At 44.5% G+C, this 252933-nt stretch overlaps 1 protein-coding gene and 1 long non-coding RNA gene across 4 annotated transcripts; one reads left to right on the top strand and one right to left on the bottom strand.

Moving 5' to 3' along the window:
* Nucleotides 1-15568: 15568 nt before the first annotated feature.
* Nucleotides 15569-190700, top strand: LOC121276542 (amyloid beta (A4) precursor protein-binding, family B, member 1 interacting protein). Of its 3 annotated transcripts, none has more exons than XM_041185081.1 (14): nucleotides 15569-15658; nucleotides 96203-96286; nucleotides 102921-103011; nucleotides 105007-105335; nucleotides 107588-107665; nucleotides 124835-124994; nucleotides 134674-134795; nucleotides 158883-158954; nucleotides 174218-174361; nucleotides 176566-176676; nucleotides 179484-179582; nucleotides 183928-184042; nucleotides 185951-186042; nucleotides 189284-190700. In XM_041185081.1, the coding sequence occupies exons 2-14, from the start codon at nucleotides 96203-96205 to the stop codon at nucleotides 189872-189874; spliced, it is 2088 nt and encodes a 695-aa protein (XP_041041015.1). In that variant the 5' UTR covers nucleotides 15569-15658; the 3' UTR covers nucleotides 189875-190700. The 3 variants fall into 3 exon arrangements, with proteins under 3 accessions (XP_041041015.1, XP_041041012.1, XP_041041014.1); XM_041185078.1 differs by lacking the exon at nucleotides 15569-15658 and adding an exon at nucleotides 25074-25205; XM_041185080.1 differs by lacking the exon at nucleotides 15569-15658 and adding an exon at nucleotides 87564-87690.
* On the bottom strand, nucleotides 47463-57410 carry LOC121276543. Its single transcript, XR_005942679.1, has 3 exons — nucleotides 57163-57410; nucleotides 49416-49731; nucleotides 47463-47961 (listed from the first exon to the last, which is right to left on the bottom strand). It is a non-coding gene; the product is annotated as an uncharacterized LOC121276543 (long non-coding RNA).
* Nucleotides 190701-252933: the final 62233 nt, after the last annotated feature.

The following is a 252933-nucleotide window of genomic DNA, read 5'->3' as shown; positions in this document are numbered from 1 at the left end:
GTGGTCTCACCAATGCCCTGTACAACTGAAGCATAACCTCCCTACTTTTGTAATCAATTCCCCTCACAATAAATGATAACATTGTATTAGCTTTCCTAATTACCTGCTGTACCTGCATACTAACCTTTTGTGATTCATGCACTAGGACACTCAGATCCCTCTGAATCTTAGAGCTCTGCAATCTCTCACCATTTAGATAATAAGCTTCTTTTTCATACTTCCTGCCAAAATTAACGATTTCATATTTGCCCACATTATACTCCATTTGCCAGATCTTTGCCCACTCACTTCACCTATCTATGTCACATTGTAGCCTCCTTATATCCTCTTCACAATTTACTTTCCTACCTTTTTTGTGCCATCAGCAAATTTAGCAACCATCCCTTTGATCCCTTCATCCAAGCAAAAAGTTGAGGCCCCAGCACTGATCCCCGTGACACAGCACTCATCACACCCTGCCAACCAGAAAAAGATCTATTTATGCCAACTCTCTGCTTCCTGTTAGCCAGCCAATCTTCTACATATGTCAATATGTTACCCCCTATACCATGAGCTTTTATTTTCTGCAATAACCTATGATGTGGCACTTTATCAAGTGCCTTCTGGAAATCTAAGTACAGTACATCCACCGGTTCCCCTTTATCCACAACACATGTGACTCCTTCAAAGCACTCCAATAAATTGGTTAAACATGATTTTCCTTTTACAAAAACATATTGACTCTGCCTGATTGCCTTGAATTTTTCTAAGTGCCCTGCTATAACATCTTTAATAATAGCTTCTAACATTTTCCCTCTGACAGATGTTAGGCTAACTGGCCTGCAGTTTCCTGCTTCCTGTCTCCCTCTCTTTTTGAATAAAGGAGTTACATTTGCTATTTTCCAATCTAATGGAACCTTCCCCGAATCGAGGGAATTTTTGAAAATTAAAATCAATGCATCAACCTGAGACTTGGGCGCTCCCCAGCAACATGGGAAGGGAGGGAAAGAGGTAAGGGAAGGTATAAGGAAGAGAGTGGGAGATTCTTCAGCAGCTTGGGAGCTTTTCCTTATCCTTCCTCACATTTGCAAAAGAATAATTTTATTCCATGTTAATGATTAGAAATTATGAATGAGTCTAGAAGAGGAGCAATGCGAACAGTGCACTTATATCTCAGTCCCTGCATCACTCCAAAATGAAACCAGGATATGAGTAACATACCCCACTTAGAAAATGTACATGTAATGCATTTTACATAGACTGATGGCAGCTGTTACTTGTGGGTGAGTTCATCAGTGAAGGCAAAGAATTGCTTGGCAGTGAGACCCATCCTCAGCATGAGGCTGATGCTGATCAGAGGCCACGGATCTCAGGGTCAATGATTGACTTGGGGCCCTGTGCAATTACACTGGGGCATGGGAAACAGAAAGTAGGGTCAAAGGGTTCATTATCTGATTTGGCTGCCTATGACAAGAAACATGTACTGTGGCTTCAGCTATCCACTACATATATATATATATATATATATATACACACACATATGTATATATATATATATATATATATAAAATGACCTGAGTGAAGGAAAAGAGAGTTGCATATCCACATTTGCAGATAACACAGAGCTAGAAGGCAAAGTAAGCTTTGTGCATTGCTGTGAGGAGGGTACAAAGAGTCTGCAAAGGGACACAGGTTAAGTGACTGGGCAAAAATTGACAAATGGAGTATAATGTAGGAAAATATGTCTACTTTGGCTGAAAGAATAGAAAAACAGTCGATTATTTAAATGGAGAGAAACTGCAGAATGTTGTGATGCAGAGAGAATTGGATGACCTTGTACATGAATCACAAAAAGTTAGCACATAGGTACAGCAAGTGATTAGGAAGGCAAATGGAATGTTGGCCTTTATTGCAAGAAGGATGGAATATAAAAGTATTGAAGTCTTGTACAACTGTACAGGGCCTTGGTGAGATTCCACCTAGAGTGTTGTGTAGAAATTCAGTCACTTTACCTACGGATTGAAGGAGTTGTCTTATGAGGAATGGTTCACCAGGTTGGAGCTATACTCATTGGATATTACAAGAATGGGAGGTTATAATATTGAAACAATTAAGATTCTGCAGGGGGCTTGACAGGATGCTGAAAGGATGTTTCTCCTCAGGGGGCAATCCAGAACTAGGGGTTAGAGGGTCTCTCATTTCAGACTGAGATGAGGAGAAATTCCTTCTCTCAGATAGTATTTAATGTCTTCCCCAGAGAGCAGTGGAGACTGGGTCATTGAATATATTCAAGGCTGAGTTAGACAGATTTTTGATATACAAAGGAGTTAAGGTTATGAGGGGCATGCAAGGAAGTGGAGATAAGGCCCCAGTCAGATCAGCCATGATCTTATTGGATGGCAGAACGGGCTCAAGGGGCTGAATGGCCTACTCTTGCTCCTATTTCTTTTATTTTTTCATGGGAAGTGGGCATTGCTGACAAGGTCAGAATTCTTTGCCCATCCCTAATTCCCTTGAACTGAGTGAGTTGCAAGGTCAGCCAATGTGGATCTGGAGTCACAAGTAGGCCAGACCAGGTAAGGATGGCAGATTTTTTTCCCTAAAGGCACATTGGTGAACCAGATGGGTTTTTACAACAATCGATGGTAGTTTCATCACTGGGAGACTAGCTTTCAATTCCAGATTTTAATTAATTAAATTTAAATTCCACCAACTGCCATGGTGGGAACCTATGTCCCCAGATCATTAGCATTGGCCTCTGATTTATTAGTCCAGTGACATTACCACTATGTCACCATCCCCCTGTAAGATCATAACTGATCTTATGCATTGCGGTTGGAAGCTACAAAGTGGCAAAGATAGGCTAAGTGAATGGACAAAACTACGGTAGATGGAGCTGAATGTTGGAAATTGCGAGATCATCCGTTTTGAATCTGAGAGATAAATCAGAATGTCTCACAACGGTGGCAACTAATATAGCAAGTGTAATGTCTTAAAATGTCCCAAAATGCTTCCCAGGAATGTTATCAAAACAAAATTTGATACAGCCACATGAGGAGATACTGGGCAGGTTAACCAAAAGCTTGATCAAAGTGGCAGAGGCGGACATTCCAGAGCTTAGAGCCTAGGCAGGTGAAAGCACAGTCACCAATGGTGGAGTGATGATGATAAGGGATGGTCAAAAAGCCATAATTGGAGGCAAGCAGAGACCCTGAATGGTTGTGAGGCTGGAAGAGATTACAGGATCAGGGAGATCCAAGAACATGGAGGGATTTGAAAACAAGGATAAGAACTTTAAAATTGAGGTTTACTGGACCAGGAGCCAATGTAGGTCAGAGAATACAGGGATGATGGGTGAATGGTGTTGGTATGAGTTTAGTATGGGTAGCAAGTTTTTGGATGAGCTCAAGTTTATGAAGGGAGAAGATTGAATTATTTGAGTCCAAGGATAACACAGGCATGGATCAGTGTCCCACAGTAGGTGAGCTAAGGCAGGGTCAAAGGCAAGCCATGTTACAGAGGTGGAACAAGGCAATCTTAGTGACGAAAAGGTTATATGGTCAGAAATTCAGGTCAAATAGGATGCCAAGATTGCAAATATTTGGTTCAGCCTCTGGTGAGAAACTGTGAGGGTAGGGGAGCAAAATGAATTAGGGGTCCTATAAAAATCACAATAACTTTGAGCACAGGTACAAAGAGTAATCAAAAGGGCTTTAGAATATTGGCATTTATCTTACGCGAGCTGAAATATAAAAGTGAGGCAGTTATACTTCATTTTATAGAGCCTTGGATAGACCACAACAATAGCAATTTGCACTTATATAGCAAGTTGGAATAAAATGTCCCAAAATGCTTCCCAGGAATGCTATCAAACAAAATTTGATACAAGCCACATAAGGAGATACTGGACAGGTTAACCAAAAGCTTGATCAAAGTGGCAGATTTTAAACAGTGGCTTGAAGGAGGAAAGAGTGGTGCATTCAATTTTGGGAATCGAACCTCAGGAAAGATATATTTGCTTTGGAAGGGGTACAGCACAGATTCACCAGTGTTATACCAGAACCTGAAATGTTAAATTATAAGAGCACTTTTTTTTAATTAATTCACAGGATGTGGGCTTCACTGGCTGGGCCAGCATTTATTGTCCATCCCTCGTTGCCCTTAAGGAGGTGGCGGCGAGCTGCCTTCTTGAACTGCTGCAGTCCATGAGATGTAGGTACATCCATAGTGCTGTTAGGGAGGGAGTTCCAGGATCTTGACCCAGCAACAGTAAAGGAACAATGGTATATTTCCAAGTTAGGATGGTGAGTGACATGGAGGGAAACTTCCAGGTAGTGGTGTTCCCATATATCTTCTGCCCTTGTCCTTCTAGATGGTAGTGGTTGTGGGTTTGGAATGTGCTGTCTAAGGAACCTTGGTGAATTCTTGTAGTGCATCTTGTATAGATTTCATAAACTTGGCTTGTATTCCCTCGAGTTCAGAAAGTTAACTGGTGATCTATTCACGGTGCTTAAAATGTGAAGGGATTTGAGAAAAGATTAAATGAGCTGAGGTACAAACAGACATACCTATCTGAATTGTAGAACAGGCAGAAGGAGCTGAATTCCTGTGCTTGCACAGCCCTGAGGCTACCATGGGAGGAAGGTTCAAAATTATATTTTCTATCTTTATCATCAAATCAGTGGTAGATGTCAGGAAAATCTGTATGACAAAAATGAAATGGACCGTCTGACAGATCAGGATTTTCTATTCTTTCTGCTGGGTGCATTACCAAAAGCTTTAGCTGGATAAATGCTCTAAAAGGAATATGGATGTGGAGCTCACCCATGAGAGTGGTTTTATGAACTAGAACTGAAAAATCGAATATAGAGGAGCGTAGGGAAAATCCCTGAAAAGTGAAAAAGAAACTCAGATTAGGGAGCCAGCATTGTTGCTGTGGACACATTTAAAATGTGGCAGTCTCTATTGGGAAGAGAATCCTGCCAAAGCTACAGGCCAGCTTTTAGATTGCAGATGGAGCTGGAAATCTGTGCTGAGCCAAAGGCGGACATCAGGGAGGGAAAGCAGGTGCCACTGTGGGCATAGCTCCATCCACTTTCAAGAGCACTCAAGGTTACATCAATCTTACAGCTTTCACCATGACACCAGAATGTGACATGCAAGTAACACAGAAATCACTTATTCATTCAGTTCCTGTGGACTAATTTAACAAAGTCATTAACATATTTCCCAGAAACAACTTTATTAAAATAGCACACCTAGGAATTTTACAGTGACTAACCAATACTCAGATGGAATTTTAAACTCTGGGATATGGAACAACACATCAGTTGATTTATTGGAATTAGAAAATCTGGAAGAGGATGGAACTCTGGAAGTTTGAGCAGTTTGGATAATTACTGGTATGCACCATATTAATCATGATTTGTATATCAATCCATTCACTCATTTGGCACAAGTCTCTGATATTGCAATGCAATATCTAAATGGACAAGCATGCTTATGCACCCCTAATGTTTCATCTTCTCATTTAAAAGAGGAACAAGAATCCAGTGCTCAACCAGGTACACTCAAAGAATGTCATCTGAAACAGGCACAAGCACAGATGCACACATTCCAGAAGATTGCCATCATGATTGTTAGAAAGAAATACAGTTTGATACACTAAACATTGGTCAAGAAGGAGGAGCAGTGTTGAGGATTAATGAGGAACCAGGGCACATGAAGGAGAGTCTCTCCTGAGTGCTATGGAAATGCATACTTTAGCTTTCTAATGGAAGTTGTGAGAGCAGCACCATCATATTGCACAATCAATTACCTCCACTCACACTAGTATTGGAAGGGAGGAAGCCCAATATTCAGTCCACCCCTCATGAAGCAACAGTTATCTACACCAAAGTATGCCATTGAGCAAGTAAAAGCAGTAATACTTTTTATAGTGGAAATCAGCTACTCAGATCAGAGGTATGGTAGGGGTTTCACTCATCAATACTTCCACCACTGCTATGAAAGTCTAAACTCCAAACTGAACATCTTCAACAGGCTCAGATAACTGTTACAGGCAACCATGAGGGTGAGAGTCTGAGAGGTCATCATTAACCATAGTTTGAGACTTGCTCAGATGTACACAGTGAGAAGATACCCTTTAGCAATAGCATGAATAATAAAGGAGCAGACAGTTAGTACTAGCTAGTTAACAGCAGTTACAGTTAGTCAACAGCAGTTCCATGATAAATGGAACAAATGACAGAATGTTGTTTTATACTCAGGATGTGGACATCGCTGGCAAGGCCAGCATTTGTTGCCCATTTGTAATTGCCCTTGGAAGGTGGTTCTGAGCCACCTTCATGAACCATTGCAGCCCATGTAGTGTGGGTGCACCTACAATGCTGTTAGGGCTGAAGTTCCAGGATTAGGGATGTAGGTCCATCAGAGTCAAAGATATATTGAATCTAATCATTTGGGTGTATTGTCATCCACTAATAATATTCTCTCAGTTACAGGAACAATTAGAACAAGCTGCAACAGTCAAGAAGTTTCTGATACACAGGAGGAAACACATTAAACAAATACACCATTAGTATTGCCCAGGTCTAAAAGTCTATATTCACCACATCATCTGCATTATTTCCATCACCATATGGGTTTCTTTCTCAAAGAACTTTGTCAGGTTTGTCTAGCAGAATATTCATTTATCAAAACCATTTATATTGTTTCTCTAGCTGTGTTGCCACTCTTCCAACCAAGTTACAGAAGGAGATCCAGACAATCCCTCCAGGAATTCAAACCAACTTCTCTGCTTGTAGGATAAGATGACACATAACAAGAAGAAGCATATGTGGAGTCCAGGCCTTAAGAAGGCTCTTGGCCTTGGAGTCTCCTGGTTATGTCCACAATCTCTCCTCCCACCCCACCCCCAACCCCCAGCCCCTCTGGTAAGGGTGACCTTGTTTGGGGAAAAAGGAGATTCCACCCCAAACAAGGCTCCATGAAAACCGACAGGGAAAATCAGGGTCCAGCATATTCTGATCCCTTGTACAGTAGTACTGCTGGGCACAGAGGAGTGCCCCACAAGTGATCTTATCCCATGGAATCTGTGAGGTGCTGGAGAGGGGACAAACTGTTGCTTCAATGGGCTCCTTCTTGTGGGAACCTATAGGATAAAAAGAAAATGTAAAGATGAAAAGCAAAAGATGAACTGACATGACAAAATAGTGTGCTGTATGCTGCTGTGGTGCAGAGTATAGCTGTGTCTGAAATGAACAAGTGGATGAGTAGGAGAGGAAAGAATTAAAAGGATAGCATGAGTAAATGCAACAACAGCAAACTACCTTTAAAAGAATCTTGCCCAAAGCACACAAGCCTAGTTAAGCAGCTGTGTCTATTTTATTTGGTGAGAAGCACTCTAGGATAGTAAAAGTCTTGAAGTGTTCAGCATGGGACTGTTCCTCTGTTTCAAAAATCACACGTAATAAAATTCAGCATGATGGAAATGGGATATGAAAGATGGGTTGCCTGTTTTGCTGATCTGCACCCATCACCAGCAAAGTCTCATTAAATCGGTGGTTTGAGACAATGAAATGCAGTCAGCTTTAAATCTTAGCATGGATTTTTTCCTTTTTTTTAGTTCTTAGTTTAACTGTGTAAACTAAAAAAAGATACCTATTAGTTAAAAGAAAATGTTTGATTAAGTCAGTGACCAGGAGACAATTTAGGTTTCATTTACACTACAACCTTGGACTTAGTGCAAAGTAGTTGTACTTCACGCCAATGCTAAAGTTACAGGGAGATATTTTAATCTAACTCACTGGTTGGGAAGATGTCGGGATCGAAATGATCATTTGTTTCACAGTCCATCTAACGAAGGCCATGTAAAGTAAAACTGGGTGGGATGTTTGAGTACCAGTTTTTCACTGAGTAGATTAGTTTAAAATTACCCCATGGTGTAAGTCCAGTGCCGGAGTCTGACTTGCCTTCAGAGTGAAGCCAAGGAGCGCTCTTCTCCATAATAAATTACTTTTTGGATGCATACCAATTTAGCAGTGGGACAGCCGCTATGTTTCTAGGTTTCACACTTCAGGCGTCCCCTATTTAAATTGGGGAGCTAATGCCTGTTGAAGGACCCCATGTCAAAATATGTTCCGGATGAGCAGGATTGGTCAGCGATCCCCATTGCCACCAAAGATAGGTTTTATAACAAGCTTTATGCAGACCCAGGAGAGCAGGAGTGGTAGATTATATGTGGTAGATTAAATCATGTCACTTTTTGGTTCGTTGGCTTAGCTGGTCATAAAAAGATAGAAGAATCATCTTGTGGCATTTTTACACAAAAAGGCCTTTGGGTTACTACTGAACTCCTGGTATGTCTGGCAGGAAACTCCAGAGAAACAATGTAAATACATTAAGTCACCTTGGTCTATTTATCAACCCATTTTTCAAGTGTGAATCAAAACTTAACTTACCTGACATTTTTTGGAGCAGACCTTAAAATTAGAATTCACAGCGTAAGTACAAAAAGCAGCAGATTTAATTCATCAACATTTTTCAATTACAGAAATATAAATATATATTATATATATATCATTGAGTATATCCAATAGATTTTTGGATGCTAAGGGAATTATTGGATGTGGGAATAGCGCAGGAAGATGGAGTTGAAGTGGAAAGTCAGTCATGATCATGCTGAATGGGGGAGCAGGCTCAAAGGGCCGAATGGCCAACTCAGGGGCCAGAATTTTCCCATTGGCATGCAGGGGCAGGCCCTGCACACCCGCACTTAAAATGACGCGCAGTGACATCGGGCGACTGTCCCAATATCACTGTGCGCCATCGTAATATTTCATTGGGCGGGCGCGCGTTGATCTCCGATGTGGGCCCGCCATTAATTAATGGGCCACTTAAGGCCCTTGAGGCGCCAATCAACAGCGATTTTTTGGGTGCCCGTGCAATCTTCGGGTCAGCACACGGGCACATGGGCTGGTGCGTAGGACACATTTGTATAAACCTTATCCATGGATAAGTGGGCTCAGTGGGGTCGTGAGTGTGCTCTGTCAAATATTATTTTTTCAAAGTTACTGATACTTGCCTGTGTGATCTGCAATACTTCAAAACACATATCAGCTGGTTGGCCTGGACTCACAGCCTTCAGGTCAGCACTCTGCACTGAGGAATCTTTTTTGGGCCTGCAAGTTTCAGGAAGCCTTCCCTTAATCTGGGAATGGGAGCTGAACTCTCCATTGGAGGCACCTCCTCTGAGGAGGAAGGGAGGGCTAGAAGGGGGAGGAAGCCTGGGGTGTACATTCAGCCTCCAGGGGAGTCACCTTTGGGAAGACAAGTGTAGGCACAAGAGGTGCAGGGCCAAGAGGTAGTCCAAGATGGAAGGCACCACAGAAGACTCGACCATCCTGCTGCCAGGGTATACAGGCGGCAAAGCAGCTACCTCAATATGTCTGCGGTGCAGTGCTGAAGGAGGCTCCACCTCTCAAGGGAGACAGTCAACTATATCAATCAGAAGATTGGGCCTGAAATCTCCGCGAACTGTGTGGCACCCTCAGCCATGGTGACATGTCTGAATTTAATATTACAACCAAAGAAACTTAAGGAAATAAAATGACAAAGATGTTAAAAAATCACACCAGCACATAAAGACCTCATTGCAGGCCAACACAAAAGCACCAGTGATAAACCCATGGTGTAACTAAGGTGCCTTATGTTTATATTTTCGGGTGCTACGTCTTGGTGCTGACCCTTTGCTGGGAGTGGCATCTGAAACAACCTGCTGACTCTGCTGTCCTGTTGGCCTCAATGACCTTGGCGGCCGTACTCTAGCCTGTGGAGTCTTTGCTGGCCCCACCTGGGAGGGAGCTGCCAGTTCCACAGCTGGCATCTCCCCAGTCGTCACAGCCTCACCAGATGCAACGGTCACTGGCAGAGGGGCGGAGGAGCTGCTGCCCTCATCCGGAGCGTCCTGAGAGGAGCTCGCAGAGACGACAGGCAGCTGCTGCGCCGACATGATGTCGCTTCGGACCTCCCTGAACACAGTGGATGGATGGGCACCGAGCTGAGAAACTTGGTGCCCAGACCATCTCCCACATGGGCAATGACCAGCTGAGGTCAATACCGATGTGAGGGCTTGCTGGTCCGAAAGCTTCCCCAGGAAGCCCTGATTGGTCTTCTGAAGGAGCCTCTCCACGAGTGTCACCACTCTCTCCATGAAGGATGCATGGCGCTTGGCCATGAGGCTCATCACTTCGGCAATAATCCACGTAGACTCCTCCTTCACGGACACCAAGCCAAGCATAGACTCATGTATCTCCACCAGATGCTACTGCCCACCTGGCCACATTTCTTGCATTTTCTGCATCACGGACGACTCCAGAGGCACATCATCAGGCACCGACTGAGCAGTCCTCCGACTGCTGGCGCCATGGGCACTCTCTGCCTCTGCCAGTTCCTCCAGCAACTATGAAGTGCCCTCACTGCTGTGCCCCGGGACACTAGCCGATGTTCTAATTCCCACTGAGTTGTTAGTATCTGCACCCATGCCTGCCTGGCAGAGATGGTGTGATGCTGGTGAGACTTCAGGGCCCTCAGGTGTGAGAGGGGGCCTCTGCTGCTCCTCCTCCCGGCCCTGCTCTGATGATGCTGAAAGGAAGGACAAAGACATTTGATTAGTTAACGTGGAGACAATGTCAATGTGCATCCCTGTCCCCCGGATCATTATGCACTTATCCTTCCATAAGCAATGGTCAAGCCATGTTGCAAACTTCAATCACTGAACATTCAGCACTGCCATGGCTGTTGGGAGAACAATGGTGACCTCACTGCTGGGTAAACATACCTGCCCGTGGCAGCCCAGCCTCACCGACATCAATGGACCTGGGTGCATGACACCTCTCCAAATCTAGGGCCTCCTGCTCGAAGCGGCTGAGAATCGCCAACTGGGCTGGCTCTCCGCCAGTCCTCAGCCACTCGGTGGCATTATGTGCATTCTTTCCTGAAAATGACAGAAGAGCATTGATTAGTGCTACTTGTACCTTGACTCTCTTCGCAGACGGCCCACCCCAACCAGAGTGGGACATTGCAGGGCTCCAGTGTCTGCTCACCCCACTGCTGCCGAACACTCACACAAAGATGCTCAGCCTGTCCCCCCACCACCCCCTTGGCCAAATGCTGCCTACATCACATTAGGCACCTTCCATAGCAAGGAGGCACAAGCACGTGGAGCGCAGAGGACAGCAGATCGATCGGTGCCATGCCAAATTGAAGCTCCCCTCCCAGAATGTCATCACCCTGACTTTGACATGTCCTGGAGTTCCAGCACTGCGCCTGGGTGCAGCTCCTCCAGATTGCCCCCAAAACAGTAATTGGGTCTCAGTTTACCACATGCTGCTGGTGCAGGACCCATCTCTTCATCACCCTCTCAGGGTAAGCTCGGCATGGGCAATATCTGCTGGCCCACCCAGTGAAGGACACATGCCATTAATGATTCAGTGCAGTCACTACATTTAGAATTGTGGGGGGGGCGGGGCACACCAGTGGGGAAAGCCTACCCTCTGGGTTAAGTGACCAATGCCAACATGGTACTCACCCTTCCTGAGCGCAACAGGTTGTTGAAGCACTTGTGACATTGGATTCAGGTGCGCTGCACCACATAGCAGGAGCTCACCACCTCTGCCACCTCCCCCCAGGCACGTTTGGTCTTGGTGGGGCGGTGGGGGGGGGGGGGGGGGGTTGTGTGTGTGTGTGCTCCTCCTCCCGTCCTGGCGTATGGGGACCTCCCGCCCGTGCTGCCACCTCCTCGAGGAGGGCAGCAAGGCAATCAGAAAAACGAGGGGCACAGTGCCCCCCTGCCCTACCCTCCTGCCTGGCCTGCTCACCAGCAGCGCTCTGGGGAGCCCTTCCACTGGCCATGATTCACAGCCTTTGAGAGGCTGCAGCAGCTTTTTAAAACAGGCCGGCGGGTCGCCATTGGACCCGGCAGTCATTGCAGTCCCGCTGCCGCCCGCCCACTCCCTCTGTCCATGGGAGCCACGATTCACACTGGGTGGGCCTTAATTGGCCTGCCTGCGTAAAATGGCGGCATTGACCCGATCGCAGGCGGCAATCGGGCCTGTGCCCACCCGCACCCTCTCCCACTCCGCCCACCCAACAGGCAGAAAATTCTGCCCAGGGGGTTGAAATTGGTATGCACAGTGGTCATTTTCGGCATAAGACAGTGTCAGAGTATGCCAATTTAACAGTGGGAAAGCCTACTAGATTTGTGGGTCCCACTCTTTAGACTCCCCTTAACTAAACAAATTAGGGAGCCAATGCCTGTTAAAGAACCCCTCTACAAAATGTATTCCCGATGAGCAGGGCTGCTCAGCGATCCCCGTAGCCACCAATTAAAAGTTTAATGTAAACTTTCTGCAGATCCAGGGGTAGTAGGACTGCTTCCCTTGTCTATATTTATCCACACTTACCCCTGCAATCCTTAAACAGATACTTATTCAGCTCTTTTTGAAGGAATTAACGCAGTTGAGTGAATTTTTAAAATTTGCACTCATGATACAAAATGGTCCTACTGGGATCATTTACCAGTGATCCAGGCATGAAGGCTCCTTGCATTACTGCTTTCACTAGGAGTCATTTCCACATATCCACTGTTCTGTGAAAGTTCTTCTGTCTTCTAAGTATGTGCTCCTTCTAAGTGTTTCCCCTGTGGCATGGGAGGAGAAAATAAACTGGGTGACAGTCCAACTGTCTCCTGTGGTTCAGTCCATCTTTGTGTTTGCCAGTAGGTGGCTCTGCCACTCCAGACACCACAGATACTAGCTACAGTTTCTGACACATCTGAAGGCATTTGAGTTGGGATACATAGGTGTTATGGATGTGGCTTTGCAATGAAAGATATCTCCATTATCTGTGCCAACACTTACTATTCCTCTGCTCTTGAGCATTCCCTCAGCATGATCAGAGATCTGTGTGGGAGCAGCCACTGGGCAGCAGTGTGGCATTCTCAGCATGGTGAATTTGGACAAGATAGATGACTGCGGTTTAAGGGAATCAAGAGTCCCAGTTATATCATTTGCTGGAAGCTATGCACAAGTTTAGGACTTCAGGCAAAGGGAGGTTGTGCTGCAGAGGGTCCTGAAGTAGCCATGTTCTGTATGGGGGTTTGGTCAAATGGTCAAGTAACACTGCATGGGTGTGGGTCATGGACTCTTTTACACACTGCACAGGGCGTTTAGCTCACTCTCAAATAACTGTGTAAAATTCTAAGCTACCACCTTGCATCTGTAGACAGACTCTGTTCATCCTGCCTCTTCAAGTTAGCATCTGCAGGAGTCATTAAACTGGATCTCTGGTCAGCAGTTTGGGTATCAGCTAATTCCATCTCCACTTGCTCTCTCTCTCATTCATGCTTAGTGATTCGCCAAGTGTCCTCTTCAGCAACTCACCAGTTGGTCTCCCCAAAGCAGAGGGACCTGTGCAGGTGCCGACTAGTGGTTGACACCAGGTGCTGTGAGGCACTTAGTTCAACAAGACCTTGAAATCTGTCACTTCTTCCTCTTCAGCATGTATATTGCAGTACTAGCAATAAGAAACTCCTTGAATCAGCATACCTGGCAAATCATTCTAATGCACTAGAGATAAAAACAAAAAAACTGCGGATGCTGGAAATCCAAAACAAAAACAGAATTACCTGGAAAAACTCAGCAGGTCTGGCAGCATCGGCGGAGAAGAAAAGAGTTGACGTTTCGAGTCCTCATGACCCTTCGACAGAACAGACAGTTCTGTCGAAGGGTCATGAGGACTCGAAACGTCAACTCTTTTCTTCTCCGCCGATGCTGCCAGACCTGCTGAGTTTTTCCAGGTAATTCTGTTTTTGATTCTAATGCACTACGTGTTTATGCTGCCCTTTATACCCAATGTGTATAGCATTGAAAGAGAAAGATGGGAGAGAACAAGTTAAAAACAAAGGATGGTACTCATTTTCTTCTATTGGTTCCTGGCATGTGGACAACACTGTAAAGCCTGTATTTGTTGTCAGTTCCTAGTGCCCCTTGGGCATTGTGTAGGACTGGCCACACATAAGCCAGACCAAGTAGGGGTGTTAGACTCGCAACTCACTACAGTGGCATTCTGAATTCACATCCTCTGTGTTGCTAACTCAGCATCCTAATCATTACATTACACACGTTTATGTGGGCTGAGGCAGGAGGAAGAGGGTCTTTTAACTTCACCCACCCTACTCCTTCTAGGAGTGTTACTATACTTTGGAAATGGGTTGACCTCACACGATAGTACAAACTCAGCCAAGAACATTGCAGATAGGCACAGCACCTGAAGAAATAGGCCATATACACCACTTCTGTACCAGGACTGCATTACTAGGCCTAATCTGTAATAGATTTAGTCAATTTTGGGTTCTTTGAGATCTATGGGTCAAGTTAAGTTGCCCATTAATATACCACTCAATGGAATCATTCATCTTTAATCTTATTTTCACTATTGAAACCAAGTCCAATTTTGTGAGTTTCTCTTCGTAACTTAGAGCATTTAATCCTGGAGTCACCCTTCTTCCCTGATGTACTTTTGAATACAGACTGTCAAACTTCACATATCGCAGCTGTGCCATCAGTCAAAGCAGCGCAGAATACAAATATTTTCCCATGAAAAGGGAGAGAAAAAGGGTTGGATCTTGACCACATAGGAAGGAAACAAGAGCCGGGTTTGTTTTTGGGTCAGAAATTTGCTTCTGATGGGAAACTGATTTAAGTTCAGATTTTCATGTTTGTGAGGAATGATTAGCATGGAGACAGATTTCCTGTCCACTTAGAGCCAAGTTAATAGAGGTTGGTCAGTTGAAGTGTGGGACTCATTTTAGATGCCCTACAGCAACCATCATTGAGGCTGCTAGAGTAAAAATCTGCTCAGGGTGCCAAAGCCTTCCACAGCACTAGAGGGAAGCAGGATGTCACAGGAGAGCTGGAGGCCAGGTACCAAAGATAGGACTGCTCTTACTTCATCAATGCGGACCTGGATCTAATGCTGCAGGTTGGGAAGGAAAACCGGGAGGTCCTCTTTGGAGGGTGACAAGGGGAAGACTGCCTTGTCAGCAGCGAGGGCACCTCTCTGTTCACCGTCATTTCCCTCAGTCTTCTTTCTCAACTCCTGCTCCTCCCCGGTCACAGATCCCTGTGACCCTATGCCTGGAGAGTCGCAGTCTCCTGAGGCACATGCTTTCAGTTGTCTCCAGGTAGCTCCACCTTACATGGTATATCCTGTGTTGAGGATATGGCCTTCATTGTCTTCCTGCCCTTCTTTCCTCTTTCATGCTCTTCTGCTTTTCCTGAGAAAGGTGTTACCCTTCATCACCACATGAGGCTTAGGTGAAGCAATATGTATGTTAGTTTTACAGATTGTTGGTAGGTGAGTGACTGAGGTGTGGTTACTGAAGCAATGGTGAGTGTGACTTACAATAGATTGCCAGAGTTGAGCGCTTCAGGGAGTTACAATAGAGTGCTGGCATTGAGCACTTCAGGGAGTTACAACAGGGTGCCGGAGTTGAGTGCTTCAGGGAGTTAAGCAGAGGAAAGGAAAGAGGTGTTTGGTTGCTTTTGCCTTTTTTGGCCTCCAGGAATTGATTCTTTCTCTGCTACAGAAGAAGACGCTGGTTATTGGTGAGCATCTGGTAAGTGATTAATGGTTATTCCATTCCTAAGGCTCAAAATAGCATATTTTGAGCGAGAGGTGAGCAGGAGAGGATAAAAGGCATGAGATGCCTAACTGCAGTGAGACTAGCAGCAGAGTGACGTCACGAACCACAACTTGGCATGAGTGCAGGAAAAGCAGCTGATTGGTGAGTAGGATTGGTGAGGATTTCTAGTCTTTAAAGTAAAAGTAAGGTCTTTAGATTGAGTTTATGTCTTTAGTCTTTCTTCTCTCTCTTTTCCTTAAAAATAGTTTAAGTGTAAGATCTATACTTGTGTAAAAAAATTACTTACAATAAAGTGTAAAGAGCGGGGGATTCTTCAAATGTAAAGAGCAGGGATACCAGAGTAATTAATTAATAGATTAAATAAAATATGATAGTTTTGGCAGGACGGTTGATGTGTTGCTGCTGCAGCATGTGGGATCTGCCAGACACTAAGGTGATCCAAAGCTAGAACATCTGTAGTTTGCAGCTGAGGAACTTCCGATCCAAGCTGAGGAGCTGGAGTCCGAGCTGCAGATATTGCGCCATATCAGAGAGGGAAAAGTTACCTGGAAACATTGCTCCAGGAGGTGGTCACACCCTTCAGATTAGGTAATTCAAATTTGGTCTGTGATCAGGGACAGGAGAGTATGACTGCAGGTGAGGCCGATATGGTGACCCAGGGGGTAGCGTTCGAGGAGCCTCAGCCCCTGCAATTGTCCAACAATTTTGAGGTTCTTACAAGCTGTGTGGACATGAGTGGGGACTGCAGTGAAGGTGAGCGAACTGACCATGGCACTGTGGTACAAGGAGCCATTCAAGTTAGGAGAGGAAATAGGAACATAGTAGTGGTAGGAGACAGTATAATTAGGGGGATAGATATGGTTCTTTGCAGCCATGAGCGTGAGTCCCGAAGGCTGTGTTGCCTGCCCAGTGCCAGCGTTAAGGACATCTCCTCAGGGCTGGAGAGGAACTTGGAGTGGGAGGGGAGGGATCCAGTTGTCATCATCCATGTTGGTACCAATGACATTGATAGGACTTGAAAAGAGGTTCTGCTAAATCAAAAAGCAGAGCATCCAAGGTAGTAATTTAGGTATTACTACCTGAGGTACGGGAAAACTGGCATAGGATAAATAAAGTCAAGGGGTTAAATGCGTGGCTCAAAGATTAGGGAGGGAGGAATCGGTTTCAGTTCATAGGGCATTAGCATCAGTACTGGGATAGAAGGGAGCTGTTCCGGTGGGACAGGCTGCACTTGAGTAGAGAAGACTTTAAACTAAACAGAGGCCGGGGCAGAGTTCTGGAGATGGGATACGTAAGCTTACAAAGCAAAAGGATATGGCAGCCTTGCACAGCAGCTATTTAGGTAATGATACCTAGAGTGTGACAGGAAGGGACAAAGTGTACAAACATTAAAAAAAGCAGCAAATAGGGTCAAAGGGGGAAAAATGGTAAAATGGCTCTTGACTTAAATGCACATAGTATTCAGTGTAAAATAAATGAATTAACGGTACAAATAGAGGTTAATGGGTAGGATCTTACAGCCATTGTGGAGGCATAGTTACAGGAGATCAAAGCTGAGAACTAAATATTCAGGGGTCTGTGACTTTTCGTAAGGACAGGCAGGGAGGAGAGGGTGGTGGGGTAGCTTTTTTAGTATAGGGTGGGATAAGTATGATGGCAATAAATTATCTTGGATTGGAAGATGTAGAACACATGTAGATGGAGGTAAGAAATAACAAGGGGAAGAAGGCGCTGGTGGGATTAGTCTATAGGCCCCCTAACAGTAGCTGCACTGTAGGGCAGAGAATAAATCAGGAAATAATGAGGGCATGTAAAAAAGGCAGCACATTAATTATGGACTTTAATGTTCATGCAGATTGGGAAAATCAAATTGGCAGAGGTAACCATGAACAAGAATTCATTGAGTGCATTCAGGACAGTTTCCTAGAACAATATGTTGTGGATCCAACCAGGGATATTTTGGATCTGGTAATGTATAATGAGGCAAGTTTAATAAATGATCTCCCCTAGGAAACTGTGACCATAACATGGTAGAATTTAGCATTCACTTTGAAAGGGAGAAACTTGGATCAGAAACAACAATGCTAAGCTTAAATAAGGGTAATTACAAAGGAATGAGGGCAGGGTTGGCTGGAGTGGACAGGGGAAGGAGTTTAGCGGTAAAGATGGTTCATGAACAGTGGCAGACGTTTAAGAAAATAATTCATGACTCACAACAAAGATATATCCAGTGAGGAAGAAGGATTCCAGGAAGGGGATAAATGACCATGGTTAACCAAGGAAGTTAAGGATAGTATCAGATTGAAAGGAAAAATATACAATGTGGCAAAGATTAGTGGTAAGCCAGAGGATTAGGAAAGTTTTAAAAGCCAACTGAAGATGACCAAAAAAAAATAATAAAGAGGGAGGAAACAAACTTTGAAGGTAAACTAGCAAGTAATATAAAAACGGACAGTAAGTGCTTCTTTAAATATATAAAAAGGAAGAGAGAGGCCAAAGTGAACATAGGCCCCTTAGAGAATGAGGCTGGGGAAATAATGATGGGGAACCAGGAAATGGCAGAGGAGTTGGATAAATACTTTGCATCAGTCTTCACGGTAGAAGACATTAATAGCGTTCCAAAAATACTAAGTAATCAAGGGACAAAGGGGGCGGGAGGAAATAAATACAATAACTATCACTAGAGAAAAAGTACCGGGGAAACTAATGGCACCAAAGGCTGATAAATCCCCTGGACCTGATGTGTTGCATCCTAGGATATTAAAGGAAGGAGCTATAGTGTTAGTGGATGTACTGGTAGTAATCCTCCAAGAATGCTTAGATTCTGGAAAGTCCCAGAAGATTGGAAGTCTGCCAATGTAACACCTTATTCAAAAATGGAGGAGACAAAAACAGGTAACTATAGACCTGTTAGCTTAGCATCTGTCATTGGGAAAATGGCGTTGGGGGTAGTATATTAGCATGCATAGAGAATTGGTTAACTAATAGAAGCCAGAAAGCTGGGGTAAGAGGGCCATTTTCAGGATGGCAACTTGTAACTAGTGGAGTACCACAGTGATAAGTACTGGGGCCACAATTATTTACAATATATATTAATGACTTGGATGACCCTATTGAGACCAAATAAGTTTATTGAAAAGCTTGTTAAAAGCTAGTTGGAGAGGGAGGGTGGAGCATTTAAAGGGGCACATGGGTTTCAGAAGCTGTCAGTTCCTGATCAGCTGAAGGGGGGTACAGAGTAGGGAGATAACACTGGCATCATCCTGTAGAGGATCAACAGGGTAAAAAGGACTCAGAATTTGGTAATGAGAGGCCCTTGGCATTATGCAGCTGGCAGGGCAAACGACCACTCAGCACTTGGACACTGAACAGTCCGAGTCATCACCATCCCGCAGCACTATGGGAGCAGAACAACAGGGAAAGTCTGCCAAGGAAAACTGGGGGACACTGTCAGATTTTGGACCCAGCGGCAGCAGGGGTTTCCGTTGTACTTGTGTACCTGGGTTGTGAACCTGAGACATGATATCAGCAGGTTGCCCTTGTCGCCCAGTAGCCACCCTTTGGTGACTCAGATTTAGCTGGCACAGTGGGCAGAATAAAGGCATCCTGCTACCAGGATACTGGGTATTAACCTGCACGATTTGCTGTCTGTGGTCACACAGCTGGATGTAGAGGAAGTGTGGAATCCCTTTCGGTCCTGATGCATGACAGAGTTGACATGTGGCACCTACAAAGCTAATGCACATGCAGTCACTGGCACTCTGCACAATGCACAAGCCTTACAAACTCTCATGCTCACTCCACCAGTTTGTGTCCGGCAAGAGAGAATAAAATGAAGTTATTTCTCTTTGGATAGAGAGCCTCGGTGGCCTCACTTATGCAACAGAGCTCTGCAAACAGCAAGGTGTATATTTGTTGTGTATTGATGACCTCAACTTTGGTATGCAGGGCACAATTTCAAAATTTGAAGATGACACAAAATTTAGATGTATTGTGAAATGTGGGGAGGATAGTGCTAAACTTCAAAAGGGCATAAAAAGGTTGGTGGAATGGGCAACGAGCAGCAGATTAAATTTTATGCAGGAAGCATGAATTGATTCATTTTGATAGGAAGAACAGACTGATGCAAGATAATAAAGGTACAATTCTAAAAGGGATGCAAGAGCAAAAGGACCTGAAGGTTTGTGTGTGCACAAATCTTTGAAGGTGGCGGGGGAGGTTGAGAGAGCGTTTAAGAAAGCATATGGGATCTGGGGCTTTTCAATAGCGAGCACAAAAGCAAGAAAGTTATGATAAACCTGTATAAACACTATTTCAACCTCAACTGGACAACACATTTTAGGACGGCATTAGAGACAAGGCAGAAAAAGAATCATGATAATGGTTCCAGGAATGAGGAATCATTCTATGATTCCATGGTGCAAATATCTCCGACAGCAGTCTGGAAGGAACCAGCGCATAAAAGGTCACTATAATGGTTACCTTCACAGTCACTAACAATGCAATCCTGGCCTTGCTCTCAAGTTGGAGTTGTGGCTGCAGTAGGTGGCGAATTTCAGTAATGACCTCCTTAGTGAAGCACAGATGTCTCAAACTTTGGGCATCACTGAGGTTCAGGTGGGAGGATTGTTCTTGAACACCTGGAGGGATACGGCCTCCTATTGTGAACAATCTATCTCCTTTCCCACCTCTAGCAGTTTGTCTTGCCCTACGTGGCCTCTGCCCATTCTCCAAGAGGAAGGCCAACACCCATGTGTGGCAGCAAATGTACAGCAGCCTTGAAGTCAGCAAGGAGTATGTCAACATCTGCCACACCTTTTCCTATAGACCTTTGAAACCTGAAGAAATTATGGAAAGTATCAAAAGCATGTTGAGTTGCAGCAACAGCCAGACAAAATTAACTAGAAGCTAACCTGTAAGTAGTTGTTGATCCTATTGAATAGCACTTGTGGGGATGTTCTTGTATTGCTGCTTAATGTGGCTTCAGCTGTATGAGCTTAAGAGAAAGCATCATCAGGAACAGTGAGCTGTAAAATGGCAATGCTGGTGTCAAAACAGCATTGGATATTGATGTAATGATCTGCCTGCTCTGCACACTTCTGACAGACATTAATTATGCACGTACTAATGGCATCTGACACACTAAGCATCAGAAATGAGAACACATGCTGTGGATGCCATTTTGAAATACTAAAGGCACTAATGGTGCCCAAAATTTGGATGCACCCTAGCCAAACTTTTCCTCAAGGAGACTATAAATTCATTAACAAGAAAGGGAAGGAAGTAAGGGCAGAATCGTCCCAGAGTTGCATTAAGTGCGGTAGTGGGTGGGAGAAAGAACATTTTACCTGTTGGACACAATAGTGGCTTTTCACGCTGTATTATCCAAATCCCGCCTCATTAATCATGCATTCCTGGAAAACGCACCATTTTGATGGTGGCCAGGCTCTCATTAACTCGCCAAGCCATCACCTCACCTCTTCATCACACTGGGCACCATATTTAAACTGCAGCTGCACGCGCTTCCAGCCCAGGACTGCTACAGAGAAGGCATGGCCCCAAAAGGCAAGAAGACTGTAACCCCTCAATTCAGTGAGGGGTCCCTGGAGTATCTGTTGGATGCCTTGGAAACCCCTCTACCCCCACTCTGGGGGAAGGCCAGCAAGGAAGATCACCAGTCCAGCATGGGAGGTAGTGGCAGCGGTGGTCAGCGCCAACGTCCTGCACAAAAGGACAACCACCTAATACCACAAGAGGATGAATGGTCTCATTCATTCCACCAGGGTAAGTCACTCTTCTCATCACTCTCAACTCACACACTCACAAAACCATCACGCATACAAAGGGTTCTCACATCTCAAGGGATAACACCACTAATTCTCACACACACCCTCACATTACCCTCAGGCTCATATCCTCTCGAGCTCACATCCTCATCCCATCTATGCCTCCGCTCACTAGACAAACATTCCATGCAGTGCCATGCATCCAGCTCACACTCTCTCCACCTGTTTTCAAGCAGGAGAAGCTGGCTCAAAGCAGCAGGGAGAAATCCCAGATTAGGGGTGAAATGGCCCACATTCGGCCCCTCATTCACTTTGAGGAGCATGCCAACACGCTGACTGGTGAGGATGTGGACTGTGCCTGTGGCAACAGTGAAGTCAGCGGCAAACACCCACATGATGATTCTGCACCACATCATCGTTCTCTCAACACAAATATGAGTGCTCTCTCTTCTGCTTTTGACTCTGCTGTCATGTACTAATTACCTCTACTTTGGTTCACAGGGAGCTCTGCCAAGGACCGACACCCTCAGCCAGCCAGTCCCTCAGCTGCATACAAGTCCTCAGCTCCAGCGAAGAGGACACCTCCGCCATTGAACAACTGAAACAAGCAACCTGGAGGACCCATCACAGCGCTTACCCACACCTTCCACCAGCGCAGACACACACCTTGGTGGGACCTAGATCTAGAGCAGACTTGGGTTCACAACCTGGTGGTAACCCCATGAGCATGTGTCTGCAGCAGGATGAGGCAGGTTCAGCCCAGCTCCCCAGCACTTGGAGGACTGCTGGGGAAGAGGCACCTGTGAGGTCTGAGTCAGATTACGAACCTCTGGGTTTGTTCTTCCAGCTCATTGTGGAGAGTCAGCTGAAGACAGAAAACATCACACAGAGTTGTTGGAATCCCTCAAAGGAGTGGCATTTGAGTTAGAGGAGTGTTCTCTGATGAAGTAGTACCCACATGTGCGCAGATGGAGGCTCCATGGGAAGAACGGCAAATGCAATGGAATCCCTGGTCCAGCAGAACGCAGAGGTGTGTGTAGGCCCACACTCCATCACAGTAGCCATGGGTGATTTCCTGCAGTGGCAACGTGAGATGGAAATGGAACAACACGACTTCCCTCCAGGTGCTCCTTCTCCTTAAGGAGTCAGGCCGGAGCCCTCGGGCACCCGAAGGGAGGAGCTGCAGTTGGACAGGAATCTCAGATGCTGTCCGCTCCCTCCGAGTCCCCATTGCTAGTGGCCCCCTCAGCTTCATCCTCTGTCACCACAGAGGGAGCAGTTGGCCCACAGGAGGACAGCCAAAGCAAGCCAGGGCCTCCAAGGCCTCAGCTCTCCAGAGGACCCATGCCAAAGTCATCCGAGGCAACAGGGCCAACTATTGTGCAGGCTGTCTCCACCCCTGCTGTGGATGTCAGGGCAGCAGCTAGAAGTGTGGGGTCTAGAAAAATTAAGAAATTTTGATCACAGCTGGTTGCATGGTAAACACATTTTGTCACTTCATCTCTGCCCACCCGCTAATAACACTCCCATGCAGCACCAGTTCCTGCCCACCAGGAGTGCCCTTTCACTTTTGATTTAACAAGCATGATACTGGTATGGCAAAAACAGAATTACCTGGAAAAACTCAGCAGGTCTGGCAGCATCGGCGGAGAAGAAAAGAGTTGACGTTTCGAGTCCTCATGACCCTTCGACATCTGTCGAAGGGTCATGAGGACTCGAAACGTCAACTCTTTTCTTCTCCGCCGATGCTGCCAGACCTGCTGAGTTTTTCCAGGTAATTCTGTTTTTGTTTTGGATTTCCAGCATCCGCAGTTTTTTTGTTTTTATCATTGATACTGGTATGGTATGATTTCAGCTCCCCCATTCTTTCTCCTCCCCTACTCACCCATTTCCACTTTCCCATCACTGTCAACCCCCCTGATATCACCTTCCACCTTCCCACCGTCACCTACCAGCCACAACACTTTTCTTTTGGAGATATCCAGGTGAATGTACATGTTCCCTTTCTTCCCGATAATCCCAGGACTATCCACATAAACCTCCCAGACCTCATCCTTCCCACTCCCAGGGTGTATGTTTGCCTCTGGGTCCCCACCAACCACCCTTGCTGTTCCTTTTACTGATACTGTCGCACCCTCACCCTCCCACCCCACCACCTCATTCTGCCATCTCACATACTCAACATTCCCTCCTACCATGCCCATCCTCAGTTCGCTCCCCAGGAGGCAGTCATTGGCTCTGCAGACCCCTCCCTTGCACATTCACCTGGACACCCCCCCTTCCCCCCCAGCCCCCCTGTCCCCCCGCCCGGCCTTCTTCCCCCCTTGGAGCTCCTTTCCCCTTTCCGTACTCCTTCCCCTCAGCACCACCCCCACCTCCCCTGGACTCCTTTCTCCCCCTGGAGTCCTTCCCCTCTCCGGTCTCCTTTCTCTTTCCTCCCCCTTCACTACTTCCTGCCCCTGGACTCCTCCCCTCTCTGGACTCCTTCCTCCCCCTTCACTACTTCCTGCCCCTGGACTCCTCCCCTCTCTGGACTCCTTCCTCCATCCCCCTTGGACTCTTCCCTCCTCCAGGACTCCTTCTTCCCCCTGGATCCCTTACCCTCCCTAGACTCCTTCCCCACTCTGAACCCCTTTCCTTGCATCTTTCTCCCCCCTTACACCTTGCAGCATTCTCCCCCATTATCCTCTCCACCCTCATGCTTCCTCAACCTCACCCCCCCCGACACGTTCACACTCCCCTCCCAACTTCGCCCCAACATCTTCATCCCTCCCTACCAACCTCACCTCCCCGCAACACCTTCATTGCCACCCCCACAGCTTCATCACCGCCGCCAACCGGACCCCTCCCCCACCCACCCCGACACACCTCCATCTCCCAGTCGAACCTCGACTTTTCTCTCCCACACCCCTGGTACATCTTCCTTGCCCACCCCCTCGATGATCATCTGTAACAGGCCATGGTCAACACACTGAAGTCCCAAAGCAGACCCTCAGCTGTGATTTTCCACCTTTCCGAATGTGCTTCGTGGTGGTGCCATCTCCATGAGAATCAACCCAGCATGTGATTGACTGTCCTCCAGGGTACCATTGCTGTCAGGCCCTAGCATCTTCTGCTCCTCAGGTGTCTGTGATGTGAATAAGGCCCTGACGAAGAGTCCCGACTTCTGCCCGTCACACTTGTCAAGATATGTTGTGCACCGGCATGTTTTCCCGCCGATGTGGGTGGTAAACTTGACATGGGGGATGATTCCGGCAAGCTGGGCTTATAATGATATGCAGATGTACTACAATGAAGTTCCTGATGCCTGACGGTGGGAAACGTAGCCCGCCATTAAAGGGCAGAGCAGATGATTACAAACTGGTTTCATAATATCGTGAAACCAATTTTTGGCCTTCCTGCCATGTTTTCCACTCATGCCCGCCATGAGGCCCAATGCCAGTGGGCAAGTAACATTCCACCCTAAATCTTCAAGAAACAAATTGACTTAATTAAAAATGAAATACTATGCCTCATCCAGTAGGTGGCATTTAAAGGTCTCTTGCCAATTTAAACAAAAGTTTACACTGAATATTCAGAAAACTTCCGTTAACACAGGAAACACCCAATCCCCAGTGAAAAGTGATAGATATTTAGATTCTCTAAGACTCAAGCCAGTGGATGTTGAATACAATAAAATTGGTGCTCACTAAAGCAATTTTGCAATTGTTCTGAAACTCAGAGAACATTCAAAGGTGAGTTATGATTAATTTCAAATAATGCTTGTATACTTTCTAAGTTAATCTTGGAGTCCATGCTATCGCATGGAGCTCAAAACAAGTGCATAAGTCAGATCTAACTCAGATTCCAGTTACTGGAATAGCTTGTTGTGTGCTTTATCGTATTTCTAATGCAATAACTCAAATAATGAAGATTCATAGCTGGAAAATAAGTAAAATGTATCATCTGGAGAACTTATTTTGTTTAATGTTATTTTCAAAAATGCATTGTATTAATTGTCAGCAATTTAAACCTTGCAAGCAACAATATAAGGTGAGGGTGGCATTGTGAAGTACTTCTTGCACGCATCCTGTGTTGGTTTTCTTTGGGTTGCTTTGAGTTTTCTAATAGCTATAATATTGTGTGAAATAATTCAAAACCAACTCCAGATGTAGCAGAAATTCTTTGGTTATTATTAAGTAACCAGATAAAACATTTAAAAAAAATCAACCTGACCGCCCTGGAGACCACATGATCAACAATTCAGGTGTTCAATTGACAGTTTGATATGATGTGTTGCAGCTTTGTTCTTGTTAATGATAAAACAATGGTAATTATTGGCAATGGCAGAAGCAAAACTGGACTTTGATATTTCTCAAAACTGTTGACTGCCCTTGCAACTATAAACATGGAACATCTTCATCCCCTGTGATTGGACAAATTTGAACTTCTCTGTTTCTGAAAACCCATTTTAGCAACATTGCTGTGCACACCCGGTAAATGTACATGTTGACATACACACTTATCTGAATTTCCATTTACTTTTCTTTGTTTCAGAATAGTGCATAAGTTACATTTTGGAACCTCACTTTTTCATACGGCACCTTTAGGGAAGTCAAAAGTATCTATACAAGGTCTGCTATTTGAGGATCAAAGTCATTTATAGTAATGCCAGGCATTCAGCATGAAACAGACTAGGAGTCCTGCTGAAGTAGAATGATGATCCTGCAGGGCAAAGTTTTGACACAAAACTGTTATTATTCATTTGTTCTCCTTTTCTACGTTAGCTCACCCTTCCTTTTTGAGATGATGTAACACCACTGTGTTCAGAATCTCATTAAAAGGGCTAATAATGTAATGCAGACGAGTACCTACATTCAATTTGTGGGGTAGCACGTTACATGAAATTGTATGGAAAATGTGGACCTAAGATAGGAAATTCAGTATGTGGGCACTTGGCTTGAAAAGCACCTATCGATAAACACAAGAAAATCAAGAATGGCTGAACTGGGAGTAGAAGGCAGAGAGAAAGACAATAGTATTGATAATCAGCAAATTTCTCATCGGCCTCAAATTGAAAAGCTTTAATACAGAGCAAGGTTCATGTGTGGGCTGGGGGTAGTGGGGGTGGAGGTGAAGCAGGTGCAGAATGTTTCTGCCCCAAATTTCAAGCTAGGCAATTTTAGCTGTCTGATCTAATCTGAATGCCATTGATCCACTTCCTGCCAGAATTGTAGGAAGGGGGCACAGGGCATCTTCTGTCTGGGAAGATTGGGTGGTATTTGACTCCCACAGGTTTGGAGGTAAGTGCTATGAAGGGTGCCATCAGAGGGAAGTGGAGGAGTTGCAACCTCCCTTGTGGTTCCTGGAGGAGCACTCCTGTTCCTTTTGGCCCCTTCAAGGAAGGATTTACACAGGCCCTTGAGCCTAGTAGGATAGCTGAAGGTAGTGGCTTCTGCACACAGACTCAAATTAAAATGCAATTGGGGTCCTCCTGGCATCATAATATATAAGGTTCCCCATTGATTTAAGGCCACACCTTGTCTTCCTGCAGAGACCTGAAGGTTAAAATCTGAAGGGGAAGAAAAATGTCGGTAAAGGCAGGGGGTTGGGGTGGGAGGGGGGGGGCGGTGGTTTAGAGTTAAAACTGACCCCTTTGCATTTGTCCATTTCTGACAGAAAAACCAAAGCATCCTGATTATTTTGAAATTAAGCTCATTCCTGTGAAATTTTGACCTGGATTTCCTGCAGTGCATCTTGTAGATGGTACACACTGCTGCTACTGTGCATCAGTGATGGTGGGAGTGAATGTTTGTAGATATGGTGCCAATCGAGTGGGCCGCTTTTTCCTGGATGGTGTCAAGCTCCTCGAGTGTTGTGGGCGCTGCACTCATCCAGGATAGTGGGGAGCATTCCATCACACTCCTGACTTGTGCCTTGTAGATGATGGACAGGCTTTGGGGAGTCAGGGGGTGAGCTACTCGTTGCAGGATTCCTAGCCTCTGACCTGCTCTTGTAGCCACAGTATTTATATGGCTAGTCCAGTTCAGTTTCTGGCCAATTGTAATCCTCAGGATGTTGTTAGTGGGGAATTTAGCAATGGTAATGCCATTGACTGCCAAGGGGTGATGGTTAGTTTCTCTCTTCTTGGAGATAACCATTGCTTGGCACATGTGTGGCATGAATGTTACTTGCCACTTGTCAGCCCAAGCCTGGATATTGTCCAGGTCTTGCTGCAATTGGACACAGACTGCTTCAGTATCTGAGCAGTTGTGAATGGTGCTGAACATTGTGCAATCATCAGCAAACATCCCCCCTTTTGACCTCATGATGGAGGAAGGTTATTGATGAAGCAGCTGAAGGTGGTTGAGCCTAGGACACTACCCTGAGGAATTCTTGCAGTGATGTCCTGGAGCTGATATGATTGACCTCCAACAACCACAACCATCTTCCTTTGTGCTAGGTATGAGTCCAACCAGTGGAGTGTTTTCCCCCAGATTCTCATTGACTCCAGTTTTGCTAGGGCTCCTTGATGCCACACTCGGTCAAATGCTGCCTTGAGGTCAAGGGCAGTCACTCTCACCTCATTTCAGGAGTTCAGCTCTTTTGTCCATGTTTGAACCAAGACTGTAATGAGGTCAGGAGCTGAGTAGCCTGGCGGAATCCAAACTGTGTGACAGACAGCAGGTTATTTCTAAGCAAGTGCCACTTGATAGCACTGTTGATGCTTCCATCACTTTACTGATGATCAAGGGTAGACTGATGGGGTGGTAATTGGCTGGGTTGGATTTGTCCTGCTTTTTGTGTACAGGACATACCTGAGCAACTTTCCACACAGCCAGGCAGATGCCAGTATTTTAATTGTACAGGAACAGTTTGGCTAGGGGCACGGCAAGTTCTGGAGCATGAGTCTTCAGTACTATTGCCAGAATATTGTCAGGACCCTCAGCATTTGCAGTATCCAGTGCCTTCAGCCATTTCTTGACATCACATGGAGTGAATCAAATTGGCTGAAGACTGGCATCCATGACACTGGGGACCTCCAGAGGAGGCCAAGATGGGTCATCCAATCGGCACTTCTGGCTGAAGATTGTAGCAAATGTTTCAGCCTTATCTTTTGCACTGATGTGCTGGGTTCCCCCATCATTGAGGATGGAGACATTTGTGCATCCTCCTCCTCCAGTGAGTTGTTTAATTGCCCACCAGCATTCATGGCTGGATGTGGCAGGACTGCAGAGCTTAGATCTGATCCATTGGTTTTGGGATTGCTTAGCTCTGTCTATCACTTGCTACTTATGCTGTTTGGCACGCAAGTAGTCCTGTGTTATAGCTTCACACCTCATTTTTAGGCATACCTGGTGCTGCTCCTGCACTCTTCATTGAACTAAGGTTCAATGATAAAGTGGGGGATATGTCGGGCCATGAGGTTATAGATTGTGTTTGAGTATAATTCTGCTGCTGCTGATGGCCCATGAATGCCCAGTCTTGAGTGGCTAGATTTATCCCATTTAGCATGGTGGTAGTGGCACACAACATGATGGAGGGCATCCTCAGTGTGAAGACTGGACTTCGCCTCCACAATAGCTGGGCAGTGGTCACTCCTACCGACTTTGCTGTGGACAGATGCATCTGCAGTAGGCAGGTTGGTGAGGATGAGGTCAAGTATGTTCTTCCCTCTTGTTGGTTCCCTCACCACCTGCCACAGACCCAGTTCAGCAGCTATGTCCTTTAGGCTTGACCAGCTTGATCTGTAGTGCTTCTATAGAGCCACTGTTGGTGATTGACATTGAAGTCCCCCACCCAGAGTACATTCTGCACCCTTACCACCCTCAGTGCTTCCTCCAAATAGCATTCAGCATGAAAAAGCACATGAGCTGAGGGAGGGCAGTACTTGGTAATCAGCAGAAGGTTTTCTTGCTCATGATTAACCTGATGCCAGGAGACTTTATGGGATCTGGAATCGATCCCAGGACAACCCCCACCTCTGCTGGGTCTGTCCTTCCAGTGAGAAAGGACATACAGTGATGGTGGTGTCAGGGACATTATCTGTAAGGTATGATTCCATGAGGATGACAATGTCAGGCTATTGCTTGACTAGTCTGTGAGACAGCTCTTCCAATTTTGGCACTAGGCCCCCTGATGTTAGTTAGGAGGACTTTGTAGGTTTGATGGGGCTGAGATTGCTGTTGTCATTTCTGGTGCCTAGGTTGATGCCAGCTGGTCCATCCAGTTTCATTCCTTTTTTGAGGCTTTGTAGCAGTTGATGAAGATACAACTGAGTGCCTTGCTAGGCCATTTCAGAGGGCGTTTAAGAGTCAACTACATTGTGGTGGGTCTGGAGTCACATGTAGTCCAGGTTTCCTAAAGGCATTAGGTGGGTTTTTACAGCAATCAACAATGTTTTCATGGTCATCATTAGACTTTTTTTTTCCAGACTTTTTATTGAATTCAATTCCACCATCTGCCGTAGTGGAATTCGAACCCAGGTCCCCAGAGCATTAACCTTGGGTCTCTGGCTTACTAGTCCAGCGACAATACTACTGTGCCATTGCCTCCCCAAACAATGTTTTCATTGTTGCCAGATCAACACATAGACATCAGAGGCTTGAACTTACTGTTTCAGTTTCACTATGCGAACATTTAACACCTTAAGGGAGATGTTAACCTATTTAAAATAAATAAACTACAGCCTACTTAAGTAACAGATAAAGTAATGTCATGCAAACATACCAAGTGCTCTACTTTATTTATTCAAGGGGTGTGAGCTTCGCTGGCTGGGCCAGCATTTATTGCCCGTCCCTAATTGCCCTTGAGAAGTTGGTGGTGAGCTGCCTTCTTGATCTGCTGCAGTCCATGGTAATATTGGCAACAGGTCTTAGTGCTATTTTAGAGGAGCAACTGCCCTATCTTTGTTGCAATTTTTTATTGTGTTTGAAGTCTCAGTGAATCCTGTGACTTGGCCACAAGATGCATTACCAGTTGTTCAACTGACAAGTTGGGTCAAGCCTCATATTTCCAAACTTTTCCAGAACCTTTAGAAACATTGAAGCATATCTTTTCTTTGTGCAATAGTGTAAACAGTGCAAATTGCCAACCCATTTGAAACGCCATAAAAATCAAGAGGGATATAGACAGGTTAAGTGAGTGGGCAAAAAAATGGCAGATAGAATATAATGTGGGAAAATGTGAGGTTATGCACTTTGGCAGGAAGAATAGAGGAGCTGAATATTATTTAAATGGAGGAAGACTACAGAAGGCTGCAGAACAGAGGGATTTGGGAGTCCTTGTGCATGAACCCCAAAAAGCTAACACACAAGTTCAGCTGGTAATAAGGAAGGCAAATAGAATATTGGCCTTTATTTCAAAGGGAATGGAGTATAAAAATAGGGAAGTCTTGTTAAAATTATACAAGGCATTTGTTAAACCGCACCTAGAATACTGTGAACAGTTTTGGTTCCCTTATTTAAGGAAAGATATACTGGCATTGGAGGCAGCCAAGAGAAGGTTCATTAGGTTGTTTCCGGGTAGGGAGGGATTTTATTATGAGGAGAGGTTGAGTAGGTTGGGCCTGTACTCATTGGAGTTTAGAAGAATGAGAGGTGACCTTATTGAAACATGTAAGATTCTTAGGGATCTTGACAGGGTAGATGCTGAGAGGTTGTTTCCCCTTGTGGGGGAGTCTAGGGCCAGAGGGCATCATCTCAGAGGTGTCTACAAAAGTAAAAGCCAACTTTGAAGAGCTGAGGGACCTGAGTCTTATTGCAATTCTGAACGGAGCAAAGCTTGGTTTGGAGCATCCCACATGAACCGAACCAAGACTAAGAGCAACTTAATTTGGAGACACATTTAGAGTAGAAGGCTCTCAAAAGGAATGCAAGAAAGCAAAGTTTAAATTGTTCAATAGCACAGAATGAAATATGTTCCTAAGATTCACACAGTCTAAAGGAAACATTTAATAATGAAGAGATTACAATTTTGCTTTCATTTTTACAATACTCTAGGAAAACTAAATAATAAATATATTATTAGCCAACACTGAACATTAGATTTCATTTAGTAGCAATTAAAAGATTCATCAAATTGTTGCAAATAAATTGTGCCACTATTCCACTCTGCATTTGACTTCCCTTCAGGTAACCACATATAATGCAACAGATGGTGAATCTATATTTTACATTGTGTTTCCGGAAACCATTTATGCTTAACAGTCTTCAGATCTTCCGTTTAAAAACCGTAGCAAAATGCAGTAGAGAACTAAACAATTTAATCCTATGGGCAGAACTTTCAAGGGCCCATGGAGGCAGATCTGGAGGTGGAGGGAGGGTGACCGAAAACAAGAGGGAAACTCCATCAGGCCAGCTCCATAGGATTCTGCAAAAGGGGGGTTGACTGGTTATCCAGCCAGGTAGCCAATTAAGGGCATACTCCTGATGCCATCTGAATTTTCCATCCTGCACGTGGGTACTCATTGAGTCTGGAGGCCAGTCATGAAATGGTGGCAGGTTCTCAATGGTAGAAATCAGTTCCAGGGACTCTATTCAATGGGAAGGTGCCGTGCTAATACAGGGCCACAACCACGGGCAGTGCCCAAGTTGGGGAGTTCTTACTCCTTCTGTACGATGGCCCTAACCCTTTTGGCCCTTCTTATATTCCCCATTTGTAGTCGGCAACAGGGAATGCAGACATCTTATCAGGCTTATTATTGATAGCTCTTGAATTTAAATATATAAGTTTGACAGTGCATGTTATCCATTTTAAGGTTAACAACAACTTGGATAACATTCCAACTTGGGGTCAAGAGCAAGCACTTGTACACGTACAGATATGATAACTTTCTATACTTGATTTTTCTATGCTATATTTTTTTGGGGTATCCACAAGGTAGAGGGCAAGATGCACAAGAACCAAGAATAATAATTAAGCTAGCACATGTCATGAAACTTGGTGATGACATTTTTATACTGTTTGCCCTCAACTAATAAACACAGACACAATGTTACATCAGGTTTTTACTTTTTCTTGTACTTTCATCGGATGTGGGCATCACTGGCAAGGCCAGCATTTGTTACCCATCCCTAACTGCCCTTGAGAAGGTGGTGGTGAGCCATATACTTGAATTGCTGCAGCCCATCTGGTGTAGGTACACCTACAGAGCTGCTAGGGAGGGAGTTCCAGGATTTTGAACCAAGGACAGCAAAGGATTAACAATATAGTTCCAATTCAGGATGGCATGTGACTTGCAGGGAACCTACAGATTATGGTGCTTCCATGCGCCTGCTGTCCATGTCTTAGGCGGTAGAGGTCACAGGTTTAGAATGTGCTGTCGAAGGAGCCTTGGTGAGTTGCTGCAGTGCAACTTGCTTTGGTACACACTGTTATGCATTGGCTGTAGAGGGAGTGAATGTTGAAGATGGTGAATGGTGTGCTGATCAAGCGAGCTTCATTGCGCTGGATGGCGTCAAGCTTCTTGAGTGTTGTTGGAGCTACACTCGTACAGGCAAGCAGAGAATATTCCATCACACTCCTGACTTGTGTCTTGTAGATAGTGGACAGACTTTGGGGACTCAGGAGGTGTGTTACTCACCAGAGAATTCCCAGCGGCTGACCTGCTATTGTAGCCACATTATTTATATGTTTGGTCCAGTTCAGCTTCTGGTTAATGGTAATCTTCAAGATGTTGATAGTGGAGGATTAAATGATGTTAATGCTATTGATTATCAAGGGTCGATGGTTATATTCTCTCTTTTTGGAGATGGCCATTATCTTGCACTTGTGTGGCATGAATGTTATTTGCGATTCATGGCCTACATGTCCCAGTATGTTATGAAAATTCGGTCACTACATTTAAAAACTAGGCCCACACAGACTATTAAAATAGCCATTGCAAATCATGAGACCTTAGCATTATGAGCTTCAGACAGTCCTAAGTCTCAAGAAAATACCTGATTAAATATGGACATTTACAGCGATCCAGGGAATTCACACATCCTTTTATTTAAGGATGGCTCAACATAAAAGACAAAAGGGGACATTGAAACTCAATGTGTGTAAGATGGATGTGAATGGTCCTAACAACCGTCATTGTATTATGTTAGTTTCCTTCATCCAATCAGGACTGGGTGAATCCCAAGGTGTCAAACGACAGCACAAAATGATTGCAATCAACATACACACCACCCATTGTTTGGAAAAAAGATTTTGAACTTGTGGGAGTCACATGACGAGGGGAAAATGTTGTTGTCTGCTTTTAAAACCAGCAAGAAGCAGCTTGCAGACAGAAAGTTCCACCGAAAGCCAAAAACTAGTTGCAAGCCACATATACAGCCAAGGTAATAAACAGCAATACCTTGAAAGTGGGAGATACTACCATAGAGAAGGATTCTCCAACCTGTTTCAGTTAAAGTTCACCTGAGAACAAAACTCCAAGAAATTCAACCACAAGAAACCTTACAGTCCGCTGAGAATCCCCTGCCCTAGAAGACTTTCACTTCAACTTTAAAGCACTGGTGTTAATGTTCCAAAATTTGCTAGATTCTGGAAAGGTTCCATCAGGTTGGAAAGTAACAAATATAACTCCTCTATCCAAGAAGGGAGGGAGGCAGAAAACATGAAACTGTAGGCCAGTTAACTTGATGTCTGTCATGGGCAAGTTATTAGAATTGATCATAAGGAGGTCATAGCTGAGCACTTAGAAGAGCTCAAGGCAATTGAGGAGAGTCAGCATGATTTTGTGAAAGGAAAATCATGTTTAACAAATTTATTTGAGTTTTTTGCAGGAGTAACATGCACAGTGGATAAAGGGGAACCTGTAGATGTACTGTACATTGATTTCCAGAAGACATTTGATAAGGTGCCACGTCAAAGATTATTACAAAAATAAAAGCACGTGATGTAGTGGGTGATATATTAGCATGGATAGAAGATTGACTAGCTGGCAGAAAGCAGTGAGTATGCATAAATGGGCCTTTTTCTGATTGGCAGGATGTGACAAGTGGCATCCCACAGGGGTCTGTGCTGGGGTCTCAACATTTTAATACTTACATCAACGACTATCTGTGACAGGCCAAGTCTGAATATTGTCCAGGTCTTCCTACATAAGGACATGGACTGCTTCCATATCTAAGGAGTCAAAATAGTGCTGAACATTGTGCAATCATCAGCAAACATCTCTGCTTCTCACCTTATGATGGAGAGAAGGTGATTTATGAAGCAACTGAAGATGGTTGAACCGAGGACACTACCCTGAGGAATTCCTGCAGTGATGTCCTGTGACTGAGATGATTGACTTCTAACAACCACAACCGTCTTCCTTTGTGCTAGGTATGACTCCAACTAGTGGAGAGTTTTCCCGTGATTTTTATTAACTCCAGTTTTGCTAGGGATCCTTGATTCACATTTGGTGAAATGCTGCCTTGATATCAAGGGCAATCACTCTCATCTCACGTCTTGCGTTCAGCTCTTTTGTCCATGTTTGGACCAAGGCCAGGAGCTGAGTGGCCCTGATGGAATCCAAACTGGGTATCAGTTATTGCTGGTATCAGCAGGTTATTGCTGTATAATTACCACTTGATAGCATTGTTGATGGCACCTTCCATCCTGATTATCAAGAGTAGGCTAATGGGCAGTAATCGGTCAGCTTAGATTTATTCTGCTTTTTGTGTGCAGGACATACCTGGGCAATTTTCCACATTGTCGGGTAGATGCCAGTGTTGTAGCTATACTGGAATAGTTTGGTTTGGAGCGCAACCTTCAGTACTATTGCCAGGGCCCAGAGCCTTTGGAGTATTCAGTACCTTCAGCCATTTCTTAATGTCATATGGAGTGAATCAAATTGGCTGAAGACTAGCATCTGTGATGCTGAGGACCTCCGGAGGAGGCCGAGATGGATCACCAAGGCTCCTTCGACAGCACCTTCCAAACCCACAAACACCACCATCTAGAAGGACAAGGGCAGCTGAGTGATGGGAACACCACCACCTGGAGGTTCCCCTCCAAGCTACTCACCAGCCTGACTTGGAAATATATCACCATTCCTTCACTGTCACTGGGTCAAAATCCTGAACTCCCTTCCTAACAGCACTGTGGGTGTATCTACACCACATGGACTGTAGAGGTTCAAGAAGGCAGCTCACCACCACCTTCTCAAGGGCAACTAGCGTTGGGCAATAAATGCTGGCCCAGCCAGCGAAGCCCACATCCCGTGAATGAATAAAACAAAACACTCAGCACTTCTGGCTGAAAATTACTTTAAATGCTTCAGCCTTGTCTTTTGCATTGATGCGCTGGGTTCCCCTACCATTGGTTATGGGGATATTTGTGGGTTAGGGTTTGGGTTAGGGGTTAGGGTTAGGGTTAGGGTTAGGGTTAGGGGTTAGGGTTAGGGTCAGTTGTTTAATTGTCCACTACCATTCATAACTGGATGTGGCAGGACCGCAGAGCTAAGATCTGATCCATTGGTTGTAGGATCTCTAGCTCTGTACATTACTTGCTGCTTACGCTGGTTGGCATGCAAGTAGCTTCACCAGGTTGACACCACACTTTTAGCTGTTCCCAGTGCTACTTCTGGCAAGCTCTCCTGCATTCTTCATTGAACCAGGGTTGATCCGTTGGCTTGATAATAATGGTAGGTTGAGAGATATAGCAGCCATAAAGTTACAGATTGTGGCTGAATACAATTCTGCTGCTGCTGATGGGCCAGAGCACCTCATAGACCTGTTCTGAATCTATCACTTTTAGCATGGTGCTAATGCCACAAAACACAATGAAGGGTATCCTCAGTGAGAAGATGGGACCTTGGGGCTTTCACAAGGATGGTGCAATGGCCACTTGAATCAAATTTGAGCTGTTCTACATGGAACTCATTCGTGGCAAGAGACTCCCAGAAGGGCAGCTTTAGGATTGTCCTCAAAACGTCCTTGAATAGATCAAACATTCCTACTAACTCTTGGGGGTCCCTGGTTTGTGACCAACCAAAATGGAGAAGGTTCATTTGGAAAAGCACCGAATACATCAAGAAACTTTATTGGGAAACGCAGAGGTGAAGTCAAGCCATCAGAGAGAGGACACATACTTCTGAACACCTCATCTACCTGACACATAAAGCACCACCTGCCACCAATGTGGCCAATTTGCTGATCATTGGACTTATCAGTCATCTCAGAACCCATTGAGCTGGAGTGGGAGCACGTTATCTCGATCCTGAGGGACCACCTAAGAAAAAGAGACTTCTAGATACAGTTGCGACAGGTAGATTGGGGAGGATAAGGTTTAGTAGATTTTTGTTTTTGTTGGTTACTGCAACAGCTGCTGTAGACCCAATCTTGTAGATATGTCCTTCAGGATTCAGCCAGCGAATTCAAAAGTGGTGGTACCAAGCCACTCAATGGTGGATATTGAAATACTCCACCCTGAGTGCATTCTCTGCCCATGCTACATTTAGTACTTCTTCCAAGTGGTATTCAACATGGAGGAATACTGATTCATCAGCTGAGGGGTGGGGCGGTGGTAGGTGGTAATTGGCAGGAGGTTTCTATGCCCATGCCTGATGCCTTGAGACTTCATGGGATCTGGAGTCCCATGAATGTTGAGGATCCCAGGGAAACTCCCTCCTAACTGTATACCACTGTGCTGCTACCCCTCGTGGATATGCCCTTTAGGTGGGACAGGTCATACCCATGGATGGGGCATTGACTGTAAGGTAGGATTTGGTGAGTATAACTATGTTAGGCTGTTGTTTGACTTGTCTATGAGACAGCTTTCCCAATTTTAGCACAAGCCCCTAGATGTTAGTGAAAAGGACCTTGCAGGGTTGACAGGGCTAGGTGTACTGTTGTTGTTTCTGGTGCCTATGTTGATGCCAGTTGGTCCATCTGGTTTTATTCATTTTTGACTTTTCTGTAGTGGTTTGGTACAACTGAGTGACTTGCTAGGCTTTTCAGAGAGCAGTTAAGAGTCAATCACATTGCTGTGTGTATGGACATATATGTACACCAGACCAGATAATGATGACTGTTTGGACATTAAACAGGGCCCCTGTGTCACTAGTCCAGTGATATTACCACCATGGCACCATCTTTCTAGAAAATTGTCATTAATCTTGTATTCAAGGCATATACTAACAGGAATAATTTTATAGTAATTTGCTACCAGGTGACTTTAGTTTGGAAAATGCTTGGACTGAACAGCATGGTGAGAGTACAGGACAAGAAAGAAACTCCAACGGGGAGCTAAGCATCAGGCCATTATAACCCCTGGGCCTTATTTGAACAAAGCAAGTCAAACCCTTGCCCAAAACTAGTGGGACTAATGTCAAGGGGCATGGTGGAATTAAAATTGGAGTGGAACTCCTAAGATGCAGGGGACCCAAAGGAATGTTTGCCATCATACATTTAGCACCGGGAAGGGGAGGTTAGCAATCGATACTGGCATTGGGAGATGCAGGGCCAAGGCTGGGGAGATCCAAGGACTAGATGTCTCCCCAGACCCCACAATGATTTCATTAAAAAGTTACATTTTAACTCTCCAGGCCACTTTGTGATTTCCTGTCATGGTTTGGGTCTAGCCTCTATGTTGGGTTCCCAAATCCACTGCAGCACCAACGATGTCATTAGGTTGTGTCCTCCCAATGTCAGACAGGCTCCTGCTTGTCAGTGCCGGGCAGGCCTCCTGTGCTTATTTTCATTTAGGTTGTTTGGGGGAAGATCAGGATCAGGGACATGGAAAGAATGTTTCGCTATCCTCCATCCATCATCTTAGCCTTTGCCTGGACCCTTCCTACCCATGCGACCTGTACCACTCTTGCCAGGTAGAGGGTTCAAATCTATCTCATTATGCCTGATCCAGAGTACTGTGGTCACTCTGATGAGATATGATAGGGAAGATTTATATAGAAAAGTCATTAATACGTTTAAATGGATCACACTTATGAAGAATGTGATCAGGATTTTGCTGTAAATGCCATGCAGAGGAAATCTTTCTGCTGGTCACATAGAAAACTGCAAAAACATAACTGAAATAATTTAATAATTGTGAGGATCCTTCCAGGAGGAAAAAAGATAAAGAAGAAGACAATCATGTGATCTCAGTAGCTGAAATTTGAGGAAATAGCATTAGCTGAAGCAATTGGTTCCTCTTTCTCAGGCCAACTGAAAAAGGTTTGTAATTCTTAAGCAAACATGTCAAATTTACAAGCTGCACTGCAGATTTCTTTTTGTATCCCTTTCTACCTTGCTATGTAACTGAACAAAGAATCAGCGCTGATACAAAAGTCGAATGGCCTCTTTCTGTGCATTAAATATCCATAACTTTATGATAAGGACAACAGGCAAGGATTTTTAAAGGACTGTGATCATCTCGGACTAAGTGAGGATTCACCCCAATTTTAATCAGTTCATTTTCTAGGTGAGTAATTTTGCACTGTGCTTGCAGCATGAAGCCTCCTAGATAGCAGCTTGGATTGGAGATAGGGCAACAGCATTCTAGGGCAAGAAACATAGAATCATTGTCCTGCTCTTTTTTCAAGTATATAACCAATACCCCTTTGAAAATCACTGCCTCCACCACATTCTCAGACTTTCCAAATTATAACAACTGGCCGCTTTAAAAAATTATTTTCATCTCCCCTTCAGGCTCTTTTGTCAATTACCTTAACTCTGTATTGGTGGAAACATGTTTCCCTGTCTACTCCATCAAAAACTCCACCTCATTTTGAACACCTCTGTTCAATTTCCCCTAAAAACTTCTATGTTCTAAGGAGTACAATATAAACTTTTCTTGCCTCTGCACATAACTGACATCCCTTATCCACAGTTTCATCAAAGGGAGGCGATGGCGTAGTGGTATTGTCACTGGACTAGTGATCCAGGGACCCAAGGTAATGCTCAGGAGACATGGGTTTGAATCCCACCATGGCATATGGTGGAATCTGAATTCAATAAAACTCTGGAATTAAAAGCCTAATGGTGACCATGAAACCATTGTTGTAAAAACCTATCTGGTTCACTAATCCCCTTCAGGGAAGGAAATCTGTTGTCCTTACTTGGTCTGGCCTACATGTGACTCCAGACCCACAACAATGTAGTTGACTCTTAAATCTGAAGTGGCCTAGCAAGCCACTCAGTTGTAATAAACCGAGACTACAGTCGTCCACAAAGTCACAAGGAAACGGAATGAACCATCCATCATCAACCTAGACACCGGAAACGACAATGGCAACCTCTGTCCATCAAGTCTGCAAACTCCTCCTTCTTAACACCTGGAGCTGAGTGCCAAAATTGGGAGAGCTGTCTCACAGACTAGTCAAGCAACAGCCTGACATAGGCATCCTCATGTAATCATACCTTACAAACAATGACCCAGACACCACCATCACCACCAAGCAGAGGTCATGGCACAGTGGTATACAGTCAGGAGGGAGTTGCTCTGGGAGTCCTCAACATCAACTCCAGACCCCAAGCGGTCTCATGGAATCAGGCCAAACATGGGCAATGCCAGCAGATAAATCGGAAAACCACCACCTGGAAGTTCCCCTCCAAGTCACTCAACATCCTGACTTGGAAATATATCACCGTTCCTTCATTGTCACTGGGTCAAAACCCTGGGCCTCCCTTCCTAACAGCACTGTGGGTGTACCTACACCATGTGTACTTCAGATGTTCAAGAAGGCAATTTCTCAAGGGCAACTAGGGATGGGCAATAAATGCTGGCTCAGTCAGCGAAGCCCACATCCCATGAGTGAATAATGAAAAAAAAATTGTAGTAAATCTCCACTTCACCCTCTCCGAAGTTTGGTTCTCCCATTGTTTCATTTTTCTTCAAATGCTGATGGGCCTTATGCGTGTTTCCAGAATTTTCTGTTTATATTTCTTTTTCACTGAAACTGAACATGTAGTGATATTGGCAATCTCTGCTTTCCTACCATGCTATATATAAGAAATAATGAGCAAGTACTTTGGATATGTAGCTCAACAAGATTGGCAAAGAGGAACTATGCGCTTGCATGATAACTTGATGAAATGTGTGGTGAAACAAGACTAGAAAGATATACTTCCTCTACATCATTATTGCTGTTATTCCACTGGAATTCATGATTCTCATTGGCTTGAAGGATTTCTCTTATCAGCTGTTGTGCTTCAAGTTCAGGCTTCAGCTCATAATTGTGGCCAATGTTGATACACGAGTTGGTAAGGGAATTAGCGTAATCACTACTGACTGAGCTTCAAGGACCGATTGTTGTCTCAATTACCCAAGCGTCAAGAAGACGGTGTACCCAGTAATTCGTTGGAGTCTGGCAACTGTTTATAAGAAGCTGGTAATATGCTAATAAAAGATTACACTAAATGCTTTCTTCTCAATGTGTGGTTCTGTCACACCACGCCTAATCAGTTAAAGATGGTGAAATAATTCATAAAGATATATATGTATAAATAAGCAAAGGTAACCACACATTCCTAGCAGTCATTATGATATACATTATGGATTTAAATATATTTTATGGAGCTCAATTTCCTCTCAGCCTTAGAATTATCCAAAACATAAGAGATGCATTAATGGGCCATAACATCTGAGCTCCAGAACGTTATATTTGGGGGATACCTCAGAGATGTGCTGGGGAACCTGCCCATCCTTACCCCCTACTCTGAAAATTCCCCAGGAAGGATTGCACAGCAATTCTCCTGGAAGTGCAAACTTCCAATGAGCAATTGCCGGCACTGGGAATCATCCAAAAATACGACTTAAATCGTTTAACGGAATGGCTCCAAATGTCTTACATCAATAGTTACCCAGAAAAAGTTAAAAGAATTAAAATCAATTATAACTTCTGGGAAGTTATTGTACAGACCCACACTGAACCAGATGGGAATTCCCCCAACACCCCCAATTCCCAGGGGAGTCGCCCAGCCTTCACCCCCACCAGGGGGGAAGCAGGTGTTCCCCCGCCTTCAACTATTCCCCCACCAGGCCCCACTGCTGGCCACCCCCTCAACAACCGAACCACTGCCAGGCCCAACTCTCACCCCCAACCCCACCCCCTCCCTAGAGCCACCCCTCCCAAGACCTGAGCCAATCCAACACCTTTTCCCCAAGGCCAGACACCCACCTCCCGTAAGGCTTGACCTGACCCGACACCCGCCCCCAGTACCCTCCACCAAGACTTGACCCAACAACCCCCGCCACCCCATTCCTACCCACATACTTTATGCACTTACTTTCTCCCTAGCTTGTCAAGCTCCTTTAAATCTGGCTGGACCTTTAAACTTACCTGGTTGACGGTAGCTAGTGCCACAAAAAAGGAACATGGCTTTCTTACCTGCGCCTCTACAGCCCTCAATGTTAGTCCCTGCACAGATCTCACCTGGCCTGAGTTGGAAGGCTGGGCGAGATAGGATCGCCTGGATTTCAGGTTAAGAACTTGCGAGCCGAGTAGCAATCTGGCTCAATTGCCACTCCATTGGAAGTTGCGATGTGTATTCATTGGGCAGAATTTTTAGCTTGGCAGGCAGGCACGGGCCCAACACGCTCGAGCATTAAATAAAGTGTGTTGACATCGGCCAAGCGTGCTGATGTCAACGCGCACTCTCGCAATATTTTGCTAGGCTGGCGCACAATGGAGACAGAGGCCAACCCACCATTAATTAAGTGGCCAGTTAAGGCACTTGAGGCACCAACTGTCTCCGGCTTTACGTAGCCCATGTGATTTTTAGGCCGTCGCACGGGCAAAATGGGCAGGCCACAATTTGTAAAACTTCATCCACGGGCAGGATAAGAGGGGTCAGTGGCCTTGTCAAAGCAATTAGTGAAGAGTTTAGGATCTCACTTGTTGCATGTTGCGTCTGTGAACAGGACAGCTTCACCTTGCTTCAGAGCTGCATTCAGAGCATTTAGAGGCTTCAGTTCAGGACTCAGCTGTTGTTTTCCAGGCCCCACGTGGGGCCTTCCAGATATCAGCCTTCCCTTACCCTGGGAATGGGGATTGTGGTCTCTGCTGGAGGCACCTCCTCTGAGGGGGAAGAGAAGGCCAGAAGGGGGAGCAGCCAGGTGTCCCTATTCAGTTTCCAGGGGACCGACCTGTGGGAGGAGAGGCACAGTCACAAGGTGCGCAGGGTCACAGAAAGTCCAAGGCAGAAGGGGCCACAGAAGGCGCCAATATCCTGCTGCTAGGGTTTACAGGTGGCAATGCAGCAACCTCAATATGTTTGAGATGTAATGCATACAGTAATGAATGAAAGTCAATGCAGACCTGAACAGAACTTCTGCCACCAGTTTGATGCAACTGTGGACAGCTGATTGGGACACTGCATAAAGATCCCCCACTGACCCCTGGATAGAGCCAGAGGCATAGAAGCTGAGGGCTACCGTGACCTTCAGCATTCACATGGTCAGAACTGATCTCACAGCCGATCCTCTGACAAATGGATGTCCCTGTCTCCCTTGAGAGGTAGAGCTTCCGTCGGCTCTGAAGATGTGCTTCCGATGCTGGAACATTCAGGAGGCGCATTGCAATACTGCCCAGATCATGTGTCACTGATTGTGGTTACATGCTGCGCTCTCCACAATTGGGCACTGGCAAGGGGGGACCCGCTGGAAGAAGAAGATCTTGAAGCAGCTGCACAGGCTGATGAGTCCAGTGGTGAGTCCAAGGATGAGCACAGTGAGGAGAACGCTGAGGGCATAGAGGCACACCTGGGTAATCTACAGGGAGGCAGGGACACCCAGGATGTTTTGATCCAATGCTCCTTCAGCTAGACTACCAAATAAGAACTGCCACCACATGCTAGGGCTTCAGGCTCCATACTCAATCCCTGACAGGATCAGTTCTTTGGTCAACAACATACACTCTGTGCCTTTGCAATAAAGTTTCAGGAGACACACATCCATCATAACATCACGGCCTGTCCTGCACCTACAGAACAAATGAAGCATACAGAGGCCAGCTGCACAAAATAACATATCATTTACTTGTGAATGTGAAACATTGCAGAAATTCATATGAACCAGTGTTTTCCATCACACCATTAAAAAAAGAAAAGAAAAATGGGGGAACCAAATATCACCCATGATCAGGCGCTTTAAGTGTTTGCTTTCAGGTACTACATCTAGGTGCTTCCCCCTCGCTGGCACTGGCATTGGAGACAGCCTGCTCATTTTGCTGTCCTGTTGGCCTTGATGACCTTGGCGGGCGTCCTCTGGCCCGTGGGTCCTGGGCTGGCCCCACCTGGGAGGGAGCAGCCAGTGCCATGGCTGGCATCTCCCCGGTCGCCGCAACCCCATCAAATGACACAGTCACTGGAAGAGGGATGGAGGAGCTGCTGCCATCATCCAGAGTGCCCTGAGAGGAGCCTGCAGAGACAACAGGCAGCTTGTGCACCAACATCACGTCGCTTTGGACCTCCCTGCTCACCATTGATGGATGGGCATCTAGCTGGGATACTGGGTGCCCAATCCATCTGCCACACTGACACTGACTAGCTGAGGTCATTGCCAGTGTGAGGGCTTGCAGGTCCAAACACATCCCCAGGTATCCCTGATGGAGTCCCTGGACGAGCCTGTCCATGAGAGTCGCCACTCACTCCATGAAGGAGGCATTGTGCTTGGCCATAAGGATCAACACAATGCTTGTGCTCCACAGAGACTCCTCCACAATGGACACCATGGCACACATTCCCTCATGGATCTCCGCCAGATCTGCTGCCTCGGGAACGACTCAAGAGGCCCATCATCAGCCATCGACTGAGCATTGTCCTGGTCTCCAGCAGTCCTCCGATTGCCGAAGCTGTAGGCACTCTCTATCTCTGCCTGCACCTCAAGCAAGTGTGAAGTGGCCTCACCAATAATGTACCAATAGACTACCCAGCGATGTTATGCCCACCGAGGTGCTGGTATCTGCACTGGTGCCTGCTTCACAGAGAGGGTTTGACACAAATGCATAGTGAGCATGGTGGTCCTCAGGGGTCAGGCTCAGGCTCCTCACGGCGACCAACTGCTGGTGAGTCTAAAAGGGAGAAGAAAGACATGTCATTAGTTTAAGTCATGAAACTGTCACTGTGCATGCCTGGCACCCTGATAAGACAGAGATATGCATCATGATGCCCTCATCTTTCAATTATCAATGGGAATTCCAGGTTCCAGGCTTACATCAACATAGAGGCTACACTGGAATGGTAGCAATAACCGACATTCTCACCTCAGTGCACTGCACTCTTATCTTCCTCTGGCACCCCAGCCTCACCACATCCACTTGACCGAGGTGTATGGCGCCTCTCCAGCTCCAGGGCCTCCAGCTCATATCGCGAGAGGATGAGGAGGTGTGGGAGTCCCCCACCAGTCCACAACCTCTCAGCATTGTTATGGGATGTTTACTCCTGAAAGGACAGAGGAGCAGTGATTAGCCCACTCTCTACCTGTAGCGCCATTGCAGCCTGGCCAATCCCACCTGAGGAACACCTCGCAGGGCTCAGCTGATTCATGACCCTGGAGTCGCAAGGCACTCAGCCCAAGTAGCCAGGGTCACCCCCTTGGCCAGCTCCTGCCTCATTGACATTTGCCACCACACTCTAAAACCTCTGAGGTCGATGAGGAGATGGGAAGCTTTTAACTGTTCTGCAAAGTGACCCATGCCAACACGATACTCACCCTTCCCGATCGCAGGAGATTGTTGAAGCGCTTCCGGCATTGCACCCATGTGTGCCTCACCACATCGTGGCTGCTGACACTGAATGCCACCTACTCCCAGGTCTTTTTGGTGAGGTGGGGGTCCTCTCTCCTCTCTGGCACCCCCTTCAGGAGGGCTGCGAGGCACTCATCCAAAAAACGCGGCGCCGACTGCCCCCCAGCCTGCCCTCCTACCTGCCCTATCCAACCGCTACAGTTTCCATTCGCAACACTTCTACATCCCTCTGTGGCAGCCTTCCAGGGGCTACTGAGGCCACATTTGAATCAGCCACCGGATCGCTATTGGGCCCAGTGGACATCATGCCCCGCCCCTGCCCCGCCCCCTCTTCGCATTCACTCCCAGGCCATGTATTAATTGGCCCACCCGCATAAAATCATGGAGCGCTGCCAATCGCAGGCAGCAGCTGACCTCCTGGCCAGCCCCGCCCGCTCCTGCCAATCCCGCACACCAAGGGTAAAATTCTGCCCATTGTATGAGTAATAACACAGCTGTTGCTAACTTCTATAGATACTACTAAAATTACTCCTGGGAGGAAACAAGACTAAGACATATTTTACCTGCCTTTGCTTGTTAAGCCATTATTAAAACTTTCTTCCTAAGCTCTTAAGACTTGACATTGAGAATCCTTTTCATCCCACCCCCATCCCATTCTAAATCCTAAAGCACAGTGTCAGCTACCCAATGGGAAACAATGCTGTAATTGTGTTATGACTGGTCCCTGGGTATTATGATCCTGGACGAGGTACCCCAAATTGTTATGCTCCCTGGTGAGGAGGAATGAACTGGCTCTCCTTCTTTATTCAACTTCCTCTGTTGGTCCCAACAAGGTTAATTTAAAAAGATCCCTTCCCTCATGGATACCTATTCCCAGTCCAAACATATTTATGTTTTAAAAGGAACCAATTTAACTAGGCTTTCTTGAGCCAAAGAAGGAGTAAGTTTATTAGTTACTAAAATGCAAGGAAAAAATACCAAAAATGCAACACTCATGCACACAGATTAGAAATGAGAAGTGAGTCCAGAAATAGAAGTTAAAAAAGATATACGAGTCAGTCTTCGCTTGTCCATGAGGAGTAGATGCAGAGATGTTGCGGCCATTAAGTTGGATGAGTCCAGCAGAGCTGACTTTGGCAGTTGAGCAGCTGGTTTAGAGACACTCAGTTCTGCAGGTTAGCTGAAATGAGTTGTGCTGTTTCATTTTTGACTGTGCCTTTGCTGACTTGTGACTTACTTCCAGCAATCAGAGAGAGAGATACTTTTTTACCTACAGGCCTAGGGATGCCTGGTTGATGTTCTTCAACTGTGACCTTCATAGAACACATTGACACAGTAGAACTAGAGCACCAGACTAGCACACAGAACTAGAGTTACAGTTGGCTTTTTAATCCCTTTTCTTGTGTATCTCTGGAAGGGAAAAACAAATATGTCTTTTGCCCAGAAACTGCTTTTATCAACACAGATCATGTTCACAAACTGGAATATGACTCAACAGGGGATGGTTTTGCTAAGTTGGTAATCAGTTCAGTTTTTGCGTTGCATCTCTTCCTTTGAAGTGTCTCTGTCTGAAGTAGGCATTGACATATTTTTAGGCATGACATTCAGTTCTCTCTGGACTAGTGGGTCAAGTGTCATCCATATAGGAATGTTCCAACAAGTAGTTACTTTACAGTCTCAGGCAGTTTTTGCTTGTAGGTCCTTTTTTTTAAATAAAACACTTCTTACTTAAAAGTTCAATATGCCCATAAGTAATTTGGGGCAATGATCCGTGGTCATGACAATTGTAAAACATTTATTGTTCATATTGTAGGCCAATGGTTGCAGTAATTGTTTAGCCATCCAGGGTTCAGGACATGAAATTGTATTCAATAAATATGGTAACTTTGAAATCAGTCCCAGAAAAATTATGAGGAAAGCTGCTGTATTGCTAGGAAAACCCAACTGGTTCACTAATAACCTCCAAGGAGGGAAACACATCACCTTCACCTGGTCTGGCTTACATGTGGTACTAGGCCGGGATTTTCCGGCTCCACCCACAGCTGGGATCTTCCGGTTCCACCTAAAGTCTTTTGGCTGGCCCATCGCATTCCCCTATGGCGGGTCCTGCCACGACGGGGCAGGAAAAGCCTGGGAGAAGTCCCATGTTATGTAGATGACCCAAAACCCTGAGAACACAAAGGGATTGGCAGTAAATACTGGCTTGTCCGCCTCACCCAGATCCCAAGAAAAAAAACAAAAACACAACTAAAATAAGTCAAGATACACAGAAATCTGGTGACTAACCGTTGATATGTAGTGACCTCAGGGTTTCCCTGGGATCTCCTTGTGGACCTCCTAGGATCTTGGCTCCCATTTGAAAACTAATACACTGGGGAATCTGTTTTCCTTCATGCCAAAGCCATCTGTTATGTTTCTGTGATACTGCTTATCTCCACAACAGAAGGCAAAATTTTTTGAGTAGTACCACAAAATTCTGTCAAAATGTTCATTTTGTAATAGATGCTTATGGCAGAATTAGCAGATCATTAAAAGGCTGGTCCAAATTTATTACACTTGCTCATAGTAAATGTGTGGTTAGCGTGACATCATTTAATTACACTTTTCAGCTCCATTCTGCATGTGAGACCGTAAGATTGCCAACTTCAGTGGTACATATCCCAGAAGATTCCAACACGTGACTGCTGGCTTCCAGTCACTCTCCCCCACACTCCCTCAATTGGTAGCCGGACACATTTATCCTCACGGTGTTCTGGCTTTCCATTCAAATTAGAAAGTGAATAGACTTGCTCATTACCCAATTGGATGCTTCTTGACTGTCAGTCACATTTCTCCAATATCAACACCTGCAATATTTGATAACAAATAAACAAAAAAATGTTTAAAGTAATTGAAAGAAAGTGCACAATCTCATCAGAGTACAGGAGTTCTTTAATTTCTGGCACCTCCAAGATGGTTTGGCAGAGTGAGCAACCCTAGATGACAGGCACTGGCAATGTATGCACACTTCTCAATAGAGATCTCTGAATAGTGACCAAGAATGGAAACCGAGGCTGAATCTTCCCAGAAACACAGGCCAGTACTAAGGTTCCTCTAAAGCAGTGCAGATCAGCAACCATCACTGGAACCTTCTTGTGCTTTGTGGCTCAGTGCCATTTTCCCATGCTACATTAAACACCTCCCAGCATTCGAACACACCATACTCGAGCTGCTCTCAAAGCCCTTGAAGTTTTTTTTAATACAAATTGGCATCACTTAAAAGTAGGAATTCAGAGCAGTAGAACTTGTTTTCACTAAGATGTAGGCCAATGTACTTTGTAAATCCAATTGTTTATAAAGTCATAATGAAAACAGTCATCTCTGACAAATCGTTCTTGTTGTCAGCTTAACATCGGTAATGGAATCCTTACCTAAAGATGTGATCGAAAAATATTTGGCAACTGAAATTGTAATAAAGACCAGTTTGCATTAACTGCCAGAGGCAAGTTCATGCTTGACCAACTGATTGAATTCTTTGAAGAAGTAACATGAAGAGTAGACAAGATTAATGCAGTAGACATGATGGCCCAGATCCTCCAGTCTCTGGATCATTGGAGATGGGAAGTATTCCCCCAAGATGTGCTTTGGGATCCCGCAGAAGTCCCAATGCACTGACTCTGTGGGAATTGCCTGGGAAGTTTGAACTTCTGATGGGCAATTCCCCTGCTCCTGGGGACTCTCCAAAAAAGCCCCCAACTCTGAGTTAGATTTGGTGACTTCAGACTGTTCTGACCTAGTTACCCAGGAAATATTACCCAGGAAAATCCTCATCTCACTCCTAGATAACTTTAAAACCAAGCCCGCAATCACTCACACTGATGCCCAACCCTACGACTCCCCCCTCCTAACACCGCTACTCACTCAACCATTCGATTTCCCCGCCAACCCGACCTGACTCAATCTCACCACCCGCCTGCCCCGCCAACACCCCGACTCCCCCCACCCAATCGGAAGTCAACCTCACCATCAACTCCTCCCCAACCTGACATGACCCAACCTCAGCCCACCTGTCGCCCTATCCATCTACCTCCCTACCCACCTACCACCTCATCCACCTTCCACCCTACCCCCTTACCCACTTATCTCGCCCACCTGCTAACCTACCCCTTACCCACTTACCTCACCCACCCTTCCCCCTCACACACCTACACGCTCACACAGTCACTGATTCACTCACCCATTCACTACATTGTTCAGCACCTGTACACACCGAAAAGCTGTTTAAATGTCCCAGCTTTTTAGTGTGTTAGTGAACACTCACCAGAATATGGCAGCTAGTGCCGTAAAAAGGGATGTGGCTTGTCTTCCCCTGGTGATCCAGCACTACTAGGAATTGAAGGTAAAGGCTGCATTTCTGCCAGAATTAGAAGAGCTGACCAGGAATATGGAGCTCTGGAATGGTGCAAAAAAGGATGAGCAGAGCCGCAGTCCGGAGGTGATTGCTGCTCCTCAGGAGATTGAGGCCCACATATTTGGATTTTGAAAAGGACTTCAATAAGGCACCACTTGGAAGATTCAATACTGAAGTGAGAACTTGTGGAGTCAGGGGACAAGTAGCAGGATACAGAGCAAGCTGGCTGCAAAACAGAAAATAGAGAAAATGGGGATTAAATGTAGTTACTCGGACTGGCATAAGGTGGGAAATGGAATGGTGCTGGGATCACCACTGTTCACCATTCACAAAAATGGTTTGAACTCGGAATTGGAAGTACAATTTCAAAGCTTGTGGACAAAACCGAATCAAAGAGCATAGTTAATGCAGGGGATGATTGTGACAAAATACAAGAAAACATTAATAAACTTGCAGAATAAGCAGGTAATTGGCAAATGAACTTCAATGTAGTAAAGTGTGAGGTGGTATACTATCCTAGGAAGTACCATACGAGGAGGATAAAGGAATAGAGTGATCTTGGAGCACAGATACATAAATCACTAAACGTAGTGCTTCAAGTTAATAATGCCATAAAAAGCAAACAAAGCAAAGGTGTTCATTCCTAGAAGGATAAAATTGAAAAGCAGAGATTATGGGCAGAATTTTCTTGTCCCACCAGCAACAAGAAGCATGGCAGGTGGGGGGCTTCATTTGGCATGAGGCCAAAAATCGGAGAAGAACAGTTGGAATGCTGTTCCCGGGACTGGGACTTAAAAGGCAGGTCGAGCTTCCCAATGAACATTGTCAGGAAACCCTTTATCATACATTAGTATGTTATGCATGCTCATTAAAAGGCCACCGCGCCGGAATTAAGTTTCCTCACCAAATTAAGTTCCCCGCCGGTGGGAACTTAGAATGTTCACTTTTATAATAAGTGGCATGCACCCGGTGATCTTCATTTCTCCCCTGACTTTGAGGTCAGTAGATGCTGCTTTCTCCTTCTTGGGAGTCGCTCATAACTTCACTCATATCAGGTGCCAGCAGGAAAAGCAGCGCCAAGGCTGGAATTGGGGTGGTAGGGTGGAAAGGTGGAGCGGAGGCTGAACCTGGAAGACAGGCTAAGGGAGGAAGGGAGGGAAGCTGTCCAGGCTCCCTTTAAGTATGGTGGCCAGACCTTCGAGCTCATGAGATAAAAGCGGGGAGGGGGACTTCCTGCCCGCACCCGCCATGAGATTCAACGTGCTCCACAAGTATGCATAAGTAATGAGCTGAACAGTGCAAGATTGCACACATTCAGCCATCCTCCCCCTTGTCCCCACCAAAACAGAAATCACTCACAATTCCGTGACTGCCACCAAACCTAGGCTTCAGAGCAGAAGATCCTGCCGTTCGTTAAGCTTGTATAAAACCTGGTTAGACCACACTTGAATTGAACATCTCTGTTGTCCATATTATAAAAGAATATAGAAGCACTGGAGAAGGTGCAAAAATGGATTTAATGGAATGATATCAGAATTGAGAGGTTATACATATCAAGAGCGATTAAACAGGCTGGAGCCCTTTTCTCTAGTAAAGAGAAAATGGATGATGGGATGAGGTCTTTAAGGTTGTGAAAGGGTTTAATAGGGTACGTGTAGAGAAGATATTTCCTCTTGTGGAAGAGACCAGAACTAAGGCCCATATATATGATAATCATTAATAAATCCAATAGTAAATTCAGGATAGATTTCTTCACCCAAAGTGGTTAGTCTGTGGAACTCACAGCTACAAAGAGTAGGTGAGGTGAATAACATGTTTACGTTTAAGGGAAGCTAAATAAACATATTTCACTAAATAAACACAAAACCCTTCAACTCCCTCCCTAACAACCCTGTGGATGCATCTAAACCACATGGACTGCAGTGTTGCAAGAAGGTGGCTCACCACCAGTTTCTCAAGGGCAGTTAGGGATGGGCAACAAACGCTGGCCTAGCCAGCGATGCCCACATCCCATGAGAGAATAAATTTTAAAAACCAAGAGGTAAAAAAGAATAGAAGGATATGTTGCTGTGATTTGATGAAGAAGGATGGAAAGAGGCTTACATGGAGCATAAACCCTGCTAAGTAGCCTGTTTCAGTGCTGTACATACTATGGGCCTGAACTTCCGTGGGGTGGCAGTCAGAATTGGAGTGCCACTCCACTCCTACTTTTTAGCTGAAATGTTTTTGATCCTATCTCACCCGACAGTCCGACTCAGGCCGGGCAAGACCTCTGCAGCGCAATGTCACCTTGAGGTCCATCATTGAGGACTGTAAAGTTGAATGTAAGGAGGGCATGCCTCCTTTTTTGTGGCACTAGCTGCTGAGAACCAGATAAGTTAAAGCTCCAGCAAACTTTAAAGTTATTTGACAGGCCTGGGAAAAGATAAGTGTATCAGGTAAAAAAGGCAGGATTTGGGGAGGAGGGGTAGATTTTGAGCAAGAATTTATAGAGTTTATTTGGGACAGTTTCCTAGAGGAATGTGTTGTGGATCCAACCAGGCTATTTTGGATCTGGTAATGTGTAATGAGGCAGGTTTAATAAATTATCTCAGAGTGAAAAAACCCCTAGGAAACAGTGACCATAACATGGTAAAAATTAGCATTCAGTTTGAGAGGGAGAAATTTGAGTTGGAAACAACTGTGCTAAACTTAAATAAGGGTAATTACAAAGGAATGAGGGCAAGGTTGGCTGGAGTGGACTGGGAAAGGAGTTTGGCCGAAAAGATGGTTGATGAACAATGGCAGACAATTAAGAAGATAGTTAATGACTCGCAATAAAGATATATCCCAGTGAGGAAGAGGAATTCTAGGAAGGGGGCAAACCGACTATGGTTAACCAAGGAAGTTAAGGATAGTATCAAATTAAAAGGAAAAACATACAATGTGGAAAAGATTAGTGGCAAGTCAGAGGATTAGGAAAGTTTTAAAAATCAACAAAAGATGACCAAAAAAATAAAGAGGGAGTAAATAAACTCTGAGAGTGAACTAGCAAGTAACATAAAAATGGGCAGTAAGAGCCTCTTTAACTATATACAAAGGAATAGAGAGACGAAAGTGAACATAAACCCCTTAGAGAATGAGGCTGGGGAAATAATAATGGGGGACCAGAAAATGGCAGAGGAGTTGAATAAATACTTTACATCAGTCTTCATTGTGGAAGACACTAATAGCATTCCAGAAATACTAAACAATCAAGGGGCAAAAGCAGGGAGGAAATAAATACAATAACTATCACTAGATAAAAAGTACTAGGGAAACTAATGGGGCTAAAGGCCAATAAGTCCCCTTGGCCTGATAGGTTGCACCCTAGGATATTAAAGGGAGTGGCTACAAAGATAGTGGTTGCACTGGTAGTAATCTTCCAAGAATCCTTAGATTCTGGAAAAGTCCCAGAAGATTGGAAAATTACCAATGTAACACCCTCATTTGAAAAGGGTGGGAGACAAAAAACAGGTAATTATCGGCCAGTTAGCTTAACATCCGTCATTGGGAAAATGTTAGAGTCAATTATAAAGGATGTAATAGCAGAGCATTTAGAAATGTATAATATAATCAAGCAGAGTCAGCATGGCTTCATGAAGAGGAAATCATGCCTGACAAGTTTATTAGAATTGTTTGAGAAGCTAACAAGCAGGACAGATAAAGGAGTGCCAGTAGATGTAATATATTTGGATTTTCAAAAGGTGTTCGATAAGGTACAGCACATAAGGCTACTTAATAAGATAAAAGCCCATGGTGTTTGGGGTAGTATATTAGCATGGATAGAGGATTGGATAACGAACAGAAGACAGAGGGTTGAGATAAGAGGGGCATTTTCGGGATCGTAAGCTGTAACTAGTGAGGAGCACAGGGATAAGTGCTGGGGCCACAATAATTTACAATATATGTTATTGACTTGGGGGAGGGAAATGAATGTACTATCACCAAGTTTGCGGATGACACAAAATAGGTGGGAAGGCAAGTGGCTAGGATGACAAAAAGAGTCTACAGAGGGATATAGACAGGCTAAATGAGTGGGCAAAAGCTTGGCAGATGGAATATAATGTGGGAAAATGTAAGGTTATGCACTTTGGCAGGAGGAATAGAGGAGCTGAATATTATTTAAATGGAGAAAGGCTGCAGAAAGCTGCAGCACAGAGGGATTTGGGGGTCTTCGTGCATGATTCACAAAAAGCTAGCATACAAGTTCAGCAGGTAATAGGGAAGGTAAATAGAATAGAGGTTTCATGAAAAATACGAAGGCCACCTGGGCTCTTCACCTGCCCGCCAACCTTAAGGTTGGACGGGCAGCCCTGACAATTGCTTTAATTAGTTTATTAATGGCCTTAACAGGCCTTTGACAGTTTGGCAGGCACACAGTGGACTCCAGTGCTCGTCCACCGAATGGAAGATCAGAATGACCCACGGTGACGGCAGGATGCATGCCCAACGTCACCATACATCATTTTACGCATCAGCATGTGGTTCCCCCCACCCCCGCGCGTCTAACAGAATATTCTGCCCTAAATAAATCTTGTTAAAACTATACAAGGCACGCGTTAGGCAACACCTAGAATACTGTGAACAGTTTTGGTCCCATTATTTAAGGAAAGATATACTGGCATTGGAGGCAGTCCAGAGAAGGTGCATTAGGTTGATCCCAAGTATGGAGGGATTTTCTTATGAGGAGAGGTTGAGTAGGTTGAGCCTCTACTCATTGGAGTTTAGAAGAATGAGAGGCAACCTTATTGAAACATATAAGATTCTTAGGGGGCTTGACGGGGTAGATGTTGAGAGGTTGTTTCCCCTTGTGGGGGAGCCTAGGACCAGAGGGCATCATCTCAGTGTAAGGGGTCGCCCATTGAAGACAGAGTTGAGGAGGAATTTCTTCTCTCAGGGGTAGTGAGTATGTGGAATTCTTTACCGCAGAGGGCTGTGGAGGCTGGGTGGTTAAGTATATTCAAGGCTGAGATAGATAGAGTTTTAATCAGTAAGGGAATCAAGGGTTATGGGGAGAAAGCAGGAAAATGGAGGTGTGGATTATCAGAACAGCCATGGTCTCATTGAGTGGCAGAGCAGACTTGATGGGCCAAATGACCTACTTATGCTTCACGTCTTATGGGGCAGAATCTTCTGTTCAGCGTGCAGGGGGGCCCTGCACGCCAACGTGTAAAATGATGCGCAGTGACATTGGGCGTGTGTCCTGACATCACCGCGTGTCATTCAGGTCTTCAGTTCGGCGAGCTCACACCAGAGTCTGCTGCTCGCCCACCAAACTGTCAAAAGCCTGTTAAGGCTTTTAATAAACTAATTAAAGCAATTGTCAGGACTGCCCGTCCACCCTTAAGGTTGGTGGGCAGGTGAAGAGCCCAGGTGGCCTTTGTGTTTTTCATGAAACCTCATCCACGGGAGGGATGAGGTTTCATGAAGGGTTTATAAATTAAATAAAAACTTAAATGAAAATTCATAACCACATCCCAGCTCATGTGACACTGTCACGTGAGGAGACGTGCCTGAATAATTTTATCTTTTTATTTGTTCCATCTTTAACACTGAACTTAATCTCCCTGAGGCAGCTCGATGACTCAGGGAGATTTCTGCGCTCTTTCGTGCACATGTGCAAAAGAGTGCAGGCCCCAACTCTCCCTCCTCCTCCCCACCTGCACAGATAGTGCTGAGCCCGTCACGCTGGGTGGGCCTTAATTGGCATGCCCACGTAAAATCAGCTCCGCGCCCGCTCCCAACCAGCCTGCACTGGGGAGAAAATTCTCCACATGGTCTTATGGTCTTATGGATGGAGGGTGTCGAGTCAGGCCTCAGTGAGAGGGGTGGTCAGGTTGGGCTTTGGGTGGGGGTTAGGTTAGGCCTCAGAGGTGTAGGGGAGCTGGGTCAGGCCTCGGCTGTGGGGGAGGGGTCTGGTCAGGCCCTTGGGAGGGGGTTTGGGTCGGGCTCGGTGGGGAAGGCGGGGGGGTACTCGGGTCCAGTTAGGCCCCCAGCGGGGGCGGGTTGGGTTGGTTCGGGCTGGGAGTCGGGTCTGGCCGAGCCTAAGAGTCAGGAGTTGGGCCTTGGTGGGGTTTGGAAAGAGACCCCATAGCAGAGTTGGAGTTCCATGGGGTTGATGGAATCCCATGGTGGGGAGAGTTCTTTGTGGGAGGGATTGGGGGAGTCCCCTGGGGTTCTGGGGGGGTAGGGTGAGTCCCATGGGGTGGGGGTGTCAGTGTTGGTTGTACACTACTTCCTCAGAAGTTAGAAGTGGTTTTAATTCTTCTAACCTTTCTGTGTAACTATTGATGTCACACATTCAGAACCATTCAAGGTTTACAATTTAAATCACATTTTCGGATGGTTACCAGTGCAGGGCAATTGCCCATGAGAAGTTTTGATTTCTGGGACCTTTGGGGCGGGCTTCTCCAGCGCATCTTTGGGGTACCCCTTCCCGCTCCCATTTCACTGCCCTGGAGCTCAGAGGTTAAGGCCCTATAACATTGTGTAATGTAATTTCAGGGAATTTTATTGAGCTGTTTCATCTTGTGAAAGCGTCACTATACTTCCCGTCAGTGGGCCTCATTTCTCCTCTAGGCCAGAAGTTGCAGCCTTGTGGTTTGCTCTCCTTGCAGAAACCATGCACTACCCTGGACTCAGACAATCCTAGACTGCTTGTCCCTTTATTTCTCTCCTAGTCACTCAATAACATGGTATCAGCAACAAAGCACACTCAAAGCACAAAGCCAATTTAGCTTCTAATGTACCTGTGCACTGATAATAGAATAGGAATAGAAACAAGGAGGAATAGCAGGGGTGGTACCAGAGATTGAGACAGAGAGGTCAAGGAAGGGAAGGGAAGTGTCAGAGATGGACCATGTGAAAATGATGGAGGGGTGGAGATTGTAAGCAAAATTAATAAATTTTTCCAAGTCCCAACGAGAGCATGAAGCAGCACCAAAGTAAATAGGAATAGCAGGTTACTTTTAGCACCAGCTGCTCCAATAATAAACTATTTCAATAAGAAGTATTTCAAGGTAGGATGCCTTAATGAGTTTTGATATGTATGTGGATCTGGTAAGCAGTTTAACGTACAAGTTTTAGTATAGATACGAATATGGATAATGGATTTGCGGCAGGTCAGAATATAGGTCAAAATCATGGATGTGGGCATTGGACTTGGCTTTGATATGAACCTACGTATAGGTATTGATCTTGCTCTTTTAGTTCAGAGATTTTTTTAATGGTTCAAGGTATCATTTTTTGTTTCAACAATATGGATGCTTTGCATACCTCCATGAATAATGAGATATTCACCGAAAGAGGCAAGTGTTTAGGCTATTCCAACCCGCTTTTAACTATGAAAAAAGTGGTCCTTTAACAGATATTTATGCTTTGGATTACATAAAGCAGGACAAAATAATCACAAGCTGCCCCCAGTACCACAGAAAAGTGAATGATTGAAGAGAAATTAAACATCCTGCTTTCTACTGAAAACAGATTCATTTTTGCTGGAATATGTTTATAACTATAACACACTTCATTGGGTTTTTGTGAAGCGACTCATGCAGCTATGCAGTTTCCTTTCAAAGAATGTGTTCAGTTATGCCTCAAAAGCTTAAAATAGTTTGGTGATTGTTACACTGTTACTCACCAGCCTCAGTAGGGTAATTTCCTGTGCTGAATGGAAGGACACACTGACCACCAGTTAGTACCATGGAGTTAATGATTGCAGACTTCCGCTCTGTCGTCAAGTTCTAATCACAATAATAACAAACTGACCGATGGGAATATTTCACTCAGCTTTCTCGTGCTTTCCTTTACTATTTCCCAAAGCCCTCTAAAATATGTTCACTCAAGAGCATCAGAGGAGCCGTAATTTTTCTGGCCATAATTTTTCAGTCTTCCTTAGACTCAGGGATTGTGTCAGACAGCTGGAGGATTGCAAACGTTAAACACTTGTTCAAAAAAGGGTGTAAAGATAAGCCCAGCAATTAACAGGCTTGTCAGTTTAACTTTGGTGGTGAGGAAACTTCTAGAAACAATAATTAGGGACAAAATTAATAGTCACATGGACAAATGTGGGTTAATCAAGGAGAGCCAGCAAGGATTTCTTAAGGGATTATCTCGTAAGGAAGATTTTGTACTCGTGCGAGTAAAGAATCTTAGTGGCAGGAGTGGAAGACATTTATGTTTCGTAGGACAACAACTAAAGTCAGATTCAAGCAGGTGCAGTTTAGGTGTGCCCCCCCAAAAAAATCATCCTAACCTCAGGAAAATGCTCCTTATGGTCATTCCCCAAACCAATCACAAGCCATCCTTATTTCTAGTAATAGTACCTGTTTTAAAATAATTTGATTAAAGCCTTTGTTAAATTCAGAGGGAGTCCTCTGTGTACTGAGGGTTGCAAAATTTGAAACCAGCTCTCTTTAAAAGTGTTTATGATTTTGCCACAGTTAGTGCATAGAGGAAATATAGTTGCTTTAGTTTGTTTTCTCCGTTTGTTTATTTTCCATGCTCACAATAAATTCACAGCAGCCTTTAGTTTATCCTGACAATTTATCTTTCAAACATTTTGAAATAATTGAATGCTGTAACTTAAGTTCAAAGTTGGTTTCAATTAACAGTGCAAGTTATCATACGTATTAGGACTAGTAGTAGGCCACTCAGCCCCTTGAGCCTACTCTGCCATTCAATAAGGTCAGCCAGGGATCATATCCTATCATCAGCCCCAGTGTGCGGCGCAACTTAACTCCTGACAAAATTCAGTCCTTTCATTTTATTTTCTACTAAATTATCTCTAATAAATGGTAACAATGAACGTTCTAAAATACAGCCAGATAACTGTAAAGAAATAATCAAACATTCTTCTACTTGCAGCCTGTACTGAGTAAAATTGAAAACTAAAACTATTTCTCATTTGGATCTTGAGACCCGGTGGACGGTGGGTCACTGGGACGGTATTTTACCAGCAAAAGCCAATAAAGAGGCTGCCACTGGGGCTGCTGTCCAACTGAAGATGGCGACCCACCACCTTGAGCTACCAGAGGGCTGGCACCTTGGCAGTCTCGGCAGCTTCACCAATACAGGTGGCCACTGCTGAGGTTGCAGGGTGAATGAGAGGGTGCCTCCTGCTAAGGAGCCCTGGAAGAGAAGGTAACTTTGTTTAAGTTTGGTACTAGGGCCAGGCAGGTAAGCTCCAGTGATGAGTTGGCAGGGGAGGTTGTGTGTGCACCGTCCATTGGTGGTATGATCATCACTGAGGTGGCATTGCTGCCAGGGAACCCTCTGTGGGTGATGTAGCAGCCTCAAAGGAAGACCCCTACTCCCCCAGGAACCTGCTGGGAGGTCACCAGGGTTTACCTAGTAGTCGCCGCACTCAGTGGCAGAACCTCCCAGTGCCAATAGAAAGCCAGCAGGGGTAGGAATTAGCTCTTAATTGCCACAAATGCCCACCCAATGGGTGGTCCTGCTGCTAAGGTTCCCTCCGCTAGTCATATGCTGTGGTGTTAGGAAGACATCAGACTTCCCTCCCAATGCCTTCCCCTGCCATATTACCAATGCTCCCACCTCACAGCCCGCCTCCATGAGACCGGTCAAATTCTGGTCAAAGTTTCTGGTCATAGCATTTGCCTGCATAGCGCCAGTATTTTTGCTGCTACTGTTACCATTTCAGTCTAAAATGACATCGCCATCTGGTGCTGCATGTGGTATCCAGATACCTCATGGTAAGGATGTTAGTATAGGCATACAGAGGATGTGTTGAAAGTATGCGGAGATGGCACATCATAATGTCAGTCAACATATAACACTGATTTGATGCCAGTTGTCCTATTTTTGACCTGAAACCTCCAGCTAATGCCCTCTCTTAACCCCACATAGCTGAACAAGCTTTCAGTAACAAAAGGATCCACCCACAAAATGCACCCCCACCCCCCACCCTACCCCATCACTGCTACATAAACGAACTATCAACTACTTCAAGTTAGTTGCTGATTGATTTCCACTGGATGTTGCTTAGTAAGTAGAAGTGTTTGGTGGTTTGTACCATTATGTAAAGTTGATGAGGTATACAGCCATTGATGTGGCGCATTGTTGAAGGGCTTGGTTCTGATGTCAAGAGTTCTGCTAAGATCCTTTGCTTCCAGGGTGCCGCAGTTTCTATGCCTCTTGGCCTACCGTATGACAGGGATAATAACCAGAGGTGACACAGAGAAGGACAAGCAGCTTGAAGGGGGAGGAGGGAGAGAAGGGTTCTCAGACAGAGGTCGTATCTGCCTACCGATTTCATAGGGCAATTTTCTTACCTCAACCTTGGCGATAAACATCAGGTCAGGCATCTCTGCTTCACTAAGGAGGTGCTCACTAAAATCAGTAGCCTACTCCAGCCCAAACTGTAACCTCAGAGCAGGTCTCAGAGGACACCATTGCCAGTCAAAGTGAAGGTGACTGTAGCCATGAACCTTTATGCATTGGTCTCCTTCCAGGCTGAAGCAGGTCATACTTTCAACATCTCCTAATTTGCCATTGACTGTTATGTCAGGGAGGACACTGAGGCTCTGTAAGCAAAAACAGCTGAATACATTTCATTGTCAGGTGGCTTCACAGGACAAGCATTCCAAACCACAATATAAATCAACCATCTAACACAATTACATACAAAAGTCAACTAATCACCCTTGTGCATTCACTTGGAGCATGTCTTTCATGTGTCTTTTCCTGTCCTACTGCCCTGTGCTACCTCAATGGCTGCAGTTGGCTGGTGGAAGGCTGCTGACTTTCAGTGATGGAGACTGCAGATGACCTTGTAGGATAACCTCCAGAAGTTCTGGCCATAGAAAGCTTCAGATGCCACCACCCCATCATAGGCGGCAGTAGCCATGGGTGCCTGACAGACAGGCAACAACAAGGGCACTAGCAGATTAGCAGTGGTGGCAGCACAAATGCTGTCATCCTGGGGGAGAGGTTCGTGTTCCATGGAGTTCTGCCATTCTCCCAGGGTGGTGCCTCAGCCACCCTCGTGATAGGTTTGAGGACAGATCGCAGGACTACTATGAGACCCTGAAAGCCCCTTTGAACACTGGTATCTGCAGACATGCTATCAGCAGTCTGAGATTCCTTGGCAACAAGCTGAGCTTGCATGACTTTAGTCTGAGCTTCCAGGCAAGCAGCCAGACATTGGATGCCTTCCTGTTGTGCTGCAATGGAAGCCTGAGACATCAGTCTTCAGATGCTGAATCATGATTGTGTCTGCAAGTGCAGGTGCAGGAAGTTGGTGGAAAGAATGAGCTCCATGTTCTGTGCACAGACTTATGCCAAATTGGTGCTGGACTCCTCAATGCTCCTACATAGCGACTGAAGCCTTCCCAGCAGACTTGCCAAGCATTTCAGTTCACATACCATCAACCTTTATATTTAGGTTGTCCCACTGAAGTCCTCATCTGAGTCCTCCGCAACAGAACTCATGTGTGACCTCAACCAATGGCGAGCTGCCACCTGTGCTGCCCCTGCCCTGGCTGCCACCTGTGCTGCCCCTGCCCTGGCTGCCACCTGTGCTGCCCCTGCCCTGGCTGCAGGCCACTCATACCCAATGTTTCACCAAATGCAGATCCAGCCTGTAAGCTATCTGCTAGAGTACACACAGTTCCAATAGCCAAGCTGTTGGCTGCAAGTGCAGGGTGACTGACGGTATTTCTTCGTTATCATTGTCTTCCTGCTTTTCCACCACTGTCTGGCCAAGTGGCAGTTCTTGGGTATCTGAAAGGAGAAAGGCAAAAGGGTAGGGTTGGGTGAAAGGAAGGGGGAAAAGCAAGAAGTGCATGATTACATCATCTGCTGCTTGCAAATCAGAAGAGATTGTGGGATGAGATGGAAGTAGTATCAGCACACTATCATCTTCAATGACTTCAGCAAAGCCACTAGCCACTTCCTTAGTTATGGACCTTCCAATAATAGTGAGTACCGTCCCCTCCATGAGGGTAAGGACAATCAGGAATGACTTTTAGTTATTGCTGCCTCCAGTTATGTGTCAAATTGTCCTGCAAGAGAGATGGAACTGTGCCAATGGATGTCTTGCAATCTGGGTGATGCAGTTGCCACATATAATTGGCAGTGTGTGCAAGCTGTGTGATGTGGACTTGAGACTTTCAGAATTGCTAAGTGCGAGAGTTAGATGAGGCATATGGATGTCAGGTATGCGTCTAGATTAATATAGATTGTTTATATGTCAGTGATGGGCGTCTGGTGCATTGAGCAGTGCATGAGGCTAATAGGGCAATTACTAGGATATGGCATTTGAACATGTATTCACTGATCTTGACCACTCATTGAACATTTTGCAGCAATCGGCTCAGGCCCTGGATGCTAGATTCCTAGCCTTGACCACCACAGTTAACTGCTCCAACTGGCTTTTGAGAGCTGGTATCGAGGGCTTCCAGGCACCCTGTGGATTTATGACATCTCTCCTTCTCTGCATCTTCTCGACCAAGACCTCCAGTGCAGCATCGGAATATCTGAGAACACACACTCTGACATGTTGTGCCACAATTTAGTGTTCTTCTTGCAGATATTCTCCTTTGCAACTAGGTCCAGCACCTGCTCCGGCCAGAACACTCCTGCCATTTAAGAGATGCAGGCTCACTTTAAAAAGTGTAGACTATAGGTTAAACTCATGTTAAACTTTCATGATTTAGCAGATGTGCAGCCACTCATCAGCACACTTAGCACCGGCTGTGTGCTTCAATCATTTTAAGGAGTAACCAGCACTAAGTTTGCCTGCTGCTTGCAGCAGAAGCAACAGTCACAGTTTAATCGTGCATTGTGGTCCCCACGTCTTATTTCAAACCCCATCAAATTTTGCGGCCTCTATCTTTATCATTGGCTTTGCTAGAATTTTGGAGGTATTAACTTTGCCAGGAGCATTAAAGCATAAAAGTATATTTGTAAAGGAAGATTTTTCAAACTTCAAGTGTTACATAGATCTTTGGCTGAGATATTAAGGATTGTCTGAAATTCTTCTTCATTAGATTTCTAGCAATGAATTTTCAGCATGCCCTTACTGCCTGTGGCAAATTGAATTTTTAGATACATTAGATACTATCAACAATTTTCACCACTTACATATGTGGAAAACTTAATTGAGGATTTTTATTTGATTTGCCCATTAAAAATAAAAGTGGTGTGACATTTAATCTGATATCCTCTGTTGACTTTTCAGTCGTGCATTTCAATCCATCAGAAACTTGTTGGGGTTACAAAACAGCATGGAGCATAATCTGGTGCTCTAGTTACAACATCCTTTGTATATAACGAACAACAACTTGCATCCACATAGTGCCTCTAACAGAGTAACATGTTGCAAGGTGCTTAAATATTAATTGTGGAAAAGGATAAGAGAATCTTTGGAAGTTCCTGGATGATGGCAGCCAAAGGGAAATGAAAGAAAAGATGGGAGACACTGAAGGGCAGAGGAAGTGGCAAAAAAAAGTTCGGGCAGAATTTGATTTAAAAAATAAGAAAAGTTTTAAGATTTAAAGGCCAACATGTTTTTGACTCTGTAAGCATGGGAGGGGGCTGCTGCAGATGTTAATCTTGGGTCTTTATGCCATGTGTCTGTATTTCCTGTCAGCACTGCTAAAGTCACATGATCCATTTTTGTGGTGTCCCACTTCCTAGCTTAGCTGTTTGCGAAAAGAGCACATTGAACCAAGGCCTGTATGGCAACATCCACCCATTTTAACCTATCAATAGCTCTGCTGGTTATGATTTTTACTCCAAGTGCATTAGTTAACAACAAAGCATTAATACAGCATATTTACTACTGCACTTCTTGTCCTATTTTCAGAGAGTCAATTGATGAAACTTGTTTACGTACTTCAGAGAGAAAGGTGTTGGGTTCCATTTTGTCCAAGTCATATATTTCAGCCTATCTATTGACAATCAACCATGGGCACTCCCTTAACAACCGCAGGTTGACAAGGCAAGCGTGGAATAGTATCTAAGCTAGCAAAGTGCTAGTGTTTTTTATAAACTCTGGTTTATCATTCTTCCATCCATTTTGCAAATTTTGCTTTGTAAGTGGGTAATTTTTCTAGTTTTTTTGAAGCAAGCTGTCTGGTAGAGACCCTCGTCCACCATAAGCAGGAACTTGGCAAACTACCCAGCAACATCTGCCATCCAGTGTTCTGAATGTTCTAACTACACCACACACAAGTGTCACCGCCCTTTCTTTGTGTCTCTTGTTCTCGTACTTAGGTGTTTTTTGTCACTTGGGCAGATTGCATTTTAAATACTAAATAGAGGCTGAAAACAAAATAAACTCAAAATAAAGCAAACCATGATTGTTCTCTAAACTGAAGTGAAAAGAGATTGGTCCTATCAATGTTATATGTGCTGCAATGGGATTTCTTTGGTCTATGTTACCACACGCCTTTGGAACAAACAAAAAAAATACAAATGTAGTCAGAATGAGTACTGGAAAAAATAGTGCATGAGGTTCACACCTAGCAATCTTACACCATGCAGCCTGGTCATTCAAATTGTTACAGCCTTAAGTTTTTAGGTACTGAAATACTATGTGCAACTTTTAAGAAGCTTGTAAAATGGTTCACAATGGTCCCTCATTTTTGTCACAATCCATTGATCTATCTGCCTCTCTCTAATAATTAGCTCGCACTCACCCTTCACTTGTGCTGCTGATGCTCTACTTTTCAAAATTCGATTTCTACAGCTCTTTTTGTTTATTCCCCATGATAGCCAGGTCAACACTTGACTACATAACTATTTTCTATTACATTCTAGTACATTAAGTAAGGACATCTGATAGACATGGCTAACAACTACTCCTTGATAATGATAAGATTAATTGATAATGCGATGGACTCATAACTTTGTCTCATGTTGCAATGTTTTATGTTTTACAATTGCTGCCTAGAGGCAGCTTAACAGCAGACATTTCTCACTTTGCTTTTCTAATTGGTACTAAAAACAGGGAACTGAGGGCAGCATTTCTTGCTCGAAGTGTCAACGAAGTCATTGATGTCTAGGAGGATTTTACTTAAAATGCTTGCAGCCAAGCTGTGATCATCTTCCAGGCAAATTTGCATGAGGTAGCTGCCTCCCAAATTATACTGGGCTCCTCCCGCTCCACAACCTATGTGCCAGTCCTTTAGCATTTTCATCCAAACACAGAAAGGAGATTTTGCCCTAGAAATTTGATGGCAGTGCACCCACTTTAAAGGTGAGAAACAGACACATAACCACCAAATATGCCAGGCAGATAGGGTGTTCACTGCATGCTAGAAGGGTGCCACCAGTGATAAAGATAGGTAAACAGGCATCAGAAACAGGCATTAAGACCTTTGAATATGCAAACACATGGGGCCTACTGCCTGTTTGAAGCCCGCATTGAAAAGTTGGGCTGCCATAAAGGCAGCTGGTATCAAGTCAGCTGCATTCAGGAAAATGTGGTCTACATGCCTCCTAACCATCCATTCTTAAAAGGACCCTGGGAAGCAGTCAATTAAAACTTCTGTACTCCCCCTGCAATGCTGCATATTTTACAATTTGGCTGACATTGATGTCTCCGGATACCCAGGATTTGTGATCCTTAGTTCTTTGTCTCCACATTGAATCAGCTGACATGCCTGAAAAGGGTGGCCTAGAACTTACTGCTGAAATAACAACAGATTTAATTGCACTCACCATTATTAATGTATATATCATCCAGCAACTTGTGGCGAGGAAAAGATACCCTGTGAATTACAAATCACAGGTTGCTGGACAATTTGAGCTGCTTTGCAAAAATGGCAGCTCATCCTCAACCTGCCTGTGATTTTCATGAAGTTGCTGTATTTGCACATTAGTTGTCCATCAAGTTCAGTGCAGATAGTTAGGCTGCTAATTAACAGTTTAAGTACCTATTTAATAAGGATATTTATGTTCCTGCAATGCTACTCAACTTCTCTAGCCCAGAAAGTATCATTCCTACATGTAGTCAATTATAGTTAGAGATTTTTAACATTTAGACTTTTAATGTTTTTATTTTTTCTTACTCTTCCTTTCTGTTTCTCTTTTTCCTTCCCTTAATCCAATATTTATTCCCCTCTCTTTATTTCTCATTCTTACCTCATTTGACTCTAACTCACCGTCATACTCTGTCATTTCTCTTTCATTTCCTCATTTCTCTTTCAATCCTTAAATTTCATTGGTTAAGTCCCATCATTCACTAAGGTCCCAGGTGTCCTATTGCCCTTGCCACACCATTTTCAGCTTGTGCTTCCAGCGACTTATGGAGCAAAAGCTTTTCAAGCTAAAGATGGGAATACAAGTGTTACTAACAGCATATGTTGTGAGATGCACCCTCCTACAAAATTGGAACCATTATAAAACTCAAATGTATAATTTCAAATGTTCCTACGTTTCTCCAGACTGTCATTCAATGAGTTGCACCCCTCTTGAATGTTGGCATACTGCAGGGTAGTAGAATCCACTACTACCCTAGCTACTTGCCACAGTTCTTGCCATGCAGAACCTCCGTTTGTCTCTGCTGCTCTGCTGGTATCCTTCTCTTCATTGCAGATCCCCAAAGATCATCATCTATTTGTTCTACAGCCAGGGACTGACATGATTTTGTTTTCACTCAGTTATGTCAAGCTCTCCTTCAAAATACCTGGCTTCCTTGGGCTGTGTTTCTCACCATGTCTCAATTTCTGACCAACATTATTGGTATTCTCTCAAGTTGTTACTCTCGCAAATGAGTTTGAAAATGAGATTTTAAATAATGGGTTAGAAGAGTGGTTGTGTGTGGCCAGAGGAAGGAGAAATCACAAGGTCTGCTCTTCAGTAATATTCTCCATTAGCTCTTGACTTGCAGACTTTAGAGACAGTAAACAGTGTTGTTAACAATGACATTTATCTTCATCAAGTACTTTTTGGATTTCTTATATGGAAAGCAGTATCTGGTGAAGAGATTAAAGTATATGTAGAAACATTAAGTAAGAAAAGGTATATGTCCTCATCAACCCACTGAAGGCATATTGACTCCCAAACCTTCATCCCCAATTACCAAATCAGAGTGGATATCAGTTGCAACTATTATTTCCTCTTCGTATAGTGTCAAATTTCAGATGTTGACATACTCTCCATGCATTCCCTCATAATATTTTATTTATGGGATTTCGGCACCACTGGCAAAGCCAGCATTTGTTGCCCATCTCTACCAGCCCTTGAACAGCTAGGCTATTTCAGAGGGTGGTTGAGAGTCATTGCTGTGGATCTGGAGTCACATGTAGACTGGATAAGGACAACAAGTTTCCTTCTGTAAAGGGCATTAGTGAAATAGGTGGGTTTTTACAACAATCACTGATAGTTTCAGCATTAACAGGACTAGCATTGTATTCCAGGTTTTATTAATTGAATTTAAAGTCTACCAGCTGCCATGGTGGGATTTGAACCCTAGCCTCTGGATTACAAGCCCAGAGGCATTGCCATTGTGCCAACATCACCCCTCTTATATATGCTGCCTTCCCTTTCAGGGGGAATGCATAGTGTTAATTGGTTGCAGCAGACACCAAAACATGCAATCTCAGGATTCACGGAATGAGTGGTAGCAATAACAGGTGGAAAGGGACCAAGGGCCTTAGCTATATCCTGGCCCCACCCTTCACCGGGATCGTCCGGATTCGCCGAAGGTCAGTGGACCTTTGACTGGGCCGTCACAACCCCCGCGGGGTGTCCCGCCACGGCGCAGCTGAAAAATCCCGGTCAAGATCTCATTGTGCTGGTAGGCGTTACACAACGGGCTAGATACACTTAACATAAATGCTGCCCAGCGATTGTGCTTCTGGAATGAGGGACATGGACAATGCAATACCCTAAAACGCAATGTTCGACCATTATGTTTAGGAAATGCCTATGAGCTTTTACTGTGATTCATTTAACGGCCCTAGCTGTTATTCACCAGAAATGACTGTTTAACTTTGCTGACCTAGCAGGGCCACTAAACTTTTCATATTGCAAGGGAATGTTTGAGCTTATGGAAGTCTCAGTGACAGCTACATCCATCACCTTCCAAATGACCCAGCTGTTGAATGTAATGACCTTTTCTCTGATTTTCAAACAGCAGCATTTCTCTCTGTTCTCTAATTGTCCCCAGTAGCACTTCCATGTCAGCTTCTGAAGAAGTACACACTCACCTTTTTCCTTCTTTGGGTCCAGTCACTTCTCTTGCAAGAACCTGCTCAGCTCTTTACCTTCCTGGAGTCCTTCAAATAAAGAAGTTGTGCCTGTGTTCTTCTCCTTTCCTGAATCACAGAGAATCACAGAATCTCACATTGCAGAAGAGGCCCTTTGGCCCATCGAGTCTGCACCAACACGTGAGAAACACCTGACCTACCTATCTAATCCCATTTACCACCACTTGGCCCATAGCCTTGAATGTTATGATGTGCCAAGTGCTCATCCAGGTACTTTTTAAAGGATGTGAGACAACCCACCTCCACCACCTCCCAGGCAGCGCATTCCAGACCATCACCACCCTCTGGGTAAGAAAGTTTTCCCTCACATCCCCCCTAAACCTCGGCCCCTCACTTTGAACTTGTGTCCCCTTGTGACTGCCCTTCAACTAAGGGGAAAAGCTGCTCCCTGTCTATGCCCCTCATAATCTTGTACACCTCAATCAGGTCGCCCCTCAGTCTTCTCTGCTCCAACGAAAACAACCCAAGTCTATCCAACCTCTCTTCATAACTTAAATGTTTCATCCCAGGCAACATCCTGGTGAATGTGTTCTGCACCCCCTCCAGTGCAATCACATCCTTGAATCTTCGGGGTTCCTTGATGTCACTGACCGTCTACAGGTGAGCTGTCCAGTCTTGTCCCATGAGCTAAAATTAACTGCCCCAGAATGTCTGATGGGCTCAGCCTCATGGAGTTTTTGTGGACAAAATTCTGCTCCATCACAAAGTAGCAGTAGAACAGTACCCCAGGAATTTCCAGGATTTTGTCTCCAAGTTGTATGTGTGTGTAACTAAGGTCAGAATTTTCTGGCCCTGTTGGCATTTGGCATCATGGCATGTGGCGGGGGGTTGGGCGGGGGGGGGGGGTGTGGACAATATGGTGAGAAGACCAAAAATTGGTTTCACACTGGCTTGAAAGCACAGCAAGATCATTCATTGGTGAGCACCATGGTGGAGCACCAATCCCGCTGGAGGCCGGCTTGAACCCGCTTTGCATTCCCGCTAATGGGATGCAAAGTAAGGCCCAACTGGAAGCGCCCCCCACCCCCCCCATCACCACGCCAGATTTTCTGTTACTCAGGCGGGAAAACATGTCAGCCTAGAACACTTCTGGACAAGTGTAACATGCAGAAGTCGTGACTTCCCTTTAGGATCTTGCTCAGTTCATGGACGTCCGAGGAGCAGAAGATGCTGGAGCCCTACAGCTACCAGACCTTGGAGGAAGATGTGCATCGCATGCTGGGTGAATTCTCATGGACATGGCTCTGCCGTGAAATAGCTATGGAAGGTGGGAGGCTCTGTTGATACCTCTGGTCTGCTTCAGGACATCACGGTCTTGGCCATGGGCTGGTACAGATGATCAGCGAAGCAGTGGAGAGGAAGGTCCAGGTGTGACTGAAAGAGGAAGGTGTATTGGCATGGGGGCAGGGGTGTTGGGTTGGGAGATGAAGGTCTACGTTAGACTGGAAAGGAAGGTGTCCTGGGAGGTTGAGGTTGGGATGGGGGGGGGGATGAAGGCATCAGGGGGTGAGGTTGGGACGGGGGGAGGGAGAACAGGGGGAGGAGTGTGTAATGGGGGAGTACGTGGTGTAAGGGGGGAGGAAGGTGCAAGGGAAGGAGTTTGGAGAAGAGGAGGTGTTCGGAGGGGAGAAGGAGTTTAGGGGGAGGAAGGAGTCTGGGGAGAGAAAGAAGTCTGGGGGGAGGAAGCAGTTCAAAGGTGGGGAAGGATTTTGGAGGAAGGAAGGAGTCCAGGGGGAAGAAGGGGTCAGGGGGGAGGAAGGTGTAAGGGTGGAGGAGGGAGTGAGGGCTGGGGCATATGTACAGGGGAACGTGCAAGGGAGGGTCCTGTGGAGTCAGGGACTACCTCCTGAGGATCGAACTGAGGGTGGGCATTGTAGGAGGGAATGATGAGTATGAGAGGGGGCAGAGTGAGTCAGAAGGGTGAGAGGGTGAGGGTGTGACAGTAGCAGTAGGAGGGATGGCATAGGTGGTTGGTGGGGACTTGGAGGCAGGCACGGATGGAAAGGAGGAGGTCGGGGAGGTCATTGTGGATGGGGATGGAATTCTCAGGAATGTCGGGAACATGCACGTTCACCTGGTCATCATGGAAAGAAAAGAGTTCTGGTTGGCAGGTGACAGTGGGGAGGTGAAATGTGCTGCCAGGAGGGGTCGACAGTGATGGGGAAAGGACATGGGTGACTGGGGGAGGGGAAAGGATGGGGGAGCTGATCAGAAACATAATGACCATCATGGTTGTCGAAAGTGAAAGTGAGCAGAGCCACATGTTGGATGGGCACAGGTGCTGCATGGGAGAGAGGAAGGATGGGGTGGAGGATCCTCAGGTGGGTGTTCGCCACTGACCTCACTGTCACTGCAGGCAGGGTCCACATCCTCACCTGTCAGCACAATGACATGCTCCTCAAAATGAGTGAGGGGCCTAATGTGGGCCTTCATCCCTGGTCTGGAACCTCTCCATGCCTTTGTGAGCCAGCTTCTCCCGCATAATAACAGATGGAGAGAGTGTGAGCAGGACACATGGCACTGTGTGAAATGTTTAGGTAGCGAGCGGAGCCCTGGACTGGATGAGGGAGTGAGCTCCAGAGGATATGAGTCAGATGGAGTTGTGAGGCTGTGTGTGAGAGTTAGTGGTGTTGTCCCTTGAGGTGTGAGATTCCCATGGATGTTTGATGGGTTTGTGAGTGTGTGAATTGAGTGATGAGTTGGTTGACTTATCCTGGCAGAACGGATTAGATCATTCATCCTCATCCAGCACTGGATGGCTGACCTCCTCTGTGCTCTGGTGGTGCTGACCACTGCTGCCACCACAACTCAGGCCGGATTGGTGACATTGATGGACATCCTGCAGCCAAAGCAGGAGTGGGGGACATCACGGCAGCCTTCTACTGCATCTAGCAGGTACCCCAGAGAGGTGTCACTGAATTTGGGGGCTGCTGTCTTACATGAAGTATTTTGCGCTGTAAGTATGTATGACACCTGGAGTGAGGAAGCACTGAGATCATGGTGTAGCAGGCAAATCCTAGCCTGCCTGCCAGTGATCCAGTGTATTTCCTGTGAATGCAAAATTAATGAGGTGGGATATGCCAGGAATGGGACAATACAGCCACCGAAATGCCACTATTGCAGCCGGTGGGTAAAATGCTCTTTTTCCCACACTTTGTGCAAATCTAGGATAATTCCGCCCTAAGTCTTTGAAGTTGGCAGGACAGGTTGAGACAGTGGTTAACAAAGCAAAAGTGTCCCAGGCTTTATTAATAGGAGCATAGTGTACAGAGGCTATGTTAACTTGCATAAAACACTAGTTTCAGTTGGAGTATTGCATCCAGTTCCAGTCTCCATGCTTTCAGAAAGATGTGAAGGCATCAGCGAATGTGCAGAAAAGATTCACAAGAATGGTTCCAGGGATGAGGAACCTCAGTTACATAGATAGATTGGAGAAGTTGGGACTGTTTTCCTTGGAAGAGAAGACTGTGAGGAGATTTGATGGAGGTTTTCAAAATCCTGAGGGGTCTGGACAGAGTTGATGGTCTGGATAGTAGATAGACTTTTCCCACTGCTGGAAGGATCGAGAACAAGAGGGCAAAGATATTAGACCATTGGTTAAAGAAGCAATGGAGACATGAGGAAAACCTTTTTCACACAGTGAGTGGTTAAGATCTGGATTGCGCTGCCTGAGTGGTGGAGGCATGTTCAATCATGACATTCAAGAGAGAATAGGGTTATTATCTGAAAAACAGGGGAGAAGGCAGGGGAATGGCACCGGGTGAACTGCTCATTCGAAGAGCTGGTGCAGACATGATGGGCTGAATGGCCTCCTTTTGTGCTGAAACCATTCTGTGTTTTCGTGATTCTGTGAACTTCATTGCATTTTATGTCCACTTTCGGTTCCTATTTGTGCACTTTATTTGTGCATTTTATGTCCTTTTTAATTCCTATTTATGCACTTTATTTGTGCATTTTATGTCCTTTTTAATTCCTATTTGTGTACATTATTTGTGCATTTTATGTCCTTTTTAATTCCTATTTGTGCACTTTTAATGCGAGTTATATGTATCAAAAGCTGTGAATATGAACCGAGAAACTCCCTCACCTCTGTTATAATTTCCTCCCACAACTGACGGGTTGCCACCTAACCACTACTTCTCAACTTCTGTTCTTGTCAATCTGGCTGATATTCTACACTGTGGTCCTTAGTTCTTCACCTAAATTTGTCAATGAAAATGAAATGACAGAAATATAAGAAGTGGAATTTGAGATCTCAAACACATTTAAACACTGGAATGAATGGACCTATAGTTATTTACTTTTTGAGAGCAGAAAATTGCAATTGATTGAGATTTGACAGCTCTGTTTACTTGTTAATCTAGTAAAAGGGTTCAAAATGGAGACCAGTTGCTCCAGGGCGTGGGAAACAGTCACTAAGTGGATGTAAAGTTGAAGTTGTCTAAACATCTATAACATTCGATCAAAATCATTTCCCAACAGGTGTCTCTGATGCCCATTAACTCCACTCCCACCAACAATAACCCCACTGCAATATTCATTTTAATTTGAAGCCCTACACCTGGCCTGAAAGCTGTGCTGATGGTGCAATAGCTGTTTCTCAGCCAGCTGTTTGGTGGGGGTGAGAAGAAAACATTCTCAGACTTTACAAAGTGACAACCAGCAGGACAGGAAGCCAGCTTTGCTGATGCCACTACTTGCCCTTTACGCTGTTTCATTTGAGGAACCAAGCTGAAGAGTACATCAGTTAAAAATTATAAAGCCCCAATATTAAGTTGAGGGTGGGTGGTGGGATGATCATCATACAAACATACAAATTAGGAGCAGGAGTAGGCCATTCGGCGCCTTGAGCCTACTCTGCCATTCAATAAGATCATGGCTGATCTGATTGTGGCCTCAACTTCACATTCTGCCTACCCCCAATAACCTTTGACTCCCTTTTTAGTCAAGAATCTATTTACCTCTGCCTTAAAAATATTCATTGACCCTGCCTCCACCACTCCCTGGGGAACAGTTCCAAAGATCAATGACTCTCTGAGAGAAAAACTTCCTTCTCATCTCTGTCTTAAATGGGAGACCCTTTATTTTTAAACTGTGTCCCCTAGTTTTATTCTCCCCACAAGGGGAAATATCCTTTCAGCATCAGCCCTGTCACCCAGGATCTTATATTTTTCAGTAAGATCACCTCTCAATTTTCTAAACTCCAATGGACACACATCCAGCCAACCTTTTCTTAGAAGATAAACCCCCATTCCAGGTAACAGTTCCGTGAACCTTTTCTGAACTGCTGCTAATGCATTTTATCTTTTCTTAAATAAGGAGACCAAACCTGTACACAGTACCTTAGAACAGGTCTAAACTCTGCAGTCCTGCCGCATCCATTCGCGAATGGTGCTGTACAATTAAACAACTAACAGTCGGAGGAAGCTCCGCAAATACCCCCATCCTCAGTGCAAAAGACAAGGCTGAAGCATTTGCAACAATCTTCAGCCAGAAGTGCCGAGTGGATGATCGTGTTGGGATCCTCCTGAAGTCCCCAGCAACATTGATGCCAGTCTTCAGCCAATTTAATTCACTCCACGTGATGTCAACAAACGGTTGAAGGCATTGGATAGTGCAAAGGCTATGGGCCCTGACAACGTTCCAGCAATAATACTGAAGACTTGTGCTCCAGAACTAGCTGTGCCCTTAGCCAAGTTGTTCCAATACAGCTACAACACTGGCATCTACCTGGCAATGTAGAAAACTGCCCAGGTATGTCCTGCCCACAAAAAACAGGACAAATCCAACCCGGCCAATTGCCATCCCATCAGTTTACTCTCGATCATCAGTAAAGTGATGGAAAGTATTATCAACAGTTCTATCAATTGGCACTCAGTCTGCAACAACCTGCTCACTGACACTTAGTTTGGATTCAGCCAGGGCCACTCAGCTCCTGACCTCAATACAGCATTAGTCCAAACATGTACAAGAGAGCTGGAGGTCAATCATCTCAGTCCAGGACATCACTGCAGGGGTTACTCAGGATAGCGTCCTAGGCCCAACCATCTTCAACTGCTTCATCAATGACCTTCCTTCCATCATAAGGTCAGAAGTGGGGTTGTTCACTGATGATTGCACAATGTTCAGCGCCATTCTTAACTCCTCAGATACTGAAGCTGTGTATGTCCAAATGCAGCAAGACCCAGACAGCATCCAGGCTTGGGCTGATAAGTGGCAAGTAACATTTGTGCTACATAAGTGCCTGGCAATGACCATCTCCAGCAAGACAGAATCCAACCATCTCCTCTTGACATTCAATGACATTACCATCACTGAATCCCCACTATCCTGGGGGTTACCATTGACAAGAAACTGAATTGGACTCGCCATATAAATACTGTGGCTACAAGAGCAAGGGCTGAATCTTCGGCTCGGTGAGCGGGAACAGGGCCCGCTCCCCGAGGCATAAAATTATGCAGGGTGGCGTTGGGCATGTGTCCCGACGTCATTGTGCGTCATTTAGATTTTCAGTTCGGTGGGCGCGCAGCCAAGTTGGTTGCGCGCCTGCCAGACTGTCAAAGGCCTGTTTAGGCCACTAATTAACTAATTAAGCCTATTGGGAAAACTGCCCATCCAGCCTTAAGGTTGCCGGGCAGGCAAAGAGCCTAGGCAGCCTTCAGATTTTTCACGAAACCTCATCCATTGGCAGGACGAGATTTCATGAAGGGTTAATAAATTAAATAGATTTTTTCATTAAAGTTCATTGACATGTCCCAGCTCATGTGACACTGTCACATGAGGGGCCAAGTCTTGAATATTCTTTTCTTTATTAAAACTTTTAAAACTTACAACTTATCTCCCTGAGGCGCATACACGAAAGAGCGCACTCCCGACTCAGGGAACCCACCCCACTGCCTGCACAGGGAGCACACAGCGCTTCCGGGAGCGTGTCACGCTGGACAGTCCTTAATTGACCCATCCATGTAAAATGGCGGTGCAGACCCAATCAGGGGCGCCAATCAGGTCCATGCCCACCCCTGCAAAACCCCCTCAATGGGGAGAAAATCTATCCCAGGTCAGAAGCTGGGAGTTCTGCAGCAAGTAACCCACTTCCAGTCTCCCCAAAGCCTGTCCACCATCTACAAGGCACAAGTCAGGAGTGTGATGGAATGCTCTCTACTTGCATGAATGAGTGCAGCTTTAACAACACTGCAGATGCTCGACACCATCCAGGACAAAACAGCCCATTTGATTGGCACCCCATCCACCACCTTCAACATCCACTGCCTCGACCACTGACGCACAGCGTGTGTATCATCTAAAAATGCACTGCAGAAAGTCACCAAGGCTCCTTCAACAGCACCTTTCAAACCTGTTTAGAAGGACAAAGGCAGCAGATGCATGGAAGCACCGCTACTTGCAAGTTCCCTTCCAAGCCATATATCATAAACGTCTAGAACTATATCATCATTCCTTCAATGTCACTGGGTCAAAATCCTGGAACTTCCTTCCTAACAGCACTGTGGGTGTACCTAACCCACATCGACTGCAGCAGCTCAAGAAGGCAGCTCACCACCACCTTCTCAAGGTAATTAGGGAAGGGCAACAAATACTGATGTTGCCAGCAATGCCCATATCCTGTGAAATAATTTAAAAATATGGTCTCACCAATGCCTTGTACAACTGTAGCAAACAATTCAGGCTTGCAATCAGACTCACTCTGGCTTGCGGCCATGAGCCCAGGCTATTTTAAGTAATTAAAATAAGTTAGGCCCCACTCCTGCTCAATCCTAGCATCATTGAGAGTGCACTGTTGGGCAGGAACAGGCAAGGGAAACAGGGCACCACCACTGGAGACCCAGAAAGAACAAGCCCTACCAAAAGGTAAGTCGATTTATGTGGAAGGAACATCTGAGGTGATCACCAGGCCCCACAATGAACCTTAAAAAAAATCACATTAAATCAGCTTAACTTTTGAAAGTTAGTAATGGTATTTAAAGTAGGAAGCCCAAAGTGAAACTTATTGGAAGGAAAATTGGGAGAGACAAGATAAACTAAATGTTAAAGGAGGTGTAGTAACAGAGAGACCTTTGGGTTAATGCACATCTTTGAAGGTGACAGGGCAAGTTTATAAAGCTCTTAAAAATGGGATGCTTGGCTTTATAAATAGAGAAATTGAATACAAAAGCAAGGAAGTTATAATAACCCTCCATAAACAATGGTTAGGCCTCAGCTGGAGTATTGTGCCTAATTCTGGGCACCTTAATTTGGAAACATTGCCAAAGTTTTCATAAGGGTGCAGAGGAGATTTACTAGAATGATCCCAGGGATGAGGCAATTTAGTTATGTGGAGAGACTAGGGAAACCGGGATTGTTCTCCTTGGAATAGAGAATGTGAAGGAGGGATCTACAGAATGATAAGGTTTTTATAGTAAATGGGGAGAAACTCTTTCAATTGGCAAGAAGGTCAGTAACCAGAGGACACAGATTTAAGCTATTTGGCAAAAAATCCTGGGAGAAACCTAGGAAAATATTTTGAGATGTGAGTTGTTTTGATTGGGAATGCATCGCCTGAGAGGGCAGTGTAAACAAAATCGGCAGTAATGTTTAAATAGGGACTTTGATACTTGAAAATAGAACACTTTCAGGGCTATGAGGAAAAAGCAGGGGAGTGAGACTAAGTAGATAGCTCTTCAAAGAGCCAGCACGAGCATAAATGTCTAAATGACCTCTTTCTGTGCTATATAATTCTGATCCTTTCTGGCTCTCTTCTGGACTATGTCACTGGATTTCCATGAAGATACTGGCATCAGGAGTTGATCTTGATGCTGCAGGTTGACATATTGTTGGGTTTCTGAATATTGCTATCAGGCCTTTGCCTGCCTCAACAGTCCTAAACTGTATTGTTCTATCTCAGAGTTAGGTCAAGCCTTGAATCCGGATTAGACTGTTAAGCAAATTTAGCTTTAGTGCAAAGTGGAAATCACTTTTCAGCTATGCTATACTTGCAGTGTAATTTCACCCTTAAATAAATAAAGCCTAGAAGTTACATCGTGCCAATTTCACTGTACAATTGCTTGCGCTTTGTCTGCTAGTTTAATACAACTCAATCCTATTAAAAGTAGATTAAAATAACAGAATGTGTGCTTTTTGAGCTTAAAACTCTTTCTTGTTTGTCCAGTTTCCTGGTTTTTTCATATTTTGTACACTCATAAATCATTACTTAATCAGATTTCATTGTAATGCATGATATGCACATGAAATTGTTACGAATAATTACACAGATTGGAAAGGTAGCTTCCGAGATTCTATAGACTCCGGAACAGTTCCTACAGATTGGAGGGTAGTTAATGTAACCCCACTATTTAAAAAGGAAGGTAGAGAGAAAACAGGGAATTATAGGCCAGTCAGCCTGACGTCGGTAGTGGGGAAAATTCTAGAATCCATTATAAAAGATTTAATAGCTGAGCACATGGAAAACAGTGGCAGAATTGGACAGAGTCAGCATGGATTTATGAAAGGGAAATCATGCTTGACAAATCTACTAGAATTTTTCGAGGATGTAACTAGTAGAGTTGATGAGGGGGAGCCAGTGAGTATGGTTTATTTGGACTTTCAGAAGGCTTTCGACAAAGTCCCACATAAGAAATTAACGTGTAAAATTAAAGCGCTTGGGATTGGAGGTAGTGTATTGAGATGGATAGAAAACTGGTCGGCAGACAGGAAACAAAGAGTAGGAATAAACGGGTCTTTTTCCAAATGGCAGGCAGTGACTAGTGGGGTACCACAGGGTAAAGTGCTGGGACCCAAGCTATTCACAATATATATTAATGATTTAGATGAGGGAACCAAATGTAATATCTCCAAATTTGCAGAAAACACAAAGCTGGGTGGGACAGTGAGCTGTGAGGAGGATGCAGAGATGCTTCATTATGATTTGGACAAGCTGAGTGAGTGGGCAAATGCATGGCAGATGCAGTATAATGTGGATAAATGTGAGGTTATCCACTTTGGTAGCAAAAACAGAAGACAGATTATTATCTGAATGGCTATAAATTGAGAGAAGGGAATGTGCAACGAGACCTGGGTGTCCTCGTACACCAGTCGCTGAAGGTAAGCATGCAGGTGCAGCAGGTGGTAAAGAAGGCAAATGGTATGTTGGCCTTCATAGCGAAAGGATTTGAGTACAGGAGCAGGGATGTCTTGCTGCAATTATTCAGGACCTTGGTGATATCGCACTTCAAGTGTTGCGTACAGTTTTGGTCCCCCTACCTGAGGAAGGATGTTCTTGCTATAGGGAGAGTGCAGCAAAGGTTTACCAGACTGATTCCTGGGATGGTGGGACTGACATGTGAGGAGAGATTGAGTCGGTTAGGATTATATTCGCTGGAGTTCAGAAGAATGAGGGGTGATCTCATAGAAACTTATAAAATTCTAACAGGAGTAGACAGGGTAGAAGCAGGAAGGATGTTCCCGATGGTGGGGGAGTCCAGAACCAGGAGTCACAGTCTGAGGATAGGGGGTAGACCATTTTGGACTGAGATGAGGAGAAATTTCTTCAGCCAGAGAGTGGTGAGCCTGTGGAATTCACTACTACAGAAAGTAGTTGAGGCCAAGACATTGTATGTTTTCAACGAGTTAGATATAGCTCTTGGGATCAAAGGATATGGGGAGAAAGCGGGAGCAGGCTGTTGAGTTGGATGATCAGCCATTATCACGATGAATAGCGGAGCAGGCTTGAAGGGCCGAATGGCCTACTCGTGCTTCTATTTTCTATTTTCCATTTTTCTCATAACACCTAGAACTAATGCAAATATTCAGTAGCATTGCAATGCAATTGCATAAACTCACAGGAGGCTATCACAGCACAGTCAAGCACAGAGAACAATCTGACCTCAGAACAAGATTAGCAACTTCTGAATGTGACATAAAGTACATGAACACATTGTCGCATTTTTAACCATTGCATTCCAGACAAAAATCACTCACAATAGCAAAGCCCTAAACTGCAAAGGTATGTACTGAAATTTCACACAGTTTAATAGATCATTTTAAAAGCTTGCCTTAAGTATCACAAATTCTAGCAGATGTTGCAACATTTACTGACTGAGCTTTGCTGCTTCATTTAAATTACTGACAGGGAAGAGCTTAAGGGAGGCTGAACTCTTTGTAACCTTGCCAGATTGATTATAAAATGCAGTTTTGGCCTTGGTATGAAATGTGTATAATCCAAGTTTGCAAAATAATTTAACTTCTACATAGTGCACTTTGAACGATTTTTGAATGATCCTTTTCATATTACCAGTTATTCCAGAAACCCACAGGTAATGGTCACTCTGAGGACTAAGAGTGTAATAAGTCATTGTAAGCACATTTACATTAGAGCATGGGCTGTATGTATAGACATTACATGCGGGAATAAATGCTCCACATAATGTAATGTAAAGCCCCATTTTCACAGAATCACAGAATCGCACAATGCAGAAGAGGCCCTTCGGCCCATCAAGTCTGCACCGACACGTGAGAAACACCTGACCTACCTACCTAATCCCATTTATTAGCACCTGGCCCATAGCCTTGAATGTTATGATGTGCTAATTGCTCATCCAGGTACCTTTTAAAGGATGTGAGGCACCACCCCCACCACTCACCCCCTCCCCCCACCCTCCCGCCTCTACCACACTTGCAGGCAGCGCATTCCAGACCGTCATCACCCTCTGGGTAAAAAGGTTTTTCCTCACATCCCTAAGCCTCCTGCCCCTCACCTTGAACTTGTGTCCCCTTGTGACTGACCCTTCAACCAAGGGGAACAGCTTCTGCCTATCCACCCTGTCCATGCCCCTCATAATCTTGTACACCTTAATCAGGTCGCCCCTCAATCTTCTCTGCTCCAACAAAAACAACCCAAGTCTATCCAACCTCACTTCATAACTTAAATGTTTCATCCCAGGCAACATCCTGGTGAATCTCCTCTGCACCCCCTCCAGTGCAATCACATCCTTCCTATAATGTGGCGACCAGAACTGCACACAATACTCCAGCTGTGGCCTCACCAAGGTTCTATACAACTCCAACAAGTCCTCCCTACTTTTGTATTCTATGCCTCGATTGATAAAGGCAAGTGTCCCATATGTCTTTTTCACCACCCCACTAACATGCCCTTCTGCCTTCAGAGATATATGAACACACACGCCAAGGTCCCTTTGTTCCTCAGAACTTCCTAGTGTCATGCCGTTCATTAAATACTTCCTTGTCAAATTACTCCTTCCAAAGTGTATCACCTGACACTTTTCAGGGTTGAATTCCATCTGCCACTTATCTGTCCATTTGTCCATCCCGTCTATGTCTTCCTGTAGCTCAAGACACCCAACCTCACTGCTAACTACTCACTGTTGTACTCATGTTGACTCGCAATATTGAAAGAAAATTCATGCAACCTATCCTTCCATTAAGTGGGTAGATGTAACACTGCCAAATGGAGAGAGTGCTAATGCTGTAAACGATTGTTTCCTTTTACAACATATTACAGAGAGCATCACCAGAGAGAACACCTTTAGATTTAAAAGGTGATTCCACAGTCCCCCACTCCCAGCAGGGAACTTCACTCAGATTTCATGCTACCATTTCATAGCCCTATCTCCCTGAGAACATGGCTTCCCAGCTGGGGGTAGTGAATTAGAGAATTATCTCTTTGGCACTTAACAGTTGTGCATCCCAAAGAATAAAATGAGAGTTCAGGGTAAAGGGAAGTCTATGTAGCTAAACTGTGTTCAAATGGAAATTAGTCTTAAAAAGTTATTTCACAAGCAAAATTTTCAACATCCCGTATCACTGACTGAGCCTGGTATGTGGCTTATAGGAAGATTGCAGGTCCACAGCTCATAATTTTATGCCTCTGAAAATGTAGCCCTATGCATTGTTTCCATTAGCAAAAAAAATAGTAGAAATCAAAAAACAATTAAGGACCACATGGGTCCTGAGGGCTTTGGCAGAGTGGGTTATATCTGGAGGCAAAACGTTGGGTAAAATGCCAGTAAGTATTTAAATCTTCAGCAAGTAATTGTTCTGTGGGACAAATGGACACCTGGTGAATAAGGAGTTATTATGGTTCTATACAAAAAGACTGCCAAGTTTCTGAAAGACGGGGACATTTCCAATTACAAATTATATATTGATAAGTAAAAAGTCAGTTTCATAAAGTTTTCTTGATTGCCTTAAGGGACCAGAGAGGAATTTCCCAGGGCATTTTCTGAACTGGCTGCAGGTTATAGGCTGAATATTCATCCCAAGGCAGAGACAGGTTTGGAGGCAATTTCTAGCCACTGCCCAGCATGGCCATCTGCCAGCATGTTCCCGTCTCCAGCCTATATCCAAGGAGGTGGCTTCTAGGGGAAGTGATGCCTACCTGCCTGTCAATGGCAGGTAGCCAATTAAACTGCCCATGGAGGACACTATTCACACAATGGGCGGAATTTTCTGTGCCCACTGGTGCCGGGCACCAGTGTGGGTGTGAGCGGACAATATGGCTGGAAGGCCAAAAATCGGTTTGCAACTGTCTGCTCCACCCGTCAATGGCGGGCTGCGTTTCCCTCCGGCAGACATCGGGAACTTCATTGTAATACATCTGCATATCATTATAAGCCCAGCTCACTGGAATCAACTCCCCCAATGAGGGATCATCTGAGCAGCTGCAGCATGATTGCACGCCAAAGTGTTTCACAACAGAACATAAGCGACATGCACCTGGCCAGCTGCACTTCACTCGGGACTTTGAGTCTTGTTTGCCGAACTTGCTTTGGGCAGCACTCACAGTTTTCAGTGCCGGGCTTCACAGGCAGCACCAGAACATTTTTTGGGGGTCTCACGGGCAGGTCTCTACTTACAGGACCAGCCGTAAGGCAGGAGTGGCTTTTCAATGGCTGCAGGGCTATTGCTTGCTTGAGGAAGGGGAAGAAGTGGCCTCAGGCAAGGGAAGAGGCTGCAGGGCTAGGGCATTAGTGAGGAAGGGGCTTGTCCCACAGTGTACGGGACACAAATTGATCTGTACAAGTGGCCTCAAGAGGGTGAGGGCTGAGGAGGCAGTCTCCAGCGCAGATGAGACCAGGTGGAGATGTGAGGGTGTGTGTGAGAGAGTGAGTAGCGATGTCTCTTGAGCTGGTGGTGAATGCGTGATGGGCCTGTGAGTGTGTGTGTTTAGAGTGATGAGATGGTTGCCTTACCCAGGCGACACAGATGAGATCATTCATCCTCTTTCTGCACTGGATGACACTGGATGTTGGCACTGACCACCACTGCCACCGCCTCTCAAGCTGGAGTGGTGACACTGATGGGCCTCCTGCAGCCAGAGCGGGGATGGAGGGCATCACAGCAGACTCCTACAGTGGCCAGAAGGCATCCCAGGGAATCGTTACTGATCCAAAGGGTTGCAGTCTTCTTTCCTTTCGGGGTCATGTCTTCTGTGCAGCAGTCCTGGGCTGGAAGCACTGAAAGTGCATGCGGCTGCACTTTAAACCTGGCACCCAGTGTACGGAAGCAGTGAGGTGACGGCATGGCGACGAATTAGAGCCAGCAAAACAGTGTGTTTCCCAGGAATGCATGATTAATGAGGCAGGATTGGGATGATACAGCAAGAAAAGATGCCATTGTGGCCAGCGGGTAAAACATCCTTTTTCCCTCCCGCTACCGCACTTTGTGCGAATCTGGGACAATTCCGCCCACTGTCTCAATTTTCCAACATCAGCTTATTCCCTGAGGGCCTCCAGTAATAAAGACATAAAATTATTTGACATAAAATCATACAATCTTGCCTTGAGTAGCAAGCCAACTGTGACATCAGGCCATGGTGTTCCCCTTGATGTTTCATTGAGGTCACCTCTGGGGTGTCTTTGAGACAAAGGATTGTGGCTTCCATTTAATATAAATGCAAGTGTTTGTTATCAGGGTGAGGAATGTCTCAAACAGGTGCAGCAAAAAAAAATGTGCTCTTGTATGCATAAAAATGTGGTGTCCTACTTTGGTCACTGGTGATGACTATATGCTTTTGGCAGCCGCTAAACTACTAAAAAAAGCACAACGTTTAAACATTTGTTTGCAGAGATCTGGTCCATTTTCTGAATTACCCTAAAGCACGGGGAGCTTATAGTTTCCTATTGCTTTCTCCATGGCAATGCCTTGACCAATCAGAGTCAACTTGCTAACCAATTAGCACCCCTTTTCTCCTATAGTATAAGTTGTTGTGATTATTTAAAATTTGGCTTTCTTGTGTTTGTCCTGATGTGTGCAAGGCAAAAAGTTTCAGCAACATGTCTCTCTTTTCAGCAATATTCAAACATTGTAACTGTTAAACATGTACAAACTTTGTTAAGATAACATGCTGCACTGATAACAGAGTCATGATGACTCATTATTCAACATCTTCAGTTATAAGATTCAGTGCCCAGTTCTTATCAAAGGCTCAAGGGCACTTGAATACTTCTTTGTTTGGTTGGGACAACCAGCTTTAATATGTAGTGACCTGCCATCTTGACTGAATATTAAAATCACATAAGGAAACTAACTGCTTTGTTTAGGCTGCTGTGAATTAACCTCTTTCATTGTATTAGTTGTACAGCAACTACGCAGTCAGAAACCCGCAGGCATTGAACCCAATGTAAGTACCAGCAGCCTCTTGCTGGTGATTTTCAGCCAAAGTCAACACTGCAGTGTAGATTTCTGTGAGCCAGATCTTGACAAAGAGGCAGAGGTTAGATTCTTTTGAAATGTGCTATGTAAGGACAATGCAAGCTATCAGCTGGGAAGAGAGAGTGGCCATTATTGAAGTAATGAAGAGCCCTATAAATAGCAACAGTAGAAAATTGCTTTGAGGAGAGCATGTGGCAGAAATGACTGAAGATTACCCATGGAATAGATGGCTGGTATGAAAAGACCATGTAGAAGGCCAAGGTTTGGCATAGGAGTTAAAGTAAGGGCTGAGGGAGACAATGTTTTCAAGGTGAAACAAGATTGCATTCGTGATTGAAAGAATATATTAACTTAGGGTCCAACAGACACTAAAGTTACAAACTGTCTTAATGATCCTGAATGAAAGGCCTGAGAGGAACAGAGAGTCAGTATCAAGAGGACTTTGTGGTGATTACCATAAACCATGGTTTGGTCTCTCGTTTTCTATTCCAGAAAGCCAGTGGTGAAGTATAGAACTGGAGCCCAATCTTTCCACACTTCATAAGCTTTTATTTGCACAGCTATGCATTACAAGTACTCACCTCCAAACCAAACCACCAAATGCAAATTTTCATTTTTTCACCATGTTTTTGGACTTTACCTCCCTGATCATAAAAAGTTATTATTTTACCAATAATCTTTGGGATTATTGAATCCCAATTGGGATTGGGATCTGAACTTCACCTGGCTAGGTAACACATTTCACCCCTCCTTTAAAAACAGTCTAGCCTGGTTTATTTAAAAATGCAAATGTCCTTTTACACCTTACATTCTAAACTTCCTCCATGTTTACCAACTTAACATTTCAAAATTCACTCATCTTCTAATATACCAAAGTCTTCAGACCAGCTGCCATTAATCCAGTTAAGTCTCACACACACACACACACAGACACATATAGACACAGATACCATTATTTTACAATAAATTCCAATAACATTATTAAATCTTCTTGATAAGAAAGTAACTCTTATCCTGCAGGATAAATTTGTGATTGTAAGCAATTGACAGTAGAAAGTAAAGCACAATAAAGGCCAAGTCAGATTTGATTGATTAATATTAATTGAATCAGTTGACAACTATTAGAATGTTTATTTCACACATTGCAGTGTTGATTTTAACTCAATTCACATGACAGGGAAGAGGACAAGATTGCATATCGAAGTCTGTGGAGATTTTAGATCTCAGGCCTCATTTATATATGTAAGATCAGAATTCTGCCTGAAACCAGAGAGAATCACTGCTTAGTCAATGAGCAGAAGTGAGATTTTGAATGGCAGGAAGCCTCCATCAGGGTCCCACGGGAATACGAACATACGAAATAAGAGCAGAAGTCGGCCATTTGGCCCCTCGATTCTGCTCTGTCATTCAATAAAATCATGACTGATCTGCTTGTGTTTCAAATTCTACATTCTCACCTACCCCCAATAACCTTTGATTCCCTTGCCTAACAAGAACCTATCTACTCCTGCCTTAAAAATATTCAATGATCTTCCTCTACTGCCTTCTGAGGTGAGGAGTTCCAAAATCGCACAATCTTCTGAGAGAAATAATTTCTCCTCAGCTCTGTCCTAAACTGGCAACCCCTAGTTTTAAAACAGTGCCTCCTAGTTTTGGACTCCCCTACAAGAGGAAATATCCATTCCACGTCCACCTTGTCAAAACTGTTCAGGATATACTTCAATCAAGTCATCCCTCAATCTTCTAAGCTCCAATGGAAACAAGCCCAGCCTGTCCAACGTTTCCTCATAAGACAACCCACTCATTCCAGATATTCATCTAGTAAACATCCTTTGACCACCTCCAATGCATTTACATTGTTCCTTAAATAAGGAGGCCAAAACTGCCCACAGTATTCGAGATGTGATCTCACCAGTGCCTTGAAGCATAACATCCTTACTTTTATGATCAATTCCTCTCGTAATAAAGGATAGCATTCCATTAGCCTTCTTAATTACTTGCTATACCTGCACAGTGACTTTTTGTGACTCAGCACCAGAACGCCTAACTCCCTCTGCACCTCAGAAACCTGCAGTCCTTCTCCATTTAGGGTAATACTTTGCTTTTTTGCTCTTCCTGCCAAACTGAACAGCTTCAGGGGCAGGATCTTCCAGTCGGTGAGCGGGGGGTAGGGCCCGCTCACCGACACGTAAAATGACCCGGGATGACGTTGGGTGGAACTCCTTAAGGTTGGCAGGCAAGCCGGGAACCCTGGCTGGCTTTGGAAAAAGCATTAAACCTCATCCACTGGGGGATGAGGTTTCATGAGAGTATTTAAATTTTTATCAAATCTTTCAGTAAAAGTTATGGACATGTCCCAACTCATGTGACAGTGCCACATGAAGGAACATGTCAGGGAATTTTTTTATCATTTCTATTAAAGATTTTAATTCCGAGCCGATCTCCCTGAGGCAGTGCTTAGCCTCAGAGAGATGTGTACGCTCTTTTGCATGCATGCACAAAGCATTTCCTGGCGGATGTCACGCTGGGCTGGCCTTAATTGGCCCACCCATGTAAAATGGCGGCGCGCCCCCAATTGGGGGTGCCATCCGGATACGCGCCCGCCCGCACATGCTCCCGCACTTCCCCCCCCGACAGGGGGAGCATTTTCCCCCACATTTTCGCACATTATACTCCATAAGTATAATGAACTCCATTACAATGTAAGTTTATTGGAACTGCATGGTGGGGGGTGGGGGGCAGGGGGCTGGGTGGCAGTGAGGGGCAGAATGGAAAACATGCATATACCTAGGGCAGCATTTTCTGGTTGGCGAGCGGGGGAGGGGCCCACTCACCGACATGTAAAATGACGCGGGGTGACGTCGGGCATGCATCCCGATGTCACTCCGCGTCACTTAGATTTTCAGTTTGGCAGGCCCGTAGCCGAGTCGGCTGCGCGGCCACCGATCTGTCAACAGTGAGGTACTTAAAACACTTAATGGACCTGCTGGGTGGGATGAGGTTTCATGAGGGTTTTAAAATCTTAACATGCTCTTCAAATAAAAGTTATGGACATGTCCCTGCTCATGTGAAAGTGCCACATGAGGGGACACGTCAGTAAAACTTATTCTATTCTTTAATCTGTTTTTCACATTTCAGCCGATCTCCTTGAGGCAGCGCGTTACCTCAGGAAGATCTGTGCCCTCTTCCGTGTGCATGCACAAAAGAGCACACAGGCCTGCTCAGGGAACACCCACCCCTGCCCACACAGGGCGCGCCCAGTGATGTCACACTGGGTGAGCCTTAATTGACCGCCCATGTAAAATGGCGGTGCGCCCCCAACCCAGGGCGCCGATTGGGAACCCGCCTGCTCGCGCCCACTCCCACACAATCCTCCTGACAAGGGGAAAATGCTGCTCCTAGGGTTCCCTCCATATTCCACAAAGCCCGCCTCTCCTCTTCACCCACAAGGGACCACAACTAGTCCTGGCAACTGTTCCCAGCAGGTTTGGCGTGGCCAGCGAGCCACCACTGTTCTCGCACTCAAGCCTCAGTTAGCATGGTAGATTGGCACCTTATTATGTCATCAGAGTTTGACCTGCATTTTGAAGAGGACCCTACCAGCTTTGGGAATGGGGGACGAGCCTGCTCTTCGCAATTTAAAATTTGAGTGGGTCAGATTGGAGCAAGAAAGGAGTGGGTAATTAAGATAGAGGCTGTGATTCATTCAAAGAGGATCTGAGTAATTATTTCATAATATACTTGTGGAACTTTTGATTGCTTAATCTGTCCAAAGCAAATTCAAAGTTTGTGCATTCGCGTTGTTACACGAAATTAGCGGTTCTCCGATTTCCTGTTTTTATTACTGTATTTAAACATTGCAGTTAGTACAACAAAGCTAAGGTGTTATGCAGTAACATGTAAAAATGAGGAACATATTCCAAACAAAATTAAACTGAACAGAAACAGCCATCAATTTAACTTATATCTTCTGCGTGTAAAGTATGCATGCTATTTGCCCATTGGCATACTGTAGTGTTTTGGATAATGCTGCCTGAATTTGGGCAACATTCTTTCTCCATGCCCTAGCTTGTTCAAAATGTACGAGAAAAAATACAGTGGTTCAATAAAAAATGTAAGTTGCTCAATAAGGTTGCGCAGTGTGTAGAAGTGCACATTCAATTGCTGCTATCTCATAACATCGTTGTGGCTTGAGAAATGAGATCATTGTCTCATTACCAATTCTGTTGACCTAACTGCGCGTTGTTATTGAATTGCATTTGCAGGTGAGATGTCATTTTCTTCTAATGTTGCTTTCCACTTTTATTTGCTAAATGAAATACATAGACCCCTGGCTGTGGTCAGCTTCCACTTGGTGCCAAATGCCAAGAATATTTTTGTACACTTTTCTAGAAAGTAGTGGGGTTAATTGACTTACGCTTTTGTTCATCCCTCCTGTACGACACCAATGCCTATCAGAACCACGTAAAGGTAACACCGGTAGAAAGGAATGCTTTGAAGTTTCTTTGAGGCACAGAATATATGCTTAAAGCTACATAAGTGAACAGATTTTGAAAGTTTTCAGTTTTTGTGTTGATCAAGTTGCCTATCAGTTTCCTAAATAGTCTGAGATGTTATCTATTCATCTCAGTGACTGACTAGAATCACATTTTTCATTACCGTTCTTAGGGCCTTTGATAGTCAGATGATCAAATCTATCATTTTTCATAAAAGCAAAATATTGCATATCCTGGAGATCAGAAATAAAAATAGAAAATGCTAGAAAAGCTCAGTAGGTCTGGCAGATCTGTGGGGAGAGAAACAGAGTCAACGTTTCGAGTCCAATATGACTCTTCTTCAGCATCATTTTTCAACCCCCTCTGCTTGTGTGCCACGCTTGTTTGTACTGCCCTGGTTCTGTGAGTCATTGTTATTGTTAATTCTATGACATCTGAGAAGTTCAGACCCGCCAACAGGTTTTAAGTGAACCAAAGCCAAATAAAATCAGAAAATGTTGGAAGCACTTAGTAGGTCAAGCAGTATCTGTGGAGAGGGAAATAGTTAACGGCCTCGACATTAACTCTACCCCACAACAGGCAGGAGCGAGTTAAAAAGGTCCGGTGTGTGGAATGCGCCCCCAACCTGCCACACGCCAAAGGCATTCGAAAGCCACATTATGGAGAGGCGGGACGCTTATTAATATATTTAAATAGGGCTCCCACAGCACAACTGGAAGCTGGATTGGGATTTTACTGTTGTTTACAGGTTTCCCAGAAGTTGGGAAACTTAGCAATGAAACCGAAGAGGGAGTTTCTGGCTCTCAAAGGTTTTGGCCATGCTCCTGAGGAAGAGTTTAGCTTTGCCCAAACCCAAATGTTGCCTTCCCCCCAGTCCCAATTACCAACCCCACCCTAACTGCACTTGAGGACCTTTCCCATAGCCCCAACCTCAACTGCTGGGCACCATCTTCCTCGACTGCAGCCTCCTGCCAACTGGACATTTACCAGCTGCTAGCAAAATATTTACAAGATCGATCTGCCATTTAAAGGGACAGGACCTCCGCATCCCAGACCTTGCCAGGTTTTTTAGCCTCCCCTTCTCCAGCTCCTCCAAATATCAAGGCCAATGTGTTGGAGTCGAAGGCCGAGATTTTCCGGCCCAGTCGTGGTGGGACCCGCCGCAGGAGATTAGGCAGCCCATTGGCTTTTGGTGGGACCAGGTGACCCTGGTGGTGGGCGGGGCCAGAAAATCCCGCCCATTGACTTTTTATCGGAACATTTTGGGCTCAATTTTCCCAGCCCCGTGATAGCGGGTTTAGAGGCCGGGATGCGGGGATAATTGAGGGAGATTCTTCACAACAGCATTCCACGATCCAGGGAGCTGTCCCAGGGGTGGGTCCCGAGTAAGACCGGTTCGCTGTTCGCCAGAGGTGGGCAGTCAATTGAGATGAGTAAGGCCCCGATTTAGTGGACACACCAGCATTTTTCCACCAGTGGAATGGCCCACTGCATGCAGAGGCTGCCAGCTCAATAGAGACATAGATAAATCAGTAGGTTTCTGGATACTCATGGCATCTATGGATATGGGGATAGTGGGGAAAAATGGCACTGAGGTAGATAATCAACCATAATCTGATTGATGGGCCGAATGGCCTATTCCTGCTCCCATTTTCCTATGATTCAGCTTTCCTGCAGCATGCTAGGGGGCCCCTGGAGCCTCGGAGAGGTGGGAGTGGCACCAGTAGGAAATGTCAAACCCATGCACCCGAATGGGGTTTCCCCTCCATCTCGAGGAGCCCAAAGACTTCACCCCTAATATTTTTTACTTTAAATACACGCTTGCCAGGGAACCTGCTTGTAGAGGCATGCCTCGAGATTCCCAGTTTGCCTCAGCAGTGCCCACCTCTCTAATTGGAGATCACAGAATCACAGAGTCATGCAGTGCAGAAGAGGCCCTTCGGCCTATTGAGTCTGCACCGACACGTGAGAAACACCTGACCTACCTACCTAATCCCATTTACCAGCATTTGGCCCATAGCCTTGAATGTTATGACGTGCCAAGTGCTCATCCAGGTATTTTTTAACGGATGTGAGGCAACCTGCCTCCACCACCCTCCGAGGTAGTGCATTCCAGACCGTCACCACCCTCTGGGTAAAAAGATTTTTCCTCATATCCCCCCTAAACCTCCTGCTCTTCACCTTGAACTTGTGTCCCCTCGTGACTGACCCTTCAGCTAAGGGGAACAGTTGCTCCCTATCCACCCTGTCCATGCCCCTCATAATCTTGTACACCTTGATCAGGTCGCCCCTCAGTCTTCTCTACTCCAGCAAAAACAACCCAAGTCTATCCAACCTCACTTCATATCTTAAATGTTTCATCCCAGGCAACATACTGGTGAATCCCCTCTGTGCCCCCTCCAGTGCAATCACATCCTTCCTATAATGTGGCGACCAGAACTGCACACAGTATTCCAGCCTCACCAAGGTTCTATACAGCTCCAACATGACTTCCATTTTTGTAATCTATGCCTTGATTGATAAAGGCAAGTGTCCCATATGCCTTTTTCAGCACCCCAGTAACATGTCCCTCTTCCCTTCGGAGATCTATGGACACACATGCCAATGTCCCTTTGTTCCTCAGAACTCCCTAGTGTCATGCCATTCATTCCTTGTCAAATTACTCCTTCCAAAGTGTATCACCTCACACTTTTCAGGGTTAAATTCCATCTGCCACTTATCTGCCCATTTGGCCATTCCGTCTATATCTTCCTGTAGTCCAAGGCACTCAACCTCACTGTTAACCACCCGGCCAATCTTTGTCATCCGCAAACTTACTAATCCTACCCACCACATCGTCATCTATGTCGTTTATATAAATGATGAATAATAGGGGACCCAGCACAGATCCCTGTGGTACGCCACTGGACACAGGCTTCCAGTCACTAAAGCAGCCTTCTGACATCACCCTCTGTCTCCTACAATTAAGCCAATTTTGAATCCACCTTATCAAATCAAGCTGTATCCCATGTGCATTTGCCTTCTTTATAAGTCTCTCATGTGGGACCTTGTCAAAGGCTTTGCTAAAATCCATATAAACTACCTCAACTACACTGCCCTCATCTACTCACCTGGTCACCTCCTCAAAAAATTCAATCAAATTTGTTACGCATGACCTCCCTCTGACAAAGCTATGCTGACTATCCCTGATCAAACCTTGCCTTTCCAAGTGGAGATAGATTCTCTCCTTCAGAATTTTCTCCAATAGTTTTCCTACCATTGACGTGAGACTCACTGGTCTGTAGTTCCCTGGCTTATCTTTACAGCCCTTCTTAAATAGCAGAACCACATTAGCTATTCTCCAGTCCTCTGGCACCTCCCACGTGGCCAGAGAGGAATTAAAAATTTGGGTCAGAGCCCCTGCGATCTCCTCCCTTGTCTCCATCAGCAGTCTGGGACACAAATCATCTGGACCTGGAGATTTGTCCACTTTTAAGCCTAGCAACACCTCCAATACCTTGTCACTTCCTATATCAATTTTCTCAAGAACCTCACAGTCCCTCTCCCTGAGTTCCATACCTTCATCCTTATTCTTTTGGGTGAAGATGAATGTGAAGTATTCGTTCAACACTCTACCGATGTCCTCTGGCTCCACCCATAGATTGCCCCCTTGATCCCTAACGGGCCCTACTCTTTCCCTGGTTATTCTCTTTCCATTGATATACTTATAGAATATCTTGGGACTTTCCCTACTTTTACGAGCCAGAGTTTGCTCATATCCCCTCTTTGCTCTCCTAATTGCTTTCTTAAGCTCCACCCTGCACTTTCTGTACTCCACTAATGTCTCCGCTGATTTGCTTCCCTTGTACCTGCTAAAAGCCTCTCTTTTCCTTCTCATCATAACCTGATGCTGAAACTCTAGAGCTGATGGCCCTCTGGTTGGATTGACAGCATCGAGAGCCCATCCGCTGTCCTTGATAGGACGGTGAGCACTGAGGCAGCCGATTAAGAGGCCATCTCTGGGAAGATTGCGGGGGAGCATATGCAGCTGGTTAGTGCAGTCTTGGAATCCCATTTGATCCTGATGTCAGGGTCCTGAAGTCAACAGTAAAATACGGCCCTTTGGGAAACCAGAGGGGGTTAACAAAGGTCATGAGAATCACCACTGTGATTGTATTAAATACAAATGTATCTGTGTTTAACTACAAAAGTAGCCTCTGAGTGAATTACACGGTTTTGGTGAAATCATGTCACAGAAATTAAATTGAAGGCAGAATTGTCCCAGATTTGCACCAAGTGCGTTGGCGGGCAGGTAAAACATCGTTTTACCCACCAACCGCAATGGCGGCTTCTCATGCCTCATTGTCCCAAACCCGCCGTATTAATTATGCATTCCCGGGAAACAAGTCGTTTCCATGGCAGGCAGTCTCTGATTCGCCCGCCATGCCATTACCTCACCACTTCATCACGCCAGGTGCCACATTTAAAGTACAGCCACTCACACACCTCTCAGTGCTTCCAGCCCAGAACTGCAGCAAGTAAGACATGGCCCGAAAGGCAAGAACACTGCAGCCCCCAAGTTTAGTGGCGTGCCCCTCCAGCACCTTTTGGATGCTGTAGAGATCTGGCATGATGTCCTCTATCCCTGCTCTGGTCACAGGAGGGGCAGCAATGTTACCACTCCAGCTTGCTAAGCAATGGCAGTGGTGATCAGTGCCAATGCTGCACAGAAGAGGTTGGCCATCCAATGCAGGTAGAGGATGAATGATCTCATCCGTGGCACCAGGGAAAGGCAACCATCTCATCTGTCTAAAGTCATACACTCTCAAGCCCATCGCACAGTCGCTGGCATCTCATTCACTGCCAGCTCAAAGAACACCCCCACTCACTCTTTCATACATAGCCTCACCTCTCCATCTGGCCTCATCTCCTCTGGAGACTGCCTGCTCAGCCCTCACCATCTTGAGGCCACTTGCACAGATCAACTTCTGCCCCACACACACCTTGGGATAGCCCCCTTTCCCAGTGCAGCCCTCATCCTGCAGCCTCTTCCCTTGCCTGAGACCACTTCTCCCCTTTCCCCAAGCAAGCCCTAGCCCTTCAGCCATACAAAGCCATCCCCAACTTATGGCTCGGCTGTTAGATAGAGACCTGCCCGTGAGCCCCCCTAAAAGTGATGTGGTGCTGTCTGTGAAGCCTGGCACTGATGACTGAGTGCTGACCGAAACACGATGGGCAAACAAACCTCGAAGTCCCGAGTGAAGTGCAGCTCGACAGTTGAAACACTTTGGCATACAATCACGCCAACATGGGCAGAGGATCCAGTGTGGGGGCATGATTCTGGCGGGTTAACCTTGTAATGATATACAGATGTATTACACTGAGTTTCCCGACGTCTGATGGTGGGAACATTGGCTCGCCATTGATGGGCTGAACAGACAATCGTAAGCGGGTTTCTCGACATCGTGTAACCAATTTTTGGCCTTCTCGCCATATTGTCCGTATTGTCACACCACCGAGCATGCCCGATGCCAGCGGGCATGGGTGATTCTGTCTCTAGTGTTTTACAGATTCAATTTGAACTGTGATGTTAGACTGCAGCCTTGAACTCAATAACGCCTTTCAGTATAATTTTAAATGCCTGCTTGCCCTCAAGTGATTTAGCAGCCTGATTGATTTGGGACATTTCAATCCAATCATTTACTGATAAAAGCGGGAAGGGTCCAAGCTAGTGAGCAGATGAAGAAATCAGCAGTCACAGAGTCAGGAAGAACTCTGGAGCAAAAAAGGAAGCTCGGTGTAAACCAAAAATCCCTTTTGCTAGTTTTGGTTGAAACATTTGTACTTGTGTACTTGGATATAATTTGTAAATATTTGTGGGGGAGGAGGGATATGCTGTTTTTATTGCCTTTGCTAAAGGGAGCTGTCAGTGTTGTTAAATGCACCATGTCTATGCTGTATGATGACACTCAAAATGGTACTAATGGCTTAAAACATATTGGCTAAATGATTTTTAAAAAGTCTTCCATTGCTGCAGCACACCAAGATCTCATATCAATTGTTTTTTACTTTTTCCCATTTTGATTTCCCTCTGTAGTATCCTGCTTTAAAAATGTGGCACATGAAACTGGAACCGTCTCCTTTAGTGAGCTAGAGATACACATAGGTCAGAATTTTACATCCTGTGGTCTGGTGCGTGCCCAAATCCTCCAGCCATGAAATAACACCAGATGATGTCAGGCGAGCGTCCTGACATCATCCCACACTCACGCAATACCTCACTCGGCAGGCGCGCATGGCAGTCAGTAGCGCTCCCACTGACAATTAAGTAGGCAATTACGCCCATTAAGGAGGCAATTGAAGGTGATTTTTCATGGTCCGTCCACTTATATGGTTGGCGGACGGGCCAATTGGCCAGGCAGCCTTTACATTTTTGCTCAAACCTCGATCCAGGGAGGAATGAAATCTCCTTGGGGGAATAAAATAAGAAGAGATATCTAGGGATTGTTTTTTTAACAGGTGGGCTTTCAGGTGCTTGATTGTGCTGCATGGACATATTTTGCAGCATTTTTGCTGTTTTGTTTGTTCTGTGGAGGTCTGCAGCTCCCTGAGGCAGCTGTCTGCTTTCAGGGAGCTCAGTGGAAACACCCACCAGCATCCACGGTGACATCAGCGCCCATTCTCTTCCCACCTCCTCCAGCAGTGCTGACCCTTTCTCAGCGCATGCTTCACACTCCTTTACATTGGAGAGACCAAACGCCGACAGGTGATCGCTTTGCAGAACACCTTCGGTCTGTCCGCAAGCATTACCCAGACCTCCCTGTCGCTTGCCATTTCAACACTCCACCCTGCTCTCATGCCCACATGTCCATCCTTGGCCTGCTGCATTGTTCCGGTGAAGCTCAACGCAAGCTGGAGGAACAGCACCTCATCTTCCGACTAGGCACTTTACAGCCTTCCGGACTGAATATTGAGTTCAACAATTTTAGATCATGAACTCGCTCCTCCATCCCCACCCTCTTTCCAATCCCCCCGCCTTTTTTTCCAATAATTTATATAGATTTTTCTTTTCCCACCTATTTCCATTATTTTAAATGTATTTCCATCCATTATTTTATCTCTACCTTTTAGCCTTTTTCGATTCCTTCACCCCACCCACCCCCACTAGGGCTATCTGTACCTTGCTTGTCCTGCTTTCTACCCTTAATTAACACATCCCTTAGATAATATCACCATCTTCAACATCTCTTTGTCCTTTTGTCTGTGACATCTTTTGGTTATCTCCACCTATCACTGGCCCTCTATCCAGCTCTACTTGTACCCCCCCGCCCCCCACCACCCCCACCACCCCCACCAAACTGGCTTATATTTCACCTCTCTTCTATTTTTACTTAGTTTTGTTGAAGGGTCACTCGGACTCGAAACGTTAACTGTGTTCCTCTCCGCAGATGGTGCCAGACCTGCTGAGTTTTTCCAGGTATTTTTGTTTTTGTTTCATGCTTCACACTAGCTGGCCGTTAATTGGCCAGCCAGCCTGAAATTGCAGTCGGGGGCCCATTTCCCGTCTGCTCCCCGGCCCACCAATCATGCCTGAGCAAAAAATTCAAGCCATAGTAACAACTTAGCAGAAGTTCTCACTGTTCTGCTGAAAGAAGGTTATCTAATTAACAGAAAATATAACTTTATGCATCTCAAGTGTCTTATAACTCGCCTTTCATTTCATGAAGCAATGATCTGAAATCAATCTTAGTGCATAATTTAGTGCACTAAATCATTAAGCTTTATAATAACATTGAGAACAGCCACGTGTCAGAATAGTTTTGCGTTTTATTATTTTTGAATCACCATATTCACAACCATGAAGCTCAATACTGTATGTAAATCTACCATAGGGCATGATAGCGAGCAGAAAACTCCCAGGCCAGTCCCTGGTCGTTACTAAATTAGTTGATCCCAACCAGAGCAGCAGTTTGTGACTTTATTGACATCAGTATTCCTGAAATGTGATGTTGGATGAAATCAGAATTAAACTCTCCAGCAATACCTTCTCATTATCTGGTTTCACATGAAAAATGGCTGCTTTGACAAGGTAACTGAAGGGCTAGTATATCCTGTAGGACTGTGCCCCAGAAAAAGCCAACACCTTTAAGAGAAAAAACAAAACTGGAATTAAAGAGAAGTCTGCTGTTTAGTTTACACAAATCGATGTTTATTCTGGGTACGCAGAGACTAGAACTTCCTAGCAGAGCTTTAAACGCCATGTATCAGTTCCTATATTGATTGCCTATTTGTGCCTTTACAGATGGAGTTGGGAGGAGGTAATGCCACTGATGACATAGATGCCATGTTCAGTGATCTCCTAGGAGAGATGGACCTGCTGACACAGGTTAGTTGTGCTTTCAAATGAGTAACTTGTGGGTGTGAATTTTATGTTCAGAAATCGGGCATGCTGCTTCCCTGCACTTGCATAGAATCCAGCATGAAGACATTGGGTCATCAACCCAACATCATCCAAACATGCCAGTCTCTGAAAATATGCAAGGCGGGCAGGCACCAAAGCCACCCACCATTTTTAAAAATTGAATTAAGCTTGTTAACAACTCAATCGTCCACAGTTTTACGTTATCCACTGGATTTTTCGGGCATCAGATCTAAAAATGTTTGGGAATCTTTTATGCCAGCAAAACAAGGCAGCACAAGGGTGGCAGACAAGGCCAGCCCCTGGGACCATGGTTGAATGTACCGTCAGATTCTTCTGAGGAGAGTGGCAATGTTTCTGATCTTTAACGGCCTTTTCTTTTCTGCACCTTCAAAGTGGTTAATAAAAACCAATTCTGAGAGTAGGGGGACTTTAAAATTGTAGCCGTGACCACAGTGTTAACCCTTTACCACATGATGTACTGACCTGCAGTGCTAATTCTCAGAACACTCACACCAAGGCGTTATTCATGTTACAATGTGAACATAGCTACAACAAAAATTCAGCATCATACTATTTATTATATTAACTCAAGTCACAAGAGCTTACCATGGTGTGGCATTTAAAAACAGGCAGGAGGAACTGGTCCTGATACTAACTGCAAGCTTGGAAGGGAGCAAGTGAAAGGGTTTGTGGTTGGGAGGCAAGCTTCCTTTACAGCTGTAATTGGCTGGCTCTGTACTGGATGGCCGCTAATTGGCCACAATATTTAGCGTGTATAAAGGACAGGGGCAGGAGTTGACCAACTATGCATTCTGCGTCGGCATCCTGCACTCCACTGAAGAACATAAAATTAGCCCTATCGTAACCAAAAGGACAAACTCAATTTAACTACAAAGCAGATTAGTGGGCAGAAGGACTCCACCAATGAGGAGAGAAAATGTTTTTATCAGAATATTTTCATTCCAGTTGGAAAGTGAAAGCACTGTAGGCCGTATACCTCAAGTTAGACTCAGGACTGACTGAAATTAGTAAAGAGATGTTCTTTTCACCAGAGAATGATTACTTTTTGTATTTGGAAGGGAAAAGAGATGGAAGATCACTTTTGTCACTGTGACATCATTTGTTTATTTTTAACATAGTTACAATTGTATTTATACATTCAATTATGATATGTCGGTTGATTTAAAGATTAGCAAAGAGATTCTGCATCGCTTCAGGTAAAATACCTCCCTGTGTCATTTTAACAAAACATGAAGCAAGTCAAAAGATTTACCAAACACATTTTTCAAAAGATGACCTTGTAGCATTTTACTTTCAGATCTCAGTATCAGGAAGGTTGTCCAACAATTTACATAATTTCTGTTAGCGATTGAAAAGAACATTGAATGAAACAAACTGCATCTATGCCCTTCCTCTTGTAAATTCTATTTTTTCTCAATGTTGTTCCAGGCTGTTAGTGCAGGTTTTGGCAGGTTTCTATCCTGCCAGCTGTTTGTTATTCTACATTCTGGATTTGATGTGGTGTTAAATTACCTTTGGAGGTGTGCGTGCTATTCCTTTGTGGAATTACTTTCCATTTTTTCAGACTAATATAGAAACAGATATACTCAACACCTCTATTTCTGGCCCTCATTAATATCCAACATGATTTCCTTTCCCTAGAACATCGCTTCAGGTAAAATAAAAGCCAGGCAAGTCGGTCAGCAACTGAATCTTCTGTGGGCTTGGCTCAGATTCAGCCCTTTTCGTTCCTCCCCAGTCATTTCACTGACAGACAAAAGAAACATTGCTAGTGGACAAATTCTTTAATCATGCAGGTCGTCAGATTTGATTTCCTTCCACAAGATCAGCAGCTACCTATAGATGCTTCGAAAATACTCGTTCACCTCTACCATACAGATGGTACAGAAGTGCCTTTAAGTTCCATGGGAGCTCCTCACTAACCTCACACCATTGGGCAGAAGATTGGCAGAAATGCTAGAGTGACAGTTTACAACGTTTCTGTAAGCTTTCCACCAACCTCAACATCATAGTGGAAGCTTGAGAGAACTGCAGGGACATTTACTCCTGTGATGTTTCCTGTGTTCAGTTAATAGCAATGATAGCAGAGTGTGGTTAAAATGGCAGTTAACCAGGTGATGAACTGAAAACACGCTGTTTTTTTTTGTTTTTTCTATGCCAGTCTCTGGGCAATTTTCTGAGCCCCTTTCCCAGTGCCAGGACAAATTTTTAAAATTCATTCTCAGGATACAGCTGTTGATAGCAAGGCTGACATTTATTGTCATCCTTAATTATCCTTGACAAGGCTGTAGTATGCCTTCTTCTTGAACCACTGCAGTCCTTGTAGTAAAGACACTCCCTCAGTGTTGTTAGGTAGGAAGCTCAAGGATGTGGCTGAGGGTTAGAAGACAAAGAGTAATGGTTAATGGGTATTTTTCGGGCTGGAAGAATGTTTGTAGAAGAGTTCCTCATGGGTCAGTATTGCAACCCTTGCTTTTCCCGATATATATAAATGTTCTAGATCTTGGTGTACAGGGGACAATTTCAAAGTTTGCAGATGACACAAAACTTGAGAGAATTGTAAACTGTGAGGAGGACAGTGTAGTGCTTCAAAAGGACATTGACACATTGGTGGAGTGGGCAGATAGGTGGCAGATGAAGTTCAATGCAGAAAAGTGTGAAGTGATACACTTTGGTACAAAGAACATGGAGAGACAGTATAAAATATAGGAGACTATTCTAAAGGGTGTGCAGGAGCAGAGAGACCTGGGTGCATATGTACATAAGTCATTAAAGGTGGCAGGACAGGTAGAAAGAGCTGTATCTAAAGCATACAGCATTCTAACCTTCATTATTAGGGGCATAGAGTACAAGAGCAGGGAGGTTATGATGAACTTATATAAGACACTGGTTAGACCCCAGCTGGAGTATTGTGTACAGTTCTGAGCACCACACTATATGAAGGATGTGAATGCATTGGAGAGAGTGCAGAAGACGTTTATGAGAATGGTTCCAGGGATGAGACACTTCAGTTATGAGGAAAGATTGGAGAAATTGGGACTGCTTTCCTTGGAAAGGAGAAGGCTGAGAGGACACTTGATAGAAGTTATCCAAATCATAAGGGGTCTGGACAGAGAAGATCAGGAGAAAATGTTCCTGCACATAAACAGATCAAGAGGGCACAGATTTAAAGCGTTTTGCAAAAGAAGCAAGTGCAAGGAGAGAAAAAACTTTTTCACACAGTGAGTAGTTAGGGTTTGGAATGCACTGCCAGGAAGTGTGGTGAGGGCAGGTTCAACTGAGGCATTCAAGGGAGAATTGGATGATTATTTAAATAGAAATAATGTTCAGGGTTATGGGGAAAATGCTCAGACAGCCAGCGCAGACACGCAGGACTGAATGGCATCCTTCTACACCATAACAATTCTGTGAATCTTGATTTTCACCCAGCGATGATGATGGTACAGCAACTATGTTGGGTTGGTGTGTACTTGGACAGCAACCTGGCAGTGGTGATGTTCCCATGTCCTTTCTCAAGGTTGTGGTGGGATTTGAGAAATCTGTTGAGTTAGTCCATATGAGCTGTTTGCTTCCCCGAGAAAGGGAAATTGGATTGGGCAACTATACATTTCTTTAAAACTGCTAAAGCTTCTATTACAGTGCGTTTAGAGCAAAAAGTAGCAGTTTTGCAATGGGGGAGTTTAAAAGTTCAGCAAAGGATGAGTTCACCCAGTCAGCTGTTAATTCAATGATTGAGCAGCCAAAGGAATTTGGAATTTGCTGCAATTGTGATTTTAATTGGTTGAATGCTACTGTTGATGGTAGAGGCTGTGGATGGGGATGGGGCCACCTGACAGTTACAGGCTCCTTCAGTAACTAAGCATACACCCATCAACCACCAGCAGGACTTTAAACAGTCCAATGCACTCTGCTGCCCCTGCACTTTAACTGGTTGAATGCATCAGGGTTTTTCAACACTTCACTGCACCATCTGTTTAAAATGCCCCTGAATGAAGTTTGCCTGGACTCAGTGGGATTTTAAACAGATGGACAGTCAACTGTTGAAGAGCTCCAATGTGCTGCTCAGCTTTTGGCTTCATTCTTATACGGGATTTCGAAATCCTCAAGGGTTGGAGGTTTAAATACATTATTACAAGTACAAGACAGCTAGAAGCAACCATGAAATTAATTTAAATTCAAACTCTGCAAGTAGATGATCGTCAAGTTGAAACGAAGTTTGTTTTTCATTTCTGATTTCAAAACTTAGAGGTTGGTAACATGTGCAAAAGCAACAATTTTAACATTAACACCATCAGACCAGACTTGCAAGATGTCAGTAAGTCAGGCTGTACCAATCCAGTGCTTAATGTCCTATAGATTCATGTGCTCCAAAGCTGTATTAACATTCTGCGCTGTGTTAAGGCTAAGGGGCTGAATTTCATTTGCTGAGACAATACCCACCACACACCCTCCCCACCCCTGCCCCCACTCCTCCTCATTCCCTGCCCCCAAACCCCTGGAAAAAATGGGACAGCAGCAGCAAGAAGAGCGGTGAGACTCACATCAGCTGAGAATTTACAAGACACCCAGCCAATGTGATCCTCGGGCATAACCGAAAATAGACATCCAATGTTGCCAGCCTAAACAGAAAGGAGTGTTATTTAAATAATTACATTGGAGTTTTACACCTATTGGAGGATGGCAACAGAATTTTCATGGACCAAATGGCAGGGATTAAGCCATGACCTCCAGTGGGGTCATGAGATGAGATTTTGGGGTCACAAGCTCAGGGGCAGCAATGGCTGCCATGGAGCTCAGACTGATTTCTGACAGCTGCAAGGCCCCTTTAAGTCCTCTTGTTTTTTTGTTGGTGGGTGTGAACTAATCTAATAGATTGGTCTCCAAGGCCTGACTGCTGCTGGAAAAAAAAGTTTGTAAAAAAAGTAGGTCCTGGGGGTATTTTTTTGTAGAAAACCTGGCTTTTCGTCAATGCCCCCCATGCTCAATTTCTGTTCCCCCTGACCCTCGCCTGCTCAACAGTTGAAGCCTCTCCCCCCATACCCCACTCAACAATTCTCATACCCCATGTCACCATCCCCTCAGCCCCCACCACCTCCACCAAATTTTCTGTCTGGGGTCACACGAAGTCTAAAAATTAAAAAAGGGTTACACTGAGAAACAGCTTGGGAAGCACTGGATTAGCCAAACTCTCCACAGCTATTGGCCCCTTCCTTGGAGTGACCTAACCACCAGTCTTTAAACAATGCTTATAAAATCTCCTGGTCTCACAAAACTGATCCAGTCCACTCCGGTCACTTTGTCCACTCCCGGATCGCCTCCTTCCCCTATCCCCCCACTCCAGATTTGTCAAATAGCCTGATGTAAAAGCCACCCTTCTGCTACTGGTGAGTTGCTCATTCAGTACTAACAACTTGCCAATCACATGCTCGCAGCCCAACCACCAAGGTATATTGAGTCTCTCAGTGCTGCCATCAGGTGGACTCCATGATTGTGATACCCGCTGCCCAGCCAATAACCACATCAAACCAGAATCTACCCCAGGATGTATATTCATTAAGTCAGAAATGGAGCATTTCCTGGGCCAAAATCTTACGCTCTTCGTGCCTGACCCGGAATCACATGAAATCACACGAGAAGACGCCGGGCGCGTGTCCCTCATCATCGAGCTCGTGTGCAACATTACAGTCGGTGGACACACACGGGAGTTGGAAGCTTGCCTGCCAATACTTAAGCGGGTAATTAAGCCCATTAAGGAGCCACTTGTCAGCGAATTTACGCAGCCCGTCTACTTTTACGGCTGGCGAGTGGGCCAAACGGCCAGGCGGCCTTCACATTTTCACTACATCCAGGATGGGATGAAATGCCCGAGGTTAAATAAAATAAAAGAAGATCTCTGAAGGATGATCTGCTATTATCCTGCTGCTAGGTACTTGCATTTACAGTGTTGTCACAGTTTGCAGCAGTTTATTGAGCTTATTTCATTTTTAAATTACTGCAGCTCCCTGAGGCAGCTCCACAGCAGCTGTCAGTCTTCAGGAAGCGCAAGCCCACACCTCCCTTCTCTCGGCATCCGCCCTCTTCCCGCACCAACCCCACCCCCGCAGCGCTGAGCCTTTCTCAGCGCATTTCATGCTGGCTGCCCATTAATTGGCCAGCCAGCGTGAAATTGCATTCGGGGGCCAATCGTGAGCAGAAGCGCATTTCCTGTCCACTTCCAGGCCCACCAGTTGTGCACTCCCGACGAACATAAGGTTCAGTCCTTGAAGTTTGTAGGTATGGTTGGCAAAATCCCACATCTCAAGCTCACCAGTGGAAAATTGAAGCCATTCACATTTCTCTTTGTTGCTCTTAAAAGGAAAAGAAATGCCAAACGACTTCTGGATTTCTAAATACAGAAAATATCACCCCAACCCCAAAAGCAATTCAAAGTACAAAGAAGGATTTTCCTGAAGCAGCCCAAATTTTAGCCCTATCCTTAAAATTCCAACATCTGTAAAACTTTGCATCCTGTTTATCATTGGCTTTTGTCCTGGGATTTAAAAATGTTAAAAGTTTCACTCTTCAAATTTTCTTACAGAGTTTAGGAGTGGATACCATTCCACCTGAATCTACAAAACCCAATCATGATTCGGAGTACAAACTCTCGATTGGCTTTACGGATGTAAATGGTAAGAGCGTCTTTGTAGTAACGTTTGTTAGGTAAATGCATGAAGTGTAACGTGTAGTAAAGGTTTATGTTAAAATGGGAGGTAACTCGGTTCACCTTGAAATGTAAAGTTTGGTCTGACTTCTTTTCTTACTCCTAACTTGTTCATTTTTAACTTATGTCACCTGGTTTTTGAACCCTTTTCGAATTCTGCATCACATTGCAAGTTTCAGTTGGATCACTCCTAAGTTCCCGCTCTTGGAAAGAAAACGAGCTCAATTTCCTTAATCCTTCCTCACAGCTTATTTTTCCAATGCCCAGAGTCAATCTCGTTGCTCCCCTCTTCACCCTCTCTAGGGCAATAACATCCTTCGGCCGAACAGAGGCCTGTGCCACAAAATACTGCGGATACTAGAAATGTGAAATCAAAACGGCATGTGCTGGAATTGCTCAGCAGTTAACGTTTCAGTGTCATTCTGATGAAAGGTCATCGACCTTTAGCTGCCTTTCTATCTCCGCAGATGCTGCCTGACCTGCTGAGTATTTCCAGCATTTTTTGTTTTTATTTAAACTCTATGTCTGCACAACATGTGGCTGTTCTCCTCGACAGTATGTTATTGGAAGAAAAAACATTTCTCTTCATTTTTTTTAATGAGAGATATTTTTGGCTTAAAAGGTGTGAGGGAAATAAATTCTATTCCCTCTTATAAATGACCAATCATCATTATTACATTTATGGAAATTATAAACACAGTTATGGGTCAACACCAGTCAACACCAATGATATTATTTTGTTATTGAATATTATCTTCTACTAGAACAACAGATCAGTTATTTTTAGATCTCAGAAATGATGCGTATGAGATTGTGAAGTGTGCCAGGTACACACACAGACATTTTCCTGTTGTAAGCATTTATTTTGAAATCACATTAACTTCAGAATTGCATCCTGGAATAATTCACGCTCATCGTCTGTGTCTTCAGATAATATCACTGCATGGTAGCTGTTGTATTTGATTATAATATATGTCCTCCATTTTACCAGGAGGCTGAGTTTTAGTGTTAGCTTTGGCCCAGTGTCCAATTTCCACCAAGCTTTGAGCCACCTGGTTTGGACATATGCTCGAAGTGTGTCATGCAGTTTTGCACTCAAAAGCAAGTGATAATGAATTTCTCATCCAAAGTCTAAGATATTTGTTGTGGCTCATTCAGAATTATGCTGAGAGCAGAATTGTAGAATCGAAGGCTGGATTTTTTTGGTGCGCCGATGTCAACCCCCCCCCGCCCTCCCTACCCATCAGCCCCCACAAACCACTCCCGACCCACCCAGGGGCCAGTGGGGAAGGAGAACCTGGGGTGGGTGGAAGATCTGAGCGGACGATCTGATAGGCCCAGGGAGCCCATCAAGGAGCCACCAACCCCTTGCATGCCTCCAGCCCATGCAGTGAAAGCTGGGGGGAGCTGGACATTTGACATGGCCTCTCTCATTGTGGGTTAAATCCCAGTGGTTAAATCCTGCCATTAATTAACCACCTAACGCCCTCAACTGTAAGTGAATCCTGTAAGTTGGTTTGAAGTAATCAAAATGTTGGACCTTATGGGCAGGAGGGCCACCCAGCGGCTCCCTCACTGGTTAAATTGCAGTGGGGGTAGGGGTGGACGGGTAGATGGAGGGCATGGCAGCCATGGCATTCCACAGACCCCCCTCCTGCAAACCCGCCGCTGGGCAGAGGGGATGTAAAATCCAGCCCATAGATTCTTACAGCGCAGAAGAAAGCAGTTCAGCCTGTCACGCCTTTACTAGCTCTTTGAAAGTCCCACTCCCCATTAAATTTCATTTCATGTAGTATCATTGGCTTGGTAGGTGGAAGAGACTTTCAGTGCTGGACTCAAAATAGCATCCAGGAGGTGATTAGGGAGTAAACCAATGCTGCCCACCAGAACAGATTTTAAGTTTACAGTTGCTTTTCCTTTTGTAATACTCTTCAATTTTGATTTTGCTTATTTATTCTGCTAGAGTCTCTCAATGCATTGGAAGACACCGACTTGGATGCTTTAATGGCAGACCTAATGCAGGACATCAATCAGACAGAGCAAGTCTGCAATGCAAAAGCAATGACAGCTACCTCGCAAGCCTCCTCAGCTTCAAACTTTTGGAATACCACCACAATGCCAGATTTTCCAGTGCTCCAATCAACAGAACCCACAGCAACACCAGGGAGATACACAGAGCACCCAAGCCTAGATTTACCACCGCCTCCAGCTGACATGTTTCCACCACCCAGTTCAACTTCCCTGTCCCTTCCACCACCACCACCTCTGGAACCTCCAGAACCACTAACAGAGGTAAGAATTTAGTTTTCCCAAGATGAAAGATGACACTTCGAAAATACATCAATAAGAGTCACTCTCTATCCTCACAATGAATAAAAATTACTGGAGGGCGCCCACGCCTATGGACCTATGATTCAGCACAAATCAGCATCGTCCATAGTTGAGGAAGAAACTGAGTGAAAGAATGCTAAAATTAGAAAGATAGTTTGTGGAGAGTTTTGCCGACTACACTGATATCTATATTTGCATTAACTGTTGAGAACTAGCTTCCCGTATTAATGGCCCAGAAAGACCCCAGAATTATACTGACAACAAGTGCCTGTTTATTTATAACAGAGTTTTACCAGTCTGGCAGTTAATTATACACATCATGTTAGTGATTATATAAAGGAGCCTAAAAAGGTTGCATTGTTATGGTAAAGAGCTTTGCAAAATCTTTACTAACTTGTAAAACAGAAGCTTGTATTGCTTCCAGCTTTAGGTGCCACACTTTATAGAGGGTGTCAAGGCCTTACAGGGCATGTAGAGGAGGTTTTCTAGAATGGTAGCAGAGACTACAGTTATGTGGAGAGGCTAGAGAAGCTGGGTTTGTTCTCCTTACAGCAGAGAAGGTTAAGGAGAGATTTCAGAGGTGTTCAAAATCATAGGGGAGATTTTTGTCCCCGTCATGTGGGCTGGGCGAAAGCTGGCGCGAGCACGTAGCTAATCGTGGGCAACAATCGGTTGCGTGCCGCCATTTTATGTGGGCGGGCCAATTAAAGTCCGCCCAGTGTGACATGCACCTGGAAGCACTAACAGGCGGGGGTAGGAGGGAGAGTCAGGGCCTGCGCTCTTTCGCACATGCACATGAAAGAGCGCAGAAACCTCCCTGAGGCACAGAGGTGTCACAGGGAGATTTATTTCATTGTGAAAACCTGAAAAAAAGTTTTGACAAAATTAATTGGATATGTCCCCTCACGTGACAGTGTCACACGAGCTGGGACATGTCTCTGAATTTTATTAAAAATTTTTATTAAAGTCATAAAACCTTCATGAAACCTCATCCCTCCTGTGAATGAGGTTCCATGAAAAATGCAAAGGCCGCCTGGGCTCTTCGCCTGCCCGCCAACCTTAAGGCTGGACGGGCAGCCCTGAGAAGCAGTTTAATTAATGGCATTAATATGCCTTTGACAGTTCGGTGGGCGTTGCGCACCCACTGAACTGAGGATTGGAAAGACGCGTGGTGATGTCAGGACGCACGCCCGACATCACCGCGTGTCATTTTATGCATCGGCGAGCGTGGCCCACCCCTGCTTATCGACCCGAAGATTCAGGCCACATAGTGTTTTGTTAAAGAGTAAGTGAGGAGAAACTGCTTCCAGTGGCAGGGGGGTTGGTAACCAAAGAACACAAGTTTAAGGTAATTGACAGAAGAACCAGAGGTAACATGAGCGAAAAAACTTGGAGCGAGCTATTTTGACCTACAATGCACTATTTGAAAGGATGGTGAAAAATGTTGAATAAAAACCAAATAAAAAATTAAATAAAAAATAAATCTTTCTATTAAGAGCCCCATCTCACTGAGGAGTTTCAGGGCAATCCATATCCAAGAACCTGCTCTCAAAACTCTGCTCACATTTTGACAGCTGTGACAAATAGCACCCCAGCAGCTGAGGCAATCCACAACTTTCTAAAACATTGTTTGGTGATCAGGAGAGCTGGGTGATGCCAGAAATCAGGCTGGGGAAAAAGATTTCCATGAATATCTTGGAGGGAGAGCATTCCTGCTGCTTCTGGCCCACAATGAGTACTTAAAAAGAGCCACATACCTTGATGGGTGGACTGTTTTTATCTCGGATCAGCTGCCAGGAATCCTACAGTTCAGGCTTCCCCTTAGCTTATTATTAAATTTAACTCGTGATGCTGATGATATCATCAGGCTGCGACTTTAATATGCTAATTAGGTGTCACCTGCCTTTTACAGGAGCCTTGTCTCTGGCCTGATTGCGGGACTTTAAAATTTAAAGTATGGATATGGGTTGTCCAATTTGGATACTTTAATGCCTCTCCTGCCTGTCAGGGGAATGTGAGGTTAAAACCAATGCCATAGTTTCTATCTCAAGAGGATTGGAAGCAGATTCTCTGACTGCACTGTGGCAATGGGGAGGGAAAAATTGCAAGATAAAACCATTGTATAGCCTAGAAAGAAGAAAAATGTTTCAGTATTTTCTTGATGCCAAAATTTACGAATTCGCTGACCGTTTCCATGTTTTTCTGTTTTGCAGGAAGAACAAGAGGCCCGGGCAAAAGCTGACAAGATCAAACTTGCTTTGGAAAAGCTGAAGGAGGCAAAGGTTAAAAAGGTCAGTAGATTACAGATATGATATCCTAGTGGTCATAATACTGGACTAGCAACTCAGAGGTCATGAGGTCAAATCGCAGCCTGCCAAGTTTTGAAATTGAATTTTAATAATCTGGTGGCCCATGGACAGGACTCCACATTACTTCAGTGACTCTTAAAGCCCTCAGGGTGATGAGGGATGGCATGGCAGCATTGCCTGTACTACCCACTTGCCAAGAAAAGAATATAGCTTGCTTCCAGGATCTAACGGTTAATTCTGAACTCTGCAGATGGAGAGAGGTGAGGGCTATTACTTTGCTGAAAGATCATCCAAACCGTTGGTGAATTCTCTGAGTAAATTGCTGATTGTAAAATCAACAGCACTCATCTCTCTTCATCCACAGCCTGGTGATGAAGAGCAGGGTCCAGTTACAGTGGGTACCAAGGCAGTGATTCAAGAACCTGACAACAAAGGGAGACAATTGACTCCATAAATAGAATAATCATTATTATCTCCAGATTTTAGAAAAGTGTAACATAGTCATACATAGCACAAAGGAAGATGATTGGGGTTGTTGGAAGTCAATCACCTTAGTTCCAGACATCATTGCAGGAATTCCTCAGGGTAGTGTCCAAGACCCAACCGTCTTCAGCTGCTTCATCAACGACCTTCCTTCTATCATAAGGTCAGAAATGGGAATGTTCGCTAATGATTGCACAATGTTCAGCAGCATTTATGACTCCTCATATCCATGTCCAAATGCAGCAAGACATATTTTAGCCAGCACATATTAAGCCTGAGAGGGGGCACAATTCTAGATTTAGTCTTAGGAAATGAAGCTGGGCAAGTGGATGAAGTAACAGCAGGGGACCTCTTTGGAGATAGTGACCATAATATAATTAGATTTAGCATCATTATGGGAAAGGACAAAGATAGAACAGGAGTAAAAGTTCTAAATTTGGGGAAGACAAATTTTACAAATCTGAGAGGTGAGCTGGGGAGAGTGGACTGGATATAGCTGTTAGAAGGAAAAATTATGTCAAATCAGTGCGAGGCGTTCAAAGGCGAGATTCTACAGGCACAGTGTAGTCATGTCCCCAAAAAGAAAAAGGCTGGTACTGCCAAACCCTGCACCCCCTGGTTATCCAGAAATATACAGGCCAAGACAAGGCAGAAAAAGAAAGCTTATTACAGTCATAAAAGACTTAATACAATAGAAAGCCTAAAGGAGTATAGAAAGTACAGGGGTGAAATGAAAAGGGAAATTAAGAAAGCGAAAAGAGGATATGAAAACATTGGCAGGTAAAATCAAAGAAAATCCTAAGATGTTTTACCAATACATTAAAGGCAAGCGAGTAACTAAGGAAAAGGTAGACCCTATCAGAGATATACATGGTAACTTGTGTGTTGATGCAGAAGATGTGGGCAGGGTTCTCAAAGAGTGCTTAGTCTCTGTCTTCACTAAGGAGAGGGATGATGCAATCATTCTAGTTAACGAGGAGTGTGAAATATTATATACAATAAGCACAGTGAGTGAGGAAGTATTGGGGGGCTGGCATCTTTGAATGTGGATAAATCACCAGGGCCAGATGGATTATATCCCAGGCTGTTAAAGGAAGCCAGCGAAGAAATTGCAGATACTCTGAGGATCATTTTCCAATATCCACTAGATACAGGCGAGGTCCCAGAGGATTGGAAGTCTGCAAACATCTGCGCTGCTGAATCCCCCACTATCTACATCCTGGGTGTTACCATTGACCAGAATCTGAACTGAATTGGCCATATAAATACTGCGACTACAAGAGCAGGTCGGAGTCTAGGAATCCTGTGGTGAGTAACTCACCTCCTGACTCCCCAAAGTCTGTCCACCATCCACAAGGTCAGGAATGTGATGGAATACTCTCCACTTGCCTGGATGAGTGCAGCTTCAACAACACTCAAGAAGCTTGACACTATCCAAGACAAAGCAGCCCGCTTGATTGGCATCCCATCCACAAGCATTCACTCCCTCCACTATCAACGCACAGTGGCAGCAGTGTGTACCATCTAGAAGATGCACTGCAGGAACTCACCAAGGGTCCTTAGACAGTGCCTTCCAAACCCATGAACTCTACCGTCTGGAAGGACAAGGGCAGCAGATAAATGAGAACCCCACCACCTGGAAGTTCCCTTGCAAGCCACTCATCATCCTGACTTGGAAATATTTCGACATTACTTCACCGTCGCTGGGCCAAAATCCTGGAACACTCTCCCCAACAGCACTGTGGGTGTAGCCACACCACATGGACTTAAGCAGTTCAAGAAGGCAGCTCACACCAGCTTCTCAAGGGCAATTAGGGATGAGCAATAAATGCTGAGGTAGCCTGCGATGCCCACATCCCATGAATGAATTTTTAAAAATCTGTAAATAGTTATGTTCATACAATAAGCTAGTTGTTTTACAGGCATATCTATATCTCTACAACTGTTCCTTAGCCAATCACAACCAACACATAGCAGTTGGCAATAAAGAATATTTTGTAAAACAGGCATTCTCTTGCAACACAACTTTCCATTTTAAAGCTGACAAAACTCCCCAACCAAGGTTAGGAAGCCAACTTCCTATAAGCAAGTGACCCTGGGTCAGGAAGTGTGCCCAGGTCAGTGAAGCACCTGCAGAACTAGCTAAAGTGCTGCTCTGCTGGAGGTTCAACCCAAACTTGTGGAGGGGGAAAGAATAGGCCACATTTTCAAGCTCTTCAAGAAGCTACTTAATTGGATGCATCACATTACAGCACGCAGTACTACACTGAAGTGTTAGCCTAATTATGTCCTGAGCTAGAGCCTGTATCCACGACAACCAGTGGTAAAAGCATTGCCATTAAGTCAAGCTGACACTTAAGGTTGGATTTCCCCATGGGCTTCGGGATCCTTCTGTCAGGAGCAAGGGAGGTTCCTTCCATGCACTTACTGTCAGCGTGCCCAAGACACAAAATTCCTGAAGGCAGCCTCCTAATTGGCGCCTCCACACTCACCGTCCAATTAAGAACAGCAGACAGGCTGTTGATTCTGCTGTTCCAATCAGAGGGACAGGCAGTCCTGCAGCCTCAGCAAGCCCATTGGGAGATGTGGGCACTGCTGAGGCAGATCGGAGACTGTGAGGGTGTCTCAACATGGAAGCATCTTTGGAGGCATGTATTTAGAGTTAAAATTATTAGTAACAAAGCCACAAAGCCAAATGGAGTGTATGGCAAACTCCCCTTGTGTGAATTGCTTGAACCTTTCCAGCCAACACGCCCTCTATGTGGCAAGGAGCATCTGGGCGGAATCGTCTGCTCCCATTTGTGGCGCATGTCATAGCAGGCGGGGACGGAAAATATCGGGAGATCGCAAAAATCGGTTCCACATCGTCGTAAAACCAGTTTGCGATCATCTGCTCCACCAATCAATGGTGGGCCACGTTTCCTGCCTCCGTGCATCGGGAACCTAACTTCAATACTTTAGCATCTCATTATAAGACCTGCTCACCTGAATCATTCCCCCCCCAACCCCATGCTGGATCATCCAGGCACATTGCCGTGACTGCACGCTGACATGTTTCACAACTATACATAAGCGACATGCACCTAGCAAGCTGCACTTCGAGGTTAGTTTGCCTACCTTGCTTCAGGCACCACTTGCGGTCATCAACGTCAGGCTTCACAGGCAGCACCATAACATATTTAGTGGGGCTCACGGGCAGGTGTCTACCTACCAGACCAGCTGTAAGGCCAGGGTGTCTTTTCAACAGCTGCAGGGCTAGGTCTTGCTTGGGGAAGGGGGAGAAGTGGCCTCAGGCAAGGGAAGAGGCTTCAGGATGAGGGCTGTACTGGGGAAGGGGGTATCCCAGGGTGTGTGTGGGATCACATGTTGATCTGTGCAAGTGGCCTCAAGAGGGAGAGGGCAGAGGCAGCAGTCTCCAGAGGAGATGAGGCCAGATGGACATGTGAGAGTGTGAGAGAGAGTGGGTGGTGATGTTCCTTGAGCTGGCAGTGAGTGAGATGCCAGTGAATGTGTGATGGGCTTGTGAGTGTGGGAGTTGAGAGTAATGAGATGGTTGCCTTACCCTGGCGGCACAGATGAGATCATTTGTCCTCTTTCTGCACTGAATGGCCAACCTGTTCTGTGCAGCACCAGCACTGATCACCACTGCCACCACCTCCCAAGCCAGAGTGGTGAGGTTGCTGGGCCTCCTGCAGCCAGAGCAGGGGTGGAGGACATCATGGCAGGCCTCTAAATGGCATCCCAGTGACCGGTCACTAAAATCCTTTTCGCTTTCGGGGTGATGTCTTCACTACAGCAGTCCTGGGCTGCAAGCATTGAGAACTGTGTGCATGGCTGCAGTTTAGAAATGACACCTGGAGCGAGGAAACAGTAACGTAATGACGTGGTGCGTGATTCAGAGGCTGCCTGCCAACGAAACGACATGTTTCCTGTATGCATGGCTGCATAATTAATGAGACGGGAAGCGGATGAAACAACACATAAATCGCCATTGCAGCCAGCAAGTAACATAGCGTTTCTCACACTTGCTACCGTACTTGATGCAATTCTGGGACGATTACCCCTCTGGCTCCGATGGCACCCACCCCAACCCCATCATGACCTGACGCAGGTAGATTGCTTCGATGGAGATGGCAGCTTCTGCATATGGCAAAAGACCGGTCCAATGGTGACAAAATGCCAGCGCGCTGGCAAAATTGGACTTAATCGAGTTCATACCCAGCTTAATAGGCTGCCCACCACTGTGGTGTGGGCAACCAATCCTGGTTCGCACCTGCACATGATAAACCTTCCCGATGGCGGAATTCTGTAAATGAAGCAGTCCGTGCCCATATGCAGCAAGACCCGGGCAACATTCAGGCTTGGACTGATAAGGAGCAAGTAACATTCATGCCACACAAGTGCCAGGCAATGACCATCTCCTACAAGAGAGAATCCAACCATTTCTCCTTCACATTCAATGGCATTACCGTCGCTGAATCTCCCACCATCAATATCCTGGGGATTACCATTGACCAGAAGCTGAACTGGACTAGCCATATAAATACTGTGACTACAAGAGCAGGTCAGAGGCAGGGAATTCTGCAGAGAGTAACCTCTCTCCTGACCGCCCAAAGCCTATCTACCATCTAGAAGGCACAAGTCAGGAGAGTGATGGAACACTCTCCAATTGCCTGGATGAGTGCAGCTCCAACAACACTCAAGTAGCCTAATACTATCCAGGACAAAGCAGCCCGCTTGATTGGCACCCCATCCACAAACATTCATTTCCTCCACCACCAATGAACAGTGGCAGCACTAGTAACATCTACAAGATGCACTGGAGGAACACACCAAGGTTCCTTAGACAGCACCTTCCAAAACCATGACCTCTACCATCTAGATGGGCAAGGGCAGCAAACACATGGGAACACCATCACCTGCAAGTTCCCCTCCCAAATCACTCACCATCCTGACTTGGAAATATATCGCTGTTCCTCCACTGTTGCTGGGTCAAAATCCTGGAACTCTTTTCCTAATATCTCTGTGCGTGTAACTACACCAAATGGACTGCAACGGTTCAAGAAGGCGGCTCACCACCACCTTCTCAAGGGCAATTCAGGAAGGGAAACAAATGTTGGCCTAGACAGTATCCCATGAAAAAAATATGAGAAAAAAGAATCTGTGACCAAGCCTCTGAAGGAAGCTGAACCATTGAAATGAATGAAGTTATAGCTAATAAGTCAAACGTTATTTAATTTTATAACGGATGTTAACTTTTTAAAATTTAAATGTATTTCAGTCCATGTCTTCCTCATTTCTCTGTATCAGCAATGATGATTTGTTGGACTCAACCTCATTTTTTTCAATGAATCAGCTGATACTGGGAGACAAGGAAACATGGGGGAAGGTGTGGGGAACTTGGAAATTGAGGTTTCCCACACACAGTGGAGAAAACCGCAGCATGAGTCTGACATTACTGACAGGTTCCCAGCCGGAAGCTGGCCTGATAGGCTTAGGGACGGGATGCTGGAGAAGAGGTTAGAGGACCAGGGTGGTCTGAAAATCAATCTGGGAGTGGGGGTTGCAGTGTGGATCAGTCTCGGGGTCGGGTCCATCCTGACCACAGAAGTGAACAGCTTTGTGCACTGGGGTGGAGGGGGATGTTGGGGGAGAGTGGGGCGATCTCAGGCTTGCGTAGGGAGGCTTTGATCCTGATAATGGGGGCAGGGGGTTGGTCAAAGATAGGAGGCCTGGAGAATTAGAGGCCTTGGGGAGGAGATCAGAATCATTTGGGGGAAATCAGAGACCTCAGGCTGGATTTTCAATCCAGGATCAGAAACCAAATGGATCATACCCGGGGCCTGACAGTGCGTTGTGTCAGAGTTAGTGATGGAGCATGATTTTAAAAGACAAGGGCCCTAATTAGCTTGGAAACAGTTTTGGCATTCCATCAACAGTGTTGGACGGGGCTTGGAGTTGGGAACTAGCTCCAGAGCGACTTTCAAAGTCAAGTGGTGGCTAGGAGAGGTGGTGGCATAGTGGTATTTTCACTGGACTGGTATTCCAGAGATCCAGGATAATGCTCTGGGGACCTGGATTTGAATCCCACCACAGCAGGTGGTGAAATTTGAATTCAATAAAAATCTGGTCATCTGATGATGACCATGAAACCATTGCTGTAAAAATCCATCTGTTTCAGAAATCTGCTGTCCTTACCCAGTCTAGCCTACATGTGACTTTGCCTCTGAACAAGGATACAGGGATGGGCAATAAATGTTGGCCTACCCAGTGACACCCATGTCCCATGAACAAATAAAAAAAAATTGCTGGGCCAGCAGCCTCACAGTCCAAACAAGTGCCCAAATGCTCCACCTCAGGCACTCCAGCTGCTCTGACCAAACAATGAGAGCTTTCTGCCAATGCCATAAGCACCTCAGTTTGAATGTTCCTTTTTTATGATCAACATTCTGCTTCCGATAGCTGTGCACTAATGTGTCCCAGATTTTTCACCCTTCCTGTTATTAACATTGAAAGTCTAATTCTGTCCCCCTCCATTAACAAGTTCTTCAATGAGCTTAACAGCTCATTCGAGGCGTGAGGGTTGCCATCTCCACATCCCCCCCAGCCCCCGCACCCCCCCCCACCCCCCGCCCTTTAAAAATTGCAGCACGTTCCCAAGGCATCGGAAGTCTGTGCCATACAAGTGCAATATTTTCAAAGTGTGCCCATACCCGAACTTGCCCCTATGGGCAGTTGAAAATCCGACCCTCGAGATGGAGGTTGGAGATTTTGTAGGAGTAGTTGCAGGTAGATGCAAGAATCAGGAGATGTCTAGTCATGGGAAAAGGCGCTTATCTCCTGGATCCAGCAGCCCTCACTTCCCTTGCAATATTTCACTCAGCGGGTGTGCACGGGTGTCGGAGCGGCACCCGCCATTAATTAACAAGCCACTTAAGGCCCTTAACAGTCCAATTGACTGCGATTTTTCCTTGCCTGTGTGATCTTCTGCTCATCACACGGGCAAAATGGGGAGGCAGTCAGCCGACATTTTCACAAATCTCACCCAAGGGTGGATTAAAAAGGGTCAGCAGTATTAACGGTGTCAGTAATGAGTTTTGGAGATCATTTGCTGCTGGTTACTTATTGGTACTTGGCAGCTTGGTCTCTATTTGGGGCTTCATTCTTAGCATTTCCAGGCTTCATTTCAGGACTTATTGCTGTCTCCAAGGCCCCCAGAGGATTTAGACCGTGTGGAACCTTCCAGGTATCAGACAGCCTTCCCTTACCCTGGGGATTGTGGTCGCCACTGGTGGCATCTCCTCTGAGGAGGAAGAGAGGGGTAAATCGGAGATGAGGCCAGGTGTCCCAATACAGCCTCCAGGGGAGAGACCTATGGAAGGAGCAGCGCAGGCATAAGAGGCGCAAGACCAGCAGGTAGTGCAAGGCAGAAGGGGCTACAGAAGACACCACTAACCTGCTGCCAGGGTTTACAGGCAGCGATGCAACTACCTCAATATGTCTGAAGTGCAATGCCAAATGAGGCTCCGCTTCTCAAGGGAGAGCGTGACCTCCATTTGCCAGGTGATTGGGCCTGAGATCAGCTCCAACTGTGTGGGTGGACACCCAATGTCAGTGGCTCTGAAGGTCACAGTGACCCTCAGCTTCTATGCCTCCGGCTCCTTCCAGGGCTCAGTGGGGGATCTGTGTGGAGTTTCCCAATCAGCTGTCCAGAGTTCCATTGAGCTGGTGACAGAAGCTCTGTTCTGACAGGTTATGACATTTATTCATTTCCATTCGGACGAAGCCAGCCAGGCAGAGTGAGCCAGAGGCTTTGCGGCCATTGCTGGCTTCCCCTGCGTCCAGGGTGCAATCGACTGTACACATGTGGCCATCAAGCCACCAACGGGTCAGCTGGATGCCTTCATCAACAGGAAGGGATTCCACTCCATGAATGTGCACATAGTGTGTGATCACAGGACGCATACTCTGCCAGTCTGTGCAAGATACCTTGGCAGCTCCTATGATGCTTACATCCTGAGACACTCCCAGGTTCCTAGGCTCTTCAGTGCCCTAGCCTGACTGGATGGATGGCTGCTGGGTGACAAGGGCTATCCGTTGAAGATGTGGCTCATGATACCTCTCTGCCACCCAAGAATAGAGGCAGAGAAACGTTACGAGTCATGCCTCCATGAGGGCAGTGGTAAAAAGGGCCATCGGTCTCCTCAAGATGTGCTCCGATGCCTGGAACGTTCAAGGGAGAACTACAATACCCCGCAGGTGTCACTGATCGTGATTGCATGCTGCACTCTCCTCTGGCCAGCGGAGCCTGTGCTGGCCCCACCTTGGAGGGAGCAGCCAGTGCCATGCCTGGCATCTCCTCAGTCATCGCAGCCTCATCAGATGCCACAGTCACTGGCCAAGGGGCAGAGGAGCTGCTGCCATCATCCGGAGTGCCCTGAGAGGAGCCCGCAGGGGACAACAGGCAGCTGGTGTACCAACGTGAAGTTGCTGTGGACTTCCCTGCATATCATTGATGGACAGGCACCTTGCTGGTTACTGGGTGCCTCATCCATCTCCCACATTGACACTGAACACCTGAGGTCATTGCCTGTGTGAGGGCTTGCAGGTCCAAGTGCAACCCCAGGAACCACTCATCTGTCCCTGCAGCTGCCTCTCCATGAGAGTCGGCACTCTCTCAATGGAGGAGACAGCACATTCACCCACGACGATCAACGCAGTGCTCACATTCCATAAGGACTCCTCCGTCACGGACACCAAAGCATGCAGACCCTCATGGATCTCCGCCAGGTCATCCCACACATCTGGCTGGGTCTCCAGCACCCGCAGCTTAATGGATGACTCCAGAGACTCATCATCAGCCTTCGACTGACCATTGGCCTGTTCACCAGCAGTCCTTCGACTGCTAGTTCCTTCGGGACTCTCTGCCTCTGCCTGCACCTCAAGCAATTGTGAAGTACCCTCACCGATGTGCACCAAGTTACTAGATGCCACCCTATTGCCCATCGAAGTGCTGGTATCTACACTGGAGCCTTCTTCAGAGACGCAGGTTAAAACGACACCCGGTGGTCTTCCGGTGTCACGGGTGGCCCTTCGGGGTCTGCAGATCAGACGCCTGCTGATGAATCTAAAAGGGAGAACAAGGACATGTCATTAGTTAAATTCATCACACTGTTACTGTGCATGCCAGGTACACTGGTGAGACAATGGAGATCTGCATCGTCTTTCAATGATCAATGGGGACTCCAGGTTCGAGGCTCCCATTAATGAAGAGACTACACAAGAACGGCTGCACAATCCAAAAGTCTCACCTCTGTGCATTCCCCCCATACCTTCCTCTGGCATGCCCGCCTCTCCATGCCCAGTTGCACGGGGAACATGCCAGCTCTCCAGGACCAAGGTGTCCTGATCGAACTGGGTGAGCAGCAACAGGTTGGACAGGTCTCCACCTGTACGTGACCTCCCTGATTGGTTATGGCTCGACTTCTCCTGAAAGGACAAAGGAGCATTGATTAGTCCACTCTCTGTCTGCAGCGCCATTGCAGCCTGGCCAACCCCAGCTGCGGAGCAACTCCCAGGGCACATCCAAGTCTTGGCCCTCGAGCCGCAAAGCACTCAGTCTGTGCAACCAGGACTCACCCCCTTGGCCAGCTTTGGCGTGGTTGACAGTTGGCACTCAGAATCTAGCACCCCTGAGGTCCATGGGGGACAGACACATCCTTAACATTTCTGCACACTGATCCATGCCAATACGGTACTCACCCTTCCTGAGGGCAGCAGGCTACTGAAGTGCTTCTGGCACTGCACCAATGTGCACCGCAACACGTCACCAGGGCTGCCACTCCTCCCATGCCCTCTTTGTGAGGTGTGGTGACCTCTTCCTCCCATCTCTGGGGAAAAGGGTGTCCCTCCTAGCAGCCACCTCCTCCAAGAGGACAGCAAAGCAGTTATCTGAAAAGCGGGAGGCTGAGTGCCCACCCGACCTGCCCTCCTGCCTGGCATTTGCAGCTGCACTGGACTCCACCATTACAACAGCAGAGAGAAGTCCTTCCCTGGCAGTTTTTCTGGGGCTGCCTGGGCTATGTTTAAACCGGCCGCCGGGTCATCGTTGGACCCGGTAGCCAACAGGCCCTCGCACCCACTCGGCCCTTCCCAGCCAGTGTGGAGCCACGCTTCACACTGGGCGAGCCTTAATTGCCAACTTGAAATCGCGGTCAGGGCCCGATCAGTTTCACAGCAGGTCCCGAGTCTGCCGACCACGCCCACCCGACGAGGGGAAAACCCTGCCCTATGTTTTTCAATGCCAGTTTGTCTTTAAAATTTTCACTTCCCCTATCACTGTGATGAGCAAGTGAAAAATTGCAGACGTTAGTTACTAACTTATTTATTTATATCTACTTCTCGATTAAAGTTGCCTCAAAGAAGAAAGTATTTACTTGCTGCCGCCAGCATCTTGGTGTTTTGCACACTCGGCCACGGAGTGGTAAGGAAATGGCTTGTTCCTCCTCAGTTCACAATCTCACTTGGACCATCTGGAGGAAATGAGGTACTTCCCCAAGAAACAGGGAAGATCAAAAACCAAAGGTTAAGTTAACCTGCAACTGCTGACCTTGCACACTTCCTGGTGACCGCCTCCAAAGCTTCAATGGAAGAAGTTTCAGAACTGATGTCCTACCTGCCTTTTCCCTATTGTATTGGAAGGGCAGAAATTTACTCCAATTAAATATTGGGAAGACATAAGCCATTGAGCTGATATTCCTGGCGACAGGCCTGGAAGCAGGGGGCCAGGAAAATGCAGGGGAGTTGGGCCAGATCCCCATGCATTCTTGCTGCTTGGAACAGGTGGGGTGGTGAGGAGGCTGGCAGGTGGCCGGGATCAGGATCGGCTGCCCACACTACACGGAAGGGCAGCCAATTAAGTTGATTGAGGAAATAACTAGGTCCGATTGTGCAGGTACGCCAGCATCTGCCACTGGTGGAGGGGCCCCCCTGCTGCCTTCAGAGGCAGCCAGCTCCATGGAGGTGGCCTCCCTGCAGCGGGGTGGGGGCCGGTGTGGAGGTCATCGGTGGCGGAGTCTCCATGCCTCTGAGGGCAACTCCATGTTGAGGCATCCTCTTTACCCCTGACCTGTCTCAACAGCGCCCACTTCTCCCAGTGGGATTGCTGAGGCTCCAGAGCTGACAGCCCTCTGATTGGGCCAGCTGCATCCAGAGCCCACCCAGCCTGGAGGCAGTGAATTAGGAGGCCATCTCCAGGAAGATCACACTGTCCGGCGCGCTGTCGCTAAGCGCAGGAATCATGATCCCTGCCTGACCCTGAATTGGGGTCCTGTTGGAAAATCCAAGTTACTGTCTTCAGACCCTGCCACAAATCAAAGTAATTACTGAAATAGGGAAAGATTTGCCATGTGTACCATGTAGTCAAATTATAAATACCTTCATAAAGAACATATTTATAATGTTACCACTGTTACGATCCCCATAGAGACCCAGAGCTTTTAATAAGATCTGAATTCCCAGCGACTGACTCAAAGAATCACATGATAAGATATCACTTTTGAAGGCTTTTACTGAAACAAGCAAACCAAAATAAACATTGGGTAACATTACTTGGTCAGCAACTAATACAATAAACTACAGAAAACATACCCCGCCCCTTAACTTCCTAACATCGTGTTTATACACTGCACTCCCTGTAAATTGTAGTCTTTACAGGAACCAACCCAAAGTTATTCCCAGCTTCCAACAGGTCCACTTTGCCCTGTTTCACTGTGTCATGATGTCCAGTGTCCACAGAAAGTTCTTTCCCGCAGTCTTCTGGGAATCCCCAAACTGATGTCCAGCAGCAGGGCCCGCTCCAGTGACTCCTTCTCCCAGCTGCACCAGAGTGTATATTCCAGTGTCCTTAAATCTCTCCAGGTTCCATCTCTTTGAGTAGAGAATGAGCTTCCACCAGCATTCTGCCTAGTGGCTAATAGAGAACAGCCTTTTTCTCTGCTGCTCACAGTAGCTGCTGTTTCCCTGTCTCTCTCTCTCTGTTCAGGGTTGCTAAGTCAGTAGCCAGGATTCTTTCAAGTCGATAAGGGTCCCGCCCACTGGTCGGAGAACCAGAGGAGAGCCCTTGTCCGTTGCATCGGGGAGGCCCAAGGGAATCAAGTGCTTTTCAGGAAGACTATCTCCACGGAAATGGCTGCTCTGCAGGCGGCAAGGATCCTTTTCTCCAGTGGTACATGCCAGTGCCTCTGCAAAATTGGACCATCGGATTGTCCCTACAATTGAGATCCCTATCTGCGGAAGTCCTGCCCACCAAAAGCAATGCCAGCCAATCACAGGCCGGAAGCTCCTCATGCCACCAGTGCCAGTCAGAGTGGTGGCCACTGGCAGCGATGCACCCACCAGAGGCCCACGGGGTGGAGGCTGCAGAGGTGTGGGGGGCAGGAGTGTGGGAGGCAAGGGTGGCCTGCCTGATGCCAGGTCCCTCAATCAGGCAAAGCATACCTGATAGCGAAGGACCCCTCACCCAGGAGGTCTCTGGAAAACCTAACAGAAATAGGTGGGCAGTCTTCCAAGGTTCTGAGAAAACCATGCAGCATCTATTTAATGTCTGAGGCACCACTAAATTGCAATGGGCTCAAGGATAATGGGTGTTAATTGGCTAACTAACAAGCCTAATTGACATCCTGCCGCCAGCAGCTAGTGATCCCACGTCAGCCCCTGAAACTGGACAGACCACTCGGCATCGAACTAGGCACCAGAAACGTCAACGGCAATCTCAGCCCTGTCAAACCTGCAAAGTCCTTCTCACCAACATCTGGAAGACAGTGCCAAAATTGGGAGAGCTGTCTCACAGACTAGTCAAGCAACAGCCTGACATGGTCATCCTCAAGGAATCATACCTTACACATAATGTCCCAGACACCACCATCACCATCCCTGGGCATGTCCTATCCCACCGGCAGGAGAGAACCAGCAGAGGCGGTGGCACAATGGTATACAGTCAGAAGGGAGTTGCCCCGGGAGTCCTTAACATCGACTCTGGACCTCATGAAGCCTCATGGCATCAGGTCAAACATGGGCAAGGAAACCTCCTGCTGATTACCACATACTGTCTTCCCTCAGCTGATGAATTAGTGTTCCTCCATATTGAACACCACTTGGAGGAAGCACTGAGGGTGGAAAGAGTGCAGAATGTACTCTGGATCGGGGACTTCAATGTCCATCACCAAGAGTGGCTCGGTAGCACCACTACTGACCGAGCTGGCCGAGTCCTAAGTGACATAGCTGCTAGTGTGGGTCTGCGGCAGGTGATGAGAGAATGAACAAGATGGGAAAACATGCTTTACTTCATCCTCACCAACCTGCCTGCTGCAGTTGCATCTGTCCATGACAGTATCGGTAGGAGTGACCACACAGTCATTGTGGAGACGAAGTCACACCTTCACATTGAGGATACCCTCCATCGTGGCACTACCACCATGCTAAATGGAATAGATTTCTAACAGATCTAGCAACTCAAGACTGGGCATCCATGAGGCGCTGAGAGTCATCAGCAGCAGCAGAATTTTACTTGAACACAATCTGGAATCTCATGGCCCAACTTATCCCCAACTCTACCATTACCATCAAGCCAGGGAAGCAACCCTGGTTCAATGAAGAGTGCAGGAGGGCATGCCAGTAGCAGCACCAGGCATACCTAAAAATGAGATGTCAACCTGGTGAAACCATAACACAGGACTATTTGCATGCCAAACGACATATCAGCAAGTAATAGACAGAGCTAAGCAATTCCACAACCAATGGATCAGATCTAAGTTCTTCAATCCTGCCACATCCAGTGGTGAATGGTGGTGGACAATTAAACAACTCACTGGAGGAGGAGACTCCACAAATATCCCCATCCTCAATGATGGAGGAGCCCAGCACATATCAATGCAAAAGACAAGGTTGAAGCATTTGTTACAATCTTCAGCTAGAAGTGCCAAGGGGATGATCCATCTCGGCCTCCTCTGGAGGTCCCCAGCATCACAGATGCCAGTCTTCAGCCAATTTGATTCACTCCACGTGACATCAAGAAATGGCTGAAGGTACTGGATACTGCAAAGGCAATGGGTCCTGACAATGTTTCAGCAATAGTACTGAAGATTTGTGCTCCAGAACATGCCACACCCCTAGCAAAGCTGTACCAGTGCAGCTACAACACTGCCATCTACCCGGCTATGTGGAAAATTGCCCAGGTATGTCCTGTACACAAAAATCAGGACAAATCCAATCCAGCTGATTATCATCAGCCTATTATCCACCATCAGTAAAGTAATGAAAGGGGTCATCAATATTGCTATCAAGTGGCGCTTGCTTAGCAATACTCTGCTCACTAACGCCCGGTTTGGACTCCTCCAGGGCTACTCAGCTCCTGACCTCATTACAGCCTTAGTTCAAACATGGGCAAAAGAGCTGAACTCCCAAGGTGAAGTGAGAGTAACTCTGTTGACATCAAGGCTGCAGAGTGTGGCATCAAGGAGCCCTAGCAAAACTGGAGTCAGTGGGAACCAGGAGGAAAACTCTCCGCTAGGTGGAGTCATACCTGGCACAAAAGTGGGTGGTTGTGGTTGTTGGAGATCAGTCCTCTCAGCTCCAGGACATTATCGCAGAAATTCCTTAGGGTAGTGTGCTAGGCCCAACCATCTTCAGCTGCTTCATCAATGACCTTCCTTCCATCATAAAGGTCAGAAGTGAGGATGTTCGCTGATGATTGCACAATGTTCAGCACCATTCACGACTCATCAGACACTGAAGCAGTCTATGTCCAAATGCAGCAAGACCTGGACAATATCCAGGCTTGGGCTGACAAGTGGCAAGTAACATTCGCACCACACAAGTGTTAGACACTTACCATCTCCAACAAGAGAGAATTAACCATCGCCCCTTGATGTTCAATGGTAATACCATTATTGAATCTCCCACTATCAACATCCTGGGGGTTGCCATTGACCAGAAACTGAACTGGATTAGCCATATAAATGCTGTGGCTACGAGAGCAGGTCAGAGGATAGGAATCCTGTGACGAGTAACCCACCTCCTGACTCCCCAAAGCCTGTCCACCATCTATAAGGCACAAGTCAGGAGTGTGATGGAATACTCTCAACTTGCCTGGATGAGTGCAGCTCCCACAACACTCAAGGAGCTTAACACTATCCAAGAAAAAGCAGCCCGCTTGATTGGCATCACATTCACAAACATTCCCTCCCTCCACCACCGATGCACAGTAGCAGCAGTGTGTACCATCTATAAGATGCACTGCAGGAAATCACCAAGGCTCCTTAGACAGCACCTTCCAAATCCATGACTACTAGCATCCATCCAGAAGGACGGGGACAGCAGATAGATGGGAAAACCACCAGTTAGGAGTTCCCCTCCAAGTCACTCACCATCCTGATTTGGAAATATATTGCCATTTCTTCACTGTCGCTGGGTCAAAATCCTGGAACTCCCTTCCTAAAAGCACTGTGGGTGTACCTACACCACATGGACTGCAACGGTTCAAGAATCAGCTCACCACCGCCTTCTCAAGGGCAACTAGGAATGGACAATAAATGCTGGCCCAGCCAGCAAAGCCCACATCTTGTGAATGAATAAAAAAATGCTCTCCGATTTAATCAAGGGAGGTTTTGCCACTGCTGGGAGAGTGATGTGGAGCCTCTCCCTCAATTAAATGGGCCAGGCTGCTATATCTCCTGTCATGATGAGCTGCATTAAATCCAGCCCAGTAAGTCGACAAGCAGCAAAAACAAGTGCCTCTCCCTTCTCGTTCAGCTGTTAACTGGCACTTTACTTTGAATGAGTTTTGACCTGCGTCCCTGTCCCCATGGCAACCAGGTCACCTGAGCTTATCACCAGGGAGAATTAGAAGGATGTCTCGTGCCCCTCGCCATTACTCTATTTTACCTTGAATTAAAGTTTAAAACAGCCTTCTTATAAAACCTTGCATTTGTAACACTACATGTAAAATAGAATGAAAGGACTTGCATTTATATTGTGCCTTTTACCTTGGGCCTCAAGGCATACATAGCCAATGAAGTATGTTTGAAATGTAGTTTTCATGTTGGACCCAGAGAAAATCTTCCCCTCTGTTATTACAAAGAAATACAACCTGATAGATGCTGATAATTAGTCAGTGGAACTGGAGATTTTAGGAACCTAGGAACATGAGTAGAACATTTCGTCACTTGAGCCTCTTCCACCTTTCAGTGAGATCATGGCTGATCTATGACCTAGCTCCATATACCCAACTTTGCTCCATATTCTATAATACATCTGGCTTTCAAAAATCTACCAATCTCTGATTTATAATGAAGAATTGATCTAGTATTGACTGTACATGCGGAAAGAGTTCCAAACCTAGATCACCCTTTCATGCCCAAATGATCTGCCTCTAATATTTTGGATCTTTCCCTTGGTCCTAGACTCTGCAACTAGCACAAATAGCTTCTCTCTATCTACCTTTTCAGTTCCCCTTAATACAGTATCTTGAAAACTTTGATCAAAGCACCCCGTAACCCTCTAAATAACCAGAAATAGTATCTAGTTGTATTTTGGTATCTAAACGTTTATTGGCAGCAACCTGAGGTCATTCAAGTGTGTTCTATCATAATCTCTGTTTTTACCCTTCAGCTGGTTGTCAAGGTCCTCATGAATGATAGCAGCAGTAAAACACTGATGGTTGATGAAAGGCAGACTGTGCGAGAAATTCTGGACAATTTATTTGAGAAGTCTCACTGTGACTGCAATGTGGATTGGTGTCTGTATGAAAAAAATCCGGAGCTACAGATTGGTAAGATGTGGAATTTTATAAAACTTTATCCAACAAAGTCAGTTTGAAGCTATAGCTTTTAAGCCTATTCTGTGCAATTTTCGTAATGTTATTTTTTATAATGTTGATTTCTAAAGTAAATGGGGCTTATCTTTAGCCTTGAATTGATTTTTAAAACCTTACTCCCTTGCACTGTAACTGTTTCTGTATGTTAAGGTTTTTTTTTTGTCCCTTGCTGGATGCTTCTTCAGTTACTGCAGAAACTGGAATGAGAAACAGTTCTCAGACTGACACAGTTCTTCATAGGTTTCCTGGAATCAAACACCAGCTGCCTCCTCTTGATGTTGCTTCTCAGAACATCAGCACATGCCAGGCTCTGGCTTTCCTCCTCAGAATGTGGCAAGTGGAGATCAGTCTGCCCAGGGGCCATGCCAGAGATGCAGCCGGCAGCTCCTCCATGTTTGGAGTCAACTGCCATGAATCAAGAGTCACCTCTATTGCACAACCCTTTTTTTTATTGCCCAACCTTTAAGATCAGCATCAAATGTTCATTTCATACCTTTCTGGCCTTTGGGCTTTGTTAGAGGCAGCAGTAAATAGATGATGAAAAGGCACATTTAGGTACCAAGTGATGGCATGGGTGTTAGGAAAGGGTGGGACAACTGTTTGTATCTGACCATTGATCATGTCAAATTCAAACTGCACTCAGTTTTGTTCATGGTTGGTTATTCTTGGAGGTTGTTTTGTGCATTGTCACAGCTATATAATAATTGTGCATTTTTTCTATTTCTGTTATTGGCAGAGACCTGTTTGTATCTGGCCATTTCAGTACTAAGTTTCAATGTGCATGTAATCTGATGTAAGGTGGTGACTTTGTATTTTGTCAATAATGTATTCAGCTTGAATATGCACCTCTTTTGTGCTTGATTATTCATAGAAATTACTTTGTGCATTGCTATTCTTTATTTTCTTCTGAATGTGCACTTGTTTTTTGGTTTGTTAGTCATGGAGGTCAGTCATACAAGAAAGGGTGTGCTTATTTGGTGTTGGCTCAAGTGATAACAAGATCATCGTCATGGTAGGGCTAAAACAGACTGATGCTTTGTCGTGTGCTTTGAGGTGGCCATTGGGTTCAGGCTATCTTTACTGGCAAGTGGAGGATGTGGGAAACAAGCTGTCTGCTGTAGGCTTGGTGCGGAAGAGCTGTGTTACGAGGTGCCCTCTATCAGTACGGGCATCTTCAAGTGGTGACACATCTGAGCTGGCATTATCTATGGGCCCCAAGGCCTGCCATTCAGGATATTCTAGTGTAATGGCCTTCTCGCCTATAGTCCAAACTGAGTTCTTCCTGTAATGTAAAATCGTAAAGTGTGCAATAGGCACAATGATGCTTGTCGCTCACTCTGGCACATAATGGCCTCACGCCAGTTGACTTGGTGAATTCCGAATTAGTCTTTCAGAACTCCTTTTATCCTCTCCATGATCTACCTGCTGACTGCATGGGCTCAACTGTAATTATCCTTCATTTCACTGCGGGTCTCATATGATGATGTCATCAGCCGTGGCACCAGAGAGTAGACCTTGTCTTTCAGAATCCATCCATCTACTTGCCTTTCCTCTTTGAATAGCCAATTGGTGGCTACGAGCTGCAGGATAATGCATCATGGCAGCTTCTGCATGCAGCACATTGACCTACACTGCCCCTGGCCGGGCATCACAGAAGCTTCACTTTCAGCGAGTTTAGCCCCTTCCTGTTGTTGTAGGGCAGTGAGTTCTGAGTTGGCACCTTCAGAACCATGTGGGTGCCAGTGATAGTTCCCTGCATCTTAGGGAAGCCAGCAGCCTTGGAGAATTGCTGCATGGATCATGGCACTATCCAGTGCTCTTCAGAAAAAGGCAGCTAACCATTATATGTCTTTACAGATCCCTGGCTGATATTACACGGTTCCCCTGTGGCTAACTAAAAAGATGTGGAACCCTAAAAAATTCAAGGCTGTTATGCCTCCACCTGTAGTGATAACACTCTGCAGTTAGTTAACTGTGGCTTGAGGTGTTTTTTTCCAAAATCTTACACGTGTGTGGTCTATGGCTTCATTGGAAAAGGGCAATCACCTATGTGCAGCTCCCAAGAAAGATTTTGGTACAACCTATACACTCTGTACACTTTTTTGTGGGGCTGTGTTCTGCCACGACATCTGAATCTCAGAGCACTCTGTGTTTGATGTTCCTCTCTCTTTTGCAATATGATAGAATGCAGAGATGTGCCCAGTGGATAGCCCAGACCTGCTGTTCAGCCATCCTGAAAATGTTGGAAGAGCTGGGACACCAAAAAAACCTCGAAGCGATGAGACTGAAAGCACTGTAGGAATTTATAATGTAGGTTTCGGTGCAAACAAGTTGTTTAAAGTCGCTAGCAAACTTCCAAAATTCAGGAATAAAGTTTGTGGACTGCTCCCTGCTGAGGCTCCTCAGCTTTGTCAAAGCTAGCTGATGGAGACTGTGTTGTACCTTTAATACTCATGTGTAAATCTAAACCAGCACATTGGTGATGACAAAGCAGGAAACCTGTCTCAACTACATCTTTGAACAAGAAGTTGAGATATTGAATTAGGTAGCACAGGCTTCTAACAGACAGATGATGGAAGTGGCCAAACAGGATGAGAGAAGATGCATGTGGTGATTTTTGAGCACAAAAGCATTGGAAATCACTTGCAGCACATTTTCTCATTAAAAATTGACACTCCACCACTCACAAACCATATTTATGACGGTAAATACATGAATATTACAGACCTAAGTCTTCCCACAGATGAACCCAACTAAATAACATGTAAATGACAAGGGTCAGAAGTGTACACAATCACCCACACGGGTGGAGATGCCCTGACACACTGCTGCTTATGAGTTGTCCTTTATATACATATATGCATAAGACATATATGGTTTCCTTCCGGAAGAAATGTTTGAAGTTGTGTTATAATGTCATCTTGTCACTGTAAAATACAAAGGAAAATATGTGTTCTCGCAGCAAGTATTACAAATAGACTAAGCATTAGCCAAATGCATGACCATGATTCACTGTCAACAACAGTGAGCCTGCCCAGCTGACTCATGAATTGACAAAGCCATGCGTGGTACCTGGTCTGCTTCACAAGTGGAGGTGCTTACATCGCACTGTTAGGTGCCAATTATATCTAACAGCAGCAGTAGGTTTTAGGAATATATTTGCAAGAGTATTTCTGTTTTGGTCTAATTACTTGAAACTGCTCTATATTGTCAGACCAATGGAAAGATGATTCTTGCTTCCACAGTTATTGTTCCACTCAAGTTTCCAAATGTCAGTGCTGGTCAATTTTATGAGCTGTCACTATTATTTATGATTATAATCATTTTCAGCCAACTTTCTAATTGCCTGGAAAAACTCAGCAGGTCTGGCAGCATTGGCGGAGAAGAAAAGAGTTGACGTTTCAAGTCCTCATGACTCTTTCCAGCATCCGCAGTTTTTTGTTTTTATTTCTAATTGCCTGTTCCGCTCTGCTAATTTATTCAAGTACACAAAAGTGGAATCAACGACCGTGGTATCTTTAAAAGCTATAATGAGATTAATTCCCTATTGACTTTCCTGGCCCTGTGGTTTTGGAGGTGTGCAGGGCTTGTAAAATAGGGGTAAACTGCATTGGAATAGCTCCTATCAGTCTGGATTTAAAACAGAAATTGCTGGGAATATTCCTGAACAATAGTAACAGGATCTTGTATTATTAAAACACAATGTGAATGTTCATTAAAAAAAGCAGCGGAATCCAAACATCTGAATGCCCATTGCCACTCCATCATTTGTACATAGTATCTCATTCTTACCCAAAGGAAAAAGTGCCGTAGTAGTGAGTCACACAAAGTGCCTCAGATCAGCTATTTTAAATTCTAATGAGGTGACTGGAACCATCTCAGTAATGAGGTTACCACAGTTTATCTTTGGCACAGATACAAACTGTGAATGTGCAAATGGCATATGATCACAGCACCAAATTATTATACATGAGAATCCATGACTTTTAGATTATCCATGATGACAATTAAGGAGATCAGGAGATTCCAAATGATGACAAGTGTAAACGTGTAATATGGCTTTGTATGGCTTGACACATGAGACCACTACGAAACCTCCATTATCCCTCAACAAGAAGCCTACAGTGACTCAAGTTGAAGTGATAACAACATAATTGAACAGACATTTGTCATGCTGACATTAGGACTACACCAGGGTGTCATACCTCGAATGAGGTTGAAGAACATGCTTTATAACATGGCTGTGGAAAGAAGTATAGACCTATCTATAGAGCAGAGGGAGCAGGTAAGGAGGAACTAGCAGAATAAAACAGCATTGATTCACCAGAAAATAATCAAATAGTTCTTTCCCTGAGGCTTATCTTTCTGATTCACTTGATGCCCTTTTCCAATTTTTTAAAACAAAATTGAAGTGTGCAATATAACTGAGCTTGGAGTTCCAGGCTACAAAGGTTCAAAAGCAATTAGTACCCAGAGGTAGGGAGCATGTATACCAGTAAGCGATGGAAGTTATGTGAGATACTGTCAATCATTATGAAGGAGTCACTGGATGCTGGGGAGGTGTTAGTAGATTGGAAGCAAGCCAATATGGTGCCCATACTCAAAAAGGACAGCAACTCAAACTCAGGCAACAACAGACCATATTTCAATTCTATGTGAAATAATCATGTTGATTGTTAAGCATACAGTTGAAGATTCTGTCCAACATGAGTTTAATTAACAGAAATCAACATGGATACAGACTTCTTTGAGGAAAGTATATCCCAGATGAACTGTGATAAGCATATGAAATGTAATTCCTAGAGTTCCAGAAGCCATTTCCTCAAGTTTGACATAGAAAGTTGTTGATTAAGCTAAAGTCGCATGAATTCAGGATAAATCTTCAGCATGTATAAGATATTGACAAAAGCATAGGAAACAATGGAACTTGCTAAAGGAGATATGTTGGGATAAGGGTAAGTACTTATTGGGGCACCCCAGGATCAGTGCTGGTGATATGAAATTAAGAGAGGCAGTGAAATTGAGCTGGTAGATCAGAAGTTACAACATGAATTATATAAAATAAGTAAATACACAGATAATGCAAGACGAAATTTAATACAGTGAAATGTAAGTACAACTGGGCTGCATTTTACCAGCAACCCTAAGATGGGCTGGGAAGAAGGAGGAGTTGTAAAATGGTGGCAGAGAGTGTTGGGAGGGCCTCTTACTTAAACCTCAGTAATATCAGTGAGCAAATTCCTGGAAGGTGCCAGTGTGCCTGAGGTGTAGTAGTTGAACCTGCCACTGATTCTGCATGTTCCTCTGTGGTAGTCTATGGAGATGTGATTTTTTTGGTGATAAGGTATCCCCAAATTATGTATGCATTGTGCTCTGATACGTAGAGGTACACACATTCACTATCCTGAAGCATGCTCCATCTTGTATATAATCCCACGAAGTTTAAGTCATAAAGTAATTCAGTAGAAATCATGATAATATTAGGCCTCTGATAAATATTTGTACCTATTAAAATGCACCTCTCTTCCAATTTAAGTGTAGTCATCACCCAGAGCAAATCCCTTAAAGAAGATCTGGTGCCAAGGTGAATATCTTGTAGGATTCTCTTACCATATTAATTCGCAAAGAAAAGTAAAATAACCCAATTGGCCAACCATGGCAATATTATTTTGTTGAACATTCTTGCACCAAGTGGTAGTATTTTTAATACTGGCAGAGTTGCCTTGTAGTTCTGGTACTAACCCAGTAACCCAGAGGCTATGAATTCATATTCTCCCTGTGGCAAGTTTTCAAAGTCTGATGAAGCCATTTGGTACTACTTGAAGAATAACACAACAGCATTTATCTAAGATCAATGTGGTAAAGACTTCACAAAACATCACAATGATCTTATAATCAATCACGCAGGCATTTGATGAATGAGTCATTGTAATATGTGGATGAGGGGAAGAAATCTGATCTTAAAATGATTCTCAATTACAATTACTCTCTAAAGAATGTTTGATCTTAAGATGGATTTGATCTTATAACATTAACCTGAAACTTGGTATTTACACTGCAATTATCTTGGACAGCTTTGTGTCTAAACAGCCTTCTGAAACACACTTGATGTTAATAGTAAAACTGACTATAACGTTGATCCCTCTGTCTCTATTTTCTTCCTAACAGTTTTTTGATGAATCAGGAGTAAGAATTGTTCAGGTTGCTGTGTGTTGCATCATCATGAAGGTATTCAAATAACATTTATAGCCTTGCTACATACAGCAACCAGAACTGCCTTTCCTCTGTAATTACCCTCTGAAAGGAATTACAAAGAGTATAAGTCATAAATTGTGTTCACATTTTGTAAGATTTTAGATCTTTAATTGTATGGAAATGAGCTTGTGACAACTCAGACTTAATTATGCATTGCTCATTCTCATTTAAAGACCTTCATGTCTTGCTGGTGTTCATTTGTGATTTCTTGACAAACAGATCCCATCCTTTCATTTTAAAGTCTGAAATGTTTAACTAGAGCAATGTGATTTACAAGCTAGAGATCAGCATTCCATAAAGTAATGGTTGAAAAATCAACTGAACATTTTTACTCATTATACCAGAATATTCCATGGAGGAATGAGCTAAATTGCAGCTGAGCAGAGTGCAGATTTGCCACCTTAACACCATAATATAAAATGCCACTGGGCACTACATTAGTCAATCTGTCACCTTGTTTATGGTGCCCTGCCAACAGAGTAGAATAACAGCATATATTTATACACAATGCCCAGTAACTGAGTCGCTATCTTCATGTCTTTTTAGGGAAAACAAAGTAGAATTTTATTTAACTTGCACATTGAGTCATCTTAAGCCTGTGACCCTAAAACCCCATTAGTATGGAAACTCACAATATTGCTATTGGGGAGGGATTGGATGAGCAGCAACTGGTCAGTTGTAAATGTTTCCCATCTGCCCACTTCAAAATTCAGGCCATCTTTTTATTTATTCATGGGATGTGAGTGTCAATGGTAAGGCCAGCATTTACTGCCCATCCCTAATTGCCCTTAAGAGGGTAGTGGTGAGCTGCCTTCTTGAACTGCTGTAGTCCATATGATGTAGGTACACCCACAGTGCTGTTAGGGAGGGAGTTCCAGGAATTTGACCCAGCGACAGTGAAATAACAGCCATATAGGGTGGAATTGTTTGTTCTCTCTGGTGGTGAGCTTGGAAGCGGGAAGGTCGTTAGGTGGGATGATGATGTCCCTGAACCCAGCCGCTTTCCCATCTCCAGATTTAGGTTCTGGGTGGGAAGGTCGCCTATGGTCGACTTTCCTCCCCCATCAACAGGCCAATTAAGTGGCCAGTTAATGACTACTTAAGGGCCCGATCCCGTCATCACTGGTATTAATGCAGCTGCAGGCAGGCCAGTCACATATGGTGTGCATGGCAGCTAAAACCATGGAGTCAGCTTGTCACCTCGGCTCCCTTGATCAAAGGCACTCAGTGCCTAATCGAGGGGGCTGGACATAAGGTAGGAGGTGGGGCCCACTGAAAGCCAACCCCCTTGCACCCCTCTCCCCACCCCCCTACCCTGCAAGCCTCCCACGCATTACTTAGCTATGGCCTGTGTTGCTACATGATCCTGGGATGCCTGTACCTGTCCTTCCAGCAACAGCCATAGCCTCCCCAGTGGTGCCGCTGAGCACAAGAGCTGCTGGCCTCTGATTCACCAGCCACTCTCAATAGGGAGACCTCTGCCTCAGGGGTTTTCATTCCAGGGGAAGACCCACCACTACCTGATTGGCTTGTGATTCAGCGGACTTTCCCAAAATGAGGCAATGTGGGTCCCTCGATGCCTAAACAAGATTCCATCCAGAGTTCCAATTCAGGTGGGTGTGTAACTTGGTGGAGAACTTGCAGGTGGTGGTGTTCCCATGAGCCTGCTGCCTTTGTTCTTCTAGGTAGTAAAGGCCACTGGTTTGAAAAATGCTGCTGAAGGACGTTTGGTGAATAGTTGCATTGCATCTTGTAAATGCACAGAGAAATTGGTTGTGGTTGTTAGATGGCAATCGTCTCAGTTCCAGGACATCATTGCAGGAGTTCCTCAGGGTAGTGTCCTCAGCCTAACCACCTTCAGCTGCTTCATCAATGACCTTCCTTCCATCATAAAGGTCAGAAGTGAGGATGTTCGCTGATGATTGCACAATGTTCAGCACCATTTGCGACTCCTCAGATACTGAAACAGTCCAAATGCAGCAAGATCTGGACAATATCCAGGTTTGGGCTAACAAGCAGCAAGTAACGTTCACACCACACAAGTGCCAGTCAATGACCATCTCCAACAAGAGGGAATCTAACCATTACCTTTTGACATTCAATCACATTCCCATGGCTGAATCCCCAACCATCAATGTCCTGGGGGGTTACCATTGACCAGAAATTGAACTGAAATTGACATATAAATACTGTGGCTACTAGAGTAGGTCAGAAGCAGAGGAATCCTGCAGCAAGTAACTCACCTCCTGATTCCTCAAATCTTGTCCATCATCTACCAGCCACAAGTCAAGAGTGTGATGGAATACTGTCCACTTGCCTGGATGAGTGCAGCTCCCACAACATGCAAGAAGCTTTACACCACCCAAGACAAAGCAGCCCACTTGATTGGCACCCCATCCACAAACATTCACTCCCTCCACTACCAATGCACAGTGTCAGCGGTGTGTGTACCATCTACAAGATGCACTTCAGGAATTCACCAAGCTTCCTTAGACAGCACCTCCAAATCCACAACCACATCCATCTAGAAGGACAAGGGCAGCAGATAGATGGGAACACCACCACCTGGAAGTTCCCCTACAAGTCCTTCAACATCCTGACTTGGAAACATATCACCATTCCTTCACTGTCACTGGGTCAAGATCCTGGCACTCCCTTCCTAACAGCACTGTGGGTGTATCTACACCACATGGACTGCAGCGGTTCAAGAGGCAGCTCACCACCACCTTCTCAAGGGCAATTGGGAATGGGCAATAAGAGCTGGTCTAGCCAGCGATGCCCACATCTCATGAATGAAGAAAGAAAAATGGGATACACTGCTACCACTGTGCATTGGTTGTGGAGAGGTTGTGTATTTAAGATGCTAGATGGGGTGCCGATCAAGCAGGTTGCTTTGTCTTGGACAGTGTTGAGCTCCTTGTGTGTTGTTGGAACCACACTCATCCAGTCAAGCGGAGAGTATTCCATCACTAGACTTATACTTTATAGATGGGGGAAGGCTTTGGGGAGTCGGGAAGTGAATTACTCATAGCAGAATTCCTAGCCTCAAAATAAAAAGAAACAATGTTAAAATGGCTTGAAGGGAGAATGAAGACAAAAGAACAGCAATAAAAAATTCTTTCATTAGATTTCTCAGAAGCACCTCCAATCGCTTCAGAGAAGAATGAATTACTTTTGAAATGCAGTGAATGTTATGTAGGCAACATGCCTGCCATTTTGTATACAGTATCCCCATAAATCACGAAGATATCAATGATCAGTTTCTGATGGTGCTAGTTGAAGGAGGAACGTTGCATTTTGTTGTTTGCAGTTTATTATCTTATTGTTTTCTGGGAATATTTTTATAGTTCTGACTTTCATGTTTTTCCCTTTTGTCCAGAGAGATTTCTGGAAGATCACGAGAACTTGGTGGAGACCCTGTCACATTGGACACGAGACAGCGAAAACACACTTCTATTTGTTGAACGAAAAGAGAAGTACGCTGTCTTTAAAAATCCTCAGGTGAGCAAAAGCAACAAAAAGAGACAAATAGTCATTGGTAGTACAAAACTTGAGTATTGCTGAAAGAAGAGACATATCTAAGCTTTTCCTCTGGCACTCATCAGGACACTCGAAGAGTATCAATATTGTACCAACAAATTTTGATGTTCTTGCGATTGTCCTGAAGAGTGCCAGGCAAAAAGCTTTGACATGTCTCTTTCTTCAGCAAAAAGAAACAAATTGAATGGCTGGAAATCCAAATTTTCCAATCGTGATCATTGCTATCAGCGTTAACCTGCTCCAAATAAATAGCCTATCACAGTCATTAAAGCAAAGCTGACTGGAAACTCAAGACCAATGTCTTCAGGTAAAACAATTCACTGGCTACTTTGGATTAGAGAGAAAACAACATTACTTAACACTGCCTGAAAGCTACATCTGATGGAAATAAAAATGATACACAGGGCAGCATTTTCCCATTGGTGAGCAGGGGGCACTCGTCGACACATAAAATAACGCATGGTGATGTCGGGCGGGCGTCCCGACGTTGCTGCCATCATTCAGGTATTCAGTTCGGCGGTCATGCAGCTGACTCAGCTGCACCGCCACTGAACTGTCAAAGGCCTATTAAGGCCTGTTAAAAAGTAATTAAAGTAATTACCTTAAGGTTGGCGGCAGGCGAAGAGCCCAGGCGGCCTTTGCATTTTTCATGAAACCTCATCCACGGGCGGGATGAGGTTTCATGAAGGGTTTATTATCTAAATAAAGCTTTTTGAAATAAATAATGGACATGTCCCAGGTCATGTGACAGTTTCACATGACGGGACATGTCCTTAAATTTTTTACCCACCTCTATTCAAATTTCTATAACTTAAACAAATCTCCCTGAGGCACCCCTGTGCCACAGGGAGATCTCTGCGCTTGCACAGGAAAGAGCGCAGGGAAGCACTCTGGGAACCCCCACCCCGTGCCCGTACAGTGAGCGCTCAGCGCTTCCAGCCACACGCCACGATGGGCGGGCCTTAATTGACCCGCCCATGTAAAATGGTGGCACGGACCCATTCCCTTCCCTGCACAACCACCCCCTCACCCCGATGGGTGGAAATTTCTGGCCATAATAAACATTAATGTAACACTTACTTATTTACCTGATGGAACCATGAAACCTGTGCAATGGGATGTGGCAGCGCAACTGGTTAGAGTAAAAGAATTACAGGTATTAGGTTTGCAAGAAATAGCAAAAGTGTTTCAAACATTTCCTCGAGGAAACGAACTTATGGCTTTTAGGAAAGACCAGAGGCATTAAACGCTGGAGAGTGTTTATACATTTGTGTGACAAACTCAGGATTGTGAATTGTGTACCCTACTCTCCTGCTTGTACAGGCTTCAATGAGGCTGGTTTCCATGTAGGTCCCATCCATCTAGAAAGACCCTAACACAGCACTGGCCTCCATCCCACCCCATTGTACCTTTCAATTGGTTTATCAAGATACCAGTTCACAGACACACTTAACCTGCAATTAACACTACTCAGATTCAGGAATACTGGGAATCAGTGTCAGATCAGGGAACACAGCCAGAAACTAGGAGGTAGCTTTAACCATCTTGAACTGTCAGAAGCTGGGGGAGACCAGTGGATAGCAGGAGTTTTAACGCCACAGTGTTCCAACCTGATTAACAAGTTTGGCTTCTAGTCACAACAAAAACAAAAAATGCTGGAAAAACTCAGCAGGTCTGACAGCATCTGTGGAGAGAAAGACAGAGTTAACGTTTTGACTCTTCTTCAGAGCTGGCTTCTAGTCAGGAGGAATGAAGACTAAAGAATGAAGAGGAATGAAGTCTGGCTTCTAGTCAGATGGGGAGCAGCCCAGAGGAGGTGGCAGGACCAGAGAGGGTGGGAAGTGGTTTGAATCCTGGGGAGGGGTGAGGGTCCAATCCAAATAGGGGTTCCTATCCAGGGAAGGGGTGAGGTCATAGATTGAAGGCCTGAGGGATATGAGAGCTGGGAGCCCATCAAAGGCCTCAGGGTGGATAAGAGGCTTGGATGGCAGAGGAATCGGAAACCTCAGGTGGGGATGAGAGTCCTTGGGTAGGTGGGAGGGAGGTGGAGATCAGATTTCTAACTCCCTGCCTGGCCCAAAACTGCCATTTTTGAGAGGTGAAAATCCCCCTGACATCACAGGAACCTTTTGGCCACAAGAGGATGTTGCTGTTCAATAACATTACCATCACTGAATTCCCTCAATATCAACATCCTGGGGGTTAGCATTGACCAGAAAATGAGTTGGACCTGTCATATGAATACTGTGGCTACAAGAGCAGGTCTGAGGCTGGGAATTCTGTGGCAAATGACTCACCTCCTGACTCCCCAAAGCCTGTCCACCATCTACAAGGCACAAGTTAGGAGCATGATGAAATACACCCCACTTGCCTGGATGAGTGCAGCCCCCACAACATTCTAGAAACTTGACACTGTCCCACTTGATTGGCATCTCATCCACCACCTTCAGCACCCACTCCCTCCAACACCAATGCACAGTGGCAGCAGTGTGTACCATCTACAAGATGCACTGTAGCAATTCACCAAAGCTCCTTTGACAGGACCTTCCAAACCTATGGCCTCTACCACCTCGAAGGACAAGGGCAGCAGATGCACGGAAACACCACTACCTGCAAATTCCCGTCCAAGCCTGAACTATATCGCCGTTCCTTCACTGTCACTGGGGTCAAAATCCTGGAACACCCTTCCTAACAGCACTGTGGATGTACCTACACCACAGGGACTGCAGCTGTTGAAGAAGACAGTTCACCACCACCTTCTCAAGGACAACAAAAATTGGGCAATAAATGCTGGCCTAGCCAGAGATGCCCACGCCATGAAAGAATGGAAAAAAACTAAAATTTTAAAAATTAGAAAAGAAATATTCCAAATTTATCCAACAAACAATCCAATATTCCACACAAAAAAACAAGTGCATTCCTTTAGCGTGTGTGTCTTCCACATGACTTTGCCTGGCCTAGTGCCCCTATATAATTCTACCACCCATGGTAGCAACATGGCTGACTGAAAGAGATGGCTAATTGGGAAGACTGTGGATGGGCTTGCAGGGTGATTTCATGTAGCTCCAGCTTTAGAAAGTTCAGCTTCAGACCTGATGACCTTGGCATGGGTAGCAGCAGTATGAGCTGGCTAGCTGGCCTACAGGCAACAGCAAGGGCACTGGTGGAGTTGCAGTGCTAAGAGAACAAATGCAGTCATCCTGAGATAAGACATCAGCTACATGCTCCATGGATTCACGTCACTGCCCCAGGTCAGCACCTCAGCAATCCTAGTAATCTGCTGAACCACAGATTAGTGGACTGCTGAGAGAGTCTGCAAGCCCCTTTGGTAACTGCAGCCATGGTAGCAACAAGTTGAGATTTAATGACTTGAGTCTGAGCATCTTAGGTGTTCACATGGAGTTGGCCACCGCTTCCATGCTGCAAAGAATGGGCTCCAAACTTTGTGCAAAACCGTGAAACAAATGCCCTTTGACATTGACCTCAGGCTTTCTGGCAGGCCTGCCTAGGCACCAAACCAATCAGCCTTTCTCGGTACATCACCCTGTCAATGTTCCTCTGCTGCCCTGACCTGTCTGCAGACCACTCATGCCGTGTCTCACACATGCAAATCTTGCTCTAAGCTACCTTCTAAAGTGTATGCATTGCCAGTACCTGAGCTGGTGACTACAAGTGTAGTCTTCTTCCACTCCTTGCTCCTGCACCAGTGCCTGGCTAAGTTGCAGTTCTTGGGTATTTACAGGGAAGAAAAAACTTGCACTTATATAATGCTTTTCAGGACCACCAGGTGTCTCAAAGCTCTTTACAGCCAATAAAGTGTTTTTTGAAGTGTAGTCACTATTGTACAAAGAACAAAGAAAAGTACAGCACAGGAACAGGCCCTTCGGCCCTCCAAGCCTGCACCGATCATATTGTTGTACTGTAAGAAATGCCACCACCAATCTGCTCACAGCAAACTCCTGCACACAGCAATGCGATAATGACCAGATAACCTGAGGGGTAAATATTTGCAAGTACACTAGGGACAAGTGCCCTTCTTGTCTTCGAAATACGAATATACAAACATACAAATTAGGGGCAGGAGTAGGCCATTTGGCCCTCGAGCCTGCTCCACCATCTGATAATAACATGGCTGATCTGATTGTGGCCTCAATTCAGCCTCAAAAATTTTCAATGGCACTGCCTCCACTGCTTGTTGGGGAAGAGAATTCTACAGACTCACGACACTCCGAGAGAAAAAAAATTCTCCTTGCCTCCATCTTAAGTGGGAGACTTCTTATTTTCAAACTGTGTTCCCTATTTCTAGTGTCTCCCATAATGGGAAACATCCTCACAGCATCCATCCTGTCAAGTCCCCTCAAGATCTTATATGTCTCAATAAGTTCACCTTTCATTCTTCTAAACTCCAATGAATATAGGCCCCGTCTGTCCAACCTTTCCTCATAGGGTAGGCCCTTCATACCATGTATCAGTTGAGTGAACCTTCTCTGAACAGCTTCCAATGCAGTTATATCATTTCTTAAGAAAGGAGGCCAAAACTGTCATGTCCTACTTGTCAGTGACATGAGATCTTTCATATCCATCCAAGCATGCCTTGGTTTAACATTGCACCTGAGAGAAGGCACCTCCGATAGTGCAGCAATCCCTCAGTAATACTGGTGTGTCAACCTTGATCTATTTGTGCTCAAGCCCAGCAGTTCGGCTTGAAAGGTGGCAGGTTGTTATGACCACAGCCCATGTTAATTGCTGCGCAAACCAAATCCCAGAGGGAAACTTGGCTTATGGGCCACAGCATTTTTTATTTGTATTCTGTTAATGAGAAGAAGACATACTGATCTCAGCAGCAAGAGGTCCAGTAGCACTTTTATGTTTTTAAAAATTAAAAGTAAAATTTTATTAACAAAAATAAAAGAAAACTTAAACACACAAAATTACATTTACATAATTACAATTAGTCATTAAAAATATTCCACCAAAGCTCTCTACTTGGTCAAACCCACATGTAAACACCTTCCAGGCAACATTCCCTTATAGATATTTAAATATGGAATCCAGTAATATCACACAAGGCAAACTGCTGTAGCTTCAATAAAGGTGTACCACATGATCTTTGCCCTCCTCCCCTTTGCTATGGAATTCACTTCAGAATAAAACTGCTTGTTGCAGCCCAAGGCTTCTCAACAGCTCACACAGCTCCAGCTATCTCTAGCTCTCTCTACCTCAACAGCTATCTACAGTAACTCTAATATACTGTTACAGAGTTGATCTTCAGACAACTTTTCTTAATGGAAACATTTAACTTTATTTACAAGACAACAGCAGCAACTCCACCTGTGCATCAAACTCCATAACTAAAGAAGAACTCTCCTGTAGAGGTTCCCAGCACTGCTAACACATTGGTTTACACAGGTCATGTGATCTTACAACACAGCGTTATTCTTAAAGCTACAGTCCAACATTTCCCAAATGTATAATTACCACATTCCTCCCGCTTTAACTTTCCTGTTTGTTTTGTATATGCAAGGATATTTATCTCATGACACTACAATATTTACACAGGTAATTAAATTACATGTTCAGTCTTTCAGGTGATTTCCTGATCTGTGTGGAACGCCACAGCTCCACAGCTTCAGATTGTTTAGTAAGAAACATATTGTCTGGAACCGCATTAACATCAGGCACATGCAGTTCAGTGTCTTCCACTCCGACAGAGATATCGGGCATGTCTGTCCTTGGTTGAGCAACTTCAAGAGGAACCACTGGTTCAGTGATGGTTACAGGTGGAACACATTTTGTTGGGGCATCTCCCTTTTTCTTAAACGATCCACATGCTTAGTGGTGATTTGGCCCTCCAATTCCACATGGTGCCACAATGGTCTGGTCACAAAGCTTACTTTACCAGGTAACCACTTTCGTCCTCCACCAAAATTCTTTACGTATACTGCTTCCTCAACGGTAAATTGTTGCTCACGACTATGCAAATCATGAGTCGCTTTTTGGTTCCCTTGACTTTTCTCCACCTTCCCCTCCAAATTTGGAAGTATCAGGCTTAGTCTTGAACGAAGATGTCGCCTCATCAGTAATTCTGCATTGTCTTCCTACGTGTCTTCTCCTTTTTACCACAGACTTTAGTCTCAGCCTTCTTTTTGACTTCACTGCCGGCCAAACTTCTCTCAGATGAAATCTCGACTTGTCCTAGTTCAGTAGTTGAACTACCTATGATTTCATTATCTACTCACATCTTGAAAAGTTCTGCAACATTTGCTTTGAAACCCTCCTAAGCTTAACTCACCTGATTCTTCAGCTCTTTGCTAGGCAGCTAGGTTCACTGAGCTGGCACTGCCTTGGAGTTTCTCCAAAGCCTATCACCTGGCTGTATTCAGCTATATATTTGACTCCCAGGGCTTCATGTGAGCCCTCTCCAATTACCTGGGCTTTCCCTGAGCCCTCTCCGATTACCAGGGCTTCCCTGAGCCCTCTTCGAGTTTCTTCTGCTGTGCTTCTATTCTATTGTTTAAGATAGTCTTTATGTTGCTGAATGGTGACACGTTCCTTTTGCAATTGATCTTGAAGGACAATCAACTGTTCTTCAACTGTTTAATTTCTTGTTGTCCTCTCTCTGGGGTCTCCTGTTGCCCTTGGCATATTTGCTCACTCTCTGGGGTCTCTTGTTGCCTTATAGAGTCATAGAGGTCTACCGCACAGAAAAAGGCCCTTCGGCCCATCAAGCTTTTACCGGTCAAACAAGTATCTAATTATTCTAATCCCATTTTCCAGGACTAGGCCCATAGACTTGTATGCCATGACATTACAAGTGCACATCCAAATACTTCTTAAATGTTATGAGGGTTTCCGCCTCTACCACCCTTTCAGGCAGTGAATTCCAGATTCCCACCACCCTCTGGGTGAAAAAAATCTTCCTCACATCCCCTCTAAACCTCCTGCTCCTTACCTTAAATCTATGCCCTCTGGTTATTGATCCCTCCACCAAGGGGAAAAGTTCCTTCCTGTCTAAACCTACCTATGCCCCTCATAATTTTATATACCTCAATCATATCCCCCTCAATCTCCTCTGCTCCAGGAAAAATAACCCCAATCTATCCAATCTCTCCTCATAACTAAAACTCTCCAGCCCAGGCAACATCCTGGTAAATCTCCTCTGCACTCTCTCATCCTTCCTATAATGTGGATTCCAGAACTGCAATACTCTAGCTGTAGCTGCAGAGTTGCTTCCTCTCTGGGGTCTCTTCTAATTTTCTGTCCATAGCCATTTATCTTGCATTTACCACTTTAAATGTATTGCTGCTTTAAAAGCAGTCACCATTTTTTTTCTCAGGCTGCCTCTGCAGCTGAAGCTTTTCTGTGCTGTTTGCTGAGCTCTTTGAGCTTTGGCCGGATCCCTGAAATCATGGGCTTTCTTCTAACTCTGGAAAATGTTGTTTCTGTTCGGAAAAAAGCACAGCAGCAATTTCTTCTTCATTTTTTTGGTGATACTGCAGGGTTTTTTTATTTTTTTTTAACTCTGCAGTCTCTATTGATGTTGGATGGCCTGAAATCCGGGAGACCCAGCGACTTCGTGGTCCAATCGGGCTTTTTTTTTAATTTAAATTTAAAACCGCAGCACTACTTTCTGCTCTGATTTCCCCTTTCTTTTTTACTTGCAAGTTTTCTTCCAGCTTCTCTGACCTACTGAGCCTGCAAGGCTGCTGCCCATTTTACAATTTAAGTACAGATTCTCCTTTTTTTTATGTTTGCTCACTCGCCTTGTCGATTCTTACTTAGCGGATCTTGCAATTTTGGTATTATTTTTTAAATGTCCGGCGTACTCCAGAGGATTTCTCAGCCATTTGGTTCAGGCCCATTTTTTCTTTAACTTAAAGCGACAGCATACCTGGTGCGTGTATCTTTCTTTTTTTTAATTATCTTAAACACTCACAATCACCGGGCAAGGTACAGCACCAAATCTGATTTATCCTCATCGCCAGTTTGTTAGAGTTGATCTTCAGACAACTTTTCTTAATGGAAACATTAAACTTTATTTACAAGACATCAGCAGCAGCTACACGTGTGCATCAAACTCTATAACTAAAGAAGAAGTCTTCTGTAGAGGTTCCCCATGCTGCAAACACATTAGTTTGCTCAGATCATGTGATCTTACAACACAGGGTTATTCTTAAAGCTACAGTCCAATGTTTCCCAAAACTATAATTACTACAAATATCCTTTTGCCCTTTCATTTCAATCCCATTATTCTCGCAGCCCTTTGAGACTCAAACCCTTCCAAATATTAAGATCTCTCATGTTTCCATCTTGTCCTTGCTTTTGAGTCAATAAAAATATAATATCCCCACTACTATTTACCTATGCACTCCTGCAAGATGCAAAAATTCTTTTGTCACCACTGACTCCCCTTTGAAATTCAACAACTTCCCAACTTATCAAAAAAAATGCAAATGTTAGATTTAATCAATTTATTTGTACCTCAAGCTTAATTTAATCTATTTATTTGTACCTCAAGCTTAACACCTTTAACCTTTTCATGTTTCCAAACCACCCAAAAAACCTGTCTCCTATCAAACTCTACCCAGTTTAATTAAAGCACACACATACATTCAGACACAGACATCCACCCTTATATATAGAATAGCACAATATTACCTGAAATATTTTTTAAAATAACATCCATTCTCCCAAGGTGCAAAAGTAGGGTTGCAGCAAAGGTGGGGGGAGGGGTTTAAGTAAGAGGTACATGTTTGCACCACCTGCAGCTTGGAAATCAGATTGGATTGTAGGATAAGGCAATAATGGGATGTGAGGAGGATTATTTATGAGGATATCCTCATCTTTGATGGTTTTAGTCCTGCCACTTCCTTTGGCCTCAGTTATGGGTGCTCCAATGATGGAGAGCACCGTCTCTTCTATTGAGGTGAAGACATGTAACCATGCCTGCTAACCTGGCTGGTTAGCTACTGCTACTATCTGTGGTTGTGAGCCACCTTAGCCTGCAAGAGAGTGTGAAGCGTGTCAGTGAGTGTGGTGCGATGTGTTTGAGTGATTAGCCATCATGGATGAGTTGTTAGCTGTGAGATGTGGCTGCGAGGCTTGAATCATTGCAAAATGTATGAAGATGAGGTGAACCCACGACTGTGAAGTATAAATCATGACTGATATTGTTTAGATGTGAGTGAAGGGAATGGTAGTGAATTGAGCAATGTATGAGGCTAGCGGTTCAGTTATAAGGATAGATAGATAGATAGATAGATAGATAGATCTGATCTTGTCTGTTTGTATGAGGTGATTAAGCTTCTTTTGGCACTGCATTCAGGTCCTCAAGGCTACAATATTGGTGTTCAACGTGACAGATATCAGTTCCTGCTGCCTTCACAGTGTCTGTCTGGATGGCCTCCTGGTCTTCTTTAAGTTGAGGACCCCTCTTTTTCAGTTCATCTCCTGCATCAAGGTCTCCATTGCTGTTTTGGAGAATCTTAGAACCCACTCTTCCCCATGCTGTGCCATTTTTGTGTTTTTCCCAGGTCAAACTCATTCGTAGAATGACCTCCAGCACCTTCTCCAGTCAAAATGCACCCCCCCTTTAAGAGGTGCAGGCTAACTTTAAATAGCACAGGCTGGCTTGAACTTGTGCTAGTCTGTCACGATTTTGTGCCCCCTCTCTGGTGTGAAGCCAATTAGTATCACACTTGGCACTGGCTGCACAGAAATCACTGCAATGAGCAAGGGGCACAAGGTTTGTCGTCATGCCTCCTGCATCAGAAACAACAGGCACAAGTTAATCATGCATCAAGTTGCCCTGTTTTCTGGCCTTATCCAATTTCACAATCCTAGGCTTCAATTATATCCAGTCAGAATTGTCAAAGTGTCTGATGGTTAACTAGTGAAAGTTTACTTGTATTAATACAAAGGGGTGAATATATTCATCCGGCACTGAAACTAAAACCTCTCCCTATCTGCCAGTTCTCATGATGTGTTGAAATAACTAACATGATGACTCTGCTGAGTTAGGTTTAGGATCTTCCATAATGTCTCTGTAGAGTTTCTCAGCAACCATATTAACACATCACATTTATGTGTTATGGGGAACACAACATTCCCCGTTCCTGAAGGCCGTTTGCAATTTATGGAATTAATACACCTCAATTGCACTCTGAGAGAAAATAACATTCAAATGTTTTAATGAAAATGTTTTTAGTGATGAAGAGATAAAATGAAATGAAGTGAGAATGACTGATCCTCTAATTGGCCACATCTGATTGCCCTGTCTCACATCGCAGAAGGCCATTGCATCACTGTGCATTGAGTTAGATACAATCCACAGCAGTAAATGCACAGTGAAATAGTCAGTGACCTTAACCGCATGTATTTGGTTCATAGGTACTAGTTTTGTTTAATGCCCTCTTTATATTAGAGGGTTTCCTCCAATGGTAAGAGCAGCTCCAGAAATATACAGTATTTAACTAGAATTTGAACGCTTCTAGAGGAGAGACTTTGCTCCCCACCTTCCACCAAAAGTGCCAGTTGTAGCAAATTTAATTAAACCTCATGGCATTTGACATCTGACCATCATTTTGGTCCTGACCTGTTGACTTACCAGTCTGCTTCTACAGGCCAGCAATCCTTCTTTCACAATGTTGGCCTTAACTTATAATCCCCCACCATTTGGAAGGCTTGACCTGATTGGACAAAAAACCATGAATGTGATTTTGCACTAACTGCATTTGCACAAGATGTGAGAATGGATGTTTTTTTTAAATATTTTGGGGAATATTAAGTTTATCTTGTAATGAAAGCTAAATACCTCTGTGTGTGTGTGTGTGTGTGTGTGTATGTGTGTGTGTGATTTAATTAAGCTGGGCAAGAGTTTCATAGGAGTCAGGTTGTCTGGGGGTTTGGAAACATGAAAAGGATGAAGATGTTAAGTTGAGGCACAAGTAAATAGATTAGATCTAACTTTTGCACTTTCAGATAAATTGGGTGGTTGTTTGAATATCAAAGGGGGGTCAAGGGTAACAAGAAAAATGTTTGCACCTTGCAGGAGTTCATAGGTAAACAGGTAGCAGGGATATGATGTTTTATTGACCCGAAAGCAAAGATAAAGTGGAAACATGAAAGATCTTATATTTGCAAGGGCTTGAGTTTTAAAGGGATGTGAGAACAATAGAATGAAGATGAAAGGGGAAAAAAAGTATATCAGCATTACTGTGGGTATCTGATAAGCTGGAGATGGCTGGATAGTTGTTAAGCTAGAGATAGCTGAAGCTGTTTGAGCTGTTGAGAAGTCTTGGGCTGCAGCAAGCAGTCTTATTCTGAGTGAATTCCACTGCAAAGGGGAAGAGGGTAAAAGCCATGTGGTACACCTTTATTGAAGCTACAGCAATTTGCCTTGTGTAATATTACTGGATTCCATATGTGTTCTTTTGTATTATTGTTGTCGACATCTTTTGATGATCTGCTTCTATCACTGCTTGTTTGTCCCGACAACCACACCCCCACTCCACCTCTCTCTCTCTCTCTCTCTCTCTCCGCACCCCACACACACACCTTAAACCAGCTTATATTTCAACTCTTTCTTGGACTTGAACTCAAGTTCTGTCGAAGGGTCATAAGGACTCGAAACGTCAACTCTTTTCTTCTCCGCCGATGCTGCCAGACCTGCTGAGTTTTTCCAGGTAATTCTGTTTTTGTTTTTGAACTATAAGGGAGTGTTGCCTGGAAAATGTTTACCTGGGGGTTTGACCAAGCAGAGAGATTTGGGGGAATGTTTTTTTAAAACTAACTGTAATTACATAATTGCAATCTTATGTGCTTAAGTTTTCTTCTTTTTCTTGCTAATAAAGCTTTTATTTTTAATTTTTTTAAATCCAAACGTTTTACTGGACCTCTTACTACTGAGATTGATATGCTTTCTTCTCGTTATCAGAATACAATTAAAGGTTGTGGCCCAAAAGCCAAGTTTCCCTCGGAGATTTGGTTTGCACGGCAATTAACATCGGTTGTGGTCATAACACAGGATTTGTGCAGTTAAAGCTCTGATCACGACTTTGGAAAAAGTCACGCATGCACTCTTCCCCACTTTTCCTTATGTATAATATGAATATTAGATCAGGTGGAGCCAGCCCTTAATGGCTTTGAAATTACATTGCAAATGAATGCTTAACATGTTCATCTGAAATTCTTCCATCAGTAATTATAGCACAGCCATTCACACATTTCTTTTAAATGGATTAATTCTTCCCCTAAAATTATCAGATAAAGCAATTTCAAATGAGTAAGAGCCACTACAAACTAAGGTTGCCATCTCTGGTTGAATGTATTCTAAGGAGTTTCATCACATGGCGATTCATCTTCAACTACTCCAGCCCAGTGCATTGGTTGCATGACACTGTCATTCTTATGTCACAAGGCCATCCCATGCAACTTGGAAAGCAAACAGGCCCTTCACTGCCCAATTGGATGATTTCGGGCTGTCGATCTGTCTTTTTGTCCCTGTGTCTCCAATACTTTTGTAATGAATAATTGAAAACGTTCAAAGAGATTCAAAAATTAAACAAGACCTGCTTTTTGGGGGGTAGGCGGAATGTGGAATTGAGGATATGGCAGGCTCAATGTGCCAAATGGCCTACTCCTGCTCCTAATTCCTATGTTTCTATGGCAGCATCTGCGGAGAGGAACACAGTTAACGTTTCGAGTGCGTGTGACTCTTCAACAGAACTAAGTAAAAATAGAAAAAGAGGTGAAATATAAGCTGGTTTAAGGGGGGGAGGGTAGAGCTGGATAGAGGGCCAGTGACAAGTGGGGATAGCCAAAAGGTGTCATAGACAAAAGGACAAAGAGGTGTTGAAGGTGGTGATATTATCTAAGGAATGTGCTAATTAAGGGTAGAAAGCAGGACAAGCAAGGTACAGATAGCCCTAGTGGGGATGGGGTGGGGTGAAGGAATCGAAATAGGCTAAAAGGTGGAGATAAAACAATGGATGGAAATACATTTAAAATAATGGAAAAGAAAAATCTATGTAAATTATTGGAAAAAAAGGGGGGTTCAGAAAGGGGGTGGGGATGGAGGAGACAATTCATGATCTAAAATTGTTGAACTCAGTATTCGGTCCGGAAGGCTGTAAAGTGCCTAGTCAGAAGATGAGGTGCTGTTCCTCCAGTTTGCGTTGAGCTTCACTGGAACAATGCAGCAAGCCAAGGACAGACATGTGGGCATGAGAGCAGGGTGAAGTGTTGAAGTGGCAAGCGACAGGGAGGTCTGGGTCATGCTTGCGGACAGACCAAAGGTGTTCTGCAAAGCGGTCACGCTTTTGTGTTTGGTGTCTCCAATGTAGAGGAAACCGCATTGGGAGCAACGAATGCAGTAGACTAAATTGAGGGAAGTGCAAGTGAAATGCTGCTTCACTTGAAAGGAGTGTTTGGACCCTTGGACGGTGAGGACGGTGAGGAGAGGGGAAGTAAAGGGGCAAGTGTTGCAAGTTCTGCGGTTGCATGGGAAGATGCCCTGGGAGGGGGTTGAGGAGTAGGGGGTGATGGAGGACTGAGCCAGGGTGTCCCAGAGGGAATGATTCCTGCGGAATGCCGCCGGGGGGGTGAAGGGAAGATGTGTTTGGTGATGGCATCATACTGGAGTTGGTGGAAATGGCGGAGGATGATCCTTTGAATGCTGAGGCTGGTGGGGTGATAAGTGAGGACAAGGGGGGCCCTATCATGTTTCTGGGAGGGAGAGGAAGGTGTGAGGGCGGATGCGCGGGAGATGGGCCATACGCGGTTGAGGGCCCTGTCAATCACCGTGGGTGGAAAACCTCGGTTAAGGAAGAAGGAGGACATGTCAGAGGAACTGTTTTTGAAAGTGGCATCATCAGAACAGATGCATCGGAGGCGAAGGAACTGAGAGAATGGGATGGAGCCCTTATAGGAAGCGGGGTGTGTGGAGCTGTAGTCGAGGTAGCTGTGGGAGTTGGTAGGCTTGTAATGGATATTGGTGGACAGTCTATCACCAGAAATTGATTCAGAGGTCAAGGAAGGGAAGGGAAGTGTCAGCGATGGACCATGTGAAAATGATGGAGGGGTGGAAATTGCAAGCAAAATTAATAAATTTTTCTAGGTCCAGATGAGAGCATGAAGCAGCACTGAAGCAATCATCGAAGTACCAAAGAAAGAGTTGTGGGAGGGGGCCGGAGTAGGACTGGAACAAGGAATGTTCCACATACCCCATAAAAGAGACAGACATAGCTGGGGCCCATGCGAGTACCCATAGCCACACCTTTTATCTGGAGGAAGTGAGACGGGTTTAAGGAGAAATTGTTCAGTGTGAGAACAAGTTCAGCCAGACAGAGGAGAGTAGTGGTGGATGGGGATCGTTCGGGCCTCTGTTCGAGGAAGAAGTGGAGAGCCATCAGACCATCCCGGTGAGGTTTGGAGGTGTAGAGGGATTGGACATCCACGGTGAAGAGGAAGTGGTCGGAGCCAGGGAACTGGAAATTGTTGATATGATGTAGGGTGTCAGAGGAATCACGGATATAAGTGGGAAGGGACTGGACAAGGGGAGGGAGAATGGAGTCAAGATAGCAAGAAATGAGTTCCGTGGGACAGGAACAGGCTGATGCGATCGGTCTGCTGGGACAGTCCTGTTTGTGGATTTTGGGTAGGAGGTAAAAGCGGGCCGTCCAAGGTTGGGAGACTATCAGGTTGGAAGCTGTGGAAGGAAGATCTCCAGAGGAGATGAGGTCAGTAACAGTCCTGGAAACAATAGCTTGATGTTCAGTGGTGGGGTCATGGTCCAGGGAGAGGTAGGAGGAAGTGTCTGTGAGTTGGCGCTCAGCCTCTGCGATGTAGAGGTCAGTGCGCCAGACAACAACAGCACCACCCTTGTCAGCGGGTTTGATGACAATGTCAGGGTTGGACCTGAGAGAACGGAGTGCAGCAAGTTCAGAGGGAGATAGGTTAGAGTGGGTGAGAAGAGCAAAGAAATTGAGACGACTAATGTCACACCGACAGTTCTCAATGAAAAGATCAAGAGAAGGTAAGAATCCAGAGGGAGGGGTCCAGGTGGAGGGAGAATATTGGAGGCGGGTAAAAGGATCCGTTGAACAGGGAGAGGACTCCTGCCCAAAGAAGTGAGCACAGAGACAAAGGTGGCGGAAGAAGAGTTCAGAATCATGCCGAGCCCGAAATTCATTGAGATGCGGGCGTAAGGATATGAAAGTAAGTCCTTTGCTGAGCACTGAACGTTCAGCATCGGAGAGGGGAAGTTCAGGGGTATGGTGAAACTAAGTCCTTTGCTGAGCACTGAACGTTCAGTTATATAGATTTTTCTCTTCCCACCTATTTCCATTATTTTTAAATGTATTTCCATCCATTGTTTTATCTCTACCTTTTAGCCTATTTCGATTCCTTCACCCCACCCCACCCCCACTAGGGCTATCTGTACCTTGCTTGTCCTGCTTTCTACCCTTAATTAGCACATTCCTTAGATAATATCACCACCTTCAACACCACTTTGTCCTTTTGGCTATCTCCACCTATCACTGGCCCTCTATCTAGCTCTACCCTCCCCCCACCCCTCTTAAGCCAGTTTATATTCCACCTCTTTTCTATTTTTACTTAGAAGAGTCATACGGACTCGAAACGTTAACTGTGCTCCTCTCCGCAGATGCTGGCAGACCTGCTGAGTTTTTCCATGTATTTTTATTTTTGTTTTGGATTTCCAGCATCTGCAGTTTTTTGCTTTTATCCTATGTTTGTATGTTGTAATGCCCCTCTGAATTTTCTTCATGATCCTTCACAACAGTATCCATGATCCTTTGTCTAGTTTTAGACTGAATATCTGTAATAGATCTCAGTAGACTCATTCTGGTATTCAGTCTAGAATTGCAATTAGACCTTTTGAAAATATCTGTTGAAAAGCATTTCAACAATCTTACATTTCCATTTCTGACATCCTTTAGTCTGAGTTTCCAAAAAAAATTCTGCCAACCATTACAACATTTCCTATTTCCAGTGGATAAGCACAATTTAGACAGGAGATGCAGCTACGGTTACTACACATACAGACAGCGACTCAAACCACACCATGTTGCTTTTGCATTACTGTCTCCCATTTAACTTGTAACCCAGTCATCGCTCTCAGAAAAAGCTCTGCATAAACAACTGAAAGGTACTTACCAGATGTACTATGGGGGATGGGCTGGCATCTTCCTCAATTATTCCCACTTCTTTTCTCTTTAATGCTAACCCTTGGTTTCTATTTGCAGTGCACATGTGGTTTCATTGAGCAGGATTTCTATGAGTTTCAATTCTCCTTCACAAACTTGCATTTTTGAATTCTATTTCAGAATTACTGTGTGTCATGTCAAACCCATACTTGTCCTCACCCAACATACGGACACTTTCCTGAAGATAAATAAGGAGTGGTAATGGTGGAAGAGCTTTCCCTTCTTTAGCACAGGACACTGAGGCAAATTAAAAAGCCCTATCATCATTTGCCTGAGATTATTTATCAGAGAATAAGGCAGGGATTGAGTTTGGTAACATTTTAATCTTTACAGATCTGTACATGGTGGACATGGTGTTTTTCAGTTGCTTTTTAAGCACCTTCACACATGCAGTAATTTCTAATAATCATAGAAATCATAGGTATCATAGGAACAGGAGAAGGCCATTCAGCCAGTCGAGTCTGCTCCACTATTCAATACGATCATGAGTGATCGAACACTTCAATGCCTTTTACCCATTGTCATGAAAGTGTAATAATTCTCATAATATTATTGTGATTTATTACCAAAGTAGATTAATAGTGGAGTTTGGATAGTTTCTTTGCGCGTGTGTTTAATTGAATTGGAGACAGCTGGTCTAGAGGGTTTGATTCATCAAAAGAAGCTATGTTTGAAACGCTAAATACATAAACATGGCTGAACTCTTAGGATGTAAGGTGAGGAGAATTTACATTTTTTGATAAATCAGAGCAGCTTGAATTTCAAAGAGATGATAAGATGTTTACACCTAGCCAGAGAAGTTGGACCAAACTCTGTGTTTATTTTTCCCAAAGGACACTGATAATATTAGCACTGTGAAAATATTTATATTATGAGAAACGTAAAGTTCCAAAGACATATGGGAGAGGATCTTCTGGTAGGTGAGCTGGGCCGGGGCTCACTCGCCGACGCGTAAAATGACGCGGGATGACATCGGGTGGAACTCCCAACGTCATCCCGTGTCATTTCCATTTTCAGGTCAGCAGGAGCACAGCCGAGTCAGCTGCGCGCCTGTCAACCTGTCAATGGCCTACTGAGGCCATTTAAAAAGTAATTAACCTCATTGATGGACCTACACGTCCAACCTTAGGGTTCGCGGGCAGGCCGGGAGCCCTGGCGGGCTTAAGAAAAAGCATGAAACCTCAAACACGGATGGGATGAGGTTTTGTGAGGGTTTTTAAATATTTAATAAAGGTTTCAATAAAAGTAATGGACATGTCCCAACACATGTGACAATGTCACATGTGGAGACATGTCAGGGAAATGTTATTATCAGTTACTTACCATTTTTAAATTTGGAGCCGATCTCCCTGAGGCAGCACTTAGCCCCAAGGAGATTAGTGCGGTCTATCGCGCACATGCGCAAACGAGTGCACTCTCGGCTGTGGGAATTCGCCCCCCCCCCCCCCCCCAAACAGGGAGCGCATTGCACTTCCTGGCGGACGCCACGCTGGACGGGTCTTAATTGGCCCGCCCACATAAAATAGCGGTGCACCCCCAATCGGGAGCGCCAATCAGAGGTACTCCTGCCCATGCCTGCTCCTGCACTTCCTCCCCCCACCAACGGGAGGAAAGTTTTCCCCATGGGAACGATGGTATTCATATTAAAATGGAGAAACGTTATAAAGGAGAATGAGGCTATGTGTCAGGGAGCGCATTGTAAGATCCAACAAAAGTGTGAGGTGCCTCCAGTATTTGTGTATTAAGTTTGCTGTTTACAGAAACTGAAGCTGGGAAAAGCCACTTTGAATTCTACCGTCCAGGGTATTGTGTTGACTTCTCTCGATCTGTTTCAAATCTATTTTTTTTATTGTTGCCTTAATGGGGGTGTAACTGGAAGCCAGATTAATTAAGAGTTTTAGGAGTTATTATAGTAGTACTTTGTAGACCTATGTATGTGCTTACAATCTTTTCTTGTGTTAATCAAATGTTTAATTAACTTGCTGTAAAAATCTCTGAAGGCTTGGTGGGCTTATTACTTCTGAATTCAGGGCATCCATCTCAAAATAAATAAAAGTTGCACAAAAGTTGTGATAGTCTGATCAAGTTTCCCCTCATGGATTTGATCCACCTGGCACACATCATCTCCACGTCATAACACCCCCATTATCCCCATAACCCTTTATGTTATAGTTAATCAGAAATCTGTCAATCTCTACCTTAAACTTTCTCAATGACTAAGCTTCCACAACCAGGGTAGAGAATTCCAAAGGTTCACAACCTTCTGAGTAAAGAAATTTCTCCTCATCTCAGTCCTAAGTGGCTTCCCCATATTTTGAAATTGCATTTAGAGTTAGTGCATTGAAGGCTGAAATTACAGTTACAGTCACACCACCTGGGATTGATGATTCTCAACTCTTGGTCGCTGTTCTCCAAAAACTGAGCTGTTGGAGTATATTCTTGGTTGTGTCTACATTTTAAACTTGTATATTAGTAATATCATGGTGGGAAAACTGAATGCCACCATGCCCATTTATCAGGTGTAAAACAAGGGAAATCAAACAATAATTTTGCGGAGCTGAGTCCCACACTCAGATGTCACCTGAAGTGCACCAATGTTATCTTGGCTCAGGGGGGTGTATAGGCATCTGTGGCAGCTCTTGAAACTGGCATTAAGCCTTTTCCATAGGCTAATGAGAAGCCAATACATGTTTCATGCTGGTAATCCAAAATTTGGCAGGACTAAGCTGAACATACACTAATTTTTTTGGGTTCTTCTATGACCTAACCAGTGGGAGACCGCCAACACAGGGAAATTCATGTACAGCCAGAAGGAGCACTCCTCCTCCTGGACCCACAGCTATGGCTGCTACCAGCCCACATTTATCCCTTTTACGTTATCCTTCCCCCTTTCCTCCCACAGACATAACTAAGAGCTGCTGTTGACATTACGTTCAGTCCAAATTTGGTGTCCTGGAAGCTGACATCCTCCATCAGGATGTCTGATTGGAGACCGCAGCTTGCCTTAATTATGTCGCTGAAATCTGAAGGCAAATATTGGACAAGCTCCAGTTTATAGCGTGCAGACCATTTCATGCACAAAAGCAGGATGTTTTACCATTTCCCTCCCCCATTCCTCGATGCCTTTGTTCCAATATAAAGTATTGTGATTGGTAGTTCTAGATCTAGTAAAAGGAAGGATTGAAACACTTGCATTCATCTAGCATCTTTCACAACCTCATGACATCACAAAGTACAATTAGGTTATTTTGAAGTGTAGCCACTGTTGTACTGTGATGTAGCCAAGAAAAGAATTGGCAGGTAGAAAAATTATTAAGCCACAGTGTTATTACAGATGGAATGCTGGAGTGCTGGTGTACTACTTATATTACATTGAATTGGTTACAAATACACACTACCAGTCATTGTATTTAATCCTTTTCACCACTTTATTGCACAAAGATTTATTGTGTCATTTTGATACTTCATTGAGAGGTGTTAATAATTTCTAAGGCTGCATGAATTGAATGAATTAAGATATTTCTCATGTTGATGTATTTGTAAACAATAAAAATGCATCTAACTGTCCTTATGTAAACCTTCCAGCGTTATCTGATGTTCTAATGATGTGAAGTATTTCAGAGAGGCATCTGTACTACATGTAAATACTTTTATTTGTTACAGGTGCAACTATTTTATCAATACTTTTACTGCTTAATATAGGATTTTTCCATCAGTTAGCTATATAGGGGCACCAACTGCTTGAATAATTAATTGGTCATCCTTTTTCAGTTTGTTTGAAAACATAGAATATAATGAAGCAAATCACAATGAATGCATCACCATTGTCAGTAAATGAGATGTCACTATATGAGGTTCTTCTGCCTTTGCCCAAGCCAAAAGAAATCAAATATTAACTGTCAGTAAGAATGTTCCATTACAGTAAGCCTTTGGGTAGAGCAATATTGCCCTAGAAGTCACTGACTAGCTACAGGTGTGACTATGGAGATGACGCATTAGCCAATACACCAATTTTAGTAGAAAACATATAATGCACACTCACACAACAGGAAAATCTACATTACATCATGCATGATGTCATCGGGATCCCACAGCAATTTTAACTAGACTGGTTGAGTGAAAAGTCACAGTGCCTTACTGCCAGGTGAAGACAATAGGGAAGAGGGGCCCGAATTTTGCCAAAAGGAAACATTGTTCTACTTTCAATCTGGAGCCAAGAAGCCAGCAGACATGTTTACCTGGGCCCTACAAGGAAAACTTTGGCTTCCCATTCCGCAGTCCCGCTCCTTCTTCCTAATCCCAGGATCCACATGAAATAATGTTGGCAGATGACCTGGTCACCCACCTGCTGTTGGCTCGTGACCTATGGACCACAAGCTTTTAAGAATGCAGGAACAATAGTAACCTATTCACCCACTCTAGCCTGTTCTGCCATTCAATGAGATTATGGCTGATCTGCATTATGGCTGATTTGTTAGCTCCATCTATCCACTTTGGTTCCATATCTTTTTATCTCCTTGTTTAACAAAAATCTATTGATCTTAGATTTAAAATTATTAATTGAGCCAGCATGTATCATTTATTGTGGGAGAGAATTCTACACTTCCACCACCTTTTCCTCAAAAATATTCCCTAACTGCTGTCTGAAATGGCTTTGCTCTGATGTTTTATCCCATTGTCCTTGAATCCCCCTCCATTACACCAGTGATAAAGTATCTCTATCCATCCTACCCTTTCAAATTCTTAGAAGCCTCAGGTATTGATTTTTTAAAAATTCATTCATGGGATTTGGGCTCCGCTGGCTGAGCCAGCATTTATTGCCCATCCCTAAGTGCCCTTGAGAAGGTGGTAGTGAGCTGCCTTCTTGAACCGCTGCAATCCATGTGTTGTGGGTAAACCCACAGTGCTGTCAGGGAGGGAGTTCCAGGATTTTGACCCAGTGACATTGAAGGAATGGTGATATATTTCCAAGTCAGGATGGTGAATGACTTGGAGGGGAACTTCCAGGTGGTGGTGTTCCCATCTGTCTGCTGCCCTTGTCATTCTAGATGGTAGCAGTCATGGGTTTGGAAGGTGCTGTCTAAGGAGCCTTGGTGAATTCCTGCAGTGCATCTTGTGGATGGTACACACTGCTGCTACTGTACGTCGGTGGTGGAGGGAGTGAATGTTTGTGGATTTGGTGCTAATCAAGCGGGCCGCTTTGTCCTGGGTGGTGTCAAGCTTCTTAAGTGTTGTGGGAGCTGCACTCATCCAGTCAAGTGGGGAGTATTCCATCACACTCCTGACTTTGGGGAGTCAAGAGGTGAGTTACTCATCGCAGGATTCCTAGCCTCTGACCTGCTCTTGGTAACCATAGTATTTATATGACTAGTCAAGTTCATTTTCTGGTCAATGGTAACCCCCAGGATGTTGATAGTGGGGGAGTTCAGTGATGGCAATCTCATTGAACATCAAGGGGCAATGGTTCGATTCCCTCTTGTTGGAGATGATCGTTGCCTGGAACTTGTGTGGCATGAATGTTACCTTCCACTTGTCAGCCCAAGCCTGGATATTGTCCAGGTCTTGCTGCATTTGACTGGACTGCTTCAGTATCTGAGGAGTAGCGAATAGTGCTGGACATTGTGCAATCATTAGTGAACATCCCCACTTCAGGCCTTATGATGGAAGGAAGGTCATTGATGAAGCAGCTGAAGGTGGTTAGGCTGAGGACACAACCCTGAGGAACTCCTGCAGTAATATCCTGAAGCTGAGATGACTGAGTTCCAACAACCACACCATCTTCCTTTGTGCTAGGTATGACTCCAACCAGTGGAGAGTTTTCCCCCTGATTCCCATTGACTCCAGTTTTGCTAGGGCTCCTTGATGCCACACTCGGTCAAATGCTACCTTGATGTCTCTTACTCTCACTCTCACCTCACCTCGGGAGTTCAGCTCTTATGTCCATGTTTGATCCAAGGCTGTAATGATTCATAATGATTATCCACTTTTTCCTGCGCAGAGTGATTCCTTGTACCAATGATGGATAGGTAAGAATTTCCTAGAACTCCTTTGTAAATTGGCCTTTTTCCTTTTTTTTTGGCTCTCAGGGAATTGTGTAACTGGTCAGGGGAATGTGGGAGGTTGAGTCAAAGATAAATTTAGACTGCACCATTTCTACATATAGCACAGTTGGTCTTTCCCTGTCACTTTTTGTATGTTGCTATGTTCATCAGAGTAAATGATCTCAGGCTCTTAACTTCTTCCAGTAGCTCTGATGTATTAAACTAGGTATCAGTTTGATAGCCGTTTTCTGCACTGTTTCCAATACCTGGATATCCATGCTGTTATACAGTGACTGGAATTGAATGCAGGATTCCAGGTGTAGCCATATCAATGTTCTGTGTAGACTCTTCATCACAAAGTGCTATCAAAAACTATGGTTGATTTCAGCAAACTATCCAACAATACCTCCAGATCCCTCACTTGTACAGTGTCCTGCAGCTGAAAGCTATTCAGTTTGCATTCACACTCTTTGTTTCAGTTCCTTAGTTTTGTTATCTCATGTTATCAACTATTTTGCTTTCTTGTTTCTTGTAGCTTGAACACTCTCCCCTTTCTGTCTGGCACCTCCATCCCCCATGCCAACACTGCCACCAATTTGCCATCTGAAAATCCATGTAGTTTTATTTCCGTCCTGAGTTCCAAATCATGTATACTTATTGTAAATAACTGGTTCCAGAGAATGACTTGTAACCGTAGAACTGTACCTCAGCAAGGACTCAATGCTGTCAGCATAGGAGGTGAGGAGAGAAATTAACAGTGAGCAGGTAAAAATTTCTTTAAAAAAATAGCCGCTCCATGAATTTGTTGACATTGGAAAAAATGGAAAACTACCGACATTGATAATCAGTGCCACAGTCACTTAATATTCACAGAATCACAGAATCACACAGTGCAGAAGAGGCTCTTCGGCCCATCGAATCTGCACCGACACGTGAGAAACACCTGACCTACCTACCTAACCCCATTTACCAGCACTAGGCCCATAGCTTTGAATGTTATGAAGTGCCAAGTGCTCATCCAGGTACTTTTTAAAGGACGCGACGCAACCCGCCTCCACCACCCTCCCAGGAAGTGCATTCCAGACTGTCACCACCGTCTGGGTAAAAAAGATTTTCCTCACATCCCCCCCTAAACCTCCTGCCCCTCACCTTGAACTTATGTCCCCTTGTGACTGACCCTTCAAATAAGGGGAACAGCTGCTCCCTATCCACCCTGTCCATGCCCCTCATAATCTTGTACACCTTGATCAGGTCGCCCTTCAGTCTTCTCTGCTCCAACAAAAACAACCCAAGTCTATCCAACCTCTCTTCATAACTTAAATGTTTCATCCCAGGCAACATCCTGTGAATCTCCTCTGCACCCCCTCCAGTGCAATCACATCCTTCCTATAATGTGGCGACCAAAACTGCACACACTACTCCAGCTGTGGCCTCACCAAGGTTCTATACAACTCCAACATGACCTTCCTACTTTTGTAATCTATGTCTCGATTGATAAAGGCAAGTGTTCCATATGCCTTTTTCACCACCCCACCAACATGCCCCTCCCCCTGAAGAAGAGTCATACGGACTCAAAACATTAACTCTGTCTTTCTCTCCACAGATGCTGTCGGACCTGCTCAGTTTTTCCAGCATATTTTGTTTTTGTTTCAGATTTAAGCATCCGCAATATTTTGCCTTCGCTTAATATTCATAATGTATTTGTTGGGTCTTATTGTGAAAATATATTACATTCTGTCACATTTCAGATAAATAACTTTCCTTTTGGGTTTTTTGTCCAGAATTTCTACATTGCAAAGAAAAAAACAGAAGGGAAGGATATGAAAGAGAAAAACAAAGAGGCTTTACTGGAGGTAAGTAAATACTTCAAATACTTTATAACAATCCATTATTTTATTTGGTGCATATCAACTTATATCACAGGTCATCATACTAAGAATTTAGATCAGTGAGGGAAACAAATACTAATTGTTAATATGAAACCCAAACACAATGTTTCTAAAATTGAAACCAGATCTTGAGGGAGACCCGTAACTTCTTAAAAAGAAAATCGACCTCCCAATTATTAACTGAAAGAATTATGCCTCAATTTTCATGTTTGAAATAAAAACCTTTACTGTGCAACAGTTAAACAAAGCAAGTACTACAGACTTAACATTATGGGCTGTAACTTCCTCGGAGTGGCAATCAGCGTTGGATTGCCACTCCATGCCCAATTACCTACGTGGATTTTCTTCCATGCCTGTCTCGCCTAACCTTCTGGCTTAAGCCGGATGAGATCCAGGCAGTGCAGCTCATCTCTGAGGCCCAGCATCAAAGTCCAGCTCCATCAAATTGAAGGAGGACATGCCCCTTTTTTATGGCACTAGCTGCTGTTAACCAGGTAAGTTAAAGGTCCCATTGAAATTGACAGGGAGAAGGTAAATGTCTAAGGTAAGTGGATAGGATGTAGGATCTGAGGTCATAGGTTGGGTGTGGGGGAAGGAGGGGGTGGTGGAGGTCGGGGGTGGAGGAGTCGGAAGTCGGAGGAGTGAGGGAGGTCGGACCTCAGGGGGTATCAACTGGGTTGGAAGTCAGGAGGGTTTTGGGATCTCGGAGATTGGGGGTGAGAGATGAGTCGGGGGTGTGGGTTGGCTCTGAGACCAGGGCATTGGGGAATATATCGTAGGTCAGGGTTGGTGGGGTTGGGGTGTGGGGGGGTGGGTCGGAGGTCAGAGGTGGGTGAGTCGGGTCAGTGGGGTTCGGGCCTGCAGGGGTGTCAGGTCAGGTCAGGTCGGTACAGGTTGGGATAGGTCGGGTCGGGGAGTAGAGGCATGAGAATTGGGCCCGCAGCGGGGAAGGAGGAGTCCCATGCAGGCGGGGAAATCAGGGGGTTCAGGGGATGGGGGTAAAGCCATGGGAGGTTGGTTAGTCGGGGTGTTGGGGGGGTGCCCTGGAGGAGGTCAGGAGAGTGTGCAGGGAGTCCCATGGTGGGGGTGGGATGATCCAGTCTGGGTCTTTACAATAGTTATCCAGAAGTTAGAAGAGGTTTTAATTCTTCTAACTTTTTCTGAGTAACTACTGGTGTAACCCTGTCAGAACCGTCCGAAGTTTGTGATTTAAGTTACATTTTTGGATGGCTCCCAGCACAGGGCAGTTGCCCAGAGGATGTTTGTGCTTCTGCAATTGCCATGAAGTTCTAAGAGGGATTCCTGAACACAACTTTGGGGTATCTCCCCAATCCGGTGATGGGGGGTTCGCAAGTTACGGCCCTGTATTTTGTAAACACTTCTTTAAATCCAAAAGTCCCAATGGGACATTCCCCATTCTACTTTTATTTCCATCCAAGAGTTCTCCTATACTTTACAGGATCTTGAGGGTTCCTTCACTTCTCCCAGGACCAAATCACAGTGTGCCACAGCTCTCAGGAATTCACTTTGATTCCCCTCAGTGTTCCTGCTATTCTCTGAGGTATGAGATTTCTTGGTGTCCTAGCATCCAGCTGGGTGACCCTCCAACTCTGTTTATGTTCCTGAAGATTGTGGATACCCCAGCTCAAGCATGGGCCTCACTGCTTTCTTGGTCAGTGACTCCAAAATCAGAAAACACCCTTATTTCTGATGTTGCTTATGGTTTCCATTGCTTCCAAGCACCAACTGCTGACAGCTTTCTCTCTCTGTCTGTTTCCAAGATATTCCAGCTGCAGATGTAAATTGCCTGTGTTTGTGAGAAAAACACAGAAAAACCTAAATCAAAAGGGTAACTCACTGCAATCTATCCCACAGCAACGTGGTATCCATGGGTAGTTCCATATAGATATTCCAACCAGTCAACTTCAACCCCTAAACCCGTCTTTTGACCTGAACAGTATATGGATACTTTAAGACTTTCCTTTTTTTAACCAGTTGTTTTCCAAACTTACTTTAGGCTGGGAAGTAACACGAGTAATTTAAATTCCTTATGAAGACAACTGTAGACATATTGGGCAGATATCTCCCATGCCCCCATCAATGCAGACAGTGGGGGAGAATTTGGTGAGAGTTCCAAAAATTGGTTTCACATCGGTGTGAAATTGTTTCTTATTCATTCATGGGATGTGGGCATTGCTGCCTTGGCCACCTGCAGCTGGACGATCTGATCCCTGGAGCGTATGTGCAGCACAGGTTGGGTGGAGCTTCATCCCCTGCGAACCACCTTCCAGAAAGTGGGAGTTCTCCACATAGCAAGCTCACTCAACTTTCAGGCCTTCTTCCAACGATTTTGCCATCGGACTTTCTTCCAGGCACTTCGCCCTGGGATCAGATCGTCCAGCTGCAGGTGGAAGGCAGCAGCAGGTACTGTTGGGCAACAAGAGTTTGCGGGGGTGGGGGGGCGGTTAAAAGAAGGTGAGAGAGGAATGAAGAGGTGGGATTCAAACCCAGGTGGTGGGGCGGTCCAGGACTAGCAGGGGAACGTGGGTGGTCGGGTGCGAGATCTTCCCTACACTAGAGCTCATACCCACCAAGGTGTCTCTCTGGGCTGGTGGAGGGTGCAAGCGTCTGCTGTGATGCCTGTCCAGGTGCACATCTCTCCTCTTGTCCTTTCTCCTGACTCCTCCCTGGGCTAGGGATTCTGCTGAGGCCTGACAGGGATTCCTCTGGCTTCAGCCTTGACCTCTTCCTGGTGGCACCTGTAAGTGAGGGAGAAAAGAACGTGTGACAGCATGAGTTGCCTCTAACATGGAGGCACCCTTGGCCCTTAGGTTTCTATCCCCTGCATGGATTCCGACTGGGTGGAGGCCTAATCCAGTCTCCCCATCTGCAATTTCCCGGTCTCACAACACACTTGCCAGCTGGGTTGCCTTCTCCTTGAACTCTGCATGAACCTTCAGATGTGGGCGACCCCTTCCCAACTTCTCACGTTCTCGCCAGTTGTGCCCCAACTTATCCTGCTGAAAGACAATATCTAAAAAAAAGTTATATTCCTAAAACATATGAATCATGAAATTAGACATTTTTGCAATAGGTTGTCCCTATCTGGAATGCACTGCCTGAAAAGATTGTGGAAGCAGATTCAAAAAGGAATTGGATAAGTCAATACGAACAATTTTTGGGGCAATCAGGAAAATGATTTTATGATATCATACTGATGACACTACTACACTGGCATCTTTTCTTTCTTGGCACCGTCAAAAAGATTTTTTGGCATTCTAGACAGAAAACACTGTTACCAGACAAAAGGGCTAAACTGCCGAGGTGAGGTGAGAGTGACTGCCTTGACATCAAGGCCGCATTTGACTCAGTGCAGCAACAGGAAGCCATTGCAAAACCGCAGGTGGGAACCAGGGGGGGAAATCTCTCGCTGGTTGGAGTCATACCTAACACAGCCTAATGGTTCTAGGGGGTCAGTCATCTCAGGTCCAGGACATCACTGCAGAAATTCTTCAGGGTAGTTTCTTTGGCCCCACCATCTTCAGCTGCTTCGTCAATGACCTTCCTTCCATCATAAGGTCAGAAGTGAGGATGTTCGCTGATGATTGCACAATGTTCAGCACCATTCGCGACTCCTCAGATACTGAAGTAGTCCATGTCCAAATGCAGCAACGCATGGACAATATCCAGGCTTGGGTTGACAAGTGGCAAGTAACATTCGTGCCACACAAGTACCAGGCAATGACCATCTCCAACAAGAGAGAATCCAACCATCAACACTTGATGTTCAATGACATTACCATCACTGAATCCCCCACTGTCAAAATCCTGGGGGTTACCATTGACCAAAAACTGAACTGGTCTAGCCATATAAATACTGTGGCTACAAAAGCAGGTCAGATGCTAGGAATCGTGCAAGGAGTAACCCACCTCCTGACTCCCCAAAGCCTGTCCACCATCTACAAGGCACAAGTCAGGAGTATGATGGAATACTCCCCACTTGCCTGGATGAGTGCAGCTCCCACAACATTCAAGAAGCTTGACACCATCCAGGACAAAGCAGCTCGCTTGATTGATATCACATCCACAAACATTCACTCCTTCCACCACCGACGCACTATAGCAGCTGTGTGTACCTTCTATAAGACGCACTGCAGGAATTCCCCAAGGCTCCTTCAACAGCACCTTCCAAACCCACGACCACTAGCGTATAGAAGGACAAGGGCAGCAGATGGATGGGAACACCACCACCTGGAAGTTCCCCTACAAGTCACTCACAATCCTGACTTGGAAATATACCGCCTTCACTGTCACTGGGTCAAAATCCTGGAACTCCCTCCCTAACGGCACTGCGGGTGTACCTACACCACATGGACTGCAACGGTTCAAGAAGGCAGCTCACCTTCTCAAGGGCAATTAAGGATGGGCAATAAATGCTGGCCTAGCCAGTGAAGCCCACATCCCGTGAATGAATAAAAAAAATAGACAACACTAGATTAGGAATATAACACAATAATAATTGACACAGATGCCCATACCAGTGTTAGAGTCAATGCTACCGACAGTGATAGACACATAGGGCTGGATTTTACAGGGCATTGTAGTCCCCGCACCCGCCAGCTATGATCCCATGACTCTAACACCAGGAGCAGTGTTAATTGCTTCAATGCGAGACTTCCACCCCTATCTCAGGACAGCTTCCGGCCAATCAGGAGTGGTGGTCGCTGCTGGGGCTACAGGCAGTCCCACCACTCTGAGAATCCCACATAAGTCTGTGGTCAGGGGTCTCAGTGAAGGGCGGGGTGGGGAACTGGGCTCAAGAGGCTAATGGATGATTAAATTGGAGGATGACCTTTAGGAGGGGAGCCTCCAATGGGCCCAGAGGATTCACAAAAGAACTTCCCTCCACCCTACCCACGCCTCCTAAGCTGCTGGGCTTCCCACATGGCATGGGCCTCCCCCATACTGGCAGGATGGGTTGAGACCTCAATAAGCCCAAGGGCAGACAGGCCATCCAATGCCTTCACTGCACCCCTCCCCCACCTCAATAACATGTCAAATAAGTTGGCGGTAGGTGGGGCGGTGGCAGGAAAGCCACTGCTATAATTTATATATCTACCCACCTTCAAACCCACCAGCAGGAGAGCATAAATTCCAGACTATAAGCAAACTACAGTGCAAAGATTAAATTATTGTTTTCTGATTGATTCAAGTATTTCTAGCTACACAACACATGATTTTAATAGGATCTTTTCACTATGAAATACAATTCAGTGTTGCTATTGGAATAACTGTCCCTCCTCCTGAATGTCCATAATGTTTATGTTGAGAAAGCAACATGACCACACATTAAATGAAGGTAAGCAGCAGCAGAGCACCACTGAGCAATGATACGCAACTAGTGGGGCAATGAATGCAAATTTTTGTTTTCTTAAGGGATTAAGCAATTGAATGAAATATTTGTTTTTATAAGGGATAAAGTACTTGAATGAATATAAATATATTGAATGGGTTTTTATGAATGAGAGTGATTTTTTTAAATAGTGAAGACTGTAATAGATACTTTGAACTTTATTTTATTTAATCTCAACATGACTCCTGAGGTCTGCCCATGGTGAATCCTAGGTGAGTTAGCATAGAGGATGTAAGGGCAAAGGGTGGGAGGCATGAGTTGACACTAAGCTGGCATAGGGGCTATAAAGACCATGCTGGGGTGGATGGAGGGCATGAAGTAGCATGGAATATATGAGGAGCCATGGGAGGTGGGTGGGGGTATGAGGTGGCATGAGTTGGCATGGATAGGGTATGGGGAGTGTGTGAGCTGTGAAGGCTTGAGAGCTGTCTTTGGTTTTATTGCTTTATTTACAGCTGAGACAAAGTTCTGGAGCATAGAGGCAAGTCTAATAAGCAGCCCGCCTCAGCATCCAGCAATCCTATGACTACCTCCAAACCCTTTCTGGGGCCTGAAAGCCCAACTCCAGTTAGCACCTATCCCATCCCATGAACGAAAATCAGACTATTCAAGGCACTTTCTCTCAAGTCATGTCTGCACTCCCGACTTTGGATAGAAAATTTGGCCCTCAGCTCTTTTTGGCTAATGTTATTTCTTGAATATTGTAGACACTTTCAAACAGGTGCGAATCAAAAGTGAAAATTATTTTATTCATGTAATAGGGACTCAGCCAATCACAAAAAGACACAAAGTTAAAGAAGGCTTTTCTTGTAATGGAAGCATATAACAAATTCATTTTTGTGACCGTTGGTATGAAAACAGCTTTTGAACCATAACAAACTTGGAAATCAAGGGCAGAATTTTACCCTTGGCATGCGGGCACGTGCCCGACACGCCCGAGCATGAAATAAAGTGCGTTGACATCGGCAGAGCATGCCGACAACAACGCACACTCTCACGATATTTTGCTAGGTGGGCACATGATGAAGACAGAGGTGTACCCGCCATTAATTTAGTGGCCAGTTAAGGCCCTTGAGAGACCAATTGTCTCTGACTTTAGGTAGCCCGTGCGATTTTTAGGCCATCGCACAGGCAAAACAGGCAGGCAAGCAAGCCACAATTATCAAAACCTCATCCACGGGCAGGATAAGAGGGGTCAGTGGTCTTGACAAAGCGATCAGTGAAGAGTTTTGGATATCACTTGCTGCTGCTTGCTTCTGTGAACAGGACAGCTTCGTTTCACTTCAAAGCTGCATTCAGAGCATTTAGAGGCTTCAGTTCAGGACTCAGTGTTGTCATCCAGGCCCTCGGAGGATTCACACCACTTGGGGCCTACCGGGTATCAGACAGCCTTCCCTTACCCTGATAATGGAGATTGTGGTTTCCACTGGAGGCACCTCCTCTGAGGAGGAAGAGAGGGGCAGAAAGGAGAGGAGGCCAGGTGTCCCAATGCAGCTTCCAGGGAAGGGTCCTGTGGGAGGAGAGGCACAGGCACAAGGGACTGAAGGCCAACAGGAAGCCCGAGCAGAAGGGGTCACAGAAGATGCCAATATCCTGTTGCCAGAGTTTACAGGCAGCAATGCAGCTACCTCAATATGTCTGAGGTGCAATGCCAAAGGAGGGTTTGTCTCTCGATGAAGGCAGTGACCTCCATCTGTCAAAGGGTAGGCCCTGAAATCAGCTCTGACTGTGTGGGTGGACACACCATGCCAGTGGTGCTGAAGGTGGCCCTCAGCTCCTAAGTCTCCAGCCCTTTCCAGGGGTCAGTGGGGGATCTTTGTGGAGTCTCCCAATCAGCTGTCGAGCACTCCCCCGCCAAGGGGAAAATTCTGCCCCAAGTGACAAGTGGTCCTGAAACCCAGGACAGGTTTTTATCAGGGTGTGGGAAAGGTGCCAACATAGGCACCAAACCTGGGTTCTGAGCCCTTAAAGGTGGGCAGTAGGATGGCATTGGCAATTTGCCTGCCAGGCCGACTGTCCAATTAAAGATAATAGGTGAGCTCTCTATGCTGCCGGTCCAATCAGAAGGCTGGCAGCTCTGAAGCCTCAGTAGCACCACCGGGAGACATGGTTGCTGTTGAGGAATGCAAAAGGCCTCAGGCCTAAAACAGGTAAGTTAAAAAAATTAAAACTTCATGGGGCCCATTGTTGGAGGGAAAACACCGCTGGGGAAATCATAGGGGCTACAGGGACTGCCTTCCCTGCCCTCGGCTCCCTCTTTGTTCCACAGATCCCTGGTTCCCCGGGACCTGCTGGAAGGCCTGCCCGGGAAAATAGCCCTTAATTGTGCCATTTATTATTCAAATCGCCTTGTTTGGCCAGCAGCTGAACCACTGTCATCTGCACCATTGGGAAACTTCCCCAGCGGCATGGCTGCATTGGAGAGCCATTCCAATGCCGCTCCCTGGCGTTTTACTGGCCCACCTGCCTTCCAGCCCCAGTCTCTATTAGACCAGCTATTCCCTTTCCCTAAATCCTATTGGTAGCTCCTGAGCACCACTCATACACCTTGAAAATTCTGAAACCTGTCAAAGGCACCAATTTTCTTTCATACTGCTGGGAAGGTGCACATTGAAAATAAAATTTCTGGTGACATTGTTCCGGGTCACCAGCCAGTGAGGTTCTCAATTCACTTAATGAGTTTGCATTTAATTTACATTGACAGCTGAGGATTCTCCTGAGGTCTCATTGATTCTTACTGATCAGGTCAGGAGCATTAAGAGAGGATGACAGGTTTATTCAACCAGACACAATACATCAGACAGTGCTGTACCATTCACACTGAACTCCAGGTTTTTAACTTTTAACTTTCCTCATATTTTGACTCTATTTAATTGTGACAAATCTCACATACATTTAAGTCCAGCAATAAAGGCTAACTCATGGAAGAACTGACTATATTATCAAAGAGCTAGAAAATCCTAGACATACACACCTTTAAATGAGGAATCATAAAATGCCCAGTCTCAAAAATATTTATAGCTATTATTTAATATTTAAATATCTATATTAAATTTTCAAAATGTTTAATACTTTTTTTGCAAAAATATACTTTATTCATAAATCTTCAACAACAATTCAAACCATTTCAAAATCACCATCACAAAAATACAATCAGTTTCAACTTTTACAACATGAATCACAAGGTGTATCAGTACAAACAATGAATATTACAATCATTGGCAGATATTCATTTTGAGCTGTACATCCAGAGGGGCTCTTTACAGTTCCCAGCCCCCCAGTGCACTGTGGCAGAAAGGTCTTAGGCAGTGACCCTTCCCCATTGCGCCTTTGTGGCAGCTGCCCCAAGCTTTAGTGCGTCTCTCAGCAAGTAGTCCTGGACTTTGGAATGTGCCAGTCTGCAACACTCGGTCCGGGACAACTCTTTGCGCTGGAAGACCAACAAGTTACGGGCAGACCAAAGAGCGTCTTTTACCGAGTTGATGATCCTCCAGCTGCAGTTGATGTTTGTCTCAGTGTGTGTCCCTGGGAACAGCCCGTAGAGCACAGAGTCCTGTGTCATAGAACTGCTCGGGATGAACCTCGACAGAAATCGCTGCATCTCTCTCCAGACCTTCTTTGCAAAGGCACAATCTACAAGGAGATGAACAACGGTATCTTCCCCACCACAGCCATCTCGAGGGCAACGTGCCGAGGGGGTGAGACTCCTGGCGTGTAGGAAGGATCTGACAGGGAGGGCCTTTCTCACCGCCAGCCAAGCTACATCGCGGTGCTTGTTGGAAAGTTCTGCCGATGAGACATTCTGCCAAATGACTTTGACAGTCTGCTCAGGGAACCATCCCACAGGATCCACCCTCTCCTTTTCCCTCAGGGCCTTTAAGACGTTACATGCCGACCACTGCCTGATGGACTTGTGGTCAAAAGTGTTTCTCTGCATACATTTTTCCAGCAGGGACAGGTGGTACGGCACGGTCCAACTACTTGGAGTGTTCCGTGGCAGCATGGCCAGACCCATCCTTCGGAACACTGGGGACAGGTAGAACCTCAGCATGTAGTGACACTTGGTGTTTACATACTGAGGGTCTACACACCAATTGATGCAGCCACACACAAAGGTGGCCATCAGTATAAGGGCGATGTTGGGCACGATTTTTTCCCCTTTATCTAGAGGCTTTTACATCGTGTCCCTGCGGACACGATCCATTTTCGACCTCCAAATAAAGCGGAAGATGGCTCGGGTGATCGCCACCACGCAGGAGTGTGGAATGGGCCAGACCTGCGCCACGGACAGCAACAGCGAGAGTGCTTCACACCTGATGACCAGGTTCTTACCCGCAATGGAGAGGGAGCGTCGCTCCCACGTGCCCAGTTTCCTTTTCACCATAGACACTCGCTCCTTCCAGTTTCTAACGCATGCCCTGGTCCCTCCAAACCATATCCCCAGCACCTTCAGGCCATCAGCCCTGACAGTGAAGGGGACAAAGGATCGGTCAGCCCAGTTCCCGAAGAACATGACCTCACTCTTCCCATGATTTCCCTTGGCTCCCGAGGCCAGTTTGAACTGGTCACAGATGTGGATCAGTCTGCACACCGACAGCGGATCCGAGCAGAAGACGGCGACATCGTCCATGTACAGGGAGGCTTTGACCTGAGTGCCTCCACTACCTGGGATTGTCACTCCTCTTATGTCCAGATCCTTCCTGATGGACACAGCAAAGGGTTCTATGCAACACACAAAAAGAACAGGCAAGAGAGGGCAGCCCTGCCTGACTCCAGATTTAATCGGAAAGCTATCTGATTCCCACCCATTGATTGAGACTGCACTACTGATGTTAGTGTAGAGCAGTTGGATCCAATTGCGAATTCCCTCCCCAAACCCCATTTTGGAGAGCATATCCACCATGTAGGTGTTCGATATTCTGTCAAAGGCCTTCTCCTGATCCTGGCTGATGAGGCAGGTGTCCACACCCCTGTCCTATACATAGGCAATCGTATCCCTGAGCAGCACGAGGCGGTCAGAGATCTTCCTGCCTGGCACAGTGCAGGTCTGGTCAGGGTGGCTCACCAATTCCAGAATGGATTTGATCCGATTGGCGATGACCTTGGACAGAATCTTATAGTCCACATTCAACAGTGAAATGGGTCGCCAATTTCTAATTTCCTCCCTTTCCCCTTGTGCTTGTAGATGAGGGTGATAATGCCTTTCCTCATGGATTCTGACATACTGCCGGCCAGGAGCATACTCTCGTACACTTCTAGCAGGTCCGGGCCGATCCAGTCCCACAGAGCCGAATACAACTCAGTCGGCAAGCCGTCGCTTCCGGGAGTTTTACTCTTCTCGAAGGACTCAAGGGCCTTAGTCACTTCGTCAGGAGTTAGCGGTTTGTCCAGGCTCTCCCGTGTACTGTCATCTAAGACCTCCGTGATAGAGGACAGGAAGGACTGGGAGGCCTTGCTGTCTATGGGCTTCACGTCATACAATCCAGCATAAAAGGATTTGCTGATCCTCAAAATGTCAGACTGCGATGACTTTACTGAGCCGTCTTCTTCCTCCAGGCTGCTGATCACAGAGCTCTCCCTATGTACCTTTTGGAAGAAGAAACGTGAGCACGTCTCATCCTGCTCCACGGAGCAGACTCTGGAAGGGAAGATGATCTTGGAGGCCTCCGGGGCAAAGAGCGAGGCTTGCTGGCTCTTCAGCTCTTGGAGTTCCTCCTTGACATCGACCCCCATCAACTGCAGCCGGAGCAGATTCTGCATGTTTTTCTGGAGTTGGGATATTTCCCTCTGTTCCTTTCTAGCTTTCTGGGCGTCTTTGAGGATGAAAAACCTCTTGATGTTTCCCTTGATCACTTCCCACCAGTGTGTCAGGGACTCAAAGAGGGGTTTCACGGTTCTCCAACCTTTGAAATCCCTCTTGAGCTCCTCAATGTTCTCTGGAGTCAGCAGTTGCACGTTTAGCTTCCATACCCCCCTGCCAACCCTCTGGTCCTTCTCTAAGTGACAGTCAGCCAGTAGGAGGCAGTGGTCAGAGAAAAACACCGGCTTGACGTCAGTGGATCTGACCGCGAATGCACGGGACACAAACAGGAAATCTATCCTGGAACGGATGGACCTGTCAAGCCGTGACCAGGTGTATCTACACTGCGCTCCATCTGCAGGGTTGCTGAAGATGTGCACCTCGGCATCCTTTACTGTTTCCATCAGGGATCTGGACGTAGCGTCCAATCTGCTTTCGGCCCTGTCGGATCGTCCAGCCACATCGATGATGCAGTTGAAGTCACCGCCCAGAATGACTGGCCTGGAGGTCGCCAGCAGCAGTGGGAGCTGCTGAAAAACCTCCAGCCGCTCAGCCCCTTGTGACGGGGCGTAGACGTTAATTAAACGGAGTGGAGCATTCTTGTACATTACGTCTGCTACGAGGAGGCGCCCGCCCACCACCTCTTTAACCTGGGAGATGGTGAAGCTGCCTCCCCTCAGCAGAATCCCCAGGCCGGAAGAACGAGAGTCGTTTCCTCCCGACCAGTTCGATGGCCCATGGGCCCACCATCGTGACCATTGCCTGTAGGAGCTGAGGTGCGGTATCGCACACTCCTGCAGAAACAACAGGTCAACTTTGACCTTGGCAAGGTAGTCCAAGGTCGCAACACCTCGCGTAGTAGATTTAATGCTACGCACATTTAGGGATACAATCTTTAAACCCATTTTAAAGCATTTAGTCTCTTAGCAAACCTGTTGTCTCTGAGAGTTCCAGACCTTTGGTCTGCTCCTTTATGCCTGTAGTGTGCTCAAATTGTCTCACTTTGGATGGGCTGAGGAAACTGTCCTGAACCTCCCCATTGGTGATGTTCTGCTCGGGTGGCATCTGGGGGTCCGTGCAGAGAGCAGGGTTTGAAATGTCCTCTGTTGGAGAAGCTTCTCCAATCCTCTCCCCCTCTGGGGCGTTGCTGCTCCCAGCTTCCCGGAGCTGGGGTGCACTGACTGCCTCACTGCTCCCAGATTCCTGGCCTCTTCAGGTTGTGGGTAAAGTTGGGGTGCGCTGGTCTCTTCATTGTCTCCAATGTTCTGGAGCTTGGGTGTCTCGTCCTCCAACTCCCTAGCGTTTTGCCATTTCTTCTGTCGGTGCCTCCCTGGCCCTTCTTCATCCGAAGAGCTGCTGCTCTTGTCATCCATGTCAGATGGGAGACGCCTCTTGCCTCTTGTCTGGGAAGTGGCTTGGTTCCTTCTTAGCCCCTTCTTCCTTTTGGGTCTCTTCACCAGCTGCCACTCCCCCTGCTGTTTTCCCACTGCTGCCTCCTCCTCCTCCATTGATTCACTCTCCTGAGGAGTGGGAGGTTCAGGGGGCAGTGTTGTTGATTGGCTGTCTGTTGCCCCAATCTTTTCCTCCACCTTGTCTCTCTCTGTGTCCTCCTTTGTCCCGTTGTTCTCCCTGGGGGCCTTGGTGGTTGGAGTGACACGAGGCATTTCTTCTGCTCCCCCCTCATTGGCTTTGGCTGCCTGTGCATAAGTACGGCAGTGTTTGGGGCAGGTCCTGTAGAGGTGACTTGCCTTGCCACACAGGTTGCAGCACTTAGCCTGTTTACAGTCTTTTGTCTGGTGCCCTTCCTGTTTGCAGTTCTTGCAGAGGACAGCACTGCAGTTGGCCACCACATGACCAGCCTTGCCGCATGAACGACAAAGTTTGGATTGCCCAGCATAGACAAGGTAGGCACGGCTTCCCCCGATAGCGAATCTGGAAGGAGGGTGGAAGATGGCTCCCTTACCATCAGTCTTGAGTGTGACCTTAACCTGGTGTTTACATGTCCAGATCCCCAAATCATCTCTAACCACGGTGCAGCTCCCAACCTTATCGAAGTACCTGGTGAGAAAGGTGAGCACGTCGGCGACAGGGACGAAGGGGTTGTAAAGATACACCGTCACTAGCCGGTCTCGTTGCAATGGCAGAGCAAAGAGCGGCTCTGCCGTCAGGATCTTCATCTCCAGCAGGTCTTTCTTCTCCTCAAACACCTTCAGGAGCTTGACACAAGCTGCCACTTGCTTGAACATCACATCAAAAAATCCAGCGCTGGGGAAGTCCAGTAGACAGTAGATCTCCGCAGCCTCGAAACCACACAGCTTGAATAAGATCCTCTTGGTGAAGAAGGTCTGATCCATAACTATTCCTTCCTCGCTGCCCTTCATCATGACTCGGATGGTGTTAGGTACCCCATAGTATGGGGTTCGACTGGTTATAGCCATTGCTGGATGATCTTTCCCTGGCAGAAACACGATTGAAGTCTCTCCCCTGCCAGGTAAGTATAATACGTTTTTCATGTAGCATAGGTCAAAAGTTACTTTTGTTGTAAGTTGTAAATGTAAAAAGTCCAGATTCTGCCATCGAGATGCTCCTTTTAGTTTCTACCTTTTGATTAATTCTGTGTCATTGACACTCTCTTTGATTTTCTTCAATGAATGTTTGAGGTGCTTTTCTCTTTCAGTGCTATTCCCCATACAGAGATATTCTAGACTCAATGTCTAATAACTGGCTTATTTATTATTGCGCATCATGTTACCTATATTTGCATATTAGATCTGCAACACATGTAATGTTGATTGTAACTTAATTCTGTTGAGCCATTTCAGGATCTCCACAAAAATATTCTGAAGACAACCCAAGGAAAGTACTTTGAACTTTCAAGTATAGGTTACATGGCACTAAATAATAATTTAAAGCCAGTTATTAGATATTACAAGACTGTCTTTTTAAGAAGTCCCAGATTTAAAAGACTATGCTGTTGGGATTTCCCGACACTGAAATATAATCAGTTCCTCCCGTGTTTTACTGAGGACACCAATTGTCTTTACTGCTGGAGCTGTTGCTATGTCAACACATCCTGCAGACAGCCAAAATGCATCTATTAACCAGCCAAGGATAAGAATTCAGATTTCCAGCATCCGCAGTATTTTGCTTTTATCTTGAGGATAAGAATTTCTCTGGCTGCTATACATAATAACATATTTTTCTTTTTTTTTAATTCTTTCTTGGGTTGTGAATTGGCTGTTAAGCATTTTGGGACTCCCTGTGGTTTTAAACGGAGCAATGTAAAAGACATTTCTTTCTTTAATGTACGATATTAGCATTTACTATAAAAAGGTACACAGCTGCCAAAAGCCTTTCTTTTTATAAGCTAACCGAGCGAGATGGACATATAAATACTCCAGAGTTGAATATGCAAACTTTAAAATGATTGGTAGATGAAAGGGCACTTCCCCTTGTTGAAGTATGTACCCTGCCTGCAATCTGTTTTTAATCCTCCTTATGCACAATAAGAAAGCTGATTTTGTGGTGGAGTGTTTCTTTTTCTTAAGAGTGGCCTTATGATTGATAGGACATTTTCTTCTATTCATTCACGAGATGTGGGCATCGCTGTGATAATGCGACATTAGAATGATTCTTAACAGTTAGCTCCTTCAACATGATAAAGGGCCGAACAATTCCCTTTTGTAGTCCAAACACTCTTAGGCCAATTTAATGCCCTGAAAAATTTGGCACAAACTGAAATTTCAACCAGAACTTTCCTGATAAGAAGTACACGCTTTGAAATAAGCTCAGACTAATAATTATGACAATTTCAGGCATCCGAGTTTCTTGATAATATCATTTTTGATAAATTTGACTGCCCAGTTTCCCTAAGAATTGTAGTGCACTAAATAGTCCCACTTTGAGCATCTGACCTGGCTGTAAATCATGTTTATTAGCTTTATAAAAACATAGTAAGTGCTTTAGATGTTTAATGTTTCCTGTCACGTAAACTGAATATATTTCTGCATACAGGAATGTTTCTGTGGAACATCTGTCATTGTACCAGAGCTTGAAGGAACCCTCTGTGTAAAAGAAGATGGAAAAAAGTCGTGGAAACGTCGATATTTTCTCCTGCGAGCTTCTGGAATTTATTATGTTCCTAAAGGAAAAACTAAGGTCAGAAAATGTACAGATGCATTACTTTGCTCAAAGAAAATTCTTAAAAGAAAATTAAACTAAGTAATGCCTAATTAAATATCTGAAACCATAGTTCTACAGTCAGAGATGCCTACAGGCAACATGTAAAACAGTGAAAGACTGTCAGTAGGAACTCCCATGGCAAGAAAGGGCTCTTACGGAGTGAGTGCTATAAATAAAATGCCATTAAAGGTGTTTGTACTACCCCCTGGTGACAGTAACACATCCTGCAGACAGCCAAAATGCATCTATTAACCAACTAAGGATAAGAATTCATTAGGCTGCTATACATAACATATTTTTCTTTATCTTAATTCTTTCCTGGGATATGAATGTTGATGGCAAGCCCAGCATTTGCTGCCCATCACTAATTTCTCTTGAGAAGGTGGTGGTGAGCCACCTTCTTACACTCTATCTGGTGTAACTCCCCAACATTGCTGTTAGGAAGGGAGTTCCAGGATTTTGACTCAATGACAATGAAGGAATGGCAATATAGTTCCAAGTCAGTTGGTGTGTGGCTTGGAGGGGAACTTGCAGGTGGTGGTGTTCTGTCATGAAAAGATAATAATTTTCATAATGTTATTGGGATTTATTGTAAGGTAGGAATAATGGGATCTGGATAGTGTGTGTGTGTGTGTGTGTGTGTCTGTGTGTGTCTTAATTGAATTAAAGACAAATGGTCTGAAGGCTTTCATGTATCAGAACAGAAGCTAGGTTTGAAATGCTAAATAAGTAAACATGGCTGAAGTTTGAGAACATGAGGTGTAAAGGAATATTTGCATTTTTAGATAAACCTGAGTAGTCTGAATTTCCAAAGAGAGGGTGAAATGTTACAGTTAGCCAGAAGAAGCTAAACAGTGGGCAGGATATTGAGGTCAGCGAGCGGGGGGCGGAACTCTTGACCTCACCCCACGTCATTTCAATTTTCAGGTCAGCGGGGGTGCAGCCAAATAAGCTGTGCACCCACCAACCTGTCAATGGCCAACTGAGGCCATTAAAAAACTAATTGAACTAGTTAAAGGACCAGCCGATCCAACCTTAAGGTTGGCGGGCAGGCAGGGAGCCCTGGTAGGCTTCAGAAAAAGCATGAAACCTCATCCATGGGTGGGATGAGGTTTCATGTAGGTTTTTAAAAATTTAATAAAAGTTTAATTAAAAGTGATGGACATGTCCCAACTCACGTGACAGTGTCACATGCGGGAACATGTCAGGGAAATTTTATTTTTCTACATTTAACATTTTTAAATTTGGCACCGATCTCCCCGAGGCAGCACTTAGCCTCAGGGAGATGAGTGCACGCTTTCATGCACATGTGCAAAAGGGCGTACTCTCGGCTTATGGAATCCTCCCCCCACCCGCACGCTTCCTGGCAGACGTCACATAAAATGGCAGCGCACCCGCTCCTGAACTTCCCCCACCAGTGGGGGGAAAATTTGGCCGAGTATATTTATTTTTCCCAAAGCTTACTGATAAAATTGGTACTTTGAAAGATTTTTGTTGTTAGAAAGATAAAGTCCAAAGACATAGTGAAACAATTAAATTTGTATTCAAAGGGGAAAATATGCATAAAGGAGAGAAGGCTATGTGTAAGAGGAAGGAATTCTAAGAGCTAACAAGTATGAAAAGCCTCCAGCCTCTATGTACCAAGCTGCTGCCTATAGGAACCAAAGCTAAAAGAATTCACTATGAATATCCCTGTCCAGGGTCTTGCATGCTTTGCCCGGGTCTGTGAAAATCTATTTTGTTTTTACTGTTGCCTTAGCGGGGGTGTAACTGGGAATCAGATTAATTATGGGGGCTAGGAGTTATCATAGTAGTAATTTGTAACCTATGTATGTGCTTAAAATTATTTTTTTATTAATAAACGTTTAATTTATTTTTGTAAAAAACCTCTGAAACTCAATGGACTTATTACTACTGAATTCAAGGCACACATCTCATTATAAAAATACAAATTGCAAAACAGTTGTGGCAGTTGTTTCAAGTTTCCCTCTGGGATTTGAGCAGCTTAGCATTTACCATCTACTGTGTCATAACATGTTCCCATGGGTCTGCTAACCTTGTCTTCTAGGATATCATGATTATGGGTTTGGGAGGGGTAAATAGGTTTGTGAAAAGTTCCTGTGTTGAAAATTTTGAACAAATTTGAAAACACATTCTAAATAAGTTGACTTTTTCAACAGACATCTCGTGATCTGGTTTGTTTCATTCAATTTGAGAATGTCAATATTTACTATGGAATGAGTTACAAAGCAAAATACAAAGCGCCAACTGATCATTGCTTCATACTGAAGGTAAACCATTACAACTATATTTAAAGCATTAGTTGCTTTTAGTTTTCATTTTGTAAAGAATTGTTTTAATTATCAGTCAATCAGAAATTAGGAAGAGTTAGAATACAATTATGAAATATGTATGCTTGCAGCTGTCATACTAAGTCAGGGTAGAGGTGGGTATAAAGTCATTTCACAATCATGGATGTATTGTAATGTATGATACACCTGATTGGGTATTCCGTGAGGTTGACAATTCACACAAAAATTGGAATCATGTTCACTTTGCCAATATTCCTTACCCAAAAGTGTGCACAAATAGGAATACTGAGCAATGTACTGATTCCATTTGCAATTAAACTGAAATATTACACTTGGGTTCTCAGAGCTCTGGATATCCTTTGGCCTTACCAATCAAAAGGTAGGACACAATCCATGCAGGCTTATACCAAAATTTTATTCCAAACATCTATTTTTTTTTAAACATGGAGTTTACCTCTGTCCCACCAGGTTGGCATGCAGTAACCAAAATTCCCAGATGTAGTCACTTTGAATTCCATGGGGTCATCATATTCCTGTGGTATATCATCCCAAATGCAGTGGACGACGTAACACCAGTGATATGAAAGCATCTTCCAATTTATCTCTGCTTGTTGGCTAAACAATGGGCCTGATTTTGCAGGGGAGGAGTTGCTGACGGTGAACTGTCAGCATTTGCTGTCATTACACTCCTGAAACTGACCACAACTTCAGGGTATTGGGCATGTGCAGATTAGCACGGAAATCCTGAAGACAGGCTTCACTGTGGACCTTCCCTGACCACACCCTCCCCTTAGCCAGCAATCACTAGAATCAGCGAGAATTTCAGCCTTCCCACTCGCTGTTAGAAACCCCTTAAAAAGTTACACCTTGTTCATTCAGATGTAACCAGGGGCGGGATTTTTTGGATGGCAGGGTTTCCTGCTGAGCCACCCAAAGAGTCAATGGGGAACGCATCCTCACTAATATTGGCTGCCTGTGGCCGTGTTACACTTGGCAGGGCATTACTTAGCTAAGGGCAAGGCTTCTGCCCCCATCCATGGAGAAGCTGCTGGTTCAGAGAGGTGCTGGCCAAGTCCCAGCAGTACCAGGTTCGAGGTGTGAACACTGCTGAGATTACAGGAAATCCCTGAAGAGGAGATAATTGAGGCTGGACTTCAGGGAAATCCAGGGTATCAGCAGGGCCAGGCTGACAGACCCCAACGATGGGATTGGGGGTCAGGTTTAAGAGGCCGGGAGGATGGTTAAAGTAGGGTATGACCTGGTGGGGAAGGGTGCCTCTGATGGGCACAGGGACCACCATGGTCGGAACACCAACTCCCCAAACCCCACACACATCAGCTCACCTAGGAAAAGCTACCTGGCTACCCACCTGGCATGGGCCTCTCTCTGCTGTGGGCAAGATAGCGGTGGGACTGGGATGAGGCACTCAGTGGCTATTAATTGGCCCTTTAAGGGCCTCATTAGACAATGTGATCAATAGGCAACGTGAGTAATAACATTTGATAAGCAACTGAACTGATACTGAAAAAGTAATTTTATAATTGTGGAGTGGTGCTAAATGGTTAGTAGATTATTTAAGGCAATTTTTAAAATAATTTTTTTTAAATGTTTTTCAAAATATTTTCTCTTCTACGTTCACCCCATGTGCATGTCCCAGTCTTTAATCTGGTCTATGTAAACATTTTTAAAAAGTGATTTTATTTTTGTGCTTTGAGTGTCTCATTTGGGGTGTTGGTGAAAATCTTTTAATGTGATTGACTTCTTGGCCAGCCTGACGACATCGCTTGAGCTCCACGCTATTAATGCTCATTAAAGCACACTGCAACCAGTTGTAGTAGCATTGCATGGTGCTGGAGGTGACTATCTCAACAGAGATACCACTAGATCTCACAGTGAGACTTATTTCATGGGCAAGGGCAGGAACACTTGCTTTATTGCTTTTTCTTCCAAATCTGGTTCATATTATTTGATTCACATTGGCTTTGTGTCATCAACCCAGATATTTGAGCTGTTCAGATCCCACCTCACTTTTTCAACAACCTGAACGAATCTTTTCTGCCATGACATGTAAAGCTTGTATTATGCTACATGATGACATTGGTGTTCAGTGCTGATAGCATCATGATGGACAGTGTTTTCTTGCTTTCAAGCTAAATTTATAGTGTGCAGGTTTTCTATTACTAGGGGTTTATTGGGGTTTTTAATCTGTCACTTTACTAGTAATAAAAGCAATGCAATACAATTATGTTACCCCGGAAGGGATTTTGTTCGGATACGTGTATATTCAGTTTTTGGGATGGTTCGGCGGTGCAGGAGAGCAGGGATATTGCCACATCCTTTCACAATAAATCTGAAATGGTCATAAACATATGCAAACAGTAATGACACTGCAGTTGTTTCTTGACTCAAATGTATTACACAACTCCCAAGTGTGGATACAAGCATGTCCCCCTTCCCCAAAGAAAATCCAGTAGAATTGAATATCAGAATGTTTCATAACAACTGACCAAGCCAACTGAAGCTCCACCTTCACGCAGCAACTTTTCCTCTCACGTGGAATAAGCTGCATTTTCCACTTTGTTTTATGTCTCCAAGATACCAATCTGCTAGATTTGAAAAACTTTTGTTCAAGGGGTAAATGTCTTTCACCTTTGTCAGGCTGTCCCAATATCTCTCCTGAAAACCTTGATCTATATGTTTGTGTGTAAAAACCTACAGTTGATTACATTCTAGTTTTAAACGATCAGAGATTAGTTCCAGATTTGATGATCAATTTAATTTTCTAGCACCCCCAGATTCAGAAGGAGTCACAATACATCAAGTACCTATGTTGTGATGATCCCTGGGCTCTACAGCAGTGGGTAACTGGGATACGAATAGGAAAGGTGAGTGAAAAATGGAAATGTTGAAATTGTTTCTGAAATGGAGTAATTAAAACATTAAACAGTAAACATTAGCAAACACAAAGCTTATCTTACATATAGTTTTGCTTGTTTTTTTTTGTTTGCAAGTGCACTTTAAAGTTTTCTTCGCTCTTTGAACTATGCCTTTTCAGCTTAGACCCTCCCTAAGAAGGCAGCTGAGAACCTGCTCCTAAGCTACTGTTAACATTTGCCCAAGGCAGTTACCTTGACTAATGTGGGAGCAGCTCAAGCTGACTAGTTATATTTATATTGTAGATATCCTAATGTTTAAATGCCATGTAAAATTTAATTGTCCCAGAGGAATAAATTGTTTCATTTAATCGATTGAACCAGACCCTCAGTTCCATTATCACCTCTATGTTGTCAGAATTTTAATTGGCTGCAAGTCCTGGATAAGTTAGAACCTACTCCAACTGAACAGAGAGAAAATCAACAGTTTTAAAAACAAAAAACTGCGGATGCTGGAAATCCAAAACAAAAACAGAATTACCTGGAAAAACTCAGCAGGTCTGGCAGCATCGGCGGAGAAGGAAAGAGTTGACGTTTCGAGTCCTCATGACCCTTCGACAGAACTGATTGAATGTTAGAAGAGGGTTGAAATATATGCTGGTTTAAGGTGGGGTGGCGGGGGGGTGTAGAAAGAGAAGTGGGGTGGAGGTGGTGTGGTTGTAGGGACAAGCAAGCAGTGATAGGAGCAGATAATCAAAAGATGTCACAGACTGGAACAAAGAAGTGTGGAAGGTGGTGATATTATCTAAACGAATGTGTTAATTAAGAATGGATGGCAGGGCACACCAGGTACAGCTCTAGTGGGGGTGGGGTGGAAAGACTAGCCCAGCATACAAGATTTAAAAATAATGGAAAAAGGTGGGAAAAGAAAAATCTATATAAATTATTGGAAAAAACAAAAGGAAGGGGGAAGAAATGGAAAGGGGGTGGGGATGGAGGAGGGAGTTCAAGATCTAAAGTTGTTGAATTCAATATTCAGTCTGGAAGGCTGTGAAGTGCCTAGTCAGAAGATGAGGTGCTGTTCCTCCAGTTTACGTTGGGCTTCACTGGAACAATGCAGCAAGCCAAGGATAAACATGTGGGCAAGAGAGCAGGGTGGAGTGTTAAAATGGCAAGCGACAGGGAGGTTTGGGTCTTTCTTGCAGACAGACTGCAGGTGTCTCTCCAATGTAGAGGAGACCGCATTGAGAGCAACGAATGCAGTAGACTAAGTTGGGGGAAATGCAAGTGAAATGTTGCTTCACTTGAAAGGAGTGTTTGGGCCCTTGGACGGTGAGGAGGGAGGAAGTGAAGGGGCAGGTGTTGCATCTTTTGCGTGGGCATGGGGAGGTGCCATAAGTGGGGGTTGAGGAGTAGGGGGTGATGGAAGAGTGGACCAGGGTGTCCCGGAGGGAACGATCCCTATGGAATGCCGTCAGGAAGGATGAGGGGAAGATGTGTTTGGTGGTGGCATCATGCTGGAGTTGGCGGAAATAGCGGACGATGATCCTTTGAATGCGGAGACTGGTGGGGTGATAAGTGAGGACAATGGGGACCCTATCATGTTTCTGGGAGGGAGGAGAAGGTGTGAGGGCAGATGCGCGGGAGATGGGCCGGACACGGTTGAGGGCCCTGTCAACGACCGTGGGTGGAAAACCTCGGTTAAGGAAGAAGGAGGACATGTCAGAGGAACTGTTTTTGAAGGTAGCATCATCAGAACAGATGCGACGGAGGCGAAGGAACTGAGAGAATGGGATGGAGTCCTTACAGGAAGCGGGGTGTGAGGAGCTGTAGTCGAGGTAGCTGTGGGAGTCGGTAGGCTTGTAATGGATATTGGTGGACAGTCTATTGCCAGAAATTGAGACAGAGAGGTCAAGGAAGGGAAGGGAAGTGTCAGAGATGGATCATGTGAAAATGATGGAGGGGTGGAGATTGGAAGCAAAATTAATAAATTTTTCCAAGTCCAAAATCAAAACCATCTTACTCAGCTCCCACCAAAACCTCTGCACACTTGCTTCTGATTCCTTTTTGCTCCCCAGCTCCACATTTGCAATGAAGTAGTGTCCAGTCCAGGAATCCTGTTCAACCCTGCACTAAGGGCAGAATCTTCTGTTCGGCAAGTGGGGGCCGCTGACCTATAAAATGATGCAGGGTGATGTCGGGCGTGCATCCCAACATCACCCCACGTCATTTAGATTTTCAGGTCAGCAGGCTCGCAGCCAACTCGGCTGTGCACCCGCCGACCTGTCAATGGCCTATTAAGGCCATTAAAAAACTAATTGAAATTATTAATGGACCTGCCTGTCCAACCTTAAGGTTGGTGGGCAGGCTGGGAGCCCAGGCAGGCTTCTGAAAATGCATTAAACCTCATCCACGGCAGGATGAGGTTTCATGAGTGATTTAAAAATCTCAGAATATTTCAAAATGAATGTTATGGACATGTCCCAACTCATGTGACTGTCACATGAGGGGACAGCGAAATTTTTTTCTCATCTTTATTTGAAGTTTTAAATCTGAGCCGATCTCCCTGAGGCAGCACTTTGCCTCAGGGAGATCTGTGCGCTCTTTCACACGCATGCGCAAAAGTGCCCACTCCCAGCTCAGGAAAATGCGCCCCTCCCCTCCCGCACAGGGGGCGCATAGCGCTTCCTGGTAGACATCATGCTGGGTGGGCCTTACATGGCCGGCCCACGTAAAATGGCAGTGCGACTCCAACTGGGGGGCGCCAATTGGGAAGCCACCTGCTCGTGCCCGCTCCCACACATCCCCCCCTGACGGGGGGAGAATGTTGCCCTAAGCTCCCAGCCCACATTCTATCTCTCACCAAGGCTCCACCTCCACATTACCCACCTCCAATCTTAGATCACTCCCACAAGTGTCGAAACACTTATCCACCCTTTTGATACCTCAAGATTCAACTTGTCCAATGTTCTTCTCAATGGCCTCCCAACCTCCATTCTATACGAGTGCAGCTCATGAGAAACTCTGTTGCCTTCATTGTGAAGTCCAGAAAGTCTCCAATAATTGTCACTTCTGTTTTTATCAATCTCCCCGGCTGTTTACGCCCCACTTCACTGGATTCAAAGTCAGTTCCTTGTTTATTGCCTCATCCATTCCTAAGTCCAGAAGCTTCTCCAATCCTATAGCCCAGCATAGTAGCTAGGATCCTTTGACTGTGGCCAGCTGTATATCAGCTCTCACCACCACCATTTTCATTTCTTTATCAGAGCTTTCAAACGTCTTAGTTCTACTCTCTGAAACTGCCTTCATAAACTCTTTCGCTTTGCTAATTCTCTCTCTACATTTAAAAAAAACACACATTTGTTATTCTCTTCGATTCCTTCTTTGTGAAGCCCCACGCAATGTTTTATGTTAAGGGGATTATATAAATGCACATTGTTCTTGAACAAGACTTTGTTCTGGGGTAAATAACTGAGGGTGACTGCCTGTCAGGCAGGAGTGTCTGCAACACAAGACCACAGATGAACTGAGAGTAGTTATGTCTAGTGATGGGTATGGGGGGGTGGGGGACAGAGGCGGGGTGGAAGAGATCATGGTGGGAGGGGTGGGTGGTTAGGGGAAAGGATCTTGAGCGCTTAGGGGTCCAATCTTGAAGGTGAGCAGATGGTGGTTGGCTAAGGGAGTTTGACTGTGACAGCAGGGTGGAGCAGACAGGTTGTGGGGGAATTTATTGTGGGGGAAACACTCCTGCTCCTCCTGGATGCAGCCTTTCTCACCTCCCTTCACCAGCTAGGTTTCCCAAGATGAAGAAAATCCTGCCAACTTTGGTTAAAGCAGAATCACTTAAAATAAAACACAGCCTCATTAAAATATTAAAATGACCAGTCTACCTCGTCAGGGCCTGCTGCTCATGCTGTCGAGAATGTTAGGTTTCAGCAAGGTTAGGTTCCTGTTTCATTATTTACTTTGTTAATTTTGGGGCTTAACATTGTCTCTCCTGTAATTTTTTTACATATATTTTTCAGCTAGTTATTACACTTCAGCCAAATAGATACCACAGGTTGGCATGGCAGCATCATATATGCAAATAAGTCAATCTCTGATGCATCCCTTAATATGAATATTCAGTAATGGCTGTCAGAACCCAACTGTCCCTTGCCAAGGCCTCTGCTGTCACACTCAGTTGTTTGACCAGGATTTACCTGAATTAACCAAATTCATCTGTACAATAAAAAATTAAGGCTGACAGTCAGTTGGATAAAGATCTTCACTCACTGTCTCATGGAGGATTACATGTGCTCTTTTCTAACATAATATATTAGATATACATAATATAAGTTCTCCTTTCTGTTTTTAGTACAGTAGGACATTGTATGACAATTACAAAGTGGCAGTGCAAAGGGCTGGTCTGGCATCACGATGGGCAAATTTGTCAAATGTGGAACCTATCCATACTACAAGCACCATTCCAGGTATATATTCATGCTTTTGTTTAGTTTCCAGGTTCTTTTTCCTATAACAATGCATTGACGGTCTCAATTTTTTTGTGTGTTTTAGATCATTTTTAGGAACAGAAAAAATCTCATTAGTTTCAATGGAATCCCAACTATTATATGTCTCAATCTTTTCTCTGTTCAGCATAGAAAGAATTTTCATTTATATAACCCCTAATTATCTTCCTCCGGCCATCCTTAAGTACTTCACAGCCAACTTGTTGCTTTTGAAGTCTAGTCACTGTGTTTAATAAGCAAAGTTAGCACGGTTCCACAAACATCATGACTATCCAGTTATCTCTTTATTGGTATCAGTTGAGGGTGGAATACAATGTCATGGAATTTTTTTACATTCAACTAAATAAGCAGCAGCATCCTCAGTCCAACATATCATTTGAACATCCCTCAATAAGTACCAATTTGTCAGCCTAGAGTAGCTGCCTAAATCCTGGAGGAAGGCTTGAACCCACAACCTTTGGATGTAGAAGCAAAAGTGATACCAACAGAACCAAACCAATGTTTATCTAATGTCATCATTCAATTGTCTATCAAACCTATCTTTGTTTGCTTAAATCATCTTTTCCTGGTAATAAATTTCATAACTGTAACCCTTTGGGTGAAAAAGTTCCATCTGACTTTCCTTATCACTTAGTTTAATTTTCCACTTGTGTCCCCTGATATTTGAACTCTTTGCCATAGTGAACAATTTGCCTCAACAATGTTGTCAATTTCATTTCATAATCTTAAATGTTGCTTAATTCCCCTCTTTTCTAAAGGAGACAAGTTTGACTTCTTTAACTTTTACTCATACCTCAAATTTCTGATATTTGGAATTTGGATTTTTGAAGTCAGGATCAATTATTGAAAATATATGTTTTGTGTCCTCATGACATTGACTGCTGGCTATGTGAGGCCAAAGTTGGGGCTAAAGAATAGTGATCAGGACACAAGTACACAAACCTAGAACTTTCTGATCACAGTATGAAAAATCCAGATTGTCTTCTCTGCTTGCATGAAAATTCAGAACTTATGTACTCATCTGTCAATGTTTATGTACACACATTGCGGCAAGTCTAACATTGTATCTTATAATTATGTAAATTGATGAAAGGATTGTCGCTATTGTACTTTTACAGCCAACAATCTGTTAATTAAAAATTGATTATAATCAAAAATTATTACTTAAGACAAATATTTCCAAATGGCACCACTTAGGATATATTTGGGTTAAGGAGTTCGCCTGCTGCTTCATTCCATATCTCACGCAGGGACGGTTCAGCAAAATAATAAAGCCACTATCACATCAGTCATTAAAACTGATCCAGAAGGAATAAGAATTGGGTGGATTAAGCTAACGGTAAATTCTGCTTTTCAACAAAATAATTCCACAGAAAAGCGGATACACTTCAATCTTTTCAAGGATGTTAACGTTCTTTGATCTTTTTTCCCCTTCCGATCCCCTTTGTCATCCTGACCCTATCAAAAATGTATTCAGTCCCAGAGGTAGGGAGAGCAAGCTGCTGTGAGGGTACCTTTAATGTCATTCAGCAGCTGGACACCAGGAGGCGTGTGTGAACAGCCAGCTGGAATTTCTGGGGTGATCTTCCCACCTTCCTTTCTACAATCCACCTAACTCTTTCCTGGCTGCGATTGGAAATTTAGCAAAGTGGTAGATTAGGCCTCCAATCCCTTAGTTTTTAATCTCATCCTAAAACTGAAATAAATTAGGTATATTCTCCTTTAATTTCGCTGACCTTTTGTGTGTTTAGAGAAAAAAGGTTTTTGAACAAAGCTGTACTTCTAACCAATTGATCCTTGTTGTTTTATATTGGTCTGTCTGCCACTTATAAGTTCCTATTAAGTTTTTTTTTCCATCTTGTCATTAAGCTGCTCCTCAACCAAATGGACATCTAAGACAACCCCAGCAAGCACCGAACCCAGTCAGCCCTGGGTTTTCTGATGCCTGGATGCGTGCAGAGGTAAGCAAAGTGAAAATGAAGAGAGATGGGGGAATTATTTCTGTGAAATCTTTAGCAACTAATAAATACATGGATTTTCTCTAGAAGTTTGACTACACTGCCTTCTGTATCACAGACACTAGTTTTTGTTTAGCTGGCTGGATCGGCTGTAGTACGGAAAGTTTCTTGAAAGCTGGCTTTACACCTTGCTACCTTCTGTTCTCTGGGTCCCTAGTATAAATGAGTACATAGAGCTTTCAGTAAACTTTGCTCACTGCAGTTGCCACAGCACAATGTATAAAGAGCATTAGGTTCTCTTTAAATGATTGCTGCCCGTAATACCAGCATGTTGCTGCATTGCATTAATAGTGATATGTGCTTGACAATCTTGCATAATTACCTCAGTGGGAAAGCACAGATTAAGCCCGATTGCAATCCTGAGCACAATCATTTTTCGCTTAGAACGTAACATTTTACATTAACAATGAGCCTGAAATTCAAATGCACCTTACTAGTAAGTGCACATGACATGGGTAAATTGTGTAAGATTCTGCTGTCATCACACAATCTCACAGGCCTGAAGCATGAAATCATATGGGGAACAATGAAGCATGGGTGAGCCTCTTCAAAATAGTACATTTATTAGAGTTAGTTCCACGATCCGCTGAATTTCACAGCTTCCAATGAGGCTCTGCCACAGTATGTACCTCAGCTATAGTAAGAAAGTACATCAGGAGCTGAGACCTGGGACCTACACAAACAGGTTTCTTAAGGAGATTATTATCTCAATTTCAGTTAAAAGTAGAGTTTTTTGGGCAGAATCATCCCAAATATGCACTAAGTGTGGTAGCAGGTAGATACCTGCCGGCCACAACGGTGGCTTTTCACGCCGTATCGCTCTGGCCCACCGCATTAATTATGCATTCCTGGCGTACGCACCATTTCAATGGCAGGTGGGCTCCGATTCGCCTGTCACACCATCACCTCACCACTTCATCACGCCAGACACCACATTTAAAGTACAGCCGCACTCAGTGCTCCCAGTCCATGAATGCAGCAAAGAAGACATGGCACCAAAAGGCAAGACAACTGCAGCCCTCAAGCACCTTTTGGATGCTGTGGAGGCCTGCTGTGATGTCCTCTACCACCGTTCTGGCCGCAGGAGGGGCAGCAACATTACCACTCTGGCTTGGTAGGTGATGGCAGTGGTGATCAGTGCCAATGTTGCACAGAAGAGGCTGGCCATCCAATGCAGATAGAGGATGAATGATCTCATCTGTGCAGCCAGGGTAAGGCAACCATCTCATCTCTCTAAACTCACACACTCAAGCCCATCACATATTCACTGGCTCAATGACTGTCAGATCAAGACACATCACCACCCATTCTCACACACATACCCTCACATGTCCATCTGGCCTCATCTCCTCTGGAGACTGTCTCCTCAGCCCTCACTATTTTCAGGCCACTTGCACAGATCAACATGTGCCCCCACACACACCCTGGTACCCCAGTACAGCCCTTGTCCTGCGATCTCTTCCCTTGCCTGTGGCCACTTCTCCCCCTTCCCCAAGAAAGATCTTACTCTGCAGCCATTGAAAAGCCACCCACATATGGCTGATCAGGCAGGTAGAGACCTACCCATGAGCCTCCCTAAAAGTGATGTAGTGCTGACTGTGAACCTGGAATTGAAGACTGCAAGTGCTGACCAAAACAAGGTAGGCAAACAAACCTAGAAATACTGAATGAAGTGCAGCCCGCCAAGTGCACGCCTTATATATGCTGTTGTGAAACACGTCACCATGTTTTCCTGCTGACATGGACAGATGATCCAGTCGGGGTGGGATGAGTTCGGTGGGCTGGTCTTACAATGATACATTGGCAAGTGGAGCGGACAACTGCAAACTGGTTTCATGACATTGTGAAGCCAAATTTTGGCCTTCTTGCCATATTGTCCATTAATGCCACCAACACACCTGACGCCAGCGGGCATGGAAAACCCCAGCCTTTGTGTTTGGATTGACACTTCGCTAATTTTCTTTCAAAAATTAGTTGGTTTCATAGACCGCCATTTTGATTTTTCCCCTTCATGAAACTTTGTCTCTGGTGACACCTGAATTGAGCCATATGAATCATACGAACGTTAAGGAAGTTTCTTCGGGTGGGTGCTACATGCTTAAGATGAACATGAGCTCATGAGGCATAAACAAATGCAGCTGCAATGTTAATTGTCACTATCCCAGAATCATAGCAATAGACTCTTCCGCAAGTACTTACAAATGTCAAAGATCTATATTTATACCTCCACTTCACAACACAATAGTCACATAGTTGATTCATCTGCTGCAGTGTGGCCAGAAGGCAAAGTTGGAGCTCAAACAGCTCATAGAATCATAACATAATAGACTGTTATGACACAGGAGGCCATTCAGCTCATCATTCCTGTGCTGGCCCTTTGAGAAAGCTATCCCATTAATTCCATTCCCCAGTTCTTTCTGTATAGCCCTGCAATTTATTTCATTTTCAAATATGTATCAAATTACTTTTCGAAACTTACTATTGAATTTGCTTCCTGGTGGCACATTCCAGGTCAAAACAACTCACTGTGCAAAAAATGTCTTCTCATCTCCTTCTAGTACCTTTGTTAATGATGTTAAATCCATGTCCTCTGGTTATTGACCCACTGGCCTCTAAGATCTTCTGTTTACTCAATTTCAAACACCTCTATGAAATCTCCTTCTGTGCTCCATGGAGAACAATTCAAGCTTCTCCAGTCTCTCCACATAACTCATCCCTGGTATCATGCTAGTGAATCTCTTCTGCACCTTGTCAAAGGTGTAGACATCCTTCCTGAAGTGTGGTACCCAAAATTGGACACAATACTTTAGATGAGGCCTAATCAATAATTTATGAAGGTTTAGGCTTTTTTTGCTTTTGCACTCATAGACTCTACTTATAAAGTCAAAGATCTCAGATGCTTTCTTGATGAGTCCTGCCACTTTCAAAGATTTGTGTAGTGAACCCATCAGATATAAAACGGTACTCTTTTTAAGGTGGTACCACCTCTCTATTCCAGATATCAAACCTGGTCATAAGATGTAATACACTGAATTATTGGAAGTTGAGACACTTGGCTAATTAAACCAGAAAAATATGGCCAGTAACTGGAATGTTGAACAACAAAATTAGGGGATCAAGGAAGATTCAATGTTTGCTACATGAATGTATGATCCATATAATAACATTTATTTTCAATTTGAAGGAGAAGAGGACATATAACACTGATACCAACATCCCACCACCTGCTCCACCCATGTACGATGAAGAAGAGGATCTACCGCCTCCACCCCCATCCTTTGAACCTCCCCCTCCACCTTTACAGCCTCCTCAGCTGCCAGCAGAGCCTTCCAAGCCAAAGCCAGGTGCTCCTCCACCACCCATCCGACATTCTCCATCTGCTACTTCTGCTGTGCCACCTCCTACTTTAATCAAACGGAAAAATTCAGGTGCCAGTAACGAACCAAAACCAAGCACTCGCTTCGCTGATTTACCTCCACCTCCTCCGGATCCAGAGAATTTTCCAGAACCACCTCCTGATTTTCTGCCACCTCCTCCTCCATGCTTCAACAGCAATTCCGGAGGAACGCCACCGCCACCGCCACCTCCTCCTCCACCACCTTCTTCTACCCCAACCATCAATGCTGTGAAAAGGCCACTTGTGCCAAAGAGGAGTGAGAATGCCGTGGTGACCCCCAAAATTAGACCTGGAGGAGATGGATCCTCGGACAAGCCAGACCTTATGTCAGATCTCATGAAAGTCCTACAGAAGAAAAGAGCTGCACTGAATGAATAAGCACAAGCGATTTAACCAAAGATTTGTGTCCATACTTACTTTGCAGTTTATGTGACACTAAACCATTTACTAAAAACAGCTCAAGTAAAGTAGGCTCATATTGGCAAATAGTCTGGTTATCACAAGTAAAGAAGAAGCATTTGAACACAGTGCCGGAGGCACCTGCAACAATGAAAACAAGCAATGTATTAAAATGTTGCATTATCAAAGAAAATATCTATATGGTTATACAGCTGGTTTGTTAATTTTTCCATAATTGTACATATGTGATGTTCTGTTTTGTTTTACAACAATATCCATGTTACTTTAAGATGGTGAATTTAAATTCCTTCTGATAGCAATTATGATGTGGTGTTGGTCCAGAAAAACCAGGAAATCTGTGCTGATTTAGTTGAATTCAGGTACACCAGTGCCAAAGCCATTCTATATAATCTCTAGATTAGAAGGATATGAAACAGCCAGAGTTTCTACTTCTGATTGCCTTCCTGCTGTAAGATAGCTAGATCAGATAAGCTCAGGATCATGGCTCAGCTATGAAGCCCCTTGTGGTCAAACAGCCCAATGCCTCATCTAGGCTCATACATAAACAATAGCTATTTGGACCAACTATTAAAACGGCTTCTTCTACCTTTGGAACTGGTTTCTTCTTTATTTCAGTCCAGCAGGAAAAAAATAAGCAATTTTTATGAAAATAATCACCAGCCATGGATTTAAAACTGTTTGGTTTCCATTTCTTTCCAGTTAGCAGAAATAGCCCATTAAAAAATGCTGAGATTGTAAAAACAATAAAGGGGCTGGAGGAAGAGAGATGTCAATTGACTGTCAATTATAGTTCAGATTATTTACTGGCTTAGTTTAAACTTTCACTGTTTCAATTTTGAACCACTCATTATTGTAGTTTTAAATTAGAGATTGCAGTTTTGAATCACAGAATTAGAATGGTTAAAGTACAGAAGAAAGCTATTTAGCCGTTATGTATATGTCTCTCTGCAAGAACATTTCACCAAGTGCCAGTCCCCCAACTTAACCCCATAGCCCAGCGCTTTCTTTCTTTTCAGATAATAACTCATTACCCCTTGAATGCTTCGATTCCACCTGTCTCCACCACAGTCTTTGGCAGTACATTCCAGATCTTAACCACTAGCTGCATGAAAAGTTTTTCCTCATGTTGTCATTGCCTTTTTTTGTCAATTACCTTGAATCTGAGCCCTCTGCTTCTCAATCCTTCCAGTATTGGGAACAGTTTATCCCTGTATACTCTGTGCAGACCACTCATGATTTGAATACCTCTATCAAATATCTTCTTCTATCTATGTAACTGAAGTTCCTCAACCCTGGAAACATTCTCATGAATATTTTTGGCACCCTCTCCAATGCCTACACATCCTTCCTAAAGTGTGACGCCCAGAACTGGATGTAATACTCCAGTTGAGGCCAAACTAGTGTTTTATATAGATTTAGTATAAATTCCTTGCTTTTGTACTTTGTGCTTCTGTTGACAAAGCCCAAGATGCCGTATGTTTATTAACCATTCTCTCAACCCGTCCTGCCACATTTAATGATTTATGCACACATACACCTAGGTCCCTCTGTTCCTGCAACACCTTTTAGAATTGTACCCTTTATTTTATATTACCTCTTCACTTCTTCCTACCAAAATGAATCAATTCACACTTCTCTGTGTTAAATTTCATCTGCCATTTGTCTGCTCATTCCACCGATCTATGTCCTTTTGAAGTTTTGCACTCTTCTCTTCAGTATTGCTGAAAAAGAGACATGTTGAAATTTTTCATCTTGCACTCATCAGAACACTTGGTAAGGATACCAATACAAGGGGAAAATAACAATTTATATCAATTGAGAAGAGAGTGCTGATTGGTTGGCAAGTGGACTCTAATTGGTAGAGGCGTTGCCATGAAGAATGCACCAGTGATGGTGACTGACAGTTAACTGCCAAGCATTGTTTGAAGTTTAAACCAGGCAGCTTGATTGACCCTGATTAATCAAGGCATTGCCCTGAGGAATGAATCAGCGAATGGCTGTCACTTATTTTGCTTAGTTGAAACAGGTGCAATGTGTGTACATGTTCTTTCTGTTGGCAAAGAACAGGACCCCGTGTATTAATATATGAAGCTTCCAGTACACACAAATGTGCCACACTGCGAACCTGACTGACAATCTTAAATTGGTTGTTGGCATAATTCTTAACACACTGAGGATTATTTCACAAATGTTGTCCAATCGCAGAATCACATCTAATGTTGGACACTGTGTTTTGAATTTTGCAAGCAGGGGCTGGCAGGGTGCAGTTGCCCGTTGCAAAGAGTGGTTGGGATATGCTGTTTGATAGGATCTGCCAGTCTTTGGGATATACGGTCTACACACCTAGCATCACACTGGCACTGAAATTTATACACCACATTACTCATTTGTATGATGCGCAGAACATCTTTTTGGCTTGATGGCAGCATCCTGTTAGTGGCGAATACCACTCGCGTTGCTACTGCATAGTAGCAGCGTGAAACAGCATAAACGGACCTAAGGCCATCACTTTCAGCCCTGAAAAGTGCCCAGTCTACTTCAGATTACCCTGGAAGGACAAGGTATCTCAAAAATCTGAGCAACAGGTGAACAGTGTTTCACACTGATATTCTGTTACCTAATCAAAAAACTCAAGCAAGTTAGCTAAACACAGTTTTCACTTGCTGGCTTTCCTTAATTAACCCACATTTTCCCAAGTGACTATTAATTTTGTCCCAAGGTCTAGTTTCTAGAAGCTTCCCCATCACTTAAGCTAAACTTTTTTTTAATTTGTTCTTGGAATGTGGGCATCAGCTGGCTTGGCCAGCATTTATTGCCCACCCCTAATTGTTTAGAGAGAACTTAAGAGTCATCCATCTGGAGTCACATATAGGCCAGATGAAGTAAGGATAGCAGATATCCTTCCCTAAAGAAATTCCCCCATCTGCTGTGGTGGGATTTGAATCCAGGTCCCCAAAGCAATACCCTGGGCCTCTGGATTACCAATCCAGTGACAATACCACTATGTCACCATCTCCCTATAACTGACGTGCTTGTAACTTTACATCCTTTTTTGAACAAGTATGTAACATTTGCAATTCTCCAGTTCCCTGGCACCACCCTGAGTATAAAAACAATTGGAAAATTATAGCCAGTTCCTGCACAATTTCCACCCTTGTTTCCCTTTGTATTTTTGGATGCATCTCATCCGGTCCTGTTGCCTTATCAATTTTAAGCCCTTCAAATGTACACATGAACATACGAATTACAAGCAGGAGGAGGCCACTCGGCCCCTCAAGCCTGCTCCACCATTCAATAAGATCATGGCTGATCTAATTTTAACCTCACATTCCTGTCTATGCCCGATGACTTTACACTCATTGCTTATCAACAATCTATCTACCTCTGTCTTAAAGATGTTTAAGGACAGTGCCTCAACCTGCTTTTGAGGAAGAGAATTCCAAAGTCTCACAACCTTCTGAGAGAAAAAAAAAATTCCTCATCTCTGTCCTAAATGGGTGGCCCCCTATTTTGAAACAGTTCTGGGTTCTCCCACAAAGGAGTTCTGGATTTGTTTCCCTACCTTTCCCTTTCGTGTGAATATACATTGACTGTGCCAAAGTATTTCCTCTGTTAAGGTAGTCCATTGTTCAGTTACAATCTTGCCTGCCAACCTTTCATTCCAATTTATCTGGGTCAGATCTGTTCTTACTCCAGTGAAATTAACTTTCCCCCTGGATTGTTCCTTGCCCTTTTCCATAGCCAACCTAAACCTTATGATACAGGTTAACTATGAACGCAAACTGTCCTGCCAGATTTTTTATCTGTTTATCATGAGTACAATCATTAAACTTGCCTTATCCTAATTTTTCCTTTCAAAACATAGTAATAACTGGTAAACATTTTAATCTCAGATGAAGATGAACAAAATGTTCGCTGTCTGCTGACATGATCTTCTTGTTGACAGATATAGTTCACAGATATAGGAGGAGTAACTGGCTTTATATTAATATGCAATCCATACATGATGCACCTTAACCAGCACTTTATGGATGTAGCAGGGCACCAAAGCTCCACCATGGAAATATTTTTATTGTGATATTTTTAAAGTCATCAAAAATCATACCGACTACCCAATGTGTCATACATCTGAGAATTTTCTTTTCCTTTTCTAATTTTTAAGAATGATTTCCCAACTCTCCGGCATGGGTTTCTTGACATGCAATGTGGTAGGCTGCAACCGACTGACACTCAAGGGAGAGGTATGTTTGAGCAAGAGTGATCTTCCTGACACTCAGTATATACATGAACAGTTCCTCAGTAGTAAACCATAAACTTTTTCCTGACAAGTTGAGGCTGCAATATCCCCTCCTCTCCCTTGATTCCAAAGATCTGCTTATCAGTTTTAAATCATGATCTAGGTGTTTTATAAGCAGGACTATTATTACAATCAGCATACTAGTCTCCAGTAATATCCAGCGTCTCAGCTGAAGCAGAGAAGCAGGAATTCTCAGTGTAGTGTGACCCTTACCTTAGGTTACCCCTGATGCCATAAGGTGTCTTAGGGCTGGGAGGATCTTGTACCTCTTACAAGGTCAACTGAGAATCCAAGAATCTTCATGGTTCTGAAAAAACTGGGTCCCTCCCATTTCCCACTGGGTTTTGTAGACACCTATCAGAGATATGCTGAAAGGTTGGAGAAAACCCTTTGTAAATTTGTTGCCTTCTAAATTCTTTAGCAGCAATCTCTAATATTTTAAAGGCATCCTAAAACAGCAGTAGCATATTGTTATAGCTTAGGCCAAGAGATAGTCTACATGTGGTCCTGTCCTTGAAACTGGAAAGCCTATCCTTTTGTAGCCTGCATAGGATGTCTGTGGGTGTGAGCATATATATGAACTGTTTGTACAGAGGTATAAATGTGACAGAGTTTGAACAATGTTGATATGGATTAAGTAATCATAGAAATAAATAATTGTTACCAATTAACATATTTCTTTTGCATAATAATGACTGTGGAGTGAGCACAAGCTGCTTAATAAATATTATGCCTTAACAAAGCTGGAGATTCCTTGAAAATTTGGTGGGTAAATGCACTCAGTGGTGCACTCTTTAGCCATATGGACTAGAAAGGTTCCCACCTGCTGAGTTAACTAAACTTTTTTAGGAAAACAAAAGGAAATCCAATTCAGCTCACTAACCCTAGGCTGGGATTAAGATGGAAATTAGTCACCTTTTGTGTCATTTAGTGATGTATGGCTGTCTTGTGGGGGCAAGATCACGCTGGGCTCTGATGCCCACAAGTCAAGAATCCTGCCAACATTCACCATCTAGCCCTCAGACATCCAGAACAATGTTTTAAGTATGGTACCAGCTACCAAGACCAATGGATGTTTACCTTGGCATTACTCTGCATATTAAGAAAAGGGGGGAATTGATAAACCAAAATCTGTTTTAGAAAAAAAGGATTGCCATACTATCTACCCTGATGCAAAAATCATTTTTAGCTGTCAATTTTTATTATTATGAGAGTGGACATTTCTGGTCTTTGCTCCCCTCTTGAACTTACTCAGTGACAAGTTACAAGTGCAATCTGTAATGTGTGTCCATAAAATCATAGAATGGTTACAGCAAAGAAGAAGGCCATTCAGCCTATTGAGCCTATGTCAGCTCTCTGCAAGAACAATTTAGCTGGTCCCATTCCCGTCCAATATCAGCTTAATCGATTTTTTTTGGAACTAATGGTTTAAAGCAGTCCGGTGGTTGGCCTCAAATTGTCAAACTCTCTTTTTGAGAGTCATGCAGCTCAGTATCACTGCTTGCTAATGTAAAGCACTGGCTCTAATTAAAAATCAATGGAACTGTTTTAACGTATATGCATACTGTCCCATTATTATACAAAGCAACAGCAAAAATGTTAAACTGTAAGTTTCAATGAGAAAAAGACTAAAGATCAATAGGGTAAATGCAGGAAAGAGCAGTGCTTCAAGGCAGTACAACTCAGGGATGGGACTACAACAGTGTAGTGCCAATTCTTCAATGCATGCTTCCTTCAAGTGCAACTCCTCAGCTGGAGAAGGGGAGCAGTGGAATTACCCTAATGTCTCCCTAAACCTAAGGATATTTTGTTTTAGTAAGGAGCAGAGTGGAGAACTATCTCTCCAGCAAGTATTTATCTGGCCTGTCTCCTTTAAAGCTTCATTTTGAAACTGAAGAAAATTCATGTCACATCTTTATTTGAAAGGGTGTTGAATATCAATTGGCTCAGCTAAATATAACAGACTGCTCTGAAACCCCTGCTGGAAGTTTCACCTTACTGACTGTGATAAAGTTTTGTTTTGCAGCAGTCTAGAATCCATTATACCATGTGATTTGCCAAGATTGTTCAGTGCCCTCTTAACTGCACATTGGAAGATGTTTATGAGCTCCACAATGATGAAGACAGTGCATATCTGACCCATGAGACAAGCAATATCCCAAGTCTATGTTAGCTGATCTAAACTGGGACAAGAGTAGGGGTGATCAAATTGGACTCAACATCCTTAGGTTAGGGAGCCAAAAATTGGTTATGGACCACACTTCGGATAGTATATCTATGTGAACATTGTGTGAATACAAGGTACACTTCAGCTGTAATACTCCATCTGAAGGAATAATAGGGGCAAGGGGCCATAGTGGTTATGTTATTGGACTAGTAACACACAGGCCTGGTGGATGATCAGGTGATATGTGTTCAAATCCCATTACAACAGCTGAGGAATTTGATTCAGTTAACTAACTAAATCTAGAATAGCGAAAAGCTAGAATCAGTAATGTTAACCATGAAACTATTGGATTGTTGTAAAAATCAATCTGGTTCATTAATGCCCTTTAGGGGAAGAAACTTGTCATCTGGCCTGCATGTGACCCACAGCAAAGTGACTAACTCTTCACTGCTCTCAGGAATGGCCTAGCCAGCCACTCAGTTGCATGAAAACCACTATGAAAAACCATATTAAGCATAAAATGAACACATGGCTTCAACCATGGCACCTGATTTGGACATGACAATGGCACACCCAGCCAATTTGACCCTGCAAAGTCTTCCTCACTAACATTTCTGGCCACAGTATTTATATGGCCAGAAACTGAAATGGATATAAATACTGTGGCTACAAGAGCAGGTCAGAGACTAGGAATCCTGTGGCGAGTAACTCACCTCCTGACTCCCCAGAGCCTGTCTACCATCTACAAGGCACAAGTCAAGAGTACGATGGAATAATCTCCACTTGCCTGGATGAGTGCATCTTTAACAACACTCAAGAAGCTACACACCATCCAAGACAAAGCAGTCCGTTTGATTGGTCCCCCTTCCACAAACATTCACCTCCTCCACCACCGACACACGGTGTCAGCAGTGCGTACCATCTACAAGATGCAATGCAGAAACTCACCAAGGCTCCTTAGGCAGCACATTCCAAACCCATGACCGCTGCCATCTAGAAGGACAAGGGCAGCAAATACATGGAATCACTACCATCCAAACTTGGAAATATATCACCCTTCCTTCACTGTGGCTAATATTTAAGGAACTAATGTATGCATTGCAACAGTTATATATTCCTTTCAAGTGCAAAAACACAACAGGAAAAGTGGCCCAGCTATGGCTAACAAAAGAAATTGAGGATAGTATTAGATCCAAAGAGGAGTTATATAAAGTTGCTAGAAAAAGTAGCAAGCCTGAGGATTGGGAGCAGTTTAGAATTCAGCAAATGAGGACCAAGAGATTGATTAAGAGGGGAAAAAATAGAGTACAAGAGTAAACTTGCAAGGAACGCAAAAGAGGACTGTAAAAGCTTCTATAAATAAGAAGAAAAAGGTTAGTGAAGACAAAGGTAGGTCCCTTATGGTCTGAAACAGGAGAATTTATATTAGAGAACAAGGATATGGCGCTGCAATTAAACAACCACTTTAGTTCTGTCTTCACAGAGGAAGACGCAAATAACTTCCAGAAATACGAGGGAACCAAAGGTCTAGTGAGAAGGAAGAATTGAAGGAAACTAGTATTACTGAAAAAACAATGCTGGAAAAATTAATGGGACTGAAAGCCAATAACAGCCCAGGATCTGATAATCTACATCTCAGGAGGTGGCCATGGAAATAGTGGATGCGTCGGTTGTCAGCTTCCAAAATTCTGTAGATTCTGGAACAGTCCCAGCTGATTGGAGGGTGGCAAATTTAACACCACTATTTAAAAAAAGAAGGGAGGGAAAAAACAGGGAATTACAGAACGGTTAGCCTAACATCAGTGGTAGGGAAAATGCTAGTCTATTTTTTTTTCTTATTCGTTCATGGGATGTGACCATCGCTGGCTCAGCCAGCATTTTTTGCCCATCCCCAATTACCCCTGTTCAGAGGGCATTTAAGAGTCAACCACATTATTGTGGTATGGAGTCACATGTGGGCCAGACCAGGTAAGGACAGCAAATGTTTCCTTCTCTAATTGACATTAGTGAACCAGTTGGGTTTTAAAAAGGATGTGATAATAGGACGCTTAGAAAATATCAATGGGATTAGACAAAGTCAACATGGGTTTACGAAAGGGAAATCATGTTTGACAAACCTACTGGAGTTTTTTGAGGATGAGTTATATTTGGATTTTCAGAAAGCTTTTGATAAAGCTCCACATATGAGGTTAGTGTGCAAAATTAAAGCATATGGGATTGGGGGTAATATATTGGCATGGATTAAGAATTGGTTAGCAGACAGGAAACAGAGTTGGAATAAATGTTTTTTTTTGGAATGGCAGGCAGTAACTAGTGGGGCTCTGTAGGGATCAGTGCTTGGACCCCAGCTATTCACAATCTATGTCAATGATTTGGATGAGGGAACCAAATGTAATATTTCCAAGTCTGCTGATGACACAAAACTAGGTGGAAATGTGAGTTGTGAGGAGGGTGTTAAAAGGCTTCAAGGCAATATAGACAAATTGAGTGAGTGGGCAAATATATAGCAGGTGCAGTATGATGTGGATAAGTGTGATGTTATCCACTTTGGTAGGAAAAATAGAATGTCAGAATATTATTTCAATGGTGATAGATTGAGAAATGTTGATGAACAAAGGGACCTGAGTGTCCTTGTACACCATTCACTGAAAGCAAGCATGCAGGTGCAGCAAGCAGTTAAGAAGGCAAATGATATGTTAGCCTTCATTGTCAGAGGACTTGAGTACATGAGCAAGAATGTCTTACTGCAGCTATACAGGGCCTTGGTGAGACCATACCTGGAGTATTGTGTGCAGTTTTGGTCTCCTTACCTAAAAAAGGATATACTTGCCATAGAGGGAGTGCAGCGAAGGTTAACCAGACTGATTCCTGAGATGGCAGGATTATTTTATGAGGAGAGATTGGGCTGAATAGGCCTGTAGTCACTGGAGCTCAGAAGAATGAGAGGGGATCTCATTAAAACGTAGAAAATTCTGACAGGGCTGGACAGACTGGATACAGGGATGATGCTTCCTCTGGCTGTGGGATCTAGAACAAGGGGTCACAATCTCAGGATATGGGGTAGGCCATTTAGGACTGAGATGAGGAGAAACTTCTTCATTCAGAGGGTGGTGATCCTGTGGAATTCTCTACCACAGAAGGCTGTGGAGGCCAAGTCACTGAATATATTTAAGAAGGAAATAGATGTCTAGACTCTAAAGGCGTCAAGGAGCATGGGGAGAGAGTGGAAGTATGGCATTGAGATAGAGGATCAGCCATGACCATATTGAATGGTGAAGCAGGCACGTAGGGTCGAATGACCTACTCCTGCTCCTATTTTTCTATGTTACTGTCGCTGGGTCAAAATTCTGGAACTCCCTCCCTAACAGCACTGTGGATGTACCAATGCAGTGGTTCAAGAAGGCGGTTCACCACCACCTTCTCAAGGGCAATTAGGGATGGGCAACAAATGTTGGCCCAGCCAGCAAGGCCCACAACCTATAAATGAATTTTTTTTTAAATAGAGGATTGTGATGTTTGTGTTTAACATTGATGCTTTTTTTTGTAAAAGGACATTTTAGTTAAAAAGAAGCGCTATATAAAAAAGCTTGCCAGTAGCGCGTGCTAAGTCCCAGATTGTGTAGAAAAAGAATAAAGGAACCTTCTGGTTGAAGCAGTGGTTCAGAAGCAGATATGTGTGTGTATGCTTGTATTCTAAATTGTTAAGAAGTGACAAAACACTTCAAGAATGTAAGTGCACAATTTAGGAGAGCTGTCCCACAGACTAGTCAAACAACAGCCTAACATAGGAACAGGAATAAGCCATTTAGCCCCTTGAGCCTGTGCCAGCACCATTCAATGAGATCATACCTGACCTGTCAGAGGGAGTACAGCTGCGATAAGCTTCAAGGGAGTAAGGCAAGGCTTGATGGCTTCTACTTTAATGTCAGGAGTATTACAGGTAAAACAGATGAGGTAAGGGTGAGGATTGACAGGTGGAATTGTGATATAGTAGCCATCACTGAGACGTGGTTGAGGGAAAGGCGGGATTGGCAGCTCAAGATTTCGGGATATAGAATCTTCAGGTAAGACAGGGGAGAGGGTAAAAGAGGAAGAGGCATTGCATTATTAGTTAAGTCAGTTATTGCAATAAGGAGAGATGATATTTTGGAGAGGTCATCGAATGAAGCTTTGTGGGTAGAGCTTAGGAATAAAAAAGGGGCAGCCACATTGTTAGGTGTTTATTATAGACCCCCAGATAGTCAGCAGGAAATAGAGGAGCAAATATGTGCACAATTTGTGGAGGTGTGCAAAAACAATAACAATAGGGTAATTATATTAGGTCATTTCAACTTTCCTAACATTAATAGGGATAGACATAGTGTTAAAGGCTTGGATGGAGTGGATTTCTTGAAATGTGTACAGGACAACTTTTAAGGTCAACATGTAGAGGGTCCAACAAGGGATGGTGCATTGCTGGACCTAATTCTGGGAATGAAGCCGGACAGGTGGCTGAGGTGGTGGTGGGCGAGCATTTTAGCGATAGCAACCACAACATGGTACAGTTTAAGTTTGTTTTGGACAAAGAAATCGACAAGTTGCAAAAAAATGTTTTGGATTGGGGGAGAGTGGATTTTAGTAAAATAAGACAGGATCTGGCCAAGGAACAGTTACTTGTGGGGAAATCTACAGAGGAACAGTGGGGGGTGTTCAAAAAGGAAATGGGGAGGGTACAGGCTCAACATGTTCCCTCTAGGGTGATAGGAAAGAGTAACAAGCCCAGAGAACCATGGCTGACCAGAGATATTCAGGTTATGATGAGAAGGAAAAAAGAGGCTTTTAGCAGATACAGGGGAAGCAAATCAGCGGAGGCTTTAGTGGAGTGCAGACAGTGCAGGGTGGAGCTTAAGAAAGACATTAGGAGAGCAAAGAGGGGATATGAGAAAGCTCTGGCTAGTAAAAGTGGGGAAAGTCCCAAGATATTCTATATCAATGGGAAGAGGATAACCAGGGAAAGAGTAGGGCCCATTAGGAACCAAGGGGGCAATCTATGGGTGGAGCCAGAGGACATCGCTAGAATGTTGAATGAATACTTCATGTCCGTCTTCACCCAAGAGAATGAGGATGAAGGTATCGAGCTCGAGGAGAGAGACTGCTAATTGAGCAAATTGATATAGGGAGTGACAAGGTATTGGAGGTGTTGGCAGGCTTAAAAATGGACAAATCTCCAGGTCCAGATTATTTGTGTCCCAGACTGCTGAGGGAGGCAAGCAAGGAGATCGCAGGGGCTCTGAACCAAATTTTTAATTCCTCTTTGGCCACAGGGGAGGTGCCAGAGGACTGGAGAACAGCTAATGTGGTTCCGCTATTTAAGAAGACTTGTAGAGATAAGCCAGGGAACTACAGGCCAGTGAGTCTCACATCAGTGGTGGGGAAACTATTGGAGAAAGTTCTGAAGGAGAGTATCTATCTCCATTTGGAGAGACAAGGTTTGATCAGGAATAGTCAGCATGGCTGTGTCAGAGGGAGGTCATGCCTAACAAATTTGATTGAATTTTTTGAGGAGGTTACCAGGTACGTAGATGAGGGTAGTGCAGCTGATGTAGTTTATATGGATTTCAGCAAAGCCTTTGACAAAGTCTCCCATGGGAGACTAATAAAGATGGCAAATGCACATGGGATACAGGGTAATTTGATAAGGTAGATTCAAAAATGGCTTAGTAATAGGAGGCAGAGGGTGATGACAGAAGGATGCTTTCGTGACTGGAAGCCAGTGTCCAGTGGCGTACCACAGGGATCTGTGCTCAGTCCCCTATTATTTGTCTTTAATTAAACAACATAGATGACTATGTGGGGGGTAGGATTAGTGAGTTTGTAGATGACACAAAGATTGGCCGGGTGGTTAATTGTGAGGTTGAGTGTCTTGGGCTACAAGAAGATATGGATGGGATGGTCAAATGGGCAGATACGTGGCAGATGGAATTTAACCCTGAAAAGTGTGAGGTGATACACTTTGGAAGGAGTAATTTGACAAGGAAGTATTCAACGAACAGCATGGCACTAGGAAGTTCTGAGGAGCAAAGGGACCTTGGCGTGTGTGTCCATAGATCCCTGAAGGCAGAGGGGTATGTTAGTGGGGTGGTCAAAAAGGCACATGGGACACTTGCTTTTATCAATCGAGGCATAGACTACAAAAGTAGGGAGGTCATGTTGGAGTTGGATAGAACCTTGATGAGGCCACAGCTGGAGGACTGTGTGCAGCTCTGGTCACCACATTATAGGAAGGATGTGATTGCACTGGTGGGGGTGCACAGGAGATTCACCAGGATATTGCCTGGGATTAAACATTTAAGTTATGAAGAGAGGTTGGATAGACTTGGGTTGTTTTCATTGGAGCAGAGAAGACTGAGGGGCAACCTGATCGAGGTGTACAAGATTATGAGGGGCATGGACAGGGTGGATAGGGACCGGCTGTTCCCCTTAGTTGAAGCGTCAGTCACAAGGGGGCATAAGTTCAAGGTGAGGGGCAGGAGGTTTAGGGGAGATGTGAGGAAAAATCTTTTTACCCAGAGGGTAGTGACGGTCTGGAATGCACTGCCTGGGAGTCTGGTGGAGGCGGGTTGCCTCACATCCTTTAAAAAGTACCTGGATGAACACTTGGCGTGTTGTAACATTCAAGGCTATGGGCCAAGTGCTGGAAAATGCAATTAGGTAGGTAGGTCAGGTGTTTCTCACGTGTCGGTGCAGACTTGATGGGCCGAAGGGCCTCTTCTGTACTGTGATTCTATGATTCTATGACCTAACTCTACAAACCTGCCTTTGCCCCATATCCTTTAATAGCTTATCAAAAATCTATGAACCTTAGATTTAAAATTGTCAATCGATCTAGCATTAATTGCCATTTTCAGAAGGATTCCACCATTTGTGTGTAGAAATGTTTCCTAATTTCATTCATGAAAGCTGTGATTTTAAGTCTTAGACTTTGCATCCTAGACTCCTCAATCAGCAGAAATATTTTCTATCTACATTATCTATTCCCCTTAATATCTTGAACAGTCCAATCAAATCGCCCCTTCTAAATTCCAAGGAATACCACTGTAGCTTGCGTAATCTCACCTTGTAATTTAACTTTGTAGTCCAGGTATCATTCTGGTCAATCCACACTGTATTCGCTCCAAGGCCAATGTTTCCTTCCTAAGGTGTATTGCTCAAAACTTTCCACTGTGCTCAGATGTGGTCATACCAAACCTTTGTATAAACTTTAGTTTAACTTCTTTCCTTTGTATTCCAGCCCTCTAGATATAATGATCAGTATACCATTAGCCTTTTAGACTATTTTCTATATCTGTTCATGACATTTTGATGATTGGTAGACTCTCCAGTCTCTTTGGACCTCCACAGTTTCTAGCTTTTCACCATTTAGAAAGTATTTTAATCTGTCCCTTTTGGTTCAAGGTGAATGATATCACATTTGATTACGTTGAAATCCATTTGCCATGGTTTTGCCCGTGCACTTAATCTATTAATATCTCTGGAATTCTGCTTACAATGCTATCTATCTTTCTGTCCTCAGCATATTTGAATATGTGGCCAATTTCCTAATCAGGTCAATAATTTGCCTTCAATTCCATGAAATTCAACTTTAGCCAACAGTTTCTCATGAGGGACTTTATCAAATGCCTTTTGGAAGGCCATATAAGCAACATCATAGGCATTTTCTACTTTAGTTACCACTTCAAAAAATTCAGTCACATTCATCAGGCATGACCTAACATTTACCAATCCACGCATATTGCTTAGATCAACACTCTAGTTAAAGCCCACTCTTGACCTTGCACAGATGAATTGCACTCAGCAGCAGGAAGGAATGTCCACCAGCGCTACATAAGGGCTCAACTACCTATATATTAGTTGCTGGCTGATTTATTCTGGTGGTTGCTATGATGCTATAAGTGTTGTTGCTTTCTATAGTTGTTTAAAGTTGCAAAATTCTACAGGAAATGATGTGGCAAGTGAAGGAGTTTTTGCTGCCTTCAAGGCCTCTGCACAATCCAGTTGCTTCCACACAGGGGTGCAACACAGCATGGGAAACATCAGCAGATAAGGACAGAGATTGCAAAAATGGTCAATAAAAGACATCTGAATGCACAAAGTATTCATAAGAAAATGATGAAGTGTTAGCACAGATAGAAATAAATATATATGACCTGATAGCCATTATGGAGACATAGTTGCAAGATGACCAAGGATGGGACCTGAATATTGAAGGGTATTTGTCAATTCGAAAAGGCGGGAAGCTAGGAAAAGGTAGTGGGGCAGCTCTGTTAATTAAGGATGTCATTAGTACAGTAGTGAGAGATGACCTTGGCACAGAAGAGTGAGATGTAGAATCAGTTTCAGTTGAGATAAGAAATAGGAAAGGTAAATAGTCACTTGTGGGAGTAGTTTATAAGCCCCCTCACAGTAGTTACAGTGTAAGTTGGAGAATACAGGAAGACGTAAATGGGCTATATAAGAAAGATACCGCAATAAACATGTAGATTGGGTGAATCAGATTGACAAAGGGAGCCTGGAAAATGATTTCATAGAGTGTGGAGAGAGAAATAAAGTAAACATTTCGAGTCTGTATGACTCTTCTTCAGAGCCTAACATGGATAAAGGACAGGAAGCAGAGAGTAGGGATAGATGGGTCTTTTTCAGGTTAGCAAGGTATAAATAGTGGAGTGCCACAGGGATCAGTGTTGGGCCTCAACTATTTATATACATCAATCTATATCAATGACTTGGATGAAGGATTGAATATATGGTAACTAAGTTTGCCGATGACACCAAGATAGGTGGGAAAGTAAGTTGGGAAGAGGAGGCAAATAATCTACAAAGGGATAGGGACAGGTTAAGTGAGTGGGAAAACAAGAGAGAATCTAACCATCACCCCTTGATGTTCAATGGCATTACCATCACTGAATCCCCCACTATCAATATCCTGGGGGTTACCATTGACCAGAAACTGAACTGGACTAACCACATAAATACTGTGCCTACAAGAGCAGGTCAGAGTCTAGGAATCCTGCAGCAAGTAACTCACCTCCCAAATCCCCAAAGCCTGTCTACCATCTACAAGGCACAAGTCAGGAGCGTGATGGAATGCTCTCTCTCCACTTACCTGGATGAGTGCAGCTCCAACAACACTCAAGAAGTTTGACGCCATCCAGGATAAAACAGTCCGCTTGATTGGAACCCTTTCCACAAATATTCACTCCCTCCACCACCGACGCACAGTGGCAGCAGTGTGTAATATCTACCAGATCCACTGTAGAAACTCACCAAGGCTCCTTAGACAGCACCTTCCAAACTCACAACCACTACCATCTAGAAGGGCAAGGACAGCATGTAGATAGGTCAAAATTGTGGAACTCGCTTCCTAACAGCACTGTGGGTGTACCGACACCACATGGACTGCAGTAGTTCAAAAAGGCAGCTCACTACCACCTTCTCAAGAGCAATAAATCCTGGCCCAGCCAGGGAAGCCCACATCCGTGAATAAATAAAAAAAGATCCTAAGGGGACTTGATAGGGTGAATACTGGGAAGATGTTACTTCTTGTGGGGGAGATTAGAACCAGGGGGCACATTTTAAGAATGAGAGTAGTCCCTCTTAAGATGGAGATGAGAAGAATTTTTTCTCTCCAAGTATCATTAGTCTGCAGAATTCTCTTCCCCAAAAGAAAGTGGAAGCTGAGCCATTGAATTTATTCAAGGCTAAGTGAAATAGATTTTTGATAGACAAGGGAGTCAAGGGTTTTGTGGGGCAGACAGGAAGTTGAGACTACAACCAGGTCAAGTGTGATCTTATCAAATGGCAGAACAGTCTTGAAGGTCATGGCTGAATCCTGCTCCTGATTTTTGCAACACAATCCTAGATCTTGTAATCTTAGACTGTGGGAAATGGATGTTTATTTTATATATTTTGGGGGGAAATGTGTTAATCTGTGAAAAAGGCTGAGTGTGTGTATGATTTAATTAAGCTGGGCAGATATTAATAGGACACAGGTTGCTGGGGAGGGGGTTTAAAACATGGAAAGGATTGAGGTGTTAGGTTTGAGGTACAAGTGAATAGGTTAGATCTAACATTTGTATTTTTAGATAAGTTGAGAGTTAGTTTGAATATCAAAGGGAAGTCAGAGATGTCAAGAAACATGTTTGCAGCTTTCAGGAGTTCCATAAGTAAATACAAGTTGGGCTATTATATTTTATTGACCCGAAAGCAAAGACAAGATGGAAGCATGAAAGATCTTATATTTGGAAGGATTTGCATTTCAAAGAAGGGTGAGAACAATGGAATCTGAGATTAAAGCACAAAAAGGTATTTTAGAGTTGGGAGCTGCAGCTTTTGAGCTGGAGATGTGAGATGTAGCTGCTGGGCTGTGGCTCTGGGCTAGGAGAAGATATGGTTTGAATCAGCCATTCAGTCAAGCCAGAAAAGTCTTGGGCTGCAGAAAGCAGATTGATTCTGAAGTTTAGATTTTTACTGCAGATTGGAAGAGAGTTACATGTCATAGAACCATAGAAAATTTACGGTGCAAAAAGAGGCCATTCAGCCTATCAGGTCTGTGTTGGCCAAAAAAGAAACTAGCCGCTCATTTTAATCTCACTTTCAAGCATCTGGTCCGTAGACTTGCAGGTCACAGCACTTCAGAAGCAGGCCCAGGTACCTTATAAATGAGTTGAGGGCTTCAGCCTCAACCACAACTTAGGCAGCGAATTCCAGACACCTACTACCCTCTGGGTGAAAAGGTTTTTCCTCATGCCTTCCCTAATCATTCTAAAAATCACCTTAAATCTATGCCCCCTGGTAATTGAACCCTCAGCAAGGGGAAAAATGTTTTTCCTGTCTACCCTATCTAGGCCCCTCAATTTTGTACGCCTCAGTAGGTCACCCCTTAGCCTCCTCTGTTCCAAGGAAAATAACCCTAGCCTATCCAATCTCTCCTTATAGCTGCAATTTTCAAGCCCTGGCAACATTTTTTTGATCTCCTCGGCACTCTCTCCAGAGCAATTATGTCCTTCCTGTAATATGGTGACCAGAACTGTACACAAAATTCCAGCTGAGGCCTAACCAGCATTTTGTACAATTCCAGTTATACAGTACATTACATCCCTGTTTTTGTATTTAATACCTCACCCAATAAAATAAAGCATTCCATATGCTTTCTTAACCAGTTTGCCCAACTGTCCTGCCACCTTCAAGGAAATGTGGACATGCACTTCAAGGTCTCTCACTTCCTCAGTCCCTCTCAATTACTTCATGTTTATTGATTACTCACTTGCTGTGGTGTACCTTTATTATAGCAGTTTGCCTTTGGTAATATTACAGCGTTTTGATATTTAAACATCTATAAGGAAATGTTGTGGGTCTGACCAAGTAGAGTCTTTTTTTGAGAGATGTTTTGTAAGATTAAGTTTAACTGTGTAAGTGTAATCTTGTGTACTTGAGTTTTCTTTTAGTCTTGTTAATAATACTTTTATTTCTAAAATCCCAAAAGCGTTACTGGCTTTCTTGCTTCTGAGATCAGTACATCTTCTTCTCGTTTTCAGAATACAACAAAAAAGGGTATGACCCATAAGCCAAGTTTCCCTCTGGGATTTGCTTTGCACAGCACTTAACATCGGTTGTGGTCATAACACACAGAGTAGACCACAGTTTGCCAATGAATGCTTTAAAGAGTTCATGGCATCATATGGATTTGTCCATACTACCAGCTCACCAAGATACCCTCAAATCAACGGTAAAGCTGAAAGAGGAGTACAGTGAAAGCATTGCTGAAGAAGAATGATGATAATCAACTTGCATTTCTGAGCATGTTCAACTCCAGTCCAGAATGGTTGAGCACCATGTGAACTCTTAATGAAAAGAAGACAAAGAATTCAACTCCCTACTCTCACCCAGAATCCCACAAGAAAGCTGTTCAGCCCATTGTTTCTGCACCAACTCTCCAAATGAGCAATTCCCTTGGTGCCATTCTCCCACTTTCTCTCCGTTGAACAGACACCACACCCATGGTCCTACCTCATCCAAACAGAGCATGGTAAGGTGAGATGAAACAGACATGTACTGGTTGCCATACAGAAGCAGCCTCCTACCCTGTGCAAGTGTTATCTACCCACCTAACCAGCCAGAGATACTCCATTCATCCACCAATCCAAATGACAATCTGACTGGTGAATCTGAGTCATCTACCAATTCCTCTCCTATCCAACAGAGCCTGAGAGACCACCCATAGATCTCACCCTGGTCCCCTCTAAAAGAGAAGAAAAGGCATATGACTGATAATGTTCTGGGGCCGAAAACAGTTATTCTGCTGACTGAATACAGAAATAAAAAGACAGCACTGGGAATTAACATGTCCTTGGCAACCATAAATAATAAATATTTATAACTACAAAGGACATGTTAATTATTATAATTTATCAGGCTGCTCAGAAGTCTCATACCAGAAGATGGTGTCATAAGACCATAAGACATAGGAGCAGAAATTAGGCCATTTAGCCCATCGAGTCTGCTCCACCATTCAATCATGGCTGATAAGTTTCTCAACCCCATTCTCCCGCCTTCGCCCTGTAACCTTTGATCCCCTTACCAATCAAGAACCTATCTATCTCGGTCTTAAATACACTCAATGACCTGGCCTCCACAGCCTTCTGTGGCAATAAATTCCATACATTCACCACTCTCTGGTTAAAGAAGTTTCTCCTCATCTCTGTTCTAAAAAGTCTTCCCTTTACTCTGAGGCTGTGCCCTCAGGTCCTAGTCTCTCCTACTAATGGAAACATCTTCCCCACGTCCACTCTATCCAGGCCTTTCAGTATTCTGTAAGTTTCAATCAGATCCCCCCCTCATCCTTCTAAACTCCATTGTCACACTTGAGTCTGTAGCAATGAGAAATAATGCTTTCATATTATATGTGGGCTTGAGCTTCTTTGCCTGAGCTCATCCAAATCATGCAAAAGATCATGGAATTTCAAATGCAAAGTATGTCCAGCACAAATCGAGTTTCTGCGATCATTTGTGCATTTAAAAAATGTTGCATTAGAAACAGGCTGTGACTTTCTATTAATTGCCACCATTTGTGGGCTTTTAAACAGTATTTTTTTAAAGTTAAGCTGGTTCTTTTAGATGAAAGGACACTTTAAGGCACTTTTGAAAGCTTTTGAATTTAATTTTTTTTAATTGGGTTACTCACAGTTGGTGGAGTTCAGACACTCTGGACTGGATTTTCACTCCCAGGTCAGGAGAGCAGAGATGGGACATTTCCCGGCTCCACCAGCCTGACCTTGGAAAAAGAGGCCCAGAGGGTCAGATTTTCATTCTAGGGGAGTGGGTTGATTAGAAGTCGGGTTGACACTCCCAGAACGAGTGCGGAGGACGCTGGGTGCGGAGGTGGTCTGGGCGGAAGGCCTGCCTCTGTGTTCCGGCACTTTGTTGGAATCATTACAAAATGGTTAAAACATAAAACAGCCCTCCAGCCTTCACCATTCACTCCCTCATACTCTTTATGCCCAATCCATGCCAACTATGCCACCTCATACCCCACCCACTCCTCATGGCCTCTCATACCCTCCATGCCACATTATGCTCCTCTACCCATCTCATTGCCCTTCATATCCCCTATGCCACCCTATGCCCCTCTATCCACCCACCATGGCCCCTCGTACTCTGTGCCAACCCATGCCTCCCACTCATACCCATGGCCCTCTAAAGCCCCTATGACAACTTAGTGCCAACTCATGCCAACCCTCTATTAGTTAGCTGATAAGTTTCTAAAACTTGCTTATAATCAATAAACATCAATACCATTTAATAATTTGCTGTCTGAGTCTTTGCCTGATGGTTATATCTCTGTTGAATTCAAATTGTTTAAAAGGACAATTTTGGTTCCTGTATTAGGCCATGTACAGCTAAATTAAAACCAGTCTAAAATATCAAAACATCCCTTTTAAAACTTACAATGAGGAGGCCAGATGTCATGGTTCACATTGGTACCAACGACATAGGGTGAGGTCCTAAAAGCAGATTTTAGGGAGTTAGGTAAGACATCAAAAATCAGGACCTCAGATAAAATAAACTCCATAAATTTAGAATGATTGATTTATTAGAAAACAAAATTTATTTTTTAAAACAAATTGCAAGAACCGGTTAACACACAATTTGTAATTTGCAAGTATAACTATCTATCCCTTTAATATACACCAGTGCATACATGCACATGCACAGGCACACACACACACAAAAACAAAGGACAAACAAATAGGGTCTCTGCAGAGATGGGTGGTTGAAGAAAAAGACTTTATAAAGAAAAAGGATAAAGTTTGCAGGGTTGCAATACTGTCAATCTGGAGTTCCCTTGTGTGAAGACAGATTGCTATTCCTAGTAGATGCCTGGAGGTTCTCACCAATGGAGTTTTGACATGGAGTAGAATAGAACCAGATGAAACCTTCTCCCCTTAGCCTCTTGGGTTTCTGAACACAGACAAGTTTCACTGAGATGAGATTCTTAGCTAGATACTGATAACCACACTTTATTTGAGGCAAGGCAAGGAGAGGGTGAGCTGGGCAACTTTTCCCCTTGCCACTTTATTCCCAACTGAGTTCAAAAAAAAGATTACAAACTTAAAAATCATCTTTGTCAGGTGACTTCCAGTAAATTACCAGGATCTTGGCCTTTCAAACAGTTTTGCTTTCTCACCAGCCATTCAAGTAATTACTGATCAAATAAGCAAGTAGCTCTGCTCCTCAGTGCCAAGCTGGTCAGGTGATATCTTGGAAAAGGCATGCTTGCTCCCAGGCCAAAAAAAATCAAGTGTCTAAATAGTGCAATGCCCCTCCAAATTTTAATAGCAAAATGCAATTCTTGAAGCTATTGTTTTCCCAGCAATACTACAGAAATCCAAGACGAGCATAGGAAGTGGAGGGGTGAACTTAAAAAGGAAATTAAAGAATATTGGCAAACAAAACCAAGGAGAATCCAAAGATGTTTTATCAATACTTTAAGGGCAGGATTTTTACCTCATCGGGTGTGCGTGGCAGGTAGTCCTGGGAGAGGCAGCGAAACTGACCACCACTCACGATCGAGCCCCGACCGCGATTTCACGCTGGCTGGCCAATTAACAGCCAGCCAATGTGAAATCACACACTGGGAGCTTCACCACTGCCAGAGGAGTGTGAGTGCTGAAGTGTGCACATCCGCGAGGCACAGAGCTGTCTAAGGGAGCTGAAGATTTTTAGCATGAAAAATAAAGAATTAAAAAATAAGGAAAACATGTCCCCTCATGTGACTCCAAGCAGGGACATGTTAAATATAAGCTTTAAACGTTTTTTTTTAATCACCGTTCAAAACCCCATCCCACCCATGGATGAGGTTTCACAAAACATGCGGCTGCTTAGCCTATTCACCCACCCGTCAACCGAACAGTTGGACGGGCAGCAAAAAATTCAATTTAAATAACTGATTAAGGGCCTTAATCAAGAGGAGACTTACAAGGATGTTGCCAGAACTGGAAAATTGCAGCTATGAGGGAAGATTGGGTAGGCCGCGGTTGTTCTCCTTGAAACAGAGGAGGCTGAGGGGGGATTTGCTTGAGATACACAAAATTGTGAGGGGCCTGGATAGAGTGGATGAGAAGGGTCAATTTACTTTAGCTGAGTGGTCAGTGACCAGGGGGTATAGATTTAAAGTGATTGGTAGAAACATTAGGAGGGAAATGAGGAGAACTTTTTTTCACCCAGAGGGTTGTGGGGATCTGGAACTCACTGCCTGAAAGGGTAGTAGAGGCAGAAACCCTCAACTCATTTAAAGGGTGTCTAGATATGCACCTCAAGTGCTGTAACCTGCAGGCTGTGGACAAAATGCTGGAAAGTGGGATTAGGCTGGGCAGCTTGTTTTTTGACAAGCACAGACACGATGGACCAAGCGGCTTCTTTCTGTGCCGTAAACATTCTGTGATTCTATAACTAGGATAGCTGGCAGTTTTTTTGTTTTGCAAAACATAAATGACCTTTGAATGATGTTGCGAGTTTATGCAGTGAGTGTGGACTTGCTGCAAGCATTCAGAAGGTAGCTGGACAAATATCACAGCAAACAAAAAGGTTACTGTGATCTCCAGGAATTTGTATTTCATTGCCTTTTGGAGCAGAGAGCAACTTTCCCCCAAAATCATTTCCTGAATTGGGGTTTTTGCCGCTCCTAGAAGAATATGTGGCTGCTGGTGGGTGAAGGGGGCATCGGAGAAAACGATGCTCAGTTACATGATGACTTTATGGGACAATTTCTGTCGACCAGCTGGTTTTGTCTGTCATTTTTGTACATTTGTGGTAACTCAAGTAAGGAAGTTCAAGCCATATAGCTAGGTAAATTGTCTCAGATGGGGTGTAACAAGATCTTGAAGAAATGTGAAAATGAGGATCTTTAAGTGCATGTGCTTGGGTGCAGTGACCAAATGAAAATAGACGGGAAATGGATGATGGTATGTGGTAATGTATACAATTGAGAACCTAGGCAATAGTACCCTGGATAGACCAAAGTTTGTGAAAATTGAAAAGGCGTGCTGAGAAAACTATTAAGACATTAATTTTCAAAGTGATTGGGTAAGATTTTTGGTGAAGGAAGGAAAGAGGTTAGGATGTTAATCCTGAAGTGATAATGTAATTTTGATGAAGTGAACCAAATTCTGTCATTCATATCATGTACTTTCCAGGGTAGCCATTGGAAAGCCATCAACAGTAGCAAACACAAATCTGCTGCCCTAAAAGAGATCGACCAACTTAGCACAGACCAGAACCATAAAATGCTATAGTACAACGACAGACCATCCTCCTGTAGTTGTGTTTTTCTCCATAATAACCACCTAGACTAATCTAACTCTCCTACTTACTCTCCATATTCCTCTGTTACACGCAACTACCTAATTCCTTTTAAAACAATTTATGAGCCCTGCTTCAGCAATGGTTTATTGTGGAAAATTCTACATTCTAACCATCCTCTGTCTAAATCATTAGTTTCTATTCTTCCCTTTGTGTTATTATTCTGGATAACATAAGTCAAAATTGAACATGGAATCTGTGGGGAACAATGAGGCCAACGTAATCCTTCAGTGATGTCTAACGCTGAGTAATTAATTCAGCACAAATCAGAAGTGAAACTTTTGCCCCTCCCGATCTGCATCACCTAGTAGCCACAACACGTTTGCACACTGAACTACAATGCAAAACTCGTTGCCCACTTTCTGACTGACAGAATGCCTACGTCTAAAAGCTGACTTTATAACTTTGCAAAACAAAAACAGAATTATCTGGAAAAACTCAGCAGGTCTGGCAGCATCGGCGGAGAAGAAAAGAGCTGACGTTTCGAGTCCTCATGACCCTTCAACAGAACTGATTGAATCTAAGGAGAGAGGTGAAATATAAGCTGGTTTAAGTTGGGGGGGGGCTGGTGGTGGTGGTGGGGGGGGTGGGTGGTGTTGGGTGGGGGGAGAGAAGTGGGGGGGCTGGTGTGGTTGTAGGGACAAGCAAGCAGTGATAGGAGCAGATCATCAAAAGATGTCACAGACAAAAGAACAAAAGAACACAGGTGTTGAAGGTGGTGATATTATCTAAACAAATGTGCCAATTAAGAATGGATGGTAGGGCACTCAAGGTGCAGATCTAGTGGGGGTGCAGTGGAAAGGCTAGCAGGGCATAAAAGATTTTAAAATAATGGAAGTAGGTGGGAAAAGAAAAATCTATATAAATTATTGGAAAAAACAAAAGGAAGGGGGGAAGAAACAGAAAGTGGGTGGGGATGGAGGAGAGAGTTCAAGATCTAAAGTTGTTGAATTCAATATTCAGTCCGGAAGGCTGTAAAGTGTTTAGTCGGAAGATGAGGTGCTGTTCCTCCAGTTTGCGTTGGGCTTCACTGGAACAATGCAACAAGCCAAGGACAGACATGTGGGCAAGAGAGCAGGGTGGAGTGTTAAAATGGCAAGCAACAGGGAGGTTTGGGTCATTCTTGCGGACAGACCGCAGGTGTTCTGCAAAGCGGTTGCTCAGTTTACGTTTGGTCTCTCCAATGTAGAGGAGACCGCATTGGGAGCAACGAATGCAGTAGACTAAGTTGGGGGAAATGCAAGTGAAATGCTGCTTCACTTGAAAGGAGTGTTTGGGCCCTTGGACGGTGAGGAGAGAAGAAGTGAAGGGGCAGGTGTTGCATCTTTTGCGTGGGCATGGGGCGGTGCCATAGGTGTGGGTTGAGGAGTAGCGGGTGATGGAGGAGTGGACCAGGGTGTCCCGGAGGGAACGATCCTTACGGAATGCCGCCAGGTCTCTCCTCTACATTGGAGAGACCAAACGTAAACTGGGCGACCGTTTTGCAGAACAACTGCAGTCTGTCCGCAAGAATGACCCAAACCTCCCTGTCGCTTGCCATTTTAACACTCCACCCTGCTCTCTTGCCCACATGTCTGTCCTTGGCTTGCTGCATTGTTCCAGTGAAGCCCAATGCAAACTGGAGAAACAGCACCTCATCTTCCGACTAGGCACTTTACAGCCTTCCGGACTGAATATTGAATTCAACAACTTTAGATCTTGAACTCCCTCCTCCATCCCCACCCCCTTTCTGTTTCTTCCCCCTTCCTTTTGTTTTTTCCAATAATTTATATAAATTTTTCTTTTCCCACCTTTTTCCATTATTTTTAAATCTTGTATGCCCTGCTAGCCTCCACCTCCACTAGAGCTATACCTTGAGTGCCCTACCATCCATTCTTAATTAGCACATTTGTTTAGATAATTTCACCACCTTCGCCTCTGTGTTCTTTTGTTCTTTTGACTGTGACATCTTTTGATGATCTGCTCCTATCACTGCTTGCTTGTCCCTACAACCACACCAACACCACCCCCCCACTTCTCTCCCCCCACCCAACACCACCCCCCCCCCCCACCTTAAACCAGCTTATATTTCACCCCTCTCCTTAGATTCACTCAGTTCTGTTGAAGGGTCATGAGGACTTGAAACGTCAACTCTTTTCTTCTCCGCCAATGCTGCCAGACCTGCTGAGTTTTTCCAGGTAATTCTGTTTTTGTTTTGGATTTCCAGCATCCGCAGTTTTTCGATTTTATCTCTTATAACTTTGCACTTGCTTATATTGGATGGACTGATTGTAAAGCTTTAAACAGAAAAAAAGGAGTTCTCCTGGTCAAAGCACACTTCTTTCTGTCAAGGAAATGTTATTTTTGCTAACCTTTTCTTTGTTAATTTTGACAGCTTAAATCTTCTGTTGATTTTCAGAAAAAAACATGTTTTTTTCACCATTTCAGAAAACAGTTACAAAACCACAGGGGAGGCGTTTCTTTCCTGTTTCACAAAGTCTAACAGCACGCCTATACTTCCTGCACCAATGTTTATCTTGATAATACAGGCCCAGTTATACATGTTCATACGCCTGACTTTGCTCATCCAGCTGTTCATTTTGTGTTTTAATAGTAGCTGATAAACAATTAACTTGTTTAGCTTGTTTACATAGTTATTGTAATAAAATTCAGGCATGAATAAAATGAATGGTCTTTTTTTTAAACCTTCTACCTCTTCTACCTACCTTAAAGCCCAATTGTCCAATCTTCATGGGCAAATATGGGCAGGTGTATTGCTAGGCTATTCAGCTGGAGGAAAACCTCAGTGAGAAGCCTGAATTGGCCCTTTCTCAATATCCATACATTGTGATTCCATGCTAGAAATTGTCTGAATAGCAATCAGAATTAGGAATCCTGATTGATTATACACACATTCACTTAGAAACACCGAGGCCAAATATATTGCTCTCCCTATCCCACCTGGAAAGGAAGATGTTCGATAAATCTGGTCTCCTACTGTAACTCTGGTGGAAGACTGGTGTAGCCCTCAGAGAAACAACTGAGACCAGCTTCCTGCCATTTCTCTAAGGGCTCCACACAAAAAAGCGCAAAAACAGGTTAATACTTCCAGAATTTCAGAGCCCTAGCACCAGAACAATTGACCCTCAAAGCTTGATTAAAAACTCAAATAGTTTACTAATGAGTCTACTACTCCTACCTGGTCTAGCCTACACAGGACTCAATGTCTTGCTACTGCTAACGCCCTCTGAAGTGCTCCATCAAGCAACACATCGTAAAAATAAATTATTTATGGATGGGTAACTAATGTGCTCTAGCCAGTGTCACTCACATCCTGACAAAAATATTTTAAAACTCCACTCCTGAAGTCTTTGTGTTTTAGCAGGATATTGAGTCAACCACAAGGTAGTAAAGCTATATGCCTTTCAATAACATTCAAAAACACTTGAGTGAATGAAATGTTTTGGTATGCTAACTGTGGTTTTAAATACATTGGTGCTCTCAAAACAACCATTACTTCAATGCTTCACAGTTATGATCGTTGGATAGCATTCTCTAGTTTTCACCATTATCTAGATTTTCAAAGGAAATTGTTTGCTGACCATTTACCTCACTACATGCTGTGGTAAGATTCAGCATATCAGAAATCAAGAACCAATCTGTCGTCCATCTCCCTATTACCTTCAATACAACTGTGGATGCCGAAAATCTGAAATATCCAGTAAAAACAGAAGAGGCCAGAAAATGCTCAATAGGTCAAGCCGCAGCAATGGAGAGACAGACAGAGAGAGGGGGAGAAACTCAACATTTTAGGTTGATGACCCTTTTGTCAGCACTGGAAAAAGTTAGAGCTGTAATCATTTTTAAGCAAGTACAGAGGCAGGGAAAGGCAGGAGTGGGGAGGAAAGAGCCGAAAGGAAAGCCAGTGACGGTGGAAGGCAGAAGTGATTAAATGACAAAAGGAATTATGTTGCAAGGCAAAGGGGTTAGTAATAGGACACGAAACAATGGATGAGAGACCCTCTAACTTTCAAACATTTCTGACTTTTTCTGGTTCTGATGAAAGGGTCATTGATTTGAAACATCAACTTTGTTTCTCTCTCCACTGGTACTGCATTTCTCTCTCTACTGGTACTGCTGCTGTTATTCCCTTTAATTTTTCTTAGTTTCCATTTCTGATGAAAGAGTACCTGAACCATCTATTTTAGTATGCCTTTATAACAAGCAGAGTTGATAAAGGGGAACTGGTAGATGTAATGTATTTGGATTTCCAGAAGGCATTCGATAAGGTGACACATAAAAGGTTATTGCACACGATAGGAGCTCATGGTATTGGGGGTAATGTATTAGCATGGATTGAGGATTAATTAACACACAGAAGACAGAGTCAGGATTAATGGGTCTTTTTCAGGTTGCAAAAACATAACAAGTGGAGTGCCACAAGAATCAGTCCTAGGGCCTCAATTATTTACTATCTATTCAATAACTTGGAGGAGGGGGCAGAGTGTAATGTATCCAAATTTGTTGACGATACAAGAATAGGTGGGAGGCCATGTTGTGATGAGACATAAGAAATCTGCAAGGGTATATAGATAGTTCGAGTGAGTGGGCAAAAACTTGACAGATGGACTTTAATGTAGGAAGGTGTGAGGTCATGCACTTTGGTAAGAAGGATCAAAAGGCAGACTATTATTTATATGGAGAGAGACTCCAAAAAAATGTAGCACAGAAGGATTTTTCTGGGTGTTCTTGTGCATGAAACACAAAAAGTTAGCATGCAGGTGCAGCAAGTAATTAAGAAGGCAAATAGAATTTTGGCCTGTATTGTTAGGGGATTGGAGTTTAAAAATAGGGGAGTCCTGTTACAATTGTACAAGGCATTGGTGAGGCTGCACCTGGAGCACTGTGTACAGTTTTGGTCCCCGTATTTAAGAAAGGATATATTGGCATTGGGGGCAGTTCAAAAGAGATTCACTAGGCTGATTCCTGGGATGAAGGGGTTGACATATCAAGAATGGCTAAACAGGTTAGGCTTTTACTCATTAGAGTTTAAAAGAATGAGGGGTAATCTTATTGAAACAGACAAGATTCTGAGGGGAAACAAGGCTGACAAGGGTGGTGCTGTTGTTGGCTGGCGCACTGACCTCTACCTCACAGAGGCTGAGCGTCAACTCACAAACACTTGCTTCTAACTCCCCCGGACCATGACCCCACCACTGAACGTCAACGCATTGTTTCCAGGACTGTCACTGACCTCACCTCCTGTGGAGATCTTCCCTCCACAGCTTCCAACCTCATAGTCTCCCAACCTTGGACGGCCCGCTTCCACCTCCTACCCAAAATCCACAAACAGTACTGTCCCGGCAGACCAATCATGTCAGCCTGTTCCTGCCCCACGGAAGTCATTTCATGCAATCGTGACTCCATTCTCTCTCCCCTTGTCCAGTCCCTTCTCACCTACATCTGCGATTCCTCTCACACCCTATATCATATCAATAATTTCCAGTTCCCTGGCCCCAACCGCCTCCTCTTCACCATGGACGTCCAATCCCTCTACACCTCCATCCCCCACCGGGATGGTCTGAGGTCTCTCCACTTCTTCTTCGAACAGAGGCCCAAACAATCCCCGTCCACCACTACTCTCCTCTGTCTGGCTGAACTTGTTCTCTCACTGAACAATTTCTCCTTAAACTCGTCTCACTTCCTCCAAATAAAAGGTGTGGCTATGGGTACCCGCATGGGCCCCAGTTATGCCTGTCTCTTTATGGGGCATGTGGAACATTCCTTGTTCCAGTCCTACTCAGGCTCCCTCCCACAACTCTTTCTCCGGTACATCGATGACTGCTTCGGTGCCACTTCATGCTCTCGTCTGGATCTGGAAAAATTTATTAATTTTGCTTCCAATTTCCACCCCTCCATCATTTTCACATGGTCCATCACTGACACTTCCCTTCCCTTCCTTGACCTCCTAGTCTCAATTTCTGGTGATAGACTGTCCACCAATATTCATTACAAGCCTACCGACTCCCACAGCTACCTTGACTACAGCTCCCCATGCCCCGCTTCCTGTAAGGACTCCATCCCATTCTCTCAGTTCCTTCGCCTCTGTCGCATCTGTTCCGATGATGCTACATTCAAAAACAGTTCCTCTGACATGCCTTCCTTCTTCCTTAACCGAGGTTTTCCACTCACAGTCGTTGACAGGGCCCTCAACCGTGTCCGGCCCATCTCCCGCCCATCCACCCTCACACCTTCTCCTCCCTCCCAGAACCATGATAGGGTCCCCCTTGTTCTCACCTATCACCCCACCAGCCTCCACATTCAAAGGATCATCCTCCGCCATTTCTGCCAAATCCAGCATGATGCCACCACCAAACACATCTTCCCTTCACCACCCCGGCGGCATTCGCAGGGATCGTTCCCTCCGGGACACCCTGGTCCACTCCTCCATCACCCACTACACCTCAACCCCCTTCCACAGCACCTTCCCATGCAACCGCAGAAGGTGCAACACCTACCCCTTTACTTCCCCTCTCCTCACCGTCCAAGGGCCCAAACACTCATTTCAAGTGAAGCAGCATTTCACTTGACTTCCCTCAATTTATTCTACTGCAGTCGCTGCTCCCAATGCGGTTTCCTCTACATTGGAGAGACCAAACGCAGACTGGTGACCGCTTTGCGGATCACCTTCGATCTGTCCACAAGCATGACCCAGACCTCCCTGTCGCTTGTCATTTCAACACACCACCCTGCTCTCTTGCCCACATGTCTGTCCTTGGCCTGCTGCAATGTTCTAGTGAAGCTCATCGTAAATTGGAGGAACAGCACCTCATCTTCCAACTAGGTATTTTACAGCCTTCCAGACTGAATATTGAGTTCAACAACTTTAGATCATGAACTCTCTCCTCCATCCCTACCCCCTTTCCAATACCCCTTTTTCCAATAATTTATTTATTTTTCTTTTCCCACCTATTTCCATTATTTTTAAATGTATTTCCATCCATTGTTTTATCTCTACCTTTTAGCCTATTTTGATGCCCCCCCCACCCCACACCCACTAGGGCTATCTGTCACTTGCTCGTCCTGCTTTCTAACCTTAATGCCCCTATTAGCACATTTCTTAGCTAATATCACCACAGTCAACACCTCTTTGTCCTTTTGTCTATGAAATCTTTTGACAATCTCCACCTATCACTGGCCCTCTATCCAGCTCTACCTGTCCCACCACACCCCCCCCTCCCTTAAACCAGCTTATATTTCACCTCTTTTCTATTTTTACATAGTTCTGATGAAGAGTCACTCGGACTCAAAATGTTAACTGTATCCACTCCGCAGATGGTGTCAGACCTGCTGAGTTTTTCCAGGTATTTTTGTTTTTGATCAAGATTCTGAGGGGGCTTGAAAGGGTAGATGTTGAGAAGATGTTTCCACTAATGGGGGAATCTCGAACTAGGGGACAAAGTTACAGAATAAGGGGACACTCATTTAAAACTGAGATGAGAAGGAATTTCTTCTCTCAGAGGGTACTGAATGTCTGGAATTTTTACTCCAGAGAGCTGTGGAGGCTAGATCACTGAAAGTAATTAAAGAGGACGTGGATAGATGTTTTAAATATCAGGGAGTTGAGAGCTATGAGGAGCTGGCACGAAAAAGGAGTTGAAGCCTGGGGCAGGTCAGCCATGATCTTATTGAATGGTGGGGAAGGCTTGAGGGGCCGAATGGCCTACTCCTTATCCTATTGTTCGTGTTCTTATGTTCTTTATGGGATAGCGATATGACACACTAGAAGGGAGATGTGTCATACCATCCAATCTTAGTTTCATTTTCACTTTTGAGCAGCTCTGCTGCTGATGTCTTCAAGCTTTCTACCAATAGTCATTTGGCAGTACAGAACTTGAGTATCACTGAAAAAAAGGACACATGTCAAAGCTTTTTATCTTGCACTCATCAGGACATTCGCAAGAATACCAAATATTAAAAGAACAACAACAATAAGTCCTGTGAAGAGAATGCACCAGTTAACTGATAAATGACATTTAACTGCCAAGCTTTTCTTAAATTCAAACCAGTCAGGTTGACTCTGAATGGTCAAGGCATTGCCCTGGGGAATGAACCAGCGAATGGCTGTTGCCTATTTTGTTCAGTTGAAACAGGCACAATGTGCATACATGTTCTTTCTGTCTGCAAAGAACAGGGCTCAGTGTATTAACATATGTAGCTTCTAGCTTGCAAAAATGTGCCACACTATGAGGCTCGACTGATAATCTTAAATTGGTTGTCAGCATAATTTTACTCATTTGTGTGAGAGGCAGCATGCCATTTTATCTTGAGGGCAGCGTCCTGTTAGTGGCAAACATCACTTGTGTTGCTACTGCATAGTAGCAGCGTGAAACAGCTAGCTTCACCTGTTGCTCAAAGTTTTCAGCTACCTTACCCTTCCAGGGTTATCTGAAGCATACTGGGCACTTTTAGGGTCAAAAGTGATGGCTTTAGGCCCATTCATGAGTTTGCTTGATATACAGTAAGCAATGATCTGATCAGAGTAGCCATTATCTCGCAGGATAGTTTTGATGCGATCTATGTCGGCATCAAGCTTGCATGGTGAGAATATGGCTTGGGCCCTATTTACGAGGTTGCCAATAAGGCCAATTTTGTAGTGTGTAGAACTATAGGAATCCCAATGCCTATATTGACCAGTGAAGGTGGGCTTATGGTAGATGGTGGTAGGGAACCCCCTGGCATATATCTCAACTATATATATAGTCAAGGAAAGGGGCTAATTTGACCTCTCCATTTCAAAGATGGACTTGAGTGCAGGATGGAGCTCATTAAGATGTGTAAGGAAATTTTTACATGCAGCTGCGGATTCAAATACAGCAAATGTATCATCTACATTTTGGAAATATGCAAGGGGTAGGAGGTTAGGAGGATGTGTTTCTCATGGAACCCAACAAAGATGTTTGCAAGAGCTGGACCTAGAGCAGTCCCAGGGCAACATCATTTCTTTGGGTACACATTTTTATTTTATTCATTCAGGGAATGTGGGTTTCGCTGGCTGGGCCAACATTTAAGGCCCATTCCTAGTTGCCCTTGAGAAGGTGGTGGTGAGCTGCCTTCTTGAACCACTGCAGTCCATGTGGTGTAGATACACCCAGAGTGCTGTTAGGAAGGGAGTTCCAGGATTTTGGCCCAGTGACAGTGAAGGAACGGTGATATATTTCCAAGTCAGGATGGTGAGTGACTTGGAGGGGAACTTCCAGGTGGTGTTCCCATCTATCTGTTGCTCTTGTCCTTCTAGAGGGTAGTGGTCATGGGTTTGGAAGGTGTGTCTAAGAAGCATAGGTGAATTCCTACGATGCATCTTGTAGATGGTACACACTGCTGTTGCTGTGTGTGGGTAGTGGAGGGAGTGAATGCTTGTGGATGTATTGCCAACCAAGTCGACAGGCTTTGGGGAGTCAGGAGGTGAGTTACTCATTGCAGGGTTCCTAGCCTCTGACCTGCTCTTGTAGCCACAATATTAATATGGCTAGTCCAGTTCAGTTTCTGGTCAATGGTAACCCCCAGAATGTTGATGGTGGGGATCCAGTGACGCCAATGCCATTGAACATCAAGCGGCGATGGTTAGATTCTCTTTTGTCGGCGATGGTCATTACCTGGCACTTGTGTGACATGAAGGTTACTTGCCACTTGTCAACCCGAGATTGGATATTGTCCAGGTCTTGCTGCTTTTGGACATGGACTGTTTCAGTATTTGAGGAGTCGCGAATGGTGCTGAACATTGTGCAATCATCAGCGAATATCCCCACTTCTGACCTTATGATGGAAGGAAGGTCATTGATGAAGCAGCTCAAGATGGTTGAGCCTAGGAAACTACCCTGAGGAACTCCTGCAGTGATGTCCTGGAGCAGAGATGACTGACCTCTAACAACCACAACCATCTTCCTTTGTGCTAAGTATGACTCCAACCAGTGGAGAGTTTTTGTCCTGATTCCCATTGACTCCAGTTTTGCTAGGGCTCCTTGATGCCACACTCGGTCAAATGCTGCCTTGGTATCAAGACCAGTCACTCTCACCTCACCTCAGGAGCTCAGCTCTTTTGTCCGTGTTTGAACCAAGGCTGTAATAAGGTCAGGAGCTGAGTGGCCCTGGCAGAACCCAAACTGGGCATCAGTGAGCAGGTTATTGCTAAGCAAGTGCTGTTTAATCGCACTGTTGATGACCCCTTCCATCACTTTACTGATAATCAAGAGTAGACTGATGAGGCGGGAATTGGCCAGATTGGATTTGTCCTGCTTTTTGTGTACATGACATACATGGGCACTTTTCCACATAGTCTGGAAGATGCCAGTGTTTAGCTGAACTGGAATAGCTTGGCTCGGGGCGTGATGAGTTCTGGAGCACGAGTCCGGTACTATTGCCAGAATATTTTCAGAGCCCAGAGTCTTTGCACTATTCAGCACCTACAGCCATTTCTTTTTTTAATGTGGAGTGAATTGAATTGGCTGAAGACTGGCCTTGAAAGCTGGGTACCTCCACAGGAGGCCAGGATGGATCATCCACTCGGCTCTTCTGGCTGAAGATTGCAGCAAATGCTTCAGCTTTGTCTTTTTGCACTGATGTGTTGGGTTCCTCCATCATTGAGGATAGGGAGATTTGTGGATCCTCTTCCTCCAGTGAGTTATTTAATTGTCCTTCAACATTCACATTCGGATGTGGCAGGACGGCAGAACTTAGATCTGATCCGTTGGTTGTGGGATCGCTTAGCTCTGTCTGTTTAGCACACAAGTAGTCCTGTGTTGTAGCTTCACCAGGTTGACAGTGCATTTTTCGATATGCCTGATGCTGCTCCTGGCATGCCCTCCTGCACTCTTCATTGAACCAAGATTGATCCCCTGGCTTGATGCCATGAGGCCACGTTGAGGGCTCCCAAGGCAACTCCCTCCCGACTGTATTCCACTGTGCTGCCACCTTTACTGTGTCTGTCCTGCCAGCAGGACAGGACATAGCCAGGGATAGTGATGGTGGTAAAACAAAAACAGAATTACCTGGAAAAACTCAGCAGGTCTGGCAGCATCGGCGGAGAAGAAAAGAGTTGACGTTTCGAGTCCTCATGACCCTTCGACAGAACTTGAGTTGGACTCGAACTCAAGTTCTGTCGAAGGGTCATGAGGACTCGAAACGTCAACTCTTTTCTTCTCCGCCGATGCTGCCAGACCTGCTGAGTTTTTCCAGGTAATTCTGTTTTTGTTTTGGATTTCCAGCATCTGCAGTTTTTTTGTTTTTATCATAGTGATGGTGGTGTCTGGGACATTATCTGTAAGAAATGATTCCGTGAGAATGAATATGTCAGGCTTGACCACAGCTCTCCCAATTTTGGCACTTGCCCCCAGATTTTAGTAAGGAGGACTTTGCAGGGTTGACAGGGCTGATTTTGCCGTTGTCATTTGTGGTGCCTAGGTCGGTGCCAGGTGGTACGTTCGGGTTAATTCCTTTTAGGCTTTGTTGTGATTTGATTCAACTTGCTAGGCAGGAGTCACATGTAGGCCAGACCAGGATGACAGATTTCCTTCCCTAAAGGACATTAGTGAAACAGATGGGTCTTTACAACAATCAACAATGGTTTCATGGTCATCATTGGATTTTTAATTCTAGATTTTTATTGAGTTTAAATTCCACCATCTGCCATGGCGGGATTCAAACCCAGATCCCCAGAGCATTACTCTGGGCCTCTGACATACTAGTCCAGTGACAATACCACTATGCCATCATATTAAAACTGAACTCAGCTGTGCAAGTTGCTGAGTTCATAAGTTCAATGAATACTGATTCACACAATGGTGACAGGTCTAGGTCATCGTGATATAGTGCTACAGTGCAATTGTCTATTGCTTCCTTGAGAGGTACATTGATGAATAGGCTAGCAATGTCAAATGAGCACATGGACTTGGCATTGCTTTAAATTGACAAGTTCTGTATGGTCTTCACAAATGTGAAGGAATCCTTCACCTTGTATGTGGAAAGTTTGCTCAAAACTGGTTGTAGCAACTCACCCAACCATTTGGCCAATTCATGTTGTGCAGAACCGGTCATAGAAAAGATAGGATGTAAAGGGACATCACTTTTGTGTGTCTTGGGCAACCTATACATAAGCAGATGCAGTGAGCTATGAGGACAAATCCTTATCATATATACCAACTGACAGCTCATTGTGTCACACAAGTCCAACAGGCTTGTTTTTTTAGTTTGCTTTTGAGCAAGACTGTCCGCTCATTCTGAGCAGCAGGTCCAATGAATACAAATTTGTACCCATCATTAAGAATGGTGTGCATTTTGTTGATATGGTCACGCTTGTTAAGGATGATAATTCCAGTCCCTTTGTCAGGTTTACAGACATGAATGTCTGGGTTGGCCTTGAGGGCTCAAGATGCTACCAGATTTTCACGTTGCACGTGAAAATCAGCCAAGTCATTCAGAGTCCCGCAATATGCATACACTAGGTCAGCTGGGCTTGCTTTCAAGGATTCAGCGTCTTCTGTGGGTCCTGTTTGTGGCAGGATAACTGGGAGTAGAGGATTTTGAACTCAGCAAATACCTCTCCCCGTTTCATGTGGGATGGAGGCACACCAAAATTGAAACCATGCACGACAACGAACCCCTTGCTTTCAGAGAGTGCATGGTCAAGAGATTTACTACATGTTTGGTGGCATTGTTAATTGTTTCAACATGAATTTTTTTTCAGCGATACTTTCTACCTGTGTATAAGTGTTCCCATGTGCCTAGCCTAAATAAATGAACCCACAACATGTTTAGACAATCCCTTATGAGCAGTGCTTTTATCTAATTATAAGCGCACGACATGGTGCACAGCCATGGTCAAACAGCCTGGCAGCAAGGTTAAGTACAGGTACAACATGGTGAACAGCCTTAGATTGTGCTACATGGCATGAGATGACCCTCAATATTTTGAGAAAATTGTAAGAGATTCGCAGCATTGGAGGGTGTTGAAAATACAGTGAGTGACTGTGCAGAAAAGCTTTGAAGTCACAGTGCCAAGACAGTGCTCAAACAAAGAGCTGGTAAGCAGATGGGTCCCTTATGGTGAGATTGCAGCACACAGCCAGTCAGTTCATTGAGTGGGGCGGTGCTTTAAGTGGACCAGCACCGGGTTAGCTGTCGAGAAAGGCAAGTGACCAGGGTGGGAGCCAGATTGATAGCAAGTGAGGGAGAATCCAACAAAACCAAAAACAACAAATATAGTCATAAAAATCAGGCCAGAGAAGGTTGCGATTATAACGGGCGGAGCTCCAGAAAAGCACGTGAAAGCAGCTACAGTGACGCTCATCCCAGGTACTATAGGAGTCAAAAGGATATTATCAGAATGTCCACAAAATTCCCCAGTTTGAAATAGGATGCAGCTGACCTACAATCCAAATTCAAAGTGTTCAAACAACGTACAGTGCTATGATTTCTTGATTCATGTGTATCTGAACCAGACAAGCAAGCCATAAAAATTCACCTAGCAATTGGAAATGAAGGTCTACACAGGCTGAACATGTCAGGATTAACAGAAGAAGAGCTAAATGATCCCCAAGAGATATGGACTATATTGGAAGACCGGTTTAGAATCAAGTTAAACTTCTGTATCTATCAACTAGAGTTCATGTCATTTCGACGACAACCTACAGAATCACTAGACGACTTCATCAGTAGATGCAGAAAAAGGGGTATGTACTGTGATTTTTCAAACACAGAGCTAGCAAACAGAATTGTCCACTCCCATGGAAACATTCCAGAAAAATCTGCTAGACCAGCGCAAAACGCACAGCATTGCAAAAGCTACTCAAGGGTGGACATAAGTACAAAGTGATCCTCACTGGTCGATGAAGACTACAGGTCCTAAGTACAACCCAAATTGTTGACGCACACTATAACATTCAAACCTAGCAAAACATGTGGAAGGTGTGGCCTTCTGCATGCACCAAGGAAATGCCCAGAATTCCATCAATTCGGTAAGGCATGTGACAGAAAGGGCTATTGGCAGCAGACAAAAGCAAAAGCTGATTTTTTTTTTATTCATTCACAGGACATGAGCTTCACTGGCCCTTGTTCAGGAGAGTCAACCACATTTCTTGGGTCTGGAGTCACATGTGGGCCAGGCCAGGTAAGGATGGCAGATTTCCTTCACTAAAGGACATTAATGAACCAGATGGGTTTTTACAACAATCGACTATGGTTTCATTAGACTTTTAACTCCAGATTTTTACTGAATTCAAATTACACCATCTGCCATGGTGGGATTCAAACCCAGGTCCTCGAAGCATTACCCTGGGGCAATACCACTATGCCATCACCTCCCCTGATGCCGTACAAAGAACCATGCACTGATCCAAACAGATCATAAACAACGGGTACCTTCAAGTAATAAGAATGACCATCCGGTATAATATCAGAAACATATACATGAGGCGACTGACAAACCAAAACATGACAGTGATATGCACGATGAGATGAAGAGTGGTGAACAGATGTTTCACACCATCAATCTCATGGAAAACATAAATGCTGTTACACCATCCAAGGTGTTTGCCAAGATTCAAATTATCTAATCTAAGAAAGTTGGAAACTATTCATTATTGGTCAAGATTGACACAGGGGCAAGTGCTAACATCCCACTTCTATGGATTCTAAAGGATATGTATCCACAGACATGGAAGACTCAGGTGAAAACTACTACTATGCAACTTTTGGTGTACAATGGTTCACTTATTCCATGTGCAGGGCCATAGTCCTGGAGTGCAAGTACAACCAATCCTCCTGGGTGTCACAGATGTTCTACATTGTGGAAACTAAAGGCCCAGAGATCATAGGTCAACTGCATGCCATGATCTTGCACTAGTGACAATCCATGGAATTTGTCAGACCTCACACAGCGGATCAACCTCTGAAACTACTATCATCTGAGATCATGGCTTAATATCAAAATATCCAGAATGCTCCGACAAAATTCGCAGTTTCAAAGGAGTTGCAACATTACACTTTCAGGAGAATGCAAGTCCATCAATTGATCTGGAACATTTTGCATAACACAAATGCCAGCAGCTACAAAAAGAAACGGCAAAAGGTTCTACACTACAGAAACTATGTAAAACCATCTTTCAAGGATGGCCTGATTCTATTCACCATGCTCAGACAGGCAGGTCATCATACTTGAATCTTTGTGACCTGATATTCTTCAGCAACTTTATCACTCACACATGGGTGTAGATCGGATGAGAAGATTAGCAAGAGATTCAGTCTATCAGCCAGGTATGAACAATGACATTGAAGTCATCTTCAAGAAGTATGAGGAATGTCAAGAGTATATGCCAAGTCAGCACAAGCAACCACTGATTCCACATGAAATTCCAACCTATCCTTTGTCCAAGATCACATTCAACCTCTTTTATGTCCATGGCACTGACTTCATCGTTATTATTTGACAATTGCACAATACATTAAACACAACTGTTGCACACACTCTAAGTGCCATTTTCAGTTTACTTGGTGTGCCTGGAGAGACCATTGTGGATAATGGTCCGTAGTTTCTTCATAAACCATTTCAGGATATGTGTGAGAAGTGGAATATCGATCACACTACTTCTTCTCCTCATTACCCCAGATCTAACTGGCCTAGCTGAATGAATGATCTGTGCAATGAAATCCCTTATTCTCAAATGTAGCCAGACCAAGCAAGATCTGCACATTGCAATGTTACATCTGAGAGCGACACCTTTAAGTGCAACCATTCCATCACCAGTAGATCTCATGTTTGGCAGACCAGTGTGTACCAATTTACCTACTGTTATCCATTCTATTCTCTCAAAAACTAGTCAGCAACTTTTAAAACTGAAAGAGAAGATGACCAATGTGCACTACAAAAATGCAGGTACAGAATTGCCATGTTTAGAGTTGGGGCAACAAGCTCAAATCCAGGATACCACAAAAGGTAAGTGGCAACAAGCCAAGGTGACAAGGACTTGTTCATAACCAAGGTCTCTGAATTCATTACACATAAAAGTGCAATGGTGAGGTGTAACCAGGGACAAACCAGACATATTCCAGCTTCTCAACCATCATACAGTCCTATTGCATCTAGGACAAGATCCTAAATACACCCAGGAACACCATCCAAGAGTGACAATCCCACAGATCACTGTGAGCAATTAAAGAAAACTCCAGGCATAAGTATGATTACAAGATCTGGGAATGCCAGCAGCTTACCTATGCTTTAGAGACTCAGATTCATCAGTTCTATACACATACGTAATGGTAACTAAACATGAACATGTATTGTAAATAGTTATAGTTCTTTGAGGGGGGTGGAAGTATATTTAAAAGAAAGGGGATGTTGCAATATACCTTTAAGGGATGGTAGCATGACATCACTAGAAGGGAGGTGTGTCATGTGATTAGTTTCACTTTTGCTTTTGAGCAGAGCACACACACAGCTCTGCTGCTGATGTCTTCAAGCTTTCTATCTACATATAAATGTTCATATGTGCTTAGTCTAAATAAATGAACCCAAGTGTTTACACAATTGCTTATGAATGATTGGAATTTTGGAAAGTAGTCACCAATGCATCCATTATCTCTACAACAACCTCTTTCAACACTCTGGGATACCGAATACCAGGTCCCAGGGACATATCAACTTTCAGTCCTATTAATTTCATCAATACAACCTTCTTTCTTATATTAATTTCCTTTAACTCCTCATTCTCTCTAGTCCCTTGGATCTCTAAAGCTAGGAGATTTCCTATATCCTCCTCAGTGAAAACAGACATAAAGTAATCATTTAGCGTCTCTGCCATTTCTCTATTCCTCATTGTGAATTCTCCTGAATCTGCCTCTAAGAAACTGCCTGGGAAACCAGGGGATTGGGAAGCCAACAAAGACCAACAGAGAACAACTAAAAAAGAAATAAGGAGGGAGAAGATTAAATATGAGGGTAAATTATCCACTAATATAAAAGAAGATTGCAAGAGTTTTTTTAGATAAATAAAAGGTAAGAGAGAGGCAAAAGTGGACATTGTGCCACTGGAAAATGACGCTGGAGAAGTAGTAGTGGGGAACAAAGAAATGGCGGAGGAACTGAATAGGTACTTTGTGTCAGTTTTCACAGTGGAAGACACGAGTGACATCCCCAAAGTTCAAGAGAGTCGGGGGGGGGGGGGGCAAAGGTGACCATGGTGGCCATTACCAAGGAGAAGGTGCTAGGAAGACTGAAAGGTTTGCTAATGCTGCTTCGGGGCGTTTAAACTAGATTTGCAGGGGGGAGGGGAACCAGAGTGTTAGAGCAGATAGTGAGGTGGAGGAGGATAAAGGTCAAGCGAGTAATGCATGTATAGACAGAAATCAAGGGTCCGTACGTGATAGAAATGTTCTCAGGTGCATCTATTTCAATGCAAGGAGTATTGTTGGAAAGGTAGATGAGCTTAGGGCGTGGATTAGCACGTGGGATTACGACATTATTGCTATTAGTGAGACTTGGTTGCAGGTGGGGCAGGACTGGCAGCTCAGTGTTCCGGGGTTCCGTTGTTTCAGACATGATAGAGGGGGATGGATGAAATGGGGAGGAGTGGCATTACTAGTCAGGGAAAATATCACAGCTGTGCGTAAGCAGGACAGCCCGGAGGGCTCGTCTACAGAGGCCATATGGGTGGAGCTGAAGAATGGGAAAGTTGTGACCACACTAATAGGGTTGTATTATAGACCGCCCAATAGTCAGAGAGAATTGGAGGAGCAAATCTGTAGAGAGATAGCAGACCAATGTAAGAAACAGAAAGTTGTGATAGTAGGAGATTTTAACTTTCCACATATTGACTGGGATTCCCATACTGTAAAAGGGCTGGATGGCTTGGATTTTGTCAAATGTGTTCAGGAAAGTTTTCTAAATCAATATGTAGAGGTACCAACGAGAGAGGATGCAATACTTGATCTTCTATTAGGGAACCAGACAGGTCAGGTGACAGAAATATGTGTAGGCGAACATTTTGGGTCCAGTGACCATAATGTCATTAGTTTTAAGTTAATTATGGATAAGGATAGGTCTGGTCCTCGAGTTGAAATTCTAGATTGGAAAAAGGCCAATTTTGTGGAAATGAGAAAGGATCTAGGAAGAGTGGATTGGCATAAGTTGTTTTCTGGCAAGGATGTGTTCAGTAAGTGGAAGGCATTCAAAGGCGAAATTTTGAGAGTGCAGAGTTTGCATGTTCCTGTCAGGATTAAAGGCAAAGTTAACAGGCATAGGGAACCTTGGTTTTCAAAGGATATTAGCGATCTGGTTAAGAAGAAGAGAGAGGTATATAGCAGGTATAGGCAACAAGAAGCAAAAGAGATACTTGTAGAGTATAGAAAATGTAAGAAAATACTAAAAAAAGGAAAGCAGGAAGGCAAAAAGAAGACATGAGGTTGCTTTGGCAGATAATTTGAAGGTAAAACCGAAGGGTTTCTACACGTATATTAATAGCAAAAGGATAGTAAGGGACACAATTGGACCCCTTGGAGATCAGAGTGGTCATCTATGTGTGGAGCCTCACAAGATGGGGGAGATCTTAAACAGTTTTTTTGCATCAGTATTTACTTAAGAAACTGGCATAGTGTATAAGGAAGGAACATGCAGTAGTTTCATGGAGCATATAGAGATTAAAGAGGAGAAGGTGCTTGCTGCCTTACAGCGAATAAAGGTAGATGAATCCCCCGGGCCTGACATGATATTCCCTCGGACCTTGCAGGAGACTAGTGGAGAAATTGCAGGGGCCCTGGCAGAAATATTTAAAATGTCCTTAGCCACGGGTGAGGTGCCGGAGGATTGGAGGGTAGCTCATGTTGTTCCGTTGTTTAAAAAAGGCTCCAAAAGTAAACCAGGTAATTACAGCCAGTGAGTCTGACGTCAGTAGTAGGTAAATTATTGGAAGGTGTTCTGAGAGATCGGATATATAATTATTTGGACAGCCAAGGGCTGATTAAGGATAGTCAGTATGGCTTTGTGCATGGTAGGTCGTGTTTAACGAACCTTGTAGAGTTTTTCAAGGAGGTTACCAAGAAAGTTGATGAAGGAAAGACTGTGGATGTTGTCTACATGGACTTTAAAAAGGCCTTTGACAAGGTCCCACATGGGAGGTTAGTTCAGAAGGTTCAGACACTTGGTATCCATGGAGAGGTTGTAAACTGGATTTGAAATTGGCTGTGTGGGAGAAGACAGAGAGTGGTAATGGATGATTGCTTCTCAGACTGGAGGTCTGTGACTAGTGGTGTGTCTCAGGGATCTGTGCTGGGACCATTGTTGTTTGTTGTCTATATCAATGATTTGGATGATGATGTGGTGAATTGGATCAGCAAGTTTGCTGATGACACTAAGATGGGAGGCACAGTGGACAGCGAGGAAGGCTTTCAAAGCTTGCAGAGAGAGCTGGACCAACTGGAAAAATGGGCCAGAAAATGGCAGATGGAACTTAATGCGGAAAAGTGTGAGGTGTTACATTTTGGAAGGACAAACCAAGGTAGGACATACACAGTAAATGGTAGGGCACTGAGGAGTGCGGAGGAACAAAGGGATCTGGGAGTTCAGATACATAGTTCCCTGAAAGTGGCGTCACAGGTAGACAAGGTTGTAAAGAAAGCTTTTGGCATACTGGCCTTTATAAATCAAAGTATTGAGAATAGGAGTTGGGATGTCATGGTGAGGTTGTATAAGACATTGGTGAGGCCAACTTTGGAGTATTGTGTACAGTTCTGGTCACCTAACTACAGGAAGGATATCAGTAAGATTGAGAGAGTGCAGAGAAGATTTACTAGGAGGTTGCCGGGTCTTAAGGAGTTGAGTTACAGGGAAAGATTAAACAGGTTAGGACTTTATTCCTTGGAGCGTAGAAGAATGAGGGGAGCTATGATAGAAGTTTACAAAATTATGAGGGGTATAGACAGAGTAAATGCAAGTAGGCTTTTTCCACTTAGATTAGGAGAAATAAACATGAGAGGATATGGCTTTAGGGTGAAAGGGGAAAGGTTTAGGGGGAACATTAGGGGGAACTTCTTCATTCAGAGAGTGGTGAGAGCATGGAACGAGCTACCATCTGACATGGTAAATGCGGGCTTACTCTTAAGTTTTAAGAATAAATTAGATAGATATATGGATGGGAGAGGTTTGGAGGGTTATGGACTAGGTGCAGGTCAATGGGACTAGCAGAATAATATTTTGGCACAGACTAGAAGGGCCGAATGGCCTGTTTTCTGTACTGTAGTGTTCTATGATTCTATGGTCTGAAGGTGGATAAATCACCTGGACCAGATGGATTACACCCCAGAGTTCTGAAGGAGATAGCTGAAGAGATAGTGGATCGTTAGTGGCGATCTTTCAGGAATCACGGGAGTCAGGAAGGGTCCCAGAAGACTGGAAAATCACTAATGTAACCCCCCTATTTAAGAAGGGAGTGAGGCAAATGACGGGAAATTACAAGCCGATTAGCCTGACCTCAGTCATTGGTAAGATTTTAGTGTCCATTAATAGGGATGAGATTTCAGAATACTTGGAAGTGCATGGTAAAATCGGGCAAAGTCAGCAATGGTTTCATCAAGGAGAGGTCATGCCTGACAAATCTGTTAGAATTCTTTGAGTAGGTAATGAGTACGTTAGACAAAGGAGAGCCAATGGATGTTATCTACTTGGACTTCCAGGAGGCCTTTGACAAGGTGCCGCACAGGAGGCTGCTCAGTAAGATAAGAGCCCATGGTGTTAGAGGCAAGGTACTAGCATGGATAGAAGATTGGCTGTCTGGCAGGAGGCAGAGAGTAGGGATAAGGAGGTCCTTCTCAGGATGGTGGCCGGTGACTAGTGGAGTTCCGCAGGGGTCAGTGTTGGGACCACAATTTTTCACTTTATGCATTAATGATCTAGATGAAGGAACTGAGAGCATCCTGGCTAAGTTTGCAGATGATACAAAGATAGGTGAAGGGACAGGTAATATTGAGAAGGCGGGGAGGCTGCAGAAGGATTTGGACAGGTTAAGAGAATAGGCAAAGAAATGGCAGATGGAATATAACATGGGGAAGTGTGAGGTTATGCACTTTGGTAGGAAGAATAGAGGCATAGACTATTTTCTAAATGAGGAGAGAATTCAGAAGTCTGGAGTGCCAAAGGACTTGGGAGTCCTAGTCCAGGATTCTCTTAAGGTTAACTTGCAGGCTGAGTCAGTAGTTAGGAAGGCAAATGCAATGTTGGCATTTATTTCAAGAGGACTAGGATATAAAAGCAGGGATGTGCTGTTGAGGCTTTATAAGGCTCTGGTCAGACCACATTTAGAATATTGTGAGCAATTTTGGGCCCTGTATCTCAGGAAGGATGTGCTGGCCCTGGAGAGGGTCCAGAGGAGGTTCACGAGAATGATCTCAGGAATGAAAGGCTTAACATATGAGGAAAGTTTGAGGACTCTGGGTCTATACTCGATGGAGTTTAGAAGGATGAGGAGGGATCTAATTGAAACTTACAGAATACTGAGAGGCCTGGATAAAGTGGACGTGGGAAAGATGTTTCCATTAGAGGAGAGACTAGGACCCGAGGGCACAACCTCAGAGTAAAGGGAAGACTTTTTAGAACAGAGATGAGGAGAAACTTCTTTAGCCAGAGAGTGGTGAATCTATGGAATTCATTGCCACAGAAGGCTGTGGAGGCCAGGTCATTGAGTGTATTTAAGACCGAGATAGATAGGTTCTTGATTGTTAAGGGGATCAAAGGTTATGGGAGAAGGCAGGAGAAAGGGGTTGAGAAACTTATCAGCCATGATTGAATGGCGGAGCTGACCAGATGGGCTGAATGGTCTAATTTCTGCTCCTATGTCTTATGGTCTCATGGGTAATGGACCCACTTTTGTCTTGGCCAAACGCTTCATTTTTACATACCTATAGAAGCTCTTACAGTCTGTCTTTATGGTTTTTGCTAGATTGCATTCATATTCTATTCTCCCCTTTCTTTACCAGTTTCTTGGTCTTCCTTTGCTGTATTCGAAAAGCCTCCCAAGCTATTTACTACTATTTCTGGCAACTTTATAAGCCTTTTCTTTTAATCTTATACAATACTTAACTTCCTTTGTCAGCCATGCTTGACTGACTTTTTTGGGTTTTTGCACCTGGAAGGAATGTATAGGTGCTTTAAGCTATGTAATAGCTCTTTGAAGATTATCCATTGCCTGCGTACCATGTATTTTCAATATATTTTCTCAATCCACCTTAGCCAATTTGTCCCTCATGTCTACCATGCCCCACATTACTACTACTGTTTGGTGGCCTATAAATAACTCCAACCAATGTCTGCTGCCCTTTGCTGTTTCTTCGCTCCACCCAAACAGATTCCACACATTGTGCTTCCGATCTGAGATCCTCCCTTACTAATGCACCATCTCTTAATATCAGCACAACTCCACCTTCTTTCCCTTCTTCTCTGTCCTTCTTAAATGTCGAATATCCTTGCATATTCAGTTCCCAGTCTTGGTCACCATGCAGCCATGTTTAGGTAATGGCAATTATATCAGACCCATTTACCTCTATTTGTGCCTTTAGATTATCTACCTTATTGTGAATGCTGGGTGCATTCAGGTAGAGTGCCCTTAACCTTGTCTTTCTGACATCATTCCGCATTCGAAGCATACTCAATACTCTGCTTTGTTTCTCCTGCCTTCTAGTCTCACTACTACTTCCTGTTACCAACTTCACTTCCTTCCAATTTGGGCCACCCCTCAGGTTCCCACCCCCCTGACAAGCTAGTTTAAACCCACCCCAACAGAACTTGCAAATCTCCCTGCAAGTATATCAGTCCCAATCCAGCTTGTACAGGTCCCACCTGCCCCAGAACGGGTTCCAATGCCTCAGAAATCTGATGCTCTCCCACCCACACCAATTCTCCAGCCACGTATTTATTCGATCTATCCTCCTATTCCTATGCTCACTAGCACATGGCACTGGGAGTAATTCTGAGATTACTGCTCTTGAAGTCCTGCTTTTTAATTTCCTTCCTACCTGCCTGAAGTCTGCTTTCAGGACCTCATCCCTCTTCCTACCCATGCCATTAGTACCAATGTGGATCACAATTTCTGGCTGATCCCCCTCTCCCTGAAGGATGTCCTGCAGCCACTCCATGACATCTTTGACCCTGGCACCATGGAGCCTCAGGTGTAGATCTGGCTGCACTCTCCTGAGGAACTCTCTCCTCATCAGCATCCAAAATGGCAAACCGATTAGCAAGCAGGATAGACTCGGGGACTTCTGCACTACCTTCCTGGTTCTCTTAGACTGTATGACAGTCACCCATTCCCTCTCTGGCTGTACACTTCTGACCTGCGGTGTGACCACCTCCCTAAACGTACTATCCATGTAGTCCTGTGCCTCGCGGATGCACGTCAGTGAATCCAGCCACCGCTCAAGTTCTGAAAACAGAGCTCAAACTTGTGCAGCTGGTGACACTTCCTACATATGTCTGTCCGGAGCACATAGTGTGTCCACAACTTCACACATACCGCAGGATGTATACTCCACTTGACCTGCCATCCCATAACACTAAAAACTATTCATTACACTTAGAATAAGTAGAATGAGTAGAATAAATTACTTGTAACTTAACTTTACTTCATTTACACTAACTTTATCTTACTTTGGTTTACTTTATTACTTTATTTCACTTTGACTTGATTTAACTTTACTTTTGTATTGTCAGTGTTCCTTACTGAAATCCAAGTAGCTACTTCTTTATAAATGATACGTTTTTCTAGTTTTGAGCTATGTAAACACATTCCCTAGCAGCAGCTTCTCACCAACCAATGAACTTACAGTTTTCCTGTGATGTCACTCCTGGTTTTATTTTTTCAAACACAGCCCACTGCCCGAGCAGAGGTGTCCCTTGCAGATCCAGCTGTCTCCCATCCTGGAAGGTGAGTGAAGGCCCTGCGCCTTGCCCTCTATTTATTCGCTGCCCAGGTAGAGGTGTCCCTTGCAGGTCCAGCTGTCTCTGCTCCCGGAAGGTGAGTCGAGTTACTCGCCTCCTGACTTCCCAAAGCCTGTCCACCATCTGCAAGGCACAAGTCAGGAGTGTGATGGAGTACTCTCTGCTTTTCTGGATGAGTGCAGCTCCCGCAACACTCAAGAAGCTTGACGCCATCCAGGACAAAGCAGCCCACTTGTTTGGCACCCCATTCACAAACATTCGCTCCCTCCACCACCGACGCACAGTGGCCGCAGTGTGTACCATTTACAAACTGCAGAAACTCACCAAGGCTCCTTAGGCAGCACCTTCCAACGCATAACCACTAGCATCTAGAAGAACAAGGGTAGTGGGTAGATAGGAACACCACTACCTGGAAATTTCCCTCCAAGTCACTCACCACCCTGACTTGGAAATATATTGCCATTCCTTTACTGTCACTGGGCCAAAATCCTGGAACTCCCTCCCTAACAGCACAGTGAGTGTACCTACACCACATGCAATGGTTCAAGAGGACAGCTCACCACATCCTTCTCAAGGGCAATTAAGGATGGGCAATAAATGCAGGCCTAGCCAACAACACCCACAATACGTACATGAATAAAAAAAACTTTTCCATGTTTGCAAAACAGAGCTACAATATACTATAACATATGCAACATTATGAAAATGCTATGTTTAAAAGATGGCAGTACACAGGATCTATTGTTTTTTTTTGGTACAATTTGACTTATAATACACAAAATGTTCAGGGAAGAAGAGTAGAATTTTGAAAACCAAAACAAAAGGGAACTGGCAGGCCAGCGGTGGGGAACTGTCTACATCAACATATTTGTCACATTGTCTTGGGTAACTACTACTGTTGTCAGGAGATAGATTAATTGCATCTGTTTCCTGTTTATAACGGTCATGATAATCTAACATGTAGCAGACTATGTGCTCACATAAATTTTGTGATTTAGAAAACCATACCATTCAATTAATAGTTTGATGCAGCCCTAATTATTTTGCTATGGTATTAGTTGGAAACAATTAAAATAGGAATATTGTTTAAAAAGTAAAATATAAATATTGACAGTATCTGAATCACTCACAGAGCCTAGATATACGAACATATGAATATATGCAAACATACTAATTAGGAGCAGGAGTAGGCCACTCGGCCCCTCGAGCCTGTTCCGCCATTCAATTAGATCATGGCTGATCTGATTGTAGCCTCAACTCCACATTCCTGCCTACCCCCAATAAACTTTCACCCCTCTTGCTTATCAAGACTCTAGCTCTCTCTTAAAAATATTCAAAGACTCTTCTTCCACCTCCTTTCGAGGAACAGAGCTCCAAAGACTCATGACCCTCTAAGAGGAAAAGATTTCTCCTCATCTCTGTCTTAAATGGGCAACCTTTTACTTTTAAACAGTGACCCCTTTCTTGCTTTTTGAAAACATTGCATTCCACCTCAAGAGCACCAAGAAAAAGAACTGGCCACTTTAAAAAAAACAGATGCACAAGTCCAGTCAGAATTTGCAACTGCTGAACCTTAATCAATCCCAAAGAAACGTCTGGAGATTTTAGTTGTAAGAACCACATGGAAAATCTACAACCTAATAAATTCTTTTCATATATTGTCATTTATGTTTATTTACTTTGAAAACCACTCTTTGGGCCAATCTATATTCACTGTGCCCAAGTTTCATCGTTCAAATCATCTAGGTTTACTTATATGTCTTCATTGCGGTGTTTGATGTTTTGATGTTGTAGCTGTGTTTTAGTGAGGTTTTAACAGTGCCATGCTTTCTAGTCTTACTGAACCTCCCTTTGCCTCCCTTTGACAGACTTGTGACAGTCAGTATAGCTTAACTTCAATTTATTAAGAACTATTTACAAAGACCGCAGGGTAAGCACATGGTATTCAGGACACAGACTATTCTGTGTCTAGCTCTCTTGGAGCCTCTCGGTCATCTGATTAAAGATGTGATGTCACAGTTACATCGGAAAAATCATTATGGTTTCATTAAAATATGGGGATAGTGTGGGAAAACATTGGATGATCAGCCATGATCATATTGAATGGCGGAGCAGGCTTGATGGGCTGAATGGTCTATTCCTGCTTGTATGTTCCTATATTCATTAACCCATTACTGTACATCTACCCCCAGTATCATCTCAAACTGTTACATGCTTTTGTTAAACTATTTACAGTACGCTTTCCAACATCAATAAACCTTCTATGCTGTTTACAGTTTCTTTCCAACTCCTACCCTTCCACCCCTCCAAGTCATTGTCACCCGAGTCTTCAATCTCCAAAATTGTTCTCGGCTCTCTTGGAGGATGTTGTGTATATATGTGGTCATTTGTCTTTTTCCTAGAAGATAAGCACATCGATGGAGTGGGATAGCAGCTTCCTATGACTGCTGGTAACTGGGCTGTGATCTACAATGACTTGACTGCTAAGGTTGTGAAATCCATTCAGTGAAAGACTGATTCAAAAGAGAAACCTTCAGGACATGGACAATCTCACTCTGTTGAATAGGAAGAAGACAAACTAATATTCCCTCTGGAATCTTCTGCACACTGGGGAAAGGCCTGAGAAGATGAAGCATTTTCAACTTCAACGAAGAATTTCACAGCTGTATCATTCATTGCTGCATGGATGATGAAAAAATATTCAATCTCTGAGATTTGAATAAATCTGGAAGACGAGATGAAGAATGACAAACATCCTGAAGACATTGCAGGATATGAAGAAAATATGACTTCCCTCCTACTCTTAGAGTACTTCTTGCACCTTCTGTAGATAGTGGTGATATTGACACACTCTTTTCAGCATGAGGCAGCTCCACTGTAGCATAAGAAAGAAAGACTGCACCATATTCAACAATGGAATGAACCTCCAGAACTGGATATAGATGAAATTCCTTTATAGGACTCTTCAGCTGTAGAAGATCTGTAGTTTTGGCCTCAGCTTCTGCCCTGAAGAGCGATTTAAGAATAAGCGTGACTTGCTAGTGAGAGTCAAGTGTGGGCTGCAACTTAATTTCAAACAAACTAGTAGGATCAACATTTTCTCTAGTAATTTGAACCAACTTGGAGTCAAACGTTTCTTACTCCCTGGATAGCTCACCATGGTCAGCCAAGGATTTACAATACATCTCATTGGTGGGTTCAGTGAGACAAATATATAAACACAGCTCTTTAGCAGCTTCTTCAGCTAACTCCTCAAAAAAGTGTAAGGGACAGGAGTGGGGGGTGAGGGTTATTTTAAACAGCACTAATTTCTCGTCTCACCACCTGTCCATAAACAGAAAGGATTTTTGATTTGTTTCCCCCGTTATAAGCGGTGGCATATTTCCCAACCCCTCGGTTTTTTGTGTGATCCAAGTTTCTATTAATAATCCCACAGCAAACTCGAGGTAGGATGAACCCAAAGGGTTAGTTTATTTGCACACACTCAAAACGTGGGAGGAGGGTAGAAACATCACCTCCTCACTCAGTAAAGAGAGGGATAGAGAAAAGAAGGATTTACCATACAGTGACCAAAGAGAAAATAAATATTGGTTCACGTGGTTTCCAGAGTCTTGAATCAAAGTCCCATGAGGAATTCCTTCAAGGAGGTCAATGAGCTGAAAGCCGATGTTGTACAATTCACTTTTATGGTGCTGATCACTTCACACAATGAGATGGGCATGCAGAGATGTAATAGGTGATGGTACAGAAGTTCCAGCAGAAGCAATGTAGATGGGGCCAGGTATCCAACCTGGGCAGAGCTCCTTTTCTGTGAGGCTGCTTTTGTATAGCGGTCTTTGAATTTATCCTGTGCAGCCCAAAGGAGGTCATTAGTGGCTCCTCAGAGATAACAATATGCGAGTTTCCCTGTAGCTCCTTTTGTCAATGGGTCACAGACTGACTTAGTTTCAGCTGTTTTTAAAGGTCTTTATCCAGTTTTCAACATTTTAGAAGTAGCCATGAGGATATTTATATATTATTAAAATGTACAGTGTGAGGTCTTAGTCCCCTCACAAAAGACACTTCAACTGGATTGGCAGTGGAGTTAGAGTGTAACAAGATCTAAGACCTCGCCTTCCAATGGATCACCTGCTTTTGCAATGACCTCCATCTCATGAACTTTGTCAGGAAAGAATCAACCTAGGTCTAGAAGCTCCTCTAGCTGATGGTCACCATCTTTTTCAGCGCCTTCTATTTCCACGCCTTCTAGCCGACCTGTGAAAAGAAGTGAGAGATCTGCAATATCCTCCTTGGCGCGGTGGATCGTGCTTCGATAATAAAGAATGACTCACTGTGTAACAAAAGAACGTCACGTGCTGCTGCTGAATCAAAGTCTGTCAGTTCTTCAACCAACTTTGGAAATTCTTCCTTGAATGGTGCTTCACTCTCCTGTACTGAGACCTTGTCAAGCTTCTGTGTAAGGCCGTCTTAAATATGTCAACCTGCTGAGCAGAGAAATTGGCTGCTTTTGTATAATATAGAAGCTCTCGTTAATTTCTTTTTCTTCTTGGCAAATGGTGGTGGTAAGCTGACCCTCCAGGTCCTTGCAGCTTTAAATCAGATGGTTGAATTTTGGCTTTTTAAGTCATTTGGAAGCCAGTCAATTCTGTCCGATAAGACAGAGACTATTGCACCTGTGTCAAGTTTAAACTCCATTCTGTAGCCTTGAACTTACAACTGCACAGACCAAAACTGTTTATCAGCTTCTTTGATCTCTCCTAGAAAATCTTCAGGTTGGAAAGATATATCTCCGATTTTTTGGATCTCAAACTACCTGGGAACATGTTCTAATTCTCTACCCTTGAAAGTGTCCTTGAGTTATAAAACCATTTAAAATGACCAGTCCTGCCACAGAGAAAGCATTCACCTTCTCTTGCTGGGCAGTCTTCACAGTGGTGTTGTCTGTTAGCACCACGCCTGGAGACCTGACTGTAGATTTTGTTGGTTTGCAGGCTTTTTTGAGGGCTCTTCAGGGGCAGGGCTCCTGGCTTTGGGCCTATGCACTTAAATGACCCCTCCCAAGTCTCAATGTTGCCTCAAATTATTTCTCAACTTGGCCTGCCTGATGATCTATTTAGCCTTCTCTAGGGTCAGATCGTCTTTTAACTGTAACAAGTTGGACAGCACACCATCGAGGACACCAACTATAAAGCAATGCGTTGCAGTGAGGTCAATTTTCTTCTTTCACTGTCGTTACTCATGGGTTGCCAATCTATGGCCATAGCTTGCTAGACTTTGGCCTTCAGTGCTGCCACCATGTTTCAATATCGTGGCTGAGCTTTATGAGGCTTTACCAATAATACCATGCTTTCTAGTCTAACCAAACCTTGATGAAGCTTTGCTTCCCTTTGACAGACTTGAGAAAGTCAGAATAGTTTAACTTCAGACAATTTATTAAGAACTATTTACAAGTACCTCAGGGTAAGCACATGGTATTCAAGACACAGAGTATTCTGCATCTAGCTCTCTTAAAGCCTTTCAGTCATCTGACAACTGATATCACAGTTGCATCATTAATATCATCATTGTCTCATTTACATATCCATTAATGCATTACTCTACATTGGGCAGTGTTGGAGAGTTAATCAATCCTATAAAGGCTTACTTACATACATCAAAATGTATAATTGTATCTGGAAAACCTGAAGCTGCCAGAGACATTGAACAACTTATGGTTAAAGTATCAGAAGGGTGAAAGCAACTTATCAGCCAATTTAAAGAGAAACAGCTGGAGGGTAAGAATTGAGAAGAATAAACATTTATTACAAATGACAAACTCCAGAAGCATTTAATCATCCATGGAACATCAGAAATGATTGGAATAAGTCAGACCAGCATGATTCATAATTACTTAATTTTGCCAGATAGTCATTGTGTCTTCTGCCAGGAATGCCATGTCCTCAAGAGAAGCATCCAGAATTAGGAAACAGTGAAATCACATATTCCTTGTTCAAACACTGGCTGCTTTTTGGATGACATTTGTAAATTGGAATGTTTTGGGTCACATTATTTTTGTATATAAGTGAGCAACCATATTTAAAAAATGATGCATTACTTATTCCCACATGCACCATGTCAGACTCAATGGCCTGAACTTTAACTTCCAAAAGCTGGTGGGGTGAGTTTATGTCAGAGATTAAAATGCAATAAGTCTGGAAGAGGAACAAAACTTTCCTGAGCCCTGTAATTCTCTTCAGGTGGTTTTAACACTTTAAAACTCTGGGATGACTGGGAATTAAAGGAAAACTTGGCAGTGGAAAAAGTAATGAACTCTCAATGTTCTAAGATTTTCAATTACCTTTACCACTAGGAGGAAGAAATGTGTAACACAGCAACAGTAGCAAATGTAATATCGTCACTTATTGACACGTTACAGCAAGCAGCATATGATTGGTATACTATTTCTGCACCTCACCATAGTTTGCATTTTCTAATTTGGAATGAATTGGCAATGCAATGCACAGGCAGTCCCAAACTCAGTATAATCATGGTATCCATATCTGTGTGGTGTTATGATCCCCTTAGAGACTAACATCTTTTAAAAAGAGATTAATTTCCCAGCAGCCAGGGGAAATTACCAAAGGACACAATTTCACATTTTAAGACTTTTACTGTAACAAACAAACCAAAATCAACATGGGTCAAACATTACTTAACAGGTAGTTACTGTGCTAAACTAAAGAAAAGGTAACCACATTCCCCGGACTGCTGTTCTCATCACATCTTGAGGTCCACACTCAGTGCCATGTGGCACCATATGTACACACTCAACCTTTTTCTCTCCAGCAGCACCAACTCATCTAATCTCAAAGCTGTCCTTGTCCCCAGTTCCATTTCATTCTTTGTCTCATCTGACATCTGAAAAAGAAACTTTTTCTCTTCCTATCAGGTATAAGGAATGCAAGTTCTAACAACTTATTGATACCAACACCCATCCGGGACCCTTCAACCCTTCCCATCCCTCTGATCCCATCCCTTCTTCTAATCCCAACACTTGCCATGTATTCACTATACTCTCTGACCTTCCCTTCTCTGTTGCTGAACATTCTGTATTCTGCAAAGGTTTCAATTTCATCCCCTTACACCCTCACCTCAACGAATTTCAGGCTCGGCACGATATTGAACTCTTCTTCCATCGCCTTCACTTCCATGCTCACTTCTTTGGGCAGGAGTCCACCCCCAATCAACGGATCCTTGCTTCTAGTATTCTCCCTCTACCTGGACCCCTCCCTCTGGCCTCATACCTGCTTTTGATCTTTTCACTGAGAACTCTCAGTATGACATCATCTGTCTTAATTTCTCTGCTTCTCCCATGTGCTCCAACATGTCTCCTTCTGAACTTGCAGCATTCCATTTTCTCAGCTTTAGCCTGACAACCTGCCAACAAGGGTGGTGTTGTTGCTGTCTGGTGTACTGACCTTTACCTTGCAGAGGCTGAGCGCCAACTGTCAGACACTTTTCTCTACCTCCTCCTGGGCCATGACCCCACCACCGAACATTCAAGCCATTGTTTCCAGGACTGTCACTGATCTCATCTCCTTTGGAGATCTTTCCTTCACAGCTTCCAACCTCATTGTCTCTCAGTACAGCACAGCCTGCTTCTACCTCCTTCCCAAAATCCCATAGACCCATAATGTCAGCCCATTCCTGCCCCACGGAACTCATTTCTTCCTATCTGATTCCATTCTCTCTCCCCTTGTCCAGTCTCTTCCCACCTACATTCGCGATTCCTCTGATGCCCTATGTCATATCAACAATTTCCAGTTTCCTGGCATTATCCACCTCCTCTTTACTATGGATGTCCAATCTCTCTACACCTCCAACCCCCACCAGGTGAGGTGAGAGTAACTGCACTTGATAGCAAGGCAGCATTTGACAGAGTGTGGCATCAAGGAGCCCTGGCAAAACTGGAGTCAATGGGAATCAAGGGGAAACTCTCCGCTGATTGGAGTCATACCTAGAGCAAAGAAAGATGGCTGTGGCTTTTTGAGGTCAGTCATCTCAACTCCAGGACATCACTGCAGGAGTTCCTCGGGGCCCAACCGTCTTCAGCTGCTTCATCAATGACATTCCTTCCATCATATGTTCAGAAGTGGGGATGTTTGTTAATGATTGCACAATGTTCTGCACCAGTCCTGACTCCTCAGATACTAAAGCAGTCTATGTCCAAATGCAGCAAGACCTGGACAATATCCAGGCTTGGGCTGACAAGTGGCAAGTAACATTCGTACCACACAAGTGTTAGGCAATGACATCTCCAACAAGAGAGAATCTAATCATCGCCCTTTGATGTTCAATGGCATTACCATCACTGAAGCCCCCACTATCAACATCCTGGGGATTACCGTTGACCAGAAACTGAACTGGACTAGCCATATAAATACTGTGGCTACAAGGGCAGGTCAGAAGCTAGGAACAGTGCAACGAGTAACCCACCTGCTGCCTCCCCAAAGCCTGTCTACCATCTACAAGGCACAAGTCAGGAGTATGATGGAATTCTCCCCACTTGCCTGGATCAGTGCAGCACCTGCAACACTCAAGAAGCTTGGCACCATTCAGGACAAAGCAGTGCTTTGGCACCACATCCACAAACATTCACTCCTTCCACCACTGGCGCACAGTAGCAGCAGTGTGTACTACCTACAAGATGCACTCCAGGAATTCACCAAGGCCCCTTAGACAGCACCTTCCAAACCTACAACCATTACCATCTAGAAGGACAAGAGCAATCGATAGATGGGAACACCACCACCTGGAAGTTCCCCTCCAAGTCACTCACCATCCTGACTTGGAAATATATTGCCATTCCCTCACTGTTGCTGGGTCACAGTCCTGGAACTCCCTTCCTAACAGCACTGTGGGTGTGCCCACACCACATGGACTGTATTGATTCAAGAAGGCAGCTCACTATCACGATCTCAAGGGCAACTAGGAGTGGGCAATAAATGCTGGCCCAGCCAGTGAAGCTCACATCCCATGAATGAATAAAAAAAGAGGATGGTCTGAAGGCTCTCCTCTTCTTCCTCGAACAGAGACCTGAGCAATCCCCATCCACCACCACTCTCCGCCACCTGTCTGAACTTGTTTTCTCACTGAACAATTTCTCCTTTAACTTGTCTCACTTCCTCCAAATAAAAGGTACCCACATGTGTCCCAGTTATGCCTCTCTTTTGTGAGATGCATGGAGAATTCCTTGTTCCAGTCCTACTCAGGGGCCCTCTCACAACCCTTGGTACATTGATGACTGCATCGGTGCCGCTTCATGGTCTCAACTGCACCTGAAAAAATGTTTCAATTTTGCTTCTAATTTTCACTCTTCTTTCACCTTCACATGGTCCATCTCCAACACCTCCTTTCTTTGACCTCTCTAACTCCATTTCTGGTGATTGACTGTCTACGAACATTCATTACAAGCTCACCGACTCCCACAGCTACCTCAACTACAGCTTCTCACACCCTGCTTCCTGGAAGGACTCCATCCCATTCTCCCAGTTTCTCCCCCTCTGTTGCATCCGCTCTGATGATGCTACTTTCCAAAACAGCGTTTCTGACATGTCTTCTGTTGTCCTGAGCTGAGGGATTCCCCCACTGTGGTTGACAGGGCCTCAACTGTGTCTGACCCATCTCTCGAAACTCTGCCCTCACCCCTTCCCCTCCCTCCCAGATCCATGATAGGGACCCACTTTTCACCAGCTGCTGCATTCAAAGCATCATCCTCTGCCGTTTCCGTTGACTCCAGCATAATGCCACCACCAAATACATCTTCCCTTCACCCATCCCCCAACCCATCAGCATTCCATAGGAACCATTCCCTCCATGACAACGTGGTCCACTACTCCATCACTCCCAACACCTCATCCCCCTCCCACAGCACCTTACCATGCAATCGCAGAAGGTGAAACGCCAGCCCATTTACCTCTTTCCTCCTCACTGTCCAAGGTTCCAAACACTCATTTCAGGTGAAGCACGTCTTCACTTGCACATCCTTCAACTTGGTCTACTGTATTTGCTGCGCCTAATGTGGACTCATCAACATTGCGGAGACTAAACATAGACTGGGTGACACCTTTACAGAACTCTTTCACTCAGTCCGCAAGCATGACCTAGACCTTCCTGTTGCTTGCCATTTCAACTCACATCATCTTGCTCTCATGCCCACATGTCCATCCTTGGCCTGATGCAATGTTCCAGTGAAGTCCAACACAAACTCGAGGAATAGCACCTCAGCTTCCAATTTGGCAGTTTGTAGCCTTCTAGACTTAACATTGAGTTCAACAACTTCAGACCATGAATTCTGTCCTCCATCTTCACCCACATTTTAATCCAATTCCTCCCCCTCAACGCCAATGCCCACCCCCCCCCCCCCCACCCACTCCCCACCACAGGGCCATCTGTCACTTGTTCTTATGTTTTGCTTTCACAGAATGCTGATCCTCTATTAACACATTCTTCTATCTTATCTTTATGCCACTATCAGCCCTTCTTTAGTCTTTAACATTACCATTAACACTCCCTTTGTCTTGTATCCATGACATCTTTGTCAAATCTCTCCTGAGCTCCCACCTATTCCTGGCTTTTCAGTTTGTTCCACCTGCCCTGCACCCCCCTTAAACAGTATAAAATCCATCGCATTTCTACCTCTCTTCAGCTCTGCCGAAGAGTCATACGGACTCGAAACGTTAACTCTGTTTCTCCACAGATGCTGTCAGACCTGCTGAGTTTTTCCAGGTATTTTTGTTTTTGTTTTAGAGTTAGTTAGAATTCAGTTGCAAATGAAGCAGCTTAAAATAGGAAGAGATAGAGAAAAACAGAAGCATGAACTTGAATAAGAGAAAGAAATGAAAAAAACAAACTTGAAAGAGCAAAAGAAGCTTGAGTTAGAATAGGAATAAAAAGAAAGATTGAAAAGATTAGAATTGGAAGAAAAAGCAAGATTGAAAGAAATGGAAATGTGAAAGCTTGAGCTTGAATTTCAAAGAGAGAAAGAAATCAGAGAGTATGAACTGGCTACAGAAAAGCTTAAGGTACAGAGCAAAAGAACAGTTAATAGCTTGGGTGAGGAATTGAGCTTTGATATAACAAAGAGGCTTTGCCTAATGCCTAAATTTACAGAGAATTGAGTTGAAAAATATTTCACCTCTTTTGAAAAGATAGTTGTGAATTTCAAGTGGCCAAAAGATGCTTGGACCTTAATGTCACAAAGTGCCCTGATAGGTACAGCTATGAATGTGTACTCTAATCTGTCAGAAGAGCAATCTGCAGACTATGAAGCAGTTAAAAAGGCAATACACAATGCTTATGAGCTTGTCCCTGAAGCTTATCCATTAAAGTTTAGGACCATAAGAAAAAGACCAATCAGATATTTATTGAATTTGCCAGGGAAAAAGAAATGCTGCAGGATCAATGGCTTCACCCATTACAGTTGGAACAGACTTTTATTAACATGAGGAAAATTATGATTATGGAAGAATTCAGAAATAGATCCCAGAAACCATTAAGACTTCTTTAGATGAACATCAAATATCAAATATCAAAGATCTGGGATGTGGCAGTTTTGGCTGATACCTATGATATCTCACGCAGACAGTAACATATGCGGAAATGGTCATAAGGGAATCAACAGGGAAATCTGAGGAATAGAAAGTTGGTTGATGGAAAAGGTACTAGTTCTAGAGAACAGACAGAAGGATGCCAAAATAGTGAAGAAGTTAGGCTAGAACCTAAATGTGAGGAAAGGAAAATAGTATGCTTCCATTGCAATACAACTGGACATACTAAAGTCAGCTGCTGGAAATTAATTAGGAACCTATTGTAGTAATAGGGATGTCTAAAGAAACTTTAGGAAATGCTAACTTAGAGAAGGGGACAAGTGACAAAACAGTAGCCATTGTGCAAATGCAAAGTGAAGGCTCAGAATCTACAAAACGGCGGAGGTAATTCCTCAGATTAGTCAAGTAAGTTCAGGAAAACAAATTACAGAAGGGTTTAAAGATTTTGTTTGTAGAGAAGTATTGCCTTATTCATCTAATCAAGGAGGTAAACCAATATTGGGAGATACTGAAGCAAGTCAGTCACTGATGCTGGCTGATGATACATTTTGTCTTCCAGAGGGGTTAATGAAGGAAAAAATATTAATTGAAGGTATCCACAGATGTTCAGTTATCTGACACTATTTTTGACAACCTAAGCAAAAAGGAAGGCGGTAAAGAAAATGAGGCTGACATGCAAACCCATCTTCGTAAGTAGAAATGCAACAGGCTGATCCTAAGTTGAGGGAACAGCATCAAACAACCTCTACTCATAGGCTGAATCAGAACCGCTACCTGAGTGTTATTAACTAAAAGACAATGTGTTAAAGAGGAAATGGAGACCACCCCAAATACCAACAGATGAGGAATGAGTAGTAGCTAATCAGGTGGTAATTCCATCTGAATATTGTAATGAATTTTTACAAGTGGATCACAAAATTCCAATGTCAGGTCACTTAGCAATTAGGAAAACACAGGCTAAAACAATGAAACATTTTTACTGGCCAGGATTGCATAAAGACGTAAGGTGGAATCATCCCAGGTTTGCACACAGTGAGTGTGGTAGTGGGCGGGACAAAGGACGTTTTACCCACCGACTGCAATGGCAGGTTTTTGCACCATACCGTCTCATTCCCAGCGCATCCTGCCTCATTAATTGTGCATCTCCAGGAACATGTTAGGTCGCTTGCGGGGCAGCCTCAGATTTGACTGCCCGCCATCACCTCAGGCCTTCAGTAATCCAGGAGCCATTTTTAAAGGCCATACCTGCACAGAGCTGGCATCCTCCGAGGGAGACAAAGCTACTGGGAACTGATGGCTGCCAAATCTAGGAAACATGTCGCCCCCAAATTTAGCAACACCTCCCTCGAGCACCTATTGGATGCTTAGGAGGCCCACCATGAAGTCCTTTGCCCCAGCTCTGGGTGAAGACTAGCAAACAAGGTCACCAATTCAGCATGGGAAGCGGTGGCAGCGGTGGTGAGCACCAACGCCCTGCAAAAGTGAACAGCCATCCAATGCCGAAAGAGGATGAAATGATCTCTTACGTTCCACCAGGGTAAGTCACTCTTCTCATCACCCTCAGCTCACACACTCATAAACCCATCACACATCCACAGGGATCTCCTTCATTGCCAGTTCAAGGCACATCACCATTCACACTCTCAAATACACTTTTATCTGCCCTGTGGATCATGTCCTGATCTAATCCATGGCATCACTCACCATCCACACGTGCCAGGCATCCTGATCACCTGGCCTGGCAGGCATCCTGCTCACACTCTCTCCATCTGTCTTCATTCAGGATAAGCTGGCTCAGAAACAGCAGGGAGAGGTCCAAGACCGGGGATGGATTGGCCCACATTAGACCTCTCACTCACTTTGAGGAGTGTGCCATCACACTGACTGGTGTGGACCTGCCTGTGGCAACAGTGAGGGTGGCAGTGAATACCCGCCTGAGGATCCTGCGCCTCAAGATCCCTCTTGCAATGCAACAGTGAGAGTTCTCTCTCTTCTGCTTTTGACTCTGGTGCCATGTACTAATTATCTCTACTTTGGTTCACAGGGAGCTCTGCCAAGCGACCGATACACTCAGCCAGTCAGTCCCTCAGCTCCGTCCAGGTCATCACCTCCAGCCAAGAAGACACCTCCTCCATTGAATAGCTGGAAATAAGCAGCCTGGAAAAGACCAGTCACAGTGCTTAGACACACCCTGCACCAACACAGGGATAAGCACCTCGGTGGGACCTAGATCTAGAGCAGGCTTGGGTTCACAAACTGGTGGTCACCGCATGGAAACTTGTCAGCAGCACAAGAAGGCAGGTTCAGCCGAGCTCCCCAGCACTCAGAGGACCGCAGGGGAAGAGGCATGTGTGAGGTCTGAGTCAGGTGACGAGCCTCTGGATTCAGGCTTCCAACACATTGTGGGGAGTCAGCGGAACATGGGGGAACATCACACTATTGGAGGCCCTCAACAGATTGGCGTGCAAGTCAGAGGAATGCGTCCGCCTGCTCTCCGATGAAGAGGTGGCATGGAAAGGATGGCAGACGCCACTGAGACCCTGGTCCAGCAAAACACGGTAGCCATAGGTAGGTTCCTGCAATGGCAATGCAAGAGGGAAACAGGGCACTTCAACATCCCCGCAGGTGCTCCTTCCCCTCAAAGAGTCAGTCTACTCTCGATCATCAGTAAAATAATGGAAGGGGTCATCGACAGTGCTATCAAGTAGTACTTGCTTAGCAATAACCTGCTCACTGGCGCCCAGCTTGGGTTCCACCAGGGCCACTCAGCTTCTGACCTCATTACAGCCTTGACAAAAGAGCTGAACTCCAGAGGTGAGGTGAAAGTAACTGCCCTTGACATCGATGCAGCATTTGAAAGAGTGTGGCATCAAGGAGCCCAGGCAAAACTGGGGTCAGTAGGAATCAGGGGGAAAACTCTATGCTGGTTGGAGTCAAAGGAAGATAGTTGTGGTTGTTGGAGATCAGTCATCTCAGCTCCAGGACATCACTGCAGGAACTCTTCAGGGTAGTGTCCTAGGCCCAAGTATCTTCAGCTGCTTCATCAATGACCTTCCTTCCATCACAAAGTCAGAAGTGGGAATGTTCACTGATGATTGCATAATGTTCAGCACCATTCATGACTCCTCAGATACTGAAGCAGTCTATGTCCAAATGCAGCAAGGCCTGGACAATATCCAGGGTTGGGCTGACAAGTGACAAGTGTTAGGCAATGACCATCTCCAACAAGAGAGAATCCAACCATCGCCCCTTGATGTTCAATGGCATTACCATCACTGAATCCCCCACTATCAACATCCTGGGGGTTACTATTGACCAGAAACTGATTGGACTATCCAAATAAAAACTGTGGCTACAACAGCAGATCAGATGCTAGGAATAGTGCAAAGAGTAACCCAGCTCCTGACTCCCCAAAGCCTGACCACCATCTACAAGGCACAAGTCAGGAGAGCACTTGCATGGATGAGTGCAGCTCACACACACTCAAGAAGCTTGGCACCATTCAGGACAAAGGAGCCTGCTTGATTGGCACCATATCCACAAACATTCACTCCCTCCACTTCCGATGCACAGTAGCAGCAATATGTACCATCTACAAGATGCACTGCCAGAATTCACCAAAGCTCCTTCGACAGCATCTTCCAAACCCACAACCACTACCATCTAGAAGGACGAGGGTAGCAGATACCCGGGAACACCACCACTGGAAGTTCCCCTACAAGTCACTCACCATCCTGACTTGGAAATATATTGCCATTCCCTCACTGTTGCTGGGTCACAGTCCTGGAACTCCCTTCCTAACAGCACTGTGGGTGTGCCCACACCACATGGACTGTAGTGGTTCAAGAAGGCAGCTCACTATCACGATCTCAAGGGCAACTAGGAGTAGGCAATAAATGCTGGCCCAGCCAGCACAGCCTGCATCCCATGAATGAATAAAAAAAAGGCCAGGGCCCTCGGGCACCCACAGGGAGAAGCAGCAGCTGGACATCCTTGGGTCATCCACTTAGGAATCTCAGAGGCTGTTCTCTCCCTTCAAGTCTCCTTTGTCTGAGACCCCCTCAACATCATCCTCTGTCACTGCAGAGGGAGCAGCTGGCCCACAGGAGGACAGCC

Source organism: Carcharodon carcharias, chromosome 3 (genome assembly GCF_017639515.1).
Source record: "Carcharodon carcharias isolate sCarCar2 chromosome 3, sCarCar2.pri, whole genome shotgun sequence".
In the NCBI taxonomy this organism is placed as follows: Eukaryota; Metazoa; Chordata; class Chondrichthyes; order Lamniformes; family Lamnidae; genus Carcharodon; species Carcharodon carcharias.
This window is presented reverse-complemented; position numbering and strand designations above follow the sequence as displayed.

What these genes read in the sequence shown, in the direction of transcription:
- LOC121276542 (XM_041185081.1), top strand. Translation starts at nt 96,203, where the DNA reads ATGGAGTTGGGAGGAGGTAATGCCACTGATGACATAGATGCCATGTTC. An exon ending in CTCCAGAACCACTAACAGAG is followed by an intron (nt 105,336 to 107,587) that starts GTAAGAATTTAG and finishes TCTGTTTTGCAG; the next exon opens with GAAGAACAAGAGGCCCGGGC. An exon ending in CTGGGATACGAATAGGAAAG is followed by an intron (nt 179,583 to 183,927) that starts GTGAGTGAAAAA and finishes TTCTGTTTTTAG; the next exon opens with TACAGTAGGACATTGTATGA.